Source organism: Bufo gargarizans, chromosome 3 (assembly GCF_014858855.1).
Source record: "Bufo gargarizans isolate SCDJY-AF-19 chromosome 3, ASM1485885v1, whole genome shotgun sequence".
NCBI lineage: Eukaryota > Metazoa > Chordata > Amphibia > Anura > Bufonidae > Bufo > Bufo gargarizans.
In genome coordinates, this window is record NC_058082.1 from 552,945,659 (window position 1) to 553,209,654 (window position 263,996).

General features: G+C 49.4%; 6 protein-coding genes and 2 long non-coding RNA genes across 12 annotated transcripts in view; 3 read left to right on the forward strand and 5 right to left on the reverse strand.

Moving 5' to 3' along the window:
- Nucleotides 1–2,639: 2,639 nt before the first annotated feature.
- On the reverse strand, nt 2,640–26,922 carry SPICE1 (spindle and centriole associated protein 1). 3 transcript variants are annotated; one of them, XM_044287395.1, is made up of 18 exons: nt 26,743–26,922; nt 24,746–24,841; nt 24,489–24,536; nt 23,759–23,893; nt 23,555–23,657; nt 23,329–23,450; nt 22,834–22,931; nt 22,014–22,144; nt 20,240–20,377; nt 19,865–20,112; nt 15,838–15,969; nt 15,341–15,476; nt 15,092–15,259; nt 7,297–7,604; nt 5,618–5,789; nt 5,379–5,472; nt 5,074–5,134; nt 2,640–2,723 (listed from the first exon to the last, which is right to left on the reverse strand). In XM_044287395.1, exons 2-18 carry the CDS (start codon nt 24,839–24,841, stop codon nt 2,673–2,675), a joined length of 2,241 nt encoding a protein of 746 aa, XP_044143330.1. In that variant the 5' UTR covers nt 26,743–26,922; the 3' UTR covers nt 2,640–2,672. The 3 variants fall into 3 exon arrangements, with proteins under 3 accessions (XP_044143330.1, XP_044143329.1, XP_044143328.1); XM_044287394.1 differs by having other exon boundaries at nt 5,618–5,786; nt 15,811–15,969; XM_044287393.1 differs by having other exon boundaries at nt 15,811–15,969.
- A 28,631-nt stretch (nt 26,923–55,553) lies between these two features.
- Nucleotides 55,554–134,498, forward strand: SIDT1 (SID1 transmembrane family member 1). The gene is made up of 26 exons (XM_044284149.1): nt 55,554–55,653; nt 58,265–58,577; nt 105,154–105,275; nt 106,463–106,633; nt 109,290–109,335; nt 109,516–109,617; nt 111,726–111,809; nt 112,311–112,404; nt 120,439–120,510; nt 120,597–120,690; nt 122,139–122,182; nt 122,297–122,368; nt 123,829–123,968; nt 124,724–124,797; nt 125,375–125,441; nt 125,709–125,782; nt 126,016–126,139; nt 126,677–126,794; nt 126,979–127,115; nt 130,278–130,386; nt 131,101–131,177; nt 131,307–131,353; nt 131,447–131,552; nt 131,747–131,857; nt 132,055–132,168; nt 132,460–134,498. Exons 2-26 carry the CDS (start codon nt 58,386–58,388, stop codon nt 132,520–132,522), a joined length of 2,454 nt encoding a protein of 817 aa, XP_044140084.1. The 5' UTR covers nt 55,554–55,653; nt 58,265–58,385; the 3' UTR covers nt 132,523–134,498.
- A 1,893-nt stretch (nt 134,499–136,391) lies between these two features.
- On the reverse strand, nt 136,392–163,183 carry USF3 (upstream transcription factor family member 3). The gene is made up of 7 exons (XM_044284150.1): nt 163,066–163,183; nt 156,625–156,730; nt 147,742–147,810; nt 146,991–147,019; nt 144,940–145,022; nt 144,635–144,731; nt 136,392–144,548 (listed from the first exon to the last, which is right to left on the reverse strand). Exons 3-7 carry the CDS (start codon nt 147,786–147,788, stop codon nt 138,346–138,348), a joined length of 6,459 nt encoding a protein of 2,152 aa, XP_044140085.1. The 5' UTR covers nt 147,789–147,810; nt 156,625–156,730; nt 163,066–163,183; the 3' UTR covers nt 136,392–138,345.
- A 4,868-nt stretch (nt 163,184–168,051) lies between these two features.
- Nucleotides 168,052–199,847, reverse strand: NAA50 (N-alpha-acetyltransferase 50, NatE catalytic subunit). 2 transcript variants are annotated; one of them, XM_044284153.1, is made up of 5 exons: nt 199,596–199,847; nt 190,435–190,568; nt 183,154–183,273; nt 175,767–175,833; nt 168,052–168,592 (listed from the first exon to the last, which is right to left on the reverse strand). In XM_044284153.1, the coding sequence occupies exons 1-5, from the start codon at nt 199,601–199,603 to the stop codon at nt 168,412–168,414; spliced, it is 510 nt and encodes a 169-aa protein (XP_044140088.1). In that variant the 5' UTR covers nt 199,604–199,847; the 3' UTR covers nt 168,052–168,411. The 2 variants fall into 2 exon arrangements, with proteins under 2 accessions (XP_044140088.1, XP_044140087.1); XM_044284152.1 differs by having other exon boundaries at nt 190,435–190,571; nt 199,596–199,846.
- Nucleotides 199,848–210,095: 10,248 nt separating this feature from the next.
- LOC122933181 lies at nt 210,096–214,508 on the reverse strand. Its single transcript, XR_006388388.1, has 4 exons — nt 214,265–214,508; nt 213,810–213,907; nt 210,687–210,827; nt 210,096–210,506 (listed from the first exon to the last, which is right to left on the reverse strand). It is a non-coding gene; the product is annotated as an uncharacterized LOC122933181 (long non-coding RNA).
- Nucleotides 214,509–215,398: 890 nt separating this feature from the next.
- ATP6V1A (ATPase H+ transporting V1 subunit A) lies at nt 215,399–243,571 on the forward strand. 2 transcript variants are annotated; one of them, XM_044284154.1, is made up of 16 exons: nt 215,399–215,511; nt 226,232–226,303; nt 226,733–226,831; nt 227,332–227,460; nt 228,207–228,421; nt 229,321–229,458; nt 230,854–231,005; nt 232,377–232,539; nt 234,852–234,960; nt 235,040–235,162; nt 235,484–235,598; nt 236,992–237,055; nt 237,712–237,915; nt 238,003–238,097; nt 239,467–239,638; nt 241,098–243,571. In XM_044284154.1, the coding sequence occupies exons 3-16, from the start codon at nt 226,750–226,752 to the stop codon at nt 241,188–241,190; spliced, it is 1,854 nt and encodes a 617-aa protein (XP_044140089.1). In that variant the 5' UTR covers nt 215,399–215,511; nt 226,232–226,303; nt 226,733–226,749; the 3' UTR covers nt 241,191–243,571. The 2 variants fall into 2 exon arrangements, with proteins under 2 accessions (XP_044140089.1, XP_044140090.1); XM_044284155.1 differs by lacking the exon at nt 215,399–215,511 and adding an exon at nt 220,192–220,266.
- A 6,297-nt stretch (nt 243,572–249,868) lies between these two features.
- The window catches only part of GRAMD1C (GRAM domain containing 1C), a 178,435-nt gene continuing 164,307 nt past the window's right edge, over nt 249,869–263,996 (forward strand). Inside the window, exon 1 of the mRNA XM_044284158.1 lies at nt 249,869–250,089. Within this exon, the coding sequence (XP_044140093.1) occupies nt 250,042–250,089 (48 nt within the window). The 5' untranslated portion in view covers nt 249,869–250,041. The remainder of the gene's footprint in view (nt 250,090–263,996) is intronic.
- The window catches only part of LOC122930647, a 53,330-nt gene continuing 39,326 nt past the window's right edge, over nt 249,993–263,996 (reverse strand). The window contains exon 5 of the long non-coding RNA XR_006388153.1: nt 249,993–250,112. This is a non-coding gene — a long non-coding RNA (uncharacterized LOC122930647). The remainder of the gene's footprint in view (nt 250,113–263,996) is intronic.

Consider the following 263,996-nt stretch of genomic DNA (forward strand, 5'->3'; position numbering starts at 1 on the left):
TGCGTGAAAATCACCGCTCATGTGAACAGCCCCATAGAAATGAATGGGTCAGGATTCAGTGCGGGTGCAATGCTTTCAACCCGCGCGGAAATCTCGCCCGTGTGAAAGGGGCCTTACAGGGTGCAGACCTCTAGAGTAAAATGGGAATGGAATGCTCTGTGCACCTATGGGGTAAATTTATTATTGCATTATACTCAATTTAAGCTAAAAATCATTTGTTCAATTACCCTTTATTAAAAATGTTGAGCCCCTTCCTCTGTACAGCCCTGGAATTCTCTAGTAGCAGGATCTGTATTTTTACTGTGTCCTGTCAGGCAGCTCAGCTGACGGCTCCTTATCTCAATATAGCTTTTTTTTTTTTTTTTTTTTAAACTCACTTTATTGAACAAATGCAATGCAATAAAAACAATGTAAGTAACAGATAGATAAATTGTCACTACACGCTACGTGACCCGTAGGAGTCCTGGCACTAGGACGTGTGTATTGGAGAATACTAACATAATATGACATACAGGCGAATACAATGAGATAATCGGTTACAGAGGCTAAGAATGAGCAGAATATTGAGCCCCCTCCATGCTGATAAAACAACGTTCTCAGAGACAAGGGCTTTGGTGCCGCATAAATATTCTGGTATATTGGGGATACGTAACCTCATTTAACAATCCAGCGCTCCTGTCATTTGAGGAAATTAGGGGCAGAGGAGGGATTACACAACACACCGCCTGTCATTATCTTCGGCGTCGACACGCCATTAAGGGTCCATTAACACGTCCGTAGTGCATTGCGGATCCGCAAAACACCCGGCCGGCACCCCACCAAAGAAATGCCTATTCTTGTCCGCAATTGCTGTTCTGTTTTTTTGTTTTTTTTTCCGGAGCCGCGGACCGCAAGATCGGCAGCACGCTCTGGAAATGCGGATGCTTTCTGCATCCATTTTGTCCCCATAGAGAATGAATGCGAACCCATTATTACGGGTGTGTGAATGGAGCCTTAGTGACATTTACCATGTAGAGGAAATTACTACAAGGCACTTACTAATGTATTGTGATTCTCCATATTGCTTCATTCACATTATACCCGGCTGATATCCAGGGGTACGACCACCCTGTAAATCCAGCGGCAGCGGTGGTCGTGCTTGCACGTTATAGGAAAAAGCAGCGGCGGGGACCATGGCGGGTACACATGGGCACGCATGCGCAGCAGCTCTGTCCTTCATATCAGCAGGAACCCCTGGATACAAGCAGGGTATAATGTGATGGAAAAATGAATCCCGCCAACAAAGGAAGCAATATGGAGAATCAATACATTAGTGAGTGCCTTGTATTAACTTCCTCTACATGATAAATGCCATTTGCTGGAGTGAGAGGACCCCTTTAAGGTCCAGTTTGGTAAATGAAATCTTCAAACTAGCTTTTCAAAAATTGAAGAACTTTTGGGAACTTCTGACCTAACGAAGCCTCTTACACAGATACATTCAGTTCTACAGACCCTGGGATAAAGCTTAGGTCAGAGATATCCCGGACTTACCTCTGAGGACTGGAGAGAAGTGGCCCAATGTTGGGTTTCGGCTACACGGCGGTCCTTGGGTGAACCCTTATTATGGATCGCGATGAGCGCTCGTGACTTTCCTATTCCGTCCAGATTCTTTAATAGGATGTAATACACCCCTGCTAAGACCAGGAGCTCCCACCTCTGACTTAGGGCTCATTCAGTCGACCGCATCCGTTCCACAACTGCGGAACGGATGCAGACCCATTAATTTACCTGTCTGCAAAAGATGTGGACAGCACAATATGTGCTGTCCGCATCCGTAGTTCTGTTCCGCAGCCCCGCAAGAAAGATAGAGCATGTCCTATTCTTGCCTGCAATCACGGAAGAGAACAGGCAGTTGTATCATAGGGCCGGCCATGTGCGGACAGTCTGTAAGATGCGGAATGCACACGACCGGTATCCGTGTTTTGTGGATCTGCAATTTCCAGACTACAAAACACAGCTGTCTGAATGAGCCCCTAGGCCAGTTGTACACTAGCAGTGCCTGCCAGACCTCTGCGCACTTCGGCATTGCTGGAGGTTTGAAAGGCTCCGTCCAGCCCCATGAGCGGAGATCCGGGTGCATGCCGCCAAATATACAGAGAATTTGCCAGAAGAATAGTGTTTTTTTACCGGTCGATTCTCTGCATATTTGCCGGAATTAGGCCGGATCTCTGCCCGATCCCCATTATAGTGAATGGTGCCGGACGGAGCCTTTTAAACTTCCAGCCGTGCTGCAGCGCAGAGCGATCTGGCAGGGCGTTCCCCTTAGCCCTATGCTTCCAGTGTCAGGCGATGCTCCCGTCACTGAAGCAGGGGCGCACAATCTGTTTTGGTCTGGGGTCTGAGATTTGTGAGAGGTTGTTTAGACTGATACAGAGTAGCAATCCCTCAGCTGTGAAACCTGCACTCTGCTTGCTCTAGGGAACAATGCTCCACATTGCTGGGGCCACCTTCCTGCCTCTGGTTTCAGCTCGCCCCCCCGCAGCCTGTACTTCGCTATCTGCGGCGTCGCACTTCACCTAATGGATCGTACAATAAACAGGCGACAAAAGAAAATAATCTGATTTTATTAGGAAATTTTATTATAAATTACATATAAACATGAGACCCCCGACCGCGCTGATCTGGTGGAGGCGTTACAAGACGTGGGTGGAAAGTGCGAACCAGCCCTCCTCCTTGTCCTTGACCTGCAGGAGAGAGGGAGCGCAGTCAGAAGCTGGTACGTGTGGTACAACAGTACGTGTGTATCTCAGAGACCACCCGTGCCCCTGCTCTGGGGTCTCCACATCACCCTTGTCCATGAGATGATGCTCCCCTGAATGAGCTGTAGTACCAGACATGGCCACATGGACAAAACAGGCGCTATTCATCTATGTCCTCCGAACCCCCTAACACAGGGGTCAGAACCTCCGGCAGACACATCTCTCAGTTCTTCTAGTGAGGCTACATGCACATGACCGTGCCGTGTTTAGCAGTCCGCAAATTGCGGATCTGCAAAACACGGATGTGGCCTGTGTGCGTTCCACAACTTGCAGAACGGAACGGGCTGCCCGTTAAAGAAATGCCAATTCTTGCCCGCAAAATGGATGAGAATAGGACATGTTCTATTTTTTTTTGCAGGGACACAGAACGGAGTAACGGATGCGGACAGCACAGGGAGTGGCGTCCGTATCTTTTGCAGACCCACTGAAGTGAATGGGTCCGACCAACGTAAAATGCGGATCGTATGCAGACCAGAACAACGGTCGTGTGTATCAGGCCTTACTCTTAGGGCTGTTTCACACGAGCGAGTCCATTGCGGGAAGCAGGAGCAGTCCAGAGCGGAGGATCACACTCACACACGGAGCGCGATTCCTGCAATGGACTCGCTCGTGTGAAACAGCCCTAAGGGTTAAATGTGGTTTTCTAGATAGTGGCGGTTCTTGGTATCACAGCTCAGCCCTATTCACTTGAATGGGGATGAGCTGCATTCAGGCCATGTGACCGATGAAAGTGATATCACATGGTCTAGGAAAAGGCCTAAAAGCTCACAGAGCGCCACGGCCTCTTAGGCCTCTTTTACACTTGCGTTGTCCGGATCCGGCGTGTACTCCACTTGCCGGAATTACACGCCGGATCCGGAAAAACAAGTGTACTGAAAGCATTTGAAGACGGATCCGTCTTCATAATGCTTTCAGTGTTACTATGGCAGCCAGGACGCTATTAAAGTCCTGGTTGCCATGCGGGGAGCGGTATACTTACTGTCCGTGCGGCTCCCGGGGCGCTCCAGAATGACGTCAGAGCGCCCCATGCGCATGGATGAGGTGCCATGCGATCACGTCATCCATGCGCGTGGGGCGCCCTGACGTCACTCTGGAGCGCCCCGGGAGCCGCACGGACGGTAAGTATGCTGCTCCCCCGCTCCCCGCTACACTTTACCATGGCTGCCAGGACTTTAGCGTCCCGGCAGCCATGGTAACCACTCTAAAAAAGCTAAACGTCGGATCCGGCAATGTGCCGAAACGACGTTTAGCTTAAGGCCGGATCAATGCCTTTCAATGCGGCATTAATTCCGGATCCAGCCTTGCGGCAAGTGTTCAGGATTTTTGGCCGGAGCAAAAAGCGCAGCTTGCTGCAGTATTTTCTCCAGCCAAAAAACGTTCCGGTCCGGAACTGAAGACATCCTGATGCATCCTGAACGGCTTTCACTCCATTCAGAATGCATTAGGATAAAACTGATCAGGATTCTTCCGGCATAGAGCCCCGACGACGGAACTCTATGCCGGAAGACAAGAACGCAAGTGTGAAAGAGCCCTAAGTCGGACCCCGCCAATCTGATATTGATGACTTAGAAACGCTAGTGTGAAAGTAGCCTATTTTCCAGTATTGAGATCCGTCATAGGGTCTCAAAATCGGAAGAAAAGAAAACCGCTTCCGTTTTGTCCCCATTCATTGTGAATAGGGACAAAACGTAACTGAACAGAATAGAACGCTTTAAAATGTGTTCTGTTCTCATACCGGAGAGCAGCGTGCTGCGGTTTGCTTTCCGTCCTGGGATGCGGAGCAAGACGGATCCGGCATGACCCACAATGCAAGTCAATGGCTATGTTAAAGATAATACAACCGGATCCATTAATAGGTTGTATTATCAGTAACGGAAGCGTTTTTGCTGAACCCTGCCGGATCCAGTAAAAACACCAGTGTGAAAGTAGCCTAATCCTGAGTATAGGCAATCAATATAAAAATCCTAAAAAAAACTTTAACAGCTGGAGTTCTGGAGGTTGCTGACCCCCAACCTCTTCTAGAACACCAATGAGGCGCACGGCCCAGAGACTGCTGGCCAGCCCGCCTGTGTATATAGCATCAGCATCCAAGTGACCGGCGTGGAGAAGCAAAGATGGCTGCAGCTGGGACACAGAGTACCCCAGCCCCCCCACCCGCAGTTTCCCCTTTATGTCATACTGTGACTACCAAACAGTTGGCCAAGTTGTAACCAACCACCCTCATCATCCTCACTGGAAATATCCCGACCGCTGGGACTGAAGCATCTCTTCCTACCTTGACCCGTTGTCTAGATGAGCCGCTCACCGAAGAATTGGACCTCTGAGAGGCGCTTGACCTAAAGACATGTGAGCGTTAGCAATGCCACCAAACATAACTGGAGTCCCACATATGACTACATACACAGAAACAGAATGGCCGCCGCCAGGACACCCTCTCCGTCTGCTGCAGGGCATGCTGTTAGGAGACGCAGCGTATGTACATTGACACAGGATCTCCCAGACTGCAGAGGTTTACTCCAAAAATCAGTACGGAGACCTAAATGGGTCTCAAATGCGGATCACTGTAAGGCGCGCTCTCACCTGCGCCCGCTGCCCGGAGAAGGGGTCTCCTCGATGGAAGAGTCGGTAAACTGCGGCATCGGGAGTACAGCATCGATCAGCCGCGCTCTTCTTCCTGGAAACACAAGGTCGGGGTAAGTCTATTAGGACACTTATCACTGGACTGGTACTACAACTCTCATTATACTGTCTCGGGCAGGGGGTAAACACACCAGTCCAGGAACTGGATTTTGGCATCCAATGAACATGCACAAAAGTACCTGGCTCCTCCAGCTGTGGCGTGATGGGAGAGATGGCGGGCGACACCACCAGGCTCTGCTTCTGCTGCTCGATAAGTCTCAGGAGTTTATCCCGGGCCTCTGCGCTCTGCCGGTTCAGCTCTGCAATCCTCATGTCTAGAGTCACTGGACTTTGTGCAGGCGGCGCCTCCTGCTGGAGAGATACAGGGCACACATCAGGCCATGAACTATCATAACAGAACAGCGTCTGGTCTCGGTACATGATGCGATTTCCACTCCGCCATCATCAGAAACCTGCCGTCTCCTCCGCCTGCCGTCAACAGGAACGTTCGCGGTTTACTTCACTAATCTGGCACAGTTGTGGTAACTGCACAGTAACAGGTCGTGCACCTATGTGTCCTTCATATGAATAGGACACTGGTAGTAAAGAAGGTTTCAATTCACTGACAGCAAGCAGAAATCTTGAAAATTAGTGAGGAATTGATACAGACATCCTAAAGGAAAAATTAAATAATTTTTCTCTCTATGGAGAAGACTCCATTGGTCTTTATAAATGACTTTACCATCACATTCTACTACGAAGGCAAGATGGCCGTTCTCAGGGGATTTCAGCCATAGAAGTTAGAAGCAGAGAAGTGTTGTGGACGTTTGCATGAGAGGACGCCTCTGTTTTTTCCAGTAATCAGTTATACTTAGCACTGAGCATGTGAGAGCACTGCGGTGCTGGGACTCATCTTGGCAAATTCTAAATAGAAGTGTTGTGGACGTTTACATGAGATGAAGCCTCTGTTCTCTACAGTAATCAGTTGTACTATGAGCGCACTGCGGGGCCGCAACGCGCATGAGAGGGCACCGCGGGGCCGCAACGCGCATGAGAGGGCACCGCGGGGCCGCAACGCGCATGAGAGGGCACCGCGGGGCCGCAACGCGCATGAGAGGGCACCGCGGGGCCGCAACGCGCATGAGAGGGCACCGCGGGGCCGCAACGCGCATGAGAGGGCACCGCGGGGCCGCAACGCGCATGAGAGGGCACCGCGGGGCCGCAACGCGCATGAGAGGGCACCGCGGGGCCGCAACGCGCATGAGAGGGCACCGCGGGGCCGCAACGCGCATGAGAGGGCACCGCGGGGCCGCAACGCGCATGAGAGGGCACCGCGGGGCCGCAACGCGCATGAGAGGGCACCGCGGGGCCGCAACGCGCATGAGAGGGCACTGCGGGGCCGCAACGCGCATGAGAGGGCACTGCGGGGCCGCAACGAGCATGTGAGCACTGCGGCGCTGTAATGAGCATGTGAGGGCACTGCGGAGCTGGGACCCAGTCGTCCTGGCAAATCCTAATTACCGGCATTTTTGTCCATAGAGTGAAATCATTTCATGTAGATATAACAATCCCCTCTTTCTATATCTTGTGCTGATTCTATCGTGTCTCAAGTCACATCCAGAGCTGCATTCACAATCCGGTTTCTTAGTTCTGCCCTCACGTCTCCCGGATGGTGCAGAATCTGTTTTGCCGATTTGCATTCTGGGTGTTGTAGTCTCTACACCACAGTGTATGGCTAACTAACAGCACGTGGCACTCAGCAGAACTGTGAATGCAGCTCTAGATGTGAATGAAGCATAAAATAGGAAGATACTCAGGATCAGTACGAGGTAAGTAAGGCATCATCAGTGTATTATAATCATACAAATCGGCAACTCACCTTATTTTCTGCCGTCACATGTGAAGCGTCCGTGGAGTCGCCAGCTCCGCCCGTCTTATACCGGAGTTGCTCCAGCTGAGCCTTCAGTGCGTTGTTCTGACAGGACAGCTCCGCCATGCGGGTCACAATACCATTGGCGTCGGCCGTGGTGGCGTTAACCCAGTCATTCCCCGGCTCCTCAGTGCGGTGGTGACCAACAAGTGCGTCTCCCCGTGGTAAACTCTGTGCGGCCGGATCGGGGTCATGGGCCAGAGAGGGGAGGTCTATACCGGATGGTGACGACACAGTGTCATGGCGGCTGAGGAGCGCTGCAATGAAGAAGGAAGGGCATCTGAAGAAATGTGTCGTATTAAAGGGTTGTCCTACTATAACTCAGGTGATGAGTATCTGATGTGTGGGAGCCCCGCGATCACAGGAACGGGTAAAGTGACGGTCACGCACACACTGTCACTTGTTGTGGAGACAGCGGAGCGCTCTCTCGTCTTCGGCAGTCCCATAGAGGTGAATGGAGTGATGGCTGCTCGAATCCCCTTCCATATGGCGGTCCTGCAGTGGAGGAGGCGCCGGGGGCTCCCATTCTATCAGTAAGAGCAGTACCAACAGTAACAGGACCTGCTCTCTATACCGCCCCAGGGCCGTTCATCCACCACCTTCCCAACCTCTCTCATCCCAATTACTTTTTGATCCACTGCCATCCGGCTTCCGACCCAATCTCTCCACTGAAGCTGCCAGCAGTCACCAATGACCCGCTACCTGTCAAAGCTGAATGTCACTACTCTGTTCTCCTCCTTCTAGACCCATCCTCTGCCTTCTACATTACTCTGTCCTCTGCCTTCTAGACCAGTCCGCTGCCTTCCTCTGTGCTCCTCCTTCTAGACCAGTCGTCTGCCTTCTACATTACTCTGTTCTCCTCCTTCTAGACCTGTCCCTCTGCCTTCTACATTACTCTGTGCTCCTCCTTCTAGACCAGTCGTCTGCCTTCTACATTACTCTGTGCTCCTCCTTCTAGACCAGTCGTCTGCCTTCTACATTACTCTGTGCTCCTCCTTCTAGACCCGTCCTCTGCCTTCTACATTACTCTGTTCTCCTCCTTCTAGACCAGTCCTCTGCCTTCTACATTACTCTGTGCTCCTCCTTCTAGACCAGTCCGCTGCCTTCTACATTACTCTGTGCTCCTCCTTCTAGACCAGTCCTCTGCCTTCTACATTACTCTGTCCTCTGCCTTCTAGACCAGTCCGCTGCCTTCCTCTGTGCTCCTCCTTCTAGACCAGTCGTCTGCCTTCTACATTACTCTGTTCTCCTCCTTCTAGACCTGTCCCTCTGCCTTCTACATTACTCTGTGCTCCTCCTTCTAGACCCGTCCTCTGCCTTCTACATTACTCTGTTATCCTCCTTCTAGACCAGTCCTCTGCCTTCTACATTACTCTGTGCTCCTCCTTCTAGACCAGTCCGCTGCCTTCTACAATACTCTGTGCTCCTCCTTCTAGACCAGTCCTCTGCCTTCTACATTACTCTGACCTCCTCCTTCTAGACCAGTCCTCTGCCTTCTACATTACTCTGTCCTCTGCCTTCTAGACCAGTCCTCTGCCTTCTACAATACTCTGTGCTCCTCCTTCTAGACCAGTCCGCTGCCTTCTACATTACTCTGTGCTCCTCCTTCTAGACCAGTCCTCTGCCTTCTACAATACTCTGTGCTCCTCCTTCTAGACCAGTCCTCTGCCTTCTACATTACTCTGACCTCCTCCTTCTAGACCAGTCTCATCTGCCTTCTACATTACTCTGTTCTCCTCCTTCTAGACCTGTCCTCTGCCTTCTACATTACTCTGTCCTCTGCCTTCTACATTACTCTGTCCTCTGCCTTCTACATTACTCTGTCCTCTGCCTTCTACATTACTCTGTCCTCTGCCTTCTACATTACTCTGTCCTCTGCCTTCTACATTACTCTGTCCTCTGCCTTCTACATTACTCTGTCCTCTGCCTTCTACATTACTCTGTCCTCTGCCTTCTACATTACTCTGTCCTCTGCCTTCTACATTACTCTGTCCTCTGCCTTCTACATTACTCTGTCCTCTGCCTTCTACATTACTCTGTCCTCTGCCTTCTACATTACTCTGTCCTCTGCCTTCTAGACCAGTCATCTGCCTTCTACATTACTCTGTCCTCTGCCTTCTAGACCAGTCATCTGCCTTCTACATTACTCAGTCCTCTGCCTTCTAGACCCGTCCTCTGCCTTCTACATTACTCAGTCCTCTGCCTTCTACATTACTCTGTCCTCTGCCTTCTACATTACTCTGTCCTCTGCCTTCTACATTACTCTGTCCTCTGCCTTCTACATTACTCTGTCCTCTGCCTTCTAGACCAGTCATCTGCCTTCTACATTACTCAGTCCTCTGCCTTCTAGACCAGTCCTCTGCCTTCTACACTACTCTGTCCTCTGCCTTCTAGACCAGTCCTCTGCCTTCTACATTACCCAGTCCTCTGCCTTCTAGACCAGTCCTCTGCCTTCTAGACCAGTCCTCTGCCTTCTAGACCAGTCCTCTGCCTTCTAGACCAGTCCTCTGCCTTCTACATTACTCAGTCCTCTGCCTTCTAGACCAGTCCTCTGCCTTCTACACTACTCTGTCCTCTGCCTTCTAGACCAGTCGTCTGCCTTCTACATTACTCTGTCCTCTGCCTTCTAGACCAGTCCTCTGCCTTCTACATTACTCTGTCCTCTGCCTTCTAGACCAGTCCTCTGTCCTCTGCCTTCTAGACCAGTCCTCTGCCTTCTACATTACTTTGTCCTCTGCCTTCTACATTACTCTGTGCTCCTCCTTCTAGACCAGTCCTCTGCCTTCTACATTACTCTGTGCTCCTCCTTCTAGACCAGTCCTCTGCCTTCTACATTACTCTGTGCTCCTCCTTCTAGACCAGTCCTCTGCCTTCTACATTACTGTGCCCTCCTCCTTCTAGACCCGTCCTCTGCCTTCTACATTACTCTCTGCTCCTCCTTCTAGACCAGTCCTCTGCCTTCTACATTACTCTGTCCTCTGCCTTCTAGACCAGTCCTCTGCCTTCTACATTACTCTGACCTCCTCCTTCTAGACCAGTCCTCTGCCTTCTACATTACTCTGTTCTCCTCCTTCTAGACCCATCCTCTGCCTTCTCATTACTCTGTGCTCCTCCTTCTAGACCAGTCCTCTGCCTTCTACATTACTCTGACCTCCTCCTTCTAGACCCGTCCTCTGCCTTCTACATTACTCTGTTCTCCTCCTTCTAGACCCGTCCTCTGCCTTTTCATTACTCTGACCTCCTCCTTCTAGACCAGTCCTCTGCCTTCTACATTACTCTGACCTCCTCCTTCTAGACCCGTCCTCTGCCTTCTACATTACTCTGACCTCCTTCTTCTAGACCAGTCCTCTGCCTTCTACATTACTCTGTGCTCCTCCTTCTAGACCTGTCCTCTGCCTTCTACATAAGGGTCCATTCACACGTCCGCATAACGCGTCTGCATCTGTTTTGCAATTTTGCGGCTCGGGGGCGGACCCATTCATTTCAATAGGGCCGCAAAAGATGCGGACAGCACGTCGTGTACTGTCCGCATCCGCACTTCTGTTCCGCAGCCCCGGAAAGAAAAATAGAGCAGCTACAGACAAGAATAGGCATGTCTATCATAGTGCCCGCCTTGTGTGGTCAGCAAAATGCGGAACGAACATGGCCGGTGTCCGTGGTTTGTGGATCCGCAATATGCCGACGTGTGAATGGACCCTTACTCTGCGCTCCTCCTTCTAGACCTGTCCTCTGCCTTCTACATTACTCTGTTCTTTTCCTTTTTGACCTCTCCTCTGCCTTCTGGCCCTCTGACTTTTCTCCATTCATACATTTGGCCTGTGACAGCTCATAGAGTCTCATGGCTTCCAATACCACCTCTATGCTGACGACACTCAAATCTACCTCTCTGGCCCAGATGTCACTTCCCTTCTGTCCAGAATCCCAGCGTGTCAGCTAGATCTTCATTCTTCTCCTCCCACTCCTTAATAATCAATATGGAGAAAACATAATTTCTCATCTTTCCCCCATATCACTTAGACCCCCTATCTGACCTGTCCACTATAGTTAATAAACCCTCACCTCCACCTGCCGCTTGTAACTCAAGAACATCTCATATATTCGCTCCATCCTCACCCCAGAGTCAATTAAATGCCAGTGCATGCCCTCATCCCCTCCATACGTCTCTGACCTAATCTCCCGATACCTCCTCACATGTAATCTCCAGTCCCCAACCTGTCCTCTCCATACATCTCTGACCCCACATATAATCTCCAGTCCACAACCTGTCCCCTCCATACATCTCTGACCCCACATATAATCTCCAGTCCACAACCTGTCCCCTCCATTCATCTCTGACCTAATCTTCTGATACCTCCTCACATGTAATCTCCAGTCCACAACCTGTCCCCTCCATACGTCTCTGACCTAATCTCCCGATACCTCCTCACATGTAATCTCCAGTCCACAACCTGTCCTCTCCATACATCTCTGGCCCCACATGTAATCTCCAGTCCACAACCTGTCCTCTCCATACATCTCTGACCCCACATATAATCTCCAGTCCACAACCTGTCCCCTCCATACATCTCTGACCCCACATATAATCTCCAGTCCCCAACCTGTCCTCTCCATACATCTCTGACCCCACATGTAATCTCCAGTCCACAACCTGTCCCCTCCATACGTCTCTGACCTAATCTTCTGATACCTCCTCACATGTAATCTCCAGTCCACAACCTGTCCTCTCCATACATCTCTGACCCCACATATAATCTCCAGTCCACAACCTGTCCCCTCCATACGTCTCTGACCTAATCTCCCGATACCTCCCCCCACATATAATCTCCGATCCTCACAAGACCTCCATCTTTGTTCTCCTGTGGTCTGTTCCTCGCTCAATCGTCTACAAGTTCTCATGTGCCTCTTCCATACTCTTGAAATCACTGCCCCAGCATCAGACTCCCCCACCCCCAACATCCAAAACTTCAAAAGTAACCTGAAAACCCACCTTTCAGCCTACCACCTACAATGAGCATGCTGCCACCTTCAGCCTACCACCTACAATGAGCATGCTGCCACCTTCAGCCTACCACCTACAATGAGCATGCTGCCACCTTCAGCCTACCACCTACAATGAGCATGCTGCAATCTTCAGCCTACCACCTACAATGAGCATGCTGCCACCTTCAGCCTACCACCTACAATGAGCATGCTGCAATCTTCAGCCTACCACCTACAATGAGCATGCTGCCACCTTCAGCCTACCACCTACAATGAGCATGCTGCCACCTTCAGCCTACCACCTACATGAGCATGCTGCCACCTTCAGCCTACCACCTACAATGAGCATGCTGCCACCTTCAGCCTACCACCTACAATGAGCATGCTGCATCTTCAGCCCTACCACCTACAATGAGCATGCTGCAATCTTCAGCCTACCACCTACAATGAGCATGCTGCCACCTTCAGCCTACCACCTACAATGAGCATGCTGCCACCTTCAGCCTACCACCTACAATGAGCATGCTGCCACCTTCAGCCTACCACCTACAATGAGCATGCTGCCACCTTCAGCCTACCACCTACCACCTATGAGCATGCTGCCACCTTCAGCCTACCACCTACAATGAGCATGCTGCAATCTTCAGCCTACCACCTACAATGAGCATGCTGCCACCTTCAGCCTACCACCTACAATGAGCATGCTGCAATCTTCAGCCTACCACCTACAATGAGCATGCTGCCACCTTCAGCCTACCACCTACAATGAGCATGCTGCCACCTTCAGCCTACCACCTACAATGAGCATGCTGCCACCTTCAGCCTACCACCTACAATGAGCATGCTGCCACCTTCAGCCTACCACCTACAATGAGCATGCTGCAATCTTCAGCCTACCACCTACAATGAGCATGCTGCAATCTTCAGCCTACCACCTACAATGAGCATGCTGCCACCTTCAGCCTACCACCTACAATGAGCATGCTGCCACCTTCAGCCTACCACCTACAATGAGCATGCTGCCACCTTCAGCCTACCACCTACAATGAGCATGCTGCCACCTTCAGCCTACCACCTACAATGAGCATGCTGCCACCTTCAGCCTACCACCTACAATGAGCATGCTGCCACCTTCAGCCTACCACCTACAATGAGCATGCTGCCACCTTCAGCCTACCACCTACAATGAGCATGCTGCCACCTTCAGCCTACCACCTACAATGAGCATGCTGCCACCTTCAGCCTACCACCTACAATGAGCATGCTGCAATCTTCAGCCTACCACCTACAATGAGCATGCTGCCACCTTCAGCCTACCACCTACAATGAGCATGCTGCAATCTTCAGCCTACCACCTACAATGAGCATGCTGCCACCTTCAGCCTACCACCTACAATGAGCATGCTGCAATCTTCAGCCTACCACCTACAATGAGCATGCTGCCACCTTCAGCCTACCACCTACAATGAGCATGCTGCCACCTTCAGCCTACCACCTACAATGAGCATGCTGCCACCTTCAGCCTACCACCTACAATGAGCATGCTGCCACCTTCAGCCTACCACCTACAATGAGCATGCTGCAATCTTCAGCCTACCACCTACAATGAGCATGCTGCAATCTTCAGCCTACCACCTACAATGAGCATGCTGCCACCTTCAGCCTACCACCTACAATGAGCATGCTGCCACCTTCAGCCTACCACCTACAATGAGCATGCTGCCACCTTCAGCCTACCACCTACAATGAGCATGCTGCCACCTTCAGCCTACCACCTACAATGAGCATGCTGCCACCTTCAGCCTACCACCTACAATGAGCATGCTGCCACCTTCAGCCTACCACCTACAATGAGCATGCTGCAATCTTCAGCCTACCACCTACAATGAGCATGCTGCCACCTTCAGCCTACCACCTACAATGAGCATGCTGCCACCTTCAGCCTACCACCTACAATGAGCATGCTGCAATCTTCAGCCTACCACCTACAATGAGCATGCTGCCACCTTCAGCCTACCACCTACAATGAGCATGCTGCCACCTTCAGCCTACCACCTACAATGAGCATGCTGCAATCTTCAGCCTACCACCTACAATGAGCATGCTGCCACCTTCAGCCTACCACCTACAATGAGCATGCTGCAATCTTCAGCCTACCACCTACAATGAGCATGTTGCCACCTTCAGCCTACCACCTACAATGAGCATGCTGCCACCTTCAGCCTACCACCTACAATGAGCATGCTGCAATCTTCAGCCTACCACCTACAATGAGCATGCTGCCACCTTCAGCCTACCACCTACAATGAGCATGCTGCCACCTTCAGCCTACCACCTACAATGAGCATGCTGCCACCTTCAGCCTACCACCTACAATGAGCATGCTGCAACCTTCAGCCTACCACCTACAATGAGCATGCTGCAATCTTCAGCCTACCACCTACAATGAGCATGCTGCAATCTTCAGCCTACCACCTACAATGAGCATGCTGCAATCTTCAGCCTACCACCTACAATGAGCATGCTGCCACCTTCAGCCTACCACCTACAATGAGCATGCTGCCACCTTCAGCCTACCACCTACAATGAGTATGCTGCCACCTTCCCCTGTAGACTGTAAGCTCTTGTGGGCAGGGTCCTCTCCCCCTCTGTCATGCTCATTGTACTTGTATGTTTTACATTACATATGTGACCCCCCTTTTAGATGTACAGCGCCCAGGAATGGCGCTGAAAAATGTATAATATTATAGCTGAAGCCACTTACCTGCGGACCGGTCCCTGAAATCCGCTCGCGTTTCCTGTCTGGGAGGAGACAACATGACAGCGGGCTGAAAGTCCAGCAGAGGAGCGGCCTCCCTGAACGACGGGGTCATCAGTGTAGTGGCATCATGACCAGTGAGGGGCGCTCCAGGCCTGTCCACATTGGGTGAGCCTGTGAGGAGACAGAGGTATATTTCCCTACTCCCAATTTACCACTCAGGACCTAAGGAAAGCTGGAAGAGCGTTAACTCACCCTGTTCTGTCAGGAAACCCACCGCGTGGGCAGAGCCGACTGGGGCTTTCACCCGTTCTGTGTTGGCCACGGGAAGACTCATGGTGGCATCTCCAGGAGATGACTGCGAGTGGTCAGACATGAGGCAGTGACTTCCCTGGGAAAGAGAGAAGCAGTAATTGCACACTGATGACATCATAATCCACAGCCACGTACTGCTGCTCTCCACCTGTAAGGCCTGCGACTGGCGGTCACATGGCCGATTCCCCAATGACTGGCTGCAGCAATCGGGGCTCCGCTGCTCAAATAAATGAGGCTGATCTGCAGTACCACCTTTGGCCACAAAGACCAGGGGGGTGCTGTGTACTGCAGTGATCCAGCAAGCAGAGCAGCCCGTCCGTACCCCCTCCCCCCACCAGGGATGTCCACAGCGACCAGTGGGCCACCCATGCACTACATACAGAGACAGTGAGAGCAGCGCAGAGATTTACATGTCTATAGACGTGATCCGACGTTACCGGGGACAATGAGCTGCCATCTTTTATAGCGAGAATTTCGGCGGTCAAGGCGTCTATCAGCAGCCGCTGTTCACTGAGCTCGTCTTTCAGCCGCTGCCTCTCCAGAGACTCCTGGCGCAGCCGGCGGTCGCTCTGTAATCAGTAAAAGAGGTCGTCACTGACGGATCTCCCCAACCTCCAACGTATGATATACTCCTGTTACTGAAGAAACACCAGCCGGCTCATCTGCCCCCCCCCCCCCTCTTACCTCCTTCAGGTATGACACCAGCCGGCTCATCTGCCCCCCCCCCCCTTACCTCCTTCAGGTATGACACCAGCCGGCTCATCTGCCCCCCCCCCCCCCCCTTACCTCCTTCAGGTATGACACCAGCCGGCTCATCTGCCCCCCCCCCCCCCTTACCTCCCTCAGATGACACCAGCCGGCTCATCTGCCCCCCCCCCCCCCTTACTCCTTCAGGTATGACACCAGCCGGCTCATCTGCCCCCCCCCCCTCTTACCTCCTTCAGGTATGACACCAGCCGGCTCATCTGCCCCCCCTTACCTCCCTCAGATATGACACCAGCCGGCTCATCTGCCCCCCCCCCCCTTACCTCCTTCAGGTATGACACCAGCCGGCTCATCTGCCCCCCCCCCTTACCTCCTTCAGGTATGACACCAGCCGGCTCATCTGCCCCCCCCCCCCCCCCCCGTACCTCCTTCAGGTATGACACCAGCCAGCTCATCTGCCCCCCCCCCCGTACCTCCTTCAGGTATGACACCAGCCGGCTCATCTGCCCCCCCCCCCGTACCTCCTTCAGGTATGACACCAGCCAGCTCATCTGCCCCCCCCCCTGTACCTCCTTCAGGTATGACACCAGCCAGCTCATCTGCCCCCCCCCCTGTACCTCCTTCAGGTATGACACCAGCCGGCTCATCTGCCCCCCCCCCCCCCGTACCTCCTTCAGGTATGACACCAGCCAGCTCATCTGCCCCCCCCCCCGTACCTCCTTCAGGTATGACACCAGCCGGCTCATCTGCCCCCCCCTTACCTCCCTCAGATATGACACCAGCCGGCTCATCTGCCCCCCCCCCTGTACCTCTTTCAGGTATGACACCAGCCGGCTCATCTGCCCCCCCCCCCCCTTACTTCCTTCAGGTATGACACCAGCCGGCTCATCTGCCCCCCCCTCTTACCTCCTTCAGGTATGACACCAGCCGGCTCATCTGCCCCCCCCTCTTACCTCCTTCAGGTATGACACCAGCCAGCTCATCTGCCCCCCCCCCCGTACCTCCTTCAGGTATGACACCAGCCAGCTCATCTGCCCCCCCCCCCCTGTACCTCCTTCAGGTATGACACCAGCCGGCTCATCTGCCCCCCCCCCCCCGTACCTCCTTCAGGTATGACACCAGCCAGCTCATCTGCCCCCCCCCTGTACCTCCTTCAGGTATGACACCAGCCGGCTCATCTGCCCCCCCCCCCCGTACCTCCTTCAGGTATGACACCAGCCGGCTCATCTGCCCCCCCCCCCCCCCCGTACCTCCTTCAGGTATGACACCAGCCAGCTCATCTGCCCCCCCCCCCGTACCTCCTTCAGGTATGACACCAGCCGGCTCATCTGCCCCCCCCCCTTACCTCCCTCAGATATGACACCAGCCGGCTCATCTGCCCCCCCCCCCCCCTGTACCTCTTTCAGGTATGACACCAGCCGGCTCATCTGCCCCCCCCCCCCTTACCTCCTTCAGGTATGACACCAGCCAGCTCATTTGCCCCCCCCCCTTCAGGTATGACACCAGCCGGCTCATCTGCCCCCCCCTCTTACCTCCTTCAGGTATGACACCAGCCGGCTCATCTGCCCCCCGCCCCCCCCCCCCCCGTACCTCCTTCAGGTATGACACCAGCCGGCTCATCTGCCCCCCCCCCCCCTTACCTCCTTCAGGTAGGACACCAGCCGGCTCATCTGCCCCCCCCCCCCCCCGTACCTCCTTCAGGTATGACACCAGCCGGCTCATCTGCCCCCCCCCCCCTCTTACCTCCTTCAGGTATGACACCAGCCAGCTCATTTGCCCCCCCCCCCTTCAGGTATGACACCAGCCGGCTCATCTGCCCCCCCCCTCTTACCTCCTTCAGGTATGACACCAGCCGGCTCATCTGCCCCCCGCCCCCCCCCCCGTACCTCCTTCAGGTATGACACCAGCCGGCTCATCTGCCCCCCGCCCCCCCCCCCGTACCTCCTTCAGGTATGACACCAGCCGGCTCATCTGCCCCCCCCCTTACCTCCTTCAGGTAGGACACCAGCCGGCTCATCTGCCCCCCCCCGTACCTCCTTCAGGTAGGACACCAGCCGGCTCATCTGCCCCCCCCCTTACCTCCCTCAGATGACACCAGCCGGCTCATCTGCCCCCCCCCCCTTACTCCTTCAGGTATGACACCAGCCGGCTCATCTGCCCCCCCACCCCCCCTCTTACCTCCTTCAGATATGACACCAGCCGGCTCATCTGCCCCCCCCCCCCCTTACCTCCTTCAGGTATGACACCAGCCGGCTCATCTGCCCCCCCCCCCCCCGTACCTCCTTCAGGTATGACACCAGCCAGCTCATCTGCCCCCCCCCCCCGTACCTCCTTCAGGTATGACACCAGCCGGCTCATCTGCCCCCCCCCCCGTACCTCCTTCAGGTATGACACCAGCCAGCTCATCTGCCCCCCCCCCTGTACCTCCTTCAGGTATGACACCAGCCAGCTCATCTGCCCCCCCCCTGTACCTCCTTCAGGTATGACACCAGCCGGCTCATCTGCCCCCCCCCCCCCCCCGTACCTCCTTCAGGTATGACACCAGCCAGCTCATCTGCCCCCCCCCCGTACCTCCTTCAGGTATGACACCAGCCGGCTCATCTGCCCCCCCCCTTACCTCCCTCAGATATGACACCAGCCGGCTCATCTGCCCCCCCCCCCCTGTACCTCTTTCAGGTATGACACCAGCCGGCTCATCTGCCCCCCCCCCCCCTTACCTCCTTCAGGTATGACACCAGCCAGCTCATTTGCCCCCCCCCCTTCAGGTATGACACCAGCCGGCTCATCTGCCCCCCCCCTCTTACCTCCTTCAGGTATGACACCAGCCGGCTCATCTGCCCCCCGCCCCCCCCCCCGTACCTCCTTCAGGTATGACACCAGCCGGCTCATCTGCCCCCCGCCCCCCCCCCCGTACCTCCTTCAGGTATGACACCAGCCGGCTCATCTGCCCCCCCCCTTACCTCCTTCAGTTAGGACACCAGCCGGCTCATCTGCCCCCCCCCCGTACCTCCTTCAGGTATGACACCAGCCGGCTCATCTGCCCCCCCCCCCCCGTACCTCCTTCAGGTATGACACCAGCCGGCTCATCTGCCCCCCCCCCCCCCTCTTACCTCCTTCAGGTAGGACACCAGCCGGCTCATCTGCCCCCCCCCCCCCCCCGTACCTCCTTCAGGTATGACACCAGCCGGCTCATCTGCCCCCCCCCCCTTACCTCCTTCAGGTATGACACCAGCCAGCTCATTTGCCCCCCCCCCCCCTTCAGGTATGACACCAGCCGGCTCATCTGCCCCCCCCCCCGTACCTCCTTCAGGTATGACACCAGCCGGCTCATCTGCCCCCCGCCCCCCCCCCGTACCTCCTTCAGGTATGACACCAGCCGGCTCATCTGCCCCCCGCCCCCCCCCCCCCCGTACCTCCTTCAGGTATGACACCAGCCGGCTCATCTGCCCCCCCCCCCCCTTACCTCCTTCAGGTAGGACACCAGCCGGCTCATCTGCCCCCCCCCCCCCCCCCCCGTACCTCCTTCAGGTATGACACCAGCCGGCTCATCTGCCCCCCCCCCCCCCCTCTTACCTCCTTCAGGTAGGACACCAGCCGGCTCATCTGCCCCCCCCCCCCGTACCTCCTTCAGGTATGACACCAGCCGGCTCATCTGCCCCCCCGTACCTCCTTCAGGTATGACACCAGCCAGCTCATCTGCCCCCCCCCCTTCAGGTATGACACCAGCCGGCTCATCTGCGCCCCCCCCCCCCCCCTTACCTCCTTCAGGTATGACACCAGCCGCCTTATCGAGCTGATCAGGGTCAGAGTGAAGCCGCTCAGCCCCTGAGGCTGCGGCACGGAGGACACTGCCCGGCCGGTCTCCCTCTCGTAGGTCTCCAGCTCTCTCTCCACCTCCTGGATCATCTGGTTCAGGACATCCAGGCCGGACTGGCTGCAGCCTGACAGCTCGCACGGGGGCGCGCCTCTCTGACTGCCGGAGACGTGGGGTGGTCTCTTCTTCTTTCCTGCAGCAGAACAGGGAAGACCCCATTAAACATGTAGTTGTTTCCATTTCTTTTGGTCTATGGTGTTGTATGGGTTCGCACAGCGGGGGGCGCTATTGTATACCGGAGGGTTCAGCATGGCACCTACCTTTACTCTGGAGCTTGCGGTGGTTTGGGGGCTGCGGGTTTAATACGCGGCCGATGACACAGCTGGCTTCCGGTTCCTCTTGTTCCTCCTCAGTAAGACGAGTCTTCAGCTTGTTCACAGCTGCGGTGGCGTTCAGTGCTGCGGAGAGATGCGGCACATAAATACTGGGTGTGACACAGGCACGTGGCACTGTCTGTCCCTGGGCTTGGGTGGCTGTCCTGGGGGGATCCACTCAACCCCCATTTTGGCTCATTCATATCAACTAGTAACGTAAAGGGGATGGAAACTTTTGCATAAACCTTTTCTTGCTCCAATGCATCAAAGATAAACAATTAATGCAAAAATCTAGACGCCTGGATGCAAATTCTAGTCCCATTTTGTGTCTTCAGCTGCTATTCAGGCCTATGTGTCTCCATGGTAACAGACTGCAACCCTCCATGTAGTCAGATCCTGCAGGCATGCGTTGCCCCTTCTTCTGCTGTCAGACTGCAGGATCAGGGTCTGGAGCGTGTAACCATGCCTTAGATAAAAATTCCATCCCATCAGCGAGGAAAAGTCCTCTGGACCCATCCCTCCGATCAGCTGTTTGGTAAGGCACTGGCAGTAGTGCAGCCTATCCTAGGCCATGTGATGTCACGTGCAAAGCTTGGCCCCATTGCAGAGAAGGCTTTGACGCTACTGCGAGCCCCGGTGCCTTCTCAAAGAGCTGATCAGCGGGGGCCCTGGGTGTCAGACCCCCACTGGTCACATACTGATGACCTATCCAGAGGTTAGGCCATGAGTTAAAAAGTCTCGGAAACCCCCTTTAACCCGATTGTGAAGAGGCGCTGTACATGCACGGCGATTGGTCCCGGCCCAGGCGTCATTCCGGAGATCTGTACACGTACAGCGTCTGGAATAACGCCCTTTACTGTGCAGGCGGCATCGGGGAAATCTGCCCGGCAACGCAGGCGCTTAAAAAATATCTTCACACCCAGCGTCACTCTGCCCCATCTCTCCTCAGCCACGCGTCTCCATGGTAACAGACTGCAAACCCTGTGTAGTCAGATCTGGCAAGCATGTGTTGCCCCTTCTTCTACTGTGTCAAGACCAGGAGGCAGTGACGCCAGACTGATCGCCGGCTGGGAGAATGGGGCAGATTGTTTCAGGCTACTGTGAAAAATCACAAAAAAATCTGTATTTTTGCTGCTGACGGCTCCTGATCAGTTCTCATCTTACTGATAAGAATGTGGTATAAATAGGTGTTTATGACCTTTTAGTAGGATTCGCACAGCCAGACAGTTAACCCATTGTGAAAGAACGGCTCAATATTTCTAACAAAGACCAACTGAAAAAAAATGATCTTTAGCCCAAAATGCAATAAAAAAAATAAATTGTCCATAGCCCTTAAAGAGGCCCTTTCACAGGTCCGGACATTATAATATACCTAATGGCGTCTGTGGCGTATTTCAGCGCTTACTATTTTCTGTACGCGCTGCTCCGTTTGCCCGCTGTGCCCCCGTTCACTTTTCTGGCCATACTGTCGGTACAGGGAGACGGAGACGCCCATTGAGAAGCACCACCGTCTCCTCCTCCCTGTACCGACAGTATGGCCGGAAAAGTGAACGGGGGCACAGCGGGCGAACGGAGCAGCGCGTACAGAAAATAGTAAGCGCGGAAATACGCCACAGACGCCATTAGGTATATTATAATGTCCGGACCCGTGAAAGGTCCTCTTTAAGGTCTTTTCAGGCCCGGTCGTTAAAGGGGTTAATAAAGAGGATGATGTTCCTACCAATCCCGCCATTCGGGGGGTGACCGGCTCCTTTGGGTGTTACGAGCGGGTTCTGCGCACCCAGCACTTTGTCTCTGGACCACTCCTCAGACGCGAGACGAGAACTTTCTTCATTCAATATCCGGCGAACCCTGGAAGGAGATCAAACATCAGAAGCGTCTTCAGCAGAGACGGCTCGGCCCCTCCCCCACTGAGCGGCTATCCTGGGGGGTGACTGGAGAAGAACCCGTCAGTCTCCCAGCCTGTAACCTATCCACACAATAGGATACAATATGTATGACCGAGGGGACGATCACGAATATCGGGGGTTGAGCATGCCCACTACGGCCCCATTCACAGCACTCATCTCTGGCCGTCCCATAGAGATGTACTGAGGGGCAGTGAGCATGCTCGACGCCGGTGGTGGTCTCAGCAGTCGGACCCCCAATCAGAGACATAACGCTGGCCCTCTGCGTCGGGGAGAAGTTTAAATCCTAACGCGCCCTCCATGTCTTAACGAGCGCTTCTGCACATAATGACGAATCAGACGTTCTTATTGGTGGGGTCTGGGGGCCAATCACTGACACAGAAGCCCCCCCGCTGAGCCCGGTGCCCCTTCATGAGAGATCGGCCCTCCCGGAGCGGGTCAGCATTTTACATCAGAATTTGTAAGCCAAACGAGGGACGGTACGACGGGAGGGCGAGCGCCTCTCCTGGGGGTCGGCTCACAATGACGGACCTGCTGTGTAAACGGGGGCATAACAGAGGCATCCCTCCACAGTGCCGGGCGCTCGCATGCAGCTTTATCCTCTCTAGGGCAGTACAGATGGGCAGGACTCACTTGTCTGTGTGAAGGGCGGGCTGGAAGCTGATGGAGACGTCTACATCATCATCATCATCGTCGTCCTCGGACTGGATCCCCTCCACTTCATTTAGAGCCTAAAATCACAAGACGCCATCCGTAAAACCAGCAGATAAATATCGCCGTGTGGTGGGGGGTTGTCACGGTCCCGCCCCCACCACCCCGTACGATAGCCATTTAATATAGGTGCGGGGTTGTCACGGTCCCACCCCCATCACCGCCATTTAATATAGGTGCGGGGTTGTCACGGTCCCACCCCCATTTAATATAAGTGGGGGGTTGTCACGGTCCCGCCCCCATCACCGGCATTTAATATAGGTGCGGGGTTGTCACGGTCCCGCCCCCATCACCTCAATTTAATATAGGTGGGGGGTTGTCACAGTCCCGCCCCCATCACCGGCATTTAATATAGGTGCGGGGTTGTCACGGTCCCACCCCTGCTTCTTCAGGGCACACAATCCCTGTTCTGATTACCTGAGAGTCCATGATGCTCTCGCTGAGGATGGACAGGCGGGTACGGGGGTCCTTCGTTTGCGCTATGGGGCCACGTGAGGTTTCCAGGTCACAGGATGGAGCCATGGTCACATTTGGGAAACCTGGAGGGAGGGGGGGGGGAGAGAGAAGAAAAACTCAGAAATGGAGGATTGCGACGAGCAGGACAAGGACCACGTGGTCAGGTCCGTATAGCGGTCACCAGTACCGGTGTGCCTGCGGGGGGCGTCCCCAAAGAGATCCTTCACTACAGCCATGGCCCTGTCCGAGCGCTGCAGGACGTCCGTCATCTGGTACTGGTCCGACAGAATCTGCCGGAACAAACACAAACCCAGCTCAGAGACCGCCCTGGTGTAAAGGGAGACCCCCACATCGCCGGCCATGACGGGCACACGATGAGGCCTTCACTCACCTCCATCATTAGAGCCAGCCGCCTGTCCTCTAAGGGGTCCGGAGTGCCGCCATTTTGCCTCCTCCACTCCTTCTTTTTCAGTTCCCATTGGGCCAGGCTCTGGTTCTTCGATTTGTGGATCTCATGACGATGCGCCTGCAGCAGACGACACAAACAGGAGCATGAAGGCGCGCCCCCCGCTGACCCCCAATCCACCGCGGACGAGGCCACGGAATCACAGCGCGCCAGAGTGAATCCAGGATTCTCTGGATCTGTACCTGCATTACAGGGGTACTCCGTATAGAAGACTCTATCCCCTATTCTGGCCTGACTGCTGGGACCCCCCGGATCACGAGAACAGGGGTACCCCCGAAAGGAATGGAGCGACCAGTGGAGCACGTACACTGCCACCCCACGACCTCAGACAATACCAGAAAGCGGCACAGGCTCTACCGCCACTCCAGTCGGAGGCACTTGGGACCCCCAGTTCTCATGATCAGCAGGGACCCCCATAAATCCCCCCTTAGAAGATAAGAGTTTGTTTATGGGAAATATCCTTACTGAAGCTTAATCGTTTTTTTATGAAAAGCTCCGAGACTTTCTCACCATTTTCAAGTAAATCTCTGCTTGCTGTCAGTGACTGAAAATGTTATTTATACACTGATATTGACAACAAGATGGTGTCCGGCTGACACAGGTGCGGGGTTTGTTACAGTGTACCCGCGCTGAGAGCGTCCGCGCCAGCACTCACCAGCTCCTCGGGGGTCGCACGATGAACACCGAGATCATGGATCGAACTCTGAAAAGCAACAGAGAACCGCGATAAGACCCCCGGCTGTCACCCAGCCGTCCGCCATCTTGTAACCTGTGCTCCGACTGAACGCGAGTCCAGCCTTAGTCACCGGCACACAAGATGGAGGCGGCCGCAGCGAGCGCTAAGAAATGCATCGTCTGTCGCTGTGGGAGGAGCCAAGTGACGTCACTGGCAGCTGCGGGCGTCATACTCACATCCCAGGCCTGGTGCCCTCCGGACTTCTTCCTGCCGCCCGCTGCTTTCTTTACTCCAGATCGTCCGCTGGCAGAGCGAGGGTGTCGGCCGGCCATCTGAGGAGAAGAGGTGACCATGAAAGGCTGGACCCCCCCAAAATCCCCCGGCAGTGACACCCCCTGATCCCGCACCCCCCCAAAATCACCCGGCAGTGACACCCCCTGATCCCGCACCCCCCCAAAATCACCCGGCAGTGACACCCCCTGATCCCGCACCCCCCCAAAATCACCCGGCAGTGACACCCCCTGATCCCGCACCCCCCCAAAATCACCCGGCAGTGACACCCCCCCAAAATCACCCGGCAGTGACACCCCCCGATCCCGCACCCCCCCAAAATCACCCGGCAGTGACACCCCCTGATCCCGCACCCCCAAAATCACCCGGCAGTGACACCCCCTGATCCCGCACCCCCAAAATCACCCGGCAGTGACACCCCCTGATCCCGCACCCCCAAAATCACCCGGCAGTGACACCCCCTGATCCCGCACCCCCAAAATCACCCGGCAGTGACACCCCCTGATCCCGCACCCCCAAAATCACCAGACAGTGACACCCCCTGATCCCGCACCCCCAAAATCACCAGACAGTGACACCCCCTGATACCGCACCCCCCATTACCAGGCAGTGACACCCGCTGATCCCGCACCCCCCATCACCCGGGAGTGAAACCCCCTGATACCGCACCCCCCATCACCAGGCAGTGACACCCCCCGTGATCCCGCACCCCCCGTCACCCGGCAGTGACACCCGCTGATCCCGCACCCCTCATCACCCGGCAGTGACACCCCCTGATCCCGCACCCCTCATCACCCGGCAGTGACACCCCCCGTGATCCCGCACCCCCCGTCACCCGGCAGTGACACCCGCTGATCCCGCACCCCTCGTCACCCGGCAGTGACACCCCCTGATCCCGCACCCCCCGTCACCAGGCAGTGACACCCCCTGATCCCGCACCCCTTGTCACCCGGCAGTGACACCCCCTGATCCCGCACCCCTCATCACCCGGCAGTGACACCCCCTGATCCCGCACCCCTCATCACCCGGCAGTGACACCCCCTGATCCCGCACCCCTCGTCACCCGGCAGTGACACCCCCCGTGATCCCGCACCCCCCGTCACCCGGCAGTGACACCCGCTGATCCCGCACCCCTCGTCACCCGGCAGTGACACCCCCTGATCCCGCACCCCTCGTCACCCGGCAGTGACACCCCCTGATCCCGCACCCCTCATCACCAGGCAGTGACACCCGCTGATCCCGCACCCCTCATCTCCCGGCAGTGACACCCCCCCTGATCCCGCACCCCTCGGTGACACCCCCCCTGATCCCGCAACCCTCGGTGACACCCCCCCTGATCCCGCAACCCTCGGTGACACCCCCCCTGATCCCGCAACCCTCGGTGACACCCCCCCTGATCCCGCAACCCTCGGTGACACCCCCCCTGATCCCGCAACCCTCGGTGACACCCCCCCTGATCCCGCAACCCTCGGTGACACCCCCCTGATCCCGCAACCCTCGGTGACACCCCCCCTGATCCAGCACCTTCCATCACCCAGCAGTGACTCCCCCTGATCCCGCACCCCTCGTCACCCGGCAGTGACACCCCCTGATCCCGCACCCCTCGTCACCCGGCAGTGACACCCCTGATCCCGCACCCCTCATCACCCAGCAGTGACACCCCCTGATCCCGCACCCCTCATCACCCAGCAGTGACACCCCCTGATCCCGCACCCCTCAGTGACACCCTCCTGATCCCGCACCCCTCAGTGACACCCTCCTGATCCCGCACCCCTCAGTGACACCCTCCTGATCCCGCACCCCTCGTCACCCGGCAGTGACACCCCTGATCCCGCACCCCTCATCACCCAGCAGTGACACCCCCTGATCCCGCACCCCTCAGTGACACCCTCCTGATCCCGCACCCCTCAGTGACACCCTCCTGATCCCGCACCCTCATTACCTCTACAAGCTGCAGAATCCGTCCCGGATTGAACGTTACCGCGCTGCGGCCTCCAATCGGCGCCGGAGATGCGGATTCTACGTCACTTCCGTTTCAGTGCCTATGACAACCGTCCAACAACCTAAGCTGCCAGTTGTGTGGCCTTGGGGAGCGGCGGGAGCTCTGGGGGCGGGTGCTGAGGGTGAGGGGCCGGAGACCTGTAACCTGCGGGTGTCTGCACCGCACACTGCGCATAGCCCGCTGTTATAGCGCCCCCGGCGGCCGCCTGTCCGCATCCCGCACAAGAGGTGACGCAGCTGAGAAAATACGCATCCGTTTGTATAGAGTTGGCCCCATACACTGCCAGCCACACAGACCCTCATACACTGCCAGCCACATAGACCTCATACACTGCCAGCCACACAGACCCTCATACACTGCCAGCCACACAGACCTCATACACTGCCAGCCACACAGACCTCATACACTGCCAGCCACACAGACCTCATACACTGCCAGCCACACAGACCCCCATACACTGCCAGCCACACAGACCTCATACACTGCCAGCCACACAGACCTCATACACTGCCAGCCACACAGACCTCATACACTGCCAGCCACACAGACCTCATACACTGCAAGCCACACAGACCTCATACACTGCCAGCCACACATACCTCATACAGTGCCAGCCACACAGACCTCATACACTGCCAGCCACACATACCTCATACAGTGCCAGCCACACAGACCTCATACACTGCCAGCCACACAGACCTCATACAGTGCCAGGTAAATGTTAAAGGGTGGAAGCAGCACTCTGTGGTCTCAGGATACTGTATTAATCGATGCAGCAGCCTAGCCGTAGGCCCTTGATCCATCAGGCCTCAAGATACATACGTAGAAAGGAAGATGGCTTCGGCAGCATGTAGTAGTATCAAAATTCTTTATTTGTACCTCCAGACACAAATGGCAACGTTTCGACTGTTCACCAGTCTTTGTCAAGCCTAATAACATCATTGCTGGTAGGCATATATATACCCCCCCATGTATTAAAAGCACACACCCCTCATTACGTCAACATGGCCAATCAATACATAATAAGAAGTATCTGTGTAAGTTACTACCTGTCACACCTGTAAAAGCCGCGAACTCCGTCATGCATGTCTCGGCGTGCCGTCATCTCCACTGCGCAGACGCAACTCACCGGCTTTGTATACCGGAAGTATCCTTCGTTGTCATGACTCCGATCGGCACCACCGCTTCCAACCAATGGGCTGCTAGAAATCATCATTGTCGTCATCACCAATGCGACTGTCACGTGATATACACGTGACATCATTACAGTGCACACAACCGTGTGTCGATCTCGTAAGTCACATGGATGGGGCAGCCAATGGAGACACAGTGCGGGCATAGGAGCCATGGCAACGACGACGCCGTGTTCAGCGCAACTTCCCATGTAGAGATGTATATAATCAATGTGTCTGATCCATATGAGTAGAATGGTGGATCAACACCAATGGACCACAATATTAATCCCCACATTATCCACAGGTAATAAGGCTATGTACATGCATGCGGAGATAGCGTCACCATACAGTGCGACAACAAGAAATCGTATCAAATCAACATACACAGAATACCACAAAATACATATGTATGCAGGGCATTATGACACATAGATATACAAATCGCCATGATAGGAATGTGTAACATATATAAAAGCATGATATCCCTATACTGAATGGGACCATCCAATGACCCATCTCAATCAATGGATGTGACGTTAAACTCTAAATTTAAACCATAAGGTTGAAGGGATCTAAGGGTATGGATCCACTTAAGTTCCTTTTTCCTAAGTATACCCTTCCTGTCCCCACCTCTTCTCAGATATCCAACACTGTCGATTACTCGAAATCTTAATTGATTAATAGCATGTTTGCAATCAATAAAATGTTTTGCAACCGGTTTGTCAATGGCTCCTGTTCTAATAGTGCTTTTATGCTTGTTGATTCTTTCCCTCAGTTCCATTGTGGTTTCACCCACATATATTAGGCTACACGGACACTGTATCATGTAAACCACATCTGTGGATTTACATGTGTAGTGTCCCTTAATTTTAAAGCGTTTGCCACTATAAGGATGAGTAAAGCCATCACCTCTCATGATGCAACTGCAGTTGCAGCATGAGAGGCAAGGGAAATTACCATTCTTAAGTGGAGCTAATCTTTTCTGTTTATCTATATCCCTACCCCCTATGTCCGCTTTAACCAATCTATCACGTAAGTTGCGAGTACGTTTGTATGACATCATTGGGGGTACAGAGAACTCCTTCACAGTTGGTAATCCTTTCTGTAGGATCTGCCAATCCTGACGTAGGATGGCGGCAATTTTGCTACTGTCTCCCCCAAAGATGGACACAAAAGGGATATGGGCTATCTCTTGTTTCTGTGGTTTCCTTACCAATGTGGCCCCACGTTTCATGGACATAATCCTATGTTTAGTACGATTAATTAATTTGTTGGGATAGCCTCTCTTTGTAAATTTCGTACGAAATTTACAAAGAGAGGCTATCCCAACAAATTAATTAATCGTACTAAACATAGGATTATGTCCATGAAACGTGGGGCCACATTGGTAAGGAAACCACAGAAACAAGAGATAGCCCATATCCCTTTTGTGTCCATCTTTGGGGGAGACAGTAGCAAAATTGCCGCCATCCTACGTCAGGATTGGCAGATCCTACAGAAAGGATTACCAACTGTGAAGGAGTTCTCTGTACCCCCAATGATGTCATACAAACGTACTCGCAACTTACGTGATAGATTGGTTAAAGCGGACATAGGGGGTAGGGATATAGATAAACAGAAAAGATTAGCTCCACTTAAGAATGGTAATTTCCCTTGCCTCTCATGCTGCAACTGCAGTTGCATCATGAGAGGTGATGGCTTTACTCATCCTTATAGTGGCAAACGCTTTAAAATTAAGGGACACTACACATGTAAATCCACAGATGTGGTTTACATGATACAGTGTCCGTGTAGCCTAATATATGTGGGTGAAACCACAATGGAACTGAGGGAAAGAATCAACAAGCATAAAAGCACTATTAGAACAGGAGCCATTGACAAACCGGTTGCAAAACATTTTATTGATTGCAAACATGCTATTAATCAATTAAGATTTCGAGTAATCGACAGTGTTGGATATCTGAGAAGAGGTGGGGACAGGAAGGGTATACTTAGGAAAAAGGAACTTAAGTGGATCCATACCCTTAGATCCCTTCAACCTTATGGTTTAAATTTAGAGTTTAACGTCACATCCATTGATTGAGATGGGTCATTGGATGGTCCCATTCAGTATAGGGATATCATGCTTTTATATATGTTACACATTCCTATCATGGCGATTTGTATATCTATGTGTCATAATGCCCTGCATACATATGTATTTTGTGGTATTCTGTGTATGTTGATTTGATACGATTTCTTGTTGTCGCACTGTATGGTGACGCTATCTCCGCATGCATGTACATAGCCTTATTACCTGTGGATAATGTGGGGATTAATATTGTGGTCCATTGGTGTTGATCCACCATTCTACTCATATGGATCAGACACATTGATTATATACATCTCTACATGGGAAGTTGCGCTGAACACGGCGTCGTCGTTGCCATGGCTCCTATGCCCGCACTGTGTCTCCATTGGCTGCCTCATCCATGTGACTTACGAGATCGACACACGGTTGTGTGCACTGTAATGATGTCACGTGTATATCACGTGACAGTCGCATTGGTGATGACGACAATGATGATTTCTAGCAGCCCATTGGTTGGAAGCGGTGGTGCCGATCGGAGTCATGACAACGAAGGATACTTCCGGTATACAAAGCCGGTGAGTTGCGTCTGCGCAGTGGAGATGACGGCACGCCGAGACATGCATGACGGAGTTCGCGGCTTTTACAGGTGTGACAGGTAGTAACTTACACAGATACTTCTTATTATGTATTGATTGGCCATGTTGACGTAATGAGGGGTGTGTGCTTTTAATACATGGGGGGGTATATATATGCCTACCAGCAATGATGTTATTAGGCTTGACAAAGACTGGTGAACAGTCGAAACGTTGCCATTTGTGTCTGGAGGTACAAATAAAGAATTTTGATACTACTACATGCTGCCGAAGCCATCTTCCTTTCTACTCATACAGTGCCAGCCACACAGACCTCATACACTGCCAGCCACACATACCTCATACACTGCCAGCCACACAGACCTCATACACTGCCAGCCACACAGTCCTCATACACTGCCAGCCACACAGACCCCATACACTGCCAGCCACACAGACCTCATACACTGCCAGCCACACAGACCCCCATACACTGCCAGCCACACAGACCTCATACACTGCCAGCCACACAGACCTCATACACTGCCAGCCACACAGACCCCATACACTGCCAGCCACACAGACCTCATACAGTGCCAGCCACACAGACCTCATACACTTCCAGCCACACATACCTCATACACTGCCAGCCACACAGACCTCATACACTTCCAGCCACACATACCTCATACACTGCCAGCCACACAGACCTCATACACTGCCAGCCACACAGTCCTCATACACTGCCAGCCACACAGACCCCATACACTGCCAGCCACACAGACCTCATACACTGCCAGCCACACAGACCCCCATACACTGCCAGCCACACAGACCTCATACACTGCCAGCCACACAGACCTCATACACTGCCAGCCACACAGACCCCATACACTGCCAGCCACACATACCTCATACAGTGCCAGCCACACAGACCTCATACACTGCCAGCCACACAGACCTCATACACTGCCAGCCACAAAGACCTCATACACTGCCAGCCACACAGACCTCATACACTGCCAGCCACACAGACCTCATACACTGCCAGCCACACAGTCCTCATACACTGCCAGCCACACAGACCTCATACACTGCCAGCCACACAGACCTCATACACTGCCAGCCACACAGACCTCATACAGTGCCAGCCACACAGACCTCATACACTGCCAGCCACACAGACCTCATACACTGCCAGCCACATAGACCTCATACACTGCCAGCCACACAGACCCTCATACACTGCCAGCCACATAGACCTCATACACTGCCAGCCACACAGACCTCATACACTGCCAGCCACACAGTCCTCATACAGTGCCAGCCACACAGACCTCATACAGTGCCAGCCACACAGACCTCATACACTGCCAGCCACACATACCTCATACACTGCCAGCCACACATACCTCATACACTGCCAGCCACACAGTCCTCATACACTGCCAGCCACACAGACCCCATACACTGCCAGCCACACAGACCTCATACACTGCCAGCCACACAGACCCCCATACACTGCCAGCCACACAGACCTCATACACTGCCAGCCACACAGTCCTCATACACTGCCAGCCACACAGACCTCATACACTGCCAGCCACACAGACCTCATACACTGCCAGCCACACAGACCTCATACACTGCCAGCCACACAGACCCCATACACTGCCAGCCACACATACCTCATACACTGCCAGCCACACAGACCTCATACACTGCCAGCCACACAGACCCCATACAGTGCCAGCCACACAGACCTCATACACTGCCAGCCACACAGTCCTCATACACTGCCAGCCACTCAGTCCTCATACACTGCCAGCCACGCAGACCGCATACACTGCCAGACACGCATACCCCATACACTGCCAGCCACGCATACCCCATACACTGCCAGCCACGCAGACCTCATACACTGCCAGCCACGCAGACCCCATACACTGCCAGCCACGCAGACCTCATACACTGCCAGCCACGCAGACCCCATACACTGCCAGCCACGCAGACCCCCATACACTGCCAGCCACGCAGACCTCATACACTGCCAGCCACACAGACCTCATACACTGCCAGCCACACAGACCCCCATACACTGCCAGCCACACAGACCTCATACACTGCCAGCCACACAGACCTCATACACTGCCAGCCACACAGACCCCCATACACTGCCAGCCACACAGACCTCATACACTGCCAGCCACACAGACATCATACAGTGCCAGCCACACAGACCCCATACAGTGCCAGCCACACATACCTCATACAGTGCCAGCCACACAGAACTCATACACTGCCAGCCACACAGAACTCATACACTGCCAGACACACAGACCTCATACAGTGCCAGACACACAGACCTCATACAGTGCCAGACACACATACCCCATACAGTGCCAGCCACACAGACCTCATACACTGCCAGCCACACAGACCTCATACAGTGCCAGCCACACAGACCTCATACAGTGCCAGACACACAGACCTCATACAGTGCCAGACACACAGACCTCATACAGTGCCAGACACACATACCCCATACAGTGCCAGCCACACAGACCTCATACACTGCCAGCCACACAGACCTCATACAGTGCCAGCCACACAGACCTCATACACTGCCAGCCACACAGACCTCATACAGTGCCAGCCACACAGACCTCATACACTGCCAGCCACACAGACATCATACAGTGCCAGCCACACAGACCCCATACAGTGCCAGCCACACATACCTCATACAGTGCCAGCCACACAGAACTCATACACTGCCAGCCACACAGACCTCATACAGTGCCAGACACACATACCCCATACAGTGCCAGCCACACAGACCTCATACACTGCCAGCCACACAGACCTCATACACTGCCAGCCACACAGACCTCATACACTGCCAGCCACACAGTCCTCATACACTGCCAGCCACACAGACATCATACACTGCCAGCCACACATACCTCATACACTGCCAGCCACACAGACCTCATACACTGCCAGCCACACAGACCTCATACACTGCCAGCCACACAGACCTCATACACTGCCAGCCACACAGAGCTCATACACTGCCAGCCACACAGACCTCATACACTGCCAGCCACACAGACCCCATACACTGCCAGCCACACATACCTCATACACTGCCAGCCACACAGACCTCATACACTGCCAGCCACACAGACCCCATACAGTGCCAGCCACGCATACCCCATACACTGCCAGCCACGCAGACCTCATACACTGCCAGCCACGCAGACCCCATACACTGCCAGCCACGCAGACCTCATACACTGCCAGCCACGCAGACCCCATACACTGCCAGCCACGCAGACCCCCATACACTGCCAGCCACGCAGACCTCATACACTGCCAGCCACACAGACCTCATACACTGCCAGCCACACAGACCCCCATACACTGCCAGCCACACAGACCTCATACACTGCCAGCCACACAGACCTCATACACTGCCAGCCACACAGACCCCCATACACTGCCAGCCACACAGACCTCATACACTGCCAGCCACACAGACATCATACAGTGCCAGCCACACAGACCCCATACAGTGCCAGCCACACATACCTCATACAGTGCCAGCCACACAGAACTCATACACTGCCAGCCACACAGAACTCATACACTGCCAGACACACAGACCTCATACAGTGCCAGACACACAGACCTCATACAGTGCCAGACACACATACCCCATACAGTGCCAGCCACACAGACCTCATACACTGCCAGCCACACAGACCTCATACAGTGCCAGACACACAGACCTCATACAGTGCCAGACACACAGACCTCATACAGTGCCAGACACACAGACCTCATACAGTGCCAGACACACAGACCTCATACAGTGCCAGACACACATACCCCATACAGTGCCAGCCACACAGACCTCATACACTGCCAGCCACACAGACCTCATACAGTGCCAGCCACACAGACCTCATACACTGCCAGCCACACAGACCTCATACAGTGCCAGCCACACAGACCTCATACACTGCCAGCCACACAGACCCCATATTCTTTATTAAAGAGATTTGCTTCCTGTTAGTGTCAAAACCTCGCCGACCAATGGAGATCAATAAACGCACAAATTCGGCAGTAGTACCTCTGAATCTGCTAATTTGCGCAGACATTAACCACCATAGGCGGGTGAGGTTGTGTCCGCCTTGTGAAGACCCAGTCTAAATCTGACCGTTGTCCTGGACTCCAGTTTGATTCCTCTAAACTGCACTGCTACACTGTAACAAACCGATGAGGTGTATGAGCAGGACAAGAATGTTTCTATTGATTAACTGCAAGCAGAGATATTGAAAGTGAGAAGTAGATCAAAGACAAAGGGGTAGATTTATCTTCCTTCTTACGAATTCGTTTTCGCTTAATTTTACCGCGTTTTTAATGCCATTGTAACTACCTTTATTTGCAGCTGGTGTTTTTACACCGCCCTCGCCATTTAAAAAAAAGGCATGGGTGTGTTCATCGCCCCCAGAACATTTAGCGTCTTTTATGCTGCCAGGTGCCTGATGTATAGTAGACTCCCAGAAGAAGAGTCCGTGACCCCTCAAGCGCTGTGGTCAATTGTGACTACGCCATCTAAGCGGTTATTTACTGGGAGCGCTGCGCTCATGGGGACTAATCGGGCCTCCCCGCACCGGGATCTAGAGAGCCGCTCAGTTTCTATAACAGCCTGGGGCCTTCTAAATGCAGTGATGTTCTTCTCAATCCCGGCCTGTGGCACTGATTGTCCCATAGACTGCAATAATAAATCATTGCAGTCTATGGGACAAGAGATTTGATGGAGACCACAAATAAGTGTAAAAAATTTAAAATAATGTTAATTCTCCCCTCATAGGGGATCCTAGGCATCGCCGTGTCATAAAATGCTTGAGCTATTAAAATCAAAAAATATTTGTCCCGTACGGTGACCAGCGTAACAGAAAAAAAAAATTGCTAATTTGACATTTTGTCGTCACTTTGCCTCCCCCAAAATGAGATCAAAAAGTTATACACACCCCAAAGTTATACCAATAAAAATTACAGATTGCAAAATAGGAGACCGCACACAGCTCTGTAGACGTAAGTAAAAAAAGAGACGGGGATCAGAATATGGCGATGCAAAGAAAATATGTTTTTCCAGTTATTTTTTTAAAGGGTCACTAAATTTAAAAAAAAAAATTGGTGTGTCATTGAGACGTATCAATAGGTTACATCAGTGGGGGTCTAAGCGCTAAGATTCCCATCGAGAACAGCATAAGCTCTCTCTCATAGACGTCTTTGGGCCCATCTCAACTGTGTCGTCCGCAGCGAGGAGAGAGAGCGCAGTATACGTGCACTTCTCTACCCGCCTTCTAGAGATCTTTGGGGGTCTCAGGGCTCAGACCCCCATTTATCTTAACCTTTGATATAGCGCTATGACATATCTACGTTTCTTTTTTTAAGTTAGTAACTCTTTAAAAAATAAAAACTAGAGACTCCTCTATTCCCTCCAGACTTCATCGTCTCCTGTCCGCTCCAGATCCCGCAGTCCCCTCCAAAGCTCTCCATACTGCTCTGTTCCCAGCCAGCTGCTCTGTCGTCTCCTCTGTCCCTCTCTATACTCTTCTATCTTCTTCAGACTTCTCTTCAGGTACCTCTGTCCTCCTCCAGACTCCTCTGCCCCTCTCTATACTCCTCTGCCCCTCTCTATACTCCTCTGCCCCTCTCTATACTCCTCTGCCCCTCTCTATACTCCTCTGCCCCTCTCTATACTCCTCTGCCCCTCTCTGTACTCCTCTGCCCCTCTCTATACTCCTCTGCCCCTCTCTATACTCCTTTGTCCTCTTCCATACTCCTCTGTCCATCTCTATACTCCTCTGTCCTCCTCCATACCCATCTGTCCATCTCTATACTCCTCTGTCCTCCTCCATACTCATCTGTCCCTCTATATACTCCTCTGTCCTCTTCCATACTCCTCTGTCCTCTTCCATACTCCTCTGTCCTCCTCCATACTCCTCTGTCCTCTTCCATACTCCTCTGTTCTCTTCCATACTTCTCTGTCCTCCTCCATACTCCTCTGCCCCTCTCTATACTCCTTTGTCCTCTTCCATACCCTCTGTCCCTCTCTGTACTCCTCTGCCCCTCTCTATACTCCTCTGCCCCTCTCTATACTCCTTTGTCCTCTTCCATACCCTCTGTCCCTCTCTGTACTCCTCTGCCCCTCTCTATACTCCTCTGCCCCTCTCTATACTCCTTTGTCCTCTTCCATACCCTCTGTCCCTCTCTGTACTCCTCTGTCCTCTTCCATACTCCTCTGTCCATCTCTATACTCCTCTGTCCTCCTCCATACCCATCTGTCCATCTCTATACTCCTCTGTCCTCCTCCATACTCATCTGTCCCTCTCTATACTCCTCTGTCCCTCTCGATACTCCTCTGTCCTCTTCCATACACCTCTGTCCTCTTCCATACTCCTCTGTCCCTCTCTATACTCCTCTGTCCTCTTCCATACTCCTCTGTCCTCTTCCATACTCCGCTGTCCTCCTCCATACTCCGCTGTCCTCCTCCATACTTCTCTGTCCTCCTCCATACTCCTCTGTCCTCCTCCATACTCCCCTGTCCTCCTCCATACTCCTCTGTCCTCCTCCATACTTCTCTGTCCTCCTCCATACTCCTCTGTCCTCCTCCATACTCCTCTGTCCTCCTCCATACTCCTCTGTCCTCCTCCATACTCCTCTGTCCTCCTCCATACGCCTCTGTCCTCTTCCATACTCCTCTGTCCTCTTCCATACTCTGCTGTCCTCCTCCATACTCCGCTGTCCTCCTCCATACTCCGCTGTCCTCCTCCATACTTCTCTGTCCTCCTCCATACTCCTCTGTCCTCCTCCATACTCCTCTGTCCCTCTCTATATCTCTCTGTCCTCCTCCAGACTCTTCTGCTCCTTCTAGACTCCTCTATCCTTCTCCAGATACCTCTGTCCTCTCCAGATTCTGTTCTTCTCCTGACATCACTGTTCCCTCCAGACTCCTATGTCCCTCTATATACTCCTCTGTCCTCTTCCATACTCCTCTGTCCTCTTCCATACTCCTCTGTCCTCTTCCATACTCCTCTGTCCTCCTCCATACTCCTCTGTCCTCTTCCATACTCCTCTGTTCTCTTCCATACTTCTCTGTCCTCCTCCATACTCCTCTGTCCCTCTCTATACTCCTCTGTCCTCTTCCATACTCCTCTGTCCTCTTCCATACTCCTCTGTCCTCTTCCATACTTCTCTGTCCTCCTCCATACTCCTCTGTCCTCTTCCATACTCCTCTGTCCTCTTCCATACTCCTCTGTCCTCTTCCATACTCCTCTGTCCTCTTCCATACTCCTCTGTCCTCTTCCATACTCCTCTGTCCTCTTCCATACTCCTCTGTCCTCCTCCATACTCCTCTGTCCTCTTCCATACTCCTCTGTTCTCTTCCATACTTCTCTGTCCTCCTCCATACTCCTCTGTCCCTCTCTATACTCCTCTGTCCTCTTCCATACTCCTCTGTCCTCTTCCATACTCCTCTGTCCTCTTCCATACTCCTCTGTCCTCTTCCATACTCCTCTGTCCTCTTCCATACTCCTCTGTCCTCTTCCATACTCCTCTGTCCTCTTCCATACTCCTCTGTCCTCTTCCATACTCCTCTGTCCTCTTCCATACTCCTCTGTCCTCTTCCATACTCCTCTGTCCTCCTCCATACTCCTCTGTCCTCTTCCATACTCCTCTGTTCTCTTCCATACTCCTCTGTCCTCCTCCATACTCCTCTGTCCCTCTCCATACTCCGCTGTCCTCCTCCATACTTCTCTGTCCTCCTCCATACTCCTCTGTCCTCCTCCATACTCCTCTGTCCCTCTCTATATCTCTCTGTCCTCCTCCAGACTCTTCTGCTCCTTCTAGACTCCTCTATCCTTCTCCAGATACCTCTGTCCTCTCCAGATTCTGTTCTTCTCCTGACATCACTGTTCCCTCCAGACTCCTATGTCCCTCTATATACTCCTCTGTCCTCTTCCATACTCCTCTGTCCTCTTCCATACTCCTCTGTCCTCTTCCATACTCCTCTGTCCTCCTCCATACTCCTCTGTCCTCTTCCATACTCCTCTGTTCTCTTCCATACTTCTCTGTCCTCCTCCATACTCCTCTGTCCCTCTCTATACTCCTCTGTCCTCTTCCATACTCCTCTGTCCTCTTCCATACTTCTCTGTCCTCCTCCATACTCCTCTGTCCTCTTCCATACTCCTCTGTCCTCTTCCATACTCCTCTGTCCTCTTCCATACTCCTCTGTCCTCTTCCATACTCCTCTGTCCTCTTCCATACTCCTCTGTCCTCTTCCATACTCCTCTGTCCTCCTCCATACTCCTCTGTCCTCTTCCATACTCCTCTGTTCTCTTCCATACTTCTCTGTCCTCCTCCATACTCCTCTGTCCCTCTCTATACTCCTCTGTCCCTCTCTATACTCCTCTGTCCTCTTCCATACTCCTCTGTCCTCTTCCATACTCCTCTGTCCTCTTCCATACTCCTCTGTCCTCTTCCATACTCCTCTGTCCTCTTCCATACTCCTCTGTCCTCTTCCATACTCCTCTGTCCTCTTCCATACTCCTCTGTCCTCTTCCATACTCCTCTGTCCTCTTCCATACTCCTCTGTCCTCTTCCATACTCCTCTGTCCTCTTCCATACTCCTCTGTCCTCCTCCATACTCCTCTGTCCTCTTCCATACTCCTCTGTTCTCTTCCATACTCCTCTGTCCTCCTCCATACTCCTCTGTCCCTCTCTATACTCCTCTGCCCTCCACCATACTCCTCTGTCCCTCTCTATACTCCTCTGTCCTCTTCCATACTCCTCTGTCCTCTTCCATACTCCTCTGTCCTCTTCCATACTCCTCTGTCCTCTTCCATACTTCTCTGTCCTCTTCCATACTCCTCTGTCCTCTTCCATACTCCTCTGTCCTCTTCCATACTTCTCTGTCCTCCTCCATACTCCTCTGTCCTCTTCCATACTCCTCTGTCCTCTTCCATACTCCTCTGTCCTCTTCCATACTCCTCTGTCCTCTTCCATACTCCTCTGTCCTCTTCCATAATCCTCTGTCCCTCTCTATACTCCTCTGTCCTCTTCCATACTCCTCTGTCCTCGTCCATACTCCTCTGTCCTCCTCCATACTCCTCTGTCCCTCTCTATACTCCTCTGCCCTCCACCATACTCCTCTGTCCCTCTCTATACTCCTCTGTCCTCTTCCATACTCCTCTGTCCTCTTCCATACTCCTCTGTCCTCTTCCATACTCCTCTGTCCTCTTCCATACTTCTCTGTCCTCTTCCATACTCCTCTGTCCTCTTCCATACTCCTCTGTCCTCTTCCATACTCCTCTGTCCTCCTCCATACTCCTCTGTCCTCTTCCATACTCCTCTGTCCTCTTCCATACTCCTCTGTCCTCTTCCATACTCCTCTGTCCTCTTCCATACTCCTCTGTCCTCTTCCATAATCCTCTGTCCCTCTCTATACTCCTCTGTCCTCTTCCATACTCCTCTGTCCTCTTCCATACTCCTCTGTCCTCTTCCATACTCCTCTGTCCTCTTCCATACTCCTCTGTCCTCGTCCATACTCCTCTGTCCTCTTCCATACTCCTCTGTCCCTCTCTATACCAATCTGTCCCCTCCAGACTCCAGCAGTGTACTTCCATAGAATAAATGAATTGAACATGTTGAAATCTAACTGCCCTATGAGTCTCTCCCCTGACATTTGACATCAGAAAGAGTGTGGACATCTTCATCCACCTTCGGCTGGTCCTCCTGAAATTGGCAGATTTGGTAGACAATCATCTATTTTGTATGAGCACCATAAGAGGTGCAATGTGGACTGTCTCTTTAAGCCCCACTCCCACTGACTCTAGGTTATTATTAGTTATAATATGTGTGTAATCAGTTATAATAATACATTACAATTACCAGGTCCCTTCATGTAACATGAGCCGCCATGATTGTTATCAATCTCACACACAAAGACGTCGCTGTGAGCGGTCGCAGGGTTATTGAGTGAGGACAATGGGCGACTATCCTGAGCACACAACCACCATAGTGCAGAATCACGGAGATCCCGGAACGGAGGCCTCCGCCATGTTGTTGTAACATTTCCCTAAAAGATCAAATATCAAAATTATCAGCACAAGGAAAAGTCAAGACGCCCCCCAGGGCTGAGATCCAGAATCAGACCATAGATACAGACAGCTGTAATGTATCTAAGCCTATCATGTGTGATACTGTCTGCTGAGCTGTGTATCTAATCCTATCATGTGTGATACTGTCTGCTGAGCTGTGTATCTAATCCTATCCTGTGTGATACTGTCTGCTGAGCTGTGTATCTAATCCTATCATGTGTGATACTGTCTGCTGAGCTGTGTATCTAATCCTATCCTGTGTGATACTGTCTGCTGAGCTGTGTATCTAATCCTGTCCTGTGTGATACTGTCTGCTGAGCTGTGTATCTAATCCTATCCTGTGTGATACTGTCTGCTGAGCTGTGTATCTAAGCCTATCCTGTGTGATACTGTCTGCTGAGCTGTGTATCTAATACTATCCTGTGTGATACTGTCTGCTGAGCTGTGTATCTAATCCTATCCTGTGTGATACTGTCTGCTGAGCTGTGTATCTAATCCTATCCTGTGTGATACTGTCTGCTGAGCTGTGTATCTAATCCTATCCTGTGTGATACTGTCTGCTGAGCTGTGTAGCTAATCCTGTCCTGTATGATACTGTCTGCTGAGCTGTGTATCTAATCCTATCCTGTGTGATACTGTCTGCTGAGCTGTGTATCTAATCCTATCCTGTGTGATACTGTCTGCTGAGCTGTGTAGCTAATCCTGTCCTGTATGATACTGTCTGCTGAGCTGTGTATCTAATCCTATCCTATGTAATACTGCCTGCTGAGCTGTGTATCTAATCCTGTCCTGTGTGATACTGTCTGCTGAGCTGTGTATCTAATCCTATCCTGTGTGATATTCCGTCATCAGTGTTATTATATCGCTGTTATTTTCCTGTCTTATCCTATAGATAACAATGCACCATAAGTATCCACCGCTCTACGGCACGCCGTCCCTCACTTCACAGCTGCACTGATAAGAGCCCTGGGGTTATGAGAGGATCACAGCAAACAAGGTCATGTCATGAATCTGATCTACAGCAAAAGGGCCCCACAGAAGGTAGTCAGGAGGGTATGTAAGGTGTGTGATAGGCTGTCTGCACACATATCCCTCGGTGGGTATATAAGGTGTGATAGGCTGTCTGCACACATATCCCTCAGTGGGTATATAAGGTGTGATAGGCTGTCTGCACACATATCCCTCGGTGGGTATATAAGGTGTGTGATAGGCTGTCTGCACACATATCCCTTGGTGGGTATATAAGGGGTGTGATAGGCTGTCCGCACACAAATCCCTCGGTGGATATATAAGGTGTGATAGGCTGTCTGCACACATATCCCTCGGTGGGTATATAAGGTGTGTGATAGGCTGTCTGCACACATATCCCTTGGTGGGTATATAAGGGGTGTGATAGGCTGTCCGCACACAAATCCCTCGGTGGATATATAAGGTGTGATAGGCTGTCTGCACACATATCCCTCGGTGGGTATATAAGGTGTGTGATAGGCTGTCTGTACACATATCCCTCGTGGGTATATAAGAGGTGTGATAGGCTGTCCGCACACATATCCCTCAGTGGGTATATAAGAGGTGTGATAGGCTGTCTGTACACATATCCCTCATGGGTATATAAGGTGTGTGATAGCCGTCTGTACACATATCCTTCGGTGGGTATATAAGAGGTGTGATAGGCTGTCTGCACACATATCCCTCGTGGGTATATAAGGTGTGATAGGCTGTCTGCACACATATCCCTTGGTAGGTATATAAGGTGTGTGATAGGCTGTTTGCACACATATCCCTCGGGTATATAAGGTGTGATCGGCTGTCTGCACACATATCCCTCGGTGGGTATATAAGGTGTGTGATAGGCTGTCTGCACACATATCCCTCGGTGGGTATATAAGGTATGATAGGCTGTCTGCACACATATCCCTCGGTGGGTATATAAGGTATGATAGGCTGTCTGCACACATATCCCTCGTGGGTATATAAGGTGTGATAGGCTGTCTGCACACATATCCCTCGGTGGCTATTTAAGGTGTGTGATAGGCTGTCCGCACACATTTCCCTTGTGGGTACATAAGAGGTATGATAGGCTGTCTGCACACATATCCCTTGGTGGGTATATAAGGGGAGTGATAGGCTGTCTGCACACATATCCCTTGGTGGGTATATAAGGGGAGTGATAGGCTGTCTGCACACATATCCCTTGGTGGGTATATAAGGTGTGATAGGCTGTCTGCACACATATCCCTCAGTGGGTATATAAGAGGTGTGATAGGCTGTCTGTACACATATCCCTCATGGGTATATAAGGTGTGTGATAGCCGTCTGTACACATATCCTTCGGTGGGTATATAAGAGGTGTGATAGGCTGTCTGCACACATATCCCTCGTGGGTATATAAGGTGTGATAGGCTGTCTGCACACATATCCCTTGGTAGGTATATAAGGTGTGTGATAGGCTGTTTGCACACATATCCCTCGGGTATATAAGGTGTGATCGGCTGTCTGCACACATATCCCTCGGTGGGTATATAAGGTGTGTGATAGGCTGTCTGCACACATATCCCTCGGTGGGTATATAAGGTATGATAGGCTGTCTGCACACATATCCCTCGGTGGGTATATAAGGTATGATAGGCTGTCTGCACACATATCCCTCGTGGGTATATAAGGTGTGATAGGCTGTCTGCACACATATCCCTCGGTGGCTATTTAAGGTGTGTGATAGGCTGTCCGCACACATTTCCCTTGTGGGTACATAAGAGGTATGATTGGCTGTCTGCACACATATCCCTTGGTGGGTATATAAGGGGAGTGATAGGCTGTCTGCACACATATCCCTTGGTGGGTATATAAGGGGAGTGATAGGCTGTCTGCACACATATCCCTTGGTGGGTATATAAGGTGTGATAGGCTGTCTGCACACATATTCCTCGGTGGGCTGTCTGCACACATATCCCTCGGTGGGTATATAAGGTGTGTGATAGGCTGTCTGCACACATATCCCTCGGTGGGTATATAAGAGGTGTGATAGGCTGTTTGCACACATATCCCTTGGGTATATAAGGTGTGATAGGCTTTCTGCACACATATCCCTCGTGGGTATATAAGGTGTTATAGGCTGTCTGCACACATATCCCTCGGTGGGTATATAAGAGGTGTGATAGGCTGTTTGCACACATATCCCTTGGGTATATAAGGTGTGATAGGCTTTCTGCACACATATCCCTCGTGGGTATATAAGGTGTGATAGGCTGTCTGCACACATATCCCTCGGTGGGTATATAAGGTGTGATAGGCTGTCTGCACACATATCCCTCGGTGGGTATATAAGGTGTGTGATAGGCTGTCCGCACACAAATCCCTCGGTGGATATATAAGGTGGGATAGGCTGTCTGCACACATATCCCTCGGTAGGTATATAAGGTGTGTGATAGGCTGTCTGTACACATATCCCTCGTGGGTATGTAAGAGGTGTGATAGGCATTCCGCACACATATCCCTCGGTGGGTATATAAGAGGTGTGATAGGCTGTCTGTACACATATCCCTCGTGGGTATATAAGGTGTGTGATAGCCCGTCTGTACACATATCCCTCGGTGGGTATATAAGAGGTGTGATAGGCTGTCTGCACACATATCCCTCGTTGGTATATAAGGTGTGATAGGCTGTCTGCACACATATCCCTTGGTAGGTATATAAGGTGTATGATAGGCTGTTTGCACACATATCCCTCGGGTATATAAGGTGTGATAGGCTGTCTGCACACATATCCCTCGGTGGGTATATAAGGTGTGTGATAGGCTGTCTGCACACATATCCCTCGGTGGGTATATAAGGTGTGATAGGCTGTCTGCACACATATCCCTCGGTGGCTATATAAGGTATGATAGGCTGTCTGCACACATATCCCTCGGTGGGTATATAAGGTGTGATAGACTGTCTGCACACATATCCCTCGGTGGGTATATAAGGTGTGATAGGCTGTCTGCACACATATCCCTCGGTGGCTATATAAGGTGTGTGATAGGCTGTCTGCACACATATCCCTTGGTGGGTATATAAGGGAAGTGATAGGCTGTCTGCACACATATCCCTTGGTGGGTATATAAGGGGAGTGATAGGCTGTCTGCACACATATCCCTCGGTGGGTATATAAGGTGTGATAGGCTGTCTGCACACATATCCCTCGGTGGGTATATAAGGTGTGATAGGCTGTCTGCACACATATCCCTCGGTGGGCTGTCTGCACACATATCCCTCGGTGGGTATATAAGGTGTGTGATAGGCTGTCTGCACACATATCCCTCGGTGGGTATATAAGAGGTGTGATAGGCTGTTTGCACACATATCCCTCGGGTATATAAGGTGTGATAGGCTTTCTACACACATATCCCTCGTGGGTATATAAGGTGTGATAGGCTGTCTGCACACATATCCCTCGTGGGTATATAAGGTGTGATAGGCTGTCTGCACACATATTCCTCATGGGTATATAAGAGGTGTGATAGGCTGTCTGCACACATATCCCTTGGTGGGTATATAAGGTGTGATAGGCTGTCTGCACATACGGTATATCCCTCGGTGGGTATATAAGGTGTGTGATAGGCTGTCTGCACACATATCCCTCGGTGGGTATATAAGGTGTGTGATGGGCTGTCTGCACACATATCCCTTGGTGGGTATATAAGGGGTGCGATCTCGCCTTTCATTTTTTACAGCTCCCTTGGAAAATGAAAGGTGGAATCTGATTGGTTGCGGTGGGTAACTAATCCAGTTTTACTTTACACCAGTTTGATATTTTTTCAGCAGTATAGTACCTGGGACATTGGGGAGCACAGTATTGGGGGTGGCAGCAGGATGGGGAGGTTGATGGAAAAATTTAGAAATCTAATGTGTCTGTAATTCAAACTCTGTAGAGATGAGATGCGGCTGAAAGAATGTGTCATGGCGGTCTGGGTCAGACGCAGGAGAAGAGGAAAGAGAAGGTCTACATGACAGGAGATGTCACTGGATGTAAGAGGTATGTGGTGCTGTATTCTCCTCCAAGTCTTTTTTATTATAATCATATCTATTTTAAATTTGGCAAATTTGTAACAGCCCAGATAACAGCGATAACTTTCTGAGTACAGATAACGTAGTAGATGTTCCCTGCAGTCCTTTGTAACACGGTCTTTGTATTCTTGTACATAGGAGCAGTATTATAGTAGCTATATTCCTGTACATAGGAGCAGTATTATAGTAGTTATATTCTTGTACATAGGAGCAGTATTATAGTAGTTGTATTCTTGTACATAGGGGGCAGTATTATAGTAGTTATATTCTTGTACATAGGAGGCAGTATTATAGTAGTTATATTCTTGTACATAGGAGCAGTATTATAGTAGCTATATTCCTGTACATAGGAGCAGTATTATAGTAGTTATATTCTTGTACATAGGAGCAGTATTATAGTAGTTATATTCTTGTACATAGGGGGCAGTATTATAGTAGTTATATTCTTGTACATAGGAGGCAGTATTATAGTAGTTATATTATTGTACATAGGAGCAGTATTATAGTAGTTATATTCTTGTACATAGGAGCAGTATTATAGTAGTTATATTCTTGTACATAGGAGGCAGTATTATAGTAGTTATATTCTTGTACATAGGAGCAGTATTATAGTAGTTATATTCTTGTACATACAGTAGGAGCAGTATTATAGTAGTTATATTCTTGTACATAGGACAGTATTATAGTAGTTATATTCTTGTACATAGGAGCAGTATTATAGTAGTTATATTCTTGTACATAGGAGGCAGTATTATAGTAGTTATATTCTTGTACGTAGGAGCAGTATTATAGTAGTTATATTCTTGTACATATGAGCAGTATTATAGTAGTTATATTCTTGTACATAGGAGCAGTATTATAGTAGTTATATTCTTGTACATAGGAGCAGTATTATAGTAGTTATATTCTTGTACATAGGAGAAGTATTATAGTAGTTATATTCTTGTACATAGGGGGAGTATTATAGTAGTTATATTCTTGTACATAGGAGCAGTATTATAGTAGTTATATTCTTGTACATAGGGGCAGTATTATAGTAGTTATATTCTTGTACATAGGGGCAGTATTATAGTAGTTATATTCTTGTACATAGGAGCAGTATTATAGTAGTTATATTCTTGTACATAGGAGTAGTATTATAGTAGTTATATTCTTGTACATAGGAGGCAGTATTATAGTAGTTATATTATTGTACATATGAGCAGTATTATAGTAGATATATTCTTGTACATAGGAGCAGTATTATAGTAGTTGTATTCTTGTACATAGGAGGCAGTATTATAGTAGTTATATTCTTGTACATAGGAGCAGTATTATAGTAGTTATATTCTTGTACATAGGAGAAGTATTATAGTAGTTATATTCTTGTACATAGGGGCAGTATTATAGTAGTTATATTCCTGTACATAGGAGCAGTATTATAGTAGTTATACACTACGTGCAGAATTATTAGGCAAATGAGTATTTTGACCACATCATCCTCTTTATGCATGTTGTCTTACTCCAAGCTGTATAGGCTCGAAAGCCTACTACCAATTAAGCATATTAGGTGATGTGCATCTCTGTAATGAGAAGGGGTGTGGTCTAATGACATCAACACCCTATATCAGGTGTGCATAATTATTAGGCAACTTCCTTTCCTTTGGCAAAATGGGTCAAAAGAAGGACTTGACAGGCTCAGAAAAGTCACAAATAGTGAGATATCTTGTGATTGAGACCCCGCTCAGTGCTGCGATTGAGACCCCGCTCAGTGCTGCGATTGAGACCCCGCTCAGTGCTGCGATTGAGACCCCGCTCAGTGCTGCGATTGAGACCCCGCTCAGTGCTGCGATTGAGACCCCGCTCAGTGCTGCGATTGAGACCCCGCTCAGTGCTGCGATTGAGACCCCGCTCAGTGCTGCGATTGAGACCCCGCTCAGTGCTGCGATTGAGACCCCGCTCAGTGCTGCGATTGAGACCCCGCTCAGTGCTGCTATTGAGACCCCGCTCAGTGCTGCGATTGAGACCCCGCTCAGTGCTGCGATTGAGACCCCGCTCAGTGCTGCGATTGAGACCCCGCTCAGTGCTGCGATTGAGACCCCGCTCAGTGCTGCTATTGAGACCCCGCTCAGTGCTGCGATTGAGACCCCGCTCAGTGCTGTGATTGAGACCCCGCTCAGTGCTGCGATTGAGACCCCGCTCAGTGCTGTTATTGAGACCCCGCTCAGTGCTGTTATTGAGACCCCGCTCGATCGGCTCTCAGAGGAGACAACTGTACAGATTGGAGCAGACATGGAGGTCAGTATACAGGACCCTCAGCCATCCACAATGTCAGCTGCACAGCGGTCTGGAGCAGACACAGGTGGATCTGCAGGACAATCTGGAGTCAGTAAGGGTACTTTCACACTTGCGTTGTTTGATTCCGGCAGGCAGTTCCGTTGCCTGAACTGACTGCCTGATCAGGCAAACTGTATGCAAACGGATGTCATTTTTTCTGACTGATCAGGCATTTTTCTGACTGATCAGGATCCTGATCAGTCAGAAAAATGCCTGATCAGTCAGAAAAATGCATTGCAATACCGGATCCGTTTTTCCGGTGTCATCAGGCAAAACGGATCCGTTTTTTTTTTTTTTTCATTTTTAAAGGTCTGCGCATGCGCAGACCGGAAGGACGGATCCGGCATTCCGGTATTTTGAATGCCGGATCCGGCACTAATACATTCCTATGGAAAAAAATGCCGGATCCGGCGTTCAGGCAAGTCTTCAGTTTTTTTCGCCGGAGATAAAACCGTAGCATGCTACGGTTTTCTCTTTTGCCTGATCAGTCAAAACGACTGAACTGAAGACATCCTGATGCAAACTGAACGGATTACTCTCCATTCAGAATGCATGGGGATATGCCTGATCAGTTATTTTCCGGTATAGAGCCCCTGTGACGGAACTCTATGCCGGAAAAGAAAAACGCAAGTGTGAAAGTACCCTAAGCCTGTAGAGGAGAGGCCCAGCACTGATCCTCCTGCAGACCGTCCACAATTCAGGAGATTGTTCTCCAATGTTACAAGGCCGGCTAACCCTCCACCTCAGAGGAGGAATGCTGTACGGATTAAGTATATGGGTCCAGAAGAAAACCTCCCCTCCAGACTGTACATAGGGAAGGTTCTTCTGAAGGACTTCATGAAATTTAAGGCATCTGAGGTGTACGCCCTGATCCATATCCCCTCCAGCAGGATGTATGACATCAGCTTTAAGCTTCAGTATGATCTGGACTTATTCTGGAATATATACAATGACACCAAAGAACAGTCAATCTGGGAGCATCTACAGGTGATCCAGCTGTCCAAGCCTCAGGTAGTGAGGGCCACCATCTTGTTTCAGTCTGAGGTGGTGGCGCTGGCAGATCTGGAGCACTGGCTGAGCAGACAGTGTCTGTTGAAGAGTCATCCCGGAAAAATATATGATGAGGAAGACATTTGGAATGGCGGATACACCGTGATGATACAGCTAGCGCAGAACAATGGTGTGACTAGACATCTGCCGCACTCCTTCTACCTGGGCTCAGAGAGGGGGATATGCTACTACCCCGGTCAGCCGCGGCTGTGTCACAGATGTGGGGGCAGGCACCTCGCCATCAACTGCTCCCGTATTAAGTGCTCATTTTGTGGACAGTTTGGTCATTCAAAGGACGACTGTACAGGTCCGGTCATCTGTAACCTGTGTTTAGGATCTGGTCATACGTTCCGGGACTGTCCGCATGCAGATCATAATAAAGGCAGTGATGAGATCTTCTCAGAGGCCATGGAGGAAAGTCAGGAGGATGTCACTGCAAGAGCAGATACAGCCCCAGAAACTGGTAATCGTCCTGCTGAAGCAATACAAAGTACTAGTGACCCTGCTGTAGAGAGTGGTGACCCTCCTGATGCACTACAAGTACCGGCAGAGTTGGAGACTGATAGCCAAACTACTTTATTTCAAGTACCAACATCTGCTGAACCACAAGTACCAGCTATTGAAAATGCTTTGAAATCCAGAAATCCTGCTGTGGAAGCTAAAGTACCATCTGTAGCACTACAAGTACCAGCCACTGAAGAGGATTCTAATCTGCAGAGTAAAGTGACCAGTAAACCAGTTGCCAAACCACCTAAAGAACTGCCCTCTATGTCTACAAAGCCTGATGGTCCAGCTGCAGGGCTCAGGAAGCTCAGGAGGTCCTCTGTGGATGAAGAGGGGTTCCAGACTGTAAAAAGAAAGAACAGCGCTACAGCAAAGAAAACCCCGGATCCGCCAGTGCTGGCCATAACCTCCGGGCAGTATGGGGCGATAGGGGAAGAAGAGTCAGAAGAAAAGATTGAAATGGACTATGTTTCTTCACATAACCCTGATGGTGACCCTCTGGAAGATGAACCTGGCCCTTCAGTGTCCACCAAAAGATGGGGTTCTAAAGGTCACAGTAGTGGAAGGAGGAAAAAGAATAAGAAAAACTAAGGGACCTGGATGAGGCTGAGAATCAGCTCTATAAATGTGAACAGTGTGAAGACCAAGAACAGGCGGCAGGCGATCTACCAACGTCTGTCTCAGGAGAGATCTGACATCTTCTTCTTACAGGAGACTTATTTGAAGAGCAATGCTCAGGTGTTTGCAGCCAAGAGAGACTGGAGACATGGAGCATCTTTCTGGTCCTTCGGGCTGGAGAGAAATGATGGTGTGGCAATTCTCTTCAATAAGATGGAAGTTGAGGTGGAGAGAGTCCTGGAGATCTGTCCGGGCCGCTGTCTGATGCTGGATTTTATACTGGACACTGTGTATTATAGAGTCATTAATATCTATGCTCCTCAGACTAGAAAGGAGAGGAGGGAATTATTCCAGCAAATGAAGCCATATTGTTTTACATCCAGGGTGTTTATAATGTGCGGGGATTTTAATAGTGTCTCCTGTAATGTGGACCGTTCCAGTAGTCATAAGCAATTGAGATATGATGAGAACTTCCTTAACAATATAGTCCAGCAGGCTCATTTAGTGGATCCCTATGGTTTGCGTGGCTCCAATAGAGCCTACACTTACCATAAGGCCGGTAACGCCAGTAGAATAGACCGGGTGTATATAAAACGTGAAGTGAGGAGCTCTGACTACAGGACGAGTCCCATAGAGTTCTCTGATCATTGTATGGTGAGTGTCACGCTGGATCTGTCCGGGGCCGTGGTCTGTGGTAGGGGCTACTGGAAGGTGAATAGCTCGGTGCTGCAAGATCCAGGGTTTAGAGAGGCCTTTACCACCTTCTATAATGACCGGAGGACCACCCAGTGTATGTGTGAGGACACAGCGGAGTGGTGGGAGTGTATGAAGGGTGATATCAAGCAGTTTCGGATACGTGCTGCGAGGAGGCATAGTAATGTGGAGTATATGAGGTATTCTGCACTGAGGCTGCAGCTAAGCAGGTTATATGGTAAGATCAATAGTGGTGAGAAGATAGATGGTAAATACGTCAGCCAGATAAAGCAGGAGATGCGGGAGCTGCAGTATGACCGCCTCAAGTCTCTCAAAGCAGAGGGGCAGTTTGATAATTGGGGGGTTCACAACCCAGACCCCTATATTGCCTGTAAGAACAGGGTTAATAAGAAGCTTATGACCAGCCTGTTAGATGAGCATGGGGTGGAGCAGTCAGATCAGAGTAAACTCCACAAGATTATTGGAGATTATTATAAAAATCTGTTTAAAGGCCGTCAGATAAGTGGTGACAGCATCAGAACTTTCCTGAAAGGCGTCAAACTCCCTAAATTAGATCATGCACAAGTAGATGGCTTGGCCGAGCCCATAACTGAGGAGGAGTTGAAGAGGAGCATTGACTCCTTAAAAACCAAGAAGAGCCCGGGCCTGGACGGTCTGACCAGTGAATTCTATAAGGAGTTTAGAGATATATTAGCCCCAGACCTGGTGCAGGTCTATAATGATTGCCTCTCTGCCAGGAAACTTCTGCAGTCACAGTATAAATCTGTTCTGGTTCTCCTGGCAAAGAAAGGAAATCTAAAAGACTTAAAAAACTGGCGTCCATTGTCCTTATTGAACACTGATTATAAGGTCTTGGCCAAGATCTTGTATCACAGGCTGAGTGCGCAGGCAGATGACCTGATCATCTCCAACCAGACGTGTGGTGTGAAAGGCCGGACTATAGAGGACTCATTGCTGCTGGTGAGGGAAGCGGTGACATACATCAGGCAGCACAGTGGAGGAGCATATGTGGTTGGGTTAGACCAAAGCAAGGCCTTTGACAGAGTCCATCATGACTACTTATATCAGGTGTTGTTGGAGTATGGCCTTCCTGCACGCTTCGTACAATGGCTGCAGGTTCTCTATAAGGAGGCGGTAAGCCAGCCTCTGATTAATGGTCACTTGGCAGAACCCTTTAGGATCATGTCTGGTGTAAGGCAGGGCTGCCCTCTAAGCCCATTATTGTACGTCTTCAGTCTGGATCCTTTTTTAAGAAAGTTGCAAGATAATAGAAATCTCTTGGGGTTGGAATGTCACCTACAGAGTAAAAGAGTGGACATAAAGTTCTGTGCTTATGCGGACGATGTGACGGTTCTGGTCTCGTCTCGTCTAGTGAGGACTGTGTGGCCCTACAACAGGAGATAGCAGCTTTCTCTCGAGTGTCGAATTCTGCTGTGAATATGGAAAAGAGCGAGGCGTTGTGGCTGGGGGGTGACCGTGGGGTCTTCTCAGTGCCCTTTAGAACAGTGCAGGATAAGATCAAGATTTTGGGGATTCAGTTTGGAACTGTAGATGATGGGAAGGTGAACTGGGAGGAGAAGCTGGCGGTGTGTGAGCAGAAGGTGCAGTGCTGGAGGCACTGGAAGCTGACCCATCAGGAGAAGATCCGCCTGCTGAAAAGCTTCCTGCTCCCGCTATTCCTCTATGTCAGTGTGGTGTTCCCAGTGCCCGATAAGTTACTCACCAGACTGACCAATATCTTCTTCCGCTTCTTGTGGGGTAATAGGGTGAATATAGTCAGGAGGAACATTGTCTATCTCCCCCAGAAGGAGGGCGGCCTGTCCATGCCTTGTCCAGAGCTCTTCTTTAACCTAATGTTTCTGATGAGGAATTTCTCATTTTGTAAGAGTTCAGAGCTGAAGCTGTGGAGTCGTCTGTTTAAGAACCAGATCCAGCAGTTTGTGTCTGTGTGGTCGGTAGGTGACCCCATTAAGAGGATCTCGGGCGCATTAAGAATAACGTTTCCTGGTACGCGGTACAAGCAATTAGCAAGATCATTAAATGGAAAATCTTATATGGTGAAGTAAAGCAGCTCAGTAGGAAAGAGATGTATAAGAACCTGCTGATGTCTCAGTTTAGTGCCCATATCCAGCTGAGGAACGCCCCGAACCAGGATGTAAAACAGGCTGTGAAAATCCTGGAGGACCCCAGAGTCCCCGCTCACATGAAGGATGTGTCATGGCTGGCATTTCATGGTAAAATGTATGTCAGGGACAATCTAAAGTGTAGAAATGTGCCAGACAGATCCTGCCCTAGAGAGCAATGCCGTCAGGTACTGGAGACCATGGAGCATCTTCTGCTGGACTGTCCGTTCAGTGTCCAGGTATGGGAGGCCGTGTCACGGTCCCTTCAGTTACCACATCTAGTGGGGCAGCTGTATAATCAGCTCTTGTATGGAGACTTCTCCCCAGATCTCAGACAATACAGCAGAAGTTCCTTATATGTAGTGAATGTGGGGACCATGTACCATCTGTGGTGTGCGCGGTGCTGCCTGGTCATCAACAGAGAGCTCCTGACCTGTGATAAAATCTCATATAATATCCTGGAAAGTCTGAAGATGATATATAAGAAAGACCTGAAAAATAACTGCAATAATGTATACTGGAGGAACATCCATGTGTCAGCAATTGTATAATGCGTTGTGATGTGTATTATGAAAGTGATGTCACTTTATATTATTATTCTTTTCTATGATTTTATTGTAAGTGTATTGTAATATTTTGTTGCCTGTTTTTAAATAAAAAGATCATTATAGTAGTTATATTCTTGTACATAGGAGGCAGTATTATAGTAGTTATATACTTGTACATAGGAGCAGTATTATAGTAGTTATATTCTTGTACATAGGAGCAGTATTATAGTAGTTATATTCTTGTACATAGGAGGCAGTATTATAGTAGTTATATTCTTGTACATAGAATCAGTATTATAGTAGTTATATTCTTGTACATAGGATCAGTATTATAGTAGTTATATTCTTGTACATAGGAGGCAGTATTATAGTAGTTATATTCTTGTACATAGGAGCAGTATTATAGTAGTTATATTCTTGTACATAGGAGCAGTATTATGGCAGTTATATTCTTGTACATAGGATCAGTATTATAGTAGTTATATTCTTGTACATAGGAGCAGTATTATAGTAGTATATTCTTGTATATAGGAGCAGTATTATAGTAGTTATATTCTTGTACATAGGAGCAGTATTATAGTAGTTATATTCTTGTACATAGAAGCAGTATTATTGTAGTTATATTCTTGTACATGGGAGCAGTATTATAGTAGTATATTCTTGTATATAGGAGCAGTATTATAGTAGTTATAATCTTGTATATAGGAGCAGTATTATAGTAGTTATATTCTTGTTCATAGTAGGTAGTATTATAGTAGTTATATTCTTGTACATAGGAGGCAGTATTATAGTAGTTATATACTTGTACATAGGAGCAGTATTATAGTAGTTATATTCTTGTACATAGGAGCAGTATTATAGTAGTAATATTCTTGTACATAGGAGGCAGTATTATAGTAGTTATATTCTTGTACATAGGAGCAGTATTATAGTAGTTATATTCTTGTACATAGGAGCAGTATTATAGTAGTTATATTCTTGTACATAGGAGCAGTATTATAGTAGTTATATTCTTGTACATAGGAGGCAGTATTATAGTATTTATATTCTTGTACATAGGAGCAGTATTATAGTAGTTATATTCTTGTACATAGGAGCAGTATTATAGTAGTTATATTCTTGTACATAGGAGGCTGTATTATAGTAGTTATATTCTTGTACATAGGAGCAGTATTATAGTAGTTATATTCTTGTACATAGGAGCAGTATTATAGTAGTTATATTCTTGTACATAGGAGGCAGTATTATAGTAGTTATATTCTTGTACATAGGAGCAGTATTATAGTAGTTATATTCTTGTACATAGGAGGCAGTATTATAGTAGTTATATTCTTGTACATAGGAGGCAGTATTATAGTAGTTATATTCTTGTACATTGGAGGCAGTATTATAGTAGTTATATTCTTGTACATTGGAGGCAGTATTATAGTAGTTATATTCTTGTACATAGGAACAGTATTATAGTAGTTATATTCTTGTACATTGGAGGCAGTATTATAGTAGTTATATTCTTGTACATATTGGGCAGAGTTACATTATTATTTTTTTCATTTTCCAAAGTGAGACAGCATTATCCTTCTTATACGGTATTATTGTTCTTCGGGAGCTGTGGTGCTTCACTTCTATATATGGGTGTTGTGACATGTTTCATCCGATTTTCCATCAGCAGGTGGCGATAGAGTCATTGCTCTGATTTCTATGCACCTTACACCTTTAAAATCAGATTGTGAGAACAATGTAGAAGATGAGGCTTCTGTGATTGGTCAGCTGTCTTCCCCTGGGACACAAGCAGCCAATCAGAGGGTGGCAGGGGAGGGATCCTGGCTGCGCCCTGTGCCTGCTGCCTTGGTTGTGGCATCCTGGGCTCAGGGGATGGGAGGTTGGAGGTGCCTTGAGTGGATCAGCAGCAGTGCACCCGGCGGAGGACATACCCAGCAAGGTAAGTCAGTGCCCCTCCTGGCATATGCAGCAGGCAGGAATCCCCTCCATGTACTGATCAGTGTGTGGTAATGAATGCTCCAGTACTGAGAACCCACATCCCTGTACTAGGTATGTGTATGTATGATACCATGGGATGATGTGTAATATCTGTATGATAAAAAACCTATCCAGAAAAGCCAGACCACACAAAATATAATTACTGATAATTTTATTGTATCACATGATAAAATAGTTTACCAACATGGAAGGAAAAAGATGGCGGCATCACTGGTGAGGAGACTCACAGGCCACGGTATATAAAGGATCATACAAATAACGTATATGAGCATAAAGTGCATAGAACAGCATAACTCCCATCGTACCCCTCGGGTGCTGCTCATGCCAGGTTGTAAACTACTTCATCATGTGATACAATAAAATTATTAGTAATTATATTCACTGCGGTCTGGAGTTTTTGATAGGTTTTTGCAATTGTTTGCTTAAGTAGCCAAAGCCACTTGTTACATTTCTGTTACATTGTGGCCCCAATGCAGTCCTTGATGATTGTGTATACTGGTGTAAGTGTGATGACATGGGATGATGGGTGTGTGATAAATAGATATATAGGTTACCAGAAAATGGACGTGAGCGGAGACTGACACGGTATACACTACTCAAGGTGCTCGGCCACTGATCACACAAGGTGGGGTCCCCTTTGTTTTGGGTTCTATAGCAGGATATTTGTGGGGATCTCATGAATACTGGGGGCATCTCCCCTTGCTGCCATAAGGCTGCCCCTCCGGCATGGTGGCAGTCTTACAGATGCTGGATGACCTCCTGTGGTGGCGGTCATACAGATGATGGATATCCTCCTGTGGTGGCGGTCATACATGTGCTGGATATCCTCCTGTGGTAGAAATCATACAGATGCTGGATATCCTCCTGTAGTGGCGGTCCTACAGCTGTTGGATATCCCCCTGTGGTGGTGGTCATATATCTGCTGGATATCCTCCTGTGGTAGTGGTCATACAACTGCTGGATATCCTCCTGTGGTAGAAATCATACAGATGCTGGATATCCTCCTGTGGTGGCGGTCATACATGTGCTGGATATCCTCCTGTAGTGGCGGTCCTACAGCTGTTGGATATCCTCCTGTGGTGGCGGTCCTACAGCTGTTGGATATCCTCCTGTGGTAGTGGTCATACAACTGCTGGATATCCTCCTGTAGTGGCGGTCATACAGATGCTGGATATCCTCCTGTGGTAGAAATCATACAGATGCTGGATATCCTCCTGTGGTGGCGTTAAAAAAACTGCTGGATATCCTCCTCTGGTGGTGGTCATACAGATGCTGGATATCCTCCTGTGGTGGCGTTCATAAAACTGCTGGATATCCTCCTGTGGTGGCGGTCATACAGATGATGGATGTCCTCCCGTGGTGGTGGTCATACAGATTCTGGATATCCTCCTGTGGTAGTGGTCATACATATGCTGGATATCCTCCTGTGGTAGTGGTCATACAGATTCTGGATATCCTCCTGTGGTGGTAGTCGTACAGATGGTGGATAGTCTCCTGTGGTAGCAATCATACAGATGCTGGATATCCTCCTGTGGTGGCGGTCATACAGATGCTGGATATCCTCCTGTGGTGGTGGTCATACAGATGCTGGATATCCTCTTGTCTGATCCTGCAGTCATCGTATCTGACTGCAACCACAAGAGGATATCCAGCATCTGTATGACTGCTACCATGGGAGGATATTCAGCATCTGTATGACCGCTACTACGGGAGGATATCCAGCATCTGTATGACTACTACCACAGGAGGATATCCAGCATCTGTATGACCGCCACCACATGAGGCTATTCAGCATCTGTATGACTACCCCACAGGAGGATATCCAGCATCTGTATGACCGCCACCACATGAGGCTATCCAGCATCTGTATGACTACCCCACAGGAGGATATCCAGCATCTGTATGACCGCCACTACATGAGGCTATCCAGCATCTGTATGACTACACAACAGGAGGATATCCAGCATCTGTATGACCGCCACTACATGAGGCTATCCAGCATCTGTATGACTACCCCACAGGAGGATAGCCAGCATCTGTATGACCGCCACCACATTAGGATATCCATGCCAGAGGGGCAGCCTGTGTGGCAGGGGAGATGCCACCCAGATGGAGGTATATGACCTCCACATATACTCTGCTGCAGAACCCAAAATAAAGGGGGCTTCACCTTGTGTGATCAGTGACCGAGCACCAGAAGCCGTTTATACCGGGTCATCTCCGCTCAGTCATTCAGTTTACAAGGTGATCTTTATTCTTTTTTTGTTTTTTGTGATAGATAGTGAGATGATAGATAGATAGATAGATAGATAGATAGATAGATAGATATGAGATAGATAATAGATAGATATGAGATAGATAGATAGATAGATAATAGATAGATATGTGATAGATAGATATGAGATAGATAGATATGAGATAGATAGATAGATAGATAGATAGATAGGAGATAGATAGATATAAGATTAGATGGATAGATAGATGTTAGATAATTAGACAGAGGATATATTTGGAGTGGTCTCACTGTCCCCCCCCCCCCCCCTCTATTGTAGACATGTATTGATCCGGAGCGCCTGTATGGACCTACAGATCTATCTGCGTTGGGTTCTTCCACTCCATGAAGAGGGCCTCTGGCTGATCTGATCGTCTCTGTGGATCAGGCTCCTCAGGAGGATGGGCTCTGCAGTGTTACCCGCGCAGATCTGTCTGGGGTTCTTCGTTTTTCTAATACTCGCACAACTCGCCAATGCGGAGAGCCGACCGACGGACATCAAACCAGCGGACATCGGCATTATCTACACTGGGAGTATAAACAAGAACATCGAGGAGGTCTACGCCTTCAATTACACCAGCACGCCCGGCAAGGTAGGCGGCTGAACATCCAATGCTCCAATCCCACCCAGAGCTGCATTCTTAATTCTGCAGGTGGCCACTGCAGTCCATTAAGCAATGCTTTTGTGCACCATTACAGAGGAGAGACTTCCAGTAGAATTGTGAATGCAGCTTTGGGTGTGACTGGAGTAGAAAGCATTGCAGAATCAAAATTTCACAAAGGAAGGGATTTGCACTTCTTTTGTCTTCTACTGCAGGCCTTGTGTGTCAGTCTTCACTGTAGCACTCAAATTCTGTTCTCTGTGCTGCACTTGATTTCTTACTTCTTTGGCTTCAGGTAATTCTTGTTTCACAGATTACTTGGGGCTAGAGAAGTAATGTCCCCAGCATCCTCTCAGGGTGTAAATGAGATTTTTCCCAGACTGGGCGCCTTCTGCGCCTTACTACAGCGCAGAGGATTTCAGGAGACGGTTGTGCTATAGCCATCACTGCAGCTGTGTGGAGAACAGGTCCCAGTTCCGCCTCGCCATTGGCCACCAGGCAGTGAATGAAGAGGCGATGTCACATATTCGGCGCACAGTTCCGTCCTCATTCCGTAGATTTCTGGGGTCTCTGTCTTTACATCCAGGGCATTTTGTTATTAACCCTCCGGCCGCCGCCTTCACGGCATCTGCTCCCTGCAATCAATAACATCTCGTTATTGGAGAGGGGTCCGGGATGGCCGCCAGGAACAAGATGGATTGTGCTGCGCTGTGGTAGTGACAGGCGGCACACAGCACTCCTGCTGATCACACAGATGTAGCAGAGCTGAATTTGCCACTGAACCCTGTATGGTGGTGATAAGTTACTGAGTAAAGCTCCATTCACACATCAGTTTTTTACCACGGTCCGTGGGTCCGTTTTGTTTTAGCAAGGATGCACGCTCTATTTTGTCCGTGTTCACAGATCCGTCACGCCCATTATACTCTGGGGGTCCGTAAAAACCACGGATGCCATGCATCCATGTTTCACGGATCATTAGGAAGAGATACTTTAAAAATTAATTTTTAGCTGTGCGGATGACACATGGACAGCAAAAAACGGACACACGTACCAAACACAGATCCTTCACGGACAGCTTCACAGATGTATCACTGAACACCTTCTCAGGGATTTGAGTGCGGACACGGACGTGTGAATGAGGCTTTAAAGGGATTATCCACAAATATGCTGTTCATGGTCTACCCTTAGGATAGATTATCCCAGATAAACCCTTGGAGTCAATGGAGCGGAGCTGCAGTATCACACACAGCCTGTGGACAGACGCGGTGCTGTGTTTGGAAGAAGGCAGCCATGTTTTTCTAATCCAGGCCCACCCCTTTAATATTACATAGTGATTTGTATTATGGATGAGAAGTCGCCGTGCTCTGTCAGGAGGCGTAAAGCGTGTTTGTTCCGTGTTCTGGTAGGTTGTGTGTCTTGTAGACATCTCGTGCCGCACCCCACATACTTCATTCATGTCATTCCTCCTCTGTCACTGCTGCACTGTAAGGGTATGTTCACACTCGGTGGATACGTTGCAGATTTTCTGCTGCAGTGTATTATCGGACCAGGAAATCTCGCTCACAATCTGCAGCATAAAGTGACCTGCTGGACGAATCTGCTGCGACCACCATATGACTTGTATTCCTATATACTGTGACTGTCATGTGACCCCTGTATTCCTATATACTGTGACTGTCATGTGACCCCTGTATTCCTATATACTGTGACTGTCATGTGACCCCTGTATTCCTATATACTGTGATGGTCATGTGACCCCTGTATTCCTATATACTGTGACTGTCATGTGACCCCTGTATTCCTATATACTGTGACCGTCATGTGACTCCTGTATTCCTATATACTGTGACTGTCATGTGACCCCTGTATTCCTATATACTGTGATGGTCATGTGACCCCTGTATTCCTATATACTGTGATGGTCATGTGACTCCTGTATTCCTATATACTGTGACTGTCATGTGACCCCTGTATTCCTATATACTGTGACTGTCATGTGACCCCTGTATTCCTATATACTGTGACGGTCATGTGACCCCTGTATTCCTATATACTGTGACTGTCATGTGACCCCTGTATTCCTATATACTGTGACTGTCATGTGACCCCTGTATTCCTATATACTGTGACGGTCATGTGACCCCTGTATTCCTATATACTGTGACGGTCATGTGACCCCTGTATTCCTATATACTGTGACCGTCATGTGACTCCTGTATTCCTATATACTGTGACTGTCATGTGACCCCTGTATTCCTATATACTGTGATGGTCATGTGACCCCTGTATTCCTATATACTGTGATGGTCATGTGACTCCTGTATTCCTATATACTGTGACTGTCATGTGACCCCTGTATTCCTATATACTGTGACTGTCATGTGACCCCTGTATTCCTATATACTGTGATGGTCATGTGACCCCTGTATTCCTATATACTGTGACTGTCATGTGACCCCTGTATTCCTATATACTGTGACTGTCATGTGACCCCTGTATTCCTATATACTGTGACTGTCATGTGACTCCTGTATTCCTATATACTGTGACCGTCATGTGACCCCTGTATTCCTATATACTGTGACCGTCATGTGACCCCTGTATTCCTATATACTGTGATGGTCATGTGACCCCTGTATTCCTATATACTGTGACTGTCATGTGACTCCTGTATTCCTATATACTGTGACCATCATGTGACCCCTGTATTCCTATATACTGTGATGGTCATGTGACCGCTGTATTTCTATATGAACCGCGTCTCTTATGTGACGACGGCCATTACACCTGTAGGTGACACGTCATCGCGCTGTTGCTCGCAGCCTGTGGTGTAATAATCTGCATGGAAATCTAATTTCTGCCTTTAGTTACAGTAATTAACTCTAATAAGGTAATTATCAAGGACAAGTGCGGCGTTACCCCTCCCCCGCAGCGGACTGAGCCCGTATGGCGGCACGCGGAGTCCCTACACGCCTGTGTATGTTTTGTTCTAGGAAGTGTCCGCCGATACAGGGCGTGCGATATGCGCCATATTAGACGTACGTTCAGTCTGCATGAAAGGAGCAGGAATCAGTGCTGACGCATTTATTACCACAGTTTCCTTAATTGCAGAAACAATGCAACCTTTAAAAAACAAAAATCCAAAATATTGAAGAAAAACCATCTTGTAAATACGCCCTAACATGTGGAAGCGGGTCACTGACAATATTCCGCCTGTTTTTGTCACCTAGATGTGACGATAATTGCTATTTACAGTTGTTTTGTTCTCTGTACCTACAGGACTGTATAAATAAAGTTTATTGAAAGGAACATCCACTGGCCTTGTTGCCTATAGCAACCAATCAAAATCCAGGTTTCATTTTCCCAGGGCAGGTTAGAAAATGAAAGCTCAGCTCTGATTGGTTGCTACTGGCAATACAGAAATCTGCTCATTCATTCCGGGCTGCACTCGGTAAGATTTGGGGCGTCCTCGGCCCCTGCGGCACACACCCCGAATGGGTCTCTCATTTATGTCCAGGCCATGGACAATTCAATAAATACGTCCAGAGGAGCGCTTTGAAGTTCTTGTTTATATAGAGCGGGTCAGGGCTCCAGGATAAAGACATCTCCGCCCCTTAAAGGGATTTTCAGGGACACCCAAATCTATTGCCCCGCTTCAAGAAGAGGCCCTACAAGGAATTTACTATATTTTATAAAGGGACCTTTTATCTCTTCCATAGTATGTGCTTTTGCAGCTGATGCTTGGCATTGAGTGTTGCTGCCTAGGGTTTTGTGTACCCAAATCTTTCCTTCCCCCGGCTGCCAAGAGGACCCGTCCCCTCCTCCGACATGTCTGTTTTAGTGATTAGCTTCATTCCCCTCATAATAATAATTAGGGAGCATCACTTCTGATGACTCTATAATTCCTACTAGAAGTTATGAATGAATCACTAGCAGTTTGGAATGAAGGTCCAGCTGGGTGTTACCAGTTCAGGGGCGTGGCAGCACTGATTGGATAGTGTCAGACTGTGCATGGGAACACCCCACACCCATCTGGACCTTCATTGCCAACTGCTAGGCATTCATTCTTAACTTCTGCTAGGAATAATAGAGGAATTATAGAGCAATGGCTATGACATGGGATGTCAGGAGGGGACAACCAGGACAAAGTATTTACACTCAGATTTCATTTCCATTCACAAAGTCACTGATAAAAATAAAGGTCAAAAAGATTTACGGAGCCGAGAACAGCAACAAACGTAAAACCTGCCTCACAAAAGTAAAACTCTGTGCTGCAAAGTGACAAGAATGCGATTTATAACGTCCGTTTAACATGTACTAGACTTTCATTATGTATAGAATAGCTGCGAGCAACATGGCGGCCGGCCTGAAAGTGGGCGTGGCTTAGAGGAGTCGGGGTTTGCCCCAGATTTATTGCTGATATTTTTCAGTTTTGAAAATTAGTGAAATTTATACAAAAGGCCCCAAATCTATCAAACATCGTGCACGAACCTGGAGAATTACAGGTAAGAGAGAACTAATAGGGTCATCACAGGAATTACCGCCGCCTCTGCCTCACCTCCGGGGGCGAACTCTGCTCTGTATTCCATCATTCTACAGGATTACTGCTCCCCGAACTGTAACTGTCACAAGGAAACCAGTAACATATGTACACAGTGACTGCACCAGCCGAATAGTGAGTGCAGCTCTGGAGTATAATACAGGATGTAACTAACTGATTTTCCTAGTCTACGACGTAAAGTCATAGTTTTATTAAGACACGGAGGCGAGTATTGCTTTCTCTTCCTTTACTGATCACCATAGCAGCAAGGAGAAACAAAAAACAAATGCAAATGGTCACCTTAGTAACCCATACGTCCCACCCCTACAGCCCCAATATAAGGCTGCGTCCAAGGTGGTACTTCCTCTTTCTCTGCGAACCAGTCCATAATAACCGATGAACGAACAACTCCGGAACACTCAAAGAACAATCCGCGCCAACGAAACCCACAGAATCCAAGCAGGAACTCTCCAGCGACAGGATCCACATCAGGGGAAGGACTGGAAACCATCATCCAAGACTCTCAGCAAATCCAACGTGGAAGAAGCAGGAGCCGGAGGAAAACATCATCCAGAACAGGAACAATCCAGGGCAGGAAGACTCAACCTGAAAGAACAAGAGAAATAAACTCCGATAAAGCGAGATCATGGCCCAGCCAAACCCATATCCAGCGGACACCAGAGGTCCAGGCCGGTGGGAAGCATACATACAAGCATGAGCACATAATGGCGAACAACTGAACATTCTCAGTGTATAACAGTTCAAAACAGCCCTACCAACTAAGTAGAGCTAACAGGCCAAACACACCCCCTACACTACCAGAGCCCAGGGGAGGGAAGGGAGGGCAATACTCGCCTCCGTGTCTTAATAAAACTATGACTTTACGTCGTAGACTAGGAAAATCAGTTAGTTTTACATCAGACACGGAGGCTTCATATTGCTAGTTCAAAGCTGGTTAACCAAGGGATCAAACAAATGAGGAGGAGGACGGAAATAATACTCACGGAAAGTGGAGGCACTCGACCAGTCCGCCAATCTCAGGATGTCCTCCAGGCGAGCTCCCGAGACCGCCAAGGAGGTAGACGCCGCCCCGCGCGCCGAATGAGCTGTAAACACCGAAGTGTCCACACCGGCCAGAGCCATAACCCATTTCAACCAACGGGCCAAAGTGGGGCTAGTCACCGGGCCGAACGGGTGACGGATGGAGAGAAACAACTGCGGCACAGCCGGAGACCTGTAAGGACGAGTCCTGGCCTCGTATTCTTTCAAACAAGCTACCGGACACAAGGCCGGGGAAGCCGGAAAGCTGGGGTACGAAACGACCCGGATGTTCGTCTTCGTGCGTCTCGAAATGTTAAAAGACACGCCCTCCGGGGTGAAGGACCTGGCGTCGTGGTCCAGAGCCCGCACATCAGAAACTCTTTTACAAGAAATTAAGCAAAAGAGAGTGAGCAACTTCGCGGAAAGCTGACGTAAGGAAAGGTCAGTATTGGTAGGCCAAGAGGACAAAAAGGTAAGCACCAGGGAAACATCCCAAGTGGAAGAAAACCTCGGGCGGGGAGGCCGAGAAAGGCGCGCGCCTCGGAGGAGGCGCGAAACGGAAGGATGCTGTCCTGCCGGAACGCCGTCAAACCCTAGATGTGACGAAGAAATCGCCGAACGAAAAAGGTTGATCGTTCTGTAAGCCTTACCCCCTTCAAAAAGAGAGGTGAGGAATTGAAGCAACTGAGCTACAGGAGCTGAAACGGGATCCAGGTCCCGTTCCAGGCACCAGCCAGCCCAAGTTCGCCAGGCCGCCCGATAAGATTTTCGGGTGCCGGGAGCCCAAGCGTCGTCCAAGAGGCGCCTAGCTGCCTCCGAAATTCCGTCGACCGCTCCTGGAGTCCTGAGAGCCGGCAGGCCATCAAACGTAGGGATCCGTCCAGGAGCAGAGGGTGGGGAGTCCCCTGAGGGCAGCGCAGGAGAGAGGTCGGGTTCGGCAGAAGGACTGGAATGTCCACCAGAAGCTCCAGGAGAGACGGGAACCATACCTGAGAGTCCCAGAACGGGACTATCGCCACCAACTCCGCCCGATGGCGACGCACTTGGAGAAGCATCCGAGGAATCATCATGAATGGGGGAAAAGCATAGAGAAGGTCGGAGGACCAGTCCTGCAGAAACGCGTCCGCCGCCATTGCCTCCGGATCCGGGCGCCAACTGTAGAACCGAGGGAGGTGAGCGTTGAGCCGGGAGGCGAACAAGTCCACGGAAAAGGGTCCCCATCTGGATGACACTTCCGAGAAAATCGACGGGTCCAACTGCCAGTCGCTGCCGTCCGTAAGATGGCGGGAACTCCAATCCGCCCGCACGTTGTGAAGTCCCGGTAGGTACTCGGCCTGCACCATGATGTCCCTGGAGAGACAATACGCCCAAAAATCCTTCGCCAATCCCGCTAGGGTAGCAGACTGGGTTCCGCCCAAACGGTTGATGTAGCGAACCGCTGAAATATTGTCCATCCGGAGACGGATACATGCATTGGCCAAACCGTTGGTAAAACTCTTGACGGCCAAGGAGCCGGCCAGCAACTCCAAGGCATTGATGTGCAAGTGCGTCTCGACCTGCGACCAAGGTCCCCCGGTGGAGACCCCGTTGCAGTGCGCTCCCCAGCCCTGAAGGCTCGCATCCGATTCGATTGTGAATTCCGGCTGGAAGCCAAAAATCGCCCTGCCGTTCCAAGCCTCCAGATTGGCGATCCACCAACGGATCTCTTCTTTGGCCTCCGAATCCAATTCTACCATGTCCGCAAAGGAGGCCCCCGAGCGGAGGTGCGCAATCTTCAAGCGCTGTAGGGCCCGGTAATGCAACGGTGCCGGGAAGACCGCCTGTATGGAGGATGCTAGCAGGCCGATGATGCGGGCTAGGTGACGCAGGGACAGGTGGGCACTGGTCAACGCCCGTCGCAGTTCCTTGCGAATGGACCGTAACTTGTCCCCCGGCAGGCTGAGGGATTCCGAGATCGAGTCCACTGTGAATCCTAGGAAGTCCAACCTCTGGGAGGGAGTGAGCCAAGACTTCTCCAAGTTGAGTAGGAAGCCGAGCGACTCTAGGAGATCCGCCGTCCATCGGAGGTGTTGCAGCAGTGTCGATCTGGATTGATGCATCAGGAGGATGTCGTCCAGATATATTATGAGGCGCACACCGCGACTCCTCAACCAGGCCATGACCGGACGCAGGAGCTTGGTGAAACACCACGGAGCCGACGACAAGCCGAATGGAAGGCATGTGAATCTCCAGACCTCGTCTTTCCAGAGGAAGCGAAGGAGGTCTCTGGAGTGGGGGGCCACCGAGACCGTCAGGTACGCGTCCTTCAGATCCAGCTTCACGAGCCAATCCCTGGGGGAGAGGAGGTCCCGAAGCAGATGGATTCCCTCCATCTTGAAGTGTCGGTACCGCACGATGCTGTTTAGCGCCCGGAGATTGATGACGGGACGCATCTGACCCCCTTTCTTCTGGACCAAGAAAATGTTGCTTATCACCCCCCTTGAGTGGCCGTGAGCTCTCTCTATGGCCCCCTTGAGGAAAAGGGAAGAGAGCTCCTCGTCCACCCGAGCGGAGTCCGATCCCCTCCGAAGAGAGGCCGACGGGTGTTGCACTGAGCAAGGGGTGTCTATGAGCTCTATGGAGAAGCCTCTGACCGTCATCAGAACCCACGGGTCTGATGTAATTAGTTCCCAAGCGTGTAAAAAATGCCGAAGCCTGCCCCCTACATAAAGTACCGAAGAATCCCCGTCCGGGGTCTGACTTACCGGATGACTTGCGGGGAGCCGTGTTTCCTCGGAAGGAACGGGAGCGCCATTGTCCCCCTCTGGATGGGAAGAACGTCTGGGAAGACCGCTGGTCTTGAAACGCAGCTCGCTGGGAGAAGGAGCCTCTGGAAACACCCCTGCCTCGGGTGCTGGAGCGGCCGGACAGACGGCCCCTGTTGCTGCCGGCCCTGTGAGAGACCCGGCCCTGGAAGACCTTGCGCATAGTAGCCTGCGCCTTGTCCAGAGCGGAAAAAGTGCAGACGAAGCGGCTGAGGTCCTTTATAAAGGAGTCCCCAAAAAGCAGGCCTTCCGCCTCTTTGCCCGTCTCCGTCTGGGCGAGATTAATGAGCTTGGGGTCTATCCTAAGCAGGATGGCCTTGCGCCTTTCCACAGATAGGGACGCATTGGTTCCCCCGGCGATGCAAATCGCCCGCTGGGCCCAGCCCGTGAGCTCCTCAGGGTCAATGTGGGAACCCTCCTGTCTGGCGGACTCCGCCAACTCCATAATTTTCGCCAGTGGACCGAAAATGTCCAGGAGCTTGTCCTGGCAGCCTCTAAGGGCCGAGTCCAAGCCCTTCTTGGCATTCCACCCCGACTTAGACAAAAATTGGGTCATCTTTGGATCCACGACGGGAGTGTCGCAGACTTTATGGGGTATAATGGGCCGAGGGCACTCAGCCCGCAGCTTACTGCGCGCCTCCTTGGACAGAGGACGGCGGGCCCAATGCTCCAGGTAACTGCTAATTTGGGTATCGGGGAGCCACTCCGCCGATCTGGGGTGGTGGAGGGCCTCAGGATCAAACATGGGAGCCCCGGAGGAATCCAAAGGGAAATTGTCAGCAGAGGCAGAGGAGGAATCCTTAGTTAAAGGCACAGCAGGGGGAGTGGCAATAGGGCCGGACCCCCGAGGGGAGTCATCCTCCTCAGAAAAATCAGTAGCCTCTGCCGGATCCTCCGGGCCCGAACCCAGATCCGAGTCAGAGACGGCATCCGCTAGGGCTCTAGCGTGTTTCCACACCCGCGATTTATCAGCCTGGCGGGGACAAGCTCTCTTACGCGACCTCAGCGCGTCGTCTGGGGTGGTCATCAACACACCGGTCATTGTCTCCTGTCCAACAGGAGGTTCAGCAGCAAACGAGTGCTGTGCAGTCTCAGGGGGAGCAAGTCTGGCCCCAACTAGGGGGTGTGCAGACAGGGCCTGGGAGATGGTCTGTGACAAGACAGTGGACATGGAACCCATAGCCTGTAGGATCGCATCAGACACAGAGCGCTGGATGAGCTGCGCCTGTGAGTCTGAGTCAGGGAGACTAGCAGTGCCAGGGAGGGGGGCGGGGGGGGATTGGGCAGAGGGGTCCATGCTGGTCAAGCCAACGGAAACAGGGTACCTGTAGGAGGAGGGCTGGGAGGAGAGCCAGAGGCACAAAGTGAGCAGCGCTAGATAAACGAGGGGTTAATCACCCCAGGAGCGGGAGAAGCGGAGCGCAGCACAGGAGAACCGGCAGCAGGCACGCAGGAGACCGGAGGAAGCGAGATCTCGCGGGAACGGGAACCAAAATGGCCGCCGGATCTCGCGAGATCTCGCTCCAGCCAGCCAAAGAGCGCGAAAGTGGGGAGAAAAAAAAAGCCGCCGAGCCGAGCAGCAGACGCGCGCAAGACGGGGGGCGTGGCCCAGCACCGGGGAGGCAAAAGATGGCGGTAAGGCCAGCGACACTGCCCGGCACAACGGGACCCCCAAGTAAAACTCCCGAGGGGAGAAGGGGGCGGAGAGAGGAAACGAACGGAGCCCCAAAGGTGAGGGTCCCAGGGGAAAAACGCTGCGCGCGATTAGGCCCCTGTAATACTGGGGCAGGCAGAGGTTGCCCAGACAGGGAAAAGCCTAAGGGGCAAGGAAGCAGGACAAAAGATATATCGCTGCACCAAACCTAACCCACCTAAAGGGAGGAACAAAACAAGCCCCAGGGAAGAAAATAATCCGGGGAATAAACTCTAAAACGAATAAAAACACTTAGGGAATAGAGCAGCCAGCAGATAAAAAATTAACATGTTACTTATCTGGTGAGCAGCAAGAAAGAGGAAGTACCACCTTGGACGCAGCCTTATATTGGGGCTGTAGGGGTGGGACGTATGGGTTACTAAGGTGACCATTTGCATTTGTTTTTTGTTTCTCCTTGCTGCTATGGTGATCAGTAAAGGAAGAGAAAGCAATATGAAGCCTCCGTGTCTGATGTAAAACTCAGGATCAGTACAGGATAAGTAATGTATGTATACAGTGACTGCACCAGCAGAATAGTGAGTGCAGCTCTGGAGTATAATACAGGATGTTACTCAGGATCAGTACAGGATAAGTAATGTATGTACACAGTGACTGCACCAGCAGAATAGTGAGTGCAGCTCTGGAGTATAATACAGGATCTAACTCAGGATCAGTACAGGATAAGTAATGTATGTACACAGTGACTGCACCAGCAGAATAGTGAGTGCAGCTCTGGAGTATAATACAGGATGTAACTCAGGATCAGTACAGGATAAGTAATGTATGTACACAGTGACTGCACCAGCAGAATAGTGAGTGCAGCTCTGGAGTATAATACAGGAGGTAACTCAGGATCAGTACAGGATAAGTAATGTATGTACACAGTGACTCCACCAGCAGAATAGTGAGTGCAGCTCTGGAGTATAATACAGGATGTAACTCAGGATCAGTACAGGATCAGTAATGTATGTACACAGTGACTGCACCAGCAGAATAGTGAGCGCAGCTCTGGAGTATAATACAGGATGTAACTCAGGATCAGTACAGGATAAGTAACGTATGTACACAGTGACTGCACCAGCAGAATAGTGAGTGCAGCTCTGGAGTATAATACAGGAGGTAACTCAGGATCAGTACAGGATAAGTAATGTATGTACACAGTGACTCCACCAGCAGAATAGTGAGTGCAGCTCTGGAGTATAATACAGGATGTAACTCAGGATCAGTACAGGATCAGTAATGTATGTACACAGTGACTGCACCAGCAGAATAGTGAGCGCAGCTCTGGAGTATAATACAGGATGTAACTCAGGATCAGTACAGGATCAGTAATGTATGTACACAGTGACTGCAGCAGCAGAATAGTGAGTTCAGCTCTGGAGTATAATACAGGATGTAACTCAGGATCAGTACAGGATAAGTAATGTATGTACATAGTGACTGCACCAGCAGAATAGTGAGTGCAGCTCTGGACCAGCTGTTCCTGAGCTGCGATTACCTGTGGGTGTGGTCGCCTGTGGCTGTGTGTAGCTGCTGCTGCTGCTGCTGCTCCTGAGCGTTTGGAGGAAAATCTATCCACCTGAGGCCGGCTCTCTCCTCCCCAGGGGGAGAGTGGGTTCTCAGGCATGAGCGAGGGAAGCAAGCCCCAGGCTCCTGTTCCCAGCGGCAGGCCTTCAGGGGACAGGAGAAGCCAGCGTTTGGCCTGCATGGAGGACTCAGGGGTAAGAAGATCTGGCAGGAGTCGCAGTAATGTGGCTTCTGTCTCCCCTGAGTCTGAGGGTAGTAGGAAGAGCCGCAAGGCTGGATCCGCTAAGGAGGACCCGAATGCCAGCATGGGTGAGAGTGGCCCTTCCGGGGCCCAGCAAAAGCCGAGTGTTCACGGAGGTGAAGCAGATCTTGAGGAGGAAGGCTGGGGCGTACTGAGGGCCCGGGAGTCCATTTCCACCTACGGATCCCGGGTCATGAGCCACCTCCGTGAGTACGAAGACGCGACTAAGACCCTGAGGAGGCTCCGGGAGGAGCTGCGCGGCTTGAGGTCTTGTGTTGGAGTGGCCCCAAAGAGGAAGAAGCAGGGGCTGGAGAACCAAATAAAGCAGCTACAAGCTGACATTGGCGAGATTGAGCAAAGGCGGACTGTACTCCGAGATAAAAGCGGCCCGTTTAAGGAAAAACTCCTAAACGAGGAACGTTTTCGGAAGATGGCGGAGGAGAAGGGGCAGAATGGGCAGCAGCCTGACAGCCAGGTGGAGAAGGAACCAGTCGTGCAGGAGGAGGATGATGATGATGACCAGCAAGATCCACCTGGCAGCCTGCAGGAGCAGATTCCGTACAGTGGGCCCCCTGCACGCCAAATAGCAAGGTCACCCAGCTGCGGCTCGGGGGATGAGTATGAGACCTGCAGCCCGGGAGGGGCCCTAGTGGAGGAGATCCAGCTCCTGGAGTCCCCAGTGCGTTTCCAGGACTTATGCTTTGGTGATGAGTTGCCACCGGAGACGCCTGGGGAAGGAAAGAAAAAGGCTAAGAAGACCAAGCTCCAGGAGCAGGTAAGATATGTATACACCCCCCTCCCTGGGACCCCCGGGTCGACCGCAGGGCCGGCTCACTGTATTAGCCCCTCTTCTCAGCCCAGCCCGTGTCCTGCAGTGGACTCGGTGCAGGAGAGAGGGGAGAGCGAGGTATCCGATATGGTGGTGAGCTCCGTCTCTGTTTGCAGTAACGGGGATGGAGCTGGTGCGACACCGGCTGAAAAGCCGGACAGGAAGGTTACTGCGGAGGATGAGAGAAAAATCTCTGGCGCTGGAGTTTGCTCCCTGATGGGAGGAGGGGGTGGCTCCACGCCACAGATGGCTGCAGGAGCTCCGATGGCTCCAACCGCTGATGACGCTGTTCCCTCGGGCCAGCAGAGGCATGAAGGAGCTGTCGGAGCTATGACTGTTACGCCTCCCAATGAAGGTCAAGAACTGAGGCCAAAGCCTTTGTTTTGTATTGGCGCTGCTGGTCCAGATGAGCGGCGCCATGAAAGAACAGATCAGCAGCGTTTGGATCAGCGGCGCCCGGTAATGGATCAGCGGCGCCCAAAAGTTGTAAATGGTAGTACTGAGGAAGCGGAGGGCAATGATAAAAGTGGGGTTGGGGCTGTGGCCTGTCTTTTGGGGGCAGCTCCGACCCCAGGGCCCAGTGATGCTGAGGTACCAATAATTACACCAAAACACACCGGTTCAGCCAGTATGAGTGAGGGAGCAGGTGGGGGGCAGAAAATTATTTTTAATAAAAATATGTCTGGGGGTTTGGATGGTGGAGTGAATGGTGTTAGGAGGGAAGAAAGGGAGGTCGCAGAATCTGTTGTAAGTAAGGCTGGTTTGGGGATGGAAGATATGGAAGTGGGTGGTGGAGGGTCTTTGGTAAGTGGGGAGGGTGTGGAACCTGGTCCGGTTGCCCCCCCGGCTGTGGCAGCCCCTGTGCGCAGTTTTGCTACTGTCACAGCCGGGGTGAGTAGGGGACCCTCCTTGTCCTCTGGCTCTGGGGACGGCGTTTTGCAGCGGCGTCTTCTGGAGGCTCTAAAGAGAGGGGAGAGCACAATCAATGTAGAGGGGAGGGAGGTTGATCTATCCTTTTGGATAGATAGGCATGGCCTCTCAGCCTTCCGAGAGCAAAGGAGCGGGGAGACCACGTGGTCCCTCCCGACAGCTGGGCAGGGTGCTCTCCGTAGGAATGTGGTCCGTCTGAGGTGGAGGGGCAGTGATACATGTCCTTCAAGATCAGAAGTTGTTGAGCTCCTTCTAAAGATGGGCTTCAAGGCGACAGACATCTACGCCTTGATACATCCCTATGGGACCCCTGAGTTCGATGTCAGCTTTGTTCGGCCGGAGGGACTTGAGCTCTTCTGGTCGAACTATGAGATGGCAAAGGACGAGCCCAGCTGGCGAGATTTTGCCGTCCAGGCAGTGTCTCGTCAGAACAATGTGAAGAGGGTGACCGTTCTAACCCGTAACGAGTCACTCTCGTGTATTGACATCATGACGTGGCTCGGCCGATATGGGGAGGTGGTGGAGGTTCCCAAGAAGAACAGGGATGAACATGGCATCTGGTCTGGGGCCTGGACGTTCATGGTAAAACTTAGGCTTTTAGGAAACACAGTTACTCACATACCATCTGCCACCTTCCTTGGAAGGGATCGCATCCAGATTTTCTACCAGGGTCAGCCGAAGCTCTGTCACAGATGCGGCAGCCCCACACACTTCAGTGCCAACTGCACTGTACAGAAGTGCGCGCTGTGTGGGGAGATTGGCCACCTCGCTGCATCATGTGCAGAGATTAGGTGTCACCTGTGTGGTGACTTAGGTCACCCATTCAGTCGCTGCCCTCATTCCTTTGCCAATGCGGTCAATGCCCCGGCGGGAGGAAGCCGTGAGGCCAATTCTACTGGGGCAGGGGCTGGCAGAAGTGAAGGAACAGAGGGGCCAGGGAAGAAAAGTAAGCAAAAGACGCCTGCCCAACTGAGGCGTCAGGAAAATCGCCGAAGGGAGAGGGAGATGGGTGAATCCCGGGAACCTCAGGCAACTGGGGAAGCTGGGATGACCCCTGATCTCACCCCTGAGACTGCTGCTACTGCTGAGGCCCAAAGGGACAGTGAGCTGGATGAGGAAATTAGGAGGATCCAGGAAGAGGAAGGTGCCATCTCCTCATTATCCCCCCATGACGGGGGAAGTGGGGGATGGCAAAAGCAGGGTAATAAACGTACAGGGAAAAAGGGAGATTTAAGATCTTCTCCCACCCGCCAGATGCCAAAGGAAGGTACAACCAACCCCCCTCTGATTAGTCTCTCAAACCGGTTCCAAGCCATTGGTGACACCTCCCCCTCCTCAGGGGAGGGAGCCGGTGGGGAGGTTTCGGGAGTCGCGGTGACACCTGGGCCTGCGGGGGACGCCGAGCCTCCTTCTACTGGGGAAAACATGTCCTCAGGGGTGGGGGCTGGCTTGGAGTCAGAGCACAAGGGCAGAGGTGAAATGGACACATCTGTTTGTTTGAAGAGGGGTAAGCCATCATCTGATGAAAAAGTTGGTGGGGGCAGTGGGAAAAGAAAGCCATCTAATTCAATCACCCATGATGGCGGCACTCACTCCGTTGACGCTGGCGTCCATTAATGTCGCCAGCATTAAGTCAGATACGGCTAGATTTGCGGCCTTTGATTTTTTCAGCCGGGTTGAAGCTGACATTTTGTTTTTGCAGGAGACCAGGCTGCCAGATTTGGCATCTGTATTTAAAGCTAAAAGGGAGTGGCGACGCGGATCCTCCTACTGGTCTCTTGCGGCCGAGCCGTATAGCGGGGTGGCAGTCCTTTTTACTGCACCGGTAGAATGCCGACGGGTTATTGAATTAGAAATGGGGAGGTGCCTGATCCTGGATGTCCTCATGAGGGGACAAGAACTTCGTCTAATTAACATCTATGGTCCCCAGTCCAAGTGGGACCGTAAGTGTCTCTTCATGAGGATCAAGCCCTATCTTTTTACAAGTCGGCAGGTGGTCTTTGGAGGGGACTTCAATACTGTCACGAGGCCCCAGGATAGGGGAGGTTCCAGGGACAAGCTGACTTACGACAGCGTTGCGCTTAATAAAATAGCTAGTGAGGCTCGTCTGGTGGATGTCCACATCCGGCACACCCCAGGCCACCCGGGGTTCACCTATCATAGGGCTAGTTGTAGGTCTAGAATAGACAGGTTTTATTTAAAGGAGGAAGCCGTCTCTTCAGCCGTGTCCGCTGTGGAGGTGGAGTTCTCCGACCACTGTATGATTTTGTTTTCTCTGAATGTTGCAGAGACCCCCCGAATGGGAAGGGGCTACTGGAGGCTCAATTCGTCTCTCTTGGAAGAAGCGGAGATAAGACAGTCCTTTGAGGATTTCGTTCAGAGCCAGGTACCATTGCTGGATCTCTGCGGCAGTAAGTCTGAGTGGTGGGAGATCTTCAAGGAAAGGGTGGGGAGATTCTTCCGCCAGCTCTCGAGCCTCAGGAGTCTGAGTAAGTATCGCCTGTATCAGGGCCTGAGGAGGAAACTCGAACGTCTTGTCTCGACTGGGGGTAGCCGTGAGGAGATCTCCAGAGTGAAGTCTTTGCTTATGAGGTGTCAGTACGATAGGCACGCATCTTTGGTTTTTGAGAGGGATTACGGGAAATACCGCTCGCCCGACCCTTACAAAAACTGCAGGATGTCAGTGAGTAGTAAGATTGTGTCAGGACTGATTGATAGTACGGGTTCTCTGAGAAGGTCCAGATCAGGGATCCTGGAGGTTGTCAGATCCTTTTACTCACATCTCATGGCAAGGAGGGATCTTGATCGTGATAAGATATCGGCTTTCCTGACTGAAACTGTCCCTGAACCAGGGGTAGACCCCTCTCTCGACGGTTTGACGGAAATGATCAGTGAAGAGGAAGTCAGTCTGGTGATTGAGGGGCTTGCTCCCAAAAAATCACCTGGTCCGGATGGCTTAACATCTGAGTTTTACAAGACCTTTAAGGACACCTTAGTTCCCCTCTTGACTGAGGTATTAAATGAGTGTCTCTCCTCGGGTACTCTACCAAAGTCAATGAGGAGGTCGGCCCTGATCATCCTGTCAAAGGGTAAAGATCCTTTCCACATTGAGAATTGGCGTCCCATAGCGCTCCTCGGTGTGGACAGAAAGATTTTGGCAAAGGTGCTATTTAATCGGCTGGTGAAGTTTGCACCCCAGCTCCTTTCTGGGGCCCAGCATTGCTCTGTTCCCGGCCACAGTACTTTTAGTGCTGTGCTCAGTGTCCGGGAGGCCGTGGAGCAGGGCAGGGCAGGTCACTGGAAGGGGTACATGCTGTCCTTGGATCAGGCAAAAGCATTTGATCGTGTTAACCACGAGTACCTCTGGTCTGTCCTTCTGAGATATGGCCTGCCCGGGGGGTTTGTTGATTGGCTTAAGACCTTGTATGCAGGGGCAGAGAGTTTCCCGCTTGTGAATGGTTGGATTGGGCGTCCTTTTGGGGTGGGATCTGGGGTTCGCCAGGGTTGTCCTCTGAGCCCGCTTTTGTACGTGTTCGCGATCGATCCCTTCCTTAGAGGGGTTGATCGTGGGCCGTTGGCGGGCATCGGGATGGACCGGGCGGCTCCGGAGACTACACTGAGGGTGGTGGCGTATGCTGATGACGTAACTATCTTTGTGTCTTCGAGAGGGGAGGCAGAGTGGGTACTGTCTGAGGTAGAGCGCTACTCAGAGTCATCTGGGTCCAAGATCAACCGAGATAAGTGTGAGAGTCTCTGGCTGGGAGGTGGAGATCCTGGTTTTGATCTCCCGGACACCCTTCCAGAGCCCCAGGAATCTACAAAAGTCCTCGGCATTGAATTTGGCCAGGGGGATTACCCCCATCAAAATTGGGATAGCAGGCTTAAGATTGCCGCTCAGAAGGTGGACCAGTGGAAGGGTTGGTCTTTAACCCTCAGGGAAAGGGTGAACATTATCAAAACCTACCTGATCCCTTTGCTGTTATATCTGGGCAGTGTGTGCGTCTTGCCGGAACCTTTCTGGACTCGGGTCTACAGTCTGTTCTTCCAGATGTTATGGGGAAACAGACTGAACCTTGTCAAGAGGGAGGTTACTTACCGTACGAGGAGACTAGGAGGGTTGGGTATGGTCAACCCTGTGGTGTTCCTGGTGAACACCTTTATTAAGATTAATCTCTCGAACCTCTGGCAAGAGAGGGCTCCTCTGTGGGTAGCCTCCTGTCGGGGATGGTTTCGGCCTTTCTTCCAGGAATGGGAGACAGGGGGGCAAGTGAAGGATCTCCGCACACCACATGGGCATCTCCCGGCTTATGCTGCCCTGGTTCTGAAGGTATTACGTCGGTGGGGTCTGGGGATGTGGGAAATCAGGACTCAGTCAAGGAGACTCCTTGACCAGAGGGTTCTGTTGACCCATTTCCAGAAACCTCTGGCCCTCAGGGACTGCCCAGGTCGGGATCTGAGGGTTGGGTTACGGCTTTTAAATTCCAATAGGATCCCCTTGAAGTTCTTTGACTTGACTTGGCGCTGCTTCCATGGGAAACTGTGTGTGAGGGACAATCTGAAGTGTAGGAGCTCTGAGGACAGGGGGTGTCCCCGTGAGGAGTGCGGTGGTGTGCTGGAAAGCATGGACCACTTCCTGCTTCATTGTCCCTTTAACACAGAGGTTTACACCAGGGTGGGGACCTCCATTGGCTGGCCTAGGCTGGTCACTCTCTCCTATGCGGAATGGGCCTATGGAGCATTCAGACACCTGGGTGGTAGGGACCTTTGCACTTTATTCCTAGTCAGCTCAGTGGTCAGGTACTACACGTGGCATGCACGGTGTTTAGTTTCGACGCAACGCAAAATCCTCCCCGAGGATGAGGTGGTTAGGAACATTCTCGGAGACCTGGTGAAGGTGCGCTCTCTGGAGTACGAGAGGTTGGGGGCGGGTAGAGCCTCTCTCCTCTGGAGGGGTTTTGCCTTTAGGGTACCCTAGCCTGTTGTCTCCCCTCCCGGTGGTGGGCTGAAGCTGACACTGTAGATTTTTGTTTTGTTTTGGTGGCTGTATGAGGACATAGGGCTTGCAGGCGCCAAACTTGGGCTTTAATGGGTTGTGTGTGGCTGAAAAGCCTCACGGTGGGTGGTGAGGTTAAGGTCTACTATGTAATGTACTATGTAATGTAGTTTATATGTCTTTATGTCTATATATATATATTTGTATAGGTTGAGTTGTCGGGTGTAGTGTTAGGTTGGGTGGTGGGTAAATGGGGGGAGGGTTCCATGGAACACTGGGGACTTTGGGACATATAAGAAAATCCTGGGCTGGTTCATGGACGTCTGTTATCATGTACTGGGGGCATGGGATGCGGGACCAGCTCAGGGACCCAAAAAAAAAAAAAAAAAAAAAAAAAAAAAAAATATATATATATAATATATAAAAAAAAAAAAATTGTGTGTTGCATTGGGGTGGTGGTGGGTGGGCTTTTTGTAAGTTTAACTTCTGTATTTGTTAGGTGTAGGTAGGTGCAACCGGATCAGGAAGGTTAGTACATGTACATAGATATTGTAAATATTGTACATAGCTGGTGTTCTGTGGCGAGTGGGCTGGACCGGTGCTGTCTGCGCCGCGCTGAGGAGCATCATGTCCTGTATGGTTGGTTTGGTCTCTGTTTTATATATTTATTTATCTGTTTGTTTTAAAATTTTAATAAAAGAAATACAGGATGTAACTCAGGATCAGTACAGGATAAGTAATGTATGTACACAGTGACTGCACCAGCAGAATAGTGAGCGCAGCTCTGGAGTATAATACAGGATGTAACTCAGGATCAGTACAGGATAAGTAATGTATGTACACAGTGACTGCACCAGCAGAATAGTGAGTGCAGCTCTGGAGTATAATACAGGATGTAACTCAGGATCAGTACAGGATAAGTAATGTATGTACACAGTGACTGCAGCAGCAGAATAGTGAGTTCAGCTCTGGAGTATAATACAGGATGTAACTCAGGATCAGTACAGGATCAGTAATGTATGTACACAGTGACTGCAGCAGCAGAATAGTGAGTGCAGCTCTGGAGTATAATACAGGATGTAACTCAGGATCAGTACAGGATAAGTAATGTATGTACACAGTGACTGCACCAGCAGAATAGTGAGCGTAGCTCTGGAGTATAATACAGGATGTAACTCAGGATCAGTACAGGATAAGTAATGTATGTACACAGTGACTGCACCAGCAGAATAGTGAGTGCAGCTCTGGAGTATAATACTGGATCTAACTCAGGATCAGTAATGTATGTGCACAGTGCGTCTGTTGTGATGTTGGGTATATCTTTGTATACTTGTCAGTACAGGACATTGTTGGGGTGAACACCTGTTATCCTTGTAGTGGGTATGTCTTACATACACCTGGTATTGGAGAGTTATTCTGCCTCCTCTCAGGCGCTCGCTCCGAGGATTATATCTTTGTAATTAGCAGCGTTTGTTTGGCTTCCTTTGAGCAGGAGATGAGAATGGCTGAGAGATAAAAAGCTGCGCTGTGGCCGCCATCTGTCTGTTATGTGACCCCTCCGCTATATATATGTTTTTAGCTATTTGAAATCATTAGGATCATCACAGGGAACCTTCATTCGGTCTCCGCTTTTGGATTGAAGCAGATGATGTGAGGTCTGATAATTTGGGAGGACATTGAATCCAGGCTGGAGACAGAAAGCTAAAGGACGACCTCTTTACTGTAGGTATCTGATTGGTGGGTACTGATCACCGGGACCCCCTCCGAGTGCGACCCCATAGACTGGATTCAGTGGTATGTACTTCTCAGTTGCGAGCAGGGCTAACTTTCTAGCAGATGACTATGCTTGAATGACAGCAAGCGGAGATCTTAAAAATGGTGTGGAATCGAAATATAACATATAGAAATTTCATCAATTCAACCCTATGACAGCAGAGAGGGCAGAGGTAGCTAGCTTCTCCTTGGGTTACATAGGGATTAGTATGGCAGCAGCAGGAGAAGGATATGGGATCTCTAGCGCTAAAGTCTCCGAATGCGCTCTACGTATTCCTGACCCGCGTTCTGTGAGCAGTCACGTCCTGGGTATTGTAATGAATCAGGAAGCACAGAGGGTAAAATTCACATTTGTGGGTCACAGATGTAGGGAAGGGCGGCCTCAGTCCTAAAATTGTGTATGAAAGAAGAGGTTATCCAGACGTGGCAGTATCTCCAGATGGCCGAGGGCCACGGTTACCAGGGCGGCCATTGTTGGACACACAAAGGTAAATACAGTCACTGAGCTGTAGATAAGACTAATGCACGCTCCGCAGATAAGAGAAAGCGATTACACGCCAGGAACATGTCTGCCGGGGCCCCATCCTCCGTCATACCTTGTGATAACACCCGGCACCAATGGGTTATGGTTCTTACCTCTCAAAGGAGAAGCTACAGTAATACCATTATAAATGGTCATTTGTATGAAATCTGCATCTAACAGTAGCCGGGACCAGCATCCAAACCCAGCGATTTCTAGTAGAACGTCTGTATCAGGACGAGCAATGGCGATCATTCCCCCTGTATACTATGGAGGAGATCATTGCATGTAAATTAGTCTCCTCCACTGACGAGCAGATTGTCAGGAAGGAACGCTTCTGTATGGGGACGAGCGATGGCATTAGTGATCATTGCCCCGTATACTATGGAGGAGATCATTGTATGTAAATTAGTCTCCTCCACTGACGAGCAGATTGTCAGGAAGGAACGCTTCTGTATGGGGACGAGCGATGGCATTAGTGATCACTGCTCCCTGTACTGTGGAGGAGATCGCTGCATGTAAATGTGTCTCAGGCCACTGACAAACAGGCAATTGTCAGGAAGGAACACTTCTGTATGGGGACGAGTGATGGCATTAGTGATCCCTGCTCACCATACTATGGAGGAGATCGCTGCATGTAAATGTGTCTCAGGCCACTGACAAACAGGCAATTGTCAGGAAGGAACGCTTCTGTATGGGAACGAGCGATGGCATTAGTGATCCCTGCTCACCATACTATGGAGGAGATCGCTGCATGTAATAGCAGCGGTCTGCTCCGCTGACGAGTAGGGGATTGCCGGGAAGAAAGGCTTCTTTCCCAACAATTGCCTGCTAAATCTTTTAATGTAATACAGCCCTTAGAGGGGTTGTCTCATCTCAGACAATGGGGGGAATATCGCTAGGATATGCCCACATTGTCTTATAGGTGAGGGTCACACTACTGGGACCAGTACCTATATCGAAAACGGAGCTCTGCAAAGTGGTGGCTGGAGGACTCAAGCACTCTCCTCTTAGAAGTGAATGGGAGTGCACCGCGCATGACTGGCCACCTGTCATGGACATTCCCGCGACAGGTGGCAGGAGATCGGTGAGACTGCCAACACGTGGTCTGATCTGACATGTTTTCCGTTTGGATCAGATGACGTCTGTGTTGTCTCTGGTGATTGCCGCACCTTCTTTCCCCAGGTGTGGCTATTGGGGTCCTTTAACCTTCTCTATTTATTGTTGTTTCTCCCACTATCCTGTGAGGTTTATAGCTTCTGTTGGAGTTGTGGATAGCTGGTGTGTAGATCTCAGCTGAGTTCCTGGTGCTGCCATAGCCACTTGAAGTTAAGTGCTTTCTTTCCCTTTTGTATTTTGTTTGGGGTATGTTGTGCGTTGCATTTCCCTGTCATTTGTATTAAGGCCTGAGGGAGACTCCTGTTTGTCCTTCCTTTTGGAGGAACAGGTTGTCTCAGTCCTGACATTAGTACCAGGGTCCTATAGGGTGAGTTAGGACACTAGGTATTCCTGTGTATGAACTCTCCTACCTCTGGGGTCTGTTCATACTGGTAGTTAGTCAGGACTTTGATTAGGGTTTTACTAGGAGGTGTCTATCTCCTTTCCCTAATTTCCAGGCCTTATTCCCTCACCCCTTTCCATCCTATGTTCGGTGTGGTGTTTCCCTCCCACACCCGAACGTGACGCCACCGCTCCCATTCACTTCTCTGGGCCCGACAGAAATAGCCGAACCACCACTCGGCTATTTTCGGCAGCCCCATAGAAATAAATGTAGGACGCTGCGCATGCGCTTTGCACCCTCCACCACCTTGCGGAGCTCCGTTCTCGATATAGGTGCGGGTCTCAGCGAGTGGGACCCGCACCTATCAGACAATATGACATATCCTAGGGATATGCCCCCATTGTCTGAGATGAGACAACCCCTTTAAGTCTGTATTATACAGGCAGATCAGCAAGCGATTGTTGGGAGGGAAGCATTCGCTTGCTAGCTAGTGGAGGAGACCGTTGCTATTCCATGCAGTGCTCTCCTCCATGCCATCACTCGTCCCCATACGAGCATTCATGCAAAGGCTTGTTAGCGATTATCGGCCAGTGTAAAGCTTCATTCACACTTCAGTGTTTCCATCAGTGACTGTGAGCCAAAACCAGGATTGTAGCCTCCACCGACATAAAGTATAAGGGAAAGATCTGCACCTGTTCTGGGTTTAGAGCCGCTGATGGGAATCACTGACCGAACACTGACTGTGTGAATAAGACTTAATACGGCTTTCAGTCATGGCATCAGGTAAGCCAATCGCACATTGATAAAACTGCATGTGATCGGGAACAGCTGAGTCTAATCAAACAATCCTTATATATTCACATTATACAGAGGAGCAAATAATGGAAATCCCTCCTGGGAAGGTGAGTCCTGTTTGCGTCCCTCAGAGGTCCTGGTGTTCAGCATAAATAACCAGAAGGCCTTTTGATTGAGTCGTTTGCTTGATGTACAATGTACGATCGTTCTAATAGGATGTTAGTAGTAGTAGTAGGTTCCATAACTTCGCAGCACGTGCATTTTTTGTGGCCACACTTATATGAACCGGGATAAAGGAGCCAAGAAGCCGTGTGAACAGGGGAAAGTGTCGAGGACAGGTGGGAGCTTTCTACATCTGTATCCATTGTCCAACGTCTCAGCATTCGCAGCTTCTCGATACAAAACAGAAGATATTTCTGTATATAAATGGAGTTGAAAACATCATCTTGCCTGTTTCGAAGCAGAATTATTGAAATGACATATCTGATATTCCACTTAGAGTAACCTCTCGGTGGGAGTGGGTTTTTTACCTGTTGCTTATCCAGTATGAAGCCGTGGTTGTGGAACCATTATGCCACCTAACCGGTTTGGCGTCAGGCTAACCTTTAGTGTGTTATTCTGGTGCCTCCTCAGTGTTCACCCTGTACAGGGATGTGGACTATGCTGCGGGTGAGCAACCAGATCCCTACCTCCCGGAAAAGTCCCAATGCAGTTGGCAGCTGACACACGGGTCATGGACACTAGTGCAAAGCACCAGAGGCCCAGGCAAGGTACTAATTCAGAACCAGACAGAATACAGGTAAATTCAAGGCAAACACAAAATGCAGGGAAGAAAAAAAATTGAGCAGTGGCAGATGGACAGACTTCAGGAACCCAGAGATACAGATTACAGCAACCCGGAAATACGGACTGCAGAAACCCATTTAGACATTGCAGATACATGGGCAGAAACTTAGCAAGACAAACTTCAGGAACCCGTGCAAATATACCAGATACATGTGCAGAAAAAGCAATATGGGCTTCAGGAACCCATTCATACATGACAGATACATGTTCAGAAATGTAGCACGATGGACTTCAGGAACCCATTCCTACATGACAGATACATGTGCAGAAAAAGCAATATGAGCTTCAGGAACCCATTCATACATGATAGATACATGTGCAGAAATGTAGCAAGATGGGCTTCAGGAACCCATTCCTACATGACAGATACATGTGCAGAAATGTAGCAAGATGGGCTTCAGGAACCTATTCCTACATGACAGATACATGTGCAGAAATGTAGCAAGATGGGCTTCAGGAACCCATTCCTACATGACAGATACATGTGCAGAAATGTAGCAAGATGGGCTTCAGGAACCCATTCCTACATGACAGATACATGTGCAGAAATGTAGCAAGATGGGCTTCAGGAACCTATTCCTACATGACAGATACATGTGCAGAAATGTAGCAAGATGGGCTTCAGGAACCCATTCCTACATGACAGATACATGTGCAGAAATGTAGCAAGATGGGCTTCAGGAACCTATTCCTACATGACAGATACATGTGCAGAAATGTAGCAAGATGGGCTTCAGGAACCTATTCCTACATGACAGATACATGTGCAGAAATGTAGCAAGATGGGCTTCAGGAACCTATTCCTACATGACAGATACATGTGCAGAAATGTAGCAAGATGGGCTTCAGGAACCCATTCCTACATGACAGATACATGTGCAGAAATGTAGCAAGATGGGCTTCAGGAACCCATTCCTACATGACAGATACATGTGCAGAAATGTAGCAAGATGGGCTTCAGGAACCTATTCCTACATGACAGATACATGTGCAGAAATGTAGCAAGATGGGCTTCAGGAACCCATTCCTACATGACAGATACATGTGCAGAAATGTAGCAAGATGGGCTTCAGGAACCTATTCCTACATGACAGATACATGTGCAGAAATGTAGCAAGATGGACTTCAGGAACCCATTCAGACATAACAGATACATGTGCAGAAATGTAGCAAGATGGGCTTCAGGAACCCATTCAGACATGGCAGCTACTGGGTTGCAGTGGTCAAGACATCTAGGCAGAAGAAAGCACAAGACGCTCACACTATCGCTTCAAGACATGATTGAGAAACAGCGGGTAGAGAAATACGGACAGAAACTGGCACACACAGACAGATGGATAAATCTCCGTACAAGACACAGACAGAATCTAAGCAGATTCAAGCAAAGCTTGTTGCAGAACCAGGAGCAGGACACAGAACTCAAGAAAGATATATAGCAGACTTAACCAACTCATCAGTAAGCAGATGAGCTCACACAACCGGCGATAGATTAACCCTTTCAGTACAGAACTGAGGAAAGATACAAGCACATTGACGCAGTTCACACCACAAGTAACTGATGCCAAGATACACGGAGCAGTGGTAACATGTCCTGCCGATGAACACAACGGCCCCAATTCAAGCCCACAAGCAGCCGACACTTGCGCCCACAGCAATGGCAGGGAGTGAAGCGCCATTATCACAGCATCATCTCACCTAAGGGGATGTTTTCTCTAATGTGAGGAGGAGGAGGACATGATGTTGGGTGAAGTAACGTATTTCCATCAGGAGATTTTCTGTATCTGTGTGATCAGATGTATTCCCATGTAATGCCAAGTCGAAATACAGTGACCAAAAATATAAACGCAACACTTTCAGTTTTGCTCCCATTTTGCATGAGCTGAACTCAAAGATCCCTGATGGTGGGCCGGTGTGGTTACACGTGGTCTGCGGTGGTGAGGCCGGTTGGATGCACTGCCAAATTATCTTTGGAGACGGCTTATGGTAGAGAAATGAACATTCATTGCACGGGCAACAGCTCTGGTAGACATCCCTGCAGTCACCATGCCAATTGCACGCTCTAACGTTGCGACATCTGTGGCATTGTGCTGTGTCATCAAACTGCACATTTCAGAGTGGCCTTTTATTGTGGGCAGTCGAAGGCACACCTGTGCAATATTCATGCTGTCTAATCAGCACCTTGATATGCCGCACCTGTGAGGTGGGATGGATTATCTCGGCAAAGGAGAAGCGCTCACTAACACGGATTCAGACAGATTTGTGAACAATATTTGAGAGTAATGGGTCTTTTGTGTCTGTAGAAAATGTTTCAGCTCATGCAAAATTGGAGCAAAACCGAAAGTGTTGCGTTTATATTTTTGGTCAGTGTAGTTAATATTGATGGGATGAAATATAGCTGAACATCATTATCCTTTAGAACCTGCAAAATGTCTGGTGTGGTTGACACGTTAGAGCCCATTGACCAGACAATCAACAGGGGCGAAAAGTGGGACCCCCTTATGGGGAGAATTTGGCCCCCCTGGAGGCACCCATTGTCAGTAAATGGAATTCCCAATAAAAAAATAAAAAAATTCTGAGTCATTAGGAACACTTGCGCAGTACTCAGTCTTATAGAACAGATGAATAGTCGCAGAATGTGGTAAGAACCTTCTCTGCTTCTCCTGCTGAATGGTGTGGACTGACAGCGTGTAAAGAAGCGGCCTCTACCGCACTCCACATGTAATCAGACAACTGCTGGAGAGTCACGTGTACAACCAGGTATGAAACCAGTAAGAGGCCGTCCACCCTTCTGGCTGCTTATGTTGGAAACCAGGACCCCAAGGGGATGTAATCGCAAACAAGACTTTTGCTGCATTTATTTACATTATTTGCTTTTTATCTTTATATGTTTAACTTTTTTCTTTCCTTTGTGTAAATTACCATATTTTCTGGACTATAAGACGCACCCCAGGATTAGTGAACAGAAAATTGAAAAAAATATTTTCTACTTATTAAACCTTCCCTGGTGGTTTAATGAAGTGGAGGGGTCAAAGTCACTAACTGTGGGGTCTAATGTAGGGGGTTTAATAGTTTTGGTCAGCTCCTGTTAACCCTAGAGAGCCATCTGCTGACCATTAGAGGGGTATTCCAGCTTGCTGATCTTGATGGCCTATCCTCCACCGATCACTCGTGCCAGCGCTGCGTTCTCTTCACGGTTTACCTGCTGGACATTGCAGCAGCGGAGCAGTGTGATTACCGCTTGGGCGGAAGCAGCAGTTGTAGTGACGCTCCATCCTAGTCAAGGGAATGACGGGAAAACTGTAATTACACTGCTCCACCGCTGACACGGAGCAGGTGAAGAGCGCCACGGTCTCTTCAAACAGATGATTGGCGGTGCTGGGAGTCAGACACCCTACAATCTGCCATCAATGACCTATCCTGAGGACAGGTCATCAATGTGAGTAAATAGGAAAACCCCTTTAAAACAAACAGCAATGTGGTCACCTCATTAAATGTATGAAAGTAATTGTCTCCTGCCATTGCTGTGTAGTGTCCCGCCATGCTTCTTATGCTAGACATCAAAGAAATACACACACAGCTGTACATCACACACTATTATATACATTATATACATACAGCTCTGCAGTAAATATATTATATACACACAGCTCTGCTGCATTCACACACAGAGCTCTGCTTTGTGTGCGTAAATAAACACAGCTCTGCTGCATATGCATATATACACGCAGCTCTGCTACATACACACAGCGCTCTGCTGCCTGTGCATCAGCGGTACATCACACACATTATATACATACAGCTCTGCAGTAAATATATTATATACACACAGCTCTGCTGCATACACACACAGAGCTCTGCTTTGTGTGCGTAAATAAACACAGCTCTGCTGCATATGCATATATACACGCAGCTCTGCTACATAAACACACAGCGGTCTGCTTCCTGTGCATATATACACACAGAGTCTTGCTACGTACACACACACAGTTCTGCTACGTACACACACACAGTTCTGCTACATACACACACACAGTTCTGCTACATACACACACACAGTTCTGCTGCATACACACACACAGTTCTGCTGCATACACACACACAGTTCTGCTGCATACACACACATACATTTTAAATAAAAACCCTGCTCTTCCTGATCTGGCTCCTCCCACTGGTGACATCATCAAAGGTCCCCAAGCTGCAGTCATGCAGAGCTTTCATCTCCCTTACTGCACAGCGCTGGGTCTCACGGTCCTCACCATGTGCAGATTATTCAGCCTCCTCTCCTGCCTGTGCTGATCGCACAGATTGGTGTCTGGCGGGGACAAACTCCACTCTCACTGATCCAGCACAGCGCTTGAGGAAGCAGTCAGGGAGGTCTGGCACTGCTGGACTATAAGATGCAGGCATTTTTAGAAAACCTTTTTCTTGCTATAAAGCGCATCTTATAGTCCAAAAAATCTGGTAACTCTGTACGGATTGTGTGATTATACCCACTTGTGGTTTGTGATCACGTGGGATTTTACTATTATGTGACTGCTTTACCTGTCTTTAAACGAGATGTTGTGTGCGAACACCATTAAGCTCTGAGTAAAGGCCCTTCTACACTGCCTGATGGACGGGCAGAATATCGGAGACAAACGCTTGTTCCCAATAATCTGCCGAGGTGCCGCCGGGCACCTAATATAAGATACATGAATATAACTTCTTATTATATAGCAGAACCCATTCTCCCTCCATCGAATCCATAAGCCAGGATTTCGTCCTCCATCCCGGCCCATCATACCCTGTTCTTGGGCTGACACTCCCTGCCGCCGTTACTCTGAGCCCTACCTGGGTTTGTCGCAGGCCTGTCCCCTCCCTCCATGTTCATCTGTATAACTTTGTATTCTGTTGAAGATACAGTATGATGTCTCCCCTATCAAAAGGACCAGCAGGGCAGCTATATAGTGTATACAGTGATTAGCTGCCTGCCTGTACTAGCTGTGTGCGCCGACTCTCCAGCGTAGTTCTAGGAGATGTAAACATGCAAACACAAGAGCCACTATCCTATTCTTTAATAATGGCCTATCCTGCACTATACAGGCAAAAAAATAAATAAATCCCGGAGTGCTTCTTTAAGTTTGCATTTCTCTTTCGCTTACCATCCCTTGAAGATGAATTTTTGGACCTCATTTTGACAGGTGCTTCACTGTGGGTAACAGGATGGTACAGTCCACATCCCGTCACCCGCTGCGCAGTGTAATACGCATTCCTGTCTTGAACCACATCCTAACCACCTCAGTGACATTCCCAGCTCGACCCCTGTAGTTTTATACAGAATATTAGGGGGAGATTTCTCAAGATCTGAGCTTTCTGCCCTGGTCTTGATCTCCCATGTGCTGCCGGAGGATGTGCCTAATTTATGACGAGGTGTAGGCCTCATCATGTATTAGACGCCTCCTCCGGCAGTCTGTGCGCCTAAACAGAAATCTACGGCAGCCCAGAGCTTCATTTGAACCAGCAGACTGGCGTAAATAAAGATACATTTGTCGTAGCGGGTGGTCACGCCCCGTTCCAGCCCTTGCCACGCCCCCTTCCTGAAAAGCGGAGAGGGCAGGGTGAAACTAGCCTTTGCAACTTTTTTTTATTAGTCACAATTGAACGTTTGTGACTTTTTAATGTCCCTTTTCTGTTTAGGGAGATAATAAATCTCCCCCCATAGTGTTGAATGTTCCGTTACCTGCAACTTAACTCATAAGTGTCTTCCCATTTAATAAAAAGATCCCCATTTATCCCGGGTGTCATCCCAGGGATACAGATGTGTAGCTGGACGCGCGGTAACGCTGGGTCAGATTCTGTCTCCCGGCTCGTCTTACCCCAGGACAAAACTTCTGCTTCCCGGCTTTAATAAAAGCGGAGATATAAAAGAGACCGCTGTAAAGTGTATGTGCTGTGGAGAGGTTCATGTCTCCGAAAACATCACGTTTTACCAGACAACCATAACTGTCTGGCGACATGTCTTACATGTCATCTATCAGGTGACGTGTCTTACATGTCATCTATCTGGTGACGTGTCTTACATGTCATCTATCTGATGACGTGTCTCACATGTCATCTATCTGGCGACGTGTCTTACATGACATCAATCTGGCGACGTGTCTTACATGACATCTATCAGGCGACGTGTCTTACATGTCATCTATCTGGTGACGTGTCTTACATGTCATCTATCTGGTGACGTGTCTTACATGTCATCTATCTGGTGACGTGTCTTCTGTGTCATCTATCTGGTGACGTGTCTTACATGTCATCTATCTGGTGACGTGTCTTACATGTCATCTATCTGGTGACGTGTCTTACGTATCTACTATCTGGCGACGTGTCTTACATGTCATCTATCTGGTGACGTGTCTTACGTATCATCTATCTGGCGACGTGTCTTACATGTCATCTATCTGGTGACGTGTCTTACATGTCATCTATCTGGTGACGTGTCTTACATGTCATCTATCTGGTGACGTGTCTTCTGTGTCATCTATCTGGTGACGTGTCTTACATGTCATCTATCTGGTGACGTGTCTTACATGTCATCTATCTGGTGACGTGTCTTACGTATCTACTATCTGGCGACGTGTCTTACATGTCATCTATCTGGTGACGTGTCTTACGTATCATCTATCTGGCGACGTGTCTTACATGTCATCTATCTGGTGACGTGTCTTACATGTCATCTATCTGGTGACGTGTCTTACGTATCATCTATCTGGCGACGTGTCTTACATGTCATCTATCTGGTGACGTGTCTTACGTATCATCTATCTGGTGACGTGTCTTACATGTCATCTATCTGGTGACGTGTCTTACATGTCATCTATCTGGCGACGTGTCTTACATATCATCTATCTGGCGACGTGTCTTACATCTCATCTATCTGGTGACGTATCTTACATCTCATCTATCTGGTGACGTGTCTTACGTGTCATCTATCTGGTGACGTGTCTTACGTGTCATCTATCTGGTGACGTGTCTTACGTGTCATCTATCCGGTGACGTGTTTTACGTGTCATCTATCCGGTGACGTGTTTTATGTGTCATCTATCCGGTGACGTGTCTTACGTGTCATCTATCTGGTGATGTGTCTTACATGTCATCTATCTGGTGACGTGTCTTACATGTCATCTATCTGGTGAAGTGTCTTACATGTCATCTATCTGGTGAAGTGTCTTACATGTCATCTATCTGGCGACGTGTCTTACATGACATCTATCTGGTGACGTGTCTCACATGACATCTATCTGTGACGTGTCTTCTGTGTCATCTATCTGGTGACGTGTCTTACGTGTCATCTATCTGGTGACGTGTCTTACGTGTCATCTATCCGGTGACGTGTTTTACGTGTCATCTATCCGGTGACGTGTTTTATGTGTCATCTATCCGGTGACGTGTCTTACGTGTCATCTATCTGGTGATGTGTCTTACATGTCATCTATCTGGTGACGTGTCTTACATGTAATCTATCTGGTGAAGTGTCTTACATGTCATCTATCTGGTGAAGTGTCTTACATGTCATCTATCTGGCGACGTGTCTTACATGACATCTATCTGGTGACGTGTCTCACATGACATCTATCTGTGACGTGTCTTACGTGTCATCTATCTGGTGACGTGTCTTACGTGTCATCTATCAGGTGACGTGCCTTACGTGTCATCTATCCGGTGACGTGTTTTATGTGTCATCTATCCGGTGACGTGTCTTACATGTCATCTATCTGGTGACGTGTCTTACATGTCATCTATCTGGCGACGTGTCTTACATATCATCTATCTGGCGACGTGTCTTACATCTCATCTATCTGGTGACGTATCTTACATCTCATCTATCTGGTGACGTGTCTTACGTGTCATCTATCTGGTGACGTGTCTTACGTGTCATCTATCTGGTGACGTGTCTTACGTGTCATCTATCCGGTGACGTGTTTTACGTGTCATCTATCCGGTGACGTGTTTTATGTGTCATCTATCCGGTGACGTGTCTTACATGTCATCTATCTGGTGACGTGTCTTACATGTCATCTATCTGGTGAAGTGTCTTACATGTCATCTATCTGGTGAAGTGTCTTACATGTCATCTATCTGGCGACGTGTCTTACATGACATCTATCTGGTGACGTGTCTCACATGACATCTATCTGTGACGTGTCTTCTGTGTCATCTATCTGGTGACGTGTCTTACGTGTCATCTATCTGGTGATATGTCTTACGTGTCATCTATCTGGTGACGTGTCTTACATGTCATCTATCTGGCGACATGTCTCACATGTCATCTATCTGGCGACGTGTCTTACATGACATCAATCTGGCGACGTGTCTTACATGACATCTATCTGGCGACGTGTCTCACATGTCATCTATCTGGCGACGTGTCTCACATGTCATCTATCTGGTGACGTGTCTTCTGTGTCATCTATCTGGCGACGTGTCTTACATGACATCTATCTGGCGACGTGTCTTACATGACATCTATCTGGTGACGTGTCTTCTGTGTCATCTATCTGGTGACGTGTCTCACATGTCATCTATCTGGTGACGTGTCTCACATGTCAGGTGAAGTACGTTGGTTTGACCACGTGTTCACTGAAAACCAGAATTAGGCCTCGTATTTCTTATATTATGGAATTAGAATCCACCAACAGCAGTTTTGTCTCTATTTTTGCAAGTACCCTGTGGTATGCAGGTGCAGGCCATAGAACGGGTTTTTCTCCCTGTTAGAGGAGGCCACCCCAACAAAACAAGTTCAACAGAGAAAAAATCTGGCTGTTCCTGTTAAAAACATGTGTCCGCATTGCCAGTTCTGTAATTGTCTTTGTTTCTGTGATTCGCTCTGGGTTTTGTGTTATGAATGTTTAATCTCGGAGGTTTCTTTAGGTTTTATCTTTTGTATCAGATCTGTTTTCCTCCCCTGATGCCATCAGTTCCCAGGGATTTCCCTGACCGCATTGTAAACCTTTATGCTACAATTAACATCTTTGTATCAGTCGGAACATAATCAGTATTTGTCTCTGCTGTGATAGATTTTATACGTCCGGGGGTCATTTATCATTCTGAAATATGCCTAAATTAAGCGTATTTCAAGCACAGATTGCGGCGCGACAACTAGCTCACTCCAGGTCAAAATAAGTGGGCGCGACGTGGGCGGAGGGGCCGGCAGTCCCGTCTCCTTCACCATTTTCTACACCTGTTTCAGGCGTAGAGAAAGATCTAAAGGTAAGCCAGATAGAAAGCGGTCTTACGTTTAGAACTGGCGGAGGATACGCTGAAGTTATGGAGAGCCCGGCACCTCGTCATGGTCTTGATAAATGCGCCCCTATATCTTTTACAGAAACTGGATCTATTTTACATTTTCTTTTAATCAGATCATTTTTATTTTATTTTTTTAAACTCTGTTTATTAGTTTTTCTTTTCCAATACAGCAAATCCCGTGTTCACTAGAACCAACAATTCAGCTTCCCCGAAGAACAGTCACTTAGTGGCCCATACTGACAGAGGGGGGCGTCCATGTAACGCCTCGTACAGGTGCCACGTTTGGTCAGTTTTTCTCTGTCAGATAAAGTATAAATCCAGTCCACATTAAACAGGAAGGATATCTAGTGGCAGCTGCCCGGACAGGTTTACCTCCTACAAAAATGGGTTTGGTCGTCTGCGAATATATTAAAGATATATTATAAGTGCTTTGTTCTTTGTATATAGGGTTGTACCATCCCCCACAAGTTCTGAATATGCGAGCAGCTTCACAGATGATGAAATAGGTCGGTAGTAGTAGGTATATTACATTTAGAGCAAGAAAAAAGTCGAGGGACATTTTATTTTTTTATATGGAAAATATCAGCAATGCCATATCCGTATAACTACTGACTGGCGAATGCTTAAATATTTTTAGCGTAGCATCCAACAGTGTTTTATGATTGAGATCTGGGAAGTCCTTCGTCCATTTTTTTGGGTCCCAAGATATTAGTGGCCAAAGGAAACAGCATATATTACTAGTAGAGGAGATCTTAGTTCTGGCTTTTTTAAGAAAGACATTCAAACATGCCCCTCGCGAATCCGCAGGAATATTATTCAAGCAGCAATGAACATAACTACGGTCCTGAAGAAAAATGTATTGATTATAGGTAAATGCAGGGTACTTCCGAGAGGCATCCGCAAAAGAGTGAATTAAACATATTTTTATACTGCTATATACTGAATATAACTACTGTAATACTGCCACCTATGTACAAGAATATAACTACTATAATACTGCTCCTATGTACAAGAATATAACTACTATAATACTGCCCCATGTACAAGAATATAACTACTATAATACTGCTCCTATGTACAGGAATATAACTGCTATAATACTGCTCCTATGTACAGGAATATAACTGCTATAATACTGCTCCTATGTACAAGGATATAACTACTATAATACTGCTCCTATGTACAAGAATATAACTACTATAATACTGCTCCTATGTACAGGAATATAACTACTATAATACTGCTCCTATGTACAAGAATATAACTACTATAATACTGCTCCTATGTACAGGAATATAACTACTATAATACTGCCCCTATGTACAAGAATATAACTACTATAATACTGCCCTTATGTACAAGAATATAACTACTATAATACTGCCTCCTATGTACAAGAATATAACTACTATAATACTGCTCCTATGTACAAGAATATAACTACTATAATACTGCTCCTATATACAAGAATATAACTACTATAATTCTGCTTCTATGTACAAGAATATAACTACTATAATACTGCTCCTATGTACAAGAATATAACTACTATAATTCTGCTCCTATGTACAAGAATATAACTACTATAATACTGCCTCCTATGTACAAGAATATAACTACTATAATACTGCCTCCTATGTACAAGAATATAACTACTATAATACTGCTCCTATGTACAAGAATATAACTACTATAATACTGCTCATATGTACAAGAATATAACTACTATAATACTGCTACTATATACAAGAATATAACTACTATAATACTGCTCCTATCTACAAGAATATAACTACTATAATACTGCTCCTATGTACAAGAATATAACTACAATAATACTGCTCCTATGTACAAGAATATAACTACTATAATACTGCTCCTATGTACAAGAATATAACTACTATAATACTGCTCCTATGTACAAGAATATAACTGCTATAATACTGCTCCTATGTACAAGAATATAACTACTATAATACTGCTCCTATGTACAAGAATATAACTACTATAATACTGCTCCAATGTGCAAGAATATAACTACTATAATACTGCTCCTATGTACAAGAATATAACTACTATAATACTGCCTCCTATGTACAAGAATATAACTACTATAATACTGCCTCCTATGTACAAGAATATAACTACTATAATACTGCTCCTATGTACAAGAATATAACTACTATAATACTGTTCCAATGTGCAAGAATATAACTACTATAATACTGCTCCTATGTATAAGAATATAACTACTATAATACTGCTCCTATGTATAAGAATATAACTACTATAATACTGCCTCCTATGTATAAGAATACGCGTGCGCTCTCATTCACGTAAGGGGCCCCCTGTTCCAGAGGTAGGTGCGGGTCTCAGTATAATACTGCCCCCTATGTACCAGAACATTACTATAGCGCCTCTCGGTGCAGCTCTTGCGATCACAGGCGCGGCACGTATCAGGGGACCTTTCATCTTTGTAATTTTTCTGTGGTCACTTGTGTAACTGGAAGAACAGCTGTCTAACACTATAGGGCAGTTTGTTATAACTACTGTAATACTGCCCCCTATGGGTGGCCCGGGCGCCTCAGGGTTACACTGTGGCACCGGGTTGGCATTCCGTGTATTCTTTAGCCCGGGGATCGGCTTTTTATTTTCATAGAATGTGGAAATTCCAGATTGGCGGGTGCAGATGTGTGCACAGTCACATCGACCCGCGTGAGTCACTGGATGCCGCACTTCCCCGTACTTTCGCTGACTGCTACGAGCATTGCTGCATTGCCTATTGGGGCGTGAGGGCATCTGGAGTCCTCTGGTTTCACTGGAGGCTCAGGCCACTTCCTCCTTCATGCTTTACATTGCAGCTTTGCTCCATTAAACACTTCTATGACTCCAGCCTAGCTGCATTGTCTGTTGGACTTAGGGCTCATGCACACTACTGTTGGCGGTTTTACGCTCCACAAAAGATCTGCAAGACACGGATAACATTTTTCGCGGAATGGAACGGGCAGCCCCTAATACACCGCTCCTATCCTCCGTAATGCAGACAAGAATAGAGCATGTTCTATATTTGTGTGGATGCCACGGATGCGGACAGCCCCCATTTGAAGTGAATGGGTCCGCATCTGACCCGCAAAAAATGCAGATCAGATGCGGACCCATTCAGTTCTCACCTCCATGCTTTACACTGCAGTCAATTTACTGTGTATAAGCACTGGTCAGTGTGGTCACTTCTGGGTCGGTCACAGTCACCACCTCTGCCCTGCCACCACAATTGTCAGATTCAGTCCACCAGTCTCTGCTGCCATCACCAAAAAGGGGCAGCTCCCGTCCCTCAGGCCACGAGCTCACGGTGGTCGTGCAGGTCAAATGCTTTCTGGGGTCTGCCGTAGATTTTGTGCCCCCCAACGTGTGAGGTCTGCTGCTGTGTAGATGGCAGGATATCATCCTGGCCATAATGTACCAGCACCAAAAACGATATCCGAAACCCCCCCCCCCCCCCCTCCTCCTCTTACAGCTCCTCGGCATGAGCCCCTTTGCCCTGTGGGTGGTATTCGGGGTCTGATGGTGCTGATCTGGGGGAGAGATCACTGCTCCTGTACAAGCGTCTGTCTCGTGTCCATCAGTCCTCTCTATATTCTATAACAAGATGGCCGATATAATTAACGGACGTCACCCGTATTTAGGAGACCCTCGTTATCCACACCTCACCCATCCCCGTTATTAACCCCTTGAACTATTTATTAACCCCATTAGGGTACATGAGGGTAATTGGGGGCCCATTGGCTCTGTACATTATAAATTCACATAATTGTAATATTTTCCACAGCTGAAGCTTTGCTACAGTTGTATCCAGGGTGAGGCGAACAGCATGAAATCAAGAATGATGATACATTTTACCTGCACTGATACATTGTAACAAAATCAGGACATGAGAGACACCAACGGTGACATGTGTCGCGCGACATTTCCCGTAATGATTGTCCATAATGTCACACTGCGACATTCCAGATTTTGTGTCGCAGGTCACATGTCATCCGCGGCTTTTTAATGGCAGTCTGGCGTAAAGCGTAACGCGTACAGCGACGTGTGAATAGACACAAAATCCTGTGGCGGTCCGTACATGTGGGCCGGGGGTGCCCTGAGTAGACGCCCCTCTAACAAGACTGAATACAATTTAAACAAGAGTTGCATTCATTGGAAGTAAGCAGAGATCTTACAAACAGTGAGGAATCGAAACTCAAAATGTGTTGAAAGTCGCCTGTGTATAAATGGTGAGGACATGACTGTCACATTGACTGAAGGCTGGAGACGGTTCTTGCCCCGGGGTGACACATGGCGCCGGCATCGCCCGCTGGCTGCGCCCTTCTCCTGCCATCTTGCCTTCAGGTTTAGGCCTCATGCACACGACCGTGCCGTTTTTTGCGGTACGCAAACCGCGGATCCGCAAAAAACGGAAGCCGCCCGTGTGCCTTCCGCAATTTGCGGAATGGAACGGGCGGCCCATTGTATAAATGCCTATTCTTGTCCGCAAAACGGAATGGAGCAACGGATGCGGACAGTACACGGAGTGCTGTCAGCATCTTTTGCGGCCACATTGAAGTGAATGGGTCCACACCCGAGCCGCAAAAACTGCAGCTCGGCTGCGGACCTGAAAAACGGTCGTGTGCACGAGGCCTTTAATATTCTCACGTTTCCGTGAACAGCAGGAAACTGTAATAATGAAGATCCTACAGGCTTCCTGATCTCGCCAGGCACAGCACCACCCGCTGCCAGTGAGCTCCGACCCTGGGCACCGCGTCTGTAACCAGTCCAGGGGTCTATATACAGGACAAGGGGACAATACCGCAAAGGGTTGTGTAGCATCACCCCTGCCACATGGTGTAAGAGAACAGCATGTGTTGGCACCGCGGGGTCCTCGTCCATTATGGGGGGAGGGGTGGATGTACCCACTGTGGGTGTATTATCTATGGGGAGGCTGCCCCTGTGCGGGTTCATAGCATGGGTGTATAAGGGGGGCGACAACCAGAACCAACTCATGTGGCTGCAGATTATTACTGTGACAATAATCCAGCGGTCAGAAACCACAGCCTCCCACCGGAAACAATGGAAGGAACTTTCTGCAGGGATTTCTGGTGCGAAATCCAAGATTGCTGTGAAAGAGACTGGCCTTAGTGATTGATTACTCGGGGGGGGGGCTGTGACTACTGTGGGAGGGGCTGTGACTACTGGGGGAGGGGCTGTGACACCGGGAGTCCACAAAGCAATGGGATAAAGGCTGGCAGTAGACTGTATATACCCGCTATACCTCCCTCCTGAAGCCCCTGCCAAATACCTCAACATGGAGAAAACCCCTGGAAGCAGGTTCTCCTTCAGAACAAAGGATTGGGCATATTGAAATACAACAGAACAATCCGATCATTCCTTCCCTCAACATTGGTTGTTGGGAAACCTCTATAAACATGAAATTGGGGTCTTAAAGGGGGAGAGCTCTCTGTCCACTCCAGACTCCTCTTCTGCTCTGTCCCCTCCAGACTCCTCTTCTCCTCTGTCCTCCTCCATATTCCTCTGTCCTCAAGACACCTCTGTCCCCTCCAGACTCCACTTCTCCTCTGTCCTCCTCCAGATTCCTCTGTCCCCCACTAGACTCCTCTGTCCCCTCAAAACTCCAATGTCCCCGCCCCAGACTCCTCTGCCCCCCCCCCCCCCCCAACCAGGCACCTCTGTCCTCTCCAGACTACTCTGTCCCCCCTAGACTCCTTTTCTCCTCTGTCCTCCTCCAGACACCTCTGTCCTCCTCTGTCCCCTCCAGACACCTACTGTATGTCCTCCTCCAGACACCTCTGTCCTCCTCCAGACACCTCTGTCCTCCTCCAGACACCTCTGTCCTCCTCCAGACACCTCTGTCCTCCTCCAGACTCCTCCATCCCCTCCAGACTCCTCTGTCCCCTCCAGGCACCTCTGTCCCCTCCAGGCACCTCTGTCCCCTCCAGGCACCTCTGTCCTCCTCAATCCCCTTCAGGCACCTCTGTCCTCCTCCAGACTCCTCCATCCCCTCCAGACACCTCTGTCTCCTCCAGACTCCTCTGTCCCCTCCAGGCACCTCCGTCCCCTCCAGGCACCTCTGTCCTCCTCCAGACTCCTCCATCCCCTCCAGGCACCTCTGTCCTCCTCCAGGCACCTCTGTCCCCTTCAGGCACCTCTGTCTCCTCCAGACTCCTCTGTCCCCTCCAGACTCCTCTGTCCTCCTCTAGACTCCTCTGTCCCCTCCAGGCACCTCTGTCCCCTCCAGGCACCTCTGTCCTCCTCCAGACTCCTCCATCCCCTCCAGGCACCTCTGTCCTCCTCTGTCCCCTCCAGGCACCTCTGTCCTCCTCTGTCCCCTCCAGACACCTATGTCCTCCTCCAGACACCTCTGTCCTCCTCCAGACTCCTCCATCCCCTCCAGGCACCTCTGTCTCCTCCAGACTCCTCCAGGCACCTCTGTCCCCTTCAGGCACCTGTCTCCTCCAGACTCCTCTGTCCCCTCCAGACTCCTCTGTCCTCCTCTAGACTCCTCTGTCCCCTCCAGGCACCTCTGTCCCCTCCAGGCACCTCTGTCCTCCTCCAGACTCCTCCATCCCCTCCAGGCACCTCTGTCCTCCTCTGTCCCCTCCAGGCACCTCTGTCCTCCTCTGTCCCCTCCAGACACCTCTGTCCTCCTCCAGACTCCTCCATCTTCTCCAGACTCCTCTGTCCCCTTCAGGCACCTCTGTCCCCTTCAGGCACCTCTGTCCCCTCCAGACACCTATGTCCTCCTCCAGACACCTCTGTCCTCCTCCAGACTCCTCCATCCCCTCCAGGCACCTCTGTCTCCTCCAGACTCTGCTGATAGCTTATCTGTGAGAAAACCCAGCATGCCCCTTCCCTTTTTTCACCAACATCTACCATTGGCAGTCCGCCATTCATCCAATGTGTACGGTCACCTTCACTTCCCCATAGATTGCAGAAACCTCCCTCTCACTATATAGAGAACAAGTAAGTTGCCATCTTTTACTCCTTTGATGAGAGAGACCTGAAACAATTCTGTGCAGCATGGAGAGGCAGTCCACTGTACGGGCAGTGCCCGCCACAGTCCACTGTGCAGCAGAGGAGTTCTGTGCCCGCTGCAGTCCACTGTGCAGCAGAGGAGTCCTGTGCCCTCCGCAGTCCACTGTGCAGCAGAGGAGTCCTGTGCCCGCCACAGTCCACTGTGCAGCAGAGGAGTCCTGTGCCCGCCACAGTCCACTGTGCAGCAGAGGAGTCCTGTGCCCGCCACAGTCCACTGTGCAGCAGAGGAGTCCTGTGCCCGCCACAGTCCACTGTGCAGCAGAGGAGTCCTGTGCCCTCCGCAGTCCACTGTGCAGCAGAGGAGTCCTGTGCCCGCCTCAGTCCACTGTGCAGCAGAGGAGTCCTGTGCCCGCCACAGTCCACTGTGCAGCAGAGGAGTCCTGTGCCCTCCGCAGTCCACTGTGCAGCAGAGGAGTCCTGTGCCCGCCTCAGTCCACTGTGCAGCAGAGGAGTCCTGTGCCCGCCACAGTCCACTGTGCAGCAGAGGAGTTCTGTGCCCGCTGCAGTCCACTGTGCAGCAGAGGAGTCCTGTGCCCTCCGCAGTCCACTGTGCAGCAGAGGAGTTCTGTGCCCGCCGCAGTCCACTGTGCAGCAGAGGAGTCCTGTGCCCTCCGCAGTCCACTGTGCAGCAGAGGAGTCCTGTGCCCGCCACAGTCCACTGTGCAGCAGAGGAGTCCTGTGCCCGCCGCAGTCCACTGTGCAGCAGAGGAGTTCTGTGCCCGCCGCAGTCCACTGTGCAGCAGAGGAGTCCTGTGCCCGCCGCAGTCCACTGTGCAGCAGAGGAGTCCTGTGCCCTCCGCAGTCCACTGTGCAGCAGAGGAGTTCTGTGCCCGCTGCAGTCCACTGTGCAGCAGAGGAGTCCTGTGCCCGCCGCAGTCCACTGTGCAGCAGAGGAGTCCTGTGCCCGCCGCAGTCCACTGTGCAACAGAGGAGTCCTGTGCCCGCCGCAGTCCACTGTGCAGCAGAGGAGGCCTGTGCCCGCCGCAGTCCACTGTGCAGCAGAGGAGTTCTGTGCCCGCTGCAGTCCACTGTGCAGCAGAGGAGTCCTGTGCCCGCCGCAGTCCACTGTGCAGCAGAGGAGTCCTGTGCCCGCCGCAGTCCACTGTGCAGCAGAGGAGTCCTGTGCCCGCCGCAGTCCACTGTGCAGCAGAGGAGGCCTGTGCCCGCCGCAGTCCACTGTGCAGCAGAGGAGTCCTGTGCCCGCCGCAGTCCACTGTGCAGCAGAGGAGTCCTGTGCCTGCAGCAGTCCACTGTGCAGCAGAGGAGTCCTGTGCCCGCCGCAGTCCACTGTGCAGCAGAGGAGTCCTGTGCCCGCCGCAGTCCACTGTGCAGCAGAGGAGTCCTGTGCCCACCGCCGTCCACTGTGCAGCAGAGGAGTCTTGTGCCCTCCGCAGTCCACTGTGCAGCAGAGGAGTCCCGTACCCGCCGCAGTTCACTGTGCAGCAGAGGAGTCCCGTGCCCGCCACAGTCCACAGTGCAGCAGAGGAGTCCCGTGCCTGCTGCAGTCCACTGTGCAGCAGAGGAGCCCTGTGCCCGCCGCAGTCCACTGTGCAGCAGAGGAGTCCTGTGCCCGCCGCAGTCCACTGTGCAGCAGAGGAGTCCTGTGCCCGCCGCAGTCCACTGTGCAGCAGAGGAGTCCTGTGCCCGCCGCAGTCCACTGTGCAGCAGAGGAGTCCTGTGCCCGCCGCAGTCCATGCAGCTATTGTATACCGTGTATCCAGTCTGGGCTGCAGTCCACTGATGCATTTTACCTGCACTGGTACATTGTAACAAACTATCAGGACAGGAGAGAGATTTGTGCTGCTCACAGACTGGATACAATTGTAGCAGACCCTCAGCTGTGTAAGCAGGATTAGATCCCTGTGGTTTTCGGGATGTTTCCTTGTTGGTTTACTGATCTCTCTTCCCAGCATTCCCCTTTGTGCCCACTGGGTGATGTGGCACAGACGTCTGTGTGTCTGGTTGGTCAGACTTGGGTGTCCTCCAGGGTTTGGGTTAATGATTGATCCGTTCTCAGTACATGCTGGGGTCTGTGGGTGAGAGTTCACACCCTGCGCACTGGATATTGACCGGGCTGGCCATGGCACTGTCCACTCACCTGTGCCCTGCACCCAGCTGTAGTGTGGGGGGCTCAGATACCCGAGAGAAACAAGTGCTAATCTTGGTGTAAGGATTAAAGGGCAACTCCTCCCTTTTTGTCAGATTGTGCAAAACCTCCCTCCTCTCTGCTGCCCCCTGCTGTTTCAGTGCCTCACAGGGGCCCTCACCCCAAGTAGCAGACTGTGACCTCAGTGGAGTGTAAGCTCTTGTGCGCAGGGTTGTGATTGAGTCCCATTCACACATCTGACAGCTTCCCCCTGTTCTCTGGCTCTGAGGGCGATGGCTTAATGCCCTCTGTGCAGCTGGCGCCGAGATATGGGCGATCAATACCAGCGCATCACTTCAGGAAGTCTCTGGTCTCAGGGCACTTTACTAATTATGGAGCAATTAAAGGGAACTCCTCCGCCGCAGATAAGACGATCAATGAGTGACGAGGAAATTCCTGCCACTCAGGGGCCTCCGTTTTGTTACTTCACTTAAAGAGGAAACTAACTTTAAGGCCTGGATGCCCTTGAGGAAATGGTATTGTTTTACTGTCCCTTTAAATAAATGTTCTTCACACAAAAATGCCTCTCTTTGGGTGGTTGTGCAGAGGTCGGAGTTACCCCTGAGCCCGAAGACCCCTCAGACTCATAAGAAGATGGCAGTGATACGACGGGGGGCTCGGCACAGATATTGGGGCAGATGATGGCGAGACATTTTTTAGCTGTTCTTCACAATCTCACCTCTGCCCATTCCTCCAGGGAGTGCTGACAATGCCCTGATGCCAGCTCTGGTGCCCGGGCGGGGCGAGACTGCAGGAACGAGAAGAAGAGTGAGCTTGTATATTTAGTCGTCTGGTCTGGGGTATTAGTTTAGAGCAAGGATGCTCAGCCTGCGGCCCTCCAGCTGTTGCAAAACTACAACTCCCAGTATGCCTGGACTGCCTACAGCTATTAGGGCATGCTGGAAGCTGTTGTTTTGCAACAGCTAGAGGGCTGCAGGCTGAGCATCCCTGGTTTAGAGGGTCTGGTTTGGGGTCTGTATTTCTTTAGAGGGTCTGGTCAGGGGTCTGTATCAGTTTAGGGGGTCTGGTCTGGTGTCTGTATTAGTTTAGGGGGACTGGTCTGGGGTCTGTATTTAGAGGTTCTGGTCTAGGTTCTGTATTAGTTTAGGGGGTCTGGTCTGGGGTCTATTTATTTAGAGGGTCTGGTTTGGGGTCTGTATTTCTTTAGAGGGTCTGGTTTGGGGTCTGTATTTAGAAGGTCAGATCTGTGGTCAGTAGTAGTTTAGGGGGACTGGTCTGGGGTCTGTATTAATTTAGAGGGTCTGGTCTGGGGGTCTGTATTTAGAGGGTCTGGTCTGGTGTCTGTATTTAGGGGGACTGGTCTGGGGTCTGTATTTATTTGGGGATTCAGATGCCTTCCGTTGGGGGAGAACCCAGTCACGCTTTTGGTTCAGTAAATGGTTAAATGTTAGAAGTTGCGGTCGATTCCCTTGAACACATTAAGGTGTATTTGTTTTTTCCACTTTATTTGCTGTAGATTTTTCTTATACTTCTGAGAAGTGACCCGGGGAAGAGATTGTGTGCAGCGCACAGAATGTTCAGACATATGCCCCGCCCATTTGTATATAGGCCATGCTCCCGACCACACATGAACTGCACCAAAAGACTTGGGTGGTCAGAAGGGGCTGCTGAAGGCAGGGTGTGTAACAATGGCCGCCTCCGGAGGGGGGGGGGCGCCAAAATTAATCAAATTTTTTCTTCTAGCCAATGAGGTGGACAATGTGTCCTTGTTGCCAATGGCAACCTGCACCTCCCACCATTTGAATTCCCTGTTCACGGGACGCCCACCGTGGAGCACATCAGCAGAAGCCCCACCCTTTTGTGGTCTATATAGTGTCCTTGTTGCCCATAGCAACCAAATGTCCCAGGATTTGGAATTCAAATACTGATCTGTAGGCGCAGCGTCCAGCGACCTAATCCAGGACCATAACCAGAAGCGTGGGGGGGCGGTCTGGCTTTAGTTTACACTTCACTGGGGGCTGGGCTTAGTCCCATGGTTTGGGATTAGTATGCCGACCTGAGGCCCTGAATGTGATTACAGCCCGGCGATTCCATGCATCGACCCAATACAGGCCCATAACCAATAGTACTAGGCCACTGCTTTCTGTATAAGTTGCCAGAGGGTGGAGATGAACTGGTTTACACTTCACTGGGGGCTGGGTTTAGTCCTATTATTCAGGATTAGTATTCCGGCCTGAGACCCTGAATGTGATTACAGCCCGGCGATTCCATGCATTGACCCGATACAGGCCCATAACTAATAGTATTAGGCCACTGCTTTCTGTATAAGTTGCCAGAGGGTGGAGATGAACTGGTTTACACTTCACTGGGGGCTGTGCTTTGTCCTATTATTTGGGATTAGTATGCCGACCTGAGGCCCTCCATGTGATTACAGCCCGGCGATTCCATGCATCGACCCAATACAGGCCCATAACCAATAGTACTAGGCCACTGCTTTCTGTATAAGTTGCCAGAGGGTGGAGATGAACTGGTTTACACTTCACTTGGGGCTGGGCTTAGTCCTATTATTCGGGATTAGTATGCCGGCCTGAGGCCCTGGATGTGATTACAGCCTGAGGACTCCATCCATCGACCCCATACAGGCCCATAACCAATAGTACTAGGCCACTGCTTTCTGTATAAGTTGCCAGAGGGTGGAGGTGAACTGGTTTACACTTCACTGGGGGCTGGGCTTTGTCCTATTATTCGGGATTAGTATGCCGGCCTGAGACCCTGTATGTTATTACAGCCCGGCGATTCCATGCATCGACCCCATACAGGCCCATAACTAATAGTACTAGGTCAATGCTTTCTGTATAAGTTGCCAGAGGGTGGAGATGAACTGGTTTACACTTCACTTGGGGCTGGGCTTTGTCCCATGGTTTGGGATTAGTATTTCGGCCTGAGGCCCTCCATGTGATTACAGCCCGATGACTCCATCCATCGACCCCATACAGGCCCATAACTAATAGTATTAGGCCACTGCTTTCTGTATAAGTTGCCAGAGGGTGGAGATGCTTTTGATAAGAACCTCCATGATCAGATTTTGGTCTTGTTAGTCGCGCTGGTGTAGATTTCTCCTCCTGATATTGAGCAGCGGCGCCGGGCATCGGACGAGTAAATGGGTCGCAGTGATTCCCGCTGTCTAAATAATTCAGAGGACTGACGTGGACGCCGCGGAGAAATATCAGGATCTCACAGATAACGCAGGGTTAACAGACGCCAGGCCGCCCGCTGCCGACATCCTGCTCTACACCCGGCAGCCTGGCAACCAGTCGCACGTGGTTAATCTCCAGTAACATCCCAGCACCCCCCAGTGTTACCATGGCAACCACTTGGCCGCTTATTGATGTTTATCCGCGGTGCCGGCTCCAAACCTCGTCCTGATCAGATGGTATGGTCACCCAGCTTTCCCAGGCTCCCGATCCTCACAACTGAACGCAGAGGCGTCTGGGATCACCCAGCTTTCCCGGAATCGGACGCAGAAGGACGCATGAACTGAGACTTTAAATACAAATAAAGCTTTCCAACAGCATTTGTATTTCAATTCTCCAACATTTTCTAGATCTCTGCTTGCTGGCAGTGAATGAACCATTGTTGACGTATTCTAAGGTTGGAAATCCCATCCTCCCCTAGTACTCCCCACAGCTGAGGGTTTGTTACAGTGTTATCCTGTCCTCTGTAAGGTGAACACATCAGCAGCGCACATCTCTCTCCTGTAGATGGTTTGTTACAATGTACCAGCGCAGGCGACATGTATCATGTACCTTTGAATATGACTTGAGTTTCCAATAGAATTTGTGTTTCAGTTATTCCCCCATTTTCTAGCTCTCTGCTTGCTGGCAGTGAACAGAACCATTGATTATATTCTAAAAGGTTGGAAACCCATGCCTCCCTAATACTCCCCATCGGCAGCACACATCTCTCTCCTGTAGATGGTTTGTTACAGTGTATCAGCGCAGGTAACTGTCATTTTGATGAATGTGACCCCAACTTTGTCTAACCACTCTCGTCCTCTCGCAGGTGGACGCTTTGCGCGTTTCCGTTCGCTCCAATTCAGATGACCTGGAGTTCCCCGTCCTGTTTGTGGTGCGTCAGCAGAAAGGAGTGCTGTCATGGCAGGTCCCCCTCGTCTTCAGGGGCTAGTAAGTATCATCCTCTCTATTCACCTCCGGAGCTGCATGCTGAATTCTTCTCATTTCAGCCCCATTTCCCTGTGAGGTGAAAGCGTCCTCTGCCATGGTGCATCGTCAGAGAGACATGTGCTCCGGTCACATGCAGAGCTGCACTCAGAGTTCTGCTGGTTGCTTGAGCGCCACACATTGCGGATTCTCGTACGGGAAAAAAACGCAGCGTAATACGGTACCAGCAACGTGTATGCGATTGGACACACCTCATGTACACTTTGCTTTTTTTCTTCTGTGCGGAAACTCACCTGACGTGTGGATTCTGGAATCTGCAGCGTCAATTGTTTGTGCGATTTTTGGTGCAGATTTTGCCGGAAGGGTCTGCGACAAAATCATATCAAGTAACATATGCAGATTTTGGTGCGGAAACCCAGAGAAATCTGCACGGACATTTGTGCAGAATTTCTGCAAGACGTTGCTCCCCTGTGTGCAGGCAGCCATGGGCTGAAGGATCTGACACCACCTGCTGGTTCAGTGTCTGCGGGGAGCCCCCCCTCCAGTGGTGCATCATGGGACACAGTGTGGGAAGCAGTCTTTTTGAACATTTTGTTAATCTCACGCTCCAGTCACACGCAGAGCTGCATGCAGAGTTCTTCTGTTGTCCTGAGAGCTGCTAGGCCGAGGGATCTTATACTCCTTGCTGGTTCAGTGTCTGCGGGGAGCATCCTCTCTCTCCAGTGGGGCGTCATGGGACACAGTGTCTTTTTGAACATTTTGCTTTAGTCACATGCAGAGCTGCATGCAGAGTTCAAGCTCTCCTGCTGGTTCAGTGTCTGCAGGGAACATCCTCTAATATGGCGCATTATGGCAGATCGTGTGGGATGCAGTATTTGTAACATTGTGTTAGTTTCAGGCTCCGGAGCTGCATGCAGAGTTCATCTGCTCTCTGACCTCTATCTGCCGGTTCAGTGTCTGGAGGTAGCATCCTTTTATGCAGTGCTTACAGTGTAAATCTATTCTAATACACTACTCACATCCAGAGCTGCATAAAGGAGTCTGGTTTCAAATGTCTCTGCTGCTTTAGTGTGTGGGCAGAACACGACGGGCTCTGCAGCACCGCGGAGGATGTAGTGTGATGCCCGTAGAGCAGCCTGATTTAACCCTTTAGTATCTGTATATCTCACCAGTAACCTTCTCCTCCGCAGCTACCAGAGGACATACACCTACCAGGACGTGGGCCGCACCCTGTGCCCCATCGACCCTGAGAGCCAGACCCCGACCTCACAGCAGTTGTTGTACATAGACATAGCCTCCATGGCGCCCACTAGTGTCCAGTACGAGCTCATAATCAGACGACTGGCCCACTTTGAACTCCAGTAAGTGTTTTTCTCCTTTTCTTTGTATGGGGTGAAGGGGCAAAATACATCCAAAATTTACCCCACAGGGCGAACAAGTTGCATCGATGCTGATTTTTCCCATATTTGCCCCGATTTTTATGAATGTGATCGTCACCCAGCTTTCCCACATTCCTGAATGGTAAATCTGCTTGTAATGCAGGGATATAGGGAAGAGGAGATGCAAAATGGCTTAGCTAAGAAGATCTGTGTATCAGGGTCCTGGGAAAGCTGGGTGAGGGGCTGTAATGAATGAGGTTAGAAATCTTTGCCCATTCATCTCCTGCCCTGAGCATTTTGCGTTTATACAGGATTCTGATCTCTTTATATGATTATCACCCAGCTTTCCCAGGTTCCTGAATGGCACCGCTACCCAGCTCGATGAATTCAGTTGTCACCCAGCTTTCCCAGGTTCCTGAATGGCACCGCTACCCAGCTCGGTGAATTCAGTCACCCAGCTTCCCCAGGTTCCTGAATGGCACCGCTACCCAGCTCGATTAATTCAGTTGTCACCCAGCTTTCCCAGGTTCCTGAATGGCACCGCTACCCAGCTCGATGAATTCAGTTGTCACCCAGCTTTCCCAGGTTCCTGAATGGCACCGCTACCCAGCTCGATGAATTCAGTTGTCACCCAGCTTTCCCAGGTTCCTGAATGGCACCGCTACCCAGCTTGATGAATTCAGTTGTCACCCAGCTTTCCCAGGTTCCTGAATTGCACCGCTACCCAGCTCGATGAATTCAGTTGTCACCCAGCTTCCCCAGGTTCCTGAATGGCACCGCTACCCAGCTCGATGAATTTAGTTGTCACCCAGCTTTCCCAGGTTCCTGAATGGCACCGCTACCCAGCTCGATGAATTCAGTTGTCACCCAGCTTTCCCAGGTTCCTGAATGGCACCGCTACCCAGCTCGGTGAATTCAGTCACCCAGCTTCCCCAGGTTCCTGAATGGCACCGCTACCCAGCTCGATTAATTCAGTTGTCACCCAGCTTTCCCAGGTTCCTGAATGGCACCGCTACCCAGCTCGATGAATTCAGTTGTCACCCAGCTTTCCCAGGTTCCTGAATGGCACCGCTACCCAGCTCGATGAATTCAGTTGTCACCCAGCTTTCCCAGGTTCCTGAATGGCACCGCTACCCAGCTTGATGAATTCAGTTGTCACCCAGCTTTCCCAGGTTCCTGAATTGCACCGCTACCCAGCTCGATGAATTCAGTTGTCACCCAGCTTCCCCAGGTTCCTGAATGGCACCGCTACCCAGCTCGATGAATTTAGTTGTCACCCAGCTTTCCCAGGTTCCTGAATGGCACCGCTACCCAGCTCGATGAATTTAGTTGTCACCCAGCTTCCCCAGGTTCCTGAATGGCACCGCTACCCAGCTCGATGAATTTAGTTGTCACCCAGCTTTCCCAGGTTCCTGAATGGCACCGCTACCCAGCTCGATGAATTCAGTTGTCACCCAGCTTTCCCAAGCTGTTGAATGTTAGCTGAGTGGCATCTGCACCCAGTCCTGCAATAGAGAACTGCGTGAGTAAGCAGATCTGTTTTTCAGAGCCCTGGGAAAGCTGGGCAGAATTCCGATGCTCTATCAATATCATTGTTACCCAGCTTTCCCAGGCTCCTGAACAACAAATCTGCCTACACAGGAGAATTAAAACTGCATAGTGAGGCAGACTTGTTGTCCAGAGCCCCGGGAAAGCTGGGTGAACATTTTGCAACTCTTTTTCCTAATATCATTGTCACCCAGCTTTCCCATGCTTCTTCCTATGCAGATTTGGCGTTCAGAGCCCTGGAAAAGCTGGGTGTCAACTCTTGCAGAAGCTGCGCTCAGCTGTATTGGAAGGGATTGTCCGATTTGTCCATTTATATTGTGAGATTTTCCTGCTTTGAACATGTTGTATTCCTATTCCTGATGTGACAGCCACCCAGCTTTCCCAGGCTCCTGATTAGCACCTCCTTCGGGATACATGGTCACTAATCTCACTTGTCTTTGCAAGCTCCTTGAAAGTTGGGTGACGGCTCCGGCGCTCTGATGTTCTATCAATACTTCACCCAGCTTTCCCAGGCTCCTGAATAGCACCTCCTTCGGGATACATGGTCACTAAGGCTCCATTCACACGTCCGCAATTTAGTTCCGCATTTTGCGGAACGGAATTGCGGACCCATTCATTCCTATGTGCTGCCCAGACACTGAATTGCGGATCCGCACTTCCGGGTCCGCACTTCCGTTCCGCAAAAAAATAGAACATGTCCTATTCTTGTCCGCAATTGCAGACAAGAACAGGCATATTCTTTTAGTGCTGGCAATGTGCGGTCCGCAAAATGTGGAACGCACATTGCCGCTTTCCATGTTTTGCGGATCCGCGGCTCTGTGGATCCGCAAAACACGTTGCGGACGTGTGAATGGAGCCTTAAAGCTGGGTGACAGCTCCGGTGGCAGCGTCTTATCTTTTTGTTATAACGTTCTGTGATTGTCACCCAGCTTTCCCAGGCTCCTGATGGCACCGATGCAAGGGCTGTATAACTGCATAGCTAAGCAGATTTGCTCCCGGGGTTCTGGGAAAGCTGGGTGCCCCTGCAGTGGGAGGTGTCTGACATCAGTTCTGCTTGTGCCGTGATGTTTGTCCGTCTCCTTTATTGCAGGACGGATGTTCCCCAGAATTTCAGCGCCTCGCCCTCGCAGCCCCAGGTAAGGCCTCTGCCCTGCGCTATCGGACTGTCGTGTTTGCCTTCTGGGCGGGTGAAAGCCGGGTGACGTGTCCACTGAGGGTGACGGGCGGGCGACATGTTGTAGACAAATAGTAACACATCGAAATGCAGTGTTCACAGCAAATAGGCAGTAGCCTTTAACCCCTTCTCTCCCATGCAGTATTTCCTGTACTCATTCCCAGAGGGCGTGGACTCCGTCATCATCAAGGTCAAGTCCGCCGAGACGTACCCCTGCACCGTGGTCTCCGTCCAGGATATTAAAGTGAGTAGTCACCCAGCCCACACCTCTGGAGAAAATACAGACAATCGCTTAAAGTGCACTCCCCCTGTAGTAATAAAATACAGTCGCTTAAAGAGCAGTCCCCCAAAGTAATAAAATACAGTAATAAAATCCCCCAAATCAGCATTATGAAGGCAGAGTTAGAGCATCATGTGCCCTATGACCTGTCACCTTCATTACTCCAATCAAGAGGTCCCCTTTAAATCTGGTTGACATGAGAATTTGACGCAGTATGCACCATCTTCACCTATAAGCCCGTGTGTACATTCCTCTCATCGTTTGGCACAATGTGTCAACCAGCGCTGGCACGGCACCCACTAGACGAATGTGACTCCCGTCATCCGGAAATACAATGTATCCGATCACTGATACGTATCATCCGGAAATACAATGTATCCGATCACTGATACTTATCACCCGTAAATACAATGTATCCGATCACTGATACTTATCATCCGGAAATACACTGTATCCAATCACTGATACTTATCATCCGGAAATACAATGTATCCGATCACTGATACTTATCATCCGGAAATACAATGTATCCAATCACTGATACTTATCACCCGGAAATACAATGTATCCGATCACTGATACGTATCATCCGTAAATACAATGTATCCGATCACTGATACGTATCACCCGTAAATACACTGTATCCGATCACTGATACGTATCATCCGGAAATACAATGTATCCGATCACTGATACGTATCATCCGGAAATACAATGTATCCGATCACTGATACTTATCCAGAAATACAATGTATCCGATCACTGATACTTATCCTGAAATACAATGTATCCGATCACTGATACTTATCATCCGGAAATACAATGTATCCGATCACTGATACGTATCATCCGGAAATACAATGTATCCAATCACTGATACTTATCATCCGGAAATACAATGTATCCAATCACTGATACTTATCATCCGGAAATACAATGTATCCGATCACTGATACTTATCATCCGGAAATACAATGTATCCGATCACTGATACTTATCATCCGTAAATACACTGTATCCAATCACTGATACTTATCATCCGGAAATACAATGTATCCAATCACTGATACTTATCATCTGGAAATACAATGTATCCGATCACTGATACGTATCATCCGGAAATACAATGTATCCAATCACTGATACTTATCATCTGGAAATACAATGTATCCGATCACTGATACGTATCATCCGGAAATACAATGTATCCGATCACTGATACTTATCATCCGGAAATACAATGTATCCAATCACTGATACTTATCACCCGGAAATACAATGTATCCAATCACTGATACTTATCACCTGGAAATACAATGTATCCGATCACTGATACTTATCACCCGGAAATACAATGTATCCGATCACTGATACTTATCATCCGGAAATACAATGTATCCAATCACTGATACTTATCATCTGGAAATACAATGTATCCGATCACTGATACTTATCACCCGGAAATACAATGTATCCGATCACTGATACTTATCATCCGGAAATACAATGTATCCAATCACTGATACTTATCACCCGGAAATACAATGTATCCGATCACTGATACTTATCATCCGGAAATACAATGTATCCAATCACTGATACTTATCACCCGGAAATACAATGTATCCGATCACTGATACTTATCATCCGGAAATACAATGTATCCAATCACTGATACTTATCATCCGGAAATACAATGTATCCGATCACTGATACTTATCATCCGGAAATACAATGTATCCGATCACTGATACTTATCATCCGGAAATACAATGTATCCAATCACTGATACTTATCACCCGGAAATACAATGTATCCGATCACTGATACTTATCATCTGGAAATACAATGTGTCCGATCACTGATCTCATTGTATCGATATGCAGCTATACAGGGTGAGGACCCCCATAATCAGCGGGCACTGCCAGGGGTCACCCAGAAATATCAAGGCATTATGGGAAGAAATGTATGAAAGTGATTTGCTTTTGCCACTTGCATCAGTAGCATTGATAGAACTACAAGTCCCAGCATGTATCCTGCTCTCATTCAGCCTCGTCTCCTCTCTCCTCCAGTGTCCGGTCTACGATCTGGATCACAATGTGGAATTCAATGGCATTTACCAGTCCATGACCAAGAAAGCCGCCATCACCATACAGGTGGGTTCCGCAGTGCACATGGGGTTAATACCGGGCCGGGCAGGGCATTGGACCCCTTACCCTTCTCCACCATTGTCCTCTGCCATCTAGTTCGCAAAATGCCTTGGACCCCCTCCACCGCTTCAATTCCTAGGGGGCCCTCTGAGGAAGGAAACCCCAGGAGCCACCTAAAAGCACCCAGTATTATTAAGCAGTGTATGGCGGTATTAATTGGAAATGAAATAACCGTGTTGTGTCTGACCCCGGCCCATAGAGTAGCAGAGGACATGCATGACCGCCACTCGACTCAAACAGAGAACCAAGGGGGCTCCGTTCTCGTGATCGTCGAGGGGCACTAGCAGTCGGACCCCCGCCAATCAGACATTCCCTAATCCGTCCTTTCCTGTGGCTAGGCGATAAGTGACGTTGGACCACCCCTTTAAGGCGGCTGCTGTGTTCTGTATCTGGGGGGAGGTCCGGCCGCCCGTTCTCCGGTGTAACTTGTGCTTTCCCCCCATACAGAGGAAGGATTTCCCCACTGGTCAGTTTTACACTGTATTCGTCATCAAGCCTGAAGACTATACGTGTGGCGGCTCCGTCCCAATGTCCACTATAGGTAAGAGGCGCCGCCTGCTGGCCACAGAGGGGAGCTGCACCTGCTCATTGCTCCACTTTTGATTACACATTTGAGTTTAGTAGACATTGTGCATATGTTTCTTTCCATTTTCAAGATCTCTGCTTGCTGTCAGTGATTAGAAACATTCTCATGGACATTTTGAGGCTTAAAACCTGTACAGAGCTAATACTGATCACAGCTGAGGGTTTGTATCCAGTCTGCACCATATAAATAGCCTGGACGCCAGTGTGTGACTGCAGAATATGGCGACATTATACAAACAATGCTAAAGGAATAGTGCTGCCCCCTAGAGGTGAAATAAGGAGCTGCGCATGTGCATGGAGGAGTAACATTCACATATTAGAATACGGCCTCTACCCTGCATATAAGATGAGATACGGCCTCTACCCTGCATATAAGATGAGATACGGCCTCTACCCTGCATATAAGATGAGATACGACCTCTAGTCTGAATACAAGATGAGATACGGCCTCTACCCTGCATACAAGATGAGATACGGCCTCTACCCTGCATATAAGATGAGATACGGCCTCTACCCTGCATACAAGATGAGATACGACCTCTACCCTGCATATAAGATGAGATACGACCTCTAGTCTGAATACAAGATGAGATACGGCCTCTACCCTGCATATAAGATGAGATACGGCCTCTAGTCTGGATACAAGATGAGATACGACCTCTACCCTGCATATAAGATGAGATACGGCCTCTACCCTGCATATAAGATGAGATACGGCCTCTACCCTGCATATAAGATGAGATACGGCCTCTACCCTACATATAAGATGAGATACGGCCTCTACCCTGCATATAAGATGAGATACGGCCTCTACCCTGCATATAAGATGTGATACGGCCTCTACCCTGCATATAAGATGTGATACGGCCTCTAGCCTGCATATAAGATGAGATACGGCCTCTAGCCTGGATACAAGATGAGATACGGCCTCTACCCTGCATATAAGATGAGATACGGCCTCTAGTCTGGATACAAGATGAGATACGACCTCTACCCTGCATATAAGATGAGATACGGCCTCTAGTCTGGATACAAGATGAGATACGGCCTCTAGTCTGGATACAAGATGAGATACGACCTCTACCCTGCATACAAGATGAGATACGACCTCTACCCTGCATATAAGATGAGATACGGCCTCTACCCTGCATATAAGATGAGATACGGCCACTACCCTGCATATAAGATGAGATACGGCCTCTACCCTGCAAATAAGATGAGATACGGCCTCTACCCTGCATATAAGATGAGATACGGCCTCTACCCTGCATATAAGATGAGATACGACCTCTAGTCTGGATACAAGATGAGATACGGCCTCTACCCTGCATATAAGATGAGATACGGCCTCTAGTCTGGATACAAGATGAGATACGACCTCTACCCTGCATATAAGATGAGATACGACCTCTAGTCTGGATACAAGATGAGATACGGCCTCTACCCTGCATATAAGATGAGATACGGCCTCTAGTCTGGATACAAGATGAGATACGGCCTCTACCCTGCATATAAGATGAGATACGGCCTCTACCCTGCATATAAGATGAGATACGGCCTCTACCCTGCATATAAGATGAGATACGGCCTCTACCCTGCATACAAGATGAGATACGGCCTCTACCCTGCATATAAGATGAGATACGGCCTCTACCCTGCATATAAGATGAGATACAGCCTCTACCCTGCATATAAGATGAGATACGACCTCTAGTCTGGATACAAGATGAGATACGACCTCTAGTCTGGATATAAGATGAGATACGGCCTCTACCCTGCATATAAGATGAGATACAGCCTCTAGCTTGGATACAAGATTAGATACGGCCTCTAGCCTGGATACAAGATGAGATACGGCCTCTAGTCTGGATACAAGATGAGATACGGCCTCTAGCCTGGATACAAGATGAGATACGGCCTCTACCCTGCATATAAGATGAGATACGGCCTCTAGTCTGGATACAAGATGAGATACGGCCTCTACCCTGCATATAAGATGAGATACGGCCTCTAGTCTGGATACAAGATGAGATACGACCTCTACCCTGCATATAAGATGAGATACGGCCTCTAGTCTGGATACAAGATGAGATACGGCCTCTAGTCTGGATACAAGATGAGATACGACCTCTACCCTGCATACAAGATGAGATACGACCTCTACCCTGCATATAAGATGAGATACGGCCTCTACCCTGCATATAAGATGAGATACGGCCACTACCCTGCATATAAGATGAGATACGGCCTCTACCCTGCAAATAAGATGAGATACGGCCTCTACCCTGCATATAAGATGAGATACGGCCTCTACCCTGCATATAAGATGAGATACGACCTCTAGTCTGGATACAAGATGAGATACGGCCTCTACCCTGCATATAAGATGAGATACGGCCTCTAGTCTGGATACAAGATGAGATACGACCTCTACCCTGCATATAAGATGAGATACGACCTCTAGTCTGGATACAAGATGAGATACGGCCTCTACCCTGCATATAAGATGAGATACGGCCTCTAGTCTGGATACAAGATGAGATACGGCCTCTACCCTGCATATAAGATGAGATACGGCCTCTACCCTGCATATAAGATGAGATACGGCCTCTACCCTGCATATAAGATGAGATACGGCCTCTACCCTGCATACAAGATGAGATACGGCCTCTACCCTGCATATAAGATGAGATACGGCCTCTACCCTGCATATAAGATGAGATACAGCCTCTACCCTGCATATAAGATGAGATACGACCTCTAGTCTGGATACAAGATGAGATACGACCTCTAGTCTGGATATAAGATGAGATACGGCCTCTACCCTGCATATAAGATGAGATACAGCCTCTAGCTTGGATACAAGATTAGATACGGCCTCTAGCCTGGATACAAGATGAGATACGGCCTCTAGTCTGGATACAAGATGAGATACGGCCTCTAGCCTGGATACAAGATGAGATACGGCCTCTACCCTGCATATAAGATGAGATACGGCCTCTAGTCTGGATACAAGATGAGATACGGCCTCTACCCTGCATATAAGATGAGATACGGCCTCTACCCTGCATATAAGATGAGATACGGCCTCTAGTCTGGATACAAGATGAGATACGGCCTCTACCCTGCATATAAGATGAGATACGGCCTCTACCCTGCATATAAGATGAGATACGGCCTCTACCCTGCATATAAGATGAGATACGGCCTCTACCCTGCATATAAGATGAGATACGGCCTCTACCCTGCATATAAGATGAGATACGGCCTCTACCCTGCATATAAGATGAGATACGGCCTCTACCCTGCATATAAGATGAGATACGGCCTCTACCCTGCATATAAGATGAGATACAGCCTCTACCCTGCATATAAGATGAGATACGACCTCTAGTCTGGATACAAGATGAGATACGACCTCTAGTCTGGATATAAGATGAGATACGGCCTCTACCCTGCATATAAGATGAGATACAGCCTCTAGCTTGGATACAAGATTAGATACGGCCTCTAGCCTGGATACAAGATGAGATACGGCCTCTAGTCTGGATACAAGATGAGATACGGCCTCTAGCCTGGATACAAGATGAGATACGGCCTCTACTCTGGATACAAGATGAGATACGGCCTCTAGCCTGGATACAAGATGAGATACGGCCTCTAGTCTGGATACAAGATGAGATACGGCCTCTAGTCTGGATACAAGATGAGATACGGCCTCTAGCCTGGATACAAGATGAGATACGACCTCTAGTCTGGATACAAGATGAGATACGACCTCTAGTCTGGATACAAGATGAGATACGGCCTCTACCCTGCATATAAGATGAGATACGGCCTCTAGTCTGGATACAAGATGAGATACGGCCTCTAGTCTGCATATAAGATGAGATACGGCCTCTAGTCTGGATACAAGATGAGATACGGCCTCTAGCCTGGATACAAGATGAGATACGGCCTCTAGTCTGGATACAAGATGAGATACGGCCTCTAGTCTGGATACAAGATGAGATACGGCCTCTAGCCTGGATACAAGATGAGATACGGCCTCTAGTCTGGATACAAGATGAGATACGGCCTCTAGTCTGGATACAAGATGAGATACGACCTCTACCCTGCATATAAGATGAGATACGGCCTCTAGTCTGGATACAAGATGAGATACGACCTCTACCCTGCATATAAGATGAGATACGACCTCTAGTCTGGATACAAGATGAGATACGGCCTCTACCCTGCATATAAGATGAGATACGGCCTCTAGTCTGGATACAAGATGAGATACGGCCTCTAGTCTGGATACAAGATGAGATACGGCCTCTAGCCTGGATACAAGATGAGATACGGCCTCTAGTCTGGATACAAGATGAGATACGGCCTCTAGTCTGGATACAAGATGAGATACGACCTCTACCCCGCATATAAGATGAGATACGACCTCTAGTCTGGATACAAGATGAGATACGACCTCTAGTCTGGATACAAGATGAGATACGGCCTCTACCCTGCATATAAGATGAGATACGGCCTCTAGTCTGGATACAAGATGAGATACGGCCTCTAGTCTGGATACAAGATGAGATACGGCCTCTACCCTGCATATAAGATGAGATACGACCTCTAGTCTGGATACAAGATGAGATACGACCTCTAGTCTGGATACAAGATGAGATACGGCCTCTACCCTGCATATAAGATGAGATACGGCCTCTAGTCTGGATACAAGATGAGATACGGCCTCTAGTCTGCATATAAGATGAGATACGGCCTCTAGTCTGGATACAAGATGAGATACGGCCTCTACCCTGCATATAAGATGAGATACGGCCTCTACCCTGCATATAAGATGAGATACGTCCTCTAGTCTGGATACAAGATGAGATACGACCTCTAGTCTGGATACAAGATGAGATACGGCCTCTACCCTGCAAATAAGATGAGATACGGCCTCTAGTCTGGATACAAGATGAGATACGGCCTCTACCCTGCATATAAGATGAGATACGGCCTCTACCCTGCATATAAGATGAGATACGGCCTCTACCCTGCATATAAGATGAGATACGGCCTCTACCTTGCATATAAGATGAGATACGGCCTCTACCCTGCATATAAGATGAGATACGGCCTCTACCCTGCATATAAGATGAGATACGGCCTCTACCCTGCATATAAGATGAGATACGGCCTCTACCCTGCATATAAGATGAGATACAGCCTCTACCCTGCATATAAGATGAGATACGACCTCTAGTCTGGATACAAGATGAGATACGACCTCTACCCTGCATATAAGATGAGATACGGCCTCTACCCTGCATATAAGATGAGATACAGCCTCTAGCTTGGATACAAGATTAGATACGGCCTCTAGCCTGGATACAAGATGAGATACGGCCTCTAGTCTGGATACAAGATGAGATACGGCCTCTAGGCTGGATACAAGATGAGATACGGCCTCTAGTCTGGATACAAGATGAGATACGGCCTCTAGCCTGGATACAAGATGAGATACGGCCTCTAGTCTGGATACAAGATGAGATACGGCCTCTAGTCTGGATACAAGATGAGATACGGCCTCTAGCCTGGATACAAGATGAGATACGGCCTCTAGTCTGGATACAAGATGAGATACGGCCTCTAGTCTGGATACAAGATGAGATACGACCTCTACCCTGCATATAAGATGAGATACGACCTCTAGTCTGGATACAAGATGAGATACGACCTCTAGTCTGGATACAAGATGAGATACGGCCTCTACCCTGCATATAAGATGAGATACGGCCTCTAGTCTGCATATAAGATGAGATACGGCCTCTAGTCTGGATACAAGATGAGATACGGCCTCTACCCTGCATATAAGATGAGATACGGCCTCTACCCTGCATATAAGATGAGATACGGCCTCTACCCTGCATATAAGATGAGATACGGCCTCTACCCTGCATATAAGATGAGATACGACCTCTAGTCTGGATACAAGATGAGATACGGCCTCTACCCTGCATATAAGATGAGATACGGCCTCTAGTCTGGATACAAGATGAGATACGACCTCTACCCTGCATATAAGATGAGATACGACCTCTAGTCTGGATACAAGATGAGATACGGCCTCTACCCTGCATATAAGATGAGATACGGCCTCTAGTCTGGATACAAGATGAGATACGGCCTCTAGTCTGGATACAAGATGAGATACGGCCTCTAGTCTGGATACAAGATGAGATACGACCTCTAGTCTGGATACAAGATGAGATACGGCCTCTACCCTGCATATAAGATGAGATACGGCCTCTAGTCTGGATACAAGATGAGATACGGCCTCTAGCCTGCATATAAGATGAGATACGGCCTCTAGTCTGGATACAAGATGAGATACGGCCTCTACCCTGCATATAAGATGAGATACGGCCTCTACCCTGCATATAAGATGAGATACGGCCTCTAGTCTGGATACAAGATGAGATACGGCCTCTACCCTGCATATAAGATGAGATACTGCCTCTACCCTGCATATAAGATGAGATACGGCCTCTACCCTGCATATAAGATGAGATACGGCCTCTAGTCTGGATACAAGATGATATACGGCCTCTAGTCTGGATACAAGATGAGATATGGCCTCTAGCGCGCATACAAGATGAGATATGGTCTTTAGCCTGAATACAAGATATAATACAACCTCCTTCATGGACAGAAGATGAGATACGGCCTCTAGCCTGGATACAAGATGAGATACGGTTGGGCATCGAGGCATACAGGTTCTGTATGGTATCCTGCAGCACATTTGCCCACAGATGTCACAGTTGGGACTGTAGATCCTGTGCACTCATAGGTTGGTGAAACCGGCGTCCCATCTGGTCCCATAAATGCTGGATCGGTGGTAAATCTGGTGACCGGGCAGCCAAGAATGTGTCATATGGAGGAGACGTTCCTGGGAAACCCTTGCTGTGTGCAGGTGAGCATTATCCTGCCATGAGAGGACCACATGTGGCTGCAGGATGTCCGGCACGTATCGCTGAGCTGTTAGTGTCCTCCTCGCACTGCCAGGGGTGACCGACTGTCCTATGTGATGGCTCCGCAGATCATTACACCAGCAGGGTGGGGCAGTGTGTCGCTCCACAGGCAGGATAGAAGCACGAGGCCTCCATACTCCAAACCGCCCATCGTCAGATCCCAAACAGAACCTGTAATCATCGCTAAAGACAATACGGTTCCAGTCCGGAGAAGTCCAGGTTCCTCGTTCATGACACCATTGCAAACAAAGGTGACAGTGGCTGCTGTCAATGGCAGGACTCCTACTGGGCATCGTGACAGGTCCCTGAAGCAGTCCGGGCAGAGACAGGGGTGTAATGAAGGGGCTGCCTGCGTCTGGACGGTGGAGCTGCTCATGCTTGTCAGGGGATCAGACCGTCCTCTCCACTGGTGTCTGGGCCGCCCGGAACCTGATCACCGCGTGTCCTCATGTAACCACTGCCCCCAGCATCTCCGAACCGCGGGGTCAAAACAGCCTAGATGGCAGCAATTCATCGAAACCACCATCCTGCTTCTCTGTCCAATGATGCGCCTCCTCCAAAGTCTGTCAAATTGGCAAAATGTCAGAGGCATGGCTAGCAGTAACTGATCTCTCACCAAGCGGTACACTGCTCAAAAGTAGCCTCTGAGAGCCTTTTTCTAGGGCAGCAGGGGAAGCACTTTTACGCCCTCTTGTGGTGTATAATCCTACCACAATTATTTACCTGCCTGAGACGCAGGACGTGTTTCACACCCTCCGACATTTCTATCTGGGGCGGTTTTTGTCAGTGTGATCACTCGCTGTCCGGGCAGAGATTATTATTAATTCCATATCTTCTCTTCTTATATTTCTTCCTCTCCTCGGTCTCTGCAGAGTCGTTACAGTGTAGCAGTCCTCTGTCTCACATCTCCTATCTTTGATACTTTGTAACATTCACACACTGATCGTTTTTGCCATCTCCTTCTACAGGGATCGGGAACCACACCTGGAACCTGAAGCGGGTGAAGTACATGGAGGTGACCATCAAACCGGCTATCAACGGTAAGTGCCCCGGGCCCCCATATATGCTGTATACTATGTATGTCGCTAAAGTAACAGTCACATGACCCGTATCTTCCAATCTCCAGATTCCGTCTACATCCACGCCACCCTCCTGTGCCTCCTCTTCTTTCTCATCTTCTATCTGGGGGCGTTTGTGGTGTTATTCATTCATCATTTAAGGTGGGTTCCAGAAAACTAAAAGGTGGACAGTCCCCAGAATTATAAAGCACTGCACCCCCTTCTGGTGACTGTGGGTAGTACATGTTAGTGGTGGAGTGTGCTGCACCCCCTTCTGGTGACTGTGGGTAGTACATGTTAGTGGTGGAGTGTGCTGCACCGCCTTCTGGTGACTGTGGGTAGTACATGTTAGTGGTGGAGTGTGCTGCACCCCCTTCTGGTGACTGTGGGTAGTACATGTTAGTGGTGGAGTGTGCTGCACCCCCTTCTGGTGACTGTGGGTAGTACACGTTAGTAGTGGAGTGTGCTGCACCCCCTTCTGGTGACTGTGGTTATTACATGTTAGTGGTGGAGTGTGCTGCACCGCCTTCTGGTGACTGTGGGTAGTACATGCTAATGGTGGAGTGTGCTGCACCCCCTTCTGGTGACTGTGGTTATTACATGTTAGTGGTGGAGTGTGCTGCACCCCCTTCTGGTGACTGTGGGTAGTACATGTTAGTGGTGGAGTGTGCTGCACCCCCTTCTGGTGACTGTGGGTAGTACATGTTAGTGGTGGAGTGTGCTGCACCCCCTTCTGGTGACTGTGGGTAGTACATGTTAGTGGTGGAGTGTGCTGCACCCCCTTCTGGTGACTGTGGGTAGTACATGTTAGTAGTGGAGTGTGCTGCACCGCCTTCTGGTGACTGCGGGTAGTACATGTTAGTGGTGGAGTGTGCTGCACCGCCTTCTGGTGACTGTGGGTAGTACATGTTAGTGGTGGAGTGTGCTGCACCCCCTTCTGGTGACTGTGGGTAGTACATGTTAGTGGTGGAGTGTGCTGCACCCCCTTCTGGTGACTGTGGGTAGTACATGTTAGTAGTGGAGTGTGCTGCACCGCCTTCTGGTGACTGCGGGTAGTACATGTTAGTGGTGGAGTGTGCTGCACCGCCTTCTGGTGACTGTGGGTAGTACATGTTAGTAGTGGAGTGTGCTGCACCCCCTTCTGGTGACTGTGGGTAGTACATGTTAGTGGTGGAGTGTGCTGCACCCTCGTCTGGTGGCTGTGGGTAGTACATGTTAGTGGTGGAGTGTGCTGCACCCTCGTCTGGTGGCTGTGGGTAGTACATGTTAGTGGTGGAGTGTGCTGCACCCCTTTCTGGTGACTGTGGGTAGTACATGTTAGTGGTGGAGTGTGCTGCACCCCCTTCTGGTGACTGTGGGTAGTACATGTTAGTAGTGGAGTGTGCTGCACCCTCTTCTGGTGACTGTGGGTAGTACATGTTAGTGGTGGAGTGTGCTGCACCCTCGTCTGGTGACTGTGGGTAGTACATGTTAGTGGTGGAGTGTGCTGCTCCCTCTTGTGGTGACTGTGGGTAGTACATGTTAGTGGTGGAGTGTGCTGCACCCCCTTGTGGTGACTGTGGGTAGTGAAGTGCATTGTGCTCTCTTTTATGAATTTTTTGTTTTTCCAGAATGCAGAAGAAAGGTCTGAACATTAATAGGAGCCCGGAGGAAGGTGCGGCTGCTGGACATTGAGTATTTGTAGTGATTACTCCCCAGTTACTCCATGTAGGGGAGAGATTATGTGACCACAGCATCTATTCAGATTCTCATTGTGTTACTATTACAGGAGAGGGAACGGTGGCAGCTTCACATCCCATCACCACCAGCACCCCAGAGGGCAGCAGCTATGGGGCGATAGGTAAGAGCAGCAGCAGCCACAGGGCGATAGGTAAGTGCAGCAGCAGCTACGGGGTGATAGGTAAGAGCAGCAGCAGCCACAGGGCGATAGGTAAGAGCAGCAGCAGCTATGGGGCGATAGGTAAGAGCAGCAGCAGCCACAGGGTGATAGGTAAGAGCAGCAGCAGCCACAGGGCGATAGGTAAGAGCAGCAGCAGCCACAGGGCGATAGGTAAGAGCAGCAGCAGCTATGGGGCGATAGGTAAGAGCAGCAGCAGCCACAGGGCGATAGGTAAGAGCAGCAGCAGCCACAGGGCGATAGGTAAGAGCAGCAGCAGCTACGGGGTGATAGGTAAGAGCAGCAGCAGCCACAGGGCGATAGGTAAGAGCAGCAGCAGCTATGGGGCGATAGGTAAGAGCAGCAGCCGCCACAGAGTGATAGGTAAGTGCAGCAGCAGCTACGGGGTGATAGGTAAGAGCAGCAGCAGCAACAGGGCGATAGGTAAGAGCAGCAGCAGCAACAGGGCGATAGGTAAGAGCAGCAGCAGCCACAGGGCGATAGGTAAGAGCAGCAGCAGCTACGGGGTGATAGGTAAGAGCAGCAGCAGCCACAGGGCGATAGGTAAGAGCAGCAGCAGCCACAGGGCGATAGGTAAGAGCAGCAGCAGCTACGGGGTGATAGGTAAGAGCAGCAGCAGCCACAGGGCGATAGGTAAGAGCAGCAGCAGCCACAGGGCGATAGGTAAGAGCAGCAGCAGCTATGGGGCGATAGGTAAGAGCAGCAGCAGCCACAGAGCAATAGGTAAGTGCAGCAGCAGCTACGGGGTGATAGGTAAGAGCAGCAGCAGCAACAGGGCGATAGGTAAGAGCAGCAGCAGCAACAGGGCGATAGGTAAGAGCAGCAGCAGCCACAGGGCGATAGGTAAGAGCAGCAGCAGCCACAGGGCGATAGGTAAGAGCAGCAGCAGCTACGGGGTGATAGGTAAGAGCATCAGCAGCAGCCTCTATGGGACAATAGATAAGAGCAGCAGCAGCTACAGGGTGATAGGTAAGAGCAGCAGAAGTTACGGGGTGATAGGTAAAAGCAGCCGCAGCTAGGGGATGATAGGTAAGAGCAGCAGCAACTTCGGGGTGATAGGTAAGAGCGGCAGCAGCTATGGGGTCATAAGTGAGAGCAGCAGCAGCTATGGGGTCATAAGTGAGAGCGGCAGCAGCAGCTACGGGGCAATAGGTAAGAGCGGCAGCAGCAGCTATGGGGTCATAGGTCAGAGCGGCAGCAGCAGCTACGGGGCGATAGGTAAGGGCGGCAGACTGCAGGGAATGGCTGATAACAGGGAACAGCAGAATGCATTCACCCAGTTGCTGTCTGTGGTCAGAAACAAGTGTCGGATTATCAGATGTCGGATTATCGGATTATTTGATAATATTATCAGATGACGTATTTTTTAATTCTTATCATATTCAAACCATTTTTCTCCGCAGATGAGTCACGCCAAAGAAAAGGGAAATCTGTTCCCCCCATTCCTCGCCCGCGGGTTTACTCCGACAGCTCTGTGGATGAAGAAAGTGACTTTGACGGAATCCCGGAGATGGAGGGCGATAAAAATGTCATCCAAGCCAAGGTAAAGTTCACATGATTACAAACTGAAAAGAATGGCGTGGTATTGAACAAGCAGGAGGTGCTCAAACCCACATGCAGTCGTGCATATATACAGGGGAGCAAATCCTGCACTTGTGGCCCGTTGCTAATGGCGATCCCCAGCAAAAATGCATACGGTGGAGGATGCCTGCAGCGAACCACAAGTATCACAATAGACATCCTACACAAGATAGCAATTATGTGGATGTGATAATCAATATAGCAATATAATAGCAAATACAGGTGCACTCTGCGGTCTTACTAAACCCTCAAACTGATTTTAAAATTGAAAGATTAGCCAACATGTCCTACGGTGGAGGACATGTCTGAGCCCGAGCACCGCGCCAAGGTTTCTCAAGTAGCTCGGGACCTAACACTCACCTACCTGTGCATGAGGCCGACTCACATACAACTCACCAGTTGTTTGGAGTTGGCCTCATGCTCCTGTAATTTGCCCACTGGCTCCTGGTAATGCCCCTACGGCACAGGTGGGTGAGTGTTAGGTCCCGAGCTACTTGAGAAACCTTGGCGCGGTGCTCGGGCTCAGACATGTCCTACACCGTAGGACATGTTGGCTAATCTCTCAATTTTAAAATCAGTTTGAGGGTTTAGTGAGACCGCAGAGTGCACCTGTATTTGCTATTATTTTTTTAAAGTTCACATGATGACGCCGCGGCGGCTATATTGTCCCCATGGTTTCCATTAGTATTCCAGTATATATGATTATTCCTCCTACAGACGCTGCTGTACGTGTCCGATCTGTCCATCAAGGACCGGAGAACCATCAGCAAGAAGTACAGGATCTACTTCTGGTGAGCGGCCTCCGGTCTAGGTTGTGTGTGGCCCCCTTCTGCTTCATGGTCGTGTATGGCCCCCTTCTGCTTCATGGTTGTGTGTGGCCCCCTTCTGCTTCATAGTCGTGTGTGGCCCCCTTGCATCATGGTCGTGTGTGGCCCCCTTGCATCATGGTCGTGTGTGGCCCCCTTGCATCATGGTTGTGTGTGGCCCCCTTGCATCATGGTTGTGTGTGGCCCCCTTGCATCATGGTTGTGTGTGGCCCCCTTGCATCATGGTCGTGTGTGGCCCCCTTCTGCTTCATAGTCGTGTGTGGCCCCCTTGCATCATGGTCGTGTGTGGCCCCCCTGCCTCATGGTCGTGTGTGGCCCCCCTGCCTCATGGTCATGTGTGGCCCCCCTGCCTCATGGTCATGTGTGGCCCCCCTGCTTCATGGTCGTGTGTGGCCCCCCTGCTTCATGGTCGTGTGTGGCCCTTGCATCATGGTTGTGTGTGGCCCTTGCATCATGGTTGTGTGTGGCCCTTGCATCATGGTATCTCTAGTTGTCGGTCCTTGTATCCTGGATTCATCGCTTCCCTTCTCTTCCCGCACAGGAACATAGTCACCATCGCCGTGTTCTACGCTCTGCCCGTGGTCCAGCTCGTCATCACCTACCAGACAGTAGGTAGCACCCTCCTCCCCCCTCTGCCGATCCTGTCTCACATTCCACAATGCACCTGATCTGCTGTAAAGCGTTGCGGGAGATGTAGCGTCCTGCTGTATGTCTGCCATAGATTGCACATGAGCAGAGACTGAAGCAGCAGGGACTGCAGAGAGATGACAAGTCCTGCCGCTCCAGAGTTACCCGCATTGTGTGTGCAGCTCTGGATGTGACTGGAGCACAGGGCCTGATGTAACATAAGATCCATGTTGTCTTCTCTTCACCAGGTGGTCAATGTGACCGGAAACCAGGACATCTGTTACTATAACTTCCTGTGCGCCCATCCTCTCGGGGTTCTCAGGTGAGCCCCCTACATGGGATGGGGGAGTCGGTGTCACCCAGCTTTCTCAGGCCCCGTCCCCCCATAAGACTACTTACCTAGGCTGATCAGCCATTCAGGGGTGTGGGAAAGCTGGTTGCCAACTATAGGAGCTGATGGCGGCCATATTGGTTGTCCCCCAGCTATTTGTTGCTGTTTGCCTTGAATGACCTGTAGATATTTAACGTCGCGCTTCTTCTTCTCCCCGTGTTTAGTGCGTTTAATAACATCCTGAGTAACCTGGGCCATGTCCTCCTCGGATTTCTCTTCCTCCTCATCGTCCTGTACCGAGATCTCCAGCACCAGAGCTTAGTGGAGGTCAACGACATCTACGCCCTGGTACGAGCACCGCCGCCACCGCCGCGTTACAAGAGGCCGAGCCTCGGCGCTGTCATCACCTCCCAGCGCTGCGCAAATGAGGAGCAATCTGCAACCTTCCTCTAAACTTCTCTTACCATTTGTAAGATCTTTGCTTGCTGTCAGTTGATGAAATCATCCCTGAAGTATGAACCGTTACAGCTGAGGGTTTGCTACAGTTGTTTCTAGTCTAGACACAGCCCGGACTCCAGACTGATACATTGTAACAAGCTACGAGGACAGACTTGGGCCTACGATGTGTTTACTGGCTGGATACAATTGTAGCAAACACTCAGCGGTGAGAAGTGTTTGTGAGAATGATTCAATTCACTGACAGGAAGCCGAAAATTGCTAAATATTTTATAATACAATGATAACACTTCATTTGTGGGAGGGGCTTGTAAGAATGACAGCTCTGCAGCCCGTCACCTGCAGCTGGGGACCGTGCGCACTGCGGTGAAGAAGGGGTTAATGCAGTTATTAGGTGTCATATGTAGGGGACATGTCATCTTGTTGCAGGAATTCGGGATCCCCAAGCATTTCGGCCTCTTCTACACAATGGGCATCGCCCTGACCACAGAGGGCATCCTCAGCGCCTGTTACCACGTCTGCCCCAACTACTCCAACTTCCAGTTTGGTAAGAGACTGATATCATGAAGACCAGTCACAATCCTGGAGGCTTCAGAGCTGAAATCTCCCAGTGTTCCTTATTCTGCTCAGATGCTGAGACGTGTAGTTCAGCGCTGTCATGCGGGAGGATGAGGCTAACGTCTCCTCGGATTCGGTCCTGTACATTCCGTTTTTTTATGTTCCCTCCGCAGACACGTCCTTCATGTACATGATCGCCGGGCTCTGCATGCTGAAACTGTACCAGACGCGGCACCCCGACATCAACGCCAGCGCCTACGCAGCCTACGCCTCCTTTGCTTTGGTCATTTTCCTGGCGGTCCTGGGGGTGGTACGTACTCCAGGCGTCTGCCTACTTACTGACAGGTGTACGAGGGGTTAATCTCACACCACCCCAACATTAGGGGCTGTAGATAGATATGAGATATATAAGATAGATAGATAGATAGCTAGCACCAAGGGAGACTCTCTTGGTAGATATACCCTAAACTCCCATGTAGGAGGACTACGCCATCACAGATATGGACCCCACAAATGTTGGTGGCTTCACAGTCACCCCACAGACACACCTGTCAGACCAACTGCTCCTATACATTAAATCCAGAAGTAAACCACCAGCACAAACATCTCAGCAGACCGGCCTCTTTAACCTACCTCCATCTTTTAAATGGTCCAAGATGTCAGCCCCAAAGTATATGGAGACCATAAACAGCGCAGAGATCCAGGAGATGCTCCATAACCTCCATAGTAAAGTGTATGAGCTGAACCTAGAAGGAGTAAATCTAATAATTAATAATATACTTTGCACCATGGCGGAAATGTCTGACCTCAAAAGATACAACTAAAGGCCAAAAAAGCAACAACCCAACCGCTGGTTTGACCGGGAGTGTAAAGATATAAGGAAGGCGCTAAGAACGGCCTCAAATAGGAAACACCAAGATCCGAACAACCCCAGTCTGAGGGAAGCCTACAACAACATACAAAGGCAATACAAAAATACCCTCAGAAAGAAAAAGCAAGGCAACATCTCAACCAAGCTCCTCCAACTCCAAGACGCTCTCCAGGACAACTGCTTCTGGGAACTATGGAAGCAGATGGACAAAACCAGCAAGAACACCAACCTCCACATCAAAAACGGCAACATCTGGCTCCAGTACTTCAAGGATCTTTACAAAGCCATCTCGAGGGAGGACCAAAGCCCAGAACAAAAATAAATCACAAAAAAGCTGAAGGATATGGAGGAAAAAATCTTTCCAAAACCCTCTAGACACACCGATCACGCTGCAGTAGATAACAGAGAGGATCTCAGTGATAAAGAGTAAAAAAGCCAGCGGCCCAGATGGGATCCTTCCAGAAATGATCAAATACAGCCCGCCAGGTATCCAGGTCGCATTAGTAAAACTCTACAATGTTGTGCTGAGTGCCGGCTACTTCCCCCAGAGCTGGAACCAAGGCATCATCACCCCCCATACACAAGGGCGGAGACGGGTATGACCCAGCCAACTATAGAGGGATATGTGTCAGCAGCTACCTGGGAAAACTCCTCAGCAGTATCCTGAATAAGAGGATCCTCAGCAGAAGCCAAGCAGGCTTCATACCAAACCACCGCACCACGGACCACATCTACACCCTGCAGAGCCTCATCAAGAGCCATGTCCACAATACAAAGCAGGGAAAGATCTATGCCTGATTTGTGGACTTTAAGAAGGCCTTTGACTCAGTGTGGCACCCGGACCTATTCCTGAAACTTCTTGAAAGCGGAATAGGAGGAAAAACATATGATGTCATCAGAAGCTCCTACACTGAGAACAGATGCAGCGTGAAGGTAAATGGGAGGAGAACGGCTTATTTCCAGCAGAGCCGAGGAGTCAGACAGGGCTGCAGCCTCAGTCCAACTCTGTTTAACATCTACATCAATGAGCTGGTAGCGGCTCTGGAGTCCTCCACAGCACCTGGTCTCACCCTCTGGAGTCCTCCTCAGCACCTGGTCTCACCCTCTGGAGTCCTCCACAGCACCTGGTCTCACCCTCTGGAGTCCTCCACAGCACCTGGTCTCACCCTCTATGACACCGAGGTGAAATTTCTCCTTTATGCAGATGATCTTCTGATACTATCGCCAACTGAGAAAGGTCTCCATGATAACCTGAAAATCCTGGAGAAGTTCAGTAACACATGGGCACTGCCCATCAATCCAAAGAAAACCAACATCATGGTGTTCCAGAAAAGAAACCGGAAAGCAGCCGGTGTCCTTCCTCCCTGCTAAACAACTGTCCAATTTCAGAAACAGACAGCTACACCTACCTGGGCCTAGAAATCAGCCAATCAGGGAGTTTTAAGAAAGCCATGGAAACACTGAAAGACAAGGTGAGCAAAACCTTCTCTGCCATCAGATGGCGTCTGGCTTAAAATCCATGACACCATCATCGCCCCAATCCTCCTGTATGGCAGCGAAGTCTGGGGCCCAGACATATACCCAGACCGGGCAAAGGTGGACTCTGGGCCAACAGAACTATTCCACCTAGAACTCTGCAAACACTTTCTCCAGGTCCACAGGGACACCTCAAACAGCGCCTGTCGAGCAGAACTGGGCAGATTCCCCACTCTACTTTGCTGTACAGAAGAGGGCGCTATCATTCAGAGCCCATCTTCATAGCAGCAGTCCCAGCTCCTACCATCACAAAGCCCTGCTACACCAAGATGCCCCAGAAAAACAAAGCAACAAGTCACCCAAACCCAGCCTGCCCAAGCCACCAACCAATATAGCCTGACAAAGGGCGGAATCCAGAGGACGATACACAAGTACAAAGAGGAGTATATTAGCGTCTGGAGGAACGACATAATAGCATCCCAGAAGCTGACAGTATACCAGAGCCTGCAGAGGGAGTACAAACTGGCCCATAATCTGGAGAAACTCCCCAATCCAAAAGACAGACAGATCCTGAGCCGGTACAGACTGAGCGCCCACAGCCTGCTCATTGAATCCGGGCGTCATCGACAGAGGTACATGCCCAGGAGAGCAGACTGTGCCAGCAGTGCGACCAGGAGGCCGGGGAGGATGAGGCTCATTTCCTGCTGCGGTGCCCCAAATACTCAGCAGTGAGGGAGACTGACTTCAGGAGACTGTCTGATCTCTGCCCAGACTTCACGTCCATGGAGGAGGAGGAGAGACTCTCCATACTGCTGGGGGAAGAGGAGAACACAACGGCCATAGCAGCACAATATATTACTGCCTGCCATAGACTGAGAGGAGCCTGATGTACCATGGACTCCCACCCTGTATATGTCCCCATCCCCCAACGCTACCTAATTATTTCCCACTTGCTTTGGCAATGCTAAAATGTATTTAGTCCTGACAATAAAGCGTATTTGATTTGATTAGATAGATGATAGATTAGACTTGATGTAAGTGTAGGTAGGTAGGTAGGTTGTAGGTAGGTTTTGTCCACCTCCTGGACCATGTTCTGGCCTCCAATCATCTCGTCTTTTCCTCTAGGTTTTCGGGAAGGACAACTGGTGGTTTTGGGTGATCTTCTCCATCATCCACGTGGTGGGGTCCCTGGCGCTCAGCACTCACATCTATTACATGGGACGCTTCAGGATCGGTGAGGAGGATGGGGATCCCTCCCGTACCCTCAGGGTGGTTATAGCCGTGTTACCCCAGGGTGGGGAGGGAAGATAATCTTCTGCGCACCACACACTTCCTGTCTAGTGCAGCCCAGGCAGAGTCAGGTGTGTCAGGACATGGCTGACTCCAGAAAACAATAGCTTCCCGTCAGTATATTAACACTATGCCGAATATTGGGCCTGGTATCCGTCCTGCGATAATATCCTGGGACTGGATCCATAGGGGATTATAGGATGTGACCCCCGGCCTGTTACCCTCCCCCTGTTCTGACCTTGGTGCTGGTTTCCTCCTTTCTGACGCTCTCCATCTCTCTGCTCTCTCCTCTGCTCTCCTGACACAGACGTGTCCAACGCAGGTAACATCCTTTCTGCTTTTTGTCTCATGTGTCCCCGAACATTAAAAATGTGAATCCACCATAAGCTATGACAGGTTGAAGTTGCAGCCTGAGGCTGCACTACTGAGAGGTCCTAACGACAACACAATCCCCATCATACTAGCGGTTACATGTGAACATTGATGTAGATGATGATTTGGCTCCACACAAGGTCCCCATGACAACACTGCCCCTGACAGGAATCACGTCATCAGTCTCAGTAGTGCAGCCTCAGGCCTGTAACGTCACTTGATCAGATCTCAGCTTTCTGGGCTCCGGTGAGTGAATTTCAAGCTTAATCTTCTGCTTTCTCCACAGATTTCGGGATTTTCCGGCGAATCTTCCAGATCGTGTACATAGACTGTATTCAGCAGTGCAGCCGGCCCATGTACATGGTAGGTGACCACCAGAGCCAATGTCACAATGAAAGAGGCGGAGCTTGAAATTTGCATGTCATGAGTTGTATTACGCGATTTGCGCGTTTTTCGTAGCGCAGTCTGATTGTCGCCATCTTTCTCCCTCAGGACAGGATGATCCTGCTCATTGTGGGGAACATCGTCAACTGGTTCTTGTAAGTACTGGACACAATGTAACGCGGCATCTTTAGGTGTCATGGCGACCGCCGTTTGTTCTGTGACCTCTAACCTGTCACCTTGCCATCTAGCGCCATCTTTGGCCTGGTGTATCGCCCCCGAGACTTTGCCTCCTACTTGTTGGGGATATTCATCTGTAACCTGCTGCTGTACCTGGCGTTTTATATCATCATGAAGGTAACGAGGGAGGGGGCGGCGAAAAAAAACAACACGTGAACCTCATACATGACACACGTCGGGTTCTGGGACAGCTGGGTGGTATCCCCTTGTCCTGCCCCCACATTGCTGTCATCCAGCTTTTCCTGACCCCAGAACAGACAACCGCAGGTGGAGCAGACTTTTTTTCCCCACACTCGATTTTCCTTTTGCAGCTCCGCAGCTCAGAGAGGATCCGTCTGCTGCCGCTTTTCTGCATCTTGGCCACCGCCGGCGTCTGGGCTGCCGCCTTGTACTTCTTCTTCCAAACCCTAAGCAGCTGGGAGGTGAGAATAAGGCCCCTGTTGAATTTTTGTGTTAGACGATCGCCACCTGGTGGTCGCCAGCAGCGCTACACAATAGACTGCTGCTTGTAGTGCTGACATCTAGTGGACAATAAGAGAACTGCAATATTGTGGCCTGGATAGTCAGGAAAACTGAATACATAAAAAAAATTAAATACCAAAAATGTATTGATGTACAGGAGAGCCCAGCGCAGTCCCGTGAGAAGAACCGCGAGTGTATCCTTATGCACTTTTTCGACGACCATGACATCTGGCACTTTCTTTCTGCGACTGCCATGTTCTTCTCATTTCTGGTGAGTACAGTGAGGTCTGTGGTTTGCGGTGGAGAAAGTGGGACGGGCACAGGGCAACATTTTGGCTACTAGAAAGGTGAAGGATATGATGGCAAGGAGACTGCATACACGGGGCAGCGTAGTCCTCTGGCCACAGGAGCTTACACTCTATGAACAGTCAGTGAATATTACACATGCTTCTCTTGAATGCCTCGTCTTAGGTCTTCTCAGTCTCATGGCTTCTAGGATCGTCTCTTCCAATGTTCTGGGTCTTCTGCTCCTCAGGTGGAATAATCTTTCCTCCTTCCTCAGGTTCTCCTCACACTGGATGACGACCTGGACGACGTGCGCAGAGACAAGATCCCGGTCTTCTGAGGAGACATGGCTGCCCGTAGACGTCTCCGTTATTGCTTGACGTGCCTGGATCCCAGGCGAAAGGTCAGTTTACCTTCCGGATATCCAAAAAGGAAGACGAGGAGGAGAAACGGCCGGAAGCTGAGACAGAAGGAGCACCACCCTCTCCTCAGTCCACCAGCTTTCTCAAGAACAAACCTGCTGCCTGCGTGTCACCACCCTGCTCTGGGGTCACCTGTAAGACTTGGTCACCAGCAGTCTACGTAATTCAGGAAGGTTTCCTCTGCTACGGACACAACGCAATCCTGCCTGGGCTGCCATGTTGGTGCCACCTGCTGGTCAGGGATGGGATTACTGCCAAATCTTTCAATATAAAAATGAGATTCCTTAGTGGTCGATACCTTTTTAAAGGTTGAAAAGATGACAAAACTGCAAGCTTTCGAGAGCACTCGGGTCTCTTCCTCAGGCAGGTTAGGACAGTGAGGCAGATGAGACCACCGACATAAAGCAGATCGATGTGAGCCGAGGGAATGAAACATTTGTAGCAGTTACAGATAAGGAGCGTGAACGTTTTATTGTCCTCTCATATATATCCAGTCCATGAATGTGCTGAACCCATGAGGGCTGAATTCCTTAAGAGAGGTAGAAGGGCATACATTCTGGATGGCGGAAGCTGTCCTTAAACACCTTGCCAGCTACCTTCAGGACACGACCTACTAAATAAAAAGAGACTATCCTGGCCACCAAGGATGTGGAATCTGTATATTGCAGTATTCCGCACCAGGATGGAGTAAAAGCCTGCCAGGTTTTTATTAAAAAAAATAAAGGAATCTATGGTGGAACTTACAAAATCCATCTTCACCCATAGCTACCTTTTATTTGGTGACAGCATATCCCTACAGAAGACCGCCACAGCAATGGGGAGCCAAATGGCACCACAATATGCAATTCTGTTAATGGCCGAGTTTGAAAGTGACTTCCTGTCCTCCTGCCCCATCAAGCCTTTGGCCTAGTACCGTTACAATGATGACATCATAATCATCTGGGATCAGTGCACATCAGGACTACAAGATCCCAGGTACCTGCACCACGACTTATATGGTCCACTTGATTGTACGTCTCACTTGGCGTCTCGGTCAGTGAAACAAGAATGAACTCTCATCTCCACACAATAAAAGAAAGATCTGACAAAGTCCTGATACTAAAAGGGAATTTCATGACCACCATTTCATGACCACCATTGCCTCAGCACATTCACGGACTGGATATATAGCGGGGGGACAATAAAACGTTCACGCTCCTTATCTGTAACTGCAGCGGTTTGTTCCTCCTCCACTCACATTGATCCCTGGTCTCATCTACCGCACGATTCTGTCTTGAGAGACACCCGAGGAGGAGACCGGAGCAGTCCGGAAAGCCTGCAATGTGGTCATCATTTTCCGTTAGCCATTAATCTAATTTTTATACATTTTCTGGCTAAAATGCTACAAAAAGATTTTTACCTTGCGAAATCATTGACTTACCTAATTGTTGCCAAATGTTTGTAAAATCTTTTTCACCTTAATGACTGTAGCCCTTGCTTTTCTGGACTGTCGCCCCCGTCGTGTCCACCCCTTCAGTGCTGCTCGTGTTGTAGAAATCGTGGATCTTCTACTTAATTTATTGGAATGTGATTTGTACATTTTTGTGTGTGGTGAAAACCTCAAGACGTTGACAACTATCTGGCGATCGCTGAGAACCTGGAGACATTATTCTGCACCTGCCGTCAAACTGCCGCCATGGAACAAGGTGCTCACCGATCCCACCAGAGAAGTGCCCCTAAGTCACAAACCGTTATCACCCAGCGGATCCTGAAACCTCGAGACCTTTATGTCTCTTTTCATCCTTCGTCAATGTCAGTCTTCACTGTAGTTTTGGCATGCTAGTCATGAACCAGAAAGACCAGGATGAACAAAGTTGTAGTGGTGTACTTTTTTAAAATAAAATGTAACAATTAACAATAATTATCTACGGCTGCAATCTATGGGTCCCCGGGAAAAACTGCTTCTACATACAAGGGTTTCTGTATCTCCCAGCCCCATTACCAGAGCTATAGACCTTTTCACAGCAGTGCGATGATGTCATAATAATCACAGCCTGCTAGGAGATGAAGTGCAGCTCTGGAGTATAACACAGGATGTAACTCAGGATCAGTACAGGATAAGTAATGTATGTACACAGTGACTGCACCGGCAGAATAGTGAGTGCAGCTCTGGAGTAGAATACAGGATGTAACTCAGGATCAGTACAGGATAAGTAATGTATGTACGGAGTGACTGCACCAGCATAATAGTGAGTGCAGCTCTGGAGTATAATACAGGATGTAACTCAGGATCCGTACAGGATAAGTAATGTATGTATATAGTGAGTGCAGCTCTGGAGTATAATACAGGATGTAACTCAGGATCAGTACAGGATAAGTAATGTATGTACACAGTGACTGCACCAGCAGAATAGTGAGTGCAGCTCTGGAGTATAATACAGGATGTAACTCTGGATCAGTACAGGATAAGTAATGTATGTACACAGTGGCTGCACCAGCAGAATAGTGACTGCAGCTCTGGAGTATAATACAAGATGTAACTCTGGATCAGTACAGGATAAGTAATGTATGTACACAGTGACTGCACCAGCAGAATAGTGAGTGCAGCTCTGGAGTATAATACAGGATGTAACTCAGGATCAGTACAGGATAAGTAATGTATGTACACAGTGACTGCACCAGCAGAATAGTGAGTGCAGCTCTGGAGTATAATACAGGATGTAACTCAGGATAAGTAATGTATGTACACAGTGGCTGCACCAGCAGAATAGTGACTGCAGCTCTGGAGTATAATACAAGATGTAACTCTGGATCAGTACAGGATAAGTAATGTATGTACACAGTGACTGGACCAGCAGAATAGTGAGTGCAGCTCTGGAGTATAATACAGGATGTTACTCAGGATCAGTACAGGATAAGTAATGTATGTACATAGTGAGTGCAGCTCTGGAGTATAATACAGGATGTAACTCGGGATCAGTACAGGATAAGTAATGTATGTACACAGTGACTGCACCAGCAGAATAGTGAGTGCAGCTCTGGAGTATAATACAGGATGTAACTCAGGATCAGTACAGGATAAGTACTGTATGTACACAGTGACTGAACCAGCAGAATAGTGAGTGCAGCTCTAGAGTATAATACAGGATATACCTCAGGATCAGTACAGGATAAGTAATGTATGTACACAGCGACTGCACCAGCAGAATAGTGAGTGCAGCTCTGGAGTATAATACAGGATGTAACTCAGGATCAGTACAGGATAAGTAATGTATGTACACAGTGACTGCACCAGCAGAATAGTGAGTGCAGCTCTGGAGTATAATACAGGATGTAACTCAGGATCAGTACAGGATAAGTAATGTATGTACACAGTGACTGCACCAGCAGAATAGTGAGTGCAGCTCTGGAGTATAATGCAGGATGTAACTCAGGATCAGTACAGGATAAGTAATGTATGTACACAGTGACTCCACCAGCAGAATAGTGAGTGCAGCTCTGGAGTATAATACAGGCTGTACCTCAGGATCAGTACGGTAATTACTCTCTTCCCTGTAAGCTAATGTGAATGGGTGCAACGTTTGTATGATGTAAATGTATAAATCTTTGTATCTGTGGTTGGCTTTAGTTGCTACGTGACTTTTAACTGACTGATAAGTGACACCGTTAGGGTGGCGGTTGTCACTTGTTTGCGTGTCACAGAGATAAGTCACAAGCTGCTACGGTGCAGAAACCATCCTGTAAGCGCAGACACGGGGAGCTGCGGCCTTCCCGCTATATACACACAGATCACAGTCACACCAGCAGAGACCACGATAGGCAGGAGAACTTTTATTTTACTAATAAAATATGTTCAGCTCTTTACAAAGAATTATTACAACCGGTCTTACAGTAAATAGAACTCATTGGAAATCAAAGCGTACCATGAGATCTGTAAGTACAAAAGCAGCGATAGAAAATCAAATATAGCGCCCCTCCCCCACATAACAGAAAAAAGGTCCGAAACCCGAATGGGGGCCGTCGTCTTAGAATTTCCAAAAGTATAAAGAACTATACACAACATGTACAGTGGAGACGCGGGGGCGAGCTCCGTGGAATCTACATATATACAGTATAATATATACAATGAAATGTGGGGGCTGTAGAGGCTTCGGGGTTAATATGGAGCGCAAATCATCTACCATATCCCATCATATGGCTGGGCGTTAACTGCGTCATGACCTGACAGGTACGATTGGGTTTACACAGTCTGATGGCCCAATCCCAACCTGCCTGGCACCGAGATCATCACCTGGGCACACGTCGAACAGCGTGGCGGCTGTTTCCTCTTGCCATGCTATTCTATATACAGAATTGAACTGAAATTAGACCACAACCTCCATCAGATCCATATATTTTGCTACTTCTCACCTGAGTCTTTATGTCTTGTGGGTTAGACCAGAGAAGAGCACTGAAAACAAATTATCTAGTTAAGGTAGGAATCCCCTTTAATACAGTTTTTAATGGACCATACACTGCGCTGGGCAGAAGATTTCATTGTTTTATGAAAAGTAGAATTAATGTTGACCCCTAAAATCTGATTACTAATGGATCCATTGCACCTAAAATCTGATTACTAATGCATACATTGCACCTAAAATCTGATTACTAATGCATACATTGCTGCAAGTAGCAGCTGGAAATGGATGTTATAGTGACACCAGTAGGTGGAAAGTAGGTACTGCAAACTTAAAAATGGTAAGAGCCCAACCATAAACCCTACTTATGTATAATGTGGTTTCATTCTAGGGGAAAACACTCTGAAAACCTGTTTCATATGGGGGAGGGGATAAAACAATTTCAGAGACTTCTCAGCAAGAGCAAACGTGTCTGCCCACTCCTATGCCAGACGTCTTTAAGGAGGATGAGGGCAGTAAGGAATAAACTACAAATTTTCTCACTATGACCCAGCAGTTCAAAAAGTATTTATGCCAAGAAAAAAATATTCTCGCAATTTCCAAAGATTTTTATAACTATTATATATTTTTTCCCTTCTTTAAATACAAATAGATACTTTAGAAAAATAGTCAAAAATTAATTTTTGACAATAAAGAAAAGCAACAGCAACACAGAAAGAACACGAGATATCAAAATACTGTCCGTCAGCCGAGAGAGGACGATGGAACATCTTACTGTAGGGGGCTCCTCCAACTGCAGAGGGTGTCGGACAAAACTGGAACACTTATGGGTAAAACTAGTTGAACGTCTGGAATTTGGAGAAAAATGTTGCTTTGAGTTTAAGGGAAACAGAATTACCGATATGTGGATGGAAGGCAATGAACAGATACATAAACGTACAAAAAAAGAAAAAAACATGAAACAGCAAGAAACGGAACAGGAACAATTCACGTTATCTGTCATGTAAGGCCTCATGCACACGACCGTTGTTTTGACCGCATTTTACGCGGCTTGGATGCAGACCCACTCACATCAATGGGGCCGCTAAAGATGCAGACAGCACACCGTGTACTGTCTGCATCCGTTGCTTCGTTCCGCAGCCACGCAAAAAAAAAAAAAATATAGAACGTCCTATTCTTGTCTGTTTTGTGGACAAAAACAGGCATTTCTATCAAAGGGCAGGACGTTCCGTTCTGCAAAATGCGGAACGCACACGGCTGGTATCTGTGTTTTGCGGACCCGCAGTTTGCGGAGTGCAAAACACAGTACAATCGTGTGCATGAGGCCTAAGGGAGAGGTGTACAGGAACCCATCCAAAAGTAAGGTCACACTGCCGAACTGGAGTCATGACCCAATATATGGCTTATGTTGTGTGCCGGCCGATTTGATGTCTGCTTGGAAGAGTCAGAAGCAGAAGAGTGCGATATGGAAAGTAAGGGCGACACTGCTGAGCCGTCTGCAGGGAGAGATGTGGCGATTTCTGGAAAGAGGGAGGTCAAGTTGAAGTTGGACAGGTGTGAGGGGTTAGCCATGTGCATCGGGGGCATTTCAGGGAGCAGAGGGAATGTGGTTTGGGAGAAGCCAACAGGCCTTGGTGGTGACAATATGGAGCCAAATCTATTGCTGTTGGGTTTTTCTGTGCTGGGATTAGGAAACATCTGGTTGGAGAAGTAGGGCAGGGTGAGGTCATTAGACAAACTTGGATGAGCTGGTGAATATGGAGGGTAAAAAGAAGGCAATGTGTTCTGTGGATCTACAGGGATTAGGGTAGATGTCCGTGTGGCCGTCGCCTGTGTAACAGGAGGAATGAAAGACGCATTTGCGTTAATTGGTGGGTTCATTGAACCTTCTGGGATGAATGGAAAACCAAAGTTCTGGGTAAGTGTATGTTGGTCAGAAACTGGATTGTCAGCCGACACCTGAGGGCCATCAGGCATAAACCGAACAATACCAGCCCTCTTTTCTGAAACGGGCTGTTGACGACCAAGAATCATGCTACCGGGGCCCGCTAGAGGGAGATGAGGCAGAGTAGAATCAAACATATTGCTGTGTCTTTGGTTTGCCGATCTGATTCTTTCAGCCTGGCGGGATTTGGAGTTGTGTTCCTCTTGTAGAGGATGTCTAGAACTCTGTGCTACCGGGGGATTCGTTTGCCTCACTGTTTGCCTCTGATCTCCATTTCCATGGGAAACAGACTGATGAGGGATGGGTGGATGGACCACACCATGCATGTTAATGGAAACTTGGATATTCAGTTGGTTCTTAGCCTGTCCATCAGGTGGCCGTACAGAATTAGACTTTTGCATGGAGTTGTGAGGACTCGTATTCCTGCCCTGGATGTCACCAGAGGAAGAAGAGCTGGAGAAAGGAACATTTAAAGAATTGTTCCTTGAGTTCACTTGTCCCATCACCAAATCACAGCTTTCCCGGTTCTGTCCTTCACTCCCTCTCCGGAGGTGCAGAGACTCGCGAGGTGGTGGGCAACTGAACTCCATGCTGGAGGAGGAGTTGTACTGCATCCTTTGATGACTAGATATTGACCTCTGACTTGCCCCAACCTGTTCGCCAATATGAGGCGCTAACAAACTCTGCATAAAGCTCTGGTGACAAGAATTCTCATTTTCTCGAATGGGAAGGGTATTTGCGATGGGCAGTTCTTGGGCAGTCTGGTAGGAAAGGTGCTTTTGTCGATCCATTGCTGAATTAGGATTCTGGCTGATTCTATAGGTCTGTGACTGCAATCCTCTCATATTGGCACTGGTGCCACCTTCATTGTTTCTAGAGGTCTGAACTTCAAAGGAAGCTGGTTGCTGCTGATTCAAGCCTCCGGGTTTGAAGGTCTGACAGTCAGGAAGCCTCTGAGTCTCTGAATTGATAGTATGCTCGATGGACATGTGGCCCTGAAGGTTATGGGTTGGTATAACTTTGTTCCTGGACACATCCAGATACTTCCGCATTTCTATCTGCTCCGATACCCTTGATGCTTGGATGGACACCCCGATTCTCTGTTCTGTATTTGAAGTGCTCTTGCCTATCAGCGCCTCAGCAGAGTAACTGGAAACTCTGTTCCTTTCCTGCCTGTGTGGAGCGCACGTAATATTTGTAGGCCGAGACACAATGCTAGCTTGGGAAGCCATCTGCTGCTCCAAACTTCTTGAGGTCATAAGTCTTTGGACTTGGCTGTGACCTGATAAGTGCTCTGAGGACACGATGGATCCTTGTGAGCGGCTTATGTCCTGTTGATGTTGATGAAGTACATCCTGACTCACATGGCTGTGTGTGTGGGTTACATGAAGACCCCGGGACGGTGCATTGTTCTCACACGTCTTCTCCACTTGAGCACTACCAAAATGAGAGGGGATCTGCTGCTGTTGGATCTGTTGATGATGAGGTTGACCTCTCTTATGCTGATTTTGCTCGTTGAGGTGTTTCTGTTGTAGAGACAGCCGTGCTGCCTGAGCACCTTGGACAGGATTCTGTTTCTTCTGCATCTGAACATCCTGCTGCATCATTCGCTGATGCTGAATGTTATGAGACTGAGAGCGGATGGAGCGGTCCACGTGTGGAACATGTTGCTGCTGCTGCTGCTGATACAAATGATGATGGTCACGCAAATGTCCTGCTTGTTGCTGCTGCTTTAAGTAGGGGTTGTTACTATGAAGCGGTATCTGCTGTTGGTGCGATTGCAAAGGCTGAAGGTGTTGGTTCCCCATCTGACCCTGTTCGGATATAGAAGGTTGCGAACTGCACCGCATATCGGTTTGTCTTAGAGTTGGGTTCGCAAAGTTATTATTTGATGTGAAAAGATTGGATAGCCCCTCGCTGTGGCTTTGGACATTACTGGCTACTGATACAGATGATGAAGAAGAGTTGGATGCAACGTGGCTAACCAACACTTCATTCTGCTCTGCAACGTTTTCTGAAGGCTGCAATCGTTCAAGTCTTATAGGAGCTTGACAATGTTTTTGCCTCTTGGCTGCAGAGAGTAACTCGTCCTCATGAGCCGAACGTTTGTTTGCCTCTTTCCTGCCTTCGGGGGCTTGTTTTAGGAGGGGAACTGTCGCCTGTGATACCTGCATAACAGCCGAAGTCATCGAATGCAGCTGTTCATGAGAGTAGTCAGACAGAACAGTCGTCACTTCGGTCTGGCTTTCGTAAGTGCTGGATGACACGGGAGGATTAGTGGACGGAGGCGCAGACATGTGTTCAGAGGACTGTAACACACTTGCACAGTTCATAGAATGGTTAATGCCCCCTGGGTGTATTAAATTATTGATGCTCAAGCTTGTCACACTTTGAGATTGAGATGTCGAAATCTGTAAGGACAGACTGGCGGAATTCACAATTGAACAATGACTTTTTTCTACCAAATGATCGACACAAGGGTGGGAGTTAGTATGTGGAGCACTGAAGGAATTGGATGAAGGTGGAAGTTGAGTAATGTTTTCTTTGGCCAAAGGGGGCTTGAAAGGGAGTCGACAGTCTGGAGTCATGGTTTCTGCTTCGGAAATCCTGGGAACCGAATGTACAACTTCTGCCTGCACCCTTGATATTCTTTTCGAAAGATTTTCTTGGTCAAAAATAGCTCTTGCAGCAACTGCCACTATGTCGTTCTGCTCGGAAAAGCCACACACATTAAATGGTGGCCCTAGTGATGCCCCACTGACCACTTCATCCCTGTTGGTATCTGGCAACATTGAGGCCACTGAAAAATTACGACTACTAGCAGCACTATTGGACAACGGTGAGTCTGTCTGTCGACTGGAAGCAGATGAGTTGCTGACGTCTTGTTCCGAGGTACTGGTCTGACTTGGGGCAACATGAACAACAGCGGGGTTCGGAATGACTGGTTCCGGCCTGGTTTCACCAGTAGATGTAGGTTCTTTTTCCTTCACTTTTCTAAATAATGTTCCAGGATAGTCAAGACCTTTCGAGTCTCCTTTTAAAGCAAAGGATTTGCCACCTGGGTCATCGCTCAATATCTGTGCTTCCAACAAATCGGCAGCAGTTAATGTCGGAGAGTCATGTTCTCCTTGGCAAGGTCTGAAAGTTGTGGCAGATTCAGAACTTCCACCAGTGGTTAATTCTTGAGGAACCTCTACCACCTCTTGAAGAGTCTCCTTGCTGGGTTCTACAGTTCCCTTAAGACATTCTGGTTCTGAAGACTGTCTGTGCTGACTCTGGGTTACAGAAGAGCCTTGACCTACATCAGTGTCTGCAGGGTTGGAGAAGTGGGTTGGTAATGGGTTGTCATGTCTTGGTTCAGACACTGCATTACCTTCCAGGTTTGCATGTAATGAGGCAGAATTTCTGCTTTCATCAGTTTTCCCATTAAGCCCATTTTCTGAGGACTGACTTTTTGCCGCATCCGCTTTCTCTTCCGTAGTTGAGGGTGTTGCCAAGATGGTGACTTTTTCCCTCTCATTTTGAGGTTCGATATTGGTTTTTGATGGATCTGGTTTAGCTGTGGAAGCAGGATCCTTTTTTGCAGAAGCTCCTTTCTTTCCCGTGGGTTTCTTGATGGTCTTTTTTGGTTTTGCATTGGCTGGCGTGGCATTTACAGGTTTTACCGATAAACTCTTGGTTGTTACAGACACAACAGGTGGAGCAGAAGATGATGTTACAGCAACAGGGGGCGTTATGTTGGTTCCAGATACTGAAACACAGTTTACTGGTACGGTGCTGGAGCTTAAAGTAGCTGGTGCAGGAGGGTTAAGTGTAAACTGCAGGCAATTCTGACCAGCCATGTGAGAGATGTTCTGACTGAGGTTGGCCAAAGCACCAAAGGTGTTGAGAGCTACATTTGTATTAGGATCTTCACTAGTAGTCGGCTGGATAATTTGCATAGGAGTTTGGTTGGAGGATCCAGCCGAAGGGTTCATGGGCTGAAGTGCAAATAACTGTCCATTGAGAGAAATTGTTGGCGGCTGTTGGTTGGGTGCAGCTGTGGACACAGGCACTTGCTGTGTGGTGCTAGACGGTTGGATAGGGCTAGGTCTGGGCAATATATGTACAAGGTGTTTTCCACCAAATGTCTGTGGTAATACTGTGCTTTGTACAGGGTTTGAAGGGCAAACGACAGGATTGGATGCATTGATGGGCATCACCATAGAAGGGGAAGGCTGAGCTGTCATAATAGGGAGAGTGTTCTGGTTAGGGGTAGCTTGGATTATAACAATCTGCTGCCCCACGGGTGGTTTAGGAGCTGGCGGACAAGGTGTAGGTGCTGGTGGTTGAAGTAATATAATGTTCTGGCTGGCTGGTGATGTATTTATTGCAGTGCCGAATGGCTGCGCCACCTGAATTACTTGCACAGGTGGATGTAGCGGAAGGATCCCGGTTGTGCTTTGTGGCTGCGGTTGGCTTATGAGTGACTGGACCTGTACAGGCTGACAAGAGGGCATTTTCACCATTACTTGTTCCGCAGGTTTGACTTCTGAGGATGCCACATTGTTCAGGTTGACGCAAGCCACGGCTGGCCGGTTATTCAAGGTATCTTTGGAGGCCACTGGCTGTTCGGTGAGTGGTATAGGAATAACGGCAGAGGATGACTGACTCAATGGCTGAACTGTGTTTCCAGTTAGCTGCAAGGTTGTCCACGTTGTTTGAGTATTTCCATCTGATGGGATTCGACACATGCCAACACTTTTCAAATCCGGTAATACAGACGACAGCGACCAGGTAACGGTGTCCAGAGAAGGAGCGGGCAACGCCGACACACTAGAACAAGATGAATTTATTTCTTTCGAATGGATGACGACCCCCGTGTTGGATCCAATATCAACGACGGGCAAACTTTCCTTCCCAACATCCTTTCCAGGTTGAACACAACCAGAAGTTCCAGACGTCTTCTCATGAGCATCTGAAGACACCTGCAAATTTACTCCAGGCACATTGGCTTGCGATACTTGTGATAGAAGATTGCTTTGGGGCACAGTGTCCACACTCTGCCCACCTATACCTTCTTGTGCCACCGGCTGCGAAGAACACATCACCGGACCCGCTGTAATAGCCGCCACAGGAAATGTAACTGAAGAACTGGTCGAGGAGATTACAGCATCCTTGCACATGGACAGGATTGCTGTGCTCTGCGCTATGGTCACAGGAAAACTCGATGATTCAGCTTGACCAGCGGTGGTGGATGATGTTGAATTCTGCTGCCACGTTTTGTCCAAAGGGTACACACCAGCAATGGTGATGGGCGTCACCAGGTTGCATGTTCTTTGCACTGGAACGACGTTGGCCGTTTGCTTCTGGAGGTTCTGACTTACGTTGAAGGTGATGCCGTGCACGGTGGTGCCCTGGTTAGAAGAGCCCAGCTGCTGGTTCCCGTTTAGGCAGAGGGGAAGTTTTGGGGTTTGATCAGTCGGAGCGATCAACGGAGCCTTTGAATTTCTTGAGTTTCCTTTCCAATTCAGCGTCGGGTCATCATATAAGCAGATGTCATGGCTCTTCAATAATTCTATGTAACGAGCATTTTCTTTCTGGAACTCTGCCAACTCTCTTCGGAGTTTTTTGATCTCGCTGGCTGTAAAAACAAAGCAAGAATTGATGAGTCGTCCAATAATAACTTCTACATTAACCCTCCCCATTACGAGCCGCTGTCTATCTCACCTTGCTCCTTATCCCCTCCGTTGAGTAGCAGCTCGTCGTTCTGCCGCTTCAGCTCCGTGATGTATTTGAAAGCCTGATCCAGAATCATGTTTTTGCTCTGAAGAAGATACAAAAAATCATTGATGGAAAAATCCTAAGAAAGCGATCTGCAAGACTTGAGATGAATGGCCTGCTCTTCATGTATGATCTGTGTGCGGTGTTGTCAGTAAGGAGATTGGACTTTCCCTTTAAGAGGACCCATCACCATTTCCCCCCCTATGATCCTACCATTATCGCCCTTCAGACCTGGCTGGAAGCCACATTACCTGCTTCAGTGCTGGAGAGCACGGGATGAGGTCCCCGATCCGATTAATCCCCGAGTTTATTTTCTTCTTCCTATGTCTCTCCACTAAAAGAAAGTAAAAAACAAACGGTCACCTCTAGGAGAAAATATCCCGGCTCCGAGTAGCGCAGCGGCGAATCTCAGGCATAGTGTCCAGGAATTGGGGTGAGGAAATACGAGGGAGTATATAACCCAGAATACAGTGAGCTCCCGAGCTCCCCCTAGGGTTGGCTTCTGGCACTACGTCCTCTAAGCTGCGGGGCAGACTCCCTGGACACGCCTCTCAATGATCAGGCAGAGCGCACTGGATTAGCTATGCCCGATCATAAACTGAACCATCTCTATCAGTGCAAGGAAGAAACGGGAACAGCCAAGGCAATGCAGAAACCACGCAAGATGAGTAACCACTGCACCTCAGGTATGTAGCATTAACCCCTCCACCAGAGCTCCTTACATTAACCCTCTTCACTGCCCTAGACCACCAGGGATACTGACATTATTCCCTACACCGCCCTAAACCACCAAGTAAGTTGTCCTTACATTAACTCCTTCACTGCCCTAGACTGCCAAGGGGCCTTAAATTAACTTCTTCACTGACCAAGACCCCCAGGGATCCCTACATTAATTCCTTCAAAGCATGAGACCACCAGGGATACTAGTAAATCATTTCCTGGCCTAGACCACCAGAAATACCGACATCAACCCTTTTACTGCCCTAGACTACCAGGGGGACCTTACATTAACTCTTTCACTGCCCCAGACCACTAGGAATACCGACATTATTCCCTACACAGCACTAAACCACCAAGTAAGTTGTCCTTACATTAACTCCTTCACTGCCCTAGACTGCCAAGAGGCCTTAGAATTAACTTCTTCACTGACCAAGACCACCAGGGATCCCGACATAAATTCTTTCAAAGCATGAGACCTACTGACATCAACCCTTTTACTGCCCTAGACTACCAGGGGGACCTTACATTAACTCTTTCACTGCCCCAGACCACTAGGGATACTGACATTATTCCCTACACAGCCCTAAACCACCAATGTAAGTTGTCCTTACATTAACTCCTTCACTGCCCTAGACTGCCAAGAGGCCTTAGAATTAACTTCTTCACTGACCAAGACCACCAGGGATCCCGACATAAATTCTTTCAAAGCATGAGACCTACTGACATCAACCCTTTTACTGCCCTAGACTACCAGGGGGACCTTACATTAACTCTTTCACTGCCCCAGACCACTAGGGATACTGACATTATTCCCTACACAGCCCTAAACCACCAATGTAAGTTGTCCTTACATTAACTCCTTCACTGCCCTAGACTGCCAAGAGGCCTTAGAATTAACTTCTTCACTGACCAAGACCACCAGGGATCCCGACATAAATTCTTTCAAAGCATGAGACCTACTGACATCAACCCTTTTACTGCCCTAGACTACCAGGGGTCCTTACATTAACTCTTTCACTGCCCCGGACCACTAGGGATACCAATAACACATTTACCGCCCTAAACCACCAGGGATATTGACATATCAATCCAAGGGCAGCAGTTATACCGACATTAACGCCTTCACTACCCTAGAACACCACAGAAATGGATATCAACACCTTCAACGCTCTAGACCACCAAGGATGCAAACAATAATCTTCACGGCGCTAGATCCAGACACGGTTTAATACGGTTTGCCTGGATGTCACGTGGACGGGTACATGAGGTTGCTCTATAGCTATGATGATGCAGGGGATTTGGAGCTCTGTGCCAGAATAGTCTATGCTCAGATCCCTATAAAAAGGTAAAGAAAGGAAATCATTCTAGTGCTAAAAACTGCAAGATAATTTAAAAAAAGAGCGAGTTCACATTAAACCTTAAAATCAATATGGCTGCCCTTCCTCCTCTCACATCTGCATAAATGGCTGCCGCTAAAAAAGCGGAAAAATCTCCGTAAGCAAACAATATATAGAGAGAATCTTTCTCTGCGGCTGCAGAGTTTTAGGTTTTAAGTGCACGATGGGACGTCTCTCTCTCTTACCCTCATTGTGACTCTCGCGGTTTTTCTTCCTAGGGTTAAAAATAATAAAAAAATATATTTATTATAAGGGCGACTGATCACATAATATGACAATAAACAGGATAAATCAAAGAACTACGCGCTGCACAATGATCTCCAAAACGTCGATCACTGGGGATGAGCGAATCGACTTCATTGTAATACTGTATGGGGCGGGAGCTCCGTACACTATTAGAATGTATTGGCTCAGATGAGCTGAAGTTATTACTTCGTGAAGTCTCGCGAGACTTCGTGTAATAACTTTGTGAATTAATTATTACTGTAAAACACCTTGATACAGAACTCGGGTTTGGTTCCAAGGTACCACTAGGACCCGAACCAGAGTTCAGTATCGAGGCTTTTTACAGTAATAATTAATTCTCACGAGACTTTGCAAAGTAATAACTTCAGCTCATCTCAGCCAATACATTCTAATACTGTACGGAGCTCCTGCTCCATACAGTATTACAACAAAGTTTTATGCAAATCGATTTCAGATGAAGCATCCGAAGTTGATTCGCTCATCCCTATTGATCGCAATCTGTTGCAAAACTGCAACTTTCTGACAACCTGCGGCTGCCTGCGCATGCTGGGAGTTGTAGTGCTGCAACAGCTTGCATCCCAAAGGTTACCTCTGTAATGGAAAACTGTGATATTACTGAGGGCACTGGACACCACTTAAGCCACCATTTTCCCTGCACTATCTGTCCTGTCCACTGTGGGGCGCCCTTACCTGTGCTTGGTTTTGTTAGGACTTGCATTCTGGGTCATCTCCGGCATGCTTACACCCGAGGACTGGTCACTGAGGGAGGAGAGGAAGATGGCGGATATGAGTAATAGGTGACGGTAATGATAACACATAAAACACAGGAGACTTCATATGGAAAGTTAATATAGTAAATGTCCTCCAACTGCAGCATTCATAATACCGGCGGCTGGACCAACTCTACAGTGTAAAGATACCAAAGGTAAACAAACAGGATCAGTGCAGGATAAGTAATGTATGTACACAGTGACTGCACCAGCAGAATAGTGAGTGCAGCTCTGGAGTATAATACAGGATATAACTCAGGATCAGTGCAGGATAAGTAATGTATGTACACAGTGACTGCACCAGCAGAATAGTGAGTGCAGCTCTGGAGTATAATGCAGGATGTAACTCAGGATCAGTACAGGATAAGTAATGTATGTACACAGTGACTGCACCAGCAGAATAGCGAGTGCAGCTCTGGAGTATAATACAGGATGTAACTCAGGATCAGTACAGGATAAGTAATGTATGTACACAGTGACTGCACCAGCAGAATAGTGAGTGCAGCTCTGGAGTATAATACAGGATGTAACTCAGGATCAGTACTGGATAAGTAATGTATGTACACAGTGACTGCACCAGCAGAATAGTGAGTGCAGCTCTGGAGTATAATACAGGATGTAACTCAGGATCAGTACAGGATAAGTAATGTAATGTACACAGTGACTGCACCAGCAGAATAGTGAGTGCAGCTCTGGAGTATAATACAGGATGTAACTCAGGATCAGTACAGGATAAGTAATGTATGTACACAGTGACTGCACCAGCAGAATAGTGAGTGCAGCTCTGGAGTATATTACAGGATGTAACTCAGGATCAGTACAGGATAAGTAATGTATGTACACAGTGACTGCACCAGCAGAATAGTGAGTGCAGCTCTGGAGTATAATACAGGATGTAACTCAGGATCAGTACAGGATAAGTAATGTATGTACACAGTGACTGCACCAGCAGAATAGTGAGTGCAGCTCTGGAGTATAATACAGGATGTAACTCAGGATCAGTACAGGATAAGTAATGTATGTACACAGTGACTGCACCAGCAGAATAGTGAGTGCAGCTCTAGAGTATAATACAGGATGTAACTCAGAATCAGTACAGGATAAGTAATGTATATACACAGTGACTCCACCAGCAGAATAGTGAGCGCAGCTCTGGAGTATAATACAGGATGTAACTCAGGATCAGTACAGGATAAGTAATGTATGTACACAGTGACTGCACCAGCAGAATAGTGAGTGCAGCTCTGGAGTATAATACAGGATGTAACTCAGGATCAGTACAGGATAAGTAATGTATGTACACAGTGACTGCACCAGCAGAATAGTGAGTGCAGCTCTGGAGTATAATACAGCATGTAACTCAGGATCATTACAGGATAAGTAATGTATGTACACAGTGACTCCACCAGCAGAATAGTGAGCGCAGCTCTGGAGTATAATACAGGATGTAACTCAGGATCAGTACAGGATAAGTAATGTATGTACACGGTGACTGCACCAGCAGAATAGTGAGTGCAGCTCTGGGGTATAATACAGGATGTAACTCAGGATCAGTACAGGATAAGTAATGTATGTACACAGTGACTGCACCAGCAGAATAGTGAGTGCAGCTCAGGAGTATAATACAGGATGTAACTCAGGGTCAGTACAGGATAAGTAATGTATGTACACAGTGACTGCACCAGCAGAATAGTGAGTGCAGCTCAGGAGTATAATACAGGATATATACAGACATACATACATACAGTGGTCCCTCAAGATACAATATTAATTGGTTCCAGGATGACCATTGTATGCTGAAACCATTGTAAGTTGAGTAACCGGTTCTAAAGTCCCAGAATATCATCCAAGATAAGAGAAAATGAAGATTTAAGAAAAATAAGCAGATAACTAAGACCGATAAAACAAGTCCTTACATATAACAGTCAGGAATAGCTGCTAACTAGTAACTAATCCAGCTATCTTACCAGAGAAGAGACCTTGATTGGTTGGACCCGAGTCTGGTTTCAACTTACAATGGATCAGAAAAGACCACTGTATTGATTTCTGGTTTAAGGACAGTGATTAGTTGTTGTTTAATATTACGGGAAACCACTGTTGTGATCGGAAAAGACAATTTAATTCCCAAATAGGGTATCCCATCTGGGGACCCCCCAAAGGGATATTTTGTAGAGAGGTATTGAATCAAAGAGGGATCCATCATTATTGGAAGCACCAAAGACTTGGTAAGATTACGTTTATAATAAGATACTTACAATTTCATTAAAACGTCTAACAACGCGGGAAAGGAAGTTTGTGGTTTTATACCAGTAAGAATATAAACCGATAATATGGCTAATCTTCCCTACTGAAACTCCTGAAATATTTGGATTTAATCTGATGACCTCTGCCAAAGGTTCCATCATTAGGGTAAAAATCCCCGGGGATGGGGGGCAGCCCTGCCTTGTGCCGTTGCCGATACGACAAAACCCCTGAGACATGTATTCTAGCCGTGGGGTTCGAATATAAGGCCAGGAAGGATCTCAAAAACACTCCTTTAAAACCAAACTTATTGAGAACAGCCTCCATGAAGCCCCAGTGCACTCTGTCAGGGCTGCCCCCGACCCCTGGGTATGAAAGAAGTGCACAGGATTATGCAACTGGAAGTGTTGTTTGTACCAAAGATACTCTATGTGCTACGTTGTATTCCCTAATCTATACACGGGTCTAAAATCTATTGTTACAGTTTATCTGGAGAGGCAGGCGCCCCGGAGAGTCACAAGGAGCACTCTACCGCTCCCTTCTGGAGGGCGGGACGGGTGTTCCGAATATTAGTAAGTACTATATAAAGCAGCTGCTCTGGACGCTGTGAGAGAATGGTTTAAGGCCTCATGCACACGACAGTGAAAACAAAACCGCACGTTAAAAACGGACACACTGTCAGTTTTTCATGGCCATTTTGCATCAGTGTGTGCATCTATTTTCTGGCCGTGTGTCCGTTTTGCATCCGTTTTTCATGTTCCTTAAAATTGGACATAAAAAAAAATGGATGAATTTGATTGGCAGTTATTTCTAGACCCTCCCTTCTGAGAACACCCACAGGATGCAAGGCCCCCAGCTAAAATAAATGCCCCCAGCTAAATAAATGTGCCCCACGTTGTATATAATCTATTTAACCGCCCCTAGCTTTAACCTCCTCCTGACCGCCTAACGCAGGGATGCGTCCTGCGGGCGGCCGGGTTATTCCTCCTTGACGCATCGATGCGTCATCTCGCGAGAGGCGAGATTTAGCGTGAACGTTCACAGCGACGCGCAGCTAAAAAGTTGATCTACAGCCTGCCAGCAGCGATTATTCGCTGGCAGGCTGTAGATGCGATTTTTTTTAACCCCAAAAAGGTATATTAGACGCCATTTGGATAACAGCGTCTGATATACCTGCTACCTGGTCCTCTGGTGGTCCCTTTTGCTTGGATCGACCACCAGAGGACACAGGCAGCTCTGTAAGAATCACCACACTACACCCCCCCTGTCACTTATTAACCCCTTATTAACCCCTGATCACCCCATATAGACTCCCTGATCACCCCCCTGTCAGGCTCCATTCAGACGTCCGTATGTGTTTTGCGGATCTGCACATTGCCAGAACTATATAGAAAATCTATTTTCTTGTCCGCAATTGCGGACAAGAATAGGACATGTTCTATAGGCTCTACAAAAAACGCAGTGTTCGCCCAATCAGGCCTGATCTTGTGCGCACACTTGCGTTCAGTCCGCCCCACCGCAGTGACAGATTTTTTTTTTTTTTCTGATCACTGCAAAAACACAGTAAAATCGCTGCAGCGCTATAAAGATCACTTTTGAGGGGCATGGTGAGTTCATAGAAGATTTTTTTTTTTGGCACAAGTTAGCGGAAATTGTTTTATTTATTTTCTTACAAAGTCTCATATTCCACTAACTTGTGACAAAAAATAAAATTTTGCATGAACTCACCGTACCCCTCACGGAATCCAAATGCGTAAAAATGCCCTGTGAAATCCTAAAAGGTACTCATTGGAATTTGGGCCCCTTTGCGCACCTAGGCTGCAAAAAAGTGTCACACATGTGGTATCGCCGTACTCAGGAGAAGTTGGGCAATGTGTTTTGGGGTGTCATTTTACATATACCCATGCTGGGTGAGAGAAATATCTCTGTAAAATGACAACTTTGTATAAAAAAATAAAATGGGAAAAGTTGTCTTTTAGAGAGATATTTCTCTCACCCAGCATGGGTATATGTAAAAATACACCCCAAACAGATTGCCCTACTTCTCTTGAGTACGGCGATACCACATGTGACACTTTTTTGCAGCCTAGGTGCACAAAGGGGCCCAAATTCCAATGAGTACTTTTAGGATTTCACAGGGCATTTTTACGCATTTGGATTCCAAACTACTTCTCACACTTTAGGGCCCCAAATGAATTTTACCTCCTTTTCTTCTCACTAATAGAGCTTTCATTTGGTGGTATTTCATTGCTGCTGACATTTTTTAACTTTTTTTGATATTAATCAAAATTGACCGAAATTTTTGCAAAGAATTGACATTTTTCACTTTCTGTTGTAAAGTTTTTCAAATAAAACTACATTTTTCTCGAAATTTATTGTTCTATACATGTCTTTGATTAAAAAAAAATGCAATAAGTGTATATTTATTGGTTTGGGTAAAAGTTATAGCGTTTACAAAAAAAATTAATTTCCTGAGGTTCTACAATGCTTAGACAGTAGAAACACCCCACAAATGACCCCATTTCGGAAAGAAGACACCCCAAGGAATTCCGTGAGGGGAATGGCGAGTTCATAGAAGATTTTATTTTTTGTCACAAGTTAGTGGAATATGAGACTTTGTAAGAAAATAAATAAATAAATAAATAATTTTCCGCTAACTTGTGACAAAAAATAAAAACTTCCATGAACTCACTATGCCCATCAGCGAATACCTTAGGGTGTCTACTTTCTGAAATTGGGTCATTTGTGGGGTGTTTCTACTGTCTGGGCATTGTAGAACCTCAGGAAACATGACAGGTGCTCAGAAAGTCAAAGTGCATAAATTAATTTTTTTTGTACCATAGTTTTGTAAACGCTATAACTTTTACCCAAACCAATAAATATACACTTATTGCATTTTTATTTTTAATCAAACACCTGTAGAACAATAAATTTAGAGAAAAATGTATATAGAAATGTAGTTTTATTTGAAAAACTTTACAACAGAAAGTGAAAAATGTCAGTTTTTGGAAAAATTTCGGTCAATTTTGATTAATATCAAAAAAAGTAAAAAAATGTCAGCAGCAATAAAATACCACCAAATGAAAGCTCTATTAGTGAGAAGAAAAGGAGGTAAAATTCATTTGGGTGGTAAGTTGCATGACCGAGCGATAAACGGTGAAAGGAGTGTAGTGCAGAAGTGTAAAAAGTGGTCTGGTCATTAAGGGTGTTTAAGCTAGGGGAGCTGAGGGGGTTAATAATGCCCCCAATTTAGGGCCCCATCTTAAATAATGTCCCCCATAGTGTGTGTTATTTTTAATTCTTTTTAGGGCCCCCAGCTTTATAATGTCCCCCATGGTTTATATAATGCCCCCAGGGCTGCACGATATATCGAAAAAATAATCAAATCGCGATAATCGCCAAATGCGATATGGCCGACCCGAAAATGCCGCGATTGTATATGAAGGGGCCCCGCGCACATAACTGGCTTTGTGTGTAAAGTATTTTACTAGTGTGTGAAACAATCTCTCTGCTATTGATAACATGGCCGGCCTCTGTACTCACTGTCACGATGAATGCACTGCAGCCAGCGGGCCGGCCGGCGCGTGACTGACGTCACTTAGTAACGCTCCTGCTTCCTGAAGTGGGAGGAGCGTTACTAAACGTGCCGGCCGGCCCGCTCGCTGCAGTGCATTCATCGTGACAGTGAGTACAGAGGCTGGACCTGTTATCAATAGCAGAGAGATTGTTTCACACACTAGTAAAATACTGTACACACAAAGCCAGTTATGTGCGCAGTTTAGGACACATCAGGTGACACATAGGGACATAAGGGGGACCAGCATAAGATGCTATATGTGTGTCTTATGCTGGCCCCCCTCGTGGCCCTATGTGTCATAGCACACATCCCCTATAACAGTGCCATTCACAGATCCCCCATAAGTGTCCTCCTCAGATTCCCCACATAACAGCGTCCTCCACAGATCCCCCACATAACAGCGTCCTCCACAGATCCCCCACATAACAGCGTCCTCCACAGATCCCCCACATAACAGCGTCCTCCACAGATCCCCCACATAACAGCGTCCTCCACAGATCCCCCACATAACAGCGTCCTCCACAGATCCCCCACATAACAGTGCGTCCTCCACAGATCCCCCACATAACAGCGTCCTCCACAGATCCCCCACATAACAGCGTCCTCCACAGATCCCCCACATAACAGCGTCCTCCACAGATCCCCCACATAACAGCGTCCTCCACAGATCCCCCACATAACAGCGTCCTCCACAGATCCCCCACATAACAGCGTCCTCCACAGATCCCCCACATAACAGTGCGTCCTCCACAGATCCCCCACATAACAGTGCGTCCTCCACAGATCCCCCACATAACAGTGCGTCCTCCACAGATCCCCCACATAACAGTGCGTCCTCCACAGATCCCCCACATAACAGTGCGTCCTCCACAGATCCCCCACATAACAGTGCGTCCTCCACAGATCCCCCACATAACAGTGCGTCCTCCACAGATCCCCCACATAACAGTGCGTCCTCCACAGATCCCCCACATAACAGTGCGTCCTCCACAGATCCCCCACATAACAGTGCGCCATCCACAGATCCCCCATAACAGTGTGCCATCCACAGATCCCCCACATAACAGTGCGCCATCCACAGATCCCCCATAACAGTGCGCCATCCACAGATCCCCCACAACAGTGCGTCATCCACAGATCCCCCACAACAGTGCGTCATCCACAGATCCCCCACAAAAGTGCGTCATCCACAGATCCCCCACAACAGTGCGTCATCCACAGATCCCCCACAACAGTGCGTCATCCACAGATCCCCCACAACAGTGCGTCATCCACAGATCCCCCACAACAGTGCGTCATCCACAGATCCCCCACAACAGTGCGTCATCCACAGATCCCCCACAACAGTGCGTCATCCACAGATCCCCCACAACAGTGCGTCATCCACAGATCCCCCACAACAGTGCGTCATCCACAGATCCCCCACAACAGTGCGTCATCCACAGATCCCCCACAACAGTGCGTCATCCACAGATCCCCCACAACAGTGCGTCATCCACAGATCCCCCACAACAGTGCGTCATCCACAGATCCCCCACAACAGTGCGCTATCCACAGATCCCCCATAACAGTGCGCCATCCACAGATCCCCCATAACTATGTCATACCCAGCCGCGTCAGCGGCTCATATGGGAAAATCAAAGCAAATAGACCTCTAGCACAGATGCGCGATGACGTCACTGCGCGCTCCCACGTGGTTACGTCACCACGCAGATGGCAGGTCCTGCTCAATCAAGAGAGAAGAGACTGCCGCTCCGTGAGCAAGTGGATGAGGTGAGTTTTTTTTTTAAACCCCTAAATGGCCTGTGTACCCGTTTTTAAAGGGGCATTAGACGGGTGCACTCCTGTCAATCGGCCGTGTCCTATTTTGGACGGACTGTATTCACTGGCCGTTAAAAGATCGGCCATGTGAATAGCCCCATAGACTTTCACTGATGCTAAGAATTTGCCGTGTGACGTCCGTTACTTAGACGGCCGTCACACAGCAATTTTTTTTAACTGTCGTGTGCGTGTATCCTAAGTCATCCTCCACGCATGAATGGGTTCAGATTGAAAATGCCCTAACTGAGGGAGCCTCTATTAAGACACAGCGTATTTTAACCCTATACAGTCATCCTGTCCACTAGCTTCGGCACTCCACTCCTTCCATAATTCTTTGTTAAAAAGAATGATGCTCCCCCTTAAGTATCTTTCTGTTAGATCTTTAGAGCCGCATATAACAGGTCTTTCCTTGAAAGGGTGGGAAAGCGGAGGCAACAAAACGCTGCATTTGCTTTATGCTGGAGAGGTCCTTTTGACGTTAGAACAATTACGAGCCTCATTTGGCCTCCACCAGTTTTTTTTTTCCATCAATATTTACAGATTAGGCATTTTTTGACCACCAATTCTATAAAACATCAAAAACAAACAGCCTTTTGCACGACAGAAAAGTTTTACCAGGGCCTTTCTCAATTCTATTGTTTTTTTGAACCAGCTAGAAGAAAACCAAAAACTGTTCTATGTGATTAACACACAAAGATGTGCCAGTCGACCATTTACAAGCTCGCCTCCATTGTTCTATTGTAAAAGTAGTTTGAAGTTCTTGTTCCTATTAAAATAGGAACAAGAACTTCAAACTACATTTACAATAGAACAATGGAGGCGAGCTTGTAAATGGTCGACTGGCACATCTTTGTGTGTTAATCACATAGAACAGGTCCTGGCCCCGGACACATTAGCCCCAGGTATTTCAGGTTCTTCCAATGCATGCTGGAGACACTGGACGTACGGAACATAGGAAGGAACGTCCAGCTCACCCAGTGGCCTGGTTGTAGTTAATTTGCTGTGTATGGAGGAAAGCAATGTTTTCTCTACTTAATGTAATTTGAGATTTTCCAAAAAAACATTTATAAAGGGAAAAAGATAAAAAAGAAAAGAAAAGACCATTATATGTTGTATCCTGAGGGATCCCTGTGCACACGGATATTGTCCTGGATTATTCCTCACCTCCAGAGTCATATACGGCGATCTCACTCCGGCTTCACCAACCTCATCGCCGTTACCGCCTGGTCCTCATAGCAGACAAGTCTTCTCATCGCTCATCCACGGGGATCTAAGAGGAAAGAACCGACAGGTCAGCAACCAAAGGAGAAGCCAAGTACTCAGCGGGACAGAAACACAAAAGTGGCGATATCCGCTATAACCCAGTATCTGTAGGGAAGTCTTATGTCGACGTATAATAAATGTATTACGTACTCTACAGAATGTGAAGTGCCATGATATTATATCACATATCAATCTGTATTACATGTGTTAGAGCAACTGTATAGACACCAACCCAGAAAACGGAACGACTGAGCAGAGAGGACACAGTGTAACCTGGTGCACGTGGTGCTCGGTCACTGATCACACAAGGTGGGGGCACCTTTATTTTGGGTTCTATTTCAGGGTATATGTGGAGGACACATAAATACTGGGGGCATCTCCCCTTACTGCCATACAGGCTGCCCCTCTGCCATAGTGGCAGTCATACAGATGCTGGATATCCTCCTGTGGTGGCGGTCATACAGATGCTGGATATCCTCCTGTGGTGGCAGTCATGCACATGCTGGATATCCTCCTGTGGTGGCAGTCATGCACATGCTGGATATCCTCCTGTGGTGGCGGTCATACAGATGCTGGATATCCTCCTGTGGTGGCGGTCATACAGATGCTGGATATCCTCCTGTGGTGGCGGTCATACACATGCTGGATATCCTCCTGTGGTGGCGGTCATACACATGCTGGATATCCTCCTGTGGTGGCGGTCATACACATGCTGGATATCCTCCTGTGGTGGCGGTCATACACATGCTGGATATCCTCCTGTGGTGGCGGTCATACAGATGCTGGATATCCTCCTGTGGTGGCGGTCATACACATGCTGGATATCCTCCTGTGGTGGCGGTCATACACATGCTGGATATCCTCCTGTGGTGGCGGTCATACACATGCTGGATATCCTCCTGTGGTGGCGGTCATACACATGCTGGATATCCTCCTGTGGTGGCGGTCATACAGATGCTGGATATCCTCCTGTGGTGGCGGTCATACAGATGCTGGATATCCTCCTGTGGTGGCGGTCATACAGATGCTGGATATCCTCCTGTGGTGGCGGTCATACAGATGCTGGATATCCTCCTGTGGTGGCGGTCATACAGATGCTGGATATCCTCCTGTGGTGGCGGTCATACAGATGCTGGATATCCTCCTGTGGTGGCGGTCATACAGATGCTGGATATCCTCCTGTGGTGGCGGTCATACAGATGCTGGATATCCTCCTGTGGTGGCGGTCATACAGATGCTGGATATCCTCCTGTGGTGGCGGTCATACAGATGCTGGATATCCTCCTGTGGTGGCGGTCATACAGATGCTGGATATCCTCCTGTGGTGGCGGTCATACAGATGCTGGATATCCTCCTGTGGTGGCGGTCATACACATGCTGGATATCCTCCTGTGGTGGCGGTCATACACATGCTGGATATCCTCCTGTGGTGGCGGTCATACACATGCTGGATATCCTCCTGTGGTGGCGGTCATACACATGCTGGATATCCTCCTGTGGTGGCGGTCATGCACATGCTGGATATCCTCCTGTGGTGGCAGTCATGCACATGCTGGATATCCTCCTGTGGTGGCGGTTATGCACATGCTGGATATCCTCCTGTGGTGGCGGTCATACAGATACTGGATATCCTCCTGTGGTGGCGGTCATACACATGCTGGATATCCTCCTGTGGTGGCGGTCATACAGATACTGGATATCCTCCTGTGGTGGCGGTCATACACATGCTGGATATCCTCCTGTGGTGGCGGTCATACACATGCTGGATATCCTCCTGTGGTGGCGGTCAACAGATGCTGGATATCCTCCTGTGGTGGCGGTCATACAGATGCTGGATATCCTCCTGTGGTGGCGGTCATACAGATGCTGGATATCCTCCTGTGGTAGCGGTCATACAGATGCTGGATATCCTCCTGTGGTGGCGGTCATACACATGCTGGATATCCTCCTGTGGTGGCAGTCATACACATGCTGGATATCCTCCTGTGGTGGCGGTCATACACATGCTGGATATCCTCCTGTGGTGGCGGTCATACACATGCTGGATATCCTCCTGTGGTGGCGGTCATACACATGCTGGATATCCTCCTGTGGTGGCGGTCATACACATGCTGGATATCCTCCTGTGGTGGCGGTCATACACATGCTGGATATCCTCCCGTGGTGGCAGTCATACAGTTGATAATATCCTCCTGTTGCAGCGATCATACAGATGCGCATATCCTCCCGTGGTGGCAATCATACAAATCCTGTATATCCTCCTGTGGTAGCAGTCATACAGATGCGCATATCCTCCCGTGGTGGCAATCATACAAATCCTGTATATCCTCCTGTGGTAGCAATCATACAGATGCTGGATATCCTCCTGTGGTAGCAGTCATACAGATGCTGGATATCCTCCTGTGGTAGCAGTCATACAGATGCTGGATATCCTCCTGTGGTAGCAGTCATACAGATGCTGGACATCCTCCTGTGGCAGCAGTCATACAGATGCTGGACATCCTCCTGTGGCAGCAGTCATACAGATGCTGGACATCCTCCTGTGGCAGCAGTCATACAGATGCTGGACATCCTCCTGTGGCAGCAGTCATACAGATGCTGGACATCCTCCTGTGGCAGCAGTCATACAGATGCTGGACATCCTCCTGTGGCAGCAGTCATACAGATGCTGGATATCCTCCTGTGGCAGCAGTCATACAGATGCTGAATATCCCCCTGTGAAAGCGGTCATACAGATGCTGGATATCCTCCTGTAGTAAGGGTTCCTAAAGAAGCTGGATGTCTACCTGTGGTAGCGGTCATACAGATGCTGAGATGCTGGATATCCTCCTATGGTGGGGGTCATACAGATGCTGGATATCCTCCTGTGATAGTGGTCATACAGATGCTGCATATCCTCCTGTGGTGGTGGTCATACAGATGCTGGATATTCTCCTGTGGTGGAAGTCACACAGAGGCTGGATATCATGTGGTAGCGGTTATACAGATGATGGATATCCTCCTGTGGCAGCGGTCATACAAAGGCTGGATATGCGGTGGTAGCGGTCACACAGATGTTGGATAGCATACCATAAACTTGTATAATACCCTCCTGTCATATCTCCTCATACCATATACCTGTATAATATTAAAAACAACCCTTTGTCATATCTCCTCAAACCATATAACTGGATAATAACCCCGTCATATTTCCTTATACCATATACCTATGTAATAATAATAACCTCCTGTCATATCTCCTCATACCATATACCTGTATAATAACAATAACCCCCCTGTCATATCTCCTCATACCATATACCTGTATAATAATAATAATAATAATAATAATAACAACATCCCCCCTGTCATATCTCCTTATACCTGTATAATATACCTGTATAATAGCCCCCTGTCATATCCCCTCATACCATATACCTGTATAATAATAATAATAATAATAATAACCCCCATCATATCTCCTCATACCTTATACCTGTATAATAATAATAACCCCCCTGTCATATCTCCTCATACCATATACCTGTATAATAATAATAACCCCCTGCCATATCCCCTCATACCATATACCTGTATAATAATAATAACCCCCGTCATATCTCCTCATACCATATACCTGTATAATAATAACCCCCCTGTCATATCTCCTCATATCATATACCTGTATAATAATAATAATAACAACCTCCTATCATATCTCCTCATACCATAACCTGTATAATAATAATAATAACCCCCCTGTCATATCTCATACCATTTATGTGTATTATAATAATAACCCCGTCATATCCCCTCATACCATATACCTGTATAATAATAGTAATAACCCCCCTGTCATATCTCCTCATACCATATACCTGCATAATAATAATAATAAATTAATTATAACAACCTCCGATCATATCTCCTTATACCATATACCTGTATAATAATAATCATGCCATATACCTGTATAATAATAATAATAATAACAACCATAATAACCTCCTGTCATATCTCCTCATACCATATACCTGTATAATAATAATAACCCCCTGTCATATCTCCTCATACCATATACCTGGATAATAATAATAACCCCCTGTCATATCTCCTCATACCATATACCTGTATAATAATAATAACCCCCTGTCATATCTCCTGATACCATATACCTGGATAATAATAACCTTCTGTCATATCTCCTCATACAATATACCTGTATAATTATAAACCTCTGTCATATCTCCTCGTACCTGTATAATAATAACCTATCATATCTCCTCATACCATATACCTGTATAATAATAATAACCCCCGTCATATCTCCTCATACCTGTATAATAATAACCCCCCTGTCATATCTCCTCATACCATATACCTGTATAATAATAAACCTGTCATATCTCCTCATACCATATACCTGTATAATAATAGACCTCTGTCATATCTCCTCATACCTAATACCTCTATAATAATAACCCCCTGTCATATCTCCTCATACCATATACCTGTATAATAATAACCCCCCCTTTCATATCTCCTCATACCATATACCTGTATAGTAATAACCTCCTGTCATATCTCCTCATACCATATACCTGTATAATAATAACCCCCCCTTTCATATCTCCTCATACCATATACCTGTATAGTAATAACCTCCTGTCATATCTCCTCATACTATATACCTGTATAATTATAATAACCCCTCTGTCATATCTCCTCATACCTAATAACTGTATAATAATAATAATAAAAAAACCCTGTCATATCTCCTCATACCATATACCTGTATAATAATAATAACACTCGTCATATCTCCTCATACCATATACCTGTATAATAATAATAATAATAACCCCGTCATATCTCCTCATACCATATACCTGTATAATAATAATAACCCCCTGTCATATCTCCTCATACCATATACATGTATAATAATAATAACCCCCTGTCATATCTCCTCATACCATATACCTGTATAATAATAACCCCCTGTCATATCTCTTCATACCATATACCTGTATAATAATAACCCCCTGTCATATCTCCTCATACCATATACCTGTATAATAATAATAACCCCCTGTCATATCTCTTCATACCATATACCTGTATAATAATAACCCCCTGTCATATATCCTCATACTATATACCTGTATAATTATAATAACCCCTCTGTCATATCTCCTCATACCTAATACCTATATAATAATGATAATAAGAAAAAAACCCTGTCATATCTCCTCATACCTTATACCTGTATAATAATAACCCCCCCTTTCATATCTTCTCATACCATATACCTGTATAATAATAATAATAATAACCCCCCTGTCATATCCCCTCATACCTGTATAATTATAATAACCCCCCCGTCATATCTCCTCATACCATATACCTGTATAATAATAACCCCCTGTCATATATCCTCATACTATATACCTGTATAATTATAATAACCCCTCTGTCATATCTCCTCATACCTAATACCTGTATAATAATAATAATAAGAAAAAAAAACGTCATATCTCCTCATACCATATACCTGTATAATAATAATAAACCCCTGTCATATCTCCTCATACCATATACCTGTATAATAATAATAACCCCCTGTCATATCTCCTCATACCATATACCTGTATAATAATAACCCCCTGACATATATCCTCATACTATATACCTGTATAATTATAATAACCCCTCTGTCATATCTCCTCATACCTAATACCTGTATAATAATAATAATAATAAGAAAAAAAACCGTCATATCTCCTCATACCATATACCTGTATAATAATAATAACCCCCATCATATCTCCTCATACTATATACCTGTATAATAATAACCCCCCTTTCATATCTCCTCATACCATATACCTGTATAATAATAACCCCCTGTCATATCCCCTCATACTATATACCTGCATAATAATAATAATAAATTATTTTTATAACAACCTCCGATCATATCTCCTTATACCATATACCTGTAAAATAATAATAATAATAACCCCCCCTTTCATATCTCCTTATACCATATACCTGTAAAATAATAATAATAATAATAACCCCCCGTCATATCCCCTCATACCTTATACCTGTATAATAATAACCCCGTCATATCCCCTCATACTATATACCTGTATAATAACCCCCCCTGTTATATCTCCTCATACCTGTATAGTAATGACCCCCCTGTCATCTCCTCTGCGCTCAGGAAGATTTGGGGGGGGTCGCACTGTCACATGACCACACATCCCCCCTCCTCCTCTTCACCTCTCACCCCTATGCACAATCACCCCGTTGGCGCCCGTCTCCCACTCTGCGCCCCCGGAGGACAGGTTTTCATACCTCAGTTTCCGTTGCTCGTCCTCACCCCCCGGGCCGGTCCCCGGTGGGGCCTGCACACCCCTGAAGCAACCCCGCCAGCCAACCAAACCCGAACCCAACACCGAGATACTGAGCCTCCTGAACCCCGCAGCCAATCATCGCCCTGCGGCTGCAGCTAACAGCCAATAGACACGCGATTATTTTGATAGACATTGCTTTTAGCCAATAACTGTAGAGTATGAAGTCTGGAGGCGGAGATTTCAGGGCGACGCAAAAATGGACGGCTCTTTGCTTGTAATATCGAGGAAGTGTTAGGCGTGAGGATAAGTGATTGACATCCGTGGCCGCCAATTGCATCAATGGGGGCGTGGTTACACTTAAAGGGCCAGTAAATCTGACTGGTAGCAATGCACATTGAGGAGACTGGAGAGGGTAAACAACCTGTGGCCATAAAACTACAACTCCTATCCTGCACTGACAACAATACTGGAAGTTATAGTATCGCTTCTGTGAGATCATGGTGGGAGTTGTAGTTTCATAGTAGCCGGAATGCTGAAGGTTGCCGATCCCTGCATTAACCCTTTCTCTGCCCTAGATCACCAAAGATGCAGGCACTAATACCTTATAAAGCACCTGGCACACCGAAATTAACCCCTTCACAGCACGGAGCCCCCAAGGATACATTAACCCCATCACTACCAAAGACCACCAGGGATACAGAAGATGATAACCTGTTCGATGCTATTTGTGCGTATGTGCGTTCTGCAAAAATATGGAACGTGCCCTATACTTGTCCGCAGACCACGGCCACATTGAAGTCAATGGGTCGGCACCACAATACGGGTTTCACACGGCTGGTGCTCGCGCATTGTGGACCGCAGCACGGGCACGGAGCCCCAACAGATCGGTTGCAGGGGAGATTTCCTGGGCAGATGTGGAGGACATAGCCTTTACCGCTGAATATCTGCCCCATCTGGATGTACACTAAAGCCCGGGGCCTGTGGTCCGCTCAGTCCACGGACGGACCGGAAATGTGGGACTGGCGCGGTACAACCTATTCCGTTATTTCATTTAGGGCTCATGCACACGGCCGTGGTTTCTGTCCGCATTTTCTGCAGGTGGGATGCGGACCTCTTAACGTCAATATTCTACGTATCTCCGATCTGCGGCCCCACGAGCAAATAGGACGTCCTATTCTGGTCTATTTACCGACAGGGATAGGACAGTTCTACGGAGGGCAGGATGTTCCGCTCTACAAAATGTGGATCCGCAACAACAGCTACAGCCGTGTGCATGAGCCCTTTGTAGGATTTTCCAGTACCGATCCCTAGAATAGGTTATCAATATCAGATCATGGGGGTCCAACACCCCACCGGTCTGCCGGCTCTGTCCACTGTGTGGCTCCCGACCACCTGAAGGTAACGCAGCATGGCCACTACACAGTGGGTGAAGCCTTCCGATTGGTGGAGGAGCTGGGGGCGTTGGACCCCCACCAATCGGATATTGATGACCTATTGAGTATGGACCATCAATATACTACTCCTAGAAACCACAGGGGGATCCTTTAATTGGCCAGACCCCACCATACACACTGGATGGTTGGTGGGTTCACCTGACAGTACCCTTCCAAGGATGGGGAACCACAACACTTGCTCATCGGTGAGGCCTCATGCGCACAACCGGATCTGTTTTGGAGTCCGCAAAACACAAATCACTCCCGCGTTGTGTCTGTTTTTTGGCGGACCCGTTGACTTCATTGGCTCCGTGGTCCACTTTTGCCGCCATGAATAGGACATGTTCTATCTTTTTTGCAGTGTCCGTTTTTTTTTTTTGAGGACCCAATAGAAACTAATGGGTCCATGTGCAATGCGCAAAGAATGCAGAAAGGACACAGATAGAAAATACGGGAAGATACAAGACGGGTCCGTCTGTCCGCATGACAAGCGGAGACCCGGATCCGCATCCGGATGAGTCTCACAAACGCTTTCAGTCACATCCAGATCGGCGGATCCGGCCGCAAGTGTGAAAGTAGCCTTTTAAATAATTTTTCACTGAGGTGGCTGTCTGAGAGCCTACTTTATGCGGGAGAAATGTTACTTTTTTTTTTAATTTAAAGCATAATTTATATAATTTTTTTTAATATAGAAAAAAAGTGATTTCTGCCATTTTTCTATTTATTTTTTACGCCATTCATGTTTTAAATGAAATAACCTATTTATTTCATCAGGTTATTATGGATGAGTTTTAATTTACCCCATATGGGGTAAATTAAATTTTATTTTTTCAGTTTAATGTGTGCACAATAAAATGTATTTTTTATTACATTTATACCATTTTATACCTTTATTTCACACATACAGTATATAGGTATACTCTGGCTGTGGTGTGTTAGAGAACAGCCAGCTTACCGCGCAGACAGCCCTGGGGCCCTTCGTGAGGCTCATTGTGCGTCACTGCCCCAGCTTTTATCTGGGAAACCCAATCGCAGGGGGCTGTCCCCTTCCATCACGCCACAGTTCAGGCTGCAGCATGATTAATGGGTTAACAGCCGGGATCGGAAACTTCCTCCGACGCCGGATGTGAAGCGGAGCCTGCGCTAGAGCGCGTCGTTACCAACAGCCGATTCGTAGCTCCGAGGCGCTGCGGCAGCACTTTACCTCTTCCCAGCTGCACCGCCCGCCTGCAAAACACAGCGAGTGGTTTTTAAGGGGTTAAGAAACCTGCAGCCAGCCATACATTTACCCCACAGCAGCCACTCTGGATTATTGGGAGGGTCGTATAAAGGGGATCCCTGTAAATCTTAATAGAGTTGGCTTATCTTACTGCAATGGAATTTTTACCAAGACTGGTGAGTGAAATGCTTGTCTTTAGTAATAAAAAAAAAAAAAAAAACTTTAATATCGTCAAAAACTAGGACGTCCAATTTTTGGCCTTTTTCACTAGGACCCCATTGAAATCAATAAGCCCTTTTTTAACAGCTGTTTAGACAGGATTGCCTCTGTATAATGGCTGTTGAACAGTGCCTTCCAGGGGTTAAAATAAAAAAAATAAAAAAGTCTCCTTCACTTGAACATGAGGGAACAGGACCCGACGCTCCCAGATGACCTCACAACACCGGCAGTGTTAGGTCCTGCTCCGTTACGTTCATGAAGAAAACTTTTTTCAGACCCAGAAGAGTTGAGACAACTATTGGGTATATGTATGTATATAATATATATTATATATATATATACACACACACACACACACACACACATATATATATATATACACTGGGGCCACTACAGGGGGGACCATTATAGATATTGGGGGCAATATGGTGGGCCACTACAGGGGGGACCATTATAGATATTGGGGGCAATATGGTGGCTATTATTTATACTGGGGGCACTGCAGGGATGCAAAATAGCTGGTAAAAACTGAAAAAGGGACAGAAAATGGATGTAGAACGGCCATGACAATGGACAGGGTTTATTTTATTTTTTTCTTTAGTCTAATGCAGGGATGCTCAACCTGCGTCCCTCCAGCTGTTCTAAAACTACAACTCCCACGATGATAGTTGTAGGCTGTCAGGGAATGATGGGAGTTGTAGTTTTGCAACAGCTGGAGGGCCACAGGTTGAGCATGCCTGGTCTAATAGACGCCAAGTCCTGGCGTACATGATAGGGAGTTTGCTGGGCCGAGGGCGGCAATGCCCCTCTCACTTGTCTATACAGGCATTGGGCATGACTACACCCATATCAGTGCACCTATGCCTGGGTCCGTTTGCAGATATATAGACCAGCGTTTCCACACTTATGCTGGCAATTTTTTTTTTTTTACTGAAATTCATATATTTTGGCTGAAATTTTCACAAGTGTTTTATTAAAATGTTGCAGCGTTTGACTTCTGCAGCTTCTATACATGACAGTACGTAGCAGGCTGCAGAAGACCAGGGACAGTAAGGCTCGGTCTCCAGACCTGATCATCTAAGCTAATTCAAAGTTGCCTGACAACTATTAAAGTAGTCATCCAGGGCTCAAAAAACATGGCCGCTTTATTCCAAAGAGAGCACCAGACCTGCGTGCAGGGTGCTAGCTCATCCCCACCCACTGCAAGAGCAGACGACCCATAGACAGTCAGTATGGTGTCATTTATGGAATAACGTGGCCATGTTTTTCTAATCCTTTTGAGGAATACGTTCCCCTGCTTCGATATAGCATTATATCCAGCTAAGCACATACTGTACCAGTGATGGCTAACGTCCGGGACTCCAGTTGTGGTAAAACTACAACTCCCGAGATGCACATTTGCTTGGCTGTTCTTAGAACGCCACAGAAAAGGAATGGAGCATGCTGGGAGTCGTAGTTTCACCACAGCTGGAGTGACGGAGGCTAGCCATCACTGCGGGTAGGCTGTTCCGTAGCTTGAGAAACTTGAGTGACGACTCAAAATGCACAATGGATATCATGATAATTGTCACGCAGGAAAGGGGAAACGCAGCCGATGGGTTGTGGTCGGACCGCTGGGGCCCCGACTGACTGAGAATGGAGGTCCCCTGCGTCTCCATTCATTCTCTCCGACAGCCAGGCTTTGTACTCTGCTTCTCTCCTGCAGCCCCATAGAGAACGAATGGAACGGCAGCGCACAGGTCAACCTCCATTCTTGTGATCTACAGGGTCCCAGCGGTCGCTTATCCCCTAACCCTGTGGATAAAGGATTTGTTTCACTCTTTGTACAAACCTTTTAAATTGCAGCAAAGCTTCTCAATAAACACTAGTATTCTTTGAGTCAAGCATTTGCAAGGCCTGGTAGGTGCCAGACTATCAAGTATTCTGGATAATCAGACACACAGATTTACTGTATGAAACCCACTTTGCCGAATCGGTTTGTGTAATAATTCTACTTTACCTTAGTGCTGGATTATCAGACGCCAGATTAAAAGAAACTTCTGCAGTTATAAAAATTCTTGCAGTGAAATAAAACAAAAAACAAACAAAAAACACTGCAATGAGGTTAGAAAGAGAATGCTAAAAAGAAATTAGATTTATTTAAAGACTATTATTTCAGACTGAAAGACGCCACCGAACTCCTCCAAAACAAAAAAGAGGGGAAAAGCCTGAAAAAGAGAATCCGTAACTCCCCCGCCCGGATCATCTCCGCACACGGGAAACACTTCAGAGTTCAACCAGACAATATACAGACGAGATTGTACAGCTCTTTCAAGACGCATTCAACACTTTTTCTTTAAAATTTTTTTTTTCAGGTGGAGAAGGAAGAAGAGATATTAGAAGTGTGCGCTCAGTAAAACTCAACGGGTCTCTTATCCGTATTTGGCGACAAGCAAGTGCAAAGGAAAAAACCAAAAACATTCGTCCAGGTCTCCGTTCAGTTTTCACTCTTTTGCACATCTGCGTTTGGCGCGGGGGAAGAGACCTTCAGGTTTTTCTGGAGCACGTGAGCGTCGGCCGGCTCTATCCTCTTGTAATAATTTTTCTTTGTTTCAATAATCTCAAAGCCAAACTTTCTGTAGAAATCTATGGCGGATTCATTGCTGATCTGGACGTGCCTGTAGTGAAAGTAGTGAGAGCGGGTTACTCTGATCGTATTAGGAAGAGGTGACATCACTTATCCAGTACTGATCCTGAGTTACATACTGCATTATACTCCAGAGCTGCAATCACTATTCTGCTGGTGCAGTCACTGTGTACATACATTACTTATCCTGTACTGATCCTGAGTTACATCCTGTACTACACTCCAGAGCTGCACTCACTATTCTGCTGGTGCAGTCACTGTGTACATACATTACTTATCCTGTACTGATCCTGAGCTGCATCCTGTATAATACTCCAGAGCTGCACTCACTATTCTGCTGGTGCAGTCACTGTGTACATACATTACTTATCCTGTACTGATCCTGAGTTACATCCTGTATAATACTCCAGAGCTGCACTCACTATTCTGCTGGTGGAGTCACTGTGTACATACATTACTCATCCTGTACTGATCCTGAGTTACATCCTGTATTATACTCCAGAGCTGCACTCACTATTCTGCTGGTGCAGTCACTGTGTACACACATTACTAATCCTGTACTAATCCCGAGTTACATACTGTATTATACTCCAGAGCTGCACTCACTATTCTGCTAGTGCAGTCACTGTGTACATACATTACATATCCTGTACTGATCCTGAGTTAAATCCTGTATTATACTCCAGAGCTGCACTCACTATTCTGCTGGTGCAGTCACTGTGTACATAAATTACTTATCCTGTACTGATCCTGAGTTACATCCTGTATTATACTCCAGAGCTGCACTCACTATTCTGCTGGTGCAGTCACTGTGTACATACATTACTTATCCTGTACTGATCCTGAGTTACATCCTGTATTATACTCCAGAGCTGCACTCACTATTCTGCTGGTGCAGTCACTGTGTACATACATTACATATCCTGTACTGACCCTGAGTTACATCCTGTATTATACTCCAGAGCTGCACTCACTATTCTGCTGGTGGAGTCACTGTGTACATACATTACTTATCCTGTACTGATCCTGAGTTTTACATCAAGACACGGAGGCTCATATTGCTTTCTCCTTCTTTACTGAACCACCAATAGCAGCAAAGAGAAAAAATTAACATAACAGGGAACCATAGCAACCAATGTCCCTCCCCTCTGGCCCCTATAATAGGCCGCTCCTCCTATGGCTCTTCCTCTTTCTTTGCTGCTGCCAAGCTAAGTACACCTCTTTTTCTCTGCTGTGTTTAGCTGTGTTTTAGGTGTCTGTTTGTTAGCTTTTTGCGCTGCTTACTAGGGTGACTAACCCTGTTTGCTGTGCAGCGCTCCCCTCGTATTTTCCCCCTGCAGTCTGGCGTTGCTGGTGGGGGTTTGCTTGCGTTTATCCCTGCGCTTTGTGGGATACTCTGCGGCGCCCTCAGGGCTCTCCCCCCCCCCCGCTTCCCTGGTGGCGATTTTCTTCCTGGCACGGCATTGCTTTTCTGGCCGTTGTCTCCCGCCCCTCTTTTAGTTACCGGCGCTTGTCCGCACTGTTCGGGTGTTGGGGGCGGGTCCTCCCTCGTCTTTTCGCGGCGCCATTTTGGCGCTCCTCCGTTCGGGGTGGCCGCGAGATCTCGCGAGATCTCGGCGGCCATCTTGGATTCCCTCTGTAGTCGCCGGCTGCGAGATCTCGGCGGCCATCTTTGTTAGCTTCAGCCGTGTTCGCGGGCTTCTGGGGGCGGTCTTCCCAGGTCTTCCTGCTTCCGGTCTCTCGTTCCGGCTCCTGGCACGGTCGGCGGCTCCTGCTCCATTGCCCCAGCGTCTCAGGTGATCTCGGCCCTGTCCCCTGCTTTAAGCGTTTGGGTACCAGCTCTGCCCCCATTAGGCATTGACTTCAAGTATGTCTGCTCCTACTCCACCTCCTACTTCCAGTCGCCCCCCCTCCTCTCCTGAGGGACTTAGCCCCACTGATACTGATGCGCATGCGCTGGCTCTGCAGCGCTCAGTGTCTGACGCAATTATGGTGGCCATGGGCTCCATGTCGTCAGTGTTGTCACAGACTATTGCCCAGGCCCTGTCCGCACGTCCCACTTGTGCTCCCTCTCTAGACCCCATTGCCGTACCGCAGCCTACCTCTGTTGATCCCCCTGTTTTACAGGGGACTTTGAATGGTGCGCATCTCGCCACCCCGGAACCCGTGCTTAGTTCACGGACAAGGGCCTCTTCCCGCCAGGCAGAAAGGGCGCGGACATGGAAACGCGCTAGAGCGCAATCACCGGACCTGTCTGACTCGGATAGAGTTTCAGACGAGGAGGCTATGGCAGACTTTGATTACGGCACAGAGGAGGATCTCACCCCCCCAGTTCAGGGCCCATCTACCTCCGCTGCGGCGGCCTCCTCTGCCAAGGAAGCGGCGACGAATTCCACCGCTGCCCGTTCTGAGGCAGTGTTGGATGATTCGGGCGAACCGATGTTCGATCCCGAGTCGTTACATCACCCTCGCTCGGCGGATTGGCTTCCCTCCCCTCATGTGGGGGCCTATTTGGAGCACTGGGTGCGTCACTCGCTCAGCCGCGAGTCACGCAATAAGCTTAGGGCCGAGTGCCCCCGGCCAGTGGTCCCCAATAAGGTCTGTGACACCCCGTTGGTGGACCCCAAGATGTCGCAGTTCTTGTCCAAAACAGGTTGGAACGCGAAAAAGGGCCTGGATTCAGCGCTACGCAGCTGCCAGGATAAGATTCTTGATGTGTTTGGTCCCTTGACTAGGATCTTAGAGTTGGCCGAAGCGGCCAGGATTGAGGGTACCCCGATTGACCCGGTAGAATTGAGGGGCTGGGCCCAGAGGGCCATATGCCTGACCGGAAACGCCAATACCGCCATGGCGATTGAGAGACGTAAGGCGATCTTGTTTAAGATTGACCCCAAATTGGCCAATTTAGCGCTCACTGAGGCAGGGAAGGATGCCCAGGGCCTCCTCTTTGGCGAGTCCTTCATCAAGGACATGAGCCGGTTCGTGGGCACTTTTACTGCGCTGGACAAGGCCCAGTCCTCTATGCGCAGGGTCTTCCAGGGACGGGTCTCTCATCGGGCCGGCAGTGGTAGGGGCCGCCTGTCCGGCCGTGCAAATTTCCAGGCCCGTGGAACGACCAGAGGTTCCGGTGGACATCGTCCTCAGTTCCAGGAACAACGCAACGCGTCTCCGTTCTTCACCACGAGGGGACAGCAATGGCGTTCTCGCTCCTTCCGGGGCAACCCGAGTCACCGCAGACCCTTGGGTAAGTGCCCCCCGGATGGGGGATTCTTTGGTACCTTGTGTAGGGGGCCGACTCCAGCTTTTTTCCCACGCTTGGAGCCTCATTACCGCGGATCCATGGGTGCTTGCCACGGTCAGGGGATTTCACATAGAGCTCACGGGCTCCCCCTATGTGATTCCTTCCCCTCCGCTTATTCCCCTATCGCGCGCGGATCGTGCGTTGGTGGACGCGGAATTACAGTCCCTCTGGCGAAAGTTGGCAATAGAGCCTGCGCCCCCGGCATCGGTGGGTGTGATCAGCAACATCTTTCTTGTGCAGAAGAAAGACGGGCAGATGAGACCTGTCATCAACCTTCGCTCTTTGAATGCGGTAGTGCGTTACCGTCATTTCAAGATAGAAGGGATCCATCTCCTTCGGGACATGTTAATCCCTGGGGACTGGATGGTGAAACTGGACCTGAAGGATGCGTACCTGACGGTCCCGGTATCCGCCCTTTCCAGAGACCTGCTTCAGTTCCGGTGGCAGGGAGAGGTTTGGAGGTTCACCTGTCTGCCGTTCGGGCTGTCTTCAGCTCCCTGGTGTTTCACCAAGTTGCTGCGTCCGGTCGTGTCATGGTTGAGGACCCGGGGTGTGCGTCTCATCATCTACCTGGACGACATCTTGCTGATGCACGAGTCCAGAGCGGGATTGCTGGAACATCTACGCTGGACGGCGGATCTGCTTTCGGGTCTCGGGTTCCTCCTCAACCGAGAGAAATCCTGCCTTACTCCGGCACAGAGGATGGAGTTTCTAGGATTCACGGTGGATTCACTCTCGGAGTCTCTCAGCCTGCCGACGGCGAAGTTGCGGGCGATCCGCAAGGAGTTGAGACATGCTCTCCTCGCTCCCCATCTCTCGTTACGTCACCTGGCCCGCATTATCGGCCTGTTGGCCTCTTCCATTCAGGCGGTGTTCCCAGCCCCGCTGCATTACCAGGCGCTCCAGCGACTGAAGATCGCCCATCTTCGGACCGGTGCCTCCTTTGCGGACGCAGTGGTTCTGGACTCGGAAGCCCGGGAGGAACTGTGTTGGTGGATAGCCAACCTGGAAGCGTGGAACGGGAGAGCAATCTTTGGATCCCTGCCGGAGTTGACGATCGAATCGGACGCGAGCCTCCAGGGCTGGGGGGCCCATTGCAACGGGGTCTCCACTGGGGGTCCCTGGTCGGCGGAGGAATCCCTCCTGCACATCAATGCGTTGGAGCTCTTAGCGGGGTCCTTCGCTGTGAAGAGTTTCTCCGACGGGATCGCCAACGCGTGTATCCGGCTGCGGATGGACAACGTGTCGGCGGTCCGGTATGTCAACCGTCTGGGGGGTACTCGCTCGGCCACTTTGGCGCGTTTGGCCAAAGATTTTTGGTCGTTCTGCCTGTCCAGGGATATCATGGTGCAGGATAGTATTTGCCGGGGATGAGCAACATTCAGGCGGATTGGAACTCTCGCTACCTGTCGGACGGCAGCGATTGGCAGTTGGATCCGCCGGTGTTTGCGGCGATTTCGGATTTGTGGGGTCCGATGTTCGTCGATCTCTTCGCCTCTCGGCTCAACAGGCAGCTAACCCGGTTCTTCAGCTGGCGTCCGGACCCGGAAGCGGTGGATGCTTTCCTCAAGGACTGGTCGGTGTCTCGCCTGTACGCGTTTCCTCCGTTCTCAATGATCCCGAGGACTCTCCTGCAGGTTCTCCGCCATCGGGCGGATCTGGTTCTGGTGGTCCCGTTCTGGGGATCCCAGGTTTGGTTCCCTTCATTGTTGAAGATTCTGGTGGAGGTGCCTTTTCTTCTCCCGAACCGGTTGGATCTCCTACGCAACCCTCAGGGTCTACTTCATCCCCTCCTCCTCGACGGATCCCTGCGGCTGCTGGCGTGCCGGATCTCCGGACACCTGGATCTTTCGAGGGAATTTCGGCTGCGACTCGACGACTATTGGACAACGCGTGGGCTCCCGGCACCCGAAAGTCTTACCGGGCAGCCTGGAGAACTTGGGCTAATTGGTGCGTGGAACGGGACTTGGATCCCGTTTCGGCACCTGTAGCTGACCTGCTGCGTTTCCTCACCTCTCTCTTTGAGGCGGGGAAGGCTTATCGGACCATTAACCTTTTCAGGTCCGCTATTTCTTCTACCCACGAGGGCTACGCGGGTGTCGCGGCTGGTCAACATCCTTCCGTGTCTCGCCTCCTTCGGGGGGCTCGGTTGTCTCGTCCCCCTCGGCCTCGTTTTTCCACTACTTGGGATGTCTCCCTGGTTTTGGGCTTTTTGGCCTCTTGGCCCGAAAATTCTGCTTTATCCATTAGGCAATTGTCTGCTAAATTGTTGGCACTGTTTTGCCTCATTTCATGTAAGAGAGTGTCGGATGTGAGGGCCCTTGACTACGACGCGCGTTCGTTTACCCCGGAGGGGGGTTACCTTTAACATCTCGCGTCGCACTAAGACTAGCATCCGGTTTGTTTCCTACCCTAGTTTTCCTACGTCTCCGATCTTGTGCCCCGTGGCGTGCCTTCGGGAGTACGAGTCCAGGACTCTGGCACACAGGTCTCCGACCAGACCACAGCTGTTCGTTTCCATTCGGCATCCGTTTGGCCCGGTGACTAGCCCTACGTTAGCGCGTTGGCTTAAATGGGTTATGTCGTTGGCGGGTGTTGACACTTCGGTCTTCACAGCCCATTCCGCACGGGGGGCCTCGGCCACCGCTCTGGCGGTTTCGGGGGCCAGATTGGAGGACGTGATGCGCCTGGCCGACTGGTCTAATGTTACCACGTTCAGGGAGTTCTATTTCCGTCCTCCAACTAATTTGTTTGCTTCAATTATTGACAGGCTTTGAACTTGCAATATGAGCCTCCGTGTCTTGATGTAAAACTAAATGATTTTCCTATTTCATGACGTAAAGTCATAGTTTTATTAAAGACACGGAGGCGAGTATTGCCCACCCTATTTTCCCTCCCTTGGGTCTTTGGTGGGTTGTTTTCTTTCAGGGCTCACTTATGTTTGTCTTTACGGCGTTATTGTCCTGTTATTTATTATTGATATTGTATTTATTGCTCTGTTGGTTATTTCATTGCCATTGTAGTGTTTGTTTAATGCACTTTATTGCCGTTGGTCATTCAACCCCTATCGGGTCTGTTTGAGCAGTTGGTGTCCGATGCTCTTGTCCTGACATGCCAGTTTCACCTGGGCCCATGGTCTGTTCTCTCTTTCAGGTTGAAGCTTCTTCAAGGATGGTATACCGTGTTCCAGTTTAAGTTCTTCGGTGGTTGACCAGGTTGGCGACTGCTGGTTCCTGCTTCGTACAGTGTGGAGTTCTTCGTTCCGGTTGAAGTTCAGAGTTCGTTGGATTGTTCGGGATGTGGCACCAGGGTCCCAAAGAAAGAGGAAGAGCCATAGGAGGAGCGGCCTATTATAGGGGCCAGAGGGGAGGGACATTGGTTGCTATGGTTCCCTGTTATGTTAATTTTTTCTCTTTGCTGCTATTGGTGGTTCAGTAAAGAAGGAGAAAGCAATACTCGCCTCCGTGTCTTTAATAAAACTATGACTTTACGTCATGAAATAGGAAAATCATTTAGTTACATCCTGTATTATACTCCAGAGCTGCACTCACTATTCTGCTGGTGCAGTCACTGTGTACATACATTACTTTACTTATCCTGAGTTACATGCTGTATTATTATACTTCAGAGCTGCACTCACCGGCTCTCATGTCCCTTCAGACCTGCAGAACAAGTGTCTAATTTCAATGGGTGAGAGATAAGTGACTGTCAGACTCGCACGCTCAGCTGAATATGCCTATTTATCAGGGAGTCAGGACTTGATGACTGTCAGCAGAACTATTGTCTATGGGCCTGTTCAGCCTTCCCTTAAAACTGCTGACAGTGCCCAGGGAGCAGATGAAGTTTAAAAAAAAAAGAAAAAAAGAAAAAAAAAAAAAAATACCCCAAAGCAGCTTACACTTACAGATAGATGTTGTCGAAGGAGCCTTCCTTTTCACAGATGTTTAAAACGTGGTTCAGCATCTTTGTTCCTGAGAAGGCAGAAGACTTTACTGAATAAGACATAGAACTGAACTCCACCCATCATCCACATAGGCTGATGCCTCATTCACCAGAGCCTCTTGACGCTCTTAGGCTAGAGACACGAGTGAGTGCAATCAAACAGCATTATACTGACTTATAATGGTGTGTAACCATTAGGGTCCCGAAAACCATATTACTTACCGGTAATTTCTTTCTCATGAATCCTCCATGACGGCATACCATGAGAGATGACCTGTCACCATCCAGGTAGGGACAGGAAGAATAAATCAGACCCTCCTCCGGCTCCTCCTCAGTGTCTCTCAACCGACAGTCTAGACCTAGAGTCTTCCCCCAATCCCCAATACATTCACACCAACTATTTCCTACTCCTATATGGAAGGGGGGGGGGCAGGGGGTGGGGGTGGTAAGTAATATGGTTTTTCCCTTTCATCCTCCTCCTTGACAGTGTGAGAAATATCAGATTATAACGTTTATAGAGGGACTATGGCCTGCAAGACCTTTCTTTCTACCCAAAGACAGCTCCCGACAGCTCCAGCCCTAGTATCAACCCTGTAATGTTTGGTTAACGCATGAGGACTCGACCATGGGGGGGGGGGGGGGGGGGGGTCTGCTTCAAAGACAGCCAGATGGCAGAGAGCCTCTAGCAGGCCACATTGTTTACAATTTCTCACCTCCATTCAGCCAGCCAGGAACCCAGCTAATGGAACCGGGTCAAACTTCCCTGCAGGGGGTCTAGGCCATTCCCCAGTTCAATGCACATTATCAGACATCACAGAACCGGCGATTTATAAGGAATTATATAATCGCCCGTCCATCACAGATGTAAACCAGATGCATATTTGTATCCCTGTGGCCACGATGAACAGGCACGTGGTCATAGCTTGGTGATGGGATGCCAGAGGGGGAAGATATGTATATCTCCCCACAGAAACCAAATAATGGTACCATGCTTTGACTCTATTGGCAGCCGGAACTCAGGCGGATCCATTGGTCCCAGAACCATCTCCCTGCGACATTCTGGTCTGGAGCCATGAGCCCTAATCGGTTTTGTAGCTCATGTACTGCCAGCCCATCTTGTGCTGTCTTGTATCTCGATCACGAATCCCCACGTCCATGTTTTGGCCTAGTAATACGCTACTGCGGGTTGGTTTCTCACCCTATATAAATTCCGTTAGCGGACCGGGCTTATAGCAAACTGGTGTCAGATTACCAGGGCTGAGAACGCGCTGTTTCACTGGGGCAGTGAAAAGGCTCCCTCAGCTTGTTGCCTCCTCTGTGCCCGTGTGGACAGGAGTCTGAAAACTGTACCAAGCTGACCTTACCCACTTCCTCCAGGAGGGCGTAACATCACGTCTTGGTAACCAGTGACCATACCGTATCTTGTGAGCTCGAAGTGTTGACGTCCGACGTCAGTCAGGGTACGGTATTAGTCACAGATGCATTTGCTCTCTCAGCCTAGGATGTTGACAGAGATCTCGTAGAGTGGGCCGTCAATGTCTTTGGTGGAGATACTTCTAACGATTTGTAGGTCTCAGATAAAGCCATTTTTATCCATCCTGACAGGGAATTCTTTGTAGCTTTATGACCTTTATAAGCCCCTTAGTACAAACAAATAATTTGACTTTCTGGATGATTTAGTGGCCTCTAGATAGAACAAAATGGCCCTACGCACGTCTAAGGCTCCATTCAGACGTCCGTGGAATGGGTCCACATCAGTTACGCAATTATCCGGAACGGGTGCGGACCCACTCATTGTCTATGGGGCCGGGAGAGATGCAGAGAGCACACTACGTGCTCTCCGCATCCGCATTTCCGGAGCGCGGCCTCGATCTTCCGGTCCGCAGCTCCGCAAGAAAATAGAGCATGTCCTATTCTTGCCCGCAATTGCAGAGGGGGTGCCGTCCGGGTGTACTGCAGATCCGCAATGCACTACGGACGTCTCAATGGAGCCTAACTTGTGAAATCTTTCTCCCCCCTCTGATTTTGGATCTGGACGGAAAGAGGGGACTATAATTTCCTCCTGCCTGTGGAAATTGGATGCGACCTTGGGTAGGAAGGCATCATCCAATCTGAAAACTATTTTGTCACGAAACACCGCAAAAAATGGTTCAATCATTTTTAGAGCCTGAATCTTGCCTATCCTGTGTGCCGCGGTAATGGCGACTAAAAATAGGGTCTTCATTGAAATGTATCTTGGAGAGGCTTCCAACAGAGTTCAAAGGGGGCTACAGTCAAACCAGATAGGACTAGGGAGAAACCCTAGGTGTTAAGAAAGGCCTCAATCTGTCCCCTTAAGAAACCGGATGACCCACGGGTGACCCGCAAACTTTTTATCGAGCTTAATGCCTAGATATGGACTCTTAAAGGGAACCTGTCACCAGGATTTTGTGCATAGAGCTGGGGACATGGGCTGCTAGATGGTTGCTAGCACATCTACAATACCCAGTCCCCATAGCTCTGTGTGCTTTTATTGTGTAAAAAAACTGAATACATATGCAAATTAACCTGAGATGAGTCCTGTCCCTGACTCATCTCACATACAGGACTCATCTCAGGTTAATTTGCATATGTATCAAATATTTTTTTTTTTACACAATAAAAGCACACAGAGCTATGGGGACTGGGTATTGCGGATGTGCTAGCGGCTACCTAGCAACCCATGTCCTCAGCTCTATACACAAAATCCCGGTGACAGGTTCCCTTTAAGGTATTTGGGTGCAACCCTTTCTCGATCCCCGATGCAAGAATCGCAATACTGCCTGAATTGAAAACTTCCGTGAAGAATTTTTTGATAGAATACACCAGCCACAGAACCTCTTCCAAACTTGAGAATAAATTTTTGAGGTTACGTCCTTTCTGCTGGCCGCCAAGGTATTAATTATAGCGTCCGACAAGCCCTTGGATCTCAAAGTCACCCTCTCAGGTTCCAAGCAGCCAGATGTAGTTTTTGTACTCTGGGATGGAGAACCGGTCCCTGGGACAACGGATCCAGCCTCCAGGGAAGAAACCATGGGCTGTGAACTGGAAGGAGCTTTAGAAGAGGGAACCACGATTTCTTCGGCCATAATGGCGCTATTAAGATAGCATGGGCTCTGTCCTGACGGATCTTTTTCAGAACCCTGGAAATCAGCATAAAGGAATATGCCAGATGAAAGTCCCATTTTTGGGACAGCGCGTCTACCCCTATGTTCCCGTCGAAGGGGTTTAGGGAAAATAACTTTTAGAGCTTCGTGTTTTTTGCAGAAGAGAACAGATCCACCTGGGGAGTGCCCCATTTGTCTGCTATCTGGAGAAAAATCTGTTCTTCTAGGCTCCATTCCATCGACCTTAGAGATACCCTGCTTTTATATTTAGGGATCCCTTTAGGTGTACTGCAGACAGGGACTTCAGATGAATCTCTGCCATCAGAATTAGGCTTACACTTCTTGTCCCCCCCTGACGGTTTAGATTGGCTACTACTGTCGTGTGGTCTGATCTTACTTGAATGTCTTTCCCTTCTATATTTTGAAATAGTAGAGCTTCCCAGGCCGCAGATAATTCCCTCAGGTTTCAGGATAGAGCCGCCTGATCTCCGGACCATCGTCCCTGGAAAGAGAGATGAGAGCAATGAGCTCCCATCCCCAAAGGCTTGCATCTGTTGTGACAGTCTCTAGGTGCCTGGGACTCCAGGGAACACCCCTCCGCAGAGGATCTGGATTTAGCCACCACTGCAGAGTCTGATTTACTGAAAAGGGAATTTGAATCGTTTCCTCCAACGAATCCTGACATTTGTTCCAGTTCCCTCGTAACCACTGCTGAAGAACCCGAGTATGGAACTGGGCCCATTTTACCACTGGGACACATGAGGTTAGCATGCCCAGCAGCTTCATATATCTTCCCTGGTGGTACAAGCTGAATGCCCCCGGAAGCTTGAAACTTTCTCTATTACCCCTGCCACTTTTTGAGCGGGAAGGAAGGTTTTTTGATGTGTGGAATCTAACCAAACCCCTAAAAAGGTTAACCTTTGGGATGGACAGGGGGTTTGATTTTTCCCAGTTTAATCACCCAGCCTGTTCGATAAAGTGTTTGACAGGATTGGAACAGATTGTTTTCTAGACCTTCTTTTGAATTTCCTATAATTAGAAAATAGTCTAGGTAGGGGATTATTAAGATGTTCCGTCTTCTCAGGTGAGCCACCATCTCTATCATTACTTTTGTAAAAACCCTCAGAGCGGAGGTGATCGCAAAGGGGAGGGCTTGGAACTGAAAATGTAGATTTTTTTCCCCAGAAAAACTGCTATACGAAGGAATATTTGAGCTCTCTCTCATACCGGAATATGGTAATATGCATCTCTTAAATCTATCGAAGCCAGAAAGTCTCCTCCTTTTAGCAGACTGATGGTGGATTTTATAGATTACATCTTGAATTTCTTGTATTTTATGAATCTGTTCAGGCTCTTCAGGTTTATTATTTTCAGTTTTTGTTTGTAAAAAAAAAACTAACTAAAAACCTGTTCTTTGTTGAAGGGCTGGAACCGCGATAATAGCCCTTTGAGCCAACAGATTCAAGATACCCTCCTCTAGTTTTCTGAATTGGAGTTACTATGAAGACATTTATGTGTGGAGGAAGACTGAAAGGAATATCATAACCTTCTGATATAAAATTTAGAATTTTCACTAATTTCTTCCCATTCTTTTGCAAAGAATTTTAGTCTTCCTCCCACCTAAAGCCTGGCGTCATTGTTTGGAAGATTCAGAATTTTTGGGCTTCTCCCTCTAGCAATCTTCTGACTTCTCCCCCTGGACCACTGTCCCTCCCTGTCCGATCTTTTGGACTGGAAGGAACCTGTGTTCTTAACTTTCCGAAAGAGAAACTTCCTTTTATTCGTTTTTCCCGGGGGAAAGGATATTTTTTGCATCCAAAGCTTTTTCCAAAATACTTTCCAAATCCTGACCAAACATTAGGTTTCCGTGAAAAGGAAGACTACATAGCTTCATCTTTGCCCGGGATTTTAACCATAGAGCCCTTCTAGCCACAACCGCCAGCCCAATGGTTCTTGCTGTCATCCTTACAGACTCCGTGGTAGAATCCGACAAGAAATCCACTGCCTTTAGGAAGAGGGGGAAGGAGTCTTAACGAGTTATAAGGGTTGTCCTTCTTTCATAAGGGATTCCAACTGTTGTAACCATATTTTAAGAGATCTGGCGACTGATGTGGCAGCCAGATTTGGCTTCAAAAGGGCAGCAGCAGACTCCCAGGTTTTTTTTCAGACCGGAATCTACTTTTTTTTTTATCCATGGGGTCTTTTTAGGGACCCCATGCCTTCAAAAGGAAGTGCATTAGATCAGCACATGGACCTCCACACCCGACGCGCAGAAGGGAGGTAAGGAGCAGTCCCCTACCTGCAGACTCCCCAGCACCTCAGAAACCCAACTAGGGAATGGGTGCTGCCTGCTTCCCTCATGTGGTCAAGGCATAAAGGTAAAAAAACAGCCGCCTCTGTCTGCCTTCACAGACGCGGACCCATAGCAACTGCCATGAGGAATAGCTTGTCTCCCACCTGGAAGGGACAGGAAGACACTGAGGAGGGTCTAATTTATTCTTCCTTTCCCTACCTAGATGGACGCGGGTCATCTCTCATGGTATGCAGTCATGGAGGCTGAAAGGGAAAATGTATTACATTGACAGCATTATGTCAGTGTAATTCAGCAGATTTCAGGAGTCTCAGGGTTAGGGCTCATGCACACAGCCGTTGCCCAGCCGTGCCCGTATTGAGGCCCACAATCGGAAAGGTGTGGTGCGGAAGGGAGGGCCGGGAAGTACTACGGAGTGCTTCCTCTCCATGCATCCGCACTGCATAAAATAGAACATGTTCTATTTATTTATTTTTTGCACTAAGGACGGATCACAGACCCATTCAAGTTGAATGGGTCTGGATTCGTCTGCGGAATCCGCACGGATGTTGCCCGTGCATTGGTGACAGCAAATTGCCGTCCCCAATGCATGGAAGGTTGAGTAACGGCCGTGTGCCTGAGCTCTTACACAGTATTACGTCAGTGTAATCCAGCAGATTTCAGGACTCTCAGGGTTACACAGAATTATAAATCAGTACAATGCTGTACGATCCTGTCAGAGTTCAGAACGGGACTTCTCACTGACACGCTGCAGGGTTATCGCATTGCATTCGGTCGAGTGGGTCTGGCCTTATTGACCAGATCCATATATTCACAGTGGGGAAACCCCCCCCCCCCCACCTCCTTTGGTGACAAGTCACTGACAGATGACCTGGATTTGCTACAGCCCAGCGATCACACGACCGCTAGGCCAAATACAGTCTACATTATTACAACATACGGCTGCAAGAGACAGAATCAGTAATGAACCGTTTCTGATGTCCCTTCAGGACCCAGGAAGCCGCCCTGCCCCTGGCTAAATTGTGTGACATACATGAAGAACGGCCTCCAATTACAGACCAGGACCATGTACAGCACATGCTCCTGAACAGGTTATGTAAGTGCTGGGGTGGGTACTGTATATATTACTGTATATACTAGTGCAGGAGAACGTCAGGAAGGGATGAATCAGCACAACCACACACAGGAGAAAAGGCTGCAATCAAGTGGATTTGCTACTAATTAGGATTAATCCAATATCTAAGACTACGGTCACATCTCTGGCCCATGTTTCAGGGGCAGCAGCTGTCTGATCTGGGGTCTATATAAAACTTGGCTTCTGATTTGGGGACTCATCTGCAGTCTGCATTAATTTCAGTGTCTGGTCTGGGGGTCTATTAGTTTTTGGGGTCTCATGTGAGGTCTCCAGCTACCACCTTGCAGGGATCAGTTCCCGATATAGGTGGGGGTCCCAGCGTTGGGACCCACACCTATAAGACAATGGGGGCATATCCTAGCGATACACCCCCACTGTGTGATAAGACAACCCCTTTAAGGAGAAGTGTTCAGTCGTCATGTGAAATTTATTTTTGAAAATGGAATAAAACTCTACAGAAATGTGCTGATACTTGTCTCATTCCATTGCTCTCACCACTAGGGGAGCTCTTGTGGCCAGCTGGTGCTCAGGAGCGGTGAGCGTGACACGTATGCGCTGTACATGTGATATATGTGAGAGGGGGTCCTGTGTGGGCTGGAAGTACTGCACACATTTATATAATTGTATAGGACATAAATTCAGCCCAGCAAGATATACGAGTACGGCCCATATAAGCAGCGGAGTGCGAAACCCCTGCCCAAATGGAACCTCAGTCAGAGAGGTGAACCTAGCCTAAGAGGTGTGAGGCGACGTTACTGGAAGGAGCCCCCATACATACCTATTCCTAGCCTGCGGTATGGTGCCAGGCAGCCGAGGGTCATGATATACAGTCTCTTCTGATTCTGAGAGTGGTCGACTCTACAACACACGGCTCCAACTGCGATGTCATTGAAATAGGCTGTAGCAGGAAAAGACAAGAATATTACCTTCCGTCACCAGAGGTAGGACCCCCTATATACAGCCAAATAAAAAAAGTCAGGACGGCAAGTAAAAGCAGAATGCAATGATTGTGAATGCTCAAAGCCCCACAATAGACGATAAAACACAGATCAGGTGACATTTTACCATTTCAAGAAAAAAAATTTGCTAATTTAAATTTCGATGTCAATGCATCTAAAAAAAAAAAAAAAAAAAAAAAAAAAAAAGGGGGGGGGGGGCAACAAAAGGCTGGAAAGGTAAGGGGTACTCATAGGAAACAGCCGGAGGATCAATCTGCTAATAGGTCATACGAGTGCGTATAAAGAGAGCGTGTTAGGGGCAGAGTCTCACCAAATAGTGAAAAACTGCGTCTAATATTTGGCCAACAATTTCAGAAAAAAAGTTTGTGTAAAATTGCAAAGACTTAGAATAAACCACCATTTACAAACTTCATAATATCAAAAGATTCAGAGAATCTGGAGAAATCCATGTGAACAAGGGAGGTCAATATTGGAGGCTCGCGATCTACACACCCTCAGGCAGACAGTTCCCTGTGGAATCCACACATACAAGTTGAAGCCATATGTCAGCACGATGCTGAAACACCGCCATCTTCTCTGGGTCAAAGCTCATTTAAAATAGACGGAGGTGAAATGGAAACCTGGTCTGTGCTCAGATTAATCAAAATTTGAAATTCCTTCTAGAAATGACACCGTGTGCTGCAGACTCAACAGGAGAAGGACTATCCAGCATTCAGCGCAAAGTTCAAAGGCCTGGGTCTGTGATGGTATGAGGCTGCATTAGTGCCTATGGCGTGGGCAGCCAACACAACTGGAATGTTTCACACTAGCGCTCTTACTGTATATTATGCAACTTTGCTAAAGTAACACTGTGTATACCGCACTACCTACCTGCACTCCACTCACCGCCCCTCAGCACTGCTGACAATATTGTCACTTTCCAGTTGGCACAAGCACACGGGGAACACCAGTTCCTGATTTCGCCGATGCAGCGATTCCCAGTGCACACCGCAAATCTTCTCATATAAACTCCATGACGATCATAGTTGCAATGTTCCGTGAGGAGCACCCTCTTAATAAATCTCAGATGGACGTTCTTTCATTCAAATGCAAACGTAGCTCCACTTCATAATTCAATCCCATTGGGCCAAGAAATTCAGGTTAAAAATCCCTTTTGCCTCTGCTGTAGACACTATGTATATATTATCCGCTCACATTTTTCCTTACTTTTTGTAATTCACGCACTGTGGACGCTTCATATGACCTTTATGTTTTTTGTGGATAGCGGCCTTCATATTCCCTTTCGTTATTATCTACATGCTCCTAAAATCTTTTGAATTGGGACCGCTTTGTTCTCAGTGTATATTTTATTGCAGGGACAGATTTAATAACCCCCTTTGTCTGACACGTACTCTGTGGGTCAATGCTCTTCATCTATACTGCTAATTTTAAACTACGGTTTAGCTTAAATTTTTGGCAAAATGTGCATTTTTTACAGGAAATACTTGTCTGGGTTGATAATGCATTTGTCGCAGTTAGCATGTTCCCCAGATTTTTAGGTTTCTTAGACACAAATTTGGGTCGTTTGGAAGATATTCTCCAATTACCGGTATTTTATCTTTTAAAATATCCTAACTATCCTCAAACATTCCTGTTATATTGTGTAATAATTGGTTCACTCCTTATTCTTTTCCTCCTCGTATTCTCCAATACTACTTTGCCTGCCTATTGCACCTACAGATACTTTGTTCTTTAACCCCTTCAGGACCCTGCCATTTTTAACCTTAAGGACCAGACTGATTTTTGCAAATCTGACCAGTGGCACTTTATGTCGTGATAACGTTAAAACGCTTTTACTTATCCAGGCCATTCTGAGATTGTTTCCTCGTCACATATTTTACTTCATGACAGTGGTAAAATGGAGTCCAAAAATGACATTTTTATTTATAAAAAAAATACAAAATTTACGAAAAATTTGAAAAAATTAGCAACTTTCCAAATTTCTATTTTTCTGCTTTTAAAACAGAGATAGTGATACCTCCTAAAATAGTTATTACTTTACATTCCCCATATGTCTACTTCATGTTTGGATCATTTTGTGAATGCCATTTTATTTTTTGGGGGATGTTAGAAGGCTTAGAAGCAAATCTTGAAAATTTTCCCGAAAATTTCCAAAACCCACTTTTTAAAAGGACCAGTTGAGGTCTGAAGTCACTTTGAGGCTTACATAATAGAAACCACCCAAAAATGACCCCATTTTAGAAACTACACCCCTCAAGGTATTCAAAACTGATTTTACAAACTTTGTAAAGCCTTTAGGTGCTCCACAAGAATTCATGGAAAATGAAGACATTTCTGAATTTCACTTTTTTGGCAGATTTTCCATTTTAATCATTTTCTTCCGCTAACAAAGCAAGGGTTAACAGCCAAACAAAACTTAATATTTATGGCCCTCATTCTGTAGTTTACATAAAGACCCCATATGTGGTCGTAAACTGCTGTACGGGCACACGGCAGGGCACAGAAGGAAAGGAACACCATATGGTTTTTGGAGGGCAGATTTCACTGGGAATTTTAAGCTGCCATGTCACACTTGAAGACCCCCTGATGCACCTCTAGAGTAGAAACTCCAAAAAAGTTACCCCATTTTGAAAACTACAGGATAAGGCGGCAGTTTTGTTGGTACTATTTTAGGATACATATGATTTTTGGTTGCTCTATATTACACTTTTTGAGAAGCAAGGTCACAAATAGCTGTTTTGCCACTGTTTTTATTTTTTGTTATTTACAACATTCATCTGAAAGGTTAGATCGTGTGGTATTTTTATAGAGCAGGTTGTTACGGACGCGACAATACCAAATAATTTTTTATTGTCTCCATATTCTGAAAGCCATAGTTTTTTTGGGGGCGAATGTCTTATGTAGGAGCTCATTTTTTCAGTATCAGATGACTGATTTATTTTGGGGTGCATATGAATTTTTTTTATTCAAAACACTTTTTTGTAAACTTTATTTCTGTCCCACTCTGGGACTCCAACTTTTGGGGGTCTGATCCCCCCAGCAATGCATTACAATACATCTGTATTGTAATGCATTGCCTGTTAGTGTATTACACTGAGTCATACACTAACAGGTTGCCTAGGAGACAGGCTTGAGGCTAGATCTCCTCGGCTCCCGTAGAAGGCAGCTCCCGATGCCGTGCAGGGCATTGGGCAGCCTCTGCACGGCATCGGGCTGCCTTGTCACGCATAGGGTCCCGGCCACAGCAGCGCCGCAAATCACTTCCATGTCGCGGTCCACGGACTAGAAGGGGTTAATCCGCCGGCATTGCTGTAAACAGCAATGCCGGCGGATACAGCAGGGACCTGACTACCAGGGACTGCCGGACCCCTGAAGTGATCGGACGCGCACCGTTCCGGTGCCTGCCCGATCATCCCACATGTACGGCGGAATGCATTCTGGCAATGCGTCCCCCGCCATACACGCGCGGCATTCTGCGTTAAGGGGTTAAGTAGATTTCTGTCACACCCTTTTGCTTTCTGGGAATAACCGTCCATCTTAGTTCAGTTTCTTCTGTGACTCTTCCTGTAGGTCTGGTTTGCAGCCACTGTGGTGGAGGATAACCTGTCTTTGATATAAATCTGTGGGAATCTCCTGTTGGTTTATTAAATGTTTTCGTACAAATATTATTTTCAATATAAACAGATTGTGGAGACGGATTTCTGCTGCTGTGAATTCTGAATAAAAATCATTTTATATTGGGGTTATTCACACTAGAGTTGTTGCGATACCAAATTTTTGATTCGGTTTCAATACCATAAAAAAGTATTGCGATACTCGATACCACGCAAAAAAAATTAACTAAAAAAGCCACATGCACTCCGCATTTTAAAAAATGGCGAATCGCGCAGTTTTTATTTTTTCTGTTCCGGCGTTCACTGCATAGATTTTTTTTAAAATATTTTAATAGGACTTTTCTGACGTGGCGATATGTAATATGTTTATTTATACATTTTATATGTGAAATTGGGAAAGGGGTGATTCATACTTAATATATAATTTTTTTTTTTCCACTTTTTATTTAATAACTATTTCTCCCCCTTTGGGGCCAGAACCTGGGATCTTTCATCCCTTGCCCTATTCACCCTGATAGATCTCCATCAGGGTGAATAGGACTTAACACTATCCCTGCTGCTCTGTGCACACAGCATCAGGGATGTTACCATGGCAGCCAGGGCTTCAGTAGCATCCTGGCTGCCATGGTAACGGATCGGAGACCCAGGATTACACTGCTGGGGCTCCGATCAGAAGCTGCCACTGCACCACCAATGAGGGGGAGGGGAGAGGACCCTGTGGCCACTGCCACCAATGATTTTAATAATGGGGGGAGGGGGCACTGTGCCAATGATTTTAGGAGGGGGCGCACTGTGCCACCAATGATAATTACCCCTTAATACAGGAGGTGGGTACTGGCAGATCAGCGGCAGTTAACCCCTCAGGTGCCGCACCTGAGGGGTTAACTGCCGCTGATCGCAGCGCCCTGTCAGGGGCAGGGTGCCGGCAATGCGATTCTGCTGCCGGCACCCGCCTCCTGTATTATCTGTTAAATACTTCTTTATACGAGTCCAGACTAAGTATTAGGCTGCACAGAGCGGCGCCCAGAGATATGTCCCAGCACTTATTCCTGGGCGCCGCTCCGTTCGCCCACTGTACCCCATTACTGCCTCCTCTCCTGCTCCATATGCTAATTACTATCAGAGCAATGGGGAGGAGACATCAGCTTCTCTAGTGGGTGTTCCTTCTCCCTGGCTGTAGCACTGTCCAATCGCAGCGCAGGGAGAAGGAACACCCACTAGAAAAGCTGATGTCTCCTCCCCATCGCTCCCATAATAATTAGCATATGGAGCAGGAGAGGAGACAGTAATGGGGCACAGTGGGCGAACGGAGCGGCGCCCAGGAATAATGGTAAGTGCTGGGATATCGCTGGGCGCCGCTCTGTGTAGGAAAAGTCGCATCATTGATGGCGCTGTGCGCCCGCCCCTCTCTCTGTTCATTGGTGGCAGCGGCAGCACAGGGGGGAGGGAGATACTGCTTCCTTCTCCCCTGTGCTGCTGAGAGCAGCGCACTTATGTTCAGATATACTAGACTGCGCAGCCCAGTATCGAAAAAAATGGAAATCCCGGTATCGTATCGATACCGGGACAAAAGTATTGAACGGGTATCGAAATTTCGATACCCGCAACAACCCTAATTCACACGTCCGTAGTGTATTGCTGATCCGCAATACACCCGACTGGCACCCCCATAGAACTGCCTATTCTTGTCGGGACAAGAATAGGACATGTTCTATTTTTTTCCCAAGCCGCGAACCGGAATATCTCCCCTCATTTCCCATATGAAAATGCCACCAGCCGGGGCACACTCCGAATATTTGTGCTATTATGTGCTGACCTGTCTTACCTTGATTAACCCAGCGGACTGTGCAGGACAAGGGAATCCGCAGAGGAGATCCGCAGTGTGCACTGGCAATCATTGCATTGACCCCTGTGTGCCTGAAACTCGACCAATTGGAAAGGGACAGCACTGTCAGCAGTGCCGAGGGGGGCGGTGAGCGGAGTGCAGGTAGATAGCGTGGTACGTTTTAATTTAGCAGAATTAAGAGGTTGTAGAACATCATCTGCTCCTGCTCCATCCAGACAACGTCTCATTCAGGGAAGGCCTTGTATATTTCGGCAGGACAATGCTACACCACATCCATCACAAGACTACGGCTTCGCAGAAGGAGAGTCCGGGCGCTGAATCGACTGCCGCATCTGGACCTTTCACCAACAGTAAACTCCAGCCCCCAGACTGTGGAGCAGCGAGGAACCTCAATCAGACAAGGACGGGGCAGCAGTCCTCTCCCAGAACTAACGCAAAAGAAGAGGGGAGGCCCCACAGTGGGAGACATGGCCCAGGCCCAAGATCTAAAGGACTTTAATGAAATGGTGAAATGTCTCACTTTCAAAATCTGAAATGTTCTATCACCAACTACGATTAAAATAGACGCCTAAAAATCATTGAATTCTGTTACTTACATTTTACACAGCGCCCCAACATTTTTGCAATTGGGGTTACATTAGACGGCCCGGTGGCTTTAATGTAGAGTTAGGCGGCAAATGACAATACTTAAAGGGATTCTGTCACCTCCCCTAAGGCAAAAAAAGATTTAAAACCAGCCATGCAGCACAGCTTACCTGGATTAGGCTGTGCTGTTCAATCTTGAAATCCGTCCAGCAGTTAGTTCAAAAAACGAGTTTGATCAATGAGGAAATGCGTCCTGAAGGTGCCCAGAGGGGCGTTTTTTTCTTCTGAGAGAGCCCAGTCCCGCCCCTTTTTCAGTGCCCAGCCCGCCTTCCTTTTACTTCCTAACTGCCGCCTCCAGCCTGCCACAGCCTCCCCTTCCTCTCCTCCCCCTCCCTCTTGCCGAACGAAGTCTCGCACAGGCGCAGTACCCACTGAGGGCTGCGCCTGTGCGATCATCAGGAGACTGAGGGCGGCAGCTTCATCTTCGTCACTGGGCATGCGCCGAGCCCAGTGACGTCCGATGCTCGCTCTTCCCTCAGTCAGCAGGGAAGAGCGAGCATCGGACGTCACTGGGCTCGGCGCATGCCCAGTGACGAAGATGAAGCTGCCGCCCTCAGTCTCCTGATGATCGCACAGGCGCAGCCCTCAGTGGGTACTGCGCCTGTGCGAGACTTCGTTCGGCAAGAGGGAGGGGGAGGAGAGGAAGGGGAGGCTGTGGCAGGCTGGAGGCGGCAGTTAGGAAGTAAAAGGAAGGCGGGCTGGGCACTGAAAAAGGGGCGGGACTGGGCTCTCTCAGAAGAAAAAAACGCCCCTCTGGGCACCTTCAGGACGCATTTCCTCATTGATCAAACTCGTTTTTTGAACTAACTGCTGGACGGATTTCAAGATTGAACAGCACAGCCTAATCCAGGTAAGCTGTGCTGCATGGCTGGTTTTAAATCGTTTTTTGCCTTAGGGGAGGTGACAGAATCCCTTTAAAGGTGTTTTCTCCACCTGTGATATTTTGCTAGGAAGTGTCATAACACAACATCTCCCCTCCTTTACTATCCTCTTACCAAGCTTTGCCAGCTCCCCGACCTCCAAGACGTCTTTGTAGAACTTGTCATTGTAACTCACTGGGAAGATGACTTGGTTCAGCCGCTTCAGTTGCTTTATGTTATGTGGAGTCACATCTCCCAACTCGATCCGGCTACTGGAACAAAGCAAAACATCCTTAAAAATCAGTCCATGCTCTCAAGAGATCTGCGTCTTTTCAAAAATCGATCATTTTCTACAGAAAATCTGTAAACGGCAAAAAACAAAAATAAATTAAATTCAAGAATTCAAGCTCTATGTTCATGCAGGAATTACACATTTCCAATTCCTCCTTCCATCCCGGGACGGCCTTTGCTCTGGCAGGCGTTAAAATGACCCCCATTTCTACAAGTGCTGACCCTAGACTGTTCAGGGTGGGCTGTACCCCACTGCAGAGACCCCTGGTATAAATAACTTATAGCAGGGGGACCATAAAGTAGTATTCACCTTCTTGATGTAATGCAGGTGGCCAGCAATTGTCCTTTTGAGAAAATTGGAAATCTTGAAATGCGTGGCAAAAAGTGCAACTCTATTGAAAATGTCCGACGGGTCACAAGTTCTCATCGGCGGGAGTCTGGCTGCTGACACCTCCTGTGAAGTCTAGAGGCTGAAATGCACGAGCTATAGACGAGTCTCATAATCTATGACCAGCCTCCACCTCTCCATGAGGCAGGCAGAAGCAAAAAGGAGCAAGGACACCGCCCCTTTAATGACACCCGGACCTCCACTAATGAGACATGTGAAGGAAAATCTCAAAGCAACGCGTTTCAGGCTTTCACATATCAATAACCATGATGTTAGTCTGTGGCGCCACCAACAGGCGTATCCTGGTGAAGCATACACAGAGCTTGATGTACGAGTTAACATAATACATAATCATTGAGATCCCCCCCGATGTACCCCTTTTTTGACCACCTTTAATAGCTGCCATTACAAGTCTATGCTTCACTCAGAATGGCACACAAGACTAAAGTTACGCAGTGCCTTCATCGGTACCAGTCTTATCCCGTCCATGAACCAGAATGCGCAGGATGAACAGAGCTAAAGGGTCCTTTCAAAGAAATATGGTAGAGTTAAAAAAAAAAAAAATTATATATATATATAAAATTGTTTTCTTGCGATCGTGACCTCCATGATCAGCGAGGCGGCCGGCCCCGTAATCTTCAGCACCACACTGACGTCTGGGGGCGCGCAGGCTGGTACTTGGCATACATCGAGACATGCATTCCCTGTACTGCCACGTGCCACGCAGACCCGGGGTACACAAGTCAATGAGGCTCCGAGGAGGAAGCCATCGTCGGCCCAGGACGCGCTCGGCGCCGGTAAGACGGCGTCTTTCACACTCACCAGAACGCAGCGACGCTTCCATTGCTCATTGTTATAAATAGCCTCTGACCGTCCCCAGAAGGAATGTGGAGCCCTGAAACTGATCCCAGCGCCCATCGCTCCACCAAGACCAGAATCTATTTCCAGACGTCGTCGCTTGTTAAATTTAGTTGCAACCACATGGACTGTGCAGAGCGCAGGGACTAAAGAGATGCAAAGGTCCCAGCAGCCGCAGCACGGTTCAGGTAGCATTACACGGATGCGGAGATGTCTTATTCCGGCATGTCCCTTTACATGCTTTAACACCTACTGTGCGTCCACATTGCCACAATCTGATGTATAGTTATGACATGGTGATCGCATGAGCTCTGACCACTGCAGAAAAGCTCTAATCCTGGCTATTTAACCCCTTAGATGCTACAATCAATATCAACTACAGCATCTAGGTGGTTAGGCAGAGAATGGGGCTCTGTCACCCCATCTGCATCCTGCCACAACGGAACTGCCTGCCGGACTCAAACAACGCTAGTGTGAAACTAGCCTTACTCAGACATTTTAATAAAGCTTATTTTAAAAAGTTTCACAGTAAAAGTGAAAGAAAATATCTATTTTGGAAAAAATACAAAATAAAAACTTCCCCCCCCCCCCCCAATTACTCAGATGGCATTGCCACAATCGTAACGGCCTGTATATGACGTTAACACGTTAATTAAACTGCCAGGTAAATGAGGTATTAAAGAAGATTTAAAAAAGTAATTAATATGGTTGATTCTACTGAAAAATATGTCCCACAAAAGACAAGACGTCACACGACTACACAAACCGAAAGAAAGCGAGCATCAGAACTATTCCTTCATAAAGTGAAAAAGTCGTAAACCATACACAAAGTGATGACAATTGCGCAAAACTTCACGACTTTCTTGGGGGTTTACAGTCCTGTTCATTAATTTCCCAAAAAGCAGAAGCCATCACCTACCACAGTCTGTCACCCCTAGAAGTGAGGAGAGTAACAGCTCAGCGATATGTGCAGGACGTCCTGGGATTTACCAGCAATGCAGAGATTATGGGACCAGCTGGGACGTCAGCTTCACCAACCTACAAGTGAGCAGGATCTACAGGCCAAGGTGTGCCATCCGTCGGCACGCAGGATACATAGAAACATAGAATGTGTCGGCAGATAAGAACCATTTGGCCCTTCTAGTCTGCCCAATATACTAAATACTATGGATAGCCCCTGGCCCTATCGTATATGAAGGATAGCCTTATGCCTATCCCATGCATGCTTAAACTCCTCCACTGTATTTGCAGCTACCACTTCTGCAGGAAGGCTATTCCATGCATCCACTACTCTCTCAGTAAAGTAATACTTCCTGATATCACTTTTAAACCTTTGCCCCTCTAATTTAAAACCCTGTCCTCTTGTAGCAGTTTTTCTTTTAAATCTTCTCTCCTCTTTTACCTTGTTGATTCCCGTTATGTGTTTAGCAGTTTCTCTCATCTCCCCTCTGTCTCGTCTTTCTTCCAAGCTCTACATGTTAAGGTCCTTTCATCTTTCCTGGTAAGTTTTATCCTGCAATCCATGGATTGGAACAAGGAACCTGTATGCCTTCATGTCCCACTGTATCTCATCTCGTACCAAGGCTAGAGGCCGGATCCCTTCCCCCTCACCCAGGCTAGAGGCCGCACCTTGCCCCCCCCCCCGTACCCAGGCTAGAGGCCGGACCTCGCCCCCCCCCTGTACCCAGGCTAGAGGCCGCACCTCGCCCCCCCCCCCCCCCCCCGGTACCCAGGCTAGAGGCCGCACCTCGCGCCCCCCCCCGTACCCAGGCTAGAGGCCGCACCTCGCGCCCCCCCCCCCCCGTACCCAGGCTAGAGGCCGCACCTCGCCCCCCCCCCCCGTACCCAGGCTAGAGGCCGCACCCCGCCCCCCCCGTACCCAGGCTAGAGGCTGCACCTCGCCCCCCCCCGTACCCAGGCTAGAGGCCGCACCTCGCCCCCCCCGTACCCAGGCTAGAGGCCGCACCTCGCCCCCCCCGTACCCAGGCTAGAGGCCGCACCTCGCCCCCCCCCCCCCCCCGTACCCAGGCTAGAGGCCGCACCTCGCCCCCCCCAGGCTAGAGGCACCCAAAAGGGTCCTAGAGCCTTCTTTTAATTCTACACTTTTTTCCTCTAATATTGTAATCACTTGGGGCCCCTTCACATGGGACAATTTAGCAGGCAATTGTCGGGTAAGGCTAGTTTCACACTAGCGGCAGGACGGATCCGACAGGCTGTTCACCATGTCGGATCCGTCCTGCGGCTATTTCGCCGTGCCCACGGACCGCCGCTCCGTCCCCATTGACTACAATGGGGACAGGGGCGGAGCTCCGGCGGTGCACGGAGAAAGCCGCCGGACTAAAAAGCCTGACATGCAGTAATTTTAGTCCGGCGGCCTTTCTCCGTGCAGCGCCGGAGCTCCGCCCCCATTGTAGTCAATGGGGACGGAGCGGCGGTCGGTGGGCACGGCGAAATAGCTGCAGGACGGATCCGACATGGTGAACAGCCTGTCGGATCCGTCCTGCCAAAAAGTGTGAAAGTACCCTAAGAAGCGTTTTCTTTCAGTGGAGACACATTTACATGCAGCGATCTCCTCCACAGTATAAAGATGCGATTACCCAACGAATGACTGTTTAGCTCTTTTTCGGTAAATCGGCAGCACCTTTACACCGCCAGATAATCGTTAACGAGCATTCCTACAAACGCTTGTTAGAGATTACCCGGCCAAGAACCTGCCCGTGTAAAGCGGCCTTTACATTGATCATCACAGTCCACAGAGAAAGCTTCGTCCCATCATCTCCTTCCTGGGTCAATGAATGTACATTATAATTCTGCCAGGAAACAGATTAGCACAGAAACCTCCACCGATTCCCCTTTAAAAAAAAAAAAAAAAAGCAAACGTACACAATACAGCACCTAGATCGGGGTATTTTAATAGTTTAGACTTACACGGACGAAGCCATGCCAGTCACTGTGATAACTTTGGCGCATGGTTGGACACAATCAATGAAACCGTCCCATAGTGTCTATCTACTTAGAGCAAGCAGAGATATTAAATACTGCGAAGAACTGAAAAGTTGCTGCTATGTTGAATACATGTCATGTGATGGCGCTGGCCCTTTAATTCAGTATATAGGAGGTTCAATAGTAAGAACACACAATAGTCATCGGCGCTCGAAGAGCGATAACCCTTTTAGTAACGCTGCGCGGCTCTACAATCTCTAGCTACGATAGCAGAGCAGATGTGGAGGACTTTCTATAAGAAGCTGCCAAGTCACAGCGCATACTTAGAGGGAAAGGTAGACGACTTGGCCGCAAGAGACGCTCAAATTCAGTCTGCAATTCCAATTCCTTTCCCAGTTTATGGGACGCAAGAGGCTGAAGAGCAGCCGAGCGCTTCTCACGGAGCCTCAGCGAGGAGGGGGGCACATAACCATCTAAAGGGGGTTGGCTAGGATAGCCCATCAATGTCAAATAGGTGGGACCTGCACCTATCTACAGAACGGGGCCCCAAGAGCGAAGGAGAGCACACCACGCATGCACCGCAAGCTCTCCATTCCTAAAATAGCCGAGTGAGCACGCTCAGCTATATTCACAGGTCCCTTAGCAGTGAACGGAGGGTGGCTGCGCCTGAGCAGCTCTCCTTTGGTCAATTGGGGGGGTTCTGTTAAATAGACTGTCTGGGGTCCGCGGCTATCTGACAAGGATGGCAGCAATGTGAAAGGGAAGTATCACCCACTATCCCCCCAAAATCAGAGAATGCAAGGATCCTACTCCACAAGAGAGACTTTGTACAGCGAGAAGTAAACGAGTATCAGTCTGTATTCCATAGGATTCCTATAGGTTGCGGGGTACAGCTGGTCCGGGTTCAGAGATAACCCATCATACTTACCTGATCCCCGAGTCTCCCCACATCAACATCTGGTCATGAGAAGCGGGACATCAATGGAGTCGAAACCCAGCGGGGATCAAGTAAGTATGATCACCACCGTGGATCTAACCAAGTTGTGGGGTAAACAACCCTTTCAGCCCATCAGACGCCACAGTCAATAGCAACCGCAGCATCTGAGCAGTTAGAAAGCGGGAGCTCCCCCCCAACGACACTTCTTAGTATGCCCATTATACCCTGCCAAAAGCAGGGTGTAACAGGATGACACCACAGGCACAATATACTGCAATACTGAAGTACTGCAGAGCATCGCACAAGCGTACAGTTAAAAGGGTTTTCCAGGAGTTTAATACTGATGATGTATACTAAGAATAGGTCATCAGTATGATTGGTGGGGGTCCAACACCCCAGGGACCCCCGCCGATCAGCGCTCACCAGCCCCCCTACAGCACCATGCATCGTATAGTGGCAGTGCTTGGTATTACGCTCTGCGCCATTCACATCTATGAGTTTGAGCTGCTCCTAGGCCACATGACCGACGAACGCGACGTCACCGGGCCTAGGGAAAGCAGAGAGAAGGCCGCGGCACTACTGTGAGCATCACTGCCTTCTCGAAACAGCTGATGGGCGGGGGTCCTGGGTGTCGGACCCCCACCCATCAGATACTGACGACCTATCCTCAGTATAGGTCATCAATATTAAAGTCTCAGCAAACCCCTCTAACACGGTAAGAAATTGCATAATGCCAAAACTGCTGTTTTTGGTAATCTCGCCTACTAATAAATGGATAAAAAAACTACAGCTCACCCTGGAGAAAAGAAAATCCCTCAGACGGCCGCGTTCAGCTCCTGCGTACATGAAGGCCGCCTTTCTGGTAGACGGTACATGCGGGCGACTTCTCATACATTGTGACTGACTCATCCTGAACTATTACTTCCCCAACGTACAAGTACAACCACTCCTAGTTTACCCGGGCAGTGACTGACGCGCTCGGATCACATTTCCTTGTTAAATTGTTAATAGACGCCAGCGCTTGTGGAGACGACGTCGGTGTGTCACAGGTCTCACTGACACAAGCGGGTGTAGCACTGCCCGGCAATGGAGTCGCGCACAAAAGGCAAAAGGAACTGAGTCTCTATGTCGGGTTGATTTTGGGGCTGCATCCACTTTTTTTTCCTGTTTTTTTAATTGGAAACAGTCAGTAAGCTGGTGGAGACACCCACTGCTTACTGGGTGCTGAAGGGGAGGGAGAGGACGCTGCTCTGAGCAATACTAGGGGTGCACTATTCTGACTCCATAGACCAGGGATCAGCAACCTTCAGCACTCCAGCTGTTGTGAAACTACAATTCCCAGCATGCTCCATTCATTTCTATGTGAATTCTTAGAAGAGCAAGTATGCATGATGGGAGTTGTAGTTTCACAACAGCTGGAGTGCCAGAGGTTGCCTACCGCTGCCATAGACGGAGACAAGCAGCAAAAAACACAGAACCAGATCGGATCAGGCAAGAAAGAAGTAAGACCACTTTCTGCACAAGGTACACGACGGGGGACAGCAGGGAGAGGGTTAACTTCTCAGGGGGCGCGAGATACAGGGGAGCAGAAGGGTCACTCACATCCTTGTGTTAGGGTCCTTTCACACTAGCGTTTTTCTTTTCTTGTATTGAGTTCCGTCCTAGGGGCTCAATACCGGAAAAAAAACTGATCAGTTTTATCCTAATGCATTCTGACTGGAGAGCAATCCGTTCAGAATGCATCAGTTCAGTCCCTCTTACGTTTTTTGGACGGAGAAAATACCGCAGCATGCTGCAGTTTTATCTCCGGCCAAAAATCCGGAACACTTGCCGGATAAGGCATTAATTTCTACTTCCCCAAGTGTTCCAGCAAAACGGATCCGGTTTTGCAGTCTGCGCAGACCTTTAAAAATGAGAAAAAAAATAATAAATACCAGATCCGCTTTTCCGGATGACAACTGGAAAGACAGATCCGGCATTGCAATGCATTTGTGAGACGAATCCGCATCCAGATCCGTCTTACAAATGCGTCCTGATTGCCGGATCCGGCAGGCAGTTCCATCGCCGGAATCCTCTGCCGCGAGTGTGAACGTAGCCTTATCAGCCTGCAGTGAGAGAACAGCTTCCCCAATCAGCTGCCATCACTTAAAGGGGCGGTGTTATCCCTTTAACGTCATGGGACTTTAAGGGCATATCACTAGGCTATGCAAGCAAAGTCCGACCTCTGAGACCCGCACCTGTATCCAGAAGGGGCCCCCGAAAGTGAAGGAGAGCGGAAAGCGCATGTGCAGCGTGCTCTCCATTCATTTCTCGGGGAGCTCTGAAAATAGCTGAACAAGCGCGGCCACCACTCTGCTCACTACTATGGGGTGGGCCGGGCTCGGCTATTTTTGGCAGTCCCACGGCAATGAATGCAGGGGGGCTGCTCTCCACTCACGTGAGGGGTCCTGGACTGGAGAAAGGTGCGGGACTCACCTCTATCTGACATTGCGGCGTATCCTAACGATAGGTCATCCATGTGCAAGATGAGACAACCCCTTTGAGTAAAGCACACGGGGTGAAAACGCTGCAGATTTTCCGCAGGACTGCGAGCGGAAAATCAAAGTAGCAGCAAATTGAACGCAGCTTTTGCAAATCTCATTCGTGCGCTTCGGACATTTTCTACGAGAAAACCTGCAGCTAACGTGACATAAGGCAGAGATAATAAATCCGCAGCACGTTCTGGAATTTCGGCCGTTCCGATGTGACATGCGGCAAACCCACTGCAATCTGTAAAAAAAATTTTTTACGGGTGACACATGGACCCAAAAAAAAAAAAAAAAAAAAAAAAAAAAAAAAAAAACACCAACCGTGCAGTAAGTTATAGAAGCTGTCATATTCTTGACCGTTTTAGGGATGAGAATACGTTGTTTTTTTTTCAGTGGGTCTTGCGAAAACTGCAGGACCGTATGCGTATTAGCCAGATACACGATATGCAGACCGCAAAACTGATAGGAGGCCTAATCCAGAGAGGCCACAGACATCAGAAGAAAACGCGGCAGGGAGTTACGTGCAGTAAAAAGATGGACGCCACGACGGATACCAGCCCCATAAGTCAGTGGGCATCGTCTGTGTCTGTCGCGTCTATAAAAAAAAGGGAATGAGCAGTAAATGGAAAGGCGGCTGCAGACGTGAGCAGTCAGTCCCCAGCGGGGGCCGTGGGACCCCCAGGTCTGGAGATCAATGCGGCCACTGAGCGCACGGCCCTGTTCACACAGTCCTGGTTCGGCGCAGTTTTGGCTGGCCTTAGAGACCGTCCCAAAATTAGCTTTCGTGACACATCCAGCAGCTGCACCTCCCTCCCCTCCCCCCCAGAAGCAGCAGGTTCAGCTGGATCCCCGTGTGTAACGATGGGTTAATCAGCTCCACACACTCGGCAGGAAAGTTCACCCCGTACGCGCTCGCCGGCTGCTTACGGACACTGGGAAAAGACGGCGATCCAGCTCGTCCCTGCGCGCACACTGACGAACGCGACCGAAATCTGATGATCCGGCAGTTACGGGCCCAGGTGTGTGCTGGATTATCAGATGGCCAAAGAAAAACCTAGGAAGTTACCTGGGACCCAGATCCCACCACATACAGGGCAGAGGGGCCCTTCTGACCCTGAGGAGGCCCCTGGAGCCCCCACAGCTCAATAAAGGGTTAACTTGTATCAGGCAGCAGCTAAACAGGGCAAAGACAGGCACTACAGAGCCCCCTATAGGCAAGGGAGCCCCCCAAAACCAGCCCACAGGCAGGGCAAGGGTGGGCCCAGACTGACACAGCTGGATATACGGAGGATACACGGAGGAGCCCATGAGAGGCACACACAGGGACAGGCACCGCCGTATGACAGCTCACCCCTTCATGACGGCAGCGTCGGCGGCTGCGGCTCGGAGGCCCGGGCTGTATGATGATGGTGGCGGTGGCGACGAGCTCAGGGTGGAGACTCAATCCCGGGTGTCGCTGGTGACAGTTCTCCCCCGTCTCTGAGGTAACCTGGGGTCTCTCTCCTCCCCCACCACCTGCACCACGTGACCAGCCACCCCACACTCCTCCGAATGGCGCGAAGGCTCCCAAGCCGGGCAGAACGGTACGCGCATGCGCAGAACGCCCTCCAATCGCAGCGCCAGAAACGAGAAACGAGGCCTCCGCGCCTGCGCCAGGGGACATGCCCAATCAGCGATCGAGTTACTCTGCGCAGGCGCGTTGCGAGACAAAGTGATCGCGGCGGCCATTTGTAGAAAAACGCGCATGCGACTTGAAAGGTCGTGGTCGTCGGGCTGACAGATGTGGACGCGCATGCGTACTTTGTTCCTCTGTTCAGTAGACTGATGCCTGATAGTAAATAGCAAGAAAATCTATTCATTGGTTGCAATCGGTCGGTACTGCAGCTGTAGTGTACTGCCATGCTGCAGGTGATGTATAGGGTTGCCACCTTTCCCAACAAAGAAATCGCAGCTTGCTCTATTTTGTGCGTTTTTCACGCAACGCAGGCCCCATAGAAATGAATGGGGTTGCGTGAAAATCGCAAGCAAGTGCGGATGCGGTGCGATTTTCACGCACGGTTGCTAGGAGACGATCGGGATGGAGACCCGATCATTATTATTTTCCCTTATAACATGGTTATAAGGGAAAATAATAGCATTCTGAATACACAATGCATAGTAAACCAGCGCTAGAGGGGTTAAAAATAAATAAATAAATAATTTAACTCACCTTAATCCACTTGATCGCGCAGCCGGCATCTCTTCTGTGCTGTGTGCAGGAACAGGACCTGTGGTGACATCACTCCGGTCATCACATGGTCCATCACATGATCCATCACCATGGTAAAAGATCATGTGATGGACCATGTGATGACCGGAGTGACGTCACCACAGGTCCTTTTCCTGCACTAAGCAAAGAAAGAGACAGAAGGAGATGCCGGCTGCGCGGACAAGTGGACTAAGGTGAGTTAAATTATTATTTATATTTTTTTAACCCCTTCCAGCGTTATCTTACTATGCATTCTGTATTCAGAATGCTATTATTTCCCCTTATAACCATGTTATAAGGGAAAATAATACAATCTACAGAACACCGATCCCAAGCCCGAACTTCTGTGAAGAAGTTCGGGTTTGGGTACCAAACATGCCGATTTTTCTCACGCGAGTGCAAAACGCATTACAATGTTTTGCACTCGCGCTGAAAAATCGTGCATGTTCCCGCAACGCACCCTTTCCCGCAACGCCTGTCTGAAAGAGGCCTTAGTATAAGACACTTCCTAATGTATTGTGATTCTCCATGTTACCTCCTTTGCTGGCTGGATTTATTTTCCCATCACATTATACTCTGCTCGTTTCCATGGTTACGACCACCCTGCAATCCATCAGTGGTGGTCGTGCGTGCACATTATAGGAAAAATTGTCAGCTTCTCTGGTGGCCAGGACCATGGGAGCGCTGGTGCTTTATCCTATAATGTGCAAGCACGACCACCCCTGCTGGATTGCAGGGTGGTCGTAACCATGGAAACGAGCAGTGTATAATGTGATGGGAAAATAAATCCAGCCAGCAAAGGAAGCAACATGGAGAATCACAATACATTAGGCAGTGGCTTGTAGTAACTTTCTCTACATGATAAATGCCACTTACTGAAGTGAGAGGACCCCTTTAAGTCGCTATCATACTTTGGCTCCCAATAATATTAATGCCCCCATTAGCACACACCAGAATTAATGCCCCCAATTAGAATAATGCCCCCCATTAGTGCCCCCAGTTAGAATAATGCCCCCAGTTAGAATAATGCCCACCATTAGTGCCCCCAGTTAGAATAATGCCCCCTATTAATGCCCCCCAGTTAGAATAATGCCCCCCATTAGTGCCCCCAGTTAGAATAATGCCCACCATTAGTGCCCCCAGTTAGAATAAAGCCCCCTATTAGTAGCCCCCAGCTAGAATTATGCCCCCATTAGTGCCCCTACTTAGAATAATGCCCCCCTATTAGTGCCCCCAAGTTAGAATAATGCCCCCAGTTAGAATAATGCCCCCCATTAGTGCCCCCAGTTAGAATAATGCCCCCAGTTAGAATAATGCCCACCATTAGTGCCCCCAGTTAGAATAATGCCCCCTATTAGTGGCCCCCAGTTAGAATAATGCCCACCATTAGTGCCCCCAGTTAGAATAATGCCCCCTATTAATGCCCCCCAGTTAGAATAATGCCTCCAGTTAGAATAATGCCCCCCATTAGTGCCCCCAGTTAGAATAATGCCCCCAGTTAGAATAATGCCCACCATTAGTGCCCCCAGTTAGAATAATGCCCCCTATTAGTGGCCCCAGTTAGAATTATGCCCCCATTAGTGCCCCTAGTTAGAATAATGCCCCCCTATTAGTGCCCCCCAGTTAGAATAATGCCCCCAGTTAGAATAATGCCCCCCATTAGTGCCCCCAGTTAGAATAATGCCCCCAGTTAGAATAATGCCCACCATTAGTGCCCCCAGTTAGAATAATGCCCCCTATTAATGCCCCCCAGTTAGAATAATGCCTCCAGTTACAATAATGCCCCCCATTAGTGCCCCAAGTTAGAATAATGCCCCCAGTTAGAATAATGCCCACCATTAGTGCCCCCAGTTAGAATAATGCCCCCTATTAGTGGCCCCCAGTTAGAATTATGCCCCCATTAGTGCCCCTACTTAGAATAATGCCCCCCTATTAGTGCCCCCAAATTAGAATAATGCCCCCATTAGTGCCCCCAGTTAGAATAATGCTCTTTATTAGTGCCCCCCAGTTAGATTAATGCCCCCATTAGTGCCCGCCAGTTAGAATAATGCCCACATTAGTCCCCCCAGTTAGAATAATGCCCCCATTAGTCCCCCCAGTAAGAGTAATGCCCCCATCAGTCCACCTCGGCATAAATGCCCCCATTAGTGACCCCCAGTTAGAATAATGCCCCCATTAGTACCCCCAGTTAGAATAATGCCCTCATTAGTGCACCCAGTAAGAACAATGCCCCCATTAGTGACCCCCAGTTAGAATAATGCCCTCATTAGTGCACCCAGTAAGAACAATGCCCCCATTAGTGACCCCCAGTTAGAACAATGCCCCCATTAGTGCCCCCAGTAATATTAATGCCCGCATTAGTGCCCCCAGTAATATTAATGCCCGCATTAGTGCCCACAGTAATATTAATGCCCGCATTAGTGCCCCCAGTAATATTAATGCCCCCATTAGTGCCCCCAGTTAGAACAATGCCCCCATTAGTGCCCCCAGTTAGAACAATGCCCCCATTAGTGCCCCCAGTTAGAACAATGCCCCCATTAGTGCCCCCAGTAAGAACAATGCCCCCATTAGTGCCCCCAGTAATATTAATGCCCCCATTAGTGACCCCCAGTTAGAATAATGCCCTCATTAGTGCACCCAGTAAGAACAATGCCCCCATTAGTGACCCCCAGTTAGAACAATGCCCCCATTAGTGACCCCCAGTTAGAATAATGCCCCCATTAGTGCACCCAGTAAGAACAATGCCCCCATTAGTGCCCCCTTCACTCCCCTCCTCCATTTGCTCACGCTGCGGTGAACACCCCCAGGAAGCTCAGGACAGGACCTGCCTCCAGTCAGCAGCGCGAGCAAATGGAGGAGAGGGGAGGTACAGGCTGCACTAATGAGCGCTCCGCCATGGAAGAGCACATTGTAGCAGTCCTGTTAGGGCTCGTTCACACGACCGTGACGTTTTTTGCAGTCCGCAAATCGCGGATCCGCAAAACACGGATGGCGCCCATGTGCCTTCCGCAATTTGAGGAAAGGAACATGAGGCCTATTATAGAAATACCTATTCTTGTCCGCAAAACGGACAAGAATAGGACAGGACTCATAATTTTTGCGGGGCCACGGAACGGAGCAACGGATGCGGACCCATCGAAATAAATGGTTCCGTATGTGGACCGTATGCAGAACGCGAAATACGCGAATGCAAAATACGTTCATGTGAACGAGCCCTTAGGAAAATACCAGCAAAATTACCGGCAGGGCCACTAAAATACTGGCCTTGTCGATGAGATACCAGCCGGGCGATGTAGTGGTTGCTACAGGCAACAGCGGCTTCCATGTTCCCCCAATTGGAATAGAGCGACAGGCGGTCAGGCATCGGCACCACTGCTTTATTCCTGCCTGCTGGTTGCTAGGGGTGACAGCTTCCCCTCCTGCCTACACTAGTCTCTGCCTTCTGGTTGCTAGGGGTGACAGCTCCGCCTTCTTTCTGCACTAGTCTCCGCCTGATGGTTGCTAGGTGTGACTGCTCCGCCTCTTTTCTGCACTAGTCTCCATCTGCTGGTTGCTAGGTGTGACTGCTCCGCCTCCTTTCTGTACTAGTCTCCATCTGCTGGTTGCTAGGTGTGACTGCTCCGCCTCCTTTCTGTACTAGTCTCCATCTGCTGGTTGCTAGGTGTGACTGCTCCGCCTCCTTTCTGTACTAGTCTCCATCTGCTGGTTGCTAGGTGTGACTGCTCCGCCTGCTTTTTGCACTAGTCTCTACCTGCTGGTTGATAGGGGTGACTGCTCCGCCTGCTTTCTGCGCTAGTCTCCACCTTATGGTTGCTAGGTGTGACAGCTCCGCCTCCTGACTGCACTAGTCTCCACTTGCAGGTTGCTAGGGGTGACTGCTCCGCCTCCTTTCTGCACTAGTCTCCACCTGATGGTTGCTAGGTGTGACTGCTCCGCCTCCTGCCTGCACTAGTCTCCGCCTGCTGGTTACTAGGGGTGACAGCTCCACCTTCTGCCTACACTAGTCTCCGCCTACTGGTTGCTAGGGGTGACTGCTCCGCCTCCTGCCTGTACTAGTCTCCGCCTGCTGGTTACTAGGGGTGACAGCTCCACCTTCTGCCTACACTAGTCTCCGCCTGCTGGTTACTAGGGGTGACTGCTCCGCCTCCTGCCTGCACTAGTCTCCGCCTGCTGGTTACTAGGGGTGACAGCTCCACCTTCTGCCTACACTAGTCTCCGCCTACTGGTTGCTAGGGGTGACTGCTCCGCCTCCTGCCTGTACTAGTCTCCACTTGCTGGTTGCTTGGGGTGACTGCTCCGCCTCCTGCCTGTACTAGTCTCCAATTGCAGGTTGCTAGGGGTGACTGCTCCACCTCCTGCCTGCACTAGTCTCAACCTGCTGGTTGCTAGGGGTGACAGCTCTGCCTCCTGCCTGCACTAGTCTCTGTCTGCTGGTTACTAGGGATGACTGCTCCGCCTCCTGCCTGTACTAATTTCTGCTTGCTGGTTGCTAGGGGTGACAGCTCCGCCTCCTTTCTGCATTAGTCTCCGCCTGATGGTTGCTGGGGGTGACAGCTCCACCTCCTGCCTGCACTAGTCTCCATCTACTGGTTGCTAGGGGTGAAAGCTCCTCCTCCTGCCTGTAATAGTTTCCACCTGCTGGTTGCTAGGGGTGACAACTCCGCCCCCTTTCTGCACTAGTCTCCGCCTGATGGTTGCTAGGGGTCACTGTTCCACCTCCTTTCTGCACTAGTCTCCACCTGCTGGTTACTAGGGGTGACAGCTCCACCTCCTGCCTACACTAGTCTCCGCCTACTCGTTGATAGGGGTGACTGCTCTGCTTCCTGCCTGTACTAGTCTCCACCTGCTGGTTGCTAGGGGTGACTGCTCCGCCCCCTGCCTGTACTAATATCTGCTTGCTGGTTGCTAGGGGTGACTGCTCCGCCCCCTGCCTGTAATAGTTTCCACCTGCTGGTTGCTAGCGGTGACTGCTCCGCCTCCTGCCTGTACTACTCTCCACTTGCAGGTTGCTAGGGGTGACTGCTCCGCCTCCTGCCTGTACTAGTCTCCACCTGCAGATTGCTAGGGGTGACTGCTACGCCTCCTGACTGCACTAGTCTCCACCTGCAGGTTGTTACGGGTGACTGCTCCGCCTCCTGACTGTACTAGTCTCCACCTGTTGGTTGCTAGGGGTGACTGCTCCGCCTCCTACCTGTACTAGTCTCCACCTGCAGATTGCTAGGGGTGACTGCTCCGCCTCCTGACTGTACTAGTCGCCACCTGCAGGTTGCTAGGGGTGACTGCTCCGCCTCCTGCCTGTACTAGTCTCCACCTGCAGGTTGCTAGGGGTGACTGCTTCGCCTCCTGCCTGTACTACTCTCCACTTGCAGGTTGCTAGGGGTGACTGCTCCGCCCCCTGCCTGTACTAATATCTGCTTGCTGGTTGCTAGCGGTGACTGCTCCGCCTCCTGCCTGTACTAGTCGTCACCTGCAGGTTGCTAGGGGTGACTGCTTCGCCTCCTGCCTGTACTACTCTCCACTTGCAGGTTGCTAGGGGTGACTGCTCCGCCTCCTGCCTGTACTAGTCTCCACCTGCAGGTTGCTAGGGGTGACTGCTCCACCTCCTGACTGTACTAGTCGCCACCTGCAGGTTGCTAGGGGTGACTGCTCCGCCTCCTGCCTGTACTAGTCTCCACTTGCAGGTTGCTAGGGGTGACTGCTCCGCCTCCTGCCTGTACTAGTCTCCACTTGCAGGTTGCTAGGGGTGACTGCTCCGCCTCCTGCCTGTACTAGTCTCCACTTGCAGGTTGCTAGGGGTGACTGCTCCGCCTCCTGCCTGTACTAGTCTCCACCTGCAGGTTGCTAGGGGTGACTGCTCCACCTCCTGACTGTACTAGTCGCCACCTGCAGGTTGCTAGGGGTGACTGCTCCGCCTCCTGCCTGTACTAGTCTCCACTTGCAGGTTGCTAGGGGTGACTGCTCCGCCTCCTGCCTGCACTAGTCTCCACCTGCAGGTTGCTAGGGGTGACTGCTGCGCTTCAGATCTACAGTAGTTTGCACCTGCTGGCAGACTGCCCTCATCAAAGATGGCGGTGTGATCCTCCCAGGCTCCTATCGCGATATTTGGGGGGCGGTAGTAAGGTCAGCTGATTGGTGACGGGTGACGCGTTATACTACCCTACCTCGTGAGATTTCCCTACCCTCTGACTTCCTGTCGCATGAGCGATGACGTCGGGGGGCGTGTCTCACTTTTCTCCATCTGCGCATGCCCAAAAGGACACTCTAGTGAAAAGCTCAAGGCTGAACTTAGCAGCACGCCGGGAACCTGCGCATGCGTCTGGGAGCCAAGGTAGGGAAAAATCACGGGTCAGTGCGCAAGCGCAGTTAACTCATTAAAATCCACCCGATATACGCGCCTGCGCAATGTGATGGTAGGGGAAAATTACGTCCCAGTGCGCAAGCGCCGAGGGTAAGCATGAATATCCATGCCAAAAGCACTTTTAACCCTTTGCAGGAGCTATTCTCATATTGGTTCTTGACTGATTGTCCTCCTATATATAGGTTCTATTATATAGGGGGTCTGTCTGCACAGTATATGGGGGGGGGTCTGTCTGCACAGTATATTTGGGGGTCTGTCTGCACAGTATATTTGGGGGGCTGTCTGCACAGTATATTTGGGGGGCTGCCTGCACAGTATATGGGGGGCTGTCTGCACAGTATATTTGGGGGGCTGCCTGCGCAGTATATGGGGGGCTGTCTGCACAGTATATTTGGGGGGCTGCCTGCGCAGTATATTTGGGGGGCTGTCTGCACATTAAATGGGGGGGCTGTCTGCACATTAAATGGGGGGGCTGTCTGCGCATTAAATGGGGGGGCTGTCTGCGCATTAAATGGGGGGCTGTCTGCGCATTAAATGGGGGGGCTGTCTGCGCAGTATATGGGGGGGCTGTCTGCGCAGTATATGGGGGGGCTGTCTGCACAGTATATGGGGGGGGCTGTCTGCGCAGTATATGGGGGGCTGTCTGCGCAGTGTATTGGGGGGCTGTCTGCTCAGTATATGGGGGGCTGTCTGCGCAGTATATGGGGGGCTGTCTGTGCAGTATATGGGGGGGTGTCTGCTCATTATATAGGGAGGTCTGTGCAGTATATGGGGGGGGGGCTGTCTGTGCAGTATATGGGGGGGGGGCTGTCTGTGTGGTACGGTATATTGGGGGATGTATGTGCAGCATATTTGGGGGGGGGCAGTGTATTATATTTGTGGCCTGTGTGTTAGATGTGTACAACCCTATTTTAACAAAAAAATAAATAAAAATTCCCTATATCTCCTATGCCATGGCATGTTTTTTGCTACGAAACTGCAGTCATCTCGTCACTTGGAGAAGGATGAGAAGCGGCCCCCATCCAGAAGGACACACCTGCCACCAGATCCGTCTCTCACTGGATTCTGTAATCCCCGTCTGCTGCACTGCGTCTGTTCTGCCATTTGCTCTAACCATTTTAATAAAAAAAAATGGTGTCACATCTCTGACCAGCATGTTCTCCTATGGAACACGAAGTACCTGAAGTGGAATGAAGAAGCCCATGTTTGAGGCCTGCGCCCTGGCGGGAGCATTGAAGGGGCATCTGACAGGTGACGAGCTGCTCCTGTGTACTGTGATCACCGCGAGTTCAGAGGTCGGCAACCATAGGCCGTCCACATGCTGTGAATTACATCTCCCATCATGCTGGTAAAGTATTATGGGAGGTGTAGTCCAAAACATCTGGAATACCAAATGCGTATGAATGAAAAGCATGGTGTGTGACTGGTCAGTAACAAGGGTTGAAGCCTTGACGTGGCGTTACTGCTCACATGTGTATCCATGTGCCAATTCAACCAATGTGAGTGACTGTAACTAATACTGATTAGGTAACTATAAATACTGTGACAATGGAGAATTAAACGACCGTATCTCCTACACACTGCTTATACCGTGACCGTATCTCCTACACACCGCTTACACTGTGACCGTATCTCCTACACACTGCTTACACTGTGACCGTATCTCCTACACACCGCTTACACTGTGACCGTATCTCCTACACACCGCTTACACTGTGACCGTATCACCTACACACCGCTTACACCGTGACTGTATCTCACCTTTTGGACTCTTGTACACGACTATATGCACTAAAACATGTATAGTGATAGTTAACGGGCGATATTGATCGTGCGTACAGGAGCACATGGCATCTTGATGTTGTTCATGTTGTGCCTCACAATGGGCTATTGTCCCGCATTCATATGATCTATTCTCTATTTGTGCTAAACAATAGTCCCACCTGAAGCTCGACTTGCGCAGCATCAGTGTAATCTAGGATTGTGTGTACTCCTGTTGGCACGATCAATGCCAGTGCGGGACATATGGCCCTCTTGTAGGGAATACAGTCGTGTGAAAGAGGCCTTAAAATGAGTTTTCTCATCTCAGACAATAGGGGCATATCGCTTGGATATGCCCCCATTGTCTTATAGCTGCTGTTCCCCGCACCTATATTGAGAACTGGTCCCCGAAATTGGAGTATGGCGCAATGCGCATGCTCTGCCGTCCTCCACTCTTCTCTATGTGAGAGTTGTGGATTAGCAAACAGTGGTCGACGGACCCCATTAAATCTGGTGTCCTCCAGCCACAGCGCTACCTGCTCCGTTCTCAATATAGGTGCGTGTCCCATCGGTGGTACCCACACCTATCAGACAATGGTTGCATATTCAAGCAATATGCCACCATTGATTGGGATACCCCTTTTACAGCAGTTAGTCCCTTGTGTGTCCATTGTGGTAATCACACTAGTTATGTCATAGCGTCATAGGGAAATCATTAATCAAACTGTTAAATTACAATTTATTAATGAATTCCTGATGATGCTGATGGACCGTGACTCCCACAAGGGCTCAAATGAAAAGGGGCAAGATTGAACAACGAACAAGCCTTTGCTGTTCATGTGCCAATCATAGGGTCTGCGATCAATAAAGAGCCAACAGATCGCTCATTACTGATGGTATTGTTCATGGTTCACCTTTGGCAATAATGTCGTTTAGGGAAAAAAAAAATACCAAGGGCTTTTCAATAAACGTACAGTAGTGACCCTATGGTAGTTGTAATGTCACCACAGCGGTAGTGCCAAAGGTTACTGTTACCCTGTACCGGCCAATGAAAACACAAATACATCGAAGTTAACTATACATTTTTTAATTTTTTTATAAATTACAATATATCCATAAAAAAAAAATATATATATATATACATACTATACAAAAAAATAAATTTTTTAGTGGAGTAGGACTGTCGGGTAGGTGGTTTGAGGTTGGCAATGGTAGCCCCCCTGTCCTCTTTATTCTCTGAGCTAAAAATACAGTCCACAGGAAAGGATGCAGGTTGAAATTGTGGGTTGTATAAGGGTCTGAGGAGGAGGGTACCCGAGCATGTGTAGAGGTGGTGGGGAAAATGGTGGGACGGAGAAGTAGAATAAGAGACAGAAGGGAACACATGCCCGGGGGCTGGGAATGGGAAGGTTGTCGGTAATGGTCACTGGTGTGGGATGGGGTTGTGGGGGCCGTGGCCAATTTCTGTGACACATTCTCTAAGCATGATATTAAACTCATGCAACTGCTCGGGCGTCATTGAGTCCACCAAATTGATTATGCTTACCCCATAATGGTAGTTAGGGCTGCATTGGATCGCCGACTCTGCTCCCTCCCAGCGGCGAATCAAGGCAGCACTAAACTCCTTCTGATGTTCGTCCAAACCTTCTACAGTGTTGGAAACAACCTCTACACGGGCCACATAATCATTTTGCTTTGGCACACCGGATCTCTGCATGCTCAGCAGGGCTCTTAAATTTTGATGTCAACCTAAGAGCCTCTGTTGAGCAGAGGGATCCGGTAGGGGACCCGGATTCTCCCGAGCAGATGCATGAGGGACAGGAGGTCTGGCGTTGGCGATCCATTCATTTTCCGCATCAGGAGGTTGTTCAGTCTCCAGAGCGCTGCTCTTAGTTCTGTATGAAAAAAATGAAATAAAAATTTACCTTTAAAAACACCATCCATGTCCGATGCTACACCATAAGTTGGCTGTCCAAAACAGGGTAGCCAAACGCTCTGCTGTTACAGACAGTCCCTTAAATTACATTTCTTTTTACATTTCATTTACATTTCTTTAAAAAATATATATAATTTACCTTCTTTGTGCCATTGTGCGTCGTCGTAAACCAAGGCCGCTGTATATGTACTCCCTGAGGGTGCGCCGGACCCAATCGGGACTGAACCTCCTTCTTATAGTCCATCCTGAAGCCGTCCTGGATAGATCAGCGTTGTGTAACCTGTTTAAATGTTGGAAAAAAAAAACATAACATGATGTAAGGTTAAGAACAATATGAATGTTTAAAAAAAAAAAATTGCTGTTCTTACAACATATCTTCTGAGACACCGCATTTAAATCCCCCCAGGTCTCAGAAAGGTCAGAACATATGTCCCTCTATGGCCGTGTAAGCGGTGTGTAGGAGATACGGTCACGGTGTAAGCAGTGTGTAGGAGATACGGTCACGGTGTAAGCAGTGTGTAGGAGATACGGTCACGGTGTAAGCGGTGTGTAGGAGATACGGTCACGGTGTAAGCGGTGTGTAGGAGAGACGGTCACGGTGTAAGCGGTGTGTAGGAGATACGGTCACAGTGTAAGCAGTGTGTAGGAGATACGGTCACAGTGTAAGCAGTGTGTAGTAGATACGGTCAGGGTGTAAGCAGTGTGTAGGAGATACGGTCACGGTGTAAGCGGTGTGTAGGAGATACGGTCACAGTGTAAGCAGTGTGTAGGAGATACGGTCACGGTGTAAGCGGTGTGTAGGAGATACGGTCACGGTGTAAGCGGTGTGTAGGAGATACGGTCACGGTGTAAGCGGTGTGTAGGAGATACGGTCACAGTGTAAGCAGTGTGTAGGAGATACGGTCACAGTGTAAGCAGTGTGTAGGAGATACGGTCACGGTGTAAGCGGTGTGTAGGAGATACAGTCACGGTGTAAGCAGTGTGTAGGAGATACAGTCACAGTGTAAGCAGTGTGTAGGAGATACGGTCACGGTGTAAGCAGTGTGTAGGAGATACGGTCACGGTGTAAGCGGTGTGTAGGAGATACAGTCACGGTGTAAGCAGTGTGTAGGAGATACAGTCACGGTGTAAGTGGTGTGTAGGAGATACGGTCACGGTGTAAGCGGTGTGTAGGAGATACGGTCACGGTGTAAGCAGTGTGTAGGTGATACGGTCACGGTGTAAGCAGTGTGTAGGAGATACGGTCACGGTGTAAGCAGTGTGTAGGAGATACGGTCACGGTGTAAGCGGTGTGTAGGAGATACAGTCACGGTGTAAGCGGTGTGTAGGAGATACGGTCACAGTGTAAGCAGTGTGTAGGAGATACGGTCACAGTGTAAGCAGTGTGTAGGAGATACGGTCACAGTGTAAGCAGTGTGTAGGAGATACAGTCACAGTGTAAGCAGTGTGTAGGAGATACGGTCACGGTGTAAGCAGTGTGTAGGAGATACGGTCACGGTGTAAGCGGTGTGTAGGAGATACAGTCACGGTGTAAGCAGTGTGTAGGAGATACAGTCACGGTGTAAGTGGTGTGTAGGAGATACGGTCACGGTGTAAGCGGTGTGTAGGAGATACGGTCACGGTGTAAGCAGTGTGTAGGAGATACAGTCACGGTGTAAGTGGTGTGTAGGAGATACGGTCACGGTGTAAGCGGTGTGTAGGAGATACGGTCACGGTGTAAGCAGTGTGTAGGTGATACGGTCACGGTGTAAGCAGTGTGTAGGAGATACGGTCACGGTGTAAGCAGTGTGTAGGAGATACGGTCACGGTGTAAGCGGTGTGTAGGAGATACAGTCACGGTGTAAGCGGTGTGTAGGAGATACGGTCACAGTGTAAGCAGTGTGTAGGAGATACGGTCACAGTGTAAGCAGTGTGTAGGAGATACGGTCACAGTGTAAGCAGTGTGTAGGAGATACAGTCACAGTGTAAGCAGTGTGTAGGAGATACGGTCACGGTGTAAGCAGTGTGTAGGAGATACGGTCACGGTGTAAGCGGTGTGTAGGAGATACAGTCACGGTGTAAGCAGTGTGTAGGAGATACAGTCACGGTGTAAGCGGTGTGTAGGAGATACGGTCACGGTGTAAGCGGTGTGTAGGAGATACGGTCACGGTGTAAGCAGTGTGTAGGTGATACGGTCACGGTGTAAGCAGTGTGTAGGAGATACGGTCACGGTGTAAGCAGTGTGTAGGAGATACGGTCACGGTGTAAGCGGTGTGTAGGAGATACAGTCACGGTGTAAGCGGTGTGTAGGAGATACGGTCACAGTGTAAGCAGTGTGTAGGAGATACGGTCACAGTGTAAGCAGTGTGTAGGAGATACGGTCACAGTGTAAGCAGTGTGTAGGAGATACAGTCACAGTGTAAGCAGTGTGTAGGAGATACGGTCACGGTGTAAGCAGTGTGTAGGAGATACGGTCACGGTGTAAGCGGTGTGTAGGAGATACAGTCACGGTGTAAGCAGTGTGTAGGAGATACAGTCACGGTGTAAGTGGTGTGTAGGAGATACGGTCACGGTGTAAGCGGTGTGTAGGAGATACGGTCACGGTGTAAGCAGTGTGTAGGTGATACGGTCACGGTGTAAGCAGTGTGTAGAAGATACGGTCACGGTGTAAGCAGTGTGTAGGAGATACGGTCACGGTGTAAGCGGTGTGTAGGAGATACAGTCACGGTGTAAGCGGTGTGTAGGAGATACGGTCACAGTGTAAGCAGTGTGTAGGAGATACGGTCACGGTGTAAGCAGTGTGTAGGAGATACGGTCACGGTGTAAGCAGTGTGTAGGAGATACGGTCACGGTGTAAGCGGTGTGTACGAGATACGGTCACGGTGTAAGCAGTGTGTAGAAGATACAGTCACAGTGTAAGCGGTGTGTAGGAGATACGGTCACGGTGTAAGTGGTGTGTAGGAGATACGGTCTTTTAATTCTCCATTGTCACAGTATTTATAGTTAACTAATCAGTATTAGTTACAGTCACTCACATTGGTTGAATTGGCACATGGATACACATGTGAGCAGTAACGCCACGTCAAGGCTTCAACCCTTGTTACTGACCAGTCACACACCATGCTTTTCATTCATACGCATTTGGTATTCCAGATGTTTTGGACTACACCTCCCATAATACTTTACCAGCATGATGGGAGATGTAATTCACAGCATGTGGACGGCCTATGGTTGCCGACCTCTGAACTCGCGGTGATCACAGTACACAGGAGCAGCTCGTCACCTGTCAGATGCCCCTTCAATGCTCCCGCCAGGGCGCGGGCCTCAAACATGGGCTTCTTCATTCCACTTCAGGTACTTCGTGTTCCATAGGAGAACATGCTGGTCAGAGATGTGACACAAAAAAAAAAATTAAAATTGTTAGAGCAAATGGCAGAACAGACGCAGTGCAGCAGACTGACAGTGCACATATACACAGCAGACGGACGGTGCACACATACACAGCAGACTGACGGTGCACACATACACAGCAGACTGACGGTGCACACATACACAGCAGACTGACGGTGCACACATACACAGCAGACTGACGGTGCACACATACACAGCAGACTGACGGTGCACACATACACAGCAGACGGACGGACGGTGCGCACATACACAGCAGACGGACGGTGCGCATATACACAGCAGACTGACGGTGCACATATACACAGCAGACGGACGGTGCACACATACACAGCAGACGTTGATTACAGAATCCAGTGAGCGACGGATCTGGTGGCAGATGTGTGCCTCTGGATGGGGGCCGCTTCTCATCCTTCTCCAAGTGACGAGATGGCTGCAGTTTCGTAGTATTTATTAAATTAGGGTTGTACACATCTAACACACAGGCCACAAATATAATACACTGCCCCCCAAAATATGCTGCACATACATCCCCCAATATACTGTACCGCACAGACAGCCCCCCATATACTGCGCAGACAGCCCCCCCATATACTGCGCAGACAGCCCCCCAATACACTGCGCATACAGCCCCCCCATATACTGCGCAGACAGCCCCCCCATATACTGCGCAGACAGACCCCAATATACTGCGCAGACAGATTCCCCCATATACTGCGCAGACAGCCCCCCCCATTTAATGCGCAGACAGACCCCCAAATATACTGAGCAGACAGCCCCCTATATACTGTGCAGACAGCCCCCTATATACTGCGCTGACAGCCCCCCCATATACTGCGCAGACAGCCCCCCTATATACTGTGCAGACAGCCCCCCAAATATACTGTGCAGACAGACCCCCCCCCCCCATATACTGCGCAGGCAGCCCCCCAAATATACTGTGCAGACAGCCCCCCATATACTGTGCAGGCAGCCCCCCAAATATACTGTGCAGACAGCCCCCCAAATATACTGTGCAGACAGACCCCCAAATATACTGTGCAGACAGACCCCCCCCCATATACTGTGCAGACAGACCCCCTATATAATAGAACCTATATATAGGAGGACAATCAGTCAAGAACCAATATGAGAATAGCTCCTGCAAAGGGTTAAAAGTGCTTTTGGCATGGATATTCATGCTTACCCTCGGCGCTTGCGCACTGGGACGTAATTTTCCCCTACCATCACATTGCGCAGGCGCGTATATCGGGTGGATTTTAATGAGTTAACTGCGCTTGCGCACTGACCCGTGATTTTTCCCTACCTTGGCTCCCAGACGCATGCGCAGGTTCCCGGCGTGCTGCTAAGTTCAGCCTTGAGCTTTTCACTAGAGTGTCCTTTTGGGCATGCGCAGATGGAGAAAAGTGAGACACGCCCCCCAACGTCATCGCTCATGCGACAGGAAGTCAGAGGGTAGGGAAATCTCACGAGGTAGGGTAGTATAACGCGTCACCGGTGCGCTGCTGCAGTGGGAGGGAGAAACGTCGTTGTAGCTGCCGGGCCTGTGACAGAGCACCGGGACCATCCTCCGGCAGGTAGGTCACTGTCAGGCCGGGCGTTACCAGGCTGCGGCCGCCATGTGTGAGTGGAGATGATGGGGAGGTAGTCCTGGTCCGCCGGGGGTTATGGGTGAGGAGTGAAGAGCAAGACGTCACCTCATTCAATGCAGGGGACCGAGATAATGACAGGAGCCCCCCCCCCCCCCCCCCTATATTATAATGTTATCCTCCTGTTATATATCACACCGTACATTATAATGTTATCCTCCTGTTGTATATCACACCGTACAGTATAATGTTATCCTCCTCTGTTATATATCACACCGTACATTATAATGTTATCATCTGTTATATATCACACCGTACATTATAATGTTATCATCTGTTATATATCACACCGTACATTATAATGTTACCCTCCTGTTGTATATCACACCGTACAGTATAATGTTATCCTCCTCTGTTACATATCACACCGTACATTATAATGTTATATATCACACCGTACAGTATGTTACCCTCCTGTTATATATCACACCGTACATTATAATGTTATCCTCCTCTGTTATATATCACACCGTACATTATAATGTTATCCTCCTCTGTTATATATCACACTGTACATTATAACGTTATCATCCTGTTATATATCACACTGTACATTATAATGTTATATCACACACCGTACATTATAATGTTATCCTCCTGTTATATATCACACCGTACGTTATAATGTTATCCTCCTGTTATATATCACACCGTACATTATAATGTTATCCTCCTGTAATATATCACACCGTACATTATAATGTTATCCTCCGCTATATCACACCGTACATTATAATGTTATCCTCCTGTAATATATCACACCGTACATTATAATGTTACCCTCCTGTTATATATCACACCGTACATTATAATGTTATCCTCCTGTTATATATCACACCGTACATTATAATGTTATCCTCCTGTTATATATCACACCGTACATTATAATGTTATCCTCCTGTTATATATCACACCGTACATTATAATGTTATCCTCCTGTAATATATCACACCGTACATTATAATGTTACCCTCCTGTTATATATCACACCGTACAGTATAATGTTATCCTCCTGTTATATATCACACCGTACATTATAATGCTGCCTCCAGTGCTGCACTCGGCGGTATGCGGCCGGTCACAGGTGACTGATGTCCTTGGCAGGATGAATAGGGGGTTGTGTATGATACATGGCCGATCACACTGCACATTATACACATATATTGTACCCTGGTCACTATAGGGGGGTGCGCCGGCCATGGAGCCTGCAGGGCCCTAGAAGTCCTCCTACCTATAAGTGATAGTCCCAGGAGCCTCAGGTAACTCCTCCGGGTAGGCGCTGTTAGGATGGGTGTTGTGGTCTTAGGCCAGACATGTGACGCACTTCCCCGATTCACCACAGGGGGCAGATGTTTAAGAACCACGTCCACACCCCTGTAATCTGCTGAGAACCTCAGCTCTGGAGGAATACTGCAGTAATAAGGCCGGGGTTCTCCTGGGGTACCATCATCTCCCTGTCCTGGTATGTAAGCGGCTCCGGGGCCATTCTCTGAACTTACTGCAGCCTGTGGAAAAGCTTACCTCCTTTTTTTTTTTTTTTTTTTTTTTTTTTTTTCCTGCCTTATATAAACCGCCTCTGCTTGCTGTCAGTAAAGAAGAACATGTCCTGATCACGTTGTCAGCGAGCTCTTAAACGTAGTGGCCTTCACGGGTGAGCAGGAGGGGTTTTCAGCCTCTGAATGTGATGTGTGAATGTTTGTATTCACTGACAGCAAACAGTGTTCTTAAATGGCAGGCAATGGAAACACACACTCTTAGCTGCAGGACTTCCCCTTCTACGATGATAAAGCTGCATATACAAAATCCAGATGCATTCCTGGAGAGGAGTTATCCACGTGTGTGAGGAGTCCTGTGTATGACCTTCCCATGTGATGTGACGGCAGAACACGTGATGTACCGTGACCTGTGAGCTCGGAGGGGGATCTGTGGATGACGCACTGTTATGGGGGGATCTGTGGATGACGCACTGTTATGGGGGGATCTGTGGATGACGCACTGTTATGGGGGGATCTGTGGATGACGCACTGTTATGGGGGGATCTGTGGATGATGCACTGTTATGGGGGGATCTGTGGATGATGCACTGTTATGGGGGATCTGTGGATGATGCACTGTTATGGGGGATCTGTGGATGACGCACTGTTATGGGGGGGGATCTGTGGATGACGCACTGTTATGGGGGGATCTGTGGATGACGCACTGTTATGGGGGGGGGATCTGTGGATGACGCACTGTTATGGGGGGGGGGATCTGTGGATGACGCACTGTTATGGGGGGGGATCTGTGGATGACGCACTGTTATGGGGGGGGGATCTGTGGATGACGCACTGTTATGGGGGGGGGGATCTGTGGATGACGCACTGTTATGGGGGGGGGGATCTGTGGATGATGCACTGTTATGGGGGGGGGGATCTGTGGATGATGCACTGTTATGGGGGGGGGGATCTGTGGATGATGCACTGTTATGGGGGGGGGGATCTGTGGATGATGCACTGTTATGGGGGGGGGATCTGTGGATGATGCACTGTTATGGGGGGGGGGATCTGTGGATGATGCACTGTTATGGGGGGGGGATCTGTGGATGATGCACTGTTATGGGGGGGGATCTGTGGATGATGCACTGTTATGGGGGGGGATCTGTGGATGATGCACTGTTATGGGGGGGGGATCTGTGGATGATGCACTGTTATGGGGGGGGGGTCTGTGGATGATGCACTGTTATGGGGGGGGGGGTCTGTGGATGATGCACTGTTATGGGGGGGGGGGTCTGTGGATGATGCACTGTTATGGGGGGGGGGGTCTGTGGATGATGCACTGTTATGGGGGGGGGATCTGTGGATGATGCACTGTTATGGGGGGGGGGGATCTGTGGATGATGCCCTGTTATGGGGGGGGGGGGGGGGATCTGTGGATGATGCACTGTTATGGGGGGGATGTGTGGATGATGCACTGTTATGGGGGGGGATGTGTGGATGATGCCCTGTTATGGGGGGGGGGATCTGTGGATGATGCCCTGTTATGGGGGGGGGGGGATCTGTGGATGATGCCCTGTTATGGGGGGGGGGATCTGTGGATGATGCCCTGTTATGGGCGGGGGGATGTGTGGATGATGCACTGTTATGGGGGGGGATGTGTGGATGACGCACTGTTATGGGGGGGGGGATGTGTGCGTGACGCACTGTTATGGGGGGGGATGTGTGGATGACGCACTGTTATGGGGGGGGGATGTGTGGATGACGCACTGTTATGGGGGGGGATGTGTGGATGACGCACTGTTATGGGGGGGGGGATGTGTGGATGACGCACTGTTATGGGGGGGGGGGGATCTGTGGATGATGCACTGTTATGGGGGGAATCTGTGGATGACTACAACTCCCAGCGGGAATGAAAGCTGAACAGTGCTGTGACATGTTGGGTGTTACAGCTGGTAACAGTTGTGCAGTTCCTGTATGTTGGAGGCCCATTACTCTAGCTGGTGGTCCGTGCAGTTCCTGTATGTTGGGGGCACATTACGCTTGCCGGTGGTCAGTGCAGTTCCTGTATGTTGGGGGCACATTCCTCTAGCCGGTGGTCAGTGCAGTTCCTGTATGTTGGGAGCACATTACTCTTGCTGGTGGTCAGTGCAGTTCCTGTATGTTGGGTGCACATTCCTCTAGCCGGTGGTCAGTGCAGTTCTTGTATGTTGGGGGCACATTACTCTACTCTAGCCGGTGGTCAGTGCAGTTCCTGTATGTTGGGGGCACATGACTCTAGCCGGTGGTCAGTGCAGTTCCTGTATGTTGGGTGCACATTCCTCTAGCCGGTGGTCAGTGCAGTTCCTGTATATTGGGGGCACATTACTCTTGCCGGTGGTCAGTGCAGTTCCTGTATGTTTGGGGCACATTACTCTAGCCGGTGGTCAGTGCTGTTCCTGTATGTTGGGGGCACATTACTCTAGCCGGTGGTCCGTGCTTTTCCTGTATGTTGGGGGCACATTACTCTAGCCGGTGGTCCGTGCTTTTCCTGTATGTTGGGGGCACATTACTCTAGCCGATGGTCAGTGCTGTTCCTGTATGTTGGGTGCACATTCCTCTAGCTGGTGGTCAGTGCAGTTCCTGTATGTTGGGGGCACATTACTCTAGCCGGTGGTCAGTGCAGTTCCTGTATGTTGGGGGCACATTACTCTAGCCGGTGGTCAGTGCAGTTCCTGTATGTTGGGGGCACAGTACTCTTGCCGGTGGTCCGTGCAGTTCCTGTATGTTGGGGGCACAGTACTCTAGCCGGTGGTCAGTGCAGTTCCTGTATGTTGGGGGGACAGTACTCTAGCCGGTGGTCTGTGCAGTTCCTGTATGTTGGGGGCACATTACTCTTGCCGGTGGCGGGTCAACCGGAGGCCGATTGTGATCTTCTCACTTATATTTCATTTCTAGAGATAATACAATCTTCTAATGTTCCCTCTTAAAGTGACAGCACAGGTTGAGGGATTATTCTGTTGGCTTCCAAGTTCTTGTGCTGTGGAACATTAGATTCCTGGCCTGCACTGATGATGATGATTCATCTGTTGGGGGGGGCTTGGGTTGTGAGCTCGCAGTCAGGTGACCAGTCAGCTGAGCAGTGAACAGGGAAGTGTGCAGCCTCCTCCTCATGTGACTCCAGGGAGAGGAGATCACCCCCAGCGCTCCATTCATACGAGTGGATCCTGGCCGTGAGTACCTGTGTGGAGGGGAAACCACTGTTTACTACAACTTGCACAACTACAACTCCCAGCAGGAATGAAAGCTGCATGTGGCTGTGGCATGTTGGGTGTTACAGCAGATGATTTTTGGGTTGTGGGAGTCTGTAGAGGGCTGCAGCTGTGTGGGCTTGGAAAGGGTTAATCTTCTCTAGTTACCCTGTTATTTGGATACATATTGTTACACTGTTTCTATGGCTTGGATGCATTATTGTTACACTGTGTAGATGATTTGGATGTACTACTGCTTGCTGTCAGTGAATTGGAACAATTTTGTTTCCATCTAGAGAAACTGAAAACATTTAGGCCTCATACTTCTCACAGCAGAGGGTTTGTTTCAGTTGTATCCAGTATGGACCATCCTTTGTGAGGAAAGCACACATCTTTCTGATATCCTGAGGGTCTGTTACAATGTATCGGTGCAGGGAATTTTTTTTTTTTTTTGTTAGTTTTTTTAGGATAGATCCAGTTGTCACAAATCCTCAGCTGTGAGACTGATATTAGGTGTCAGCTAAAGTATTTTCATTCACTGACAGCAGAGATGTTGAGAAGGGTGAGGACTTCTACCAGAAAGTATGGCTGTGGTGGGGGCATCCCAAAGAACCCTTGGGCACGAGGGACGGGCATAGGACGTGTAGCGGGTCCCAGGCTTGTATGAGGGGCCATTTGCCTCCCCAGTTTCTGTGACACGTGCCCCATTAACCCCATATCTGCCACAGGACATTGGGCGATCCTGGATTTCCATCTGCATTGTTCCACTCTCTCTGCAGTTTTTATGGGGCCGGTTTGACCTCCAGCACACAGCAAGGTCACATCGGGCAGGGATGTTGGGGTTCCCCTGCTTGAGATGTCACGGTGTCCTTAGGGAATGCGGTGGGGGAGGGGTGCAGTCTGTGCACGATTTCCACACACTGCGGTGCCCTATCTCGCAGCTTCTTCTTTTAGAGAAGCAGCTTGGAAATCTGGTGAGTCACCACCTCAGAGATGGCACAGCCGCAGCTCGCAGGGTCTGTAGGCATCATCCCAGGTGTGTGGGCGGTGAGGTGGCTGCAGAGGACCCTCGTAGTGTTATATACAGGGTGGATCTCAAGGTTGATGAGTCCTCGTCGCTCCTGGAACCTGCAGAAGAAGGGGCTCTGTGTACTCCGATTATATGTATTCTGCATTCTGCAAAAAATACTGACGACGTCGGTGTTGCATCCTTCTTTTTATTTTTATTTTTTTTCTCTCCTTACTAGATGCTGAGCTCTCTCCTCCTGTAGGGCAGGACTCCCCCTCGCTGGATGCTGAGCTCTCTCCTCCTGTGGGGCAGGACTCCTCCTCGCTGGATGCTGAGCTCTCTCCTCCTGTGGGGCAGGACTCCTCCTCGCTGGATGCTGAGCTCTCTCCTCCTGTGGGGCAGGACTCCCCCTCGCTGGATGCTGAGCTCTCTCCTCCTGTGGTGCAGGACTCCTCCTCGCTGGATGCTGAGCTCTCTCCTCCTGTAGGGCAGGACTCCTCCTCGCTGGATGCTGAGCTCTCTCCTCCTGTGGGGCAGGACTCCTCCTCGCCGGATGCTGAGCTCTCTCCTCCTGTGGGGCAGGACTCCTCCTCGCCGGATGCTGAGCTCTCTCCTCCTGTGGGGCAGGACTCCCCCTCGCCGGATGCTGAGCTCTCTCCTCCTGTGGGGCAGGACTCCCCCTCGCCGGATGCTGAGCTCTGTCCTCCTGTGGGGCAGGACTCCCCCTCGCCGGATGCTGAGCTCTGTCCTCCTGTGGGGCAGGACTCCCCCTCGCCGGATGCTGAGCTCTGTCCTCCTGTGGGGCAGGACTCCCCCTCGCCGGATGCTGAGCTCTCTCCTCCTGTGGGGCAGGACTCCCCCTCGCCGGATGCTGAGCTCTGTCCTCCTGTGGGGCAGGACTCCCCCTCGCCGGATGCTGAGCTCTCTCCTCCTGTGGGGCAGGACTCCTCCTCGCTGGATGCTGAGCTCTCTCCTCCTGTGGGGCAGGACTCCTCCTCGCTGGACGCTGAGCTCTCTCCTCCTGTGGGGCAGGACGACTCCTCGCTGGATGCTGAGCTCTCTCCTCCTGTGGGGCAGGACTCCCCCCTCGCCGGATGCTGAGCTCTCTCCTCCTGTGGGGCAGGACTCAATAACAGTTGTACTTTTTTATCGTTTTGTGCACTTTATGTACACTTTTAATCTGTGATGTCACTGGAAACCGTCAGCAAGCTTATAAGTAGACACCTGCTCCCTTTAACAGTGTGGCTGGTCTCCTGTAATGCAGAGTAGCGCAGTGGGAGCTTGAAGGCACTTCCCGGAATGCACATCACCAAGACTCTGGGTGATTTCAGCTCTGGAGAAGAACTGAGAGTGCATGTCTGGAGTCTGCTGGGGCTTGTAGTCTCTCCTGTGTACAAGCAGTGCTATACAGTACATAGTTGTATCTGGTGAATCGGGAATTCCTGGCAGATATTTCCTAACGCCGTGTGACACAACTTCCTCCGAGGGTCACTTCTTGGTATGAAACGGGATCCTTTGTGCCTATTATCAGATTGCATATATTTGGACCTCAGCCGCTTCCCTCTGTCTTATTTTCCCTGTTACTGTCTCTTTGGAGACATGGCTTCTCTTGGTATCCCCCAAAATAACATTTATAGGGTTCAGATTGATTCTGCCGTGATCTTTGGGTCCCTGATGGGAGTAGTGAGCCAGCTGTCAAATTACCTGCAGATACGAGGACTGAAGCAGACTGGTTGCTACGGATAAAGCTGCCTGACAACCCCATAGAAAGGTGGTTAAAAAGTCTTTTTGGCAACCAGACTGTCAGACAGGACTCGGCTATTAGCAGCGGGAGAAGCCCCCCAGCAAAGGTCCGGATATGCCAGTCCTCGTCTCATCCGGTGGTATTGGGGTACACTCACATAGCGATGAGGCATAGCCGCTTGTAGGACAGGAGAATACAGTCTATTGCTCCCTGTTATCAGCCATTTCAGAGGAGAGGATGACTGTAGGACAGGAGAATACAGTCTATTGCTCCCTGTTATCAGCCATGTCAGGGGAGAGGATGACTGTAGGACAGGAGAATACAGTCTATTGCCCCCTGTTATCAGCCATTTCAGGGGAGAGGATGACTGTAGGACAGGAGAATACAGTCTATTGCCCCCTGTTATCAGCCATTTCAGGGGAGAGGATGACTGTAGGACAGGAGAATACAGTCTATTGCTCCCTGTTATTAGCCATTTCAGGGGAGAGGGTGACTGTAGGACAGGAGAATACAGTCTATTGCCCCCTGTTATCAGCCATTTCAGGGGGAGAGGATGACTGTAGGACAGGAGAATACAGTCTATTGCTCCCTGTTATCAGCCATTTCAGGGGAGAGGATGACTGTAGGACAGGAGAATACAGTCTATTGCTCCCTGTTATCAGCCATTTCAGAGGAGAGGATGACTGTAGGACTGGAGAATACAGTCTATTGCCCCCCGTTATCAGCCATTTCAGGGGAGAGGATGACTGTAGGACAGGGGAATACAGTCTATTGCCCCCTGTTATCGGCCATTTCAGGGGAGAGGATGACTGTAGGACAGGAGAATACAGTCTATTGCTCCCTGTTATCAGCCATTTCAGGGGAGAGGATGACTGTAGGACAGGAGAATACAGTATATTGCCCCCTGTTATCAGCCATTTCAGGGGAGAGGATGACTGCAGGACAGGAGAATACAGTCTATTGCCCCCTGTTATCAGCCATTTCAGAGGAGAGGATGACTGTAGGACAGGAGAATACAGTCTATTGCCCCCTGTTATCAGCCATTTCAGGGGAGAGGATGACTGTAGGGCAGGAGAATACAGTCTATTGCCCCCTGTTATCAGCTATTTCAGGGGAGAGGATGACTGTAGGACAGGAGAATACAGTCTATTGCCCCCTGTTATCAGCCATTTCAGGGGAGAGGATGACTGTAGGACAGGAGAATACAGTCTATTGCCTTCTGTTATCAGCCATTTCAGGGGAGAGGATGACTGTAGGACAGGAGAATACAGTCTATTGCCCCCTGTTATCAGCTATTTCAGGGGAGAGGATGACTGTAGGACAGGAGAATACAGTCTATTGCCCCCTGTTATCAGCCATTTCAGGGGAGAGGATGACTGTAGGGCAGGAGAATACAGTCTATTGCCCCCTGTTATCAGCCATTTCAGGGGAGAGGATGACTGTAGGACAGGAGAATACAGTCTATTGCCCCCTGTTATCAGCCATTTCAGGGGAGAGGATGACTGTAGGACAGGAGAATACAGTCTATTCGTTATCAGCCATTTCAGAGGAGAGGATGACTGTAGGACAGGAGAATACAGACTATTGCTCCCTGTTATCAGCCATTTCAGGGGAGAGGATGACTGTAGGACAGGAGAATACAGTCTATTGCCCCCTGTTATCAGCCATTTCAGGGGAGAGGATGACTGTAGGACAGGAGAATACAGTCTATTGCCTCCTGTTATCAGCCATTTCAGGGGACAGGATGACTGTAGGACAGGAGAATACAGTCTATTGCCCCCTGTTATCAGCCATTTCAGGGGAGATGATGACTGTAGGACAGGAGAATACAGTCTATTGCCTCCTGTTATCAGCCATTTCAGGGGGGAGGATGACTGTAGGACAGGAGAATACAGTCTATTGCCCCCTGTTATCAGCCATTTCAGGGGAGAGGATGACTGTAGGACAGGAGAATACAGTCTATTCGTTATCAGCCATTTCAGAGGAGAGGATGACTGTAGGACAGGATAATACAGTCTATTGCCCCCTGTTATCAGCCATTTCAGGGGAGAGGATGACTGTAGGACAGGAGAATACAGTCTATTGCCCCCTGTTATCAGCCATTTCAGGGGAGAGGATGACTGTAGGACAGGAGAATACAGTCTATTGCCCCCTGTTATCAGCCATTTCAGGGGAGAGGATGACTGTAGGACAGGAGAATACAGTCTATTCGTTATCAGCCATTTCAGAGGAAAGGATGACTGTAGGACAGGAGAATACAGACTATTGCTCCCTGTTATCAGCCATTTCAGGGGAGAGGATGACTGTAGGACAGGAGAATACAGTCTATTGCCTCCTGTTATCAGCCATTTCAGGGGAGAGGATGACTGTAGGACAGGAGAATACAGTCTATTGCCCCCTGTTATCAGCCATTTCAGAGGAGAGGATGACTGTAGGACAGGAGAATACAGTCTATTGCCCCTGTTATCAGCCATTTCAGGGGAGAGGATGACTGTAGGACAGGAGAATACAGTCTATTGCCCCCTGTTATCAGCCATTTCAGGGGAGAGGATGACTGTAGGACAGGAGAATACAGTCTATTGCTCCCTGTTATCAGCCATTTCAGGGGAGAGGACGACTGTAGGACAGGAGAATACAGTCTATTGCTCCCTGTTATCAGCCATTTCAGGGGAGAGGATGACTGTAGGACCCTCCCTGCCCCCCATGATCACTACTCTGCCATATATCTTAAGCCCTAAGACCCTTCTGATGTCAGCTGCTCCTCTTATAACGCTCCAGCTCTGATATAAGCTCTCTGTTTTCAGGTTAGAGCTCCTTTTAAGAGGTGAGTGATGGTGGGGTCGGGTGCACAGATCTGAGCCGTCTGTTCTCCCTTCGGGGGGGATGATTATCCTGGTCTTGTCGGAGGAGCTATGACAGATGCTGCAGGGATGGTGGGTCATGTGACATCTGCAGGTGGGGGGGGGGGGTTGCGGGTTTACTCCCCCCCCCCTCCATTCACATGCAGCCGGTACTTCACCCAATAACTTGGTGATGAATTGACGTCCGGGTGAGAGATTCCCGGGGATGTTCTGACAGGGAGCATACCCTTAACCTGTACCAGGCCCCAGCCGCCACATGCCGCCCACAGCTCTGCAGGCCTCTCCGTGGCGGTATTCATGCACCCATTCATTTCCATTTCTGCTTCATTCCAGGTCATCGATCGGCGACCCTCAGCGTGTGACGTCACCTCCTGCCCCAGAGCTGCGTGCATATCCTGTAAATCCGTAAGTTATCAAGTCTAATGGTGGAAGAATAAATTCTCTGTCCTCCTGTTACCAGCAGAGCTGAGAGGATGATGACTGAGTAGACCAAGGGCCCACTTATTCTGTCCTGGGGCCCCTCTGTTAGACAGCAGATGGATTGATGTGACTCCTGACAAGCCTCCCGCCCCTTCCCTGCTGTCAGCTCCACTCCTTGGGTTCAAATCTAGTACAGGCTGGTTGCTAGGGAACTTGCTGCCTGACAACCTTTATATAAAAGGCTCTGGTTGATACATTGTATCCCTAGCAACCAGGCTGGATGATGGTGGAAGCAGCAGCCACGCCGTTCATCATCTCAGCCGTGGGATTTTCTACATATAGGCGGGGTCCCTTTAAGAGTTGTCGTCCCATGCAGGAATCAGGAATAACATTACTCATTTTTTTTTCTTTCAGATATTTAAGGAATAAACATGGATTTTTCCAAATTACCAAAGATCAGGGATGAAGATCGGGAGAGCACGTTCGGTTACGTGCATGGCGTCTCCGGGCCTGGTGAGTGCGGCGCTGGTGGGGTTAATACCTGAGTAGACATGGTCGGGGGGGGGGGTCAATGTTTAATATGCCCAGCACACCCCTAAGGGCATATTTTGGATCATGTCTTCTCTCTATTCACATCCAGAGCTGCGTTCACAATTCTGCTAGTTTGCTCTTGGCTCTCTGTCTGCAGGAGCTTATACCTCTGCTGCCCCCTGCTGGTTGGCTGTCTACACAGAGCAGTTTTGTGGAGACTTGATGGTTCGGATATCTGACAAAGATAAAATGCACCACACCCCCCTATAATGCAGCGTATCAGAGCGCAGCCCATTGCGAGGTCTCCAGAAGAATTGTGGATGCAGCTTTGGGTGTGAGTGGAGAATAAGAAAGATGTAACTTGACATCAGTAAAGCCATATGTCGAAAGGAGCCGTCCCCACCAGACGTTATGAAGTGGCGCTCGCTGGATTGGTCGGACTTGCCCCCCTGATGCTTTGTTTCCTCTTGTTTGTCGCACAGTGGTGACAGCGTCCAACATGGCGGGGGCTGCCATGTACGAGCTGGTGCGGGTAGGACATTCCGAGCTGGTCGGGGAGATCATTCGTCTGGAAGGAGATATGGCCACAATCCAAGTCTATGAAGAGACCTGTATCCTTTCATCCAGGTTGCGGGGCATAGTGCAAAGCGTACCGGACGGGTGTGTGCATACGACATAAAGCGAAGTGCTGAATCGTGACCGTATGCGGGTTTGCTGCAATGTGTCTTATATTTCTGGATCTCCTGCCCAATGCAGGTGTCGTACGGGTGATTGAAGGGAAATGACAGCTGCATAGGGGGCACAGAATTAAAAGGGTTATCCAACCCCTAAAATACCTTCCAATACGCCTGGGCCCCTGACAGAGGTTATACTTACCTGGCTCCCCGGCACCTGCATTGCTTCTGACGCCGCTGCATCTCGCCGTCGCGGGTGGGGGGGCTTAGCAGCCAATAGCAGGCCGCAACAGGGACGAGCCTCCCTAGCATTGCGGGTGACACTAGGGAGGCTCGTCCCCGTCTCGGCCCGCTATTGGCTTGCCTTCCCGACGTCTGATGTTTTCTTCCACGGGTAGATGCAGTGGCGGCCATGTGGGCGTCAGAAGCGAAGCGGGTGTCGGGGAGCCAGGTAAGTATGACAGAAACTATATTATATATAATACAAAGTTGCAGAAGTTGATTTAATTCTGACCTCGGAGCTGTGGTTCGGTGGACAGACGTCCTGCCGTTACACATGCACTGGGCTCAGGGGAAGTTTGTCGGATGCGGAGGTTTCTTCCTCTGTGTCTGAGGCTCTGACGGATGTTCTTATGTCGTATTTCACGTGTTTGCGGTAAATTTCCTCAGCGTCCCTCACGCAGCTGGAGTATCGGTTGGAGACCCCGTCCTACGCACTGGGAAGCCCCTCTCTGTGGAGCTGGGTCCTGGCATCATGGGATCCATTTTTGATGGTATCCAGAGACCTCTGAAGGACATTAGTGACTCCACACAAAGTATTTATATCCCCAGGGGTGTAAACGTGTCCGCCCTGAGCGGAGACATCAAGTGGGAGTTCACCCCTTCTAAGAGTCTTCGGGTGAGTGGTCTGAGTGGTTATCAGCCATAACATTAAAACGGGTGATGTGGATAACATTAATGATCTGGCCACAATGGCAAAAGGAAAAAATGGCCAAGTGTAAGGATCTGAGCCACCTTGTCAAGACAACTGGCTCAAGGCATCTCCAGGGCGCCCAGTCTTGTGAGGTGTCTGTGGTGTGTACTGGTTATTATAACCTACCAAAAGTGTACTAAGAACCAGTGACAGGGTCATGGGCGCCTACGGCACGTGGACAGCCAGGTGCCTGCCTGGAGAAGAGATGGCACCAGGTGCACTATGGGAAGAGCTGTGTCTATGTGCGTCACTTACCTGGGGAAGAGATGGCACCAGGTGCACTATGGGAAGAGCTGTGTCTATGTGCGTCACTTACCTGGGGAAGAGATGGCACCACGTGCACTATGGAAAGAAGACCAGCGGCAGGGGCAGGGTGACCTTCTGGGCAATGTTCAGCTGGAAACCTTGGCTCCTGGAGTTATGTCGATGTGACATGTGTGGAAGACTTAACCATTATACAGACAAGTACTCGCTTCATGGCAGTGGTGCCCCCTTATGGCAGTGCCCTCTATCGGCAGGATAATGCCCGGCCACAATGAGAAAGAGATGAAGGTAGTGACTATTGTCTGGAAATTGCCAGATCTCATCCAGAGGCCGCACCGAGCAACTTACAGGATCAGATACCACAGGACTCCTCAGAGGGCATGTGGAGTCCATGACGGGTCAGAGAGGGGGGTACACTATATTAGGCCGGGGTTCTAATGTTATGGCTGATGGGTGTGTGGTTTTCATGCTGCAGACATCCTTTGGTCGCTCCTCACATCTATGCTATGCTGTGCGCACATTACTGGGTCTCATCGTGTAATTCCCGGTTTGTCCTGCAGGTCGGCAGTCACATCACAGGAGGAGATATTTATGGAAGCGTATTTGAGAATTCCCTCATCAAGCACAAGATTATGCTCCCTCCTCGCAACCGGGGTACGGTCACCTACCTGGCGCCGCCCGGCCACTACGACACCTCGGTAAGATGTCCGCCGTAGTGGTATAATCGTTGTACTTTTGCAGCCAGAAACTTGACCAGACCCGCAGCGCCCCCACAGGGGAAATGAAGTACTGCGCAATTTGTTGAAATCATTGGGCTGTCCATGAACTTCATGGATGGACCAGGTCCTGCAGAGCTTCATGGCTGGACCAGGTCCTGCAGAGCTTCATGGCTGGACCAGGTCCTGCAGAGCTTCATGGCTGGACCAGGTCCTGCAGAGCTTCATGGCTGGACCAGGTCCTGCAGAGCTTCATGGCTGGACCAGGTCCTGCAGAGCTTCATGGCTTATTGAGGAAGACCCCCATCTGAAAGGGGCTGGCCATAATCTGGGGGTTATAGCTGTACTTTACAACTGATAACCCCCCCCCATTTAACTCTGTAGTGACCACAGCAACTAAATAATGTTAGAGGCATTGGAGGCGCCCTTTGTGAGGCCCCAGTGCTGCTGTATGTACGTTCACCACTATAATGGGATCCGGTGGGACAAAAAAAAAACTTTGCATGCACGATTGCATGAAGCCACCCGAAGCCCCCCCCCCCCCTCCCCCCCCTGCTATATCCGCTGATCCGGCTTCCTTGCTGTGTCCATGCACAGATTTCCCCCGCGGTGTCTGTCCTGAAGAAGCCTGGCATTACATGGCGGCCATTTAGATGAGGACACCGTCATGTTATAGATGACTTCATATTTTCTGGAGCTTCATTCATCTGTTGCATTCTGCTCTGATGTTGTACTCCCTCCAGAGCTGCATTCACAATTCTGCAGGTTGTCACGCTCCTAGTGTAAAGAATGTAGAGATCGGGTTCATCTCTATGCTACTACATCCCACAATGCATTGCAAGATTACATATTCTGTGCGGTGCTAAAGGCGACCATGCGTCTCAGCTGTTGGCAGAAGGAGCCGACCCCCCCCCCCCCCCCCCAATACACATGCATTCTGGGCTTGGCAGAGCATGCATGTGTTTTCATTGGGGAAATTAACTGCTGTCAGACATTGCTGGGGGCTTGTTATCTGGCAAAATCCAAGCTGCACAACCCCGACCTCTGCCGTTAGGGGGAGGCAGGATACCCCCATACACATTAGATGGATGCCGTGTTCAGCCTCCATTTGTGTATGGTCAGCTAAAACCAGCAGGAGGTAGCAAGGCGATTTGAGGTCCTACAACCTGAGAGCCTAAAGTCAACCTGTAGAATTTCGAAGACTGCTTTAGATGTGACTGGAGAATGACCTGAGGGTAAAATCAGTGCATGGTAAGTATCTGCTTTGTATAGAGCTAAGGATCTGCTGAGACGGCTGCTTTGTGTTGGAAACTGTACGAGATCCCTCATCTTGACCTTTTTTTGCATTTAATCCCCCCCCCCCCCTTCCCCCTTTAGGACGTGGTGCTGGAGCTGGAGTTTGAGGGCGTGAAGGAGAAGTTCACAATGGTCCAAGTGTGGCCTGTAAGAACGGTCCGCCCCGTGACTGAGAAGCTGCCCGCCAATCACCCGCTGCTGACCGGCCAGAGAGTGCTGGACGCTCTGTTCCCGTAAGTTCTTAAAGGGACAGTGCAGTCACTTGGATACAGCTTACAGGGGTTTTCCAGGATTTTTATACTGGTGATTAGTATATGATAAGTGAGGGGGGGTCCGAGACCCTGGAGCCCTATCGATCAGCTGATTGAGAAGGCAGCGGCGCTCCTGCAGCTTACCAAGCACTGCGCCGTACATTCTTTAGCGGCTGTGCTTGGTATGACTGCTCCGTCGCATTCACTTTAATGGGGCTGAGCGCTATACCAAGCAGAGCGGCTATACAATGTACGGGGCTGTGCTTGGTAAGCGCGGAGAAGGCTGCGGAGCGCCTCTGCCTTCTCAAACCGCTTATCTGGGGGGTTCCTGAGGATAGGTCATCAGTATCAAAACCCCGGAAAACCCCTTTAATCATTGAAAAGCTTAGAAACTTCATAATGTTCTTTTTGTTTCAGTTCCTCACCATCTCTGCTTGCTTTCAGTGAATGTAGACGGTTTGTGTACAGGCAGATTTTACCTGCACTGAAGCATGGTAGCAAAGTATCAGGACAGGAGAGAAATTTGTCCTGCTGATGCGTTAACCTCACAGAAGATTGTCTAGACTGGATACAATTGTAACAAACCCTCAGCTGTGAGAACTATTAGTATTTTCTGCTTCTGGATGTAAGAAAAAGATGGTTTATATTCATTGACAGGAAGCAGAGATCCAGACAATAGTGATGAATTGAAATTTTAAAGGTAAGGGTACTTTCACACTAGCGTTTTTCTTTTCCGGCATAGAGGTCCGTCACAGGGGCTCAAATCCGGAAAAGAACTGATCAGAATTATCCCTATGCATTCTGAATGGATAGAAATCCGTTCAGGACGCATCAGGATGTCTTCAGTTCAGTCTTTTTGACTGATCAGGCAAAAGATAAAACCGTAGCATGCTACAGTCTTCTCTCCGGCGAAAAAAACGGAAGACTTGCCTGAAGGCATTTTTCCCCATAGGAATGTATTAGTGCCAGATCCGTCCTTCCCGCCTGCGCATGCGCAGACCGGTAAAAATGTGAAAAAAGATACAAGACGGATCCGTCTGTCCGCATGACAAGCGGAGAGACGGATCCGTTCTTGCAATGCATTTGTGAGACTGATCCGCATCCGGATCCGTCTCACAAATGCTTTCAGTCACAGCCAGATCGGCGGATCCGGCGGGCAGTTCCGACGACGGAACTGCTTGCCGGATCGCACTGCTGCAAGTGTGAAAGTAGCCTAAGCTCCAGGCAGTACTGATACGCAGGTCTTTGAATCCCTGTCGATCTCTTAAGTCGGTGGGATTGAGTCACAGGGACGTGACTGCTCCCTCCATGATGGAGATCCTCGGTGTGACTGATGTGCGATTCCTTCCTCAGGTGTGTACAAGGTGGGACCACCGCCATCCCAGGGGCTTTTGGTTGCGGTAAGACTGTGATCTCACAGTCCTTATCTAAGTACTCAAACAGTGATGTCATCATCTACGTTGGATGTGGAGAAAGAGGAAACGAGATGTCTGAAGTACTGAGGGACTTTCCTGAGGTGAGATTACCTGCATTTAAAGGGAGCCATGCTAAACTGCTAGCAGCACTAGGTAGGTGCTGGCAAGATAGCTTTTGTCATAAGGAGTAGTGTGAATATGCAGTTCTGCTCCTTAAAATGTCTAATGAGAGTTTTTGGAACCGCGCTGCTCTGGACTATAATCTCCGGTCAATAGTGGATGGTGCCGGGCTCCAACACCTTTCCTTTCCACCCAAAAAAGGTCCAATCTTCCACAGATGGTTTCCTCTATAGGGTTCAAGGAAATTGATACAATAGTGAAGCACCCTTTGGCTTGATGTTATTAAAAGGTTTTATTGTACTCACAAGAGTCGATCAACAAAAGGCATATATCAATAGATACAATCGTCTGGTTTCTGCCAGAAACCAGACGATTGTATCTATTGATATATGCCTTTTGTTGATCGACTCTTGTGAGTACAATAAAACCTTTTAATAACATCAAGCCAAAGGGTGCTTCACTATTGTATCAATTTCCTTGAACCCTATAGAGGAAACCATCTGTGGAAGATTGGACCTTTTTTGGGTGGAAAGGAAAGGTGTTGGAGCCCGGCACCATCCACTATTGACCGGAGATTATAGTCCAGAGCAGCGCGGTTCCAAATACTCTCATTACCTGCATTTCCAGTGTGATACACCTACCACACTACTCCGGAACCAGCAGCAGCACAAGCAATTTGTCCGTGTGAGGATACAGGACTGACTTTTTTATTGTTTCCTTAAAATGTCTAGGCGGTGGAACTTCACTTTAAAATGCCATCACAGCACCTCCCATCTGAGTGACAGATGTAACATCCAACCAGGAGACCATTACTTCTGTCACTCAGAGGGGAGGGGGTCTGCGAAGCAGCTCAGAGAACTTCAGTGAAGCTCCACCACTTGGACACTTACAGGAGCAGAATTTGGCTGAATAAAACTTCATATTCACACTACTCCTGATTTAATAAAAGCTACATAAATTGTATGTTTGCCTTGCTTTCTCCAGACCCTACCTAGTGCTGTCATCTGTTTTGTGTGGTCAAAACTACTGGCAGAGTCCTTTAAATTATAACCAAATCAAGAACATACTGAAAGACATTGTACACCTGTAAACACCATTTATAGTTTATATATAGAAGGAATCCGCTTACATTACATATCCTGAGTTACATCCTGTATTATACTTCAGAGCTGCACTCTATTCTGCTGGTGCAGTGAATGTGTGCATACATTACTTATCCTGTATTGATCCTGGGTTACATCCTGTATTATACTCCAGAGCTGCACTCACTATTCTGCTGGTGCAGTCACTGTGTACATACATAACTTATCCTGTACTGATCCTGAGTTACATCCTGTATTATACTCCAGAGCTGCACTCACTATTCTGCTGGTGCAGTCACTGTGTACATACATAACTTATCCTGTACTGATCCTGAGTTACATCCTGTATTATACTCCAGAGCTGCACTCACTATTCTGCTGGTGCAGTCACTGTGTACAGACATTACTTATCCTGCACTGATCCTGAGTTACATCCTGTATTATACTCCAGAGCTGCAGTCACTATTCTGCTGGTGCAGTCACTGTGTACATACATTACTTATCCTGTACTGATCCTGAGTTACATCCTGTATTATACTCCAGAGCTGCACTCACTATTCTGCTGGTGCAGTCACTGTGTGCATACATTACTTATCCTGTACCAATCTTACTTGCTGGTCAGTATTGGAAACCATCAGCAAGCTTGCAGAAGGACACCCTAACAGTTTAGCTGCGCTCCTAGTATACAGGGGGGGCAGTTAGCGTTTTCTACATCAGGTGGCTGTGCTGTACCTGGTGTGAGGAGGACACTCTCCAGTTTGCAGACCACCAGACCCGTCTCTCTGCAGACACTGAACCAGCAGGGAATGCTTGGAGATTTCATCTGTTAAATCTGTAGCAAGAATGCAAACCCTGGTAAACAATGTAGGTATCTGAAGGACTGCCGCGCCTTCTCATATATGGGGTTCCCAATGAGGACCGGACCCCTAAATCCAGAAGTTGCAGGATGCTCAGGGAGGGTCTTTTTGCTCCAGTAGATGCGGAGGGGTTTTGTCTGGGGTCATTTGAGGACTGAGCCTTCTTGAGTCCTCAGCTGTTCCCCGGAGTCTGACCTCACACAAGCTGAGGCCCGGGCTGCACCCCTGGTTCGGAGCAGCTGCGGTTCTTGGCACGGTCGGAGGCGTCGGTGTATTTCACGCTTTGTGGCTGGAGCTCACACGTAAATCTGTCAGGAATGGGAGTTTTCTGATGGCTTGTGGCTTGTGTTGCAGCTGACTATGGAGGTGGACGGTAAAGTGGAGAGTATCATGAAGAGAACCTCTCTGGTCGCCAACACATCCAACATGCCCGTGGCTGCCAGAGAAGCCTCCATCTACACTGGTAAGTGCTGGCGCCCCCTGCTGGTCAGGCCACAGTCGTGCAGCTGGCAGGACTGAATGTGCTTCTCTCTGCCTTGCAGGAATCACGCTGTCGGAGTATTTCAGAGACATGGGCTATCACGTCAGCATGATGGCCGACTCCACCTCTCGATGGGCCGAGGCACTCAGAGAAATCTCCGGACGTTTGGCAGAAATGCCCGCTGGTAAGTACCTGTGCCAAGGGGAGGAAGATATCAGCCTCAGGGTGTCATGGGGCGCCGTGCAAGGGGCCAACTGGTCCCTAGACAGACTCTCCCCTAACTTCTCCTGTTGGTACAAGGGTCAGACAGTTTGGATTTTGTCCTGTCCGATCATTTGCTTCCTCAGAGATAAGTGGCACCAGATGTGTCTGGCATCCGCTTATCTTCAGTAGATATAAGCATCCGACATGCATCCTAGTCCATGAACATCTCGTCACCTATATACCATATATACCATGGGGTTTGGCCGATTTCTGTGATGTCCTGTGCTTCCTCCCCATACAGACAGCGGGTACCCCGCCTACCTGGGCGCTCGATTGGCCTCTTTCTATGAGCGAGCCGGACGGGTGAAGTGTCTGGGAAACCCCGAGAGGGAAGGCAGCGTCAGCATTGTGGGGGCGTAAGTATGAGCGCCGGACAGCACGGCCTGAGCACATAACCACCCATCCTCCAGAATGCTCCCCAGGACCCCCACCCCTGAAAGGGGGGAAGGGGGGGGGTCAAGGGAAAAGTGAGAGAGAGAGGGGGGGGGGGGTGAGGGGGGAGAGAGAGAGGGGGGGGGGGGTGAGGGGGGAGAGAGAGAGAGAGGGGGGTGAGGGAAAAGAGAGAGAGAGGGGGGTGAGGGAAAAGAGAGAGAGAGAGAGGGGGGGGGCGAGGGGAAAAGAGAGAGAGAGAGAGGGGGGGGGCGAGGGGAAAAGAGAGAGAGAGAGGGGGGGGCGAGGGGAAAAGAGAGAGAGGGGGGGGCGAGGGGAAAAAGTGAGAGAGGGGGGGGGCGAGGGGAAAAAGTGAGAGATGGGGGGGGGGCGAGGGGAAAAAGTGAGAGATGGGGGGGGGGCGAGGGGAAAAAGTGAGAGATGGGGGGGGGGGCGAGGGGAAAAAGTGAGAGATGGGGGGGGGGTGAGGGGAAAAAGTGAGAGATGGGGGGGGGGGCGAGGGGAAAAAGTGAGAGAGGGGGGGGCGAGGGGAAAAAGTGAGAGAGGGGGGGGCGAGGGGAAAAAGTGAGAGGGGGGGGGCGAGGGGAAAAAGTGAGAGAGGGGGGGTGAGTAGTGGTAGAGAGAAGGGGCAAAGGAAAGCGAGGAAGAGAGGGGGGGAGAGGAGATGAGGAGGCGAGAGAGGGGGAAAGCAAGAGGGATAATGAGAGAGAGAGAGAGTTACCAAAGGGGTATTCTGACCTATAAGATAGGTAGGTAGATATAGATATATATATAGCGCCACCCATTGGACTTCTGCTTTCCAGATAGTTAGGGCTCCCATCCTCCCACCTGTGAGATATGTCTGCCATATCCCTTATGTGCCTATAGTCAGAATACCCCTTTAACAAATGCAGGTAAGGAAGGGTCACGTCTGGAGCTTAGAGGCTGATGCCGTATGTCTGTCAGTTGTAACCTGGCTGTGAAGAGTTAAATGCAGTCCTAGTGTAATAGGCGCCAGATCACTCTTGGTGAATTTGAGGTTCTGCCAATGTTCTCCCTCCAGCGGCCAAGAGAAACTGAATGCACTGGAGTCGTGCGGGGGTGGGGGGTGACAACCGCAGGTGCGAAAACCCAGCGCGCTCCACCACACACCCTCTCATCGCTCCGCTTATTGTAGGTGTTACCACAAGGCAGTTCTGTAAGCTAATGCAGCGCGGTAATCCAGGGGGATTAGCTCTTTAGAAATGCTTTAAAATTCCCAATGAGTTGACACGTCCAGGACGATTAAAGGGGGGCGGCTGTGTGACCCCAATAAGGGCACGCTGTGGAGGGAGAGGTCACCTATTCATGTCCTGCATTTTGTGTGTTTTTCATTCTCAGTGTGTCACCTCCCGGCGGAGACTTCTCAGATCCCGTCACCTCCGCCACCCTGGGTATCGTACAGGTAATTTCCGAATTTATTAAAAGGGGGTCTGTCGCCTTACATTAGGCACAAAGAATTGTAGGGCTCTATGGGCTGAATGCAAGGATAACTTTCACTTGTCCGATGCGTCTTTCTGGGGAACAAAAAGAACTTTTAAGCCATGTGCGAATGAGCCGTTAAGTGCACCGAAGTCGGGCTCGAGCCACTCTGTGCACCCTCGCTCCTCCTGCCTCCTCGGCCGCCACCTCCCTCTCCTTCTTGATTGACAGGGCCAATAAAGATGTCTATGAAGGAACCCGGTCTTGTTTACCCCTACTATTATCATATGAATTACCCTTCAGACGTCTCCCCCCTCAAAGCAGCAGTAAACTGACAATAGGTTACCTGTCTGTATAGGAGTCTTTTGAACTGCCAACAACAATAAAACAACCAAAAACTCTAAAATAAAATAAAATGCATACCCTTTTCTGAAACGTCCCTTTAAATGCCTGGACCTGTTCCAGGGTGGTCACCAGTTGCCCGATCGCTGCCATCTTGTCTAGCGGGGGGATATATCAGTGCATTATTACGGCATGGATGGCGGTTTCATTAGCAGCGGCCACCCCTTTGGTGATAGATGATGCTGTGGCTGACCAGAGGGGGGCGCCGTGTGGCTGATCTCTTCTTCCCATGTGCAGGTCTTCTGGGGTTTGGATAAGAAGCTGGCCCAGAGGAAGCACTTCCCCTCCGTGAACTGGCTGATCAGCTACAGTAAGTACACGAGGGCGCTGGACGAATATTATGACAAGCACTTCCCCGAGTTTGTGCCGCTCAGGACCAAATCCAAGGAGATTCTGCAGGAAGAGGAGGACCTGGCGGAGATCGTGCAGCTGGTCGGGAAGGTAAGATGGAGTGGTGTCATGTGCCATGTATAGCGGCCCGACACGGACCATAGACCCTCATCACTGCCGTGTGCCGCTTTATTTCAGGCTTCGCTGGCAGAAACCGATAAGATCACTCTGGAGGTGGCCAAACTGATTAAGGATGATTTCCTCCAGCAGAACGGCTACACCCCATATGACAGGTAAGTGATCCTCACCCACAGTCCAGCTGAGGATTACTATTATAAGCTGACCCCCATCATGCTGCAAGCAACGGTGGGGGTGTCATCCTCTGCATGGGTGACATGTGGGATGCAGACGTGTAACAGCCCGGGCATCGGAGATGTGCTGCCGATACAGCCTGTCCTGTGAGCGGCCGGGGGGGCGGGGGTTGTAGCTGAGCATACTTGCTCTCTGATTGTCACAAATGTGATGGGAGATTTTTTTTTTTTTTTGTCCAGATATGAGTGGGAAAAGGAGCACAAACTCCTCTAATCATTCCTCCATGTCTGATTGGCTGTCTATCCCCTCAGATGCTGCGGTCAGTGCTGATTGTTGCATCTAAGTGGTTTTACAGAATAAATGAAACTATTCAAGAATATTTAAAGTAGAATAAAAAGGATTTTCCCACTGTTTTATAAAAATTACCTATCCTCAGGATAGGTCATCAATATCAGACACCCAGGACCCCCACCGATCAGCTTTTTGAGGAGGCTGCAGCCTCCTCACAGCTTGCCAAACACAGCGCCATCCTTTGTATAGCGGCTGTCCTTGGTATGACAGCTCAGCCCCTTTAACTTGAATGACGTCACTGGCCTAAGGTACCGGAGCACCATGGCCTCCTCAAACGGGTGATCGGCAGGGGTCCCGGGTGTCAGACCCTCACCGATTTAGATATTGATGGCCTATCCTGAGGAGGCCCTCAGTAGTAAACTCCGGAAGTCAAAAATTAGTTCGATCACTAAGTGTTATACTGAAGTCAGTTGTGCTCCGAAAATATGTTTTGAGAAAAAATTCAAATCTGCAATAAAAAAGGTCTTTCAAATTTTAATTCGACTATTAGAGGGTTAAAGGATGAATACATTATGAGTAGCTGTCCCCAAAGTTAGGACTGGGGGTTGAATGTGGTAAAAAGCTGCCCCCAGTATTAGGATCTGAGTGTAGGAAGTTGTCCCTGGTGTTAGGATCGGAGTGTAGGAAGTTGTCCCTGGTGTTAGGATCTGAGTGTAGGAAGTTGTCCCTGGTGTTAGGATCGGAGTGTAGGAAGTTGTCCCTGGTGTTAGGATCGGAGAGTAGGAAGTTGTCCCTGGTGTTAGGATCGGAGTGTAGGAAGTTGTCCCTGGTGTTAGGATCGGAGAGTAGGAAGTTGTCCCTGGTGTTAGGATCGGAGTGTAGGAAGTTGTCCCTGGTGTTAGGATCGGAGTGTAGGAAGTTGTCCCTGGTGTTAGGATCGGAGTGTAGGAAGTTGTCCCTGGTGTTAGGATCGGAGTGTAGGAAGTTGTCCCTGGTGTTAGGATCGGAGTGTAGGACGTTGGTTCCTTCACATCTGACGATCGTCGTCTTCTTTTTCAGGTTCTGTCCTTTCTACAAGACGGTCGGCATGCTCAACAACATGATCGCTTTCTATGACATGGCCCGCCGCGCCGTGGAGACCACCGCCCAGAGCGACAACAAGATCACGTGGTCCATAATTAGGGAACACATGGGAGAGATCCTGTATAGACTGACCTCCATGAAATTCAAGGTGAGCTCCCCTCAGAGTATAATCCACAGTAGTGAAAATCAGGTGCATGTATCCGGCACCCTGCAGGGAATGGAGGATCCACTACAGGCTGAAAGGCCCATTAAAGGGCTATGTCGCAGTCTCTCCCGTGACAGGGGTCAGAAGATCTAAGAGACTGGCTGCATGTGATCTGACAGCCTCTTTGGTTTCACTTGTTTCTGTGTTGTTGCTGGTTATGACCACACCTCTGGTCTCAGGTGTAGCTTAAGTGGTCATTCCAAATCCTCTATATAGTCTGGTCTCACCCATCATGCTATGCGGTTGATGGCTCCTTTTTTGTTGTGGACGTGCTGGTGTTTGGTTCTCCTCGGAGTTCCTGCTCGCCCACATACTTTGGCGTTAAGTGCCTTTTTCCTATTTCTAGTTTGTTGTATTCCCATATCTTTTGGTATTAGGCCTGAGGGAGTCTAATGTTCCTTTAGCTGGGAAGGAACAGGTCATCTTTTGTCCTGACACTATTTCCAGGGCCCTTTAGGGTTAGATGGGGCTCTAGGTTCCTGCGTATGAACATTCCTACCATCGAGGTCTGTTCATACTGATAGTAGTCACGGCTCGGTTTTGGGATTCTCTAGGTGGCGACCTTTCCCTAGTTTCCAGGCCTAGTACCTTTTTCCTTTCCCTCCTGTGTTCGGTGTGGAGTTTACCACCCACACCGCGCCATGACAGGCTATTGCGGTTATATCAAGTTATCTCCCTGCTGGGACCCCCACTGATCATGAGAACGGGTCCCCCCCCCCCCCCCCCATAATGAACGAAGCGGAAATAGCTGAGTACAGGCGCTCCCATAGAAATTAGTAGAAGGGCCACACACATTTCAGACCACCTGCTACGTTTATTTCAGGGGGGTTCCACTGGGCCCTCGTTCTCGTGATCAGTCGGGGATCCCAGCACTAGGACCCCCACCGATCTAATTGTTATTCCCTATCCTATGGATTGGGGACAACTTGAGAAAACAGGAATACCCCTTTACCTGCTGTCAGATGTTTCAAAGAGGAGCATCCTTTTAAGGCATGTTTTGCTATTACAGAGCCCCAAATCCTATAGACCCCACATCCTGACTGCATGCGGTCACCACTAGGGGGCACTGACAGCATATGGATTTATCCATTTAGCTCTTATGTTCCCTCTAGTGGTGGCTGTAGGTTGCCAGAGGATTTGGAGCTCTGTCTTAGTAAAGGCGGCACTCCGGCCCCTGTAACCATATAGATTATTACAAGGTCGGACCCAGGAGACGAGTGCAGTCATCTGCTGTCCTGGGGCTTGTGAATGATTTCCTTTGTCATGTGCAGCTTATCATTACGTGGAACATGTAGTCTTCTCCACCTGCGTGCGAGGCGCCTCGCCCTCGTGCTTCATGCTCCACCGATCTTTCCGCTTTCGCTCCTGCATCACGTCCGTTTGTTGATTTTTGTAATTCCAGGATCCAGTGAAAGAAGGAGAAGCCAAGATCAAGGGCGACTACGCCCAGCTGCTGGAGGACATGCAGAACGCCTTCCGCAGTCTAGAAGACTAAGAGCCATAGGGGGCGTGGACCACCCATCATCTCAGACCTCCAGCTGCTGCATCAAGACTGGGGCTCCCCTCTAGACACCTGTCCACCCTCCTGTGCTGTAGTCCCCCCTCATGGATAGCGTCCATTCCAGTGTTTTATTGGTGGCATGTGTGTAGGTTCTCCTGTGGTTGGTGAATGTCTGTGGAGCAGATGTCGGGGGAGGAGGGAGATGCTGCTGCAGTTGCTGCCCCTTTATGTACCTTGTCTTAACCTGGCAGCTAATTTTCAGTCTCCAAAACCAGTAATGCCAAGCAGGGCCTTCCTCTACTCCAGAAATCTGCAACCTGGGCATTCCAGCGGCTGCGGGACTACAACTCCTAGCATGCCCTGACAGCTGCTGGTTCTCGATGCATGCTAGGAGTTTTAGTTTTGCAGTAGATGAAGAGCCTCAAGCTGCACTCCACCACTCCAAACATTCCAGCATCGCCAGGGACTTTGCTCGCCAGAACTTGGCTACCTGCTGGGACTTGTAGTTCCTCCGCTGGTATCCTGCTTCTGCCGTGTGTGTCAATATGATGTACAGTAATCTGAGCCAGCCTCTGGGTATACAGATATTTTGGATTTCAGCGATGTTCCTGTGTCCTCCTGTAAAGCTGCACCTTTTAGCGTTAATGTCCTGAGCGAGAGAATCGCTTAAATGGCTGCATTCATATGGGTATTGCTCCCGGAGCAGCATTCCCATTGGCTACGGGCCCGCTATGGCAGTCAGCAGCTGCATAAAAACATATTAAGGAATTGCCCTTTCAGCCATTCCCTAACATGGTGTTGCAACCTCTGGCACTTCAACTGGTGCAAAACTACAACTCCCAGCATGCATTCACTTCCTTAGCTGTTCTCAGAACTCCCAAAGAAACCAATGGTGCATGGTGGGAGTTGTAGTATCAGCTCATGTCCCAGAGTTTGGGGCTCTAAAGCAGGGATGCTCAACCTGCGTCCCTCCAACTGTTGTAAAACTGCAACCTCCACCATGCCCTGATGTAGGCTGTCCGGCATGCTGGGAGTTGTAGTTTTGCAACAGCTTGAGGGCCACAACTGCTCTAAAATGAAGCTTGTATCGACCTGATGTTTGTGCGTCCTGTCTACAACCTCGTCACTGTAACCTGCCCCCTCCCCCGCACTGGGCGCTCGCCACTGTGCGGTTACGTATTTGCTGCAGCCATGTTTGTCCCCCACCCCCACCTTGCTCCATGTTTAGACCCCATAGCTGTGTGCCAGTCCAGGCTTCGGGCTTGCAATAGAAGGGATTTGTCAGAGTTTCTAGTTGCTGACAGCCAGCTGAGATATCGAAAAAAAAATGGAGAAACCTGGGCAGATACCTGCGAGACACTAACGGAAGAGGCTGAAGTTCACTCTTTGTGTAATGGAAAGTTCTGCAGCTTTCTAATGGACTTTGGGGGAGGGGAACGTATTAAGACTGGTGTCTCTGACCTCGCTGGCATACCATGCCCCAGAATTATTAACGGGCCTCTTTATAATTTCGACACATCCTCTGGGGGTCCATGCAGAAAAAGAAATCTACGCCAAAAAGAGGTCGGGGGTCCATTTCCGGTCGCCATTTTTACTGATTAACATTATGTCGGGCTCCAGAGGTCCTGCCTCTGATATATAAAGCCACCACTAGAGGGAGCCCAGGAGTGTAATGCATACTGCGTGATTATTGAGGTCAGTGTACACTCAGTATGCGGTGGGCTCCCCCTAGTGGTGGCTGCAGACTGATAGAACTGTTATCATAATGCAGCTCTGACTCCAATAAGGATAAGGTCTCGTTCACACACGCAAGATACCGCAGCTAGAAGTGAGGGCTGGCACCGACAAATATAAGGCAAAACTTTTTACCCAGAATCCTCCTCGGCCTTACGCAGGGCTGATCTTTGTAAGCTCGTGAGATGCCCAGCTGGCACACTGCCCAGTATCTCTGCCCTCCACCTTCTTCTCCTGGAGTAAATGCTCATGAATTCACTGTATGAAGGCCCCCAGTGTCCACTCATATGTCACGTGTCCCCTTATCATCCCCCAGACGACCTCCTGCCCCCATCTTACCCCTAGGGTGGGGGAGGGGGGTGACTGACCCTTGATGCAAGATCTGTACGGATGATCCAGCCGTGTATTTATTGTACCGTTGCTCCCTGCAGGGGGCGCCGCTCCTGGGTAATATTTTTTGTGTTTCTGTTGTATGTGTTGCGCTTGGTTTCATTGTATCAGTTTTTGTCTGTTCCTTTCAAGGTGTAAAAGTTTTAGAAGAAGAGATTTAAAGAGACAGTAACACACTTTGATCTTATGACTTGAAATTTGTGTAAAGTTGTTCAAATTCTTGAGAATAAAATATAAATTTAAATGTAAAACGCATCCTTATTATTATGTAAGGAGGGTCCTCCCAGCAGCACAGAGTATTTCAGGAGAGGAGTGCGCTGATCTTCTGGGGGCAGTGACTTTTTTTTTTTTTTTTTTTCTTCTCGGGAGAAATTCCTGCATTTTCCATCTTGAGTTTTCTGTGGAGATGATGAGAAACCGGATCTGGAGTGAGCTCCGCTATCGTCACAATCCATCCAGATCCTGGAGACGAGCTCATGTGTACAGGACCTGGCACTGACAAGAAGATGAGGCTGAGACACTAATGCTTACCTCAGCTGCTGCAGAACCTTCTAATACACACCTCTGCTGCTGCAGAACCTCCTAATACACACCTCTGCTGCTGCAGAACCTCCTAACACACACCTCAGCCGCTGCAGAACCTCCTAATGCACACCTCAGCCGCTGCAGAACCTCCTAATGCACACCTCAGCCGCTGCAGAACCTCCTAATGCACACCTCAGCCGCTGCAGAACCTCCTAATACACACCTCTGCTGGTGCAGAACCTCCTAATACACACCTCTGCTGCTGCAGAACCTCCTAATACATGCCTCTGCTGCTGCAGACCCTCATAATACACACCTCAGCTGCTGCAGAACCTCCTAATACACACCTCAGCCGCTGCAGAACCTCCTAATACACACCTCAGCCGCTGCAGAACCTCCTAATACACACCTCAGCTGGTGCAGAACCTCCTAATACACACCTCAGCTGCTGCAGAACCTCCTAACACACATCTCAGCTGGTGCAGAACCTCCTAATACACGCCTCTGCTGCTGCAGAACCTCCTAATACACACCTCAGCTGGTGCAGAACCTCCTAACACTTCTCAGCTGGTGCAGAAGCTCCTAATACACACCTCAGCTGCTGCAGAACCTCCTAAGACACACCTCAGCTGGTGCAGAACCTCCTAATACACACCTCAGCTGGTGCAGAACCTCCTAATACACACCTCAGCTGCTGCAGAACCTCCTAACACACATCTCAGCTGGTGCAGAACCTCCTAATACACGCCTCTGCTGCTGCAGAACCTCCTAATACACACCTCAGCTGGTGCAGAACCTCCTAATGCACACCTCAGCTGGTGCAGAACCTCCTAACGCACACCTCAGCTGCTGCAGACCCTCATAATACACACCTCAGCTGCTGCAGACCCTCATAATACACACCTGCTGCTGCTGCAGAACCTCCTAATACACACCTGCTGCTGCTGCAGAACCTCCTAATACACACCTCAGCTGGTGCAGAACCTCCTAATGCACACCTCAGCTGGTGCAGAACCTCCTAATGCACACCTCAGCTGGTGCAGAACCTCCTAATGCACACCTCAGCTGGTGCAGAACCTCCTAATGCACACCTCAGCTGCTGCAGACCCTCATAATACACACCTCTGCTGCTGCAGACCCTCATAATACACACCTCTGCTGCTGCAGAACCTCCTAATACACGCCTCAGCTGCTGCAGAACCTCCTAATACACACCTCAGCTGCTGCAGAACCTCCTAACACTTCTCAGCTGGTGCAGAAGCTCCTAATACACACCTCAGCTGCTGCAGAACCTCCTAATACACACCTCAGCTGCTGCAGAACCTCCTAATACACACCTCAGCTGCTGCAGAACCTCCTAACACACACCTCAGCTGCTGCAGAACCTCCTAATACACACCTCAGCTGCTGCAGAACCTCCTAATACACTCCTCAGCTGCTGCAGAACCTCCTAACACACACCTCAGCTGCTGCAGAACCTCCTAACACTTCTCAGCTGGTGCAGAAGCTCCTAATACACACCTCAGCTGCTGCAGAACCTCCTAATACACACCTCAGCTGCTGCAGAACCTCCTAATACACACCTCAGCTGCTGCAGAACCTCCTAACACACACCTCAGCTGCTGCAGAACCTCCTAATACACACCTCAGCTGCTGCAGAACCTCCTAATACACTCCTCAGCTGCTGCAGAACCTCCTAACACACACCTCAGCTGCTGCAGAACCTCCTAACACTTCTCAGCTGGTGCAGAAGCTCCTAATGCACACCTCAGCTGCTGCAGAACCTCCTAATACACACCTCAGCTGCTGCAGAACCTCCTAACACACACCTCAGCTGCTGCAGAACCTCCTAACACACACCTCAGCTGCTGCAGAACCTCCTAACACTTCTCAGCTGGTGCAGAAGCTCCTAATACACACCTCAGCTGCTGCAGAACCTCCTAATACACACCTCAGCTGCTGCAGAACCTCCTAATACACACCTCAGCTGCTGCAGAACCTCCTAACACACCTCAGCTGCTGCAGAACCTCCTAACACACACCTCAGCTGCTGCAGAACCTCCTAACACACACCTCAGCTGCTGCAGACTTTTTTTGTTTTTAAGAAGATGAGGTTGTTTCCTAACAATCTATGGAGTCCAGAGATCTCTTATAAGGTCACAGATCTGCTAAGTAACTTGTTATATCCTTATAATGTACAGCAAGCTGGAGGGGGATTTCCTCCTATACAAGGCTCTGCTCTCTGGTGCCACCAGGGGGCGATATTCAGGATACACTTCACTTACTGTAGGTGCTGAAGTGTAGGTTTCCAGGATGTCTAAGACTGAGCTTGTTGCTATGGAGACTGCTGCCAGGAAAGAAGCCACTATGGAGTCCTGTCACCTAGCAACCATCATCCTCAGCATCCCAGGGAATGGAGGAGACTGTAGAAGACACCATGCCGGAGCAGAGGGACGAGCCGAGCCCTACTGTGGAGGCGAGAGCGCCCCAAAACCCTAAAGCCAATCTGCTGTCAATGACTGAGAATGCTGGGAGTTGTAGTTTCACAGCAGCTGGAGAGACCATTGGTCAGAGATGCTTCCCAGCACTTCATGTAGGTGAGAGCGATGGTGCCAGACATTATACCGGTCACATCACCGGAGAGTTTATAATCCCTTATTATGTACAGGTCCCACACGAGGACGAGGGGGACGACGCCGGCAAGATGTCATCCGAGGAGTCCGACAGAGCGCCGGGCGGCTGGGGGTCAGACTGGAGCTTCTGGGTAAAGTGACGGAAATTAACTATCTATCTCCTATCTATTATCTATCTATCCTACGTTTTTTTCTTCACCGTCAGGGACAGCTAAGGGTTAAGTCATCTTTGGATTGGTAGATGGAAATTTCCTATAAAACGTTTCTCTTGTGGGGGATTATTTTTCCTATAAAGCGCAGTAGATTTCTGGCTCCGCCGTCCTCAGCGCCATTTATTGGCAGCCGTTACCTCAGAGCCTCTCGTAATATGGAAACAGGATCGGTGCTGTGTGACCTGCCGCATATAAACCCGCCATTCACCGAGCGCTGCTGATCTCAATCACCCGTAAAATCCACTTAAAAGGCAGAAAATGTGGATTTAGCTCCACAAGGAGCCGGATTGTTCCTGCGGTTATGGCGACTTCGGTACACCAATTACGTGTAAATGGCGATATTCACGGCAGATGAGCGGTGATACTTGTCTAGGGCAATCAGATATGCAAATGTCTAATAATAATGTCACATGACGCGCTTGTTATCGCCGCCCCCACAAGCTGCGCAGTTTGAGCAGTGACTGGTGGGGTGGAATGAGGTGTCACATGTGGCGCCACAATGCAAATGCACGGTCATCTCTGCAAGTAAAAATGGCGCCATATCCTGCGATGTGTAATCTACGAGCCGGCACCACGGTTCGGATTGCTAATTACACCCACAGGATAATCCCAGAGATTACGGTCTTCAGCCCTGTGAGAAGCAGCGTTACCATGAGCCTGCTGACTCTACGCAGTGTTAAAGGGGCCCTCCGTCCGCCATGGTGTCAAGGGGGGCCTCTAACATAGTGTCAAAGGGGGTTCTACCTCTCATACATAGAAATCATTGGGTCCCGTAGCGAGAATCAGAATTGGGCCCCCATGCTCTGGCCCCTCCCACTGCCTGCATGGCCCCTCCCTGCCACCCCCCTTTTCAACTAAAAAGAAAAAAGTACCAGTCTGACCAACCACCACGCCGCCACTCATGCACTGCATGTCCGAATTCTTATCGGCAGACTTCCCCCACCCCATCATGGAGCCCTCCAAACTTACCACCCCCTTCCCCTCACCACCATGGTGAACCACTGCAGTTTTATCGTGCCCCTCCATGAACACAGTACCGAAATCTGATGGCAAGTGAGCACCTGGCCTCACCAATGAACTGAGCCTGCTGCTGCTTAGTTACATAATGTGCCATACCCCCCATGGAGTGTGCCCGCTGCTGCTTACATTACATAATGTGCCATACCCCCCATGAGGTGTGCCCGCTCCTGCTTATTATAATTGTGCCATACCCCCATGTACTGTGCCTGCTGCTTACTGCCTATTATATAATGTGCCGTACCCCCTATGTACAGTGCCTGCTGCTTACTGCCTATTTTATAATGTGCCATACCCCCTATGTACTGTGCCCGCTGCTTACTGCCTATTATATAATGTGCCGTACCCCCTATGTACAGTGCCTGCTGCTTACTGCCTATTATATAATGTGCCATACCCCCTATGTACTGTGCCTGCTGCTTACTGCCTATTATATAATATGCCATACCCCCTATGTACAGTGCCTGCTGCTGCAGCTTAATGCATGTTGTGCCATACCCCCTCATGGACTGTATGCGCTGCTGCCTATTATATAATGTGCCATACCACCCCCATGGACTGTGCCTGCTGCTGCTCATTATATAATATACCGTACCCTCCATGGACTGTGCCTGCTGCAGCTTATTATATAATATACCGTACCCTCCATGGACTGTGCCTGCTGCAGCTTATTATATAATATACCCTACCCCCATGGACTGTGCCTGCTGCAGCTTATTATATAATATACCCTACCCCCATGGACTGTGCCTACTGCAGCTTATTACATAGTGTGCAATCACCCAATTGACTGTGCTCACTGCTACTGATAATTATATAGTGTGCCATACCCCGCCATAGACTGTGCCTGCTGCTTATTATATAGTGTGCCATATGCCCCCACCCCATGGACTGTGCCTGCTGCTGTTTCACAGTCCCCCAATGCTGACTTACTGCATACAGTGCTGTCACTGTGACAGAGTGCAGTCAGGGCTTGGGGCAGCGCTGGACTAGAGTCTGGACTGATGACGCAGCTGACGGTCAGTGCGCAGTGCGGTCAGAACAACAGGACATTACTTGCTAATAAAATACCATAAAATCCCAGCATGTCCAAACTCTTTTAATGGGACACCAGTGAACATTATAAGGATGGGGTATAATGGCTGTATGTGGTAAACTCCTGAGCTCCCTCTACTGGTGGCTGTATATATCTGTATGTAGTAAACTCCTGAGCTCCCTCTAGTGGTGGCTGTATATATCTGTATGTAGTAATTTCCTGAGCTCCCTCTAGTGGTGGCTGTATATATCTGTATGTAGTAATCTCCTGAGCTCCCTCTAGTGGTGGCTGTATATATTTGTATGTAGTAATCTCCTGAGCTCCCTCTAGTGGTGGATGTATATATCTGTATATAGTAATCTCTTGAGCTCCCTCTAGTGGTGGCTTTATATATCTGTATGTAGTAATCTCCTGAGCTCCCTCTAGTGGTGGCTGTATATACCTGTATGCAGTAATCTCCTGAGCTCCCTCTAGTGGTGTCTGTATATATCTGTATGTAGTAATCTCCTGAGCTCCCTCTAGTGGTGGCTGTGTATATCTGTATGTAGTAATCTCCTGAGCTCCCTCTAGTGCTTGCTGTATATATCTGTATGCAGTAATCTCCTGAGCTCCCTCTAGTGGTGGCTGTATATATCTGTATGCAGTAATCTCCTGAGCTCCCTCTAGTGGAGGCTGTATATATTTGTATGTAGTAATCTCCTGAGCTCCCTCTAGTGGTGGCTGGATATATCTGTATGTAGTAATCTCCTGAGCTCCCTCTAGTGGTGGCTGTATATATCTGTATGTAGTAATCTCCTGAGCTCCCTCTAGTGGTGGCTGTATATATCTGTATGCAGTAATCTCCTGAGCTCCCTCTAGTGGTGGCTGTATATATCTGTATGCAGTAATCCCCTGAGCTCCCTCTAGCGGTGGCTGTATATATTTGTATGTAGTAATCTCCTGAGCTCCCTCTAGTGGTGGCTGTATATATCTCTATGTAGTAATCTCCTGAGCTCCCTCTAGTGGTGGCAGTATATATCTGTATGCAGTAATTGTATGATTTTCCTAGTCTATGACGTAAAGTCATGATTTTATGAAAGACACGAAGGCGAGTATTGCATAAATCTCTCTTTACTGACTACCACAGCAGCAAAGAAAATCAACAGAACTTAGCATATAACCATGGCAACTTGCCCTCCCCTCCAGAGTCCCTATATCCTCTTTCTTGGCGGATGCCACCAAAACCACCAAACGAAAAACCGATGGAACTGTAGGAAACAGGAACCGAACACAGGAACCGAAGAAAAACAATCTTCCGGATGCACCCTGGATACAGCAGACTAAGGAACCGTATGGACGTAACTCAGGTACAGCAGATTAGATGTTCATCCTGCAAAAATATAAAGTGCATGAAGAGTGTGTTAACACCCCAAGAGGTAGAAAAAAAAAGTATGCATGAAAGAATACAAACACAAAATCCTAAATGCATCAATCTACTTAGGATAAAGGATACAATCATAAATTAATCAATAACCTATAGGAGGAAAAACCCCAGAATAAAAATAAATCAAGGGGGGGGGGGGGGGACAGATGAGAGGTGGGCAATACTCGCCTCCGTGTCTTTCATAAAATCATGACTTTACGTCATAGACTAGGAAAATCATACAATTTTATTTCAAGACACGGAGGCTCCTATTGCAGGTTCAAAGCTGAGAAACAATAGAGGAAAAAGCGTGCGGCTGAGGACGAAAGTAAAACTCCCTAAACGTAGAAACTCTGGACCAATCAGCAATCCTCATGATGTCCTCCAAACGAGCGCCGGCCACAAGCATAGAAACAGAGGAAGCGCTCCGCAAAGAGTGGGCGGTAAAGATGGAAGTGTCCACTCCTGCCAGCGACATGATCCATTTGACCCAGCGCGCCAGCGTGGTGGAAGTGACCGGAGCGAAAGATCGACGGAAGGAAAGAAATAAGTGTGGAGAGTCGGGAGAGCGATGCCGAGAAGTTCTAGCTTCATACTAACGGAGACAAGCCGCCGGGCAAAGGGCTGGAACAGTTGGGAAACTGGGATATAACACAGAACGGATTTGCGTCTTGGTCCGACGAGTGATATAAAAAATAACACCCTCGGGAAAGAAGGATCTGGTGTCGTAGACCAGAGCACGAACGTCCGACACTCTCTTACAAGATATGAGACAGAATAGAGTGACGAGTTTAGCAGACAACTGACGCAGGGAAAGTTCAGAATTGGACGGCCAAGAGGAGAAAAAGGATAAGACCAGAGAGACGTCCCATGAAGAAGAAAATCGAGGTCTGGGAGGACGGGATAACCTAGCGCCCTTAAGCAAACGGCAAACCAATGGGTGCTGGCCCGCCGGGCGACCCTCAAAACCCTGGTGGAGCGACGAGATAGCGGATCTGAAGAGGTTGATGGTCCGATATGCTTTACCCTCCTCAAACAAGGCCGTGAGGAACTGGAGAATTTCCGTTACAGCGGCTGAAACGGCATCCACACTTCGTGCCCAGCTCCAGCTAGCCCAAGATCTCCAGGCTGCTCTATAGGCCCGTCTCGTGCCGAGGGCCCATGAATTCTCCAGAAGTCTCTGAGTTGCCTCCGAAAACTCAAAGCTGGCTCTGGCAAACCTGATATTCTGCAGGCCAGCAGTCGCAAAGAGGCATCCGCGAGGATTGGATGCTGAAGACCTCCTGAGCTGAGGAGGAGAAAAGGAGACGACGGAAGAAGTAATGGAGGAAGAAACAGTAATTCCAGAAGTTGAGGGAACCACGACTGGGAGCTCCAAAAGGGGACAATGAGGACAAGGTCCGCCAACTGATAGCGCACCTGATTGAGAACACGAGGAATCATGGAGAAGGGGGGAAAGGCATAATGCAGAAGACCGGACCAATCTTGTAGGAAGGCGTCTACCGCCTCTGCGCCTGGGTTTGGGCGCCAACTGAAGAACCGGGGCAAATGCGCGTTCAGGCGAGAAGCAAAGAGGTCGATAGAAAATGGACCCCAGAGTGAAGAAATGTTGGAGAATACCTGAGCGTCCAATTTCCAGTCGCTGCCATGCCTGAGATATCGAGAGCTCCAATCTGCCTGAACGTTGTGAAGTCCGCAAAGATACTCCGCAACCACCGTGATATTCTGGTGAAGGCAGAAAGACCAGAACTCCTTGGCCAAATGAGACAGCATGGCCGAGCGGGTTCCGCCCATGGCGTTTACGTAACGGACCGCAGAGACATTGTCCATACGCAACCTGATGCACGCTTTGGCAATGTCCTTCGTGAAACTGCGAATGGCAAAGGAGCCTGCAAGAAGTTCCAACGCGTTGATATGGAGCGAGGTCTCGTCCTCCGACCACCGGCCGCCGGTGGACACTCCGTTGCAATGTGCTCCCCAACCGAGGAGACTGGCGTCCGAATCCACCGTTAAATCCACTGTGGATCCACCATTGGAGTTCGTCTCTGGTCTCCGGGTCCAAAGAGATCAAATCCGCGTAAGAGGCCCCCGCCCCCCTGAAGATGGGCAGTTTTCAAGCGCTGTAGGGACCGGTAGTGGAGAGGAGCCGGGAAGACCGCTTGAATAGATGAGGAGAGGAGACCAATGATCCGGGACAGATGTCTCAAGGAGAACCGAGGCATGGCAAGCGTTCTGCGCAGTTCCTTGCGGATCGCACGGACCTTCGACATCGGAAGGCTGAGAGTTTCCGCCCTGGAGTCCACCGAAAATCTGAGGAACTCCATCGTCTGGGAGGGAATCAGGATCGACTTCTCGATCGACCCAGATGTTCCCGCTACAGGAGCTAAAGGAACGGTAGTAGGTGGTTGTGGGGGTGACCCGGATGGGGATTCATCATATGCCTCTAGGTCCTCAAAACCGGCCTCCTCATCAGAGCCGATATCAGAATCGGTCTCAGGCATAGCGTGTGCTCTGGCACATTTCCATCTCCACCTGCCTGGCGGGATAAGGCTCGTTTGCACGGATTCAGCACGTTCTCATGGGTGGCTATAGACACACCAATCTCATTGTTTCTGGAGGCATGAGTGACCGTGGGCGGGATTGAAGACGGATCCCTGGGGGGGATAGCCCGCAGGGCCTCTGAGATAGAGAGAGTGTAACTGATCTCCTAGCACCCCGACCGGGTACCTCCGTTGATGGATGCTCCCAGTGCTTCCCGAGGACTCCAAGCACTCCGCTGTACACCAAAACCACCACAGGAGCCAGGAACAGCTCTTACAAGAGCTAGTAGTTATAGCCAGGGGAGTATAGCAAATCTTCAGCGTATAGCAATCCCCACACACGAGACGAGGCTCTATGTTGAATGTAAAACAGCAACTCTTTAATGGGTTCTTTTTCTGCCTTTTTTGCAGGTCTCCTAGCAAGGGACACTCCCCCTGGGGCCCTTGTAGAAGACTGTGACAGTTTATATTTTAGCCAATCACATGCATTTACAGTATTGAAACCTTCCCAGCAATTGTACACAAAACCCCCTTCCCTCTGTCTGTAACGCAATCAACAAAATACAATTAGCATTGTCTTTGACGCAATTAACTAACACACTGGCATTGTCTGAGACGCAATAACTAACACACTGGCATTGTCTGAGACGCAATCAACAGAATACAATTACCAATAACACAAAGGCTACAACCCACATAGAATCCTTCCCTCTGCCTGTGATATAACCATGGTTAACATAATTATCACAGGCAGGAGAATACACAATGTCCTCTGTCCTGGAGACAACCGAGTTGTAATTCAATTATCTCTCAGGACAGAGGGCAATCGCCAATACACACAGAGAGACAATGGAACAGACCTCACTACTCAACGTATACAATGTCCCACCCTTTACAATACACATAGACATTTAACATCCCAACATAGCATGTAAAAGTCTCTTGGGCCTTGCTGTACTCATGGCTTTTCTGTCCAAAACAGTTCCACAGATTTAAGCTGTGCAGCCGGTCTGTCTTCTCCTTCAAAGTTAGTATGGGCCATAATCCTGGGGCAAGAGGCTGGCAACCAGGCCTCTCCAAAACCCAGTGGTGAGGTTGGTTTCGCCACAGAGAGAAAGGGTATGGGACATGGATCCCATAGCAGCAGATATGGCCTCAGCTACAGAGTGCTGCAAAATCTCAGCTTGGGAGCTAAAATCAGAGGAGGCGGCAGAAATCTCCCTGGGTGGTAGAGGTGGAGAAACCTCCGGGTCAGAGGCGACAGCCAAACGGCTGGGGGAACTATATTGCCGAGACATGGTAGTAAGATCAACAGAGAGGATAAAATATGGATCCCAGCTGTGCATGGGAAAGAGAGAGACTGTAGGGAGCACTAATTGGCGCAGAAAGGGTTAACAGGGAGAGTTTTCCTCACCCAGTGAACGGAGCCTGTGGAGCCGCTGTCCGCCGTATGAGGAAGGTGACGAAAGCGGAAGGGGCGTGACCATGACGAGGGCGGGAGCGCCGCAAGCGCGCAGAACAGCAGGGAGAAGAAAGGCGGGGAGAGTCCGGAACCAGCCGGGAATATGGCTGCCGAAATCACGCGAGCGGCGGAGATCTCGCGAGAACTCGGCCGTGAGGGAAGCAGGACGCAGAGCGGCCGCCGGGGAGAACTGAAGCAAAGAGGACGGGGGCGAGAACAGGCAGCGGAGTGGAGGGGTGAAGGTGAAGGGCAGGGGAACGGAGACACCAGAACCAACAGACAATGGGGGAAAAACTGACGAATCTAATAAAAATAAAACCAACAGGCAATATGAAAGCACCCTATAAAGGGAAAATATATATAACAAGCACAGGGGAAAAAAATCACAATGAAAGGCAATACAACAACATTATAAAATAGACAAAACCCTGCTGAACAGAAAGAAGCAACTTATCTGTGGCAGCAGCAAAGAAAGAGGAGGTGCTACTGGCCCATGGACTCTTTATAGGGACTCTGGAGGGCAGGGCCAGTTGCCATGGTTATATGCTAAGTTCTGTCGATTTTCTTTGCTGCTGTGGTAGTCAGTAAAGAGAGATTTATGCAATAGGAGCCTCCGTGTCTTGAAATGAAATCTCCTGAGCTCCCTCTAGTGGTAGCTGTATATCTCTGTATGTAGTAATCTCCTGAGCTCCCTCTAGTGGTGGCTGTATATATCTGTATGTAGTAATCTCCTGAGCTCCCTCTAGTGGTGGCTGTATATATCTGTATGTAGTAATCTCCTGTGCTCCCTCTAGTGGTGGCTGTATATATCTGTATGCAGTAATCTCCTGAGCTCCCTCTAGTGGTGGCTGTATATATCTGTATGTAGTAATCTCAGCTCCTTCTAGTGGTGGCTATATATATATCTGTATGTAGTAATCTCCTGAGCTCCTTCTAGTGGTGGCTGTAAAAATCTGTATGTAGTAATCTCCTGAGCTCCCTCTAGTGGTGGCTGTATATATCTGTATGCAGTAATCTCCTGAGCTCCCTCTAGTGGAGGCTGTATATATATGTATGTAGTAATCTCCTGAGCTCCCTCTAGTGGTGGCTGTATATACCTGTATGTAGTAATCTCCTGAGCTCCCTCTAGTGGTGGCTGTATATATCTGTATGCAGTAATCTCCTGAGCTCCCTCTAGTGGTGGCTGTATATAGCTGTATGCAGTAATCTCCTGAGCTCCCTCTAGTGGTGGCTGTATATATCTGTATGTAGTAATCTCCTGAGCTCCCTCTAGTGGTGGCTGTATATATCTGTATGCAGTAATCTCCTGAGCTCCCTGTAGTGGAAGCTGTATATATCTGTATGCAGTAATCTCCTGAGCTCCCTCTAGTGGAGGCTGTATATATATCTGTATGTAGTAATCTCCTGAGCTCCCTCTAGTGATGGCTGTATATATCTGTATGCAGTAATCTCCTGAGCTCCCTCTAGTGGTGGCTGTATATATCTGTATGCAGTAATCTCCTGAGCTCCCTCTAGTGATGGCTGTATATATCTGTATGCAGTAATCTTCTGAGCTCCCTCTAGTGGTGGCTGTATATATCTGTATGTAGTAATCTCCTGAGCTCCCTCTAGTGGTGGCTGTATATATCTGTATGTAGTAATCTCCTGAGCTCCCTCTAGTGATGGCTGTATATATCTGTATGCAGTAATCTTCTGAGCTCCCTCTAGTGGTGGCTGTATATATCTGTATGTAGTGAGCTCCTGAGCTCCCTCTAGTGGTGGCTGTATATATCTGTATGCAGTAATCGCCTGAGCTCCCTCTAGTGGTGGCTGTATATATCTGTATGCAGTAATCGCCTGAGCTCCCTCTAGTAATGGCTGTATATATCTGTATGCAGTAATCTACTGAGCTCCCTCTAGTGGTGGCTGTATATATCTGTATGTAGTGAGCTCCCTCTAGTGGTGGCTGTATATATCTGTATGTAGTGAGCTCCCTCTAGTGGTGGCTGTATATCTGTATGCAGTAATCTCATGAGCTCCCTCTAGTGGTGGCTGTATATATCTGTATGTAGTGAGCTCCCTCTAGTGGTGTCTGTATATATCTGTATGTAGTGAGCTCCCTCTAGTGGTGGGTGCAGACAGGCAGAATATTATCATGTTCCTTTCTGCAGTGTATTAGAGCTCTGCTCTGGGAGCACAGAGGTGATTTCTGGTCGCCCACTGCTTGTTGCTCAGAGAAGGGTCCAGATAGGGCAACCCCCATCTCCATCTGACAATCCCATATAAAGAGCAGTTTAAATCTAGAGATCTTTGATTCGTCTTTATTCTTTTCTCAGTGTTTTGCAGTTGTGACATAGAAGTGCACCCACCTTTCCCAGACTCCTGAATGGCGTCATCCATTTTCCAGTACTTCCTGGTGTAACTCTTATGATTACTGAGTCTTCTGGTAATGTCAGGGTGGGGGACGCCTCATGCTCCCCAGTACATAGAAATCATGTGATGCCTGGAAGCCGCTCATGACCAGTAATTGCTGTGACTCACTATATGGCGGTTTATTACAATAATCACAGAGGAGGGCGGCATTATTTACAGCTGCTTTGTCATCACATGATCTCGAGGAAAGCGGTAATGTCTCATAGAATCTATGCTGTCCACTGTAGTGAAGTGGTAGATACACCCCCCATCAGATAGACACCACAGTAAATATCACATGAGCACTCCCATAATGCTTCATAACAGTGACATCCACAGTGCCCCATAACAGTGACATCCACAGTGCCCCCATAACAGTGACATCCACAGTGCCCCCATAACAGTGACCTCCACAGTGCCCCCATAACAGTGACATCCACAGTGCCCCCATAACAGTGATATCCACAGTGCCCCCATAACAGTGACATCCACAGTGTCTCCATAACAGTGACATCCACAGTGCCCCCATAACAGTGACATCCACAGTGCCCCCATAACAGTGACATCCACAGCGCCCCATAACAGTGACCTCCACAGTGCCTCCATAACAGTGACCTCCACAGTGCCTCCATAATAGTGACATCCACAGTGCCTCCATAATAGTGACATCCACAGTGCCTCCATAACAGTGACATCCACAGTGCCTCCATAATAGTGACATCCACAGTGCCCCCATAACAGTGACATCCACAGTGCCCCCATAACAGTGACATCCACAGTGCCCCCATAACAGTGACATCCACAGTGCCCCCATAACAGTGACATCCACAGTGCCCCCATAATAGTGACATCCACAGTGCCCCCATAACAGTGACATCCACAGCGCCCCCATAACAGTGACATCCACAGCGCCCCCATAACAGTGACATCCACAGCGCCCCCATAACAGTGACATCCACAGTGCCCCCATAATAGTGACATCCACAGTGCCCCCATAACAGTGACATCCACAGCGCCCCCATAACAGTGACATCCACAGCGCCCCCATAACAGTGACATCCACAGTGCCCCATAACAGTGACATCCACAGTGCCCCCATAACAGTGACATCCACAGTGCCCCCATAACAGTGACATCCACAGTGCCCCCATAACAGTGATATCCACAGTGCCCCCATAACAGTGACATCCACAGTGCCCCCATAACAGTGATATCCACAGTGCCCCCATAACAGTGACATCCACAGCGCCCCATAACAGTGACCTCCACAGTGCCTCCATCAATAGTGACTCACATGCCTCCAGAATAGTGCCTCCATAATTAGTGGACCATCCACAGTGCCAGTCCATAAAGTGAAAATCCACAGTGCCTCCATAATAGGTGACATCCACATGGCCTCCATAATAGTGACATCACAGTGGCCCTCCATAACAGTGACCTCCACAGTGCCGTCCATAATAGTGGACATCCACAGTGCCTCCATAATAGGGGACAATCCACAGTTGCCTTCCATACAGTGGACATCCCACAGTGCCTCCATAAACAGGGGACATCCCAAGTGCCCTCCATAATAGTGAACATCCACAGTGCCCCATAACAGTGGACATCCACAGTGCCCCCAATAACAGTGACATCCACAGTGGCCCCCATAACATTGCCATCCACCAGGGCCTCATAACAGTGAACATCCCAGTGCCCCCATAAACAGTGGACATCACAGTGCCTCCAATAACAGTGACATCCACAGTGGCCCCCATAACAGTGACATCCACAGTGCCCCCATAACAGTGACATCCACAGTGCCCCCCATAACAGTGACATCCACAGCGCCCCCATAACAGTGACATCCACATGCCCCCATTAACAGTGACACCTCACAGTGCTCCTGTAACCAGAGTGGACATCCACAGTGCCCCATAACAGTGATATCCACAGTGCCCCCATAAGAACAGTGAACATCCACAGTGCCCCCATAACAGTGACATCCACAGTGCCCCCATAACAGTGACATCCACAGTCGCCCCATAACAGTGACATCCACAGTGCCCCCATAACAGGTGACATCACAGTGCGCCCCATAACAGTGACATCCACAGTGCCCCCCATAACAGTGACATCCACAGTGCCTCCATAACAGTGACATCCACAGTGCTCCCATAACTAGTGACATCCACAGTGCCCCCATAAACAGTGACATCCACAGTGCCTCCCATAACAGTGGACATCCACAGTGCCCCAATAGTGACATCCACAGTGCCTCCATAACAGTGACATCCACAGTGCCTCCCATAACAGTGACTCCACAGTGCCTCCATAACAGTGACATCCACAGTGCCCCCTAACAGTGACATCCACAGTGCCCCATAACAGTGACAATCCACAGTGCCTCCATAACAGTGACATCCACAGTGCCCCATAACAGTGACAATCCACAGTGCCCCCATAACAGTGACACCACAGTGCCCCATAACAGTGACATCGCAGATCAGTGCCCCCATAAGCAGGGACATCCACAGTGCCTCCATAACAGTGACATCCACAGTGCCCCCATAACAGTGACATCCACAGCGCCCCCATAACAGTGACATCCACAGCGCCCCCATAACAGTGACATCCACAGTGCCCCCATAACAGTGACATCCACAGTGCCCCCATAACAGTGACATCCACAGTGCCCCCATAACAGTGACATCCACAGTGCCCCATAACAGTGACTCCACAGTGCCCCCATAACATGACATCCACAGTGCCCCCATAACAGTGATATCCACCAGTGCCCCCATAACAGTGACATCCACAGCGCCCCATAACAGTGACCTCCACAGTGCCTCCATAACAGTGACCTCCACAGTGCCTCCATAATAGTGACATCCACAGTGCCTCCATAATAGTGACATCCACAGTGCCTCCATAACAGTGACATCCACAGTGCCTCCATAATAGTGACATCCACAGTGCCTCCATAATAGTGACATCCACAGTGCCTCCATAACAGTGACCTCCACAGGCCTCCATAATAGTGACATCCACAGTGGCCTCCATAACAGTGACATCCACAGTGCCTCCATAACATTGACATCCACAGTGCCTCCATACAGTGACATCCACAGTGCCTCCATAATAGTGACATCCACAGTGCCCCATAACAGGTGACATCCACAGTGCCCCCATAACAGTGACATCCACAGTGCCCCCATAACAGTGACCATCCACAGTGCCTCCCTAACAGTGACATCCACAGTGCCCCCATAACAGTGACATCCACAGTGCCTCCATAACAGTGACATCCACAGTGCCCCCATAACAGTGACATCCACAGTGCCCCCATAACAGTGACATCCACAGTGCCCCCATAACAGTGACATCCACAGTGCCCCCATAACAGTGAATCCACAGCGCCCCCATAACAGTGACATCCACAGGCCCCATAACAGGACATCCACAGTGCCCCATAACAGTGACAATCCACAGTGCCCCCATAACAGTGACATCCACAGTGCCCCCATAACAGTGACATCCACAGTGCCCCATAACAAGTGACATCCACATGCCCCCATAACAGTGACATCCACAGTGCCCCATAACAGTGACATCCACAGTGCCCCCATAACAGTGACATCCACCAGTGCCTCCATAACAGTGACATCCACAGTGCCCCATAACAGTGACATCCACAGTGCCCCCAGTACAGTGACTCCACAGTGCCTCCATAACATGACATCCACAGTGCCTCCATAACAGTGACATCCCAGTGCCCCCATAACAGTGACATCCACAGTGCCTCCATAACAGTGACATCCACAGTGCCCCATAACAGTGACATCCCAGTGCCTCCATAACAGTGACATCCACAGTGCCTCCATAACAGTGACATCCACAGTGCCTCCATAACAGTGACATCCACTGTGCCCCCATAACAGTGACATCCACAGTGCCTCCATAACAGTGACATCCACAGTGCCCCCATAACAGTGACATCCACAGTGCCCCATAACAGTGACATCCACAGTGCCCCATAACATGACATCCACAGTGCCCCATAACAGTGACATCCACAGTGCCCCCATAACATGACCTCCACAGTGCCCCCATAACAGTGACATCCACAGTGCCCCATAACAGTGACATCCACAGTGCCCCATAACAGTGACATCCACAGTGCCCCCATAACAGTGACATCCACAGTGCCCCCATAACATGACATCCACAGTGCCCATAACAGTGACATCCACAGTGCCCCCATAACAGTGACATCCACAGTGCCCCATAACAGTGACATCCACAGTGCCCCCATAACAGTGACATCCACAGTGCCCCCATAACAGTGACATCCACAGTGCCCCCATAACAGTGACATCCACAGCGCCCCCATAACAGTGACATCCACAGTGCCCCCATAACAGTGACCCACAGTGCCCTAACAGTGACATCCACAGTGCCCCCATAACAGTGACATCCACAGTGCCCCCATAACAGTGACATCCACAGTGCCCCCTAACATGACATCCACAGTGCCCCCATAACAGTGACATCCACAGTGCCCCATAACAGTGACATCCACAGTGCCCCATAACAGTGACATCCACAGTGCCCCTAACAGTGACATCCACAGTGCCCCCATAACAGTGACATCCACAGCCCCCATAACAGTGACATCCACAGTGCCCCCATAACAGTGACATCCACAGTGCCCCTAACAGTGACATCCACATGCCCCATAACAGTGACATCCACAGTGCCCCCATAACAGTGACATCCACAGTGCCCCCATAACAGTGACATCCACAGTGCCCATAACAGTGACATCCACAGTGCCCCCATAAAGTGACATCCACAGTGCCCCCATAACAGTGACATCCACAGTGCCCCCATAACAGTGACCCACAGTGCCCCCATAACAGTGACATCCACAGTGCCCCCATAACAGTGACATCCACAGTGCCCCCATAACAGTGACATCCACAGTGCCCCCATAACAGTGACATCCACAGCCCCCATAACAGTGACATCCACAGTGCCCCCATAACAGTGACATCCACAGTGCCCCCATAACAGTGACATCCACAGTGCCCCCATAACAGTGACATCCACAGTGCCCCCATACATGACATCCACAGTGCCCCCATAACAGTGACATCCACAGTGCCCCCATAACAGTGACCACAGCCCCCATAACAGTGACATCCACAGCGCCCCATAACAGTGACATCCACAGCGCCCCCATAACAGTGACATCCCAGTGCCCCCAACATGACATCCACAGTGCCCCCATAACAGTGACATCCACAGTGCCCCCATAACAGTGACATCCACAGTGCCCCCATAACAGTGACATCCACAGCGCCCCCATAACAGTGACATCCACAGCGCCCCATAACAGTGACATCCACAGTGCCCCATAACAGTGACATCCACAGTGCCCCATAACAGTGACATCCACAGTGCCCCCATAGTGACATCCACAGTGCCCCCATAACAGTGACATCCACAGCGCCCCCATAACAGTGACATCCACAGTGCCCCCATAACAGTGACATCCACAGTGCCCCATAACAGTGACATCCACAGTGCCCCCATAACAGTGACATCCACAGTGCCCCCATAACAGTGACATCCACAGTGCCCCCATAACAGTGACACCACAGCGCCCCCATAACAGTGACATCCACAGTGCCCCCATAACAGTGACATCCACAGTGCCCCCATAACAGTGACATCCACAGTGCCCCCATAACAGTGACTCCACAGTGCCCCCATAACAGTGACATCCACAGTGCCCCATAGTGACATCCACAGTGCCCCATAACAGTGACATCCACAGTCCCCCCTAACAGTGACATCCACAGTACCCCCTAACAGTGACATCCACAGTGCCCCCTAACAGTGACATCCACAGTGCCCCCTAACAGTGACATCCACAGTGCCCCCATAACAGTGACATCCACAGCACCACATAACAGTGACATCCACAGTGCCCCCATAACAGTGACATCCACAGTGCCCCATAACAGTAACATCCACAGTGCCCCCATAACAGTGACATCCACAGTGCCCATTAACAGTGACATCCACAGTGCCCCCATAACAGTGACATCCACAGCGCCCCCATAACAGTGACATCCACAGTGCCCCCATAACAGTGACATCCACAGTGCCCCATAACAGTGACATCCACAGTGCCCCCATAACAGTGACACCACAGTGCCCTAACAGTGACACCCACAGTACCCCATAACAGTGACATCCACAGTGCCCCCATAACAGTGACATCCACAGTGCCCCCATAACAGTGACATCCACCGTGCCCCATAACAGTGACATCCACAGTGCCCCCATAACAGTGACATCCACAGCGCCCCATAACAGTGACATCACAGTGCCCCCATAACAGTGACATCTACAGTGTCTCCATAACAGTGACATCCACATGCCCCCATAACAGTGACAGCCACAGTGCCCCATAACAGTGACATCCACAGTGCCCCCATAACAGTGACATCCACAGTGCCCCCATAACAGTGACATCCACAGTGCCCCCATAACAGTGACATCCACAGTGCCCCCATAACAGTGACATCCACAGTGCCCCCATAACAGTGACATCCACAGTGCCCCCATAACAGTGACATCCACAGTGCCCCATAACAGTGACATCCACAGTGCCCCCATAACAGTGACATCCACAGTGCCCCCATAACAGTGACATCCACAGTGCCCCCATAACAGTGACATCCACAGCGCCCCCATAACAGTGACATCACAGCGCCCCCATAACAGTGACATCCACAGTGCCCCCATAACAGTGACATCCACAGTGCCCCCTAACAGTGACATCCACAGTTGCCCCATAACAGTGACATCCACAGTGCCCCCATAACAGTGACATCCACAGTGACCCCCATAACAGTGACATCCACAGTGCCCCCATAACAGTGACTCACAGCGCCCCCATAACAGTGACATCCACAGTGCCCCATAACAGTGACATCCACAGTGCCCCATAACAGTGACATCCACAGTGCCCCATAACAGTGACATCCACAGTGCCCCATAACAGTGACATCCACAGTGCCCCCATAACAGTGACATCCACAGCGCCCCCATAACAGTGACATCCACAGTGCCCCCATAACAGTGACATCCACAGCCCCATACAGTGACATCCACAGTGCCCCCTACAGTGACATCCACAGTGCCCCCATAACAGTGACATCCACAGTGCCCCATAACAGTGACATCCACAGTGCCCCCATAACAGTGACATCCACAGTGCCCCCATAACAGTGACATCCACAGTGCCCCATAACAGTGACATCCACAGTGCCCCATAACAGTGACATCCACAGTGCCCCCATAACAGTGACATCCACAGTGCCCCCTAACAGTGACATCCACAGTGCCCCCATAACAGTGACATCCACAGTGCCCCCATAACAGTGACATCCACAGTGCCCCATA

Bases quoted from the DNA above. Each gene is read 5' to 3' on its own strand.
- SPICE1 (XM_044287393.1), bottom strand. From the start codon at position 24,841: ATGGCCGGCCGACACCCTCGCTCTGCCAGCGGACGATCTGGAGTAAAG. The intron at 15,477-15,810 runs GTAAATCTCTGC...TCTCTTTCCCAG, and splicing joins CGGATCACGTCTATAGACAT to GGAAGTCACTGCCTCATGTC. The intron at 5,473-5,617 runs GTACTTTTGTGC...TTGTGTTTCCAG, and splicing joins GCCACAGCTGGAGGAGCCAG to GAAGAAGAGCGCGGCTGATC.
- SIDT1 (XM_044284149.1), top strand. From the start codon at position 58,386: ATGGGCTCTGCAGTGTTACCCGCGCAGATCTGTCTGGGGTTCTTCGTT. The intron at 122,369-123,828 runs GTAAGAGCAGCA...TTTTCTCCGCAG, and splicing joins CAGCAGCTATGGGGCGATAG to ATGAGTCACGCCAAAGAAAA. The intron at 125,783-126,015 runs GTGAGCCCCCTA...CCCCGTGTTTAG, and splicing joins CATCCTCTCGGGGTTCTCAG to TGCGTTTAATAACATCCTGA.
- USF3 (XM_044284150.1), bottom strand. From the start codon at position 147,788: ATGCCGGAGATGACCCAGAATGCAAGTCCTAACAAAACCAAGCACAG. The intron at 147,020-147,741 runs GTAAGGGCGCCC...TTTTAACCCTAG, and splicing joins CCTAACAAAACCAAGCACAG to GAAGAAAAACCGCGAGAGTC. The intron at 144,732-144,939 runs GTAATGTGGCTT...TATCTTCTTCAG, and splicing joins GCTCTCCAGCACTGAAGCAG to AGCAAAAACATGATTCTGGA.
- NAA50 (XM_044284152.1), bottom strand. The intron at 183,274-190,434 runs GTAAGAGGATAG...TTCCTGCTACAG, and splicing joins CGGGGAGCTGGCAAAGCTTG to CCTATTTCAATGACATCGCA. The intron at 168,593-175,766 runs GTAAGTGTAAGC...CTTTCACTACAG, and splicing joins TCCTTCGACAACATCTATCT to GCACGTCCAGATCAGCAATG.
- ATP6V1A (XM_044284154.1), top strand. From the start codon at position 226,750: ATGGATTTTTCCAAATTACCAAAGATCAGGGATGAAGATCGGGAGAGC. The intron at 234,961-235,039 runs GTAAGTGCTGGC...TCTGCCTTGCAG, and splicing joins AGAAGCCTCCATCTACACTG to GAATCACGCTGTCGGAGTAT. The intron at 237,916-238,002 runs GTAAGATGGAGT...GCTTTATTTCAG, and splicing joins TCGTGCAGCTGGTCGGGAAG to GCTTCGCTGGCAGAAACCGA.